Below are 288,358 nucleotides of genomic sequence, written 5' to 3'. Positions count from 1 at the left end.
GACAGACAGACAGACAGACAGACAGACACACACACACACACACATACACACAAACACACACAAAGGACCTATACACTTGTGACTCATATTAAGGAAACTTTTTTAGATTTCTCTACCTTTTTATTATTAAAAAAATTAACAGCTACATACATTCATGCACATTCAGCATGTTTGGCCTGTATACACACTGTGAAATGGCTAAAGCTATCTCACGTATGTATTACAGTGTGTGTCTATATATGAGACTTAACATCATATTCCTTACAGATGTTCCAGTATAGCTATGTTTTCTAAATTGCAGTCACTGTGAGGACATAGAGAGGAGTCCTGTGAATTCATGTATGATGCTTAACAGAAATTTTGTGTCTGTTGCCCAAGATCCCTCTAATCTCTGATTTCAAGCTTGCTGGGAACCACAGGAAACTCAGTCTTCTCCATGCAAGTGTGAATGAGTTCTTCTGATTCCAGGGGTGCCCTAGATACTCCCCCATTGCCTTCAGAGGAGCTGGACCTAGCTACAAGAGCTGCATCTTCAAGCCACTCCCCCCCCCCCCGAAGTACTCCAACTTACTTTTTTAACTATTCCATGCCAACAAAACAGGTTGTTTAATTGCTTTGACCTTTCACAGTATTTTTTTTTTTTAATTTTTCAATCTTCATTTCATGGTTCCATCTGGCCCTTTAAAACGACATCTGGTTAACTGTACTTAACCAGCTGATCACTGTACAGTTATTTTTAAATGTAATGTATGCTTAAACAGATGTTATTTTTATAGATGTGGATCTAAACTGCACTTGTGTACGTGCTATGTCTGCATAAACTCTTTCTGCAATTCAAATGTTGACACCCAAAATTACAAGCCAGAATGCTTCTGAACTCCACCATTATGGTACTGCAGTTCTCTGCAGCCTGGTAGGTAAACATCAATTCAATTCTTTTTTCTCTCTTCATTGCACATAAATAAAACATTAGCATTTAGTTTATAAAGTGATGAACATTTTGCTGTGTGGGATTTAGCTTTATAAATACAACTGCTGTCAGCAAGAAAAAAGGATTTATTGAATAAATAATAAGAAAGCTAAGGGAAAATGAAAATATATATATTATGCAAAACATGGTGTCTGTCAACAGGTCACAGAGGGGCTTCCATGCTCCTGGTATTGCTACTAGAGATAATTCCATCTTCTGGAACATCAGCCATGAGGCGCCGTGGGCTCCATCTCTGAGTGTCTCAGGTTGGATCCAGGAAGGAGGCTAGAGCAAAGTAGTTCATTTATAAAGCTCCAAATGCTTAATTTTCCAGGCATAATTAACATTTTGGAACCATTTAACAACTTCAAGCCTTTTTACCAAAGCAATGGAACACACTGAAAGTACTTGATTTTTTAAAAAATCTAGTTGCCCATTCTATCCCATAATTATATTCTTAAAGTTTACTTTTTTTCTACTAAAAACAAAACAAAACACACACACACACACCCCAAACCAAAAACAGAGACAGCAACAGCAGCAGTTTTATAGACAGCAAGATCTTACCAGTTGTGAAAGCACATTAGTTCCAGGACCCCCTAGTTGGGTGGAGAATTCCATCTCTCCAGCTGAGAGATCACCCCACATCCTGACAGTGGGTACTTTGCATATGACCCTAGGTTGCGTCTGACTTGAGACAAAGAAAGTGGTCACAGTTGACAATATTTTGTCGAGAACTTTCAGAGACTCAGTCTCAAGGTTAAAAATTGCTGTTATACATAATACCCTGGTAATTGATAGACATTTTCGCTCTCCAGAGTCCATTTTCTGTGAAAAACACCACAGAACATCTGTTCATAAACAGTCCTTCTGTGAAAATACTGACACAGGTCCTGGACGTCTCCAGGCTCAATTCCCCCGCCATGTGCAGATGGCACGATGTATTTGTACAGCTGAGGCTTGGGCCGCAGAAGCCAGCCGGATCTCCAGGTAAGAATTCAGGCAGACACAGTGGCTGCTCCAGCCATACCCCAACCTGCTCAAGGAGCTCTCTCAGACACAAAGACAAATTGTTTCAAACCAACGTGTGGGATCTGATGAAAAAAAAATCACCTTGGGCAATCAACATGTAACTCTACAGAGATACAGACGTTGCCAGACATTTCAAAGATTCCACAGAACATATTAATGAAAACCTAATTAGGTTCATTCCGTATTTGGGAAACTAAATAAGCCTGATCAGTTTTGTGTGTGTGCCTGTTTTACTTGTGATGCTAAACTCTAATTCATTATTGCAATGAGAAGCAAGTTTGGGATGAAGGGCTTAAATAATTAATGTCCCATGTTCCAGTACTGTCCAAATGAGGGAAAATGTCCTTATAATGTATGAACTACTTCCCAGATAACTTCCTTTCACTTGTCTTGCACAGGAATAGAAAACAATGGGTGGGGAGGAGGCAGTGTTTTTGAACGCAGCCTTAGTAGAGACACACAAGATTTTCAAATGCTGTCGCTTTTGTCGCTTTTCAAACTCTGGATCCCTGTCCTTACCGCCAATCCTGGGTTTCCTGCCATTCGAGAAAGTCACTGTTTCCAGAAAGTGGATGAATTCCAAAGATAGGCCTTGCCCCTTCTCACAACCTGAAGAAATGACTTGGAGTTAAAGCAGGACTCTGGCGTTTCCCCAGAGCATAGGGCTCCCCAAATCACCTAAATAAACAGACCATGGGTGACACATATCCCTGGTTTATTTGCACCACTCTGTATTTTAAACAAAATACCTTATTTTAGTGAAAAGAAAAAAAAGAAAGTAGATTCTTGGCATTTGACCAGCTTGGGACAGAAGATGCCACCCAAGTCTTCAAGTGCAAGTCTAAGGTTCTTCACTGCCTCAGCGTTTCAAACACCCTAGCAGCGTTCATGAACACTCTGTTTACTAATCTTCACAGCGGCTCATCGGGTCAGCTGTGAAATTTGGCAGAGTTGATAGAGAAAGCAAGTATCCATAGGTAAGTGTGACAGAGATGGTATGACGAATTAGGGGGTACAGATTAATCAATAATCCACTAGAAAAGCCCTTCTAGGTGACCCTTAGTTGGGGGAGTCTGTTTCTCTACTTGGGAGAAAATACAGCTGTGTTTTCATTTTTCTCGTTTTCTCTCCCATAACAACCCTTATTGGGAACCCAGAAAAAAAAAAAAACACTCAGAAGGAAAATAAAGTTGAACCACATACATACTGTTCTTCACGAAATATTAAACCATGGAGCTGTTCAGATGCAGTGACCTGATCAAGAGTCACACAAGAACCAAGTTCAAGCTGCTGCTTTCTTGGTGGAGATGCCAGGTCATAATAGACAAAGGTTTCTGGTTTGAGTTACTAGTTGCTTTCTTTTTCTTCTTCATCCCTTTATTCTTGTTTGTTGATTCCATATTTGTTTTGCTTTTGTCAGTGTTAGGGGTAGAACCCAGCACTGTACATACTCTGGGCCAAGGACCCTACCTCTGAGTAGGCCAGCCTATTTCTTTCTTTCTTGACTCTTTAAAGTTTTTCAAATTTTTGTTCCAGGAAAATTCAAAGTGGAAGAACGTGCCTCTCCCTTGCCTGATTATGCACACACAATGATAATAGAATGTTGCGCTCACCTCGTCCAGCAAGAAAAAACGCAACATGCGATTCTTCTCAACAGCTTTATTTCTGGAACGCCTTGATGCTACGGGAACCCAGGAAACCCAGGGAAGACTGCTTATATACACCCCAGCACTGGGGAGAGCTATGTGTCCTCCTGGGATTGGTCAGTCTGCTGGCACTTTGATTTGTATGCACCCGCTCTGGAGGGGTTGGCGCCAGATTCGGGCTAGCGCCTGCGCAGTGGCATTGTTTACAGCGACGGTGTACCGGAGGCCGGCGCCATCTTTTAGGCGCCCGGCTGCCTATAATAGAAGTCCAAATTTATTGGGATCATTTATAGTATTTGACATTATGGCAATATTTATAGTAGCGAGGAGTGAAAATAATATCAATATCTAAAAATAGAGAACTGATTAACTCTTGGCATGAGAACATTATATCACCGTGATAGGCAAGAAAATAACTGAAGTAACAAATTTTATATATGCCATACAATCTCAACTAGATATATGATACAGACAAGCAGGGGAAATAGACTCAGGAAAATAGAAGAGAATGGTATACTAAACAGGGTGATCTCTGGGTAGCTGCTCTAGAAAGTCTTATCTTTGGCTTTTTGTATTTTGTATTTTCCAAATGTTATATATTGGATACACATTACTGCAATGGACAGAAAAATAGGATAGGAAGAAAAATGATAAAAGGCACTTTCTCCATTAGAAAGCATTTCTTTGGAGGCAGGGAGATGGCTTAGTTGGTGAAATGCCTCTTGTTAACATGAGGACTTCAGTTCAATATCTAGGTAAAAATTGGGCGTGAGTGTATGTGGCTGTCACCCCAGCTCTCGGCTCAGGGAGCAGGAAGCAGAGATGGGTGGATCCCTAATATGTAGGCAGCCCAGCCAAATTGATGTTCTTCAGGTTCAGTGACAGACCCTGTCTAAAACAAATGAAGACATGAAGGAAGACATCTGATATTGACCTCCAGCATCCATCCACACACACACACACACACACACATTCATGGGTAGGTACCTGAAATATACTTGTTCACATATCTCACAAAAAAGGTTGTGTTAGTTGAATCATAGTTTTGGTATCTTTGGGCAAAACTATGAATTGATATGGAACATATTGAGTCATATTTTTGATAGAATTTTATCAGCTTTATCAGAAAGGAACATTTGGAGAATTCTCCTCATGAGAACTTTGTAGATAGTCACATTTGCTGCCAGCATAGTAAAATAATGTTCAAAGGTGCTACTATGACTCTCTCAACCTGTAATACTTCCTCTTAATTCTTCAATAAATATCCATTGGTTGTTAACTGTACCCAGATCATGGAGCAATACAGAGGTACCATGATGGAATTTGCACCCTAGGGAGGACGACAGCCAAAGAAGAAGCTAACTGACCAGCATCTGAGTACACGAGAGATCTCCATGCAAAGCTAGGGAAAGAATCTGTCATTTGTAGAGGGAAGTTCTCTAATAAGCTGTGACAAGTGTGTGTGTGTGTGTGTGTGTGTGTGTGTGTGTGTGGACTTAAAAATATAAGCATGAAGCAAGTGATTGTCCAAGTCTGGGTGAAGCTGGAGGGAGCAACTGCTCTCTGCACCATCTAGTCTCCCTTCTACTAAACTCTTTCCAGTACCTGACAAACAGGTGCCAGCCATGTTGGCTGAACAGTCTGGATTTCAAATATGTATCACTTGTGTCTTCAACCCAATAAGACATAGGTTGATTGAATTGAATCAGACTAGTCACCTTCACTGTGTACCTAGGAAGTCCCTGCTTTCTACAAGTGCCCATGTCATTAGGAGCATACAGACCCTGATACACTTTTCCTAATCACTGACTGCTTTACTCATAGAGGTAGGGAGACACCTGGGTAGGTTAAAGTGCATGTTCAATGGAGATGGGAGTACAAACTTGTCTCTCTATTGGCCTCATCTTAAAGTTAGCAATAGATATGAATTCTACCCCATAGTCTAATAATTAATTCCTATCACTTTATACATTACATTTCTAATCATTTTAAAGCAATATTAAATGATCAGTCAGGGCTTTCAATATATGGGACTAGCTGCTTGTAACAGTTACTTGTTTTCCTCCGTAGAACTATTTTGGCTTGCCCCCAAAAGCATCAGAAAGACTAGACATAACTTGGCCCAAACCATTCATTCTTTTTAAACTCATAGTGACTGCTTTCCCTAAAGAGGATGCCCACCCGGCTGGAAGAGAGTTGAAGAGTGAAAGGATGTTCGCCTCAATTGATGCCAGAAACGACTTTGAACTCAAATGCTTTCTCTATTGCTTTTATCAAAGTGAGCATTTGGTCCCTTAAAACCATGGACAGTACTGTCCCTCAGTCTGGCAAGAAGTCAGAAGGGCATCTCAACTGTGAATGACGATAGATCGGATCGGACACTCTCCAAGAACACTGAAGTTGAGAATACAGTCTGTGGTAGTGACAGTTGTGATTCCAAGGAAGACTGCCCAGAGATGGAGATCCTTGTTGACAATGACAAGCCTTCTGCCTTCAGAACAACCAGACGTTGAAACTAATATTTCCAGTGTCTGTTATTTAAAAGTCTATCACAAGTAACTATCACCTTGCAGACATCTATAATTGATCCCACTCATATCAACAGCAAGTTCCTTTTCAGGTTTTTTTTCTCCCATGTTAACTTCTTTTTACACAGTATTATTTTCCTTAAATGGCATTTGCTGAAAGCACTGTATAATTATCATGTCTTCAGTTTCTTTTTCTGCAGTTCTTTTTAATTACAAAATAATACCCCTTTGAAGAGTGCATCTTTGATATCTTAACCATCGTTGGGTCAATATGGCAGTGTGTGCTCATTATCAATATATTTTAATTATTTTATTCTTTGTAATGCCCCCCTTTTTTATTTCTGAGGACTGCCAGGTAATTAGGTTTGTATCAGGATAAATAATTAATGTTCTGTGGAGCAGAACCATTGCTCCCTTTTTTTTTTTTTTTTTTTTTTTTTTTTCTTAAAGCCAAGGCAACATAAGTAGGCAGCCATTTACCTGGACTGAAGTGTGGTTGATTCTTGGGGCAGGGACAACTTTTTGATGATTTGAAAATTGTGTGTGGCGAATCTCAAAATGTCTGACCCTAGCTTGAACTTAAATGCAGCAAGACCATCTTCATTGCACTGTTAATTTCTCTGTCATACCTCATCCCCCAGAGTGATGTGTGGGTCGCTGAGGCCATGAATACAAGGCTGTTTATATGTCTAAAGTCTCTGTATCTGTTTCCTATATACAAAACCAGCTTTGAAGTAATTGTAGCTACACAAGGCAAGAAAAGTGGCAGGCAATACAGATATATTTACTGAGAGGAATTTATGCCTGAAATACAAGTTTTAAACAAATTAAGAAAAGTGCTGTTTAGTAGGGAATGTCTAAGAGACCACTATCCAGAACAAGGGTTAGGGTGTGTGTGTGTGTGTGTGTTGCTGCACAGATTTACAATAAATTCCCTTTTTTTGTGGCAAGTACGAAATTGCTTTTTAGTATGGAGGTGCTGCTTCAAGAGAGGGGAAGGTATTCAGCAGGTAGCTGTATGACTTTGGGCAGGTTTCATAGTCTCTGCAAGTGTAGTTTGGTCTGGGAAACAGAGCTGATGAAAGTGTCCAAGTCATTTAGAACTCAAGGTTCGTGTTGGTTCTTGATGCTCCCTGTAATTTGAAGTAGTGTGCAGACTCCTACAGTCCAACTGTGACATCCTAATGTCTTCAACAGTTCGTTAGAACCACAGTCCCCCTATTTATAATAGCCAGAAGCTGGAAAGAGCCCAGATGTCCCTCAACAGAGGAATGGATACAGAAAATGTGCTACATTTACACAATGGAGTACTACACAGCTATTAAAAACAATGAATTCATGAAATTCTTAGGCAAATGGATTGAACAAGAAAATATTACCCTGAGTGAAGTAATTCAATCACAAAAGAACACACATAGTATGCATTCAGTGATAAGTGGATATTAGCCCAAAAGCTCAGAATACCCAAGATACAATTCACAGACCACATGAAGCTCAAGAAGAAGGAAGACCAAAGTGTAGTTGCTTCAGTCTTTCTTAGAAGGGGAAACAAAATACTCACAGGAGCAAATATAGAGACAAAGTGTGTAGCAGAGACTGAAGGAAAGGCCTCCAGAGACTGCCTGACCTGATGAGCCATCCCATATACAGTCACTATTGTGGATGCCAAGAAGTGCATACTGACAGGAGACAGATACAGCTCTCTCCTGAGAGTCTCTGCCAGAACCTGACAAATTCAGAGGCACATGCTCATAGCCAATCATTGGACTGAGCACGGGGTCCCCAATGGAGGAATTAGAGAAAGGACTGAAGGAGATGAAGGTATTTGTAACCACATAAGAAGAACAACAATATCAACCAACCAGACCCCCAGAGCTCCCAGGGACTAAACTACCAACCAAAGAGTACACATGGAGGGACCCATGGCTCCAGCTGCATATGTGGCAGAGGATGGCCTTGTTGGGCATTAATGGGAGGAGAGGCCCTTGGTCCTGTGAAGGTTCAATGCCCCAGTGTAGGAGAATGTGAGGGCGGGGAGGTGGATGGGTGGGGAAATACCCTCATAGAAAAAGGGGGAAGGGGAATGGGATAGGAGATTTGGGGGGGGGGGGGGCTAACATTTGAAATGTAAATAAAGAAAATATCCAAAAAAAAAAAAAAAGGAACCACAGTCTCTCAGTTACAAAGTTCAGCAATTTTACATTTTCAGTTTTTCCTGCCGCCTCTGTGCTCTTGTGACAATCTGAGGCAGCTTTCCTAGATCTCCTCCCTCTCTCAGTACTGGGGTTCAAATCTGATACCCTGTATATGTTGGGCAAGTCGTCTACTATTAGGCTTTATCCCAGTCCTTGCCTAACTCTTCTTAAGCCTGTGTTGGCTGTGGATCAACTGGCTGGCTACTAAGAACACCCAGCACCCATTTTAATTCCACTCTTTGTGTTACTCTAACCATCACTAAACACTGCTTTGTGCTTAGTTATGCAAAATGAAAAACTACTATGTTGATAAATAGTATATTAGAAATGATGATAGTTGAAAGAATCAAATTTCCCTTGCAGTGTTGATAACAGGAAAGGAAACAGAGAGTCACGAAGCTGCTTTCTAAATTGTAAGCCTACCAACATGGAGGGAGGAAAAGTTTGCACTTCTCTGAAAGATCTACTTTCAGCTGATTGGTCAAATTTACAGTTAATGTAAGTATTTCATGTGACAAGAAGTTTGACTAGTCATTTAGACTTTGTCGCTTCTCTGTTGTGTTTATAGTTGTGGTAAGTGAGAATGGTCAGTGCTGCATGCCAAAACAAACAGCCCCATCATCTAGACCTGGATGCAGACCCTTTGTAGTTCCCAAACCTGGTATCTATTTCAGTAAGTCACACTGATAGAATCTCATATTCTCAACTTTGCTAAGGCCACATTAATTCAAGATCCATATAATAAGATAGATTTGAGCAGATAGGGAGTACAAAACAAAGTCACCCTGGAGAAGAGCTTACACAACAGCCCATGAACAATGCCACTCCTAACTTCTGCCATTATGCCCTACTTTAGAGAGCACTGATGACATATTATAAACGTAGAGAGATCTACCATGGCGTTTGAATCCAAGTATCTGTACTTCTTTCTGTTACTCAGAGAATGAAGCCACCATCTACACACAACTACTGGCGGTGCTTGAATCAGGGACATACAAACAACCTCAGCAGTGTAAAGACTTCACGTGCAGTGTGATAAGGGTCATTTCAATATTCATAGACATGGTTTTATATTTGGGGCAGGGGAGATGATTCAGCAGATGACATGCTTGCCATGCAAGTGAAAGGAATCCCCAAAACCTGATAAAAACTGGGCACTCATGGTGGCTTCCTATAATCCCAGAACTCATGAGGCAGACAGTATATCTCTGGAGCAAGCCGGCTAGACTAGCTGGAATCAGTGATCTCTGGGTTCCATTAGAGACTCTGCATCAGTAAATAAAGTGGACAGAAATTGAGGCAGACATCTGATACAACCTTTGACCTCCATGTGTATGTGCACTAAATTTTTATGAAACTATGTACACAAAGGCACACATATCACCACCCAAAAGAGTGTTACACTTAGATTTAGGCAAAACTGAGTTAACATACTAGGTTTTTTGGTTTGCTTTTTATTTTCTTTAGACTTTAGATATTCAAGTATAATTGTCTCAGTACTAATATTTAAGGAGACCTGGAAGAGCTATTAAATATAGGTCCACTTTCCATTTCTACTTTCTTCAACACAAACCTTTAACAAGGAGATACAATAAAGAATCACTAGGATTTCAAAGACTTACATGTGATAACCAGATGGACATGTTTAAGGCATTTGCCCTTTGTATGGTATCATCATGGTATGGGAGGTGTCAGAATTAAATCATTCTTTTTTACATGGTTAGGCAACACAACACTGATCATTGCTCATTGATAAAGTCAAGATAACTGTTCCTATTCCATAAAACTGGGTGGCTAACATAAGATTGCAAAAAATCCTGGCAGTAGAGCAATTTTAGAAGGCTCTTCAATTAAAAATATCTCCATCTCCTTCCTCATAAACAATATTTAGTCATTGTAGCATCCTTCTTTGATACAGAGGAAAGCCTGTGGCCGAGTAGTCAGTTTGTCTTGTGAAATCATCCTCAGAGATCCAATATGATGCTGCACTCTGCAAGATTCACACATCGATGATGGCTGTTTACAACCACATAAAGGCTTCGGGGCTAGATGCCTACAAAGTCAAACTAACTGGCCGAGAATGTGGATGCTGACAAAGAGCCTGGGCTTGGATATGATTTTAAGCTGAGTAGCTTGGGGGAAAGTCTGCTGTGAAGCACTCTAACAACGAGTCTCCCAGAGCTGCATTTGATGGGATTCAAAGTAGCTCTCTGAAGCAAAATTGAACTCGAGGGAGGGCTTGATTCCTGTCATTTTGCTCAGTGTCTCTCAGTTTATTTTCTCATTTTACACACACACACACACACACACACACACACACACACACACACATGCATATACATGTATATGTGTGTCTGTTCTTTAAGAGTTTTGTACAACATATTTTGATCATATCTACCGCTTCCTCAACTCTTCATAGATATACCCAAATTTGTGCCTTTTTGTTTGTTTGTTTGTTTCATTTTTTTCTAACCTATCAAGATTAATTTGCGCTGGGTGTGGTGGTGCACACCTTTAATCCCAGCATTTGGGAGGGAGAGGCAGGTAGATTTCTGAGTTCAAGGCCAGCCTGGTCTACAGAGTAAGTTCCAAGACAGCCAGGGCTACACAGAGAAACCCTGCCTCAAAAGAAAAAAAAAAAGATTAATTTGCATTGTCCAAATGTCCAAATGCTTTTGGCTCTGTGGCTTCCTGCTAGAGCTCTGTCCCTTCCTAGGAGCTATGCTCAGAAGATTGTCTCTCCCTCTTCTAGCAGCTAAAGATTCTCAAACACGCCTCACTTAAGGGTAACATTTTATGCACCCTCGATGCTAGGCTTTTGTCTGGTTTGGTCTTGCACAGATTTTGTGAAAAACCATAGAGGTCACATGTCTTTTGATTTCAGTTGTTCAGTGGAATTTCATCCCTGCTTAGAAATAAACATTTTAAACACCTCCCTCTCCCCAAATAACACAATTAAATATTTTAAATTAGAAACCAGTATTTGAGACAAGGAAATGGCAGTGGTCAAGCCTTGTTTTCAAACAGTTCTTGACAAAAGGGACATCCTTGTCCTGTCTTCAAGACTTCTCTAACACAGTCATCAGGAAAACACAAGCATGTGTCTCTGAGGCTGGAGCCGAGAGTTCTTTCTGCCTTTAGTGAAGGCGAGGGAAGAAAATTCTGTCTGAGTCAGCACTTTTAAAATTGCTTCTCTGTGAACCAGTGACTGGGGTCACTAGGAAGCACAGGGCTTCAATATGCCTAACCGCCCCAAGATTTTTTCTTTTTGAAATTTTGAAATCGTAAGATATGTTGTTGCTGACGATGAATTTTAATTTTAAACATGAAGGCTTATGATTAAAAAGTCTTCACACTCTAAGAAGACTGAACATCTTATATCTTCCACAAATTAGTAAGATGAAAACTGTCAGTGTGTGTCTGTAGCGTGTGTGTCCTCTCATGCCCAGCACATGCTAATATATTCCAATAAAGAATGTAGAAAAGTATTTTTCAAATAAAGAGAAATTTTACATGATACAGACTATGAAATACAGTTTTCAAAAAAAAACCTTGCCCCCAAATCTCCCACTATATATCTGTAATCCTTATTTATTTTTAATATTTGTTATGCCCAAAGTGTTTACTGATTTTAAAGGTCCTAAGCTCTAATGCAGGTTTCCTACTCAATGAATAGTTACAATATCAGGAAAAGTATTCTCTCCCCACTGTGATTCAGCTCCATGTCTATAAAAACAGAAACCATAAATTACAAGACTAGTTCATGAAAAATGTTCAATAATTGCAGTGGCCCGGTGATCTCATAACTGTTACTAAAATTATTAATTTAAAAACCTACTAATGTACCTTCCTGAGGACAGGTAGTAGGAGAGTTTAACACGGGAAGCGGCAGAGTAGGAATGGATTGCTTTATCTGTCCTCATTTTTAAATTAGAGAATTGAGACTTTTGTATGAATGTTTGGATCATAGCCTTCTCCCCTTTATCTCCTCCTAGATCCACCCTACCTCCAATGTCTATATTAGTGTCTTCTTTTTCTTTTACACATCAGGTTTACTTTGGATTGCTTTTACATTTTTGAACGGGTGGCCTTCCATTAGAGCAGTGGTTCTTAATTTTCCTAATGCCCTTTGATAAAGTTCTCCATGCTGTGGTGACCCCTAACCATAACATTATTTTTGTTGCTACCTTAGACCTGTCATTTTGCCGTTGCTATGAACTGTAGTGTAAATATCTGATATGCAGGATACCTGATATGCGACCCCTGTGAAAGTGTTGTTAGACCCCCAAGAGGGTAGTGACCTACTGGTTGAGAACTTTTGCACTAGTGCATGGTGAACATACCATGTGTGTACACTCTTAAAATTGACAAGGCTAATGGCTTCTTGGCTAGGGGTACAAGTCCATACCCACATCTTTGTTCCACATTGGGATATTGATTGGCTTTAACTTCAATGGTCTTGTGTATGTTGTCTCAACTGCTGTCAATTCATATATACAACTGCCCTACTGTATCCAGAATATACTGTTTTTTTAAGTCAGTCCCTGCCCCTGGCTCTTATACTCTTTTCTTTCCCTTTCCTCTTCCTCTTCCTCTTCCTCTTCCTCTTCCTCAATGATCCCCGAGCTTTGGGAGGAACACTCTATGCCCCAGGCTTGTAATTTACAACCTTATTGGTCTTAAACGTATTGTAATTGTTAAGTGCATCTTTGGTTCCCTACTGTAGAAGGGACATAAAAGGGGATATAAAAGTTTTTTTTAAAGTGAATTACATTAGTTTATGTCCATAAGACAGAAAAGAATACTGTGCAACTCTAAGTAATTGTGAAGAAGACTCTTGCAATCATTTTAAAGGGGAAAAACCCCTCACAATTAAGTTCCGGGACTATTATCCCAGCAGAGACAGGGCTATGGTTGATGTGGATTTTATCTCTTGGCATCGTTCATCTCATTGCAGTTTTAAACATCTTACATTAAGCAGTTGAAATCAGGCTGAATCCGATTCATCCTGGCCCAGTTGCTGAATCATGCCAATCGAATGTTTTCCAATTTTCTCACATAATATTTCTTTTGTACTTTAGGGTCATGTGGTAATTTCTGTGGGGAAAGTAGTCTAACCACTGCAAAACTGATCAAAGTATCACTACAAATACTGCCTTAGGACAAATGATTTGAACTCTTCCATTATCAAAACATCTGCAAATGTTCTCTTTTATGGATCTGCCGATGATACTCTTACTGAAGTCCCTGCCCCCTCTGAACACTTGACATCCACCTGATATGTGTAATTAAATTCAAGAAAAATTGGCAAGTGACACGAACTTTTACAAATTAAATAGTTCTCATAATAGGACAATACTCAAAGACTCAAACGTTGGAAAGCCAGGAAGACAATGGCTTTATTGTGCCTTAACTGTACATTTATTTTGCAATTTTGATTTAATATGCTGACTCTTAAATGCCACTGTGTACAAATACTGCTTTTGTATCAACAAGAATTGAATACAGTAATGTATAAACCTCATCGTGACATACACCAAGGATGACCGTTTGAATATGGTTTAAGTGTTTCAGACTTGACTGTTATCATGAATCAAGTTTTCTGAGGTTTATGTTTTCATTTCAAAGAGAGAGACTCATATCCGACTTTGCTAAGTGAACCCTTAAGAAAAAGAATAGAAACATTTGCTCCAACTGTAAGTGTCTACATATTTTGTCTTTGTGTTTATACATTACTGTATGTGTGCTCTGAACACCACTAACAGGAAACTGAGTTTCAAAAACAGAATACAAGAGAAAAGAAAATCAATTATTGGTTAATTGTAGACAGCTATGTTTTTCTAGTTAATTGTCATAAGCAAAGTTGTTACATGGTATTTTTAAATTGAATTTTAAACATCATAAATTAGTAGATTGGTTCTGCTCCATTTCATGTGCAAATGTTATATAAGTAGAGTAACAATAAAGAAATATAGAATAAAAATAAGTTATTTACTGAAAATTCTAAAAGAAATCTATGCATTAAGAATACATTTCAAAATATCAAATAATAATAATGAAATATTTGAATTAGTTATAGATAAATAATAAATAAGCTTACTCTCACTGGTAGTTGGTTGATTTTTGTTTGTTGGCTTTTTTTTTTATTATTTAGAAACGAAGCTTCCTTTGTGTGGCTCAGGCTATTCGCTTCTTAAAAACATTTTATTAATTATTAGGATTGCTATTAGTTCTATAGTTTCATCATGCTTGTAGGCATAGTTTCACTTTAGGATTTTCAGAGAAGAGTGGCTATTTTATCATATTTTTTGTATATCATTACCCTCCTGGAATTTGTTATTGTCTGTCTTTGGCTCTCAAATGCTAGGGTTACAGGCCTGTGCCACTGTATATGGTGAGTAGGTGGACTCTACTAGGGACTTGATTTGGACAAACGGTGGATTGGGTTAGAGCTCCTCCCCACTGCTACTGTAGGCATTTCCATTCCCTATGCTACTTTAGAGCAAGCAGCAAGAATATTGCCATAAGCCAGTGTTTTGTTTTGTTTCTAATAAGTTGTCTTAGAATTCTAAAATCTTCCCAAACCTAAAAGCGATGCATTCTAGAACTTTCAGTCTTATGAGTTCCATTACAGGGGCTGCATCAGGATTCTATGAAAGGGCAGGCATGGCACCTTGACATTCTGTTTTGCCAACATTTACTTTGAATTCCAGATTTTTGACTCCAGTAGTTTTAGTTCCATCAATTTATTACTGTTTTTATTTTTCTATAACAAATTTCTATTAAATTATATTGTAAGTATATGTTAATGGCAGGATTCTAAACTTATTCCCTTTGAATAATGGAAGTGTTTATTTCTTTTAAACATTAAAGGACATACTTTGCACTAGGCAAATGTTCTCCAACAATATAACAGAACATAAATCACCCAGTGAAGTCCACACCCTGAAATATAGCAAGGTCCACACTCATATTAACTCATGGAAAATTCTTTTCTACACTGTTTGAGGACATGTTCTGTCCTTTATTGTTGCTTATTCTTCCATAGGTAACCAGGCTGCCTGGGCTTCCCAAGTTCCCGACATTTCTCTAGTTTGTGCATTGATAGGATGCTGTTCCTAGAACTGCTTCTGGCACCACACCAACCACTGTGATAGTCAGCTATGAGATTTATTCCAGTTGAGAAGTGATATAAGCATGGGGAGTCACAGAACTCTGCACTCGAAGTGAATACGAATGCTGTCTTTGTTATGGCAAACAACAACAACAACAACAACAACAACAACAAAAACCTTCCTGTACCATGATAAGTGCTAATGCCAGTCTTACCAGCTGTGCCAAGTTCATTAGATTTCATGATGTGATGTTTATAGTAAGCATTGATATCCAGTTTATCAAGGACAGATGAGTTTGTCTCAGAAACAAAAAATACGGAAAATCCACATAAAAGTTTTAAACATCTCTACCTTGATGATAATGAAGGGATTCACAACCGTACATGATGTGAAACATCAGTGCCATGGGATATATTGTTATACTGGCTGATGGACGGGGAAAAGTACAAAGGATGCCCCACCCCCAACTTGAATGGCAAACAGTGGGCAGAAAAAAAAATGGACTGAGCAAGAAAAGAATATGAACAAAACATACAATGTATAGTTTGCAGAACACTGAAAAAAATACTGCAGAACACTCAAGTGGGGAGGAGAATAATAGATGGCAGGGAGATATCAGAAAGGTTCAAAAATAAGAAAATTATTAACACAGGTAGTTTGTGGATGCATAAAAACAGATTCTCAGATGAATTTGGAGACTTGACCAGCTTTAAGGTGGATAATCAGAGAAGCCTGGAGCCCACGCTACAAGAATGGCTTGGGAAAGGTCTCAGTTGGCAAAGTGCTTCACTCAAGACTCCACAGAAAAGGCCAGGTACCCCATGTACCACTTTAATCCCAGAGATGGTGATCTAGAATAGGAAGACAGGCACACCCGGGGGAATTACTGGCTAGTTAGCCTAGTCCACATGGGGAAGGTCCAGGCTAATGAGAGCTCCCGATCCCATCTCAAATCAAATGTTGCAACATCCTTGAGTAATAACACTTAACCTTGTCCTCTGACTTCTATTCCCATGCACCCACCCACCCATAACCATATGCACATACTCATACTTACAAAGCTATAAAACTAGAAAAATAAGATGGTTCATAGCCTTTATCCTCTTAGTAGTGCCCTGGGTATTACAATGTCCTTCAGGGGTTCACTTAGAATTTTCTCAAAAAAAATCTTCCCAGAATCCCCAACCTTTTCTCTGAAATCTCCCTCTCTGTTCTTTTACAGTAAGGACCACTGCGTATAATTATTTACCCCTGTCACCATGGGACTGAACTGTAGCAATTCCAGTAAAGTAACTTTTACTTTTATGAAACAAAGCTTATTTGGAACATGGGGAACAAGGACTTTTTGAAAACAAAATGAATGAGTAAGTGTTCTAACCAGCTGAGGCTCCATATTTCTGTCCTGAGATGAGAATTACAAAAGAGGAAAGAGCCAAGTACTATGAGACAGAAAGGACTCAGGCATAATTTGGGATAGAATAAGAAAGGAAGGAAGAAGAGAAGAAAGGAAAAGAGAGAGGTAGAAAGGAAGGAAGGTAGGCAGACAGACAGAAAGACAGAAAGATAGATGACAGAAAGCAAAAGAAAGAGATAAAGGAAGGAAGGCAGACAGAAAAACAAAAATAGGCAGAAAGAAAGAAAACAAAAGAAAGAGAGAAAAAAGAGAAAGAGGCAGGCAAGCAGACAGAAAGAAAAAGGAAAGGAAGTAAGGAAAAAGGATGGTAGTCAGGCAGAAAGACAAAGATACAAAAGAAAGAGAAAGAAAGAAAAAAGAAGGAAGGAGGGAAAAGAAGGAAGAGAGAAAGAAAAAAGAAAGAATGAGCCTTGGGTATCATAAACAATGAAATTAGAAAATGAAAGTTATGTGAAATTAAAAAGATAAACAGAAATTATACGTGGGATATCATTACATACTAAAAAGACATCTAATGAAACATGTTACAACACTTAAATATTTTGAATCTGAAAATATCAAATGTCAGTTGTAAATATTGAAATTAAAAATAGTGAAATCATCAAATCATACATTTTGGGCTTTTCTCCAGAATAGAATAAAAATCTTTTTTATTCACTCAAACTTCTAATGAAATGATCACACCTCTCATCTATTGAGCATATATGCCAGCTACACCATTACGTTTACATGTCTTTCCTAATCCTCATATTATCATATATTCAAATTACTATGTGTTCTAGTTCACTTGACTATTTCTGCTGAACCCCTTAACCGCCTTTATTATGGTTTGAATATTAAGTACCCCCAGTTTTTTCTCAAGTAGGTGACTACCTCAGTTGCTAGGGCTATTTTGGAGGGCTTTGGAAATGTTAGAAGGAGGAGTGTAGTACAAAGATCAGTAGGGTGTGTCTTTGGAGGTCTCTTTCCTGGTCTCTTCATGTCTCTGTCTGATTCCTGTTCACCCTGAGGTATCATGAGTCTCTGCCACACACTGCTGCCACCATGAGAGCCTTCATCATCATAAGCCTGGAATCAGTGGAGCCAAAGACTGTGGGTTGAACCCTCTAAAACTGTGCACTGAAATAAATCCTTTCAACCTTGTTAATGTCAGATATTCTCCCCACCCCCAGTAAGAAATAGAACAGAGTCTCCACTCTCCACCATGTCTGCTGCTCTGAGACCATTGTTTGTGAAAGTTGCTGGTACCTTCCATGTTGCCAGTTTTCTAAGCCCTCACTGTCTATAGACCATAAAATATTTGTAGTGCAGTCTGAGTGTACTGATGATATTCTGTGAGGGTGTTTCCTTGTGGAATAATCTTGGAGAAAAAGTGACCTCTATGTGCCCATGGTTTGACTGGGCTCCTAGCTCTGCACTGTTTGCCCAGTCTTCTGCTTGCCATCTTCTCTCAAGTTAGTGCCTTGGTATTTCTTCTAAGGTGCTCTCCTTTCCACATTCACTCTATCCACTATCACCTGAATGGGGTTCTACATTCCATAACCCTCCACCTCAGTCACCCACATCTATTATCTCAGAGACAATTACAGATAACCTCTCGGGAGTCAGAATGACCATCTTGCAGGCATGGTTCAGTGTCTTATCATAGATCCCTTTTGGTATTGCTGTCTGCTCTCCCTCCATCTCTCTGCACACATATAAAGGAAATACTCAACTTCAAGCATCTCAAGAAAGGGGTCCTACTCACCTCCCTCTTGTCAACACCCTGCTTTGGTCTCACTTAAAAAGAACTTCAGTAGCATCCTGTCCACATGGAATGGTCCTGGAAATTGGACATCCTACTGGAATCTCTTTGAAACTCTGAGCGTGAAAACCAGAGGCAGGAAGCTTTCTTAACTTAGTGAGGCACATGTGAAACAGAAATAATTCCTTTCCTATTTAGACTTGTGATATATTTTGAACAAAGTTTTGTTGATCATGTGCATAAATCATTGTGTCTTTTGTAGAAAGGGCATTAAGCAAATTCCTGAAGCTACATTCTTTGCATGATTACAAGAGTGATGTACTCTGTTAGTTGTGGGAGAACATGGCTGTTGTCTGTGTGTTGCTGCCTATTTTTGCATATATGAAAGACCAATGTAAAATAGAAATATGTTTGTATAAATCATGTACCATTAAGAAATAATAAGCAATATAGAAACATCTACATTTACTCTTGAAGAGACAGTGACTAATTAGTAGGTTGACTTAAAGACTATTCTTCTTTGCTAACAGTCTGAATAATTTTCTAAAAACATTATTACTTACTCTTTCCTCATTTTTTTCTTTTTGGAGCCTTTCCTTTTTTATTTTCTAGAAAGTTTGAATTTATTTATGTTAGGCAAGAGATAACATAGCACAAACACACACACACACACACACACACACACACACACACAGAGAGAGAGAGAGAGAGAGAGAGAGAGAGAGAGAGAGAGAGAGAGAGAGAGAATGAATGAATTGTGGAAGATTGTCTTGAATGAAAACAGTGCTTCCATTGTTGCTTCTTAGAGTGGACAGAAAGGAGAAAGGGAGAAAGATAGGAAGACAGGCTCTGAGGAGCAGAGCTCCAGGTATGCAGAATGGTGGAAGGGCTGCTCAGTCAGGAGCAGAAATTTATAATCACCAACAGCTTTCACCTGAGCAATTGAAGCCTAGCACCAATGCCCCAGAATAAATCGCAAGCTTGCCAGTGGCCCTCAAAGCCACTCAGCTGCCAATCACTGTAGCATCATTTATGGGCTCCTCTGACGAGTCCCCTTACTCACTCCTATCTTTACTAACATAGATGAACAGAGCCAGTATATTACAACTATAAAACAGGAGAAGATGGTTACGGCAACTATGTAAGATCTGATTATAATCTATCTACAACATACCATAGAATTAAATATATTGCCTATATACATGTATAAGTGTGAGGGATATACAATTAAATTAGAAATGCCTAGGACAAAAAGGGCCTATGTTTTACAGAGTGCCCACAATTTTATTTTATGTAATTCACAGTACTACCATCAAATAAATAAAAGAAACTGGAGAGTTTGAAGACCATCTGAAAATTTAGTCACCCTTCCCTTGCCCAGCTTTCTTTCCTTTCTCTGCTTTCACAATCCTCCGTCACTCATGAAGGAGTTCGAACTTTCCAGAGTCTCTGGGTGAGTGCTCTTCCTTTGTCCTGTCTGCTTCTACTTTCACCCATTCTTGCTGAGCACTCACATACACTCCTGACATAACCGAAGTGTGAGACTCAGGGCCCCGAGGAACAGCTACATAGTAGATCTCCTGGAATAACCAAAGTGTAAGACTTAGGGCTTGAGGAACAGTAGGCTTTAGATTCAGTCATTTCCTCCGTCTATTGCAAAATTGAACAATTAAATCAGCTCTGTCAAAGATGAGCTAATCTCAGGTCTAAAATACTTGTACCATCTATCCCAAATTAGTCAATAAAAGCAAACACATAAAGGGCTTTCAAGGATAGGGCATGCCATTCAATACCAACACTTGCCCTCCCAGCACAACACATACTCAGTCCTCTGGCATAATTACATTTGGTCTTCATTCTTGTTCAACCTGCCTGTGGGTGGTCAGTGGATGCATCATACCCTTCGGGTGAAAGATGAATTGAGACAGAACAGTTCCATTACTTGGGAATCTGAGCTATAAGGAATGAATGTATTTCTAAGGGAGAGTGGAATGTAAGCAAAGAGGAGAAAATGGAGATGCCAAACTGCATGCCTGGATGAGCAGCAGGCACATGCATGGAGGAACACTAGGCTCACACATGGAGAACACCAAGCACACGCATGGAGGAACACCAGGCATACTCATGGAGGAACAGCAGGTGCATGCATGGAGCAATGCCATTGCAAAGTTCCTCTGCATCTCAGTTTCTAGTTTGTGACAGCAGGATACAGATCCATCTTTCTGCAGATAGCAAATAAAAGTATCGTAAAACCCAAAAGCAACCAACCAAACAAAGAACCTTGAGCATGTGAGCAAGCTAAGTAGTGATGAAGGACTACAGGACTCCTCCAGCAGAAACAGAAGGCACAGAGAAGGTACTTAGGAGAATGTGCATGGCCCACACAACTTGAATGTCACCTTTAAGTTCAAAGCCCTAATCCAATGAGGTAGGAAACCTAGAAAGACAGCCCGAGTCCATGCCACTTGGCTCTGACAGGTCATCATTCCTCAGGACAGGAAAAATGAAACACAGGTTTGCCTCTGTCTCTCCCAAACCCTACTGGGAAGCTTTCATGGTGCTAGGCATAGCAGGGCCATGAAAGATGTTTCTAAGAAATCATTACCACAAGATAACTTTGTAGGGATATTCTAGCCCAAAGTAGTAATACCCAGTGATTCCATCCAAAACTTCCCTACCCCAAGTCATCAGGCTTAATACTTTTTTTTATTATTTTGGTTTTGGTTATTATTTTGGACAAAATGAAAATTTATCATTTATACCAGTTTAAAGTGTGAATTGACCAAGTACCAATTATAAATGAAAATATCAATGTTTCTTAAGTGAGTTGGCTGAAAGAACATAGAGAAGTGATAGTACAGTTGTGAATGTAAAACTGGAAAAACATGAGCTATTTTCATGAAAATGCTTTACATTTGGAGTCATATAAATGAGCTATGTCAGGTCCCTGACATGTTGGGACTGTGAGAGAGAAACATTTAATGTCTTATGTAAGAGATGTATTATTTTTGATTCTCCTGGATTCTATATATGTAGCCTTTTGCAAAATGCTATTATCACCGAATCAAATGGGTTTATTCTGACTTCCTTACAGATATAGTCGTGTTCGTATGTGAAAATAATTCCTACTTTACACTTTCCGGCTTCATATACTTGGTTCTGGAATACAACGTGGACAGAGAAAACTCTGCTTGTACGTGGTGTCCTGTCAGTTCACAGATCTATGGGAGCAGTTGGGCTATCTATCAGTCACTACTCAGGGCCCAGAGCAGCTATGAAATACCACAATTTGTAAACCGGGTGACTGTTAAAGATGATTCTCATTTGTTTTTTGATTGTTTGTTTGTTTTAAAATTTGGACATTTTATTTATTTACATTTCAAATGTTATCCCCCTTTCCCGGACTTTCATTTGTAAATATAAACACGCTCATAAACACAGGTAAGGAAATCTGACAGATAAATGATAGTTTTGGATGTTTCGCAATGATGATAAATGCCTTGAGATGTTTTATTGGGCTAACCTTTAGGAACTTCTGAAACACAATCAGTCCCTCACACATCCAGTTAAACTGTACATTAAAGCTAAAGTCACATGGGACAAAGAAAAAGAAAAAGGTTCAGACAGCCCTAGACTTGACTTTAGAAACCCGGGTATGAATACTGTCAACATAGCTTATATCCTGCTGACTGCACAACCACAGTAGCAATGAAGGTAAGATGACTCGGGAAGTACGTCCATGTGCCTTCTGGCTCGAAGATCCGGGTTTGATCCCTGGAACCCCTGGTAGAAGGAGATAACTGGCTCTTTAGAGTTGTCCTCTGACCTCCACATGCATGGTGCAGAGAACTCTCACCTGCACTCACATACACATCATATGAATGTATAGAATAATAACAAATATAACAAAAAAGACAATGCTGCCGTCAAAAATATACCACTTTCTACCGTCATATTGGTATATAGTGATGTGCTCCACCATATGTCAACGATTTGGCAAAGACTGATAACATCTGAATCTTCCCTTCAGGAAGATCAGCTAGTTGATCTCATCTGATCACATTGTAGAAGGATTCACTCTTAAGACTTGAGGTACGTATCAAAGAAATTCGACATGAGTGTCTGTGAGAGGGCATTGCCTGAATGGGGTGGAATTGTGCAATCGAACGTCCCCAACCCCCAATTCTCCCATATGCCTGCACATGCAGTATGTGTACACACAAATACACACACACACACACACACACACACACACACACACGCCTATGCTTAGAATGTAATAATCCCAGCAGCTTGGTGAGACATACAACTCTTTGAACTAGTTAAATTATCTTTTGATTTTTCTCAGCCCTGTCCATTCTGTTTTTATAAATATAAATATGTTTATTTTTATTTTAGTATACTTATGTTCCTTATGTTTATATAAATACAAACAAATATGGAGGAAAGAATGGAATCTAATTTACATTCTGTTATACTGACTAATACACCTTTTGCTCTGATCTGAGAATGTTATCCTGTGGTTTGTTGAGTATGACTGAAAAGTTACAGATTGCCATATATAACCTACAGAGAAACTTTAAATACTTATTCTCACGAGTTTTGTTTTATATTCTGAATTCAGATAAGTACATTCTATTATGAAATGCTCTTTTTAAAAGGCCTCTAGAAGCACAAACAGATGGATTCATTACATTAAAAACTGACACGTTAAGTCTAAAGTTAAAGAAGCCAAACTTATGCAAATAGAAAATTTATCACTTAATACCCTATTGAATCTAAATGAATTCTTCTTTACTGTCATTGGGTTTCAAAACATTTCAGACATCGGGGATAAGAGGCAATTTATCTAGCATCATAGAAATGTGAGAAAATAATTTTTTCCTTCCTTTTAGATTTTGAGAAGAATCAACTGCTATTTATGGAATAATATATTTTTTTAAAAAAAAAGCCCTAGAATAGAGACCTTTTTAGAGAGCAGGTCAATAGAAGGAAAACACAGAACACTCATTTCTCCAAATCAGCGGTTTCTTTTTGCAAACCTTATTGTCCTTATCTCATTGCTGGGAAAATAGCAATTACTGAGTAACAGGAGGCTCACTTTTCTCCTGCGCACTTTTCCCAGGCAGAGTCACCAATTAAAAGTATTGCCAGATTTCAAACGACATCATAAAAGACAAGTCATTTTTTTCTTCTCATTTTTATAAATCAAAAGGAAAGAAACATATCTATCTATTACAATCCATAAATGGATTAACATTTTATGCCTATTATTCACTACTTTTTTTTTTAAAGTATACTCCTCAGGGACACAGAAAATATAGAGAGTAACACTGGTGAAGAGATCCGGGCCCAGAGTCAGTCTGTACCTGCCTCACCTCCCACACCAGTAGCTACAAAATCATGAGCATGTTTCCCAGTTCTTCTGTGTTCCCATTTCATCCTCAGCTGCACGGGATGTTTCTAGTTACCATGGAGCCCATGGGAATAGGAGGCTTAAGGGAGTGAACCATTCAGATAGATACAGCAAGCGTTTAATACTTAAGAGTAACATATACCACTCAAACCGGAGTGAGGACGGCATTTTGATGGACTGGTAGATTTCTACTTGGAAGTAATTTTCAAGAATCTTGTCGCTTTCTCTCCTGTTATCTGGTTCTCTTCCTCTCTGGGCCATGCTTTTGGTAACAATAGGTCAGGTGGGCAGGAGATAATCAGAGAAGGCAATATCTGCTACCTAGAGCATCGTTAGGATTATTAGATGAGGATTGCAAAGGCTTTTTGGTAATTGTAATAAAAAAAGACTAGTCTTTTTGCACTGCCACACACTGATGCAGCTCACCTTTCCTCAGATCCAAAGAGCAGCAAATTAATTCATTAGAAGACAACAGCTCCAACAGCTTAGCCATTGCCGAGGAAAATGGAGCCGTTTAGAAGCCAAGTCTAGAATTTTCAAGTCTTACAGAAAGCCAATTAAAATAAGATGGGAAGAATTATTTAAACACACTTGTCAATAACTTTGCCATTTGCATATGCAAATCTGAAAACTCTCCTCTGAGCATGCCAGATATGAAGACTTCTTTTTATTTGTAATAACGGCAGTAATTATGATGGCTACATTTTTTTTTTTTTTGGTATGGCAGGCACTCTGATAAACCCTGCATATGGATTAAATCACTCTATTTAGAAGGCTCTTTGAAGCAGGAACCATTCAACCTCCTGACACAGGAGTTTCAGTTACGCATCAGATGGCTGGGGTCGAGATTCGGAACCAGATGCTTCTAGCTTGGGAGTTCTCGCTCTTATCCTGATTTTTAGAGTCTCTTAATTTTTATAAAATCATTTCGTTGGTCTGCTTTTCCTCTGGTGTTCTTTAAAACCTTTCGCCAGATATGAGAGGATTCTGTGGTCTTCATGAGAGATATCTCCATTTGAGGGGACTTTCTGGGGACATCTTTGCCCCACCTGGAGCCCAAATGAAAATGGGCTTATTGTTATTTTAATTTCTTCCCTTAGATGTCAGCCTCCTCTTTGGACATAAAAGAGAACGAACTTTTGAAAGAATTTCCAAGGACTTCCAATCTTTTCCACTAGCTGCAACTTTCAAGTCCTAAGATTTGAATTGTATGTCAAATTCTCAAAAGCTATGAAAGACTTAAACAGCTTTCAAGATAAAGTTGTGAAGCTAGATGGATTTGAAAGGGAAATGACATGCATTCGATTTCAGTGTTAGGATTCCAGTTATTTCAACTGAGCTGAGGTGGTTAGTCACAAGGTTTGTGTGTGGAAAACAGATGAAAATATTGAGTCCATTTTAATAGTGTGAACATACGGACTAGATGGAAATTTTAATGGTGGCATCTTTCTCCTGGTTTCCTTTCTTGTTACTGTGTTTTAAGCAACAGCTCTGCCCTGCCAAACCACCCTTCTACACCGAATTTAGAATCTTATGGGCACATGCTTTCGCCAGAAAGATCCATTTACCATAATATTAGTAATTTCAGGCAGCTTATTTGAATGCCAGTGGAAATTTAGGGTGTTCTAACATTATATTGATTTCCAAAAGTAGAAATATGCTTCTAATATAACCACTTGCAAATATTACCGCCGTCCTCTCACGGGCTGTATTTAGTTTTGAAAAATGAAAATCGTAGTTTTATTTTAGCCAGAATAAGTACGGAAATCTTTAATTTAAAAGGCATTGGTTAAATCTTGCATAATTGCTTCCGAATTGAAATTAACACTGAATTTTTCCTTATGAACTCATTTATTCAAATAGATGGCTAGAGTACGGCTCCAGTGGAAGGCTTTGCAGCATAACTCATGTTACCCCCACTGCTCTGGGATGCTTCAGGGAATGGATGCTGGGGAGGTGAGGGGGCGCTTTGTGGACTTGGCTCAAAGGAAGTGTGGCTGAGTAGAAAAGAAAAGACAAGTCAAGGTAGAGATAGAGAAGTAAAAGTAGGAAATATCTTTCATTGAGGAAAATGAAGGCGATTTGTGTGCTATTTCTCTTTATCTCTAGTAGAACGCCAGCCTAGAGCAACCCTCAACACCAAAGCAAAGCTGCCTTGGAAGCATACAGTAGCGGGGAGAGAGGCAGCTGTGCCTTTCAAAGTTTTATTTTGCTATGAAGTAAGGCACCTTACAAAGATAAAGAATTCATCTTTTTTGAAATCTTTTTGTCCCCAATAGAGCTAAGCCTTGTCACAGCAAGTAATGCAGAAGAAGAATTAAGAAATGCTGTGGGGCTCACTGGTTTTCCCTGCTTTAAGAGAAATCAGGTACCAAGAATTCTCTACAGACAGGACCTGTGGGTAAATTTGTGCCTACAGTTTCTAGAAAATGTCCACAGGACCAGAAAGCCATGTGACATTTTACGACCTCATTTCTGTATGTGTGTTGTGTATGTATGTGTATTCTTTCAAGGTCACTATTCTTTGCAAAGTACAACATGAGTACACAGCATTTAATGTCCTTATAGAGAAATTATGGAGAATTCAAATTCTGGACTTAATTCTTGGCCACTTTGTCCTATACCAACCAAGTGTCTGGGATCGTGAAATAACAAACTCTAGAGACTGAGAACTTTGGATCTGTAGTTATCCAACAGCAATTGTGGGCAGAGTCAGAAGCATGATAAATGCTCTTGACTTTTGTCAAGATAAAATCGTGATAACGGTGTGGCAGATGAACATAACTACAAGGGAATGTGACGTGCACTTTTCTGATCTTCCTATCGACATTTTCATCTACTGAGGAAAGATGAGGAACTTCACATCAGTAAGTAGACATTGCCTGGTTAGGCTTAAAGCCTGGGCCCCATAACTTCATGTCATCGGTTCTAATATAAACAGCCACAGGGTGCTGATGAAGGCCAGGGAGACAGAGATGAGACTTGAGATGTGGAGGCAAGGAAGATCAGGAGTTTCAAGCCATCTTTGGCTTCTGGCTACTTAGCAACTTCAGGGGCATCCTCAGTTACAGGCCTTCTGTTAATTAAAAAGGAATATATATATATATATATATATATATATATATATATATATATATATATATATAATTTAAAAGGAAATAGAAAACAAATATAAGTTAGAAGGTAGAAAGTGATACAGGCAGCCAGACTCTAGGAATATTTTTAAAAACAAAAACAAAAACAAAAAATAAACAGTGCTGACCACTAAAGTCAGTGTGATGAATTTGGAGACATTGTGAGCATATATATCATTAAAATATTTCCTACAAATAGGGTCCTAGATCTATTTACTACCAATGAAATGATCATCATTTTCTCCAGCATGTCTCTCTCGCTCACAATGGGCAATAACAAAACAGACACATGCAATACACACAGAGGCAAGCAAATCGTTTGCAGCATTTCTGAGGTGCCCATCCCTCTTTGGTGTCTGAGGAAGTTTGCTTCTAATTACATCACCCCCTACATGACTGCAGGCAGGGGAAGCTGCTATTATGCCACATAGGCTGCTGACAGACAGCTTCAGGAGGGTTTAGTTAACAAATCATTACTTGGTGTTTGTAAGACTTCCACCTGAACCCAAACAGAACTGGTAACTGTCTTGGAAGAACAAAGCCATCAATTGTAAAACAAACCCCATAAAGGCAGCTAGGATCAGCAGGGAGGGGAAATAAAGTAATTTATTCAAATTATTTGAATAGTAACAATATGTATCCCCACCCCACCCCCAAAGTAACATAAATTTGGAATCTTTTTTTTTTTTTTAAAGAAAAGAACACCCAGTGTGAACAATTATCTCTTTGCTTTAGTTCAAGGGCAAGCTTTAGTTTTGTGCTTTAAGATGCAGAGAACATTACAATGAAAATGTAAGTGATGAATTTACCTAAGAAAGGACCACTTACAGCCTCTCTAACTTGATGGGGAGGCTGGGGAGTGTGCAGCTAACAAGTAGTTTTGCTCCTGGAAAGAGAAAGATGAAATTTTAACGCAATCCTGCTATGTGATTCCTTGACTTTTACCAAAAACACATCCCTAAATTGCTATCTGCTAATTGGCAAAGCCATAAACAGGCAGAGAGAAGGGGGGAAGGCAGAGCTCAGTCCAAAGCAGCACAGAAAAAAAAAAAAAGCCCAAAAAACTAGGTCATAGCAGCTGCATTAAGCATGATTTTTCAAAGGCTATTCTGAGCACAGAAATTCTGATACCTCATTCTTGTGACAAAAATTGTAATGAGAACAGGAAATGGTACCCCATGAATCCATGGCCCTGACAATGATTTAATGAGAATGGGAAATGGTGAGAACATAACTAATTCACATTATGATCCTAAAGTTGTCATCTGGCAGTTCTGCTCAGATGCGGAGGGATGAAGGATGTGGGACATCAGCTGGGAGAGTGCAAAGAAAAGCAAGAGGATGGTGACATTGTGTGGCCTGGAAGTAATGGCAGATGTGTCAGTGATGGAGGGGAAGGGCTTGGGAGGGGCCAGGGGATACAGAGTGAAGAGTTTTCCTGCTGAATGGCAAAACAGGAATACACTTAAAGGTGTCGTGCCAGCCAACTGAAGGGAAAAAGAGAGAAGATGAGGCAGTATTGGGACAGTTGGCTTAAGATGGGAAGTAACTGGTCTAGTATGAATGCGCAAACCCCCTACTCTGGCCCACTGAGGGATGGTGTATTGTTTGTCTTGGAGGTATTCAAGTTTGATGGGTAGCAATTAACTTTGTGGTCCTAAGTCTTGTTTTTCCTTCAAAACTTTTATTCTGAAACAAGGGATCATTATAGCCCAGGCTGGCTCCTGTCCTCAACACATACCTCAGGCTAGGGTGGAGCTCCTCTTGACTGTCCTCTTCCACCCTCTGAGGGCAGGCTGGAATTACAGACATGCACCACCCTGTTTTCCTGTGGTGCTGAGGCTGACAGCTGGGGCTCAGCGGATGCCTGAGAAGCTCTGGATCTAACTGTTCTAGGAGCTCAGTGCTATCTCCAAATACAGACAGCACATTTTATAGGTGGAGGTCACAGTGCTCCCCAGCTGAAGCCACTGCATCTCTGGACCAGTGCCCAGTAGGAGCAAAAGCAGGAAGTCCTATTATGAATTGAATTTGTCTGTGAGAAACAGGCACTAATGACAGACACTAATTTCACTTTTGCTAAAGAATTTCCAACCCACTTCTCTTTAAGTAGCAGCTTGGGGTTCTAGAGAGTTTTAAGTTTAAAATTATTTTAGAAATTTTTGACTTTCATCAAAAATGAAACATATTTTCTATGCACATTTTATGAAACAGATTACTACACGTGGAAATAATGAAGGCTAATGAGCAAGAAAATGAATATATACCATATAGCCTGGTTCTGACCAAGAGATCCCTTCTCGAGAGAAAAAAGGCAAGCACGGCAGTGACCAAATTATGAAAACAAAACACTTTAGGGTGGAAACATGTTCTGGCAATTCCAGAGAAGCCTGGAAACCAGACTCCATAGTAATTCTACAAATTAGCATCGGAAGCAAACAACAACAACTAGAAAGGTTGAAGTTTTCCCACTCAGCTTGTTCTCAGCTACTTTTATTTAAGCACTGGGGGAGCATTTTCGAAACCAAGATGCAACTTCCATCAAAAGAAGTACCCCAGTTCCCCCTCTATAAGCCAAAAGCCTTTCAGATGAAGAAAAATGACTCAAAGCCATTAGAAAAAAATTACTTCAAACTTATGTGTGCCCAAGCCCCCCTACTTTGCATTTTGATTCATATTTAAAATATTGATTCCATCAAATGGAGGAACAGTTAGTGTCACTGAGAGGATGATGGAGACAGTGAAGTCAAGGGGGGACAATGTAAACAGTGAATTTATTTATTTACCCTTAGGTGAGGGGGCCATATTTCACTGATATGGAACAGTTACTCAATTCTTTTCATTAATTTAATCTTCCTAAAGTACTACTTCACACACTGATGCAATTTCAGAGCAAACACATCACTGTGTACTTGTTGAATTCATGGCTAATGATCCATGAATTTATAATCCAGGATGATTCATAATTGAGTGAGCCACCTTATTTTACTCCTCTCTTACAGGAAAGGTTCACAGTGAAAGACCAGAATATTCAGTAAAGAAACGTGAAAGTCTCCAAAGTTGAGCCACAGTCAATGGTAATAATGTCTAGTGAAAATGAAATATTTAACATCCATATTTAGGCGCTCACTCATTCATTATGTGGCTGTGTAAGGGGTGTCAAATGTTGATGGGAATTTCAATTTGACCTGGCAAAAATGAAGTAAGCAACATACAGTATTTCATCCACTCTGTCCATTTTCACCATGAAAGATTAGCTCCCTAGTACTCTTTATTCAATCCAATGTCAAGGTCTTAAAAACAAATTTCTAAAGCACTTAAGAGGTTCTTTGAACAGCTGTATTTAGTAACAAATGACAGATATCTATTAATACAAGTGCGTCTTATATAAAATATTTTAATGTGGATTTTTTGGCGATAGTATATTCTTATTAGCATCAGGTATAAATTGACATATCACAGGAGTTCTTTCAGATGAAAGATCCATTTAGTCTCATCTTCAAATTATGGATTGATACAATATTCTGCACCATAATGGTTCGAAAAGCATTGTTAGTGTGATGTATTATTCATGCTTTCAGGTGCCATTGTTTCAGATCACAGCAGAGTGCCTCACCACTCAGAGCGGATCTGAAAATGAGCTGAAGACAATGCAGTGACTCTAGTCTGAAGAGGTCACCAAGGACACCAAAGCACTGTGTTCATACAGTACTGGACAGTAAGCTCAGATCAGAGAAGTAGAACCTTTCCGTTCTAAACCATCTTCTCCCATTACACAAGCATTGTGTATATTGTGTATTTTACATACTATTTCAAAAGATGCTGAGATCAACAAATGTGGTTATTGATAATAGCTCAGATTATTAATACTTTGCAGTTTGAAATATTCAATCCAGATAAGATTAAATACTGGTTAAATGTGGGCCGTTTTATTTATTTATTTTTCCACTATGAGCCAACAAATCATATCTCTCAGCTGTAGAATCAAAATTTAGAGTCTACATCTTACATTTCCCCTGGAGGGTTATCTATTGAAGATGTGGTTCCAAGTTCAGCAGTACTGGAAGTCACAAAACCTTGAAGAGGTGAGACCTAGGAAGGATGACCGGTCACTGGAGGCAACAATCCCACTGGGGATGGTGGGATCCCTGAATCTTTCTGTTTATTGCTCTCGGGGCCTGAAGCTTATAGTTTTATCTTTTATGTACTTCACTGTAATGTACTGCCTCGCTGTAATCCCGGAAGTCAGGGATTGAAGCTTCCAAAACCATGAGGCTAGATATTTTCTGTCCTAGTTAGCTTAACTGCCAAATTGACAGAGCCTAAAGTCACTTGAGAAGGGAGTTCAATTGAGGTATTGCCTTGATCAGATGGCTTATGGGCATGTCTCAGGGAGATTATCTTTTTAATTGATACATGAAGGTCCAGCCCACTTTGGGTGGCACCATTCCTTTGGCCCGTGGTCCTGGGCTGTACCAGAAAGTTACACATGACTGTGAGAGCAAGTGAGTGAGCCATCAAGCAGCCTTCCTCCACAGTTGCTGATTTAGGTTCCTTTGTTGACTAATCTCGGTGACAAAGTGTGACCTAGGGGTGTAAGAAAAATAAATCCTGTCCTCACCTAAGTTGTTTTTAGTTGGAACATTTTATTACAGCACCAAAAAGGAAACTAAGGCCATTTCCAGAGAAGTTGCTTATATTGGGTGTTTGTCATAGTAACCAAACGTCAAGTAACACACTAAACGCCATAAAACTTGCTTCCTAGACTTTCCTAAGCATCACAAAATCATTGTTAAAATGCAGGTTCTGATTATACAAATACATGGGACCTTGGACTCTGGGTTCCTTACCAGCTCCACTAAGAGTGCTGCATTGCCTGCTAGTAGAGAGAGGTAAGGTAGGAATAACAACTCACTCCATGACTTAGTGGCTTATGGTATACTAACCACTTTATAAGAAGGTTCTAGTGAGAGAATTATATGAAAACAATCGTGTAAAGGGCTGTTTAGTTTTTTATTGCTGCGTAACAAGCTATTTCATCTTCTGGCAGCCATTTTTGGAGATTAAGTACCCTGTTTATTACCTCGTACTTAAGACCCAATAAATGTTTGTTTAAAACAGATCCTTGAGTGAGTGAAATTTGCTGGCTGAAGCCAATAGTAGATCATTGTCAAGGCCTCACGGGACTGCAGATTTAATTACTAGAAAGTTCTTCTGACTTTAACTGATAGTCACTATCTTCTAATAAGTCACATGGCTTCTGCATGTTAGAAAGCTGCAAAAGTATGTTCAGTCCCTTCTACACAATACTGTTGTTTGCCCTGTATGACAATTGGTTATTTTGTTTGACATTATAAATTCCATTTCATGCTTTTTTGAACCGACTACCTTGCTTGGTTCAAGAATCAGAAAATATTGCTACAAATACTGGGATTGTTCCTGTCTACCTAAGACATGGAACAGCTGAGTAAGGGGTAAGGAACCCCAGCCTCATGCTACACCCCCTGCCCATTTCTGGATGCACTTGGCTGCCTGCAGAAGGTTGCAGTGGGACACAGCTTCTTTCCCCACCTTGCTTTTGGTATTGGCTCCTAGATGAACTGTTGACATGTAACTGATTGTCTCAAAGTCAGCTACTGGGGAGTCAAGTCAAGCCAGGGATGAGGGGAAATTAGCTCCCCCTCCCCAGCTCACATGTTCCATCTGTCTAGATCTCATTCTGAAGAAGCAAACTCTACTTCTAGTTTCTTCCTAAGTTTTCATCATATGCTTCTATAAGCAGACATAAAACATGTCTTTTCTATATAAGCTGCAGCCCATTCTACTCCTACTATGTTGGACATTGCTTTCTGCTGTTTACCCAAGTTATGAAGATTGAACCCAGGGCTCAACCCATACAAGGCAACTGCAATCAATCCACATCTCCAGCCAGTCTTATCTTTTCACAGCTAACGTTCTGAAGAATCTTTTGATGTCACCTGCCCCTTCCTTAATATGGTACGTGGTGCTCAGTGGATAAACCCTTTGTTTCTCTTTCTGGTTAGCCTGTCTTCGGTACAATGACTGCCTGAATGATAACATTTCAACATTTTCATCACTTTTGCCACAAACCATTCCTGGATAGTCTCAAAATATTTTACCCAAGGTAAACAATTACTCTTCCACATATTGAATGAAGGGGAACCATTCTCCTCACTTGAAACAAAAGCTTGGCGTGTAAAGTCCACCTTCGCTCACTCTTATTTCACAGGGTTACTGACACTTAACCCGTGAGCAAAGGACATATGCAATCTCTGTTTGGTAATTGATTGATTATTAACATAGGGTTATAATCATGCCTTTCTATGCCTATTATATCCACCTTGTTACTGCTGGCTCATTGTCTTACCCGCATCAACAACAGTCATCAGTGTCCAATTACTGAAAATTTAATTCCATTACTGGACTAAGCCCTAAAATATGCCCTGTGTATTTATCATTATTTAGTTAACTAGAGCGTTATGAGTTAATTATCACTCAGAGAAGGTAAGCCATTTGCCAGGGTCATGTTGCTAGCAAGTGATAGATCTCTTGCTCTTCTTTCTCCTTCCCTTCTCCTCTCTCCTCTCCCTCCTGACTGCCTCCATTTTACCTTCCTTCTTCCTTTGTCTCCTCATCCTTATTCCAGTCTTCTCAGCTTATTCCTTCTCCATTCTCTGTCCCCTCTTCCTCCTCCTCCTTTTACTCCTCTCCTCTATTAATGGCACCTACCACAAAATAAGATGCCATTCCCAATTTTCTGTCACCTACATATAAAACAAATGTCCTCATTTCAGTAGTTGGTGCCATCATAGAATAAACAGATTTTTATAGAGAATAGCCAGTAGTCACCATAATTTAAGTATCATCACTGAAAGTCAATATGTTCCTGGGCACAGGTCAACACATGCCTGTTAGCATAGACTCTAAGAGGCTTAGGCAGGAGGCTTATTTTGAGTTGAAGGCCAGTCTGAGGAACTTAGTGAGTCAGAGGCTAACCTGAAGTACATAATCAGATGCTATCTAAAGGGGAAAAATTGACCTAAGAATAGTTTGATACTCTCTTCTGCATCAGCCACATGGATAGCATCCACTGTTGACAGACATCAAAGCAATAATATAACAGCAAAATGCAAAATCAGACAAAGCATAGACTATTGCTGTGATAACAATTATATAACATGGGCCATAGCAAATGTCCTGCCTTACAAGATACCCAATTTGCCATAGAAAATATTCGGTATTACAAGATGTCCAATTTGACAATACCAGAAGGTTAAGTCTTATGCTCATCCCAACCCTAGAAAGGAAAACATCTCATTCTGCTGTCTCTTCTAGAACTTGATTTTAAAAAATGTAGGGGAACACTAGGATAGCGTTCCCTCATTTCTAGCTCTCCAGGGCTTCTCCCATTCTCTACAGTTCCTTAGGTCTTTATTCAGGTAGGACCTAATTTGTAAATCGGCACAACCTTTAGGTCAGGGTGGTCCAAGGAGCCTCATAAGTCTGCTACCCACTCTTTCAGGCTTCACATGTTGTCTTTCCATCTCAGTGTAGAGATCACTTGTCAGAGGAGAAGATGTGCTGGCCTTTGCAAGTGGTTCCTGTGCCCTCCCACCCTGACCCGCCCCAGGGCACAGTGACTCACCCATTTCCAGCCTCATCTCTTCCTGGTTAGTCCCTTATGTCAATCTTTCCACGAAAATGTTCTTTTAAAAAGTACCTTTAACATACTTTAATATAGCTATGTGATCTTGAGGTTTGTGTTCTGGATATTACTCTAATACCACAAATCATTTCTTTACATTCTTCTTCTCCTTCATTCATCTATTCCTCTCTCTCTCTCTCTCTCTCTCTCTCTCTCTCTCTCTCTCTCTCTCTCAATGTGTGTGTGATTTCCCATCTTTCTGTCTTCTGTTACTCATTACGACTGCTCTTCTTAGCCCTATCACTTTCTGTAGTATCTTCTAAGAATGTAAAGCATGGGAGCTTTTTATTCTCTAAAGTATTTCCAACTTTGCAATTTTATCTAATACCATGGAACTTTTTGAATCAAGTCAAGTAAATTTAAATTTTACTAGGTTCTAGGTAGGTGTATGGTTTTAAAAATGCCCCCTTAGAATTTTGGGATGATGACATACACCTGGAGGATGGTGAAAAGCAAAATGAATTTTGTGTAAATAGTACCCTCTCTTTTTGATTTGAATATTTGTGTCAAAGAAATGCACAGGCAGAGTTGAAACACAGAATATTCTATCCAATTGTTCAGGGCCCAGAGGATCAAAATCGAAACAGTGTACAATACAATAGAAACACTAAAGTGTTTTTCTTTAAATAATGCAACTCCTCTCAAGTCTTTAGCATTTCATCAGAGACTGCAGTTACAAGCAGGTAGACTCAGCAACATGTGTACGTTGCTACTGTAGTGGAATATTTCTTCCTTTAATCCCACCACCTGACATTTCATGGGTTGCTGAGAAGTTTTGATGTTTATTGTATTATTTTAACATCCTTAGGTCAGCTATTATGCTTTTATCTGCACACTCTGGTTATTTAAAAGACCACTAAACCCCCCCCCCCACCATAATATCTACTGTCTGTGTTGGAAACTGAAGACATCCTCACCGCTATATTCTGGTCTTAACCCCTCTTCTCTCTTCAGTTATCGCTGAGCCATGGAATACCTTTATGCATTTATGTCATGGCCCCTGCTTAGATTGGTATTTGAATAACTACTTTAAGGATAAAAATCTCTGACAGCTACTACCTAGACTCGCTGCCTGACTAATTGGGATTTTATTTCAAGACTAATTTGAACTACAAGGAGGTATGATGAAAATATATAGTTTATCAAGTTCATTAAATAATCTGTTAGTTGTGAAAAACATGTTGGAGATTCCTAAAAAAAAAAACCTGGTTCTATCAATGTTTGCCCCTCTGTGTGTGCATTTCTGTATCTGTGTGCATATCAAATCAATATTAAAAAGAAATAGTTGCTTCTCTGGTCTAGAAATATATTAATCAACCCTAAAATCAACCGAGGTATCTATCAACAAGTAAAGAAAAGATGCTCTTTAAATATATGGAATAATGGGATGGTATCATTTGTAGCAAAGTAGATGAAACTGGAAGACCCTATCTCATATAAAAGCTAAAAATGTTGATTTTATAGAATTTGAAAGTAGAATTGTGGTTGTTAGAAGCTAGGAGGGAATAGGAAGAGTAAGGTTGAGGGTAGGAGTTAACAGAATTACAAGTAGAATAAATTCTAACCCTCTACCTCATAGCAAGATGGTGTACAGTTTACAGGAAACTTCACTATATGCCATACAAAGAACTACAAAATACATGTTCAAAAGGTTAAAACAGACATGAACAATGTCTAAGGGATGGGAATGCCAATCACCATAGTTTGATCATTATCCACTGCACACATGCATCAAATTATATTTCAAAACCCCATTTATGTGTACAATTAAATTGCCTAAAATATGGCAAATATGTTAAGTGTGAAAACAAAGCTATCAGAAGTCCATATAGAATTAACATCACAGGCAGATGGCTAGGAAACACTTTTGTGATTAAGAACCCAAGTCCCTTCTAACTGTATCTCCTACTAGCTGTGCAAACCAGATAAATTTGGGATGCTTCTTTGAAAAAAATCTAGAATGAGACACTCTGCATGTTAATAGTCACTATTAGAATAAGTTTAGAATAAGAATGCAAAATGTTAGAGCTTTAAGATGACTATTTACATGATTTTGGGGAAGGCTCCCATTACTACTAGGCTATGGCAGAGAAACTTTCAATAAATAGTAATATAAGGATACCTAAGTCCTAGACACTCAGAGCCATTGAGTGCTTATGCAACTCAATGACTGAGTGTGCAGGCAACATGTTAACATTGTTGTTCCTGTAGTAATTCCTTTCCCTGCAACAAATAGCTTAGGGACACCAAAATTGCACTCTATAAAACATTATTTTAAGAGACTATTTAGTAGACATTGAACAAATGGAAGGATCTACTGTTACAACTCAGGAATTATGACATATTCTACATTTCTTCTTGGAAATTCCCAGTGCATATTAGCACACTGACACAAACACACACACACACACACACACACACACACACACACACACACACACACGCATTCACAGTTTGATCGTAAACACCAAAGATGCAGCATACTTTATTGTGTTTGCCTTGCTGAAACTTGGTTTTGTATAGAACAATTATCCCCCACCCACACCCACACCCCCAGGGCACTCTATGCCATCCCATGGAACACTGTCAGGAACAACTGTGGGTATAAGGTAGGCAGTACAGCCTAATTTTGCTGTGAAGTTCTAGGTTATAAACGTTTTAGCGTGGGGGGGGGGGTCAAGGGGCAATGGTGAGCATAGGTTCTCACTAAAAGTCATATAACACATTTCTTTTCTGGTCCAGTCTATTTGGAGTTCTGTAGGCTTCTTGTATGTTCATGGGCATCTCTTTCTTTAGGTTTGGGAAGTTTTCTTCTATAATTTTGTTGAAGATATTTGCTGGCTCTTTAAGTTGAAAATCTTCATTCTCATCAACTCCTATTATCCGTAGGTTTGGTCTTCTCATTGTGTCCTGGATTTCCTGGATGTGGGAGTGGGTGGGGAGGGTCTGGGGGACTTTTGGGATAGCATTTGAAATGTAAATGAAGAAAATACCTAATTAAAAAAGGAAAAGAACAACAAGACCGTTCAGGATATACAGAGAGACCATGTCTAAAACAAGGGGAGATAAAATATAAGCTACAAAGAAAAAAACAAGACACATCATGATTTATATAGTTTTACTGTAAAATAAAAATGTAGGCAGTGAGCCAGAATTTGTGTATTAGCCATAGTCTACAAGTCATCTCTCCATAAAGAGATGACACTGCATTGCGACAGACATTTGAGACAAGTAGGAGGTACTTGTCACTAACTGGGAAAAAGGGCATCACACATTAGAAGACAAAAGAACTGTCCTTTAGATCAGTAACTCAATAACCCTTTTCTCACCTCACCTGAGCATATGGATTGATTAACAGGGTGCTGTCTCCCTTCAGACAAAACAAGTCCCTCTTCCCAATAGGCCTAGGTTAGGCTCCAGAGCTACTCTCAAGTCACTTTTCTAAGAAATCTCAATCAAACAATGAGAATTAATTGAAGACTTGAAGGCTGTTCTCCAGTCTTTTCTGCTTCTCTCCTCTCCTCACACAGTGTGCTATCTAGAATGTGACTTTGAGGGACTGTGTATTACAGTTTGAGTGTGTTCTGAGAAGCCTTCTGAAACCTGATTTCCATTGCTGTAGCATTCAGGGATGGGACCATTCAGGGGTATATAGCTTCTGAAGAGGGACTAATGCAGATCGGACTTTGTTAGTTCAATAGTTATCAAGAGAGAGTATGTGCCCTGTTTTCTCGTTCTATATGCCATGCTTGCCCCTTCTACTTTTCTATGTTATGAGGCAGCATGAACCTTCTAGGTTCCAGCACTGTGATCTACACAAATCTCTGTCCAGCATCAGAGAATGGGTAAGACAACAATCTCGTCCACTGGGAGTCCTTCCCTTGCTTCCTGTAAATGGTGATGCTGGCCTGAGATCACAGATACTTGATGCTTGGCCATTCCAGGAATACACAGTACATTAACAATTGACTAAAATCTGATTCTTTCTCCATATGTACTGCTGCGAAACTAAGCCAAAGACCTTCCCAGAGTTTAGAACCAAGTATCTAACATGCCTCTCAATATGAATCATCAGCTGATCAGTGAGTGCATCTTAAAACTTGACTTAAATTTATAGAAGATGAACATGCATTCAGATCTTTATCCCAGGTCAACGTGTGATTAATAGCAACTGTCATGATCACATTAAAAGGTGCTTTGTTTTGGCAGTGTGAATGCAGAGCCTTGTGCACAGCACATAAGTCCTCTATCTGGCATGTATATCTTTAGCCTAGAGATGAACATCCTCTTAAGCAGAGCATCCATGCTAGAGTTGATGCTCTCTGTCAGGTGCTGAGTGATGCAGAAGGACATTTATACACACTGCAAAGAACAGATGTTGAAAAGACTGTTTTCCAAGTGTATGTAGGGCTTATCTCCTAAGATCGCACCCGTGACTTATTAAACAAGCAGAACCTTATGATTGTTTCAGTATCTTTGAGCCTCCAGCACTGACCTCAGCCAGAAAAAGCTTTAAGCAAGTAGCGTGTCCAAGAAGTTCTTGATTTTCAGCTAAGTCTCTTGGCTGAGGAGTAGAGTAACTGTCACCATGAAAGATAAAAAGAACATACACAATTGAGTTTCATAGCACTAAACAATAAAAGACCTGAGTTATTGCTTTAACACAGCCATGAGACATTAAATACTATCAGGAGAGTGCTTTGAGAAGTTACAAGTGTCACACAGTCCTAAGGAATCACTTGTCCTGTGTGTTTTCTTACCTCATGGTGGGGGATGTGACTCCCATTTATGCAGTTATAAAATAGAGATGGGAAGAGGAAGGACATGTTGACATCTTTAATTTTATTCTCCTCCGATCATAATTTCTTCATTTCCTGGATTTTTTCCTAAAACATATTATTTTCCATTATGTCTGATATTTCTTGGTGTAAAATATAGAGACATATTTGATAAATGATGATTTGTGATGTAATAGAAAGTTTTCAGTGCAGACTTCTTCCTTGGTTATATGCGTATTACACGGGTCAGCAATCTACTTGTGTAGAGTGCCAGATACTAAATATTTTAGGGTTGGCAAGCCAAGAGATAGTGTCCTCAGCAGTTCAAACAACTCTTCTCATGGACATATTAATAGTCATTTTATAGCCTGCATTTAAATATGTAAAACCATTCTTGGCAAACCTTATACAAACAGGTGGTGGGCCAGATTTGGCTGATCTTTGGTGACCCCTGCTCTAGAGTATTGACCATTAAAAAAGATAAGATTATAGAGTTCTGGATGTCTATCAAAATGTGAAACATAGCAGTTTACATAGTAATGAAGTGATTCTGTGTGTGACAAAGAAAAGGACACAGTTATAAAGTCATCTATACTTCAACTGCCATCAAGCTTCATGTATCACACATGGAGACCTTCAACTGATATCAACACCCCAAATTCCATTCTTTGTCTTCCAATAAGAAAATATTCATTTCTACTTTCTGGGCCAAATTAATATCATGAAGTTAACTAGATCTCTATGCCTTCTCTTGATACGAACACCATTATTAATAAATGATATCTTCCTACATCGAATGAGATATAGGTTTTATAGGGAAGAAAATATTTAACATTTTACAAAGTTAGCATTTTATGGAATAACATAAACATTTATTTTTTCCAGAAGTTTCATGCAACTACAAAAACAAAATCAACTCATAACTCAACATCCACAGACAAATGTATACACTCTCAGGCATCCTAATTTGTCCCTGAGCCCAAGACAGTGGTGGTTTGTCATGTCTTCTGGTTTAGTTACTATCTAATCACTCTTACATTTGAAGGATTTCTCATCTTGAGGCACCCATGTCCTCTGTGGTAGACAAGCTTGCTCCTGATCTTGCCAACTCTATGTTGGCTCTCATGTGATTTCACTTGAAAGAGGTCACATATCCAGAGTTCCCTTTCTCACGGAGGTGAGAACAGAGAGAAGGGATCTCAAGGGAAGGGCCTAGTGGTTCTTTCTGGCATTCTTCCCATAGCACTAGTATTAGAAGCCATAAGGGATATATGTTCCAGGGAGTGGAGAGATAGCTAAGTAAAGAAATAACTAGTAAAGTAATAGCTCAGTAAAATACTAGTTAGTAGCACCCGAGTTCAAGCCATAGACCCTGCTTACATATTCATAATTCTAGAGCTAGGGAGGCAGACAAAAGAATTCTTGGGGTTCTCTTGGCCAGCAAACCAAGGAAAATCATTAAGTTCCACATAAAAATGAGAGACACTTCTCCAAACATGGTGTAGAGCAACTGGGAAAGACACCCCAAATTGACTTCTAGTCTCTCTCTCTCTCTCTCTCTCTCTCTCTCTCTCTCTCTCTCTCTCTCTCTCTCTCTCTCTCTCCTCTTTGTTTCTCTGTCACTCTGTCTCTGTCTTTCTCTCCCTCCCTACCTACCTACACACACACACACACACACACACACACACACACACACACACACACACACCAGAGGAAAGAGGGGCTAGTGAACATGCTAAGTGTCTATGATCTGTTTTGTGGCTGGGTGATGCTGCTATCTTTGAGGTCTCCAAATCTAATATTGTACTTCACCCTGACATATCTTGGCTTACTGTTTTGGGCAGAGCTGTATCTCCAAAAACGGATTTTTTTAAAATCCAAACACAAATTACCTTGGGAATGACCTTGCTTGAAAGTGAGACCTTTTCAAAAATATCCAACTTAAGACAAGAATTCAGGATAAGGGATAGTTGAGACTATGTTCCCTGGAGAAAACGGTATGGAGAGGAAACCAGACAGCTGTAGATTCAGAAGCCACCAAGGATTTGATCTGAGGCAAAGTCCTAACCTCAGCCTAGTAATGAAGTGGGTGCTGGCATTTAAGGTATACCCCATTTGTGCCCACTGGAGGTGAGGGAGCTAGGCATTCATACTCCTCCTCATCAGCAGATCTGGTGGGTGAGTGTCACTCTACCAAACTGTCCCCACAACATCTTGGGCACTCTGTGCATGGTTGTATAGTAGTAAGAGCAGGCATGTGAAGACGTTTTCAGGTGAGAAACTCTAGAATAACTCCCTGGAGAGTGGGAGCATGAGGGACATATGCAGCTGACGGGACTTTGAAGAATTGGGATGAGACATGGATTGTGATGATAGACTCACGCATACATTTCTCTTCCACCAAAACCTGCTAGTGAGAGCCATACCTGACTCACCTCTGAGGAGAAGAAAATCATTTGTTTTTCTTAAACTCTGAAGTAACAGTTCAAAGCCATTTATCTTTGAAAACATAAATGAATTCTTAAAATATTTCTGGAAAGCCCAAATTTCATAAAGCATGTTGTGTTTTAAATGTATTAGAGGAACTCAATATTGAATGAAAAACTTGTGAAATACTTAGTAAAGTGAAGATGCTATAAATATTTAAACATATCAGTTTTGTCAATACATATCTCTATAGCTCTTCTATTATCATCAACAAATCTGTTCGAAGCGCCTCTCAGTTAATGAAGTACTGTTGTTGGGACTATAGAAAAACAATTTTAGATTTGTTTTCTGATTTGAAGGTTTATAGGATACATACAGTCTGTAGGATCTTTGGTGAAGCAACTTAATATCTCTGAATCTTTGCTACCCTTTCTGTGACATATACCAACCCCTCTTTTTTATTTTTTCCTTGTTGTAATATATTCCTCACTGATAGTTTAAATATGCTTTTGGAAATTTGATTTCTAGCCTTCATTCTGTTCTACTGATAAGAATGGGTCATCTGTGGAGCTCCTCCAATGTTTTTTGTGAATGACATTGCCCATGTAACTATAATAATATTAGGAAACACTGAGACTATCATATATGTAAGAAGTCAGATAGGAATAACAAGTAGGGAGTTCACATCTATGGAACTTGTAGAGTGGTAGATATTGTCTATGGAATGTGGCGGTAGATATTGTCCTCTCAAAGACACAGGTGGGTTCTAGAATATCATGGAGCCACACACCTAATGGCTGACTAGCATCCATATGCACAAGTCAAATTCTAACCACAACTTACATTCTCAGAGAGCTTGGCTGCAAGGAGATACTGGACTGAGTAGAATGTTTTACCTGGCTGACAAGTTTCATAGTATAATTCAAGAAGTTGGCATTCTGGAAAGCAGGTCTTTGGGTCATGGTTAATATGAGCTTTTTTTTTTTTCTTTGTAAGGGGTCCTCAATATTAGGGCATAGAGTTGAGTTTGTGATTTCTCAGGGAAATAGCCTGATCCTATTCAACTCATCAGGAGAACCCACATTGTGGCTTAGCAAGTACCCAGCATCATTTTCTTTCAAACATCTACTACATTTCAAATGTATTAAGTTTTGTAATCTTAACAATATGAACTAACAGTACCCCCCAGAGCTCATATCTCTTGCTGCATATGTAGCAGAAGATGGCCTAGTCAGCCATCATTGGGAACAGAGGCCCCTTGGTCTTGCAAACTTTATATGCCCCAGTACAGGGCAAACACCAGGGCCAAGAAGGAGAGTGGGTGGATAGGGGAGCAGGGGTTGGGGGGAGGGTATAGGGGACTTTCAGGATCACATTTGAAATGTAAATGAAGTAAATACCTAATAAAAAAAGTGGAAAAAAATTACTGGGAGTCCCTTTAGGTAAAGCCACATGAGTTCACAGTGCTCAAAACTGCCAATCAGATCTATAAAAATGGTCATCCATTGTGACAAGCTTGAATTCAGACAGTTGTTTTATGGAATGCAGATCTCCAAAAATAGAATCATAGGAATGCTCTAATTCATCCCTTAGCCTAGAATCTCTTGTTCACTGTTTTCTGAAACATGTCTACTGGTAATTTGATCATTTATTTTGAGTGTATTCTTCCTGGAAAGGAATGTCAGGAATGTAAACAGAACTCTACTTACAGGTTCAGCTAAACATCACTGAAACAACTCCAGTTTAAGTTCAGTTAATGTGTGATGCTGACACTTTGCTGTTATCTCACCTCAGAGAAATTACAACTCGAATTCAGAAGAACTAAGATATTTATATTTCCTCTTTCTTCCTTACTTCTAGTAGTGTTTCCCATTGCTTTTCAATCACCATGATTTCATGGGAAGGAACTTGTTCTTGGTTTATCCATGCACGCATAGACAAGCCTTGTCTTTTTAGAAGAGAAGAAAAACAAAGCAAGATGCATAGGATGGGCACAGAAGGAGGAAGAGCAGGAGAGGAGGAAGGGAGCAAAGAAGAAAAAAAGTACACATCTCAAATCAAGTGTGTACATATTTGAAAATTCTGCCATGGGCTATGCTTGCTTAGCTCAAGACTCTCAGACAAGTACTAGGGAAATAAAGACAAACTGAGCATTAATTTACAGCTACTAGAACCGACACTATGTATTGGTAAATAGCTTAACAAAGGGGAAAGGGTGGTCAGGATCTCCCAGTAAGGCAATGCATATTGACTTACACAACAGAAAGGGAGAAAATGACCTCCAGTAAGCTAAGAGTCAGAGAGGGGCATGAATGGGCTCCTGCAAAGATGATCCTGAAGATGGACCTTGGCAGACACTTGAGACAGAGTGTTGGTTTCTATTTTTTAAGTTTCTCCTTTAAGCTCACTATAAAATTCTGCATGAAAATTCTCTGGATATCCATCTCCTATCACTCATCTTGCTTCCTGCCTCGTCCATTTTATCCCTTTATTTCCTTGCATGACCCTTCATAGAAAACCCATGACACTTCCACATCCGTTTACAACCTCACAGTGACTCTTGAAATCTAAGACATCATCTTCCATGAATAAAACTTGTTGTCTTCTCCACTTTCCTAAGATGACATCCCTCCAGGCTAGCACACTAACATCCTTGCACAGTGTGCAATTCAACCATTTTCATTATTATGGATTTCCATTCTGACCAACTCTCAAAGACTTACTCTCTCTAAGACATAATCAAAAACTATATCTACATTTTTATAACTCAAGAGCTGTGGGATCACCTTGGAAAACCTTTAAACAATTATTTTGTATAATCCAAGACCATCTTTAACCAAGACTCACATCTGAAAATACTTTAAGATAATACTTATAATCCACTCCAATTCTACTCCAGTGTTGAATGAAGGCATAATAGAAGGTTTATACTTGCCAGGCAGTGGTGGCACATGCCTTTAACCCCAGCACTTGGGAGGCAGAGACAGGAAGATTTCTGAGTTTGAGGCCAAGCCTGGTCTATAGAGTGAGTTCCAAGACAGGGCTATACAGAGAAACCCTGTCTCAAAACCAAACCAAACCAAACCAAACCAAACCAAACCAAACCAAACCAAAACAAAACAAAACAAAACAAGACTTACACTTCTAGTATAATCCTTGTATCTCTCCATCTGTTTTTATGCATTTTGCTTTGTTTCTCTTCTTTTCTAAAAAGACAAGGCTTGTCTATGCATGCATGGGTAAACCAAGACCAAGTTCCTTCCCATGGATTCCTGAAGAACGAAAAGCAATGGGAAGCATTAATCACAGTCACTCTCCTCCTCCTCCTCCTCCTCCTCGTCCTCCTCCTTCTCCTTTGAGATAGGGTTTCTCTGTGTAGCCCTGGCTGTCCTGGAACTCACTTTGTAGACCAGGCTGGCCTCGAACTCAGAAATCTGCCTGCCTCTGCCTCCCAAGTGCTGGGATTAAAGGCGTGAGCCAACACTGCCTGGCTACTCTTCATCTTCTAACTATCTTCTCACTGGTTGCTGTGTACTCCTTTCCACATAGACAAGAATGATGCACCAAATTTTCTTTACAGAAAAGAAGAGAAAGTATCAAAGATTCAAACTATAACAGAGTGGTGAAGAGGAGAATAAACCGGGAAGTAAATATGTGGAGGATAGAGGGAAGAAAGTATTCCAAATATCTCCTTGTTATAGAGTAGCCATTAATGAAATGAAAGCACAAATACATTGTTTGAAGATATGAAGTCCTTCATAATATCCCCCAAAAATAGTGAAAATAGAAAATAAGTTAAGTCATACAGCTTGACAAATTGGAAAAATTTCACCTTGTATACTCAGTATCATATATTCAGATTTTAAGAATGAGGTAGAATGATAAGTTGTATAATTTACCCTTTGGAGGCAGTCCTTCTAAGTGCTACATAGAAATTCATTAATAGTGATTTCTTCTGCTGGTGAGACCAAAGGCATGGAGGAATATAGTAGCCATCTGTGTTTTCAATATAAGCCCTTTATCCTTAAAAATAGAATTTTATTCATTTATTGTTTACTTATTTACCTCAGAGTGTCTATGAAAATTTCAAAAAGTAAGTATTTATATATAAAAATTTTCAATACCAATTTTTAAAAGTAGTAGATATTACACTTTCTTTGGTAGGAGACTCCTATCTTAAAATACAGATTTTTTTTTCAATTTTCACTAGCATGAAATATATTTTAATGTTACATATAGATGATAAGTGACATAGACAAATTGAGACACAGAGGTTTAAGTAGCAAATTATGGAGAGCTATCTTCATGTGAATAGTCTACTTATGATTTTTTTCAGTACAAATTAGATCATTTCAAAATATTTAGTGTCTAAAAGCCAGTGTATCATCTGAGAATCAGTGTCCTACATAGTCCCAGGGTCCATCTCAGCCAAAAGTAGTCTCCATTCCCTGTGGGTGGTCAGGCATGCACTCTCTCTGCTGCTCCTCTTTGCTTTCCTCTCCACGGGCTCTGCTGACCTCGTGGGCAGTTCTTAGCCTGTTTGTTGTTTGTTCTCTGTTACTTTTTATTTTTTTCAAAGTTCAAATCATCTTCTCTTAAAGCCCACATCCTAGTGTCAGTGCATATTTTAAATTATGTGTCCTGTTGAGACAACCATGTGCAAGTCCATGCTTTCAATTCCAGAAGTAGCTCAATGTATCATTTTTATGTTTGTTATTAAAAGAATGAGTGAAAGAAGAAGAAGAAAAAAAGCAAAGATTGGAGAAAAGAAAAGCCAGAGCAACATCTGAGAGGTTTTTTACATAAATAGATCTTGTGTCATTGCTCCCATTGTGTCCTTGATCCTTGGTGGAATAGCACCATCAGAACTCTGAAGAGACATGTCCAGTTCTAGGGCTTGATAAATTTGACAGAGACACTGAACCACATGTGTGCTGACCTGGATGTCCCCTTCTCAAAGTGGATAATAGTGGAAAATCTCAAATGTGAAGAACTCTGAAAATTATCTAAGCAATCATTACCAGGGGCAGGAAAGATAAACAGTCCTTTGACAAACATCTAGAAATATCTAGAGCAGCTTCTTAAGATGATGTATTGTTTTAATTCACTTTACATCTGCTTACTGCCCCTCCTCCTGGTCACCCCCTCCCACAATCCTTCCCTCTTCCTCTGAGAAGGTAGAGGTCTCCTTTGGGTATCCCCTCAATCCTTGCACACCAAGTTTCTTTGGGGCTAGGCTCATCCTCTCCCACTGAGGTCAGACAAGGCAACCTAGCTAGAACATACCCGACAGACAAGCAACAGCTTTTGGGAGAGCCCTCACTACAGTTGTTCTGGACCTTTATAAAGACCAAGTTGCACATCTGATACAAATATATGTGTGGGGTTAGGTTCAGCCCATATATGCTCCTTGGTTGGTAGTTCAGTCTCTAAGAGCCCCAAGTTTCCAGATTAGTTGACTCTGTTGGTCTTCCTATAGAGTTCCTATATCCTTTGGGGCCCAAAATCCTCCCCACAACTCTTCCATAAGAGTTCCCAAGCTCCATCCACTATTTGACTGTGGGTCTCTGTATTCCTCTGAATTAGCTGCTGGGTGGAGCCTCTCAGAGGACAGTCATGCTAGACTTCTGTCTGCAAGCAAAACAGAATATCATTAATAATGTCAGAGAAAGTGCTTGACCATGGGATGGGTGTCAGGTTGAGTCAGTTATTGTTTGACTGTTCCCTCAGTCTCTGCCCCATTTCCTGTCCTTGCATTTCTTGTAGACAGGATATATTTTGGGTCAAAAGTTTTCTGGGTGGGTTGATGTCCCTATTGCTCCACTGGGGGTACCTGCCTGACTTCGGGAGGTGGCCTCGTCAGGTTCTAAATCCACTATTCTGTGAATCACAGCTATGGTCACTCCATTGATTCTTGTGAGCCTCCCCTATCCGAAGTCTTTGTCCTCAAGATGGCCCCCACCTCCCCACCCCTGTCAGTTGCAGATTTCCATTAATTTTCATGGCTCTCTAGCCATCTCTCCTATCCTTCTCCATATCTGATCCTGATCCCTCCATTCCACTCCCCATCCCCCCTCCCACTTAGTTCCCTCTCTTTATCTGCCTCCTGTGACTATTTTATTCCTCCTACTAAATGAGATTCAAGCATCTTCACTTCGGCCTTTCCTTCTTGTTTAGCTTGTTTGGGTCTATGAAATGTAGCATGGGTATCCTCTATTTTACAGCTAATATCCACTTATAATGAGTAAATATCATGCAAGTCCTTTTGGTCTGGATTTCCTCACACAGGATGATATTCTCAAGTTCCATCCATTTGCTTGCAAAATTCATTATGTCTTTGTTTTTAATAGCTGAATAGTATTCCATAATTTCCTTTTTCCACTCTTCAGTTGAGGGATATCTAGGTTGTTTCCAGTTTCTAGCAGTTCCAACTCTGGTTGGTTGATATTGTTGTTCTTCCTATGGGTTTCAAACCCCACCAGGTCCTTCTGTTCTTTCTCTAAATCCTCTATTGGGGACCCCTTGCTCAGTCCAATGGTTGGCTGTGAGCATCTACATCTGTATTTGTAAGGCTCTGGTAGAGACTCTCAGGAGTCAGTTATATCAGGCTCCTGTCAGTAAGTACTTCTTGCAAATTGCTCCTTCTAATTCGTTGAAGAATTGAGTTGGAATTTTGATGGGGATTGCATTGAATCTGTAGATTGCTTTTGGCAAGGTGGCTATTTTTATTTATTTATTTATTTATTTATTTATTTATTTATTTACTTACTTACTTATTTATTTTGAGACAGGGTTTCTCTGTGTAGCCCTGGCTGTCCTGGAACTCATTCTGTAGACCAGGCTGGCCTCGAACTCAGAGATCTGCCTGCCTCTGCCTCCTGAGTGCTGGGATTAAAGGCATGCTATTTTTATTATATTAATCCTGTCCATGAGCATGGGAGATCTTTCTATCTTCTGAGCACTTCTTTGATTTCTTTCTTCAGAGACTTGAAGTTCTGGTCATACAGATCTTTCACTTGCTTGGTTAGAGTCACACCATGGTATTTTGTATTGTTTGTGACTATTGTGAAGGATGTAGTTTCCCTGATTTCTTTCTCAGCGTGTTTATCTTTTGAGTAGAGGAAGGCTACCGATTTGTTTGAGTTAATTTTAAATCCAGTCACTGTGCTGAAGTTGTTTATCAGGTTTAGGAGTTCTCTGGTGGAATTTTTCCAGTCACTTAAGTATACTATCATATCATCTCTAAATAGTGATATTTTGACATCTTCCTTTCTAATTTGTATCCCTTTGACTTCCTTTTGTTACCTAGGATCTGATGATTTTTTGGATTCCTCGGTTTCTGTTGTTATATCTTCCTTTTCATTTCTGATTTTGTTAATTTGCATACTATCTCTGCACCCTCAGGTTAGTCTGGCTAAGTGTTTATCTATCTTGTTGATTTTGTCAAAGAACCAGTTTCTGGTTTGGTTGATTCTTTGTATAGTTTTTTGTTTGTTTGTTTGCTTGTTTCTACTTGATAGATTTCAGCACTGAGTTTGATTATTTCCTGCCATCTACTCCTCTTGGGTGTATTTGCTTCCTTTTGTTCTAGAGCTTTCAGGTGTGCTGTCAAGCTGCTAATGTATGGTCTCTCCAGTTTCTTTTTGGAGGCACTCCAAACTATGAGTTTTTCTCTTAGCACTGCTTTTATTGTGTCCCATAAGTTTGGTTATGTTGTGCCCTCATTTTCATTAATTTTTAAAAGTATTTAATTTCTTTCTTTACTTCTTCCATGCCCAAGTTATCATTGAGTATAGCATTGTTCAACTTCCATGTGTGTGTGTGTTTTTCATTGTTTTTGTTAGTATTTAAGAACAACCTTAGTATGGGGTGATCTGATAGGATTCATGGGATTATTTCAACCTTCTTGTATCTGTTGAGGCCTGTTTTGTGACCTACTATATGGTCGATTTATATACATACCCATGAGGTGCTGAGAAGAAGGTATATTATTTTATTTTAAGATGAAATGTTCTATAGATAGATGTTAAATCCATTTGGTTCATAACTTCTTTTACTTTCACTGAGTCTCTGTTTAGTGTCTGTTTCCAGGATCTGTCCATTGATGAGAGTTGGGTATTGAAATCTCCCACCATTATTTTGTGAGGTGCAATGTGTGCTTTGAGCTTAAGTAAAGGTTCTTTTATGAATGTAGGTGCCCTTGCATTTGGAACATAGGTGTTCAGAACTCGGTAGATTTTTTTCCTTTGATGAATATGAAGCATCTTTTCTTATCTTTTTTGATATCTTTTATCTGAAAGTCAATTTTATTCAATATTAAATTAGTTACCCCAGCTTGTTTCTTGGGACCATTTTCTTGGAAAATTTTTTTTTCAATCTTTTATTCTGAGGTAGTATCTGTCTTTGTCACTGAGGTATGTTTCCTGTATGCAGCAAAATGCTGGGTCCTGTTTACATATCCAGTCTGTTAGTCTATGTCTTTTTATTGGGGAATTGAGTCCATTGATGTTAAAAGATATTAAGGAAAAGTGATGGTTGCTTTCTGTTATTTTTGTTGTTAGAGATGGAATTATGTTTGTGTGGCTGTCTTCTTTTGGGTTATTGAAAGAAGAGTACTTTTTTGCTTTATCCTTTCCTTTCCTTTCCTTTCCTTTCCTTTCCTTTCCTTTCCTTTCCTTTCCTTTCCTTTCCTTTCCTTTCCTTTCCTTTCCTTTCCTTCCCTTCCCTTCCCTTCCCTTCCCTTCCCTTCCTTTCCCTTCCTCTTTCCTTCTTTCTTTCTTTCTTTCTTTCTTTCTTTCTTTCTTTCTTTCTTTCTTTCTTTCTCTCTCTCTCTCTCTCTCTCTCTCTTCCTTCCTTCCTTCCTTCCTTCCTTCCTTCCTTCCTTCCTTCCTTCCTTCCTTTTTTTCTTTCTTTCTTTCTTTCTTTCTTTCTTTCTTTCTTTCTTTCTTTCTTTCTTTCTTTCTTTTTTTTTCCGAGACAGGGTTTCTCTGTGTAGCCCTGGCTGTCCTGGAAACTTGCTCTGTAGACTAGGCCAGCCTGGAACTCAGAAATCTGCCTGACTCTGCCCTCCCAAGAGCTGGGATTAAAGGTGATAAATGTGCCACCACTGCCTAGCTTCTTGCTTTTTCTATGGTGTAGTTTCCCTCCTTGTGTTGGAGTTTTCCATCTATTATCCTTTGTAGGGCTAGATTTGTGGAAAGATATTGTGTAAATTTGCTTCTGTCTATGGCTATTGAGAGTTTTTCTGGGTATAGTAGCCTGGGCTGTCATTTGTGTTTTCTTAGGGTCTGTATGACATCTTCCCAGGACTTTCTGGCTTTCATAGTCTCTGGTGAGATGTCTGGTATAATTCTGATAGGTCTGTCTTTGTATGTTACTTGATCTTTTTCCCTTACTGCTTTTAATATTCTTTCTCTGTTTTGTGCATTTGGTGTTTTGATTATTATGTGACAGCAGAATTTCTTTTCTGGTCCAGTCTATTTGGAGTTTCCTAGACTTCTTGTACGTTCATGGGCATCTCGTTCTTCAGGTTAGGGAAGGTTTCTTCTATAATTTTGTTGAAGATATTTACAGGCCCTTTAAGTGAGGAATCTTTATTCTCTTCTATACCTATTATCCTTAGGTTTGATCTTCTCAGTGTCCTGGATTTCCTGTATGTTTTGTTGTGTCAATGTTTTCTATGTCGTCAGAAGCCCTTGAGATTCTTTCTTCTGTCTCTTGTATTCTGTTGATGATGCTTGCATCTATAACTCCTGATCTCTTTTCTAGGTTTTCTATGTCCAGGGTTGTCCCCCTTTGTGATTTCTTTATTGTTTCTATTTCTGTTTTTAGATCCCGGATGGTTTTGTTCAATTCCTTTACCTGTTCAGTTATGTTTTCCTGTAATTCTTCAACAATTTATGTGATTCCTCTTTCAGGGCTTCTACCTGTTTAGCTGTGTTCTTCTGTATTTCTTTAAGGGACTTATTCATGTCCTTGTTAAAGTCTTCTATCATCATCATGAGATGTGATTTTTAATCCTAATCTTGCTTTTCCAGTGTGTTGGGTATCCAAAACTTGCTGTGGTAGGAGAACTGGGTTCTGAAGATTCCAAATAGCCTTTGTTTCTGTTTCTTAGGTCCTTGTACTTGCCGATAGCCATCTGGTTTCCTCTGGTGTTAGTTGGTCTTTCTGTCTCTGACTGGAGTTGTCCTTCCTCTGGTCCTGTGATTCTGTGATCTTAGGTGTGTCAGCACTTCTAGGGAGACCAGATCTCTCCTGGGCAGGATTTGTGTGCACAGGGCTGTGGGACAGCCTTAGCTCTAGGGCCCAGATGGAAACCTGAAGGATCTTGTCCCCAGATGCTCCATTGTTCCTGTGCCCTGTATACTCATGGCACGTTCCTCTTTGGCAGTTATTGGATGGAAAGCAGTGATCTCACCTCTGGGCTTAGGAGTGAAAGCAGTCCTGGGAGACCAGCTCTCTCTTGGTGGGATTTGGGTGCAGAGGACTGTGGGACAACCTTGTTATGTCTTTCTTTTCACTACTGATTTTGTTTATTTGGATACTGTCTCTCTACCTTTTGGTTAGTTTGGTTAAGGGTTTGTGTATCTTGTTTATTTTCTCAAAGAACTGTCTCTAAGTCTCATTGATTCTTTGTATTGTTTTCTTTGTCTCTTACTGATTGATTTCAGCTCTCTACTCTCTTTGATGTGCTTGCTTCCCCCCAGCCACCGCAGGGAAGGGACTTTCAGGCATACTTTTGAATTGTTGGTATGAGAACTTTCTACTCTCTTTGTGGAGGCACTTAGGACTATGAACTGTGTCCCATAAATTTGGGTATGTTGTGCATTCGTTTTCACTGAATTCTAGAAAATCTTTAATTTCTTTCTGTATTTCTTCTCTGACCCAGAGATCATTGAGTAAAGAGCTGATCAAATTCCATTAGTGTTTAGGCTTTCTCCTGTTTCTGTTGTTATGTCCAGCTTCAATCAATGGTGGTCTGATAAGGTAGAAGGCATTATTTCAATTTTCTTGTATCAGTTGAGGCTTACTTTTTGGTTGACTATATGATCAATTTTGTAGAAGGATCCATGAGGAGCTGAGAAAAAGGTATATTCTTTCATGTTTGGGTGAAATATCTTATAGATGTCTGTTAGGTCCATTTGATTCATAGTGTCAATAAGTTTCATTATTTCTATGTTGGCATGTTGAATCCCCCACTATTAATATGTGAGATTAAATGTGCAATTTAAGCTTTAGCAATATTTCTTTTATAAATGTGGGTACCCTTGTGTTTGGGGCATAAGTATTCAGAATTGATATAGCACCTGGCAGATTTTTCTTTGATGAGTATGAAATATCCTCCCCTGACTCTTTTGATAATTTTTGGTTGAAAGTTTATTTTACTAGATATTAAAATGGCCACTCCAGCTTGATTCTTGGGTCTGACTGCTTGGAAAACTTTTTTCCAGCTCTTTACTCTGAGGTAATATCTATCTTCATTGCTGAGGTGCATTTCTTGTGTGCAGCAGAACAGTGGGTCCTGTTTTCATACCCATTGTGTTAGCATGTCTCCTTTTATTAGAGAGTTGAGCCCATTGATGTTGATGGATATTGATAACCACTGATTGTTAATTCCTGTTATTTTTATGTTAGTATTGTGGTGGTGGTGGTGGTGGTGGTGGTGTGTGTGTGTGCTTCCCTTCTTTTTGTGGCTATGGAGCTCTTTCTTTCTTTCTTTCTTTCTTTCTTCCTTTCTTTCTTTCTTTCTTTCTTTTTTTTTCCTGGATATAGTTGTCTTCCTAGGGTTAGAGTTTTCCTTCTAGTATTTTCTGCAGGGCTAGAATTGTGGGTAGATATTGTTTGAATTTGGATTTGTTTTGTAATATTTGTTTTCTCCATTTATGGTGATTGAGAGTTTTGCTGGGTATAATAGTCTAGCTTGGAATCTGTGGGTTTGCTTTAGAGGTTGCAAGATATCTGTCCAGGCCCTTCCAGCTTTTAGAGTCTTTGTTGAGAAGTCAGGTTTAATTCTGGTAGGTCTACCTTTGTATGTTACCTGCCTTTTGCCCTTGAAAGCTTTCTTTCTTTAGTCTGTAGATTTTGTGTTTTGATTATTATGTGGTGGGAGGATTTTCTTTTCTGGACCAGTCTGATAGATGTTCTATAAGCTTCTTGTATGTTTATAGGCATCTCTTTCTTCATGCTGTAGAAGTTTTCTTCTATGATTTTGTTGAAAATATTTTCTAGGCCTTGGAGCTGGTTCTCTTCATCTTCTTCTCCTCCTATTATTCTTTGGTTAGGTATTTTCATGGTACCCAAGATTTCATTGATGTTTTGTGTCAGAAACTTTTAGATTTATCATTTTCTTTGACTGATATATCAATTTCTTTATTGCATATTCCATGCCTGAGATTTCCTCTTCCATCTCCTGTATTCTGTTGGTGATGCTTGCATCTGTTCTTCCTGTTCACTTCCCTAGGATTTCCATCTCCTGGATTCCCTTAATTTGTGCTCTTGTTATTCTTTTACATCTTCAGGTCTTATGCAGTTTTATTTGTTTCCTTCACCTGTTTAATTACATCTCCCTGTATTTCTTTAAGGGATTTTTCCCCCCTCTTTAAAGACCAATAGTTGTTTGATTATATTTTCCTATATGTCTTTAAGGGCTTTATTAATTTACTCTTTAAAGGCTTTTATCATCTTTATAAGATTGGGTTTATGGTCATTTTCTTGTGCTTCAGTTGTGTTAGGATATTCAGGGCTTGCTACAGTAGGGTAGCTTGTTCTGAAGGTGTCATTGCCCTGGCTTTTATTAATTTTGTTCTTTTGAGAATATTTATTCAACTAAATAGATGGCTTTGTTCCCTGGATGCTCCTGTTGCAGTAGTTATTGGGAGGGGTACTAACCTTGATGGTCCTGGTGTCGCAGGCCTCTGATGGGTATCTTTTGGTTGTATGACTCCAGATCAGAAGGTCTGTGTGGTGTGAGATCTGCAGGTATTCATGGTTCAGGATTCACAGGTCTGATGAAGATGGGTGGAGAGGCCATGGGAGAATGGAGGTCTGCCTGGGATAGCAGACTGCTCAGGGTCAAGAAGATGTATTTTAAAACATACTACAAAGTGCATACAACCTAAACACAGAACAGAACCTAAAAGTGGACAAGGACTTTAGTGATAGTAGAGTATCTACAGGCAAATGAGCACTCTGAGGTACAGCAACATTGGAAGCCTACTGGGTCTTAGTATTAGAGAAGCAACCATGACAGGCCATTATATCACCAATGAACAGGATCACACATTCAAATGTGGGTACTAGATATGAAGATAATCTCCATAAATTTGATTTATGGTGTTTTCCTTTCAGCTAGCAGTACAATATCTCTGGGTAGTATACAAGATATTCATTATCCTTTGATTTAATGTACAGCCATGGATTACATAATATATACTAGGGCCTGTGCTAGACACTGAGGATAAACGATAAGCAAAAACATCTATGGTGCCCGCCTTTGTGGAACTTAAAGGCTATTGAGAAAGCATTGTTCAACAACCACACTATAAAATGCATTGGGGACATCTTCTTAGAAATGCAATTTTGTAATCTTGCAAACATACCAAAGTACATGTAGGACAATTTCAGATGCCATACCCCCCACCTCCACCCCATCCCCCTGCCCCATGCACCTAGGTTACACAGTGCATGTATATCATATAATCTATTGCTCCAGGATCTGAGATGAACACAACACGATGAAATCAAGCACAAGAGAAAATGATGCAATCAAGGGGGCTCAGTAAACACCAGATGTATGAGGCTGCTGCTGGCATATGGTGCACGTTTTTACAGTAAACATTTTTTTATAGGTAAAAGGTATGTACTCTAAAATAATCATAGGATGCATAGTAAATACATAAGTCAGTAGCATGAGTGTTGATCATCATTACCAAGCATTCCGTATGGTATATAGATACAGGTGCTATATGCATGTCTAACTGCCAGTGCCTTAGTGCCTTTTTTTTTTTTTTTTTTGACTAGCATTCAGGTGACTATCATATTACAATGCTATACCATCATTAGGTGATAGGGATTTTTTTCAGCCCTTTATAATATTATGGGAACACCAATGTACATGTGTTCACGGTTACACATAGGAATAACTGGAGGGAACAGTCCCCTTTTAAAAGGGTATTCTCTGACATATGCTATAGACTTTTAACCTGACTGCTGAAGTCAGGGGACTGTCCTTAGAGGAAAGGTAGTTTAATAGAGCTCTGAAGAAATACTAAAAGTTAAAAGTATGCTAGGTCAGTAGAGGAATAGAAATAGGAGATGGAAGCCATGTTTGAGGCAGAAGAAGAGCATGCTTGATGGGTCAGTGTGGGTAGAAATGGAAGTTTTCAAATTCAGAATGAGATCTGGGAAGAACAAGGGTGGCAAAGAGGGATACAGTGAGCACATGCTTAATTAACTCACTTGAGCGAAAATCAAAGCCAGGGTTTTAGGTAAATATGCCAAAATATCATTATTTACAGTTGGCACATTTAGTAAAATTAATGACTGGAGTTAGTTCCCGGAGATTCTATGTCTCTGCATTCAAAAGAAGCAACAAACTGATAGAATGAGGTGTTTTTTTTTTTTTTTTTTTTTTTTAATGTAAGTTGTTTTCTGTCCACTCAACACAAGACAAGCTCTCAGTCTGGGAGAGAATTCCTCACAGCAGCTCTCTGGTTTTGCTTATTGCTTTTACTACAATAACAATTCCATGACTTAAATGTTTCATGTAAATGAAAAACCAAAAGTTCAATAGCTACAGTAACTATGCTACTGTAGACATATGTAGACAAAGCAGGTAAACAGAGTCATGTGTGGCAGCTCATATTTATTTATTTATTTATTTATTTATTTATTGTTGTTTTACACTCCATATTTTACTCCCCCCCCATCCACTCTCCAACTGTTCTACATCTCATACCTCCTCCCCACCTTCTTGTCTCCATGTGGCTGTTCCCCCCCCCACACACACACACCTGATCTCTAACCTCCCTGGGACCTCCAGTCTCTTGAGGGTTAGGTGCATCATCTCTGATTGAACCCAGACCTGGAAGCCCTCTACTGTATGTGTGTTGGGAGCCTCATATCAGCTGGCATATGCTGTCTGTTTGGTCCAGTGTTTGAGAGACCTCGGGGATCCAGATTAATTGAGACTGCTGGTTCTCTTACAGGATCGCCCTTCCTCTCAGCTTCTTTCAGCCTTATCTAGTCAGTTTTGTGAGTGAAACTTATGCAGGCAAAAAATAGTGCCATTTCTTCTGGAACATGGGTGCTTGCTTCTTAGACATCTCACCAGACACCAGTGAATTCTTCAGACAGGGGAGACTATGTTGGGTCTAATCTGTTATGAGACTATTTGAACATAGCTTAGTGCCCTCATAGATCACTGCCTTTATTTTTCCACACCAGAATTCTTTTAGAACAAAGTGTTTATTCTCATGGGAATTTACTCACTAGATACTATTAAGTAGGGCCTATAATAAGACAATTGTTCTTCTGGAACTGGAAAACTGAGGATTCTCTTTTTAGCTGCCCCTTGACATTTCTTTTTTATTGTGGCCTTAGGTTATTTAGCTATTCCATACTGGAACATTTTATGCAAAGCAAAAAAAAAAATGCCACTTTTATGAGCAGGCTGTAAATTCCTAACTAACACTTCAAGCATGCACCTCTTCCCTTCATCTGAGAAAATTAAAGTCAATGAAAATATTTCATTATTAATAATCTAATTCTCTTTGGATCTTTGATTAATACCATTTTGATATGAGATTTCCAAAATTGAATCATATTTTGTATAAATTTTTGAAGGTGGAAGCTATATACAAATAGATAAATTTGAGTTAAAACCAATTCTCTTTTAGGAAGGTCTAAAATGGATATAATGCCTCTTGTATTAAAGATGAAGTAGCTGATTGCTATGTAGCCCATCTTCAAAACCACTTCTGCATTGTGACTTTAAAAACTTTCTTTTCATTAGTGGTGAGATAACTGATTTTTACAGTTCTTAAGTTTTCAATAATGTGCAATATCAGGCATTCATCTTGAAAATGTTATTGTTTGTATTTTTTATGTGTACATGTATGAGCCGGAGTTTATGTCAGTGTACCATGTGCAGGTGCCCATGGAGACCAGAAAAGGACATTGGATCCCCTGGTACTGAAATTACAGATGGTTGTAAGCTGACATGTGGTGTTAGGTATCAAATCCAGGTCCTCTGTAAGAGCACTCGTTGTTCACAATTGCTACAATTGCTGCATTATCTCCACAGCCCTCAACATCAGGGAATCATTGATTCTTTTTCTTTCCTTCTTCCCTTCTTCCCTCCCCCTACCTTCCTCCATCCCTTCCTCCATCCCTCCTTCCCTGATTTTTTCCTTTCTCTCTCCTTTCTCTCTCCCCCCCCCTCTCTCTCTCTCTCTCTCCTTCCTTCCTTCTCCCAGTGTAAGCAAAAGTTGAAGTATCTCTGAATACATGGTCACAACATAGCACTTAAGAAAAAGAAATATTTTGGGGGTAGGGGTAGGTCTTGGTGAGGATCCCCCTCCCCATGAAACATTGGCCTGTACCAGGAAGTAATTTTCTTCCTACTCCTTAGATCTTGGAGAAAGCTTACGTGAACACGTCCATTCCAGAAATCTCCCTAAGTGTTCGCTTTTCTATGGCACCTCTATTTTGTGCATTTAAACTTGTAAACCTTCTTTCTGCCAAACAGAAACATGTATCTAACCTCTAATAGGGGAAGGCTTTGAAAGCCTCAGAAGGCGTCAGAGCTCCACCACTGAACTCTGAGCTACTCTTCCCCTCCTGTGTTTTCCAGTTAACATGCACACAGCTGTTCGTGGCACGTAATCAACTGATTGTTACACAAGCATTTTCCAAAGCTATGACAGTCTCAGATTTATGAGGTCAAGAAGTGCAGACTTAATCCATTCAATAGCTGCAATTTATCGTCTGATTATAATTGTATACACAAACAGACGAATGATTTAGATGACACAGTGTAAAGATGAAATCCGTTTATTTTAAAAGGGTTTCTAACCTTTAAAATATGTTGCCGTGAACACCTTTCGATGTCCGCTTTTAACAACACAATTATTATTGTCTTATTGATCAGGGTTTTATTAGGGATTTGACACTTATATTTCATGCTAATCGAAAAAGGTGTAATTTTTTCTGCACGATTTTAACAGGGATATGACTGTAATTAATTATATCACTATTATGTTTTCAGCATCTTGAAAGAAGTGCTTAATTTATCACACATGTCTCCCATGCATATGGGAACCTCTTTTACAAAGACAAGGTGCGTGATCCTTAGGGATGACAGGATATGACATGGGAACTATATTTATAGATTCTGCCACCATGCTGACCTGGCTCTCCAGTGACAGCTCTCCTGGAATGAGATTGTACATTAGCAACTTAGCAAACCTGGGTGGCACCCAACATGACCATCCTCTGGTCTAATAATGGTAATTAGTGGTCATTTCCTAATGCCTTCATAGATCAAGGAAATAACCCACAGACAGGGCCAAAGTGGTTGGATTACATGGTAATATATATTTCAGAGTTTTTCCCCAGATGCAGGTTTAACGGATGCCTAACCATTGTATCGATTTGCTTCATTATCAATGACAGTTTTATTTATTGAATACATTAGTAAGTGTAAACTTGATATGTGCTATACCACCCATGTACACATACACATGTATGTGTCTACACTTACATTGATTTCAAAGATACTATTAATGATTAATTTTTGAGATTGGATGATCTAGAACTTCTGTCCCACCTGCCTCTGCCCCCTGAGTGCCAGAATTGGGTCAACACAGTCTTTGTGTCATGAGATTGAACCCCAGGTGCCACGCCCACCAGGTGTTCACTGTGCCAGCTGAACCAGATCCCCAGATCCATCATTATACTCTTCTAAGCACTATGGCTCTATTACTAAAAAAATCAGACCTTTGCCAACAGAGGTGTTACTTGTACCAATCAGAACTGTTCAGATAATTTATGTGAGATGCTAAAAAAGCCTAGTTTTTGTCTTGTTCAATTTTTATATATTGTTCAATAACAAACTTATTAAATCACATAAATTTCCACTGCACTTTCCATACTACTTGCATATACAAATTAAATTTCATTATATAGTGCTACTCTATATCCATATCATTATGCAGTCTCTATTATATTAATCCATAAATTGTAATTAATACACTTAATTTGACACATCTACTATTCAGACACCTGGCTTCATATTTTCCAAAAATTCTTACATGTTACAGAGTTTGATCTACTATGTCTGGGTCCTAAGTTTTCAATAGGGTACTTGATAATTTCTGTAGGAAAACATGAACTTAAAAAGCTAACTTAAGGAATTAAATATTTAAAAGACCTTATAAATGCAAAATCCTATACAGAATACTATAGGATGGCTGGCAAAGTGTATCATTTATTACACGAAGGCGCGTGAAGTAAAATCAATGCTTGAATTGGTACTGTGTTTATCTGTAATTAAACAGTCAAGTCCACTTGATTTTTTTTTTGTGTGTTCTGCTGTTTCAAACAGCACAACACTAGCTGAAAAATACAAGCTAAGAGATTTTCTTCCTTCTTTGAAAGAATTCAACCAATATTGTCATTATCAATATGCCTTTACCAGGAACACAATGACTGACATTGCAGTGAAAGATGAGCCTGTCCCGGTCATTCACCTGGCAAGGATAATGCTGAGCTGTCCTCCGAGCAGGACACCTGAACCTTAGGTGTCCACAGCTTTGGAGAAGATCCTGAGTAGTGCAGCATCCAGAGTGTTGTTCCTGTGCTAGGCATGAGTCTCTTGAGTTTTATTTACTCATCAATCCATTTATAAATTTATTTATTTAGTACAACTTCTCTCTATGTAGCCCCCTGGACTAGAACTTGCCATATTGACCAGTTTGGCCTTGAACTCACAGAGATACCACTGCTTTTGCCTCCCAAGTGCTGGGATTAAAGGTTTGCACCATCCTACCTGGCTTTTTGCTATCGATTACTTGAAATTTTGGATATTCCAAACCTTTCCTCCTTTTTTCCCATTTGTCACTGTTTTTCTAATTTTTTAAAAATATTTTTATTAGATATTTTCCTCATTTACATTTCCAATGCTATCCCAAAAGTCCCCCATACCCTCCCCCCGACTCCCCTACCCACCCGCTCCCACTTTTTGGCCCTGGCGTTCCCCTGTACTGGGGCATACAAAGTTTGCAAGTCCAATGGGCCTCTCTTTCCAGTGATGGGCGACTAGGCTATCTTTTGATACATATGCAACTAGAGTCAAGAGCTCCGAGGTACTGGTTAGTTCATAATGTTGTTCCACCTATAGGGTTGCAGATCCCTTTAGCTCCTTGGATACTTTCTCTAGCTCCTCCATTGGGGGCCCTGTGATCCATTCAATAGCTGACTGTGAGCATCCACTTCTGTGTTTGCTAGGCCCTGGCATAGTCTCACAAGAGACAGCTATATCTGGGTCCTTTCAGCAAAATCTTGCTAGTGTATGCAATGGTGTCAGCGTTTGGAAGCTGATTATGGGATGGATCCCCGGGTATGGCAGTCTCTAGATGGTCCATTCTTTCGTCACAGCTCCAAATTTTGTCTCTGTAACTCCTTCCATGGGTGTTTTGTTCCCAATTCTAAGAAGGGGCAAAGTGTCCACACTTTGGTCTTTGTTCTTCTTGAGTTTCATGCGTTTAGCAAATTGTATCTTATATCTTGGGTATCCTAAGTTTCTGGGCTAATATCCACTTATCAGTGAGTACGTATTGTGTGAGTTCCTTTGTGATTGGGTTACCTCACTCAGGATGATGCCCTCCAGGTCCATCCATTTGGCTAGGAATTTCATAAATTCATTCTTTTTAGTAGCTGAGTAGTACTCCATTGTGTAAATGTACCACATTTTCTGTATCCATTCCTCTGTCGAGGGGCATCTGGGTTCTTTCCAGCTTCTGGCTATTATAAATAAGGCTGCTATAAACATAGTGGAGCATGTGTCCTTCTTACTGGTTGGAACATCTTCTGGATATATGCCCAGAAGAAGTATTGCGGGATCCTCCGGTAGTACTATGTCCAATTTTCTGAGGAATTCCCAGACTGATTTCTGTTTTTCTAATTTTAAGAATGCTTGTAAGTGAGCTTTAATGACATCAGAAAAAAAATATATCTCACAAGGAAATGTTGGCAGCTTCATCCATCTGTGAAATCAATGGTATTTTCTGATCCTATAGGTCATCAGTTCTCAACCTGTGGGTCATAATGCCTTTGTGAGTAATATATCAGATATTTAAATCATTATTTATGTAGCAAAATTACAGTTAAGAATATTAATGAAATGATTTTGATGGGGGGATCACATCAACATGGAGGAACTCTATTAAATGGCTACAGGATTGGGAAGGTTAAGGAGCACTGGTCTAGGCCTTTTAGCGTATTCTTCTTCTCAGATCTTGGCTACTTTGTGGGTTCCTTTTTCACCACCCTTTATCCCTCCCCTGCTTCCTCCCATTTTACCCCTATCACTAGATAAAAGAGAAAGGATAAATGAGAGAGAGAGAGAGAGAGAGAGAGAGAGAGAGAGAGAGAGATCCCTGAATCTAATTTCTTCCCTTTTGCTTCTTCTTTGAGTACGATGATTAACAAACTACATCTAATCACCCTGAATGACCACCATCACCAAACTGGAGTATTTATTCAACCTCTGAAAATTTCCCAGAATTCCAAATGTCACACGAAGAAATTATCTGCAGCCAGCAAAATCACACTTCTACTAGAGCATGAGACAAATCATGGTCAGCTGCTGTGGACCGTCCTCAGCAGCCCCACATTCTACACATGGGAATAAAATGAGAGCAATTTCTTGTAATATTTCTGTGTGTGTGTGGTTTTTTTAAAGAAACAACATTTCCAGTATTGTCACTACAGTGGGAGGATGAATCATTAGCAGATTAGGATAGAACCGTGAGAAGTACAGCGTCATGATGGAATAAACCGGAAAGACCCGAGTGGAGCGCCACTGAGGGAGCCACCCTGAAATATAGATGATGTAGTCTGTGGATGGCTCATTGAGGAGATTCCAATGAGGTAAGGATAGGACAGTTGGTAACTGGGAGGATAGTGTTCGATGCCAAGGAGCCTTTGGTGTATGGAGAATCTGGAAGCTTTTCTGGTGGGTCAAGTGCTGGTTTATATAAGGTAGGGACTTCAATGAGGGGATGTGAATCACCAAGAGTAGGACACACAGTGAGACATCAATGGAAGGTCCCCTTCTTCCCACCATGATCTGGAGGTAAACTGTCACAGGATGCCATGTAGAAGGCCCGAGTTCACCTAGCTGGGATTTGGGAGGATCATTTTGGGAGAATGCTGTCTCGGGTGCAAGCTCTAGAGGATGGGAGGGTGCTCAAAACAGGATGCATGCATTAGCTCGAGATACACTGCCAGGACTTAATATAGCAGGGTTCTTTATTGTTTGCACATACTAAAATGCCTTTCTTCTGTCAAACTCATTAGAAATCAGAAGCCACTTAGAGTCCCTCTCCTATTTTCATACTAGGGACTAATGCTGAAGAACAACTTCCTCAAAAATCTTAGTTCACTAAACAACTCATAGTTGTTCTATTATCAAATCTGATCAAAGTAGTCTCTCATTTTATTCTTGTTTTACACTTCATACTCTTTGAAGAACTGAGATTTAAATAGATCTACAAGTAACTGGTTGGTTTTGTGACTTTTTGTCCCCATCTTCACCAAACATTTCAAATACATGCTATGACATAAGTACTGTGTTTGGAAGATGGAATGGTACTATGCTGAGATTTTTTAAAGGAACCACTACCATTTTTTTCCTGGCTCACCCAGGACAGTATTGGGTACTCTATTGGAAGCAAGATTCTTTCAATCCCATATAAAGCACTTCTTGGGGATTCCCATGTTGAAACAAATTGAAACAGAAGCCAATTCCTGCCCTTATTATTTAGTACAGGAATCAAACATATTTGTCTCTTTATCATACAAAGGAGGAACTGATCAATGCCAAGCTTGAGGCATGAGTATAGCCACCAAGCTCTGTGAGAAGCCAACACGGGCAGAGCCTCTATCTGTAATAGCTAACCTTCAATCTTGCACAAAGTATTGCATAGGGATTTGTATCTTGAAGCAAGATGTAGTAGAAAATAGAGTATTTTATAGTCTTATGCTAACTCTTCTAATAAAGACTCCAAGGGAAAAATGAAGGGAACATAACAGTACACACACCCATGCACATACACCCAAACGAGAGAGAGAGAGAGAGAGAGAGAGAGAGAGAGAAAGAGAGAGAACCTTTAGTGTCCCTCCATCTGAGGAATGGTCTGCAGAATGTAAGTTAACCAATGCCAGTTTCACCAGCTTCTCAGCCAGGCTGATGGTGTCATCAACTAAAATAAACCATGAAAGATGAATACACTGAAAACAGGCTGATTTAATTGCGGTGTTCTTTCCTTCCAATGCCTGCCACTGTTTCTTGCAGTAGTGTCTAAAATAATTCTGTAAAACTTTTAAAAGTCCCAAAACATCATTTCTAAAACAATATTGTGTTTTTTTCTTTTAATCATCATTTGGCCACATAGTCACAAAGTGGATCCCACTTACTATCCACTTAGCCAATGCACAAAAACTAAAACAATACAAAAAGGTAAGTGGAACTTCATTGAGAATACAGTTTCTGGGTCCAGAGAGATAGCTCATCAGGGAAGGACACTTACTGCCAAACAGGGCAACCAGAGTTTGATTCCTAAAACCTCCATAGTAGAAAGAGAAATCAATTCCCCCATGCATGCTCTATTGCGTATGAGCAGACACATGAGAGCATACCCAGTGTATATGCAAGAAATAAATATTGTTCAAAATCACTTTGAAGTACAATTCCTATGCATTAAAAGACACTTTAATCATTTACTTTCTTATCAAAATATGGGTATTCTTTTTTGAAGCAGAAATATAAAACAATAAATTCATATGCAAACATAAAATATCTAAAGTAGCTAAAACAATCCTGAACATAAAAGAAGTCAAAGGCATCACAGAACCCGATTTCATGACATGCTATGGGAAATACCAGACTTAACCTGGTACCAGAGTCCTAGTAACCTGGCATTAGCATAAGAGCCGCAAATGTATCAGTAGCAGCCAATGAACCTGTACTGCATTAGAGAGATCCCAGAGGAATATCTAAACAGGTGCAGCCAGCCTCAAGTATACACATAGCATAAGGACAGCCGCATCACTAAACAGCTCTGAAGAACTGGACAGCCACGTGACAAAGAAGGGCTGGGAAAACAAGTCAGGCAATTTCTGGAAGAAGCAGACTTAACTGCAATTTCTCCTGCCACACAAAATGGATGGGAGATAAGCAGAAGCCTGTAGTTACCTAGTTAATGAAGGAAAATGTAAAATGTTTCAAGACATCAGAGTCCACGTTGATGTTCTAAATAGGACTGCAAACGCACAGCAAAACGAAGACTAAAGAATGGGACTATACTGAAGTCAGAGCAATCTGTGAGGCACAGGAACCAGGCAATAGAGTAAGTTAGTGACAATCTGCAGAATGAGAGGGAATATATGCCCCTTCCTCATCTGACAGGGAGTTAATGTCTAGAATGTAGAAAAAAATTTCAAAATTCACTATCAAAAGCTACTCTAAATAAAAAGAATGGACAAAGAATATAAAAGACATTTTTTAATTAAATTAAATTTTTTTACTCATTCTTCTTATTTATTATTTTACATCCTGCTCACTGTCCCCCTCCTGAAATCCTTCCCTCACCCCTCTCCCCTTCTACTCTGAGTGGGTGCATGCCCCTAGGTAAATCACCCCTCACCCTGGCACTTTAAGTCTCTGCCAGGTTAGGTGCTTCCTCTCTCACTGAGGCCAGACCAGGCAGCCCAGCTTTTAAGAAAAGAAAATTAAATGGTTGACAAATTTATGCAGAAAAAACCCAACCAACCAACCAACCAAACAAACAAACAAACAACCCACCACCACCACCATCACCACCAAAAAAAACCCCCAAAAAGTTAGCTTTCAGCAAGTGTATCTTAGGCAGGTTAGAGGAGCTAGTTAGTTCCCAAACCACAAACAAGTACAGATGAACAGATGAGACTGGGGAGTAAGGAGATCACCCAAACCCTGTTGATGAAAACAAAGTTGATCAGCCACTTACAAGAACAGGACAGAGATTCACCAAAGAAACAGATTTGCTGTGTCCCAGCTATCCTGCCTCTCTGTGTATATTCAAAGGAAACTTTTGCTCTTGTACTGTTCACATATAACACCCAGAAAACATTAATAGATATTAATTAAAAATATGTCTAGCACACTGGAATACTATTTTACAATAAAAAGAATAGCAAATTATTTGTAGTAAAATGGATGGATCTGGAGATCAAAACACTAAGTGGAATAAGTCAGACACACAAAGAGATACAACATATTTTCTATTATATGCATATCTTTCACAACAGGCTATATACAAGCAACTGAAGAAACGTGGGAGTGGGAAAGATAGTCATCTTTGGTTGGTTAAAAACTGAGCTTAAGGAACCAATGTTCCAGTGGTTTGGCTATATGCTGCTACATTTTTAGCTAATGAACAAATTCCTAAAGTTTGTAACAAAAACACATTTGTCTGTGACTTGGGCTTGGGGCATGACTAAGGACAGAGTAAAAACCAAGCATCAGTTTAGTGAGTAGATCAATATGCTGTTGTTTAACCATACAACCTGATGCCTTCTGGGAATAAACTACTTATGTACAAATTACACAAAACATACAAATCATGCTCTTTAAGTCCAAAGAAACCAGAATGTAAAGAATACATAGTATGCGATCCATTCATATGAAACCCAACTGTAGTTCATGCATTATGACAGAAATCAAATCAGTAAAAGGTTACAAGAGAAACTGCTTACAGAGATGCACAAGGGAATTTTCTGTGCTATACCTTCCTTGAACTGTTCATTCTATTGCTCTTTACAATCTGAAATACTGATTGGGATGAGCATTTGAAAATGTATCGTGCTGTGCTAACTGTACCTCAACAGAAATGCCCAACTCTGGAGTCAAATGTTCCTATCTATAAAATTTGGGCAGACTCTCTCTAAAAAAAACTGGCTACTTTCCAGAGGTGGAATATTTTATTCATAATCCTAAATTACTTTTAGGTATTTTGTGCTGATATCTATACTGAATATCCCCCAAAGAAAACCATGGTCTATTTTAAAGTGTCAGGTGACAGGGTGTGTACCCCACATGTTGCACCTGTCTTCTTGCATCCTAAAATTGATAGAAAAATGAGCTTCTCTATTTAATACTGTCACACTTTCACTAATACCATTATCTTAGAAAGTTAAACCCATAAATGAATTAATACTTCAAAAAGGGATCCATTTTCACCAACAAAGAAAACTGAAATGTAAACACATTGGCCTTCTTTTTCTTTTTTTAAATTTATTTATTAGATATTTTCTTCATTTACATTTCCAATGCTATCCCAAAAGCCCCCTATACCCTCCCCCCCAATCTGCTACCCACCCACTACCACTTCTTGGCCCTGGCGTTCCCCTGTACTGAGGCATATAAAGTTCATAAGACCAATGGACCTCTCTTTCCAATGATGGCCGACTAGGCCATCTTCTGATACATATGCAGCTAGAAACACGAGCTCCGGGGCCTTCTTTTTCTCATGCAAATTATTTTCATATTTTACATTTTTAAAAAATGAGATATAAGTACATCATTTGACCATTTCTGCTCCTACCTCCAACCCTTCCGATCTGCCCTCTTCTCTTTCCAACTCACGCTATCTTTAAAAAAAGTTATACATACATACATACATACATACATACATACATACATACAAACATACATATACGTATGCATATAAAGTTCCATCTACAACCTGCTGAGTCTGTTTGCTGGTGCTTGTATATATGCAGCTTCCTGCTGGCCATTTGGTAAAGGATAACCAGTTATAAAGAACTTCCTTGGAAAGATTGGTTCTTCTACCTTCAGTATTCATTAGTTGCCATAAGTCTTTGTCTAGGGCTAGGGTCCCCTAAGACTCCACCTTCCATGTTAGCATGTCCACTGGTACTATCATCGTTCAAGTCTTATTTAGACAGCCATATTGTCGATATACCATGGGTGAAAGACTCCATACATTTTTATAAATATTTTTTTTATTTGAGTTCTACATAGTGAGTCTCTGGTCCTTCTAATAAATAGTAACTTTGTGAGATATCTGCTCATTCAGAAATCAGGAGCCTAATGGAAATTCAGTGATCATTCTTTTATAGCCAGCCATGAAATATGTAAAACACAATTTCCTGGGTATAAAAAAATAACTGAATGAGAGCTCAGGTGTGTGAATGAAATAAACTATACTCTTTGACAAGACCCTGGCAGAGTTGTATTGGTGTTAAGATGAAAAGATAAGATTCAGTTGAAATTAAAACCATGTGGTAACTAAGGCACAAATTCAATACCAAATCCAGTAACATATGCCAGCCAAATGGTGGGTGAGCACCACAATGTAAAAAGCACTAACAAACAAACAAATAAACAAATAAACATCTTGTCTGAATTGGTACCTAGTGGATCCTTGCTGTGCAGATATCACTAGCAAATTAATTGCTTTAATATCTACACTATTTCTCAGGTCCTTTCATCAAAGGGTTTCAGACTTGCTTATTTTCATTCAGGCCTCAAACTCAGTTTCCCTTGAATGAACGCCTTCCCTACTGCCCGCCCTCTACTTTCTATTAATTTGCTTCCTAGTCACATACTCTCATAAGAACTTGTAACTCTTAATTGAGCTTCTCATAAATGTAATTGTATAACCAGAATTGCTATGATTTCTCTACTATATCCCTGTACTTCCCTCAATCCAAAGATCACAGGACAGGGGTCATACTTATTCAGCCTGATACAGTAACTATAGCCTCTGTCACTATATCCTTATGAAACAGTAGTTGAATGAACGAATAGAATGTTCAGTGGAGGGAGAGAGAGTTATTGATGGAAGTCCATCACAGAATCTTATATTAGTAATACATTAGATACCAAAACAAGAGAAAAAACCCCACACTTTTAAAGCTAAAAACTATCCTCATAGTATTAACACCCTTTAACTTTGAATAGACATCTGTATGACTGGTAATGATGCTACTAAAGCTCCATTGAAAGAAAGACATCATACAATGATCTCAAAGCTGAGACTTCACAATTTGTCTTTACCATGGAGAGCTTTGCACATTTGGCAATGATTCTTTGTTAGATTTTGCTACGGCTGTATCTCCAGAGGATTTTCTTTAAGCCTTTGGAAAATATAGAGGAAAATTATTGATAGCCTTCATGGTTCCATACAAATGTCAGGTTGACAGGTTCTACTAACCTTGAATGACCTGAACAAATGACTGGATCTGTCACCATGACAATCGGTGCTTGGAAGATCAACTCTGGATGCAGAATGTTCCATCTGTGACTGCAGACTTCAGGTACTGTGTCACTTTATCAGAAATTGTAAATTAGAGGGCTTTCCTAACCCATTTCTTCAACTTGACCATAATTTAGGATTCACTAGAGCAATCCGGATGTGTTCTCATCTTAAATAAAGTGAAGATTGAGTGGTCAGAAGAAGGGCCTTCTGAATAATTTATACTGTTCTCAAACTATCTAAGTCTCCATCACACATACATGTTAACCAAAGAGGAAAGTTATATTTCATAATTGCAGAGAACTGATTTGGGAAAGTGTGGGTGTGAACATGGTCCAGATGTGAGAACACTGGCTCCATCACTCATGGCCAGTGTTCATAATAATTCCCCCATCTCTAACTTCATATTCATCCCTCTATAGCTGATTCTCAAAGATGGCAAGAATCCTAGAATATGAACCTATATGCTCAGCGCATAGAAATGAGGATGTACTCTCATAAGATCCGTATTCCAGGAACAGCCAAAGGCTTCACTGTCATGGAAATTTCTATTGTACTGAAAGATCCTTAAAGAGACAGAGACTCAAAACATATTCCTTGACACACTCATAACAGAGGAAGAGAAAAGGTAGGGGAAAATCACCCCTCCCCCTACTGGGTTCAAGCATTTCATGTCTCCTAACCCAGGAGTCCTTATAGAAGGTTAAAGGAATGGGAAAAGCCTCTCCATTAGGCTAAAGCCTCCCCATTAGACTGTACTGTTCATGGTCCCATTCAGAGTCCTGTTTCAGCATCATGGGGGATAGTTTGCAATTCAATACTACATGTGATAAAAGATCTGCTCTGTTGAGTTTAAGGAATTTGAGACAGAGACTGATTTCAGCTGTTACTGTTGGTCTTTTCACCATGGTCTCTTCACCATTGTTAGGCTCAATAGCAACATCAGGGACCAGCCTGCAGGAGGACATAGGACAATGGGCTGAGACAACTTTAATATAATTTGTCCTATCATTCTATGTTCAGCCAAAAGACTCAATGCTACCAGATCACTGTGTTTTATGAAGTGTTATAGAAGTAATTTCTGATAAGAACATATCTCACATACTATCTTTCCTGGACCTTCCCTTACAACCAATATTGCTTCATTTGTGTTATCAACAGGAACTATAAATTTGGACCAACATAAGTTCCTGACTGTATCAGTAAGCTAAAGAATCTTGGATGTAGATGACTTAATGTGAGAAAATTCATCTCAGTTATGCTTGACCATAGCACTGCTTAGAAACATGTCCACTAAAGTAAGCATTGTGTGGTGACACTCAGGAGGCATGGCAGGCAGACTGTGAATTGGAGGCTAGCCTGGACTGTCTAGAAAAATCTTGTCTTAAATCACAGATACAAAATATCTTTTGTATTTGTAACACGTTTTAGGTACTACTTTTAATGCTGCAAATACTGTGTTTGATTTGATCTCACATCCATCCTTTGTACACGTCGTAAAGACAATGAGTGGAATCCACAGCTCATGTAGAAGTGACATCCAAAGTGAGAAATCTGGAGTTTACATATTTTAGTGTAGTTGCAATTTTTCATCATTATTTGAAAAATTACATGAAGTATGCTTAAAAGTTCAAGTCAGATACTTCAAGTTTCCTAAATCACACTTAGAGAGCACTTGACCTATGGACTGCTTTGTGTTTTATCTGCTTTTTATAACCTCAACATATTTCATGTGGTAATATGTGGCTTTGGCCAAAGCAAAATGACTTTTTGTACAAATGTGAAATTAATCTAGTCCAAAGATAGTCAATCAATTAATTAATGAATGAGTCAGTAAAACATTAAAATGGATTCAAAGGACATTTTCAATATCACACATGGCATTGGGAATTTTGACATTATTTGGGGTCATCTTATCTACAGGACAGAAAGCAATTGTATCTCTCTGGACAGACAAATTACATCATTATGAACAGCTCATGAACAAGACCCTGAAACTTAATTTTGGTCTCTATAGAGATATCCAGTCAGCTCAATAATAGAACATCACCAAAACTGCATATTGGTGGACTCTAGTAACCCCAGAGTAGGAGGGTCTGCTAAGCAATGCTGCACACTAAATGGTGGAAGGGAACCTTGGACCTTTTCTGTTCATTTCGACGTCATTGACAACTTTTCATGATAAGACATATCAGCCCCTGTCTTCGTCCAACACACTCTTTTATCTTAAAGATGTCTATAAGGGTTCAGTCATTTCCAGGTTTTATCGAAACACCTCACTTCTAAGTCTGCCTTTCCTAAACACACTCGTGAGTGTTTCTAAAAAGCCTTCTGCAATTAGGTCAGCTAAGCCTATACTTTTAGACCTCATGTTAGTTAGAGAGAGAAAAAAAATGTTAATTACTTAATGTAAAAATAAACCAGGAGAACATGTTTTTCTCGCTGATTGCCTGACTGTTTGCTGGTACTTACAGCTGAGGGGGAAATTAAATTATCATCACTGATTGGAAGTTCAGTGCTTGTTTTTATTTGGGGAGCAATCTAGGAACGGAGATGCTAATAGACAGTGAGGAAGATGTGCTCTCCATGCCTAAGTGCTTGCTCCCTACCGACTCCAGGGAAGCAACAGCTTATAGAATCTAAATTCACAGCATAAAACGGTGTGGACCTGGTTTCTCCATGGGAAGGTAAAAGAAGGGTTGATGGTATAATATCATAATATTAATAATAATATGTTATCCGACTTAAAAAAATGAAGCGGGCATTCTAGAAAATATTGGAACTACAGAAAACCATAAATAATTCAAAAGACAGCTGTAGTATCCATCTTGATACTAACATATCAATCCCTTTCCTTTCACTTTTTTCATTTATAATTTGCTTTTGTCTTCTACCTTTCTGTGTACATACCTTCCTTTTTATATCAGCTATGTATCTACATAAATAATTTAGCAAATGTTGTAAGCATAAATTTTATGTAAAACCTATCTGTTAGATACTTTTTAAAGTCCATTATAAGTAGAGGTGTCAATATTTTAAATAAAATATAAATTATTGAGTTATTTGTTATGAATGTGGTTTATTATAAATATAACTTAGCAAATACTATGTTAAGATCTGATTATGAATGACATAATAATATTATTTGACTCACATTGTATTTTAGCTTTTTGTGTATAATATTTTCAAAGATATTTTTCAGTTGTTTTATGTCAAGTTTCAGAAAACCAAGATCATTTTGGTATTTTAAGTATTCGGTTATTATATATAGGTGCTACTAGAAAAAATACCGTATTAATTTAATTTCTAAAAAATATTTTATTAAAATTATCTAAAATAAATCCTTGGCTTTATCTTTTCTCTCCTTAGAGTTTCTGTAGTCAGCTGTTCACAAAATGATGAAGGCTCATGCTTGTTAGATAATTTGGAAAAATTGTTGTATAACGTTATGAGGATATTATATTTTGGTATCTTTAGATTTTTATGCATAGGTTAATAAGTGATATAACTTTTACAGTTAGACTCTGATTAATATAAAGTAGAAATTATGTAAAGCCTGACATTGGATGAAGATACACACACACACACACACACACACACACACACACACACGCACACACACACATGCACACACACACATGCACACACACAAATTCAGAATGAAGTAACTCACTAAATTAGTTAGCGATGCTCACCAAGACTCCTGATAGAGATAATCATGAAATAGTAAAAGAAATAATCTAGGGTTGGCAAACATTGTTTTCCTTATTTTATTCATCCACTCTTTTACTTTTCATTCATAACTTTATTCAAGACTCAAAGAACCTTGAATTCTTTCCCTCCTTTGGAAAAGCAGACCTCTTCAACAGCACTGTTTCAATATTAGGGTTTGTGTTTTACTACAACACACAAGATTCACCTGAGCAGCTCATACTGACTCTCCGCTATGCTATGTATGGAGTTGCATTTTATTTTAAATGGACCAGGCGTGAGTCAATTCTGTCTTCATTTTTACTGGTTTAAAATACCAGCATAATTTATTTTAATCAATGTAGCCTTCAGCAATTTCAACTATCTTAAGGGGAAGGGATGGAACTCCCTGGAGAATAAAGAAACTGGGTAGTGTGAATCACCTACATTTCTCATTTACCCATGCTAATTAAGACCAAGCATTTGAAAGTTACCATCTGAAAGAAAATTAAGCCAATTAACCCACTGATGAAGATAATTTTCAATATTCTATCAGGAGGCAAAAATCTTCACCAGCCCTTCCTACTGTGGGGATGATTTTCTGACTGTCTCTTAGCACTGAGAACATAAATGAATGGCATGCTAGTTCGGGTGGGTTCTAATTGCAACTTTTATTTAAATTCTGATTTTCTGCCCCACGGTTCGGATTCTGATTGGCTGGACCTGATTGAGACATGATTAGATTTTTTTATTTGTAGATCCTGGAAAGTTCTATAGCTGGGCATTCAGGTGAGGGGGATCCTTCTGCTGCGATACCTGGTTTTTCTATGGGTGCTTTATTAGGGAAGAAATTAATTTGTCACCGTTAACTACCAAATAATTCTAGCTCGGGTTTAATTGACCGACGAAGCTCTCTTCAGATCTGAAGATGTCTCTAGTCTCACTTCTCTTTGACTGCCTTTTGTCATTTAGTGTTTTGTTATTGCTATTGTTATTGTTTTATTTTGTTTTTCTTTTTTCTAGTGCCCAGAGTCAGTTCATATTGGTAGCATAAAAAAGACACACCGCCCAGTTCCAACTCACTCTCTGCCATCAACTGTTCAAATTCCTCATCCTGCTTCTTTGGGAGTCCCTTCCTTTCGAGAGGGAAAGGGGTATTGAGAGAATTAAAGGAGATGTATTTAGTGTTTTGTTTTGTTTTAAAATCAAAACCTGAAGCCTTTTAGACATGAGAGTTGTAATTATTACTTTAACATTTTGACTTTTTTTGTCTTTTTTTTTTAATAAAAAAATCCAACTGTAATATTTCTACTTCAGGAGTATCTGAAGAGCCCTTAGGAAAAGTTGTTTTGTTTTTCAAATCAAAAGTTGTCACACATCAATGAAAATAACTCTATATCCAACTGTACTTACTAGTACTGATAATTTATGAAAAGAGGAGTTCATTTTGTACTGATTCTTGGAGCCAATGATCCCTTGAGACCATTGCTGTCTCCCATATACTCGGAGCACAGTAACACCATGGCTCCACAAATCACCCCTACATTTCTAGAAAGAAATTTTTCTTTTGCCTGGAAACTATGCAGTAATCCTCTCCCTTCTCCAGTAATTGTGGGCATGTTTGCATGCATGGCTTTCCCAGTTTCAGCTTAATAAGCTTCAGGGTCCTCAATGTGAACAGCTGTGCAGGTACAGTCACTCCTGCATGAGGACATTGGCAGCTAGTGGTTGCTGGGGACCAGATGCCATCTTCCTCGGTGGTGTAGCCACTGGTAAGTGACCCAAACTGTAATGAATAATCCCACCCCTGCTTTTGCAAGTCACCTCAATTAAACTTGGGAAGTCACTCATACAGGAAAACAGGAAGAGGATTAGTAGGAAAGAAGAAGGTTTCACCTGGAGCAGACAGACATGAAGGTGGATCACATCAAAATCCATTATACACAGGCATAAAATTGTCCAAGGAAAATATATTTATAAATACGCACAAAGCGTCAAAGCATAAAATAATTTTTAAAAATACAGACTATTAAAGAAAACTAAAAGGGACCAAGTACTTCGGAAGACCAGGCAACACAGCTAAAACTTCCAAGTACCAGTTCGCTTGCAGGTTACTAAGTTACTTCAAACTCCCAAGGACTTACAAATCACAATAGCAGATAGCCACAGCATGGTTTGAAGAAACTGAGCATGCCTCCCGCTGTGTTTCCTGAAAATGTGCTGCGCCTTTGTATTCTGTTACTGGTCAGTCACTCAGAGGGTGGGGACTCTCACCTTGGGAGAGGCAGCTCCGGGCTGGAAAGGGACACAGCTGTGAGCCCCCTGCAGCCAACATTCCTGACAGCTAGAGGGTGGGTGCATGGGTTCTGAGTGAGGGCTGTAGTAGAATAACATTGAATCCAGGCAAGCACATGTTTATTAATAAGACTAAAAGAAGACGCTATGGGACCACTGCTCCTCCGGAGAACTCTTCTACTTTTGAGAACAGATCGTGTCACCCACTGCAAGGTTTTTAAGTATGGGCTCACGCTGTGTTTTACTTCTGCTTTAACACCCTGAGAGAAGTAGGCATTATTTAAATGAAATTTCCTGTGTCTTTATCAGTTTAGCAGGGAGTTAAACCTCCAGCAGCCACCAGCCTGGACAGAAGGGCACCAAGAGGAGATTCCCTCTGCACTGGTTTCTTCCATGTGTCTTGGGGGCAGATTTAGTATTCAGCGCCTATATGCACATGAATGCATACACACACACACACACACACACACACACACAAAGTAAAAAAAGAAAGAAAGAAAGCGATCGAGCAAGGGGGGGAGAGGGAGAGGGAGAGGGAGAGGGAGAGGGAGAGGGAGAGGGAGGAGACAGCCCACAATGATTCAAAGATGGAGCCTGGATGTTTATATCACAGGCAAGCTAGAAAGGTATCTCACATAGACATTGTTCTAGGGAAAAGACCACATACGGGATCTTTTGGATTGATGTCTTAACACTATGGCTGTTCTGATTTTAAGTTAATAGATGAAGTTCATTCCAAATGAGTCCTCATCAAAATTACCTGAATTGATAACCATCTCAGTAGACTGTTGAGTCCAGTGACAGGTGAATCTAGGCAAAGAGATACAATTCACTGAGGATCAGATCTTTCTGATCAATAGATTCTGGGCTTGGCTCCTGAGCCACACGGCCTTTGGGTGCCTTTCTAACTGGCTAACTTGCTTCAGACTGGAACTGTGAGCAGAACAGGACGCTGAAGCTTGATCTGGGCTTAGCTGGAGTGAGGCCTCATCTGATTGTGATGCCTATGATACGAGCAGAAGGGGGCTCTGGTAGGATCTCTGACAGGTCCTTTTTCTGCTTGAGCACTGGCTAGAGTCTCATTCTTAAATTCATAGCAGGTGAGTGCTGGCTTATTTCACTTTGTCAGTGAAAAAAAAATCTGGTTACTTCTAATGCCAACTGCATCAAGTGGAAACTTCAATGGGAAAATCAAAATATAAAACTGAAAATGTTTAGCGCTAAACATGGTGGCTCTTGCTTAGAGATAGTCCTAGATAATTGCTCACTAGGCTGAGTAGGGAGAGATCACTTGAGTGCCAGTCGAAGACTAGCCTGGATAATACAGAAAGGCAGCCATCCCCATCCCCAGCATATAGTTAAAAGCCTACAATATTTTCTATTAGGTCAGAACTTACTCATGGAAAATTTCTATGAATATCATTAAGTTTACTGGGGGTTATTCTTAGTCAAATCTAGTCCTTCAAATAGTTTCAGATAAAGACAGGGGAGACTTGGGGATTGCATGGCTGTGACGGGATCAGCAATCCTGTTTTAAAAAGCCAAACTCTGAGCAAGTTCGATGCAGTGTATACAGAAAAATGGCTTCCTATTGCATTTAGATTGACTGGTCTGCAAAGGAAGGACGAACGCAGGGTAAAATACTGAAACTTTCTCCACATATCTGGAGGAACACACTGCTGAGATACAGTATTTACACTTAGAAAGGAGTCCAGATTTGTCCCAATTAACCTTGTAACTAGATGTACCGCCGCGCTTATTAATGACAGTAATGAGATGCAGACTAGACAATGCATTAAACATCATTGGCATATAAATTAAATTCACATACAGTTTAAAAGGAATAGATACCTTTATGTACTGGACACGAAGGGAAATGATTAAGAAGCTATTTCATAAGAAAAAGCTAATTAGAAAGAAAATTCAATACTTTCTCTAGTGTTCATCTCCATCAATGTTGGAAACAAGTTTGACCACGAACTGAGAAATTGTTCCCATTGAAATTACTGTGCAAGGTATGAAATTAATTTTATGATTGTCCCAATGGAAGCTACAGGAGCCACAAATACTTATATGCCCATTATCATTTCTCTCTATATTGGCCTACATTTTAATTTGCTTAGGTTTCTATCTAAAGCTTATGAATAATTTAAAATACATCTTCCTGTGTCTCCACAGCAAAATAGAGATAGATAGAAGAGCCAGATAGTCACTTGCTGTACACAGACTCCAAACTCGACAGGGAGTTAACGTGAAATGATATGGGGAGAGTGTTTCTAAAGGTCATTTGGAAGGCCACGTAATTAAAGGGCTCTGTACCCAACGCTCGACAACATGACTTTCTCTGTGGTGTTGATAATTAACCAAAAAGAAGTGTAGGCAGAATAAAGGTGAATAATTCCTCTTGAGACCTTTGTGCCCTGGAACTTAGAAGGTACACCTAACTAGGATATTTTTTGCTCCTTTTAGAGGTAAGGAAAACTTGGGGTTTGATAAGGACAATGACCTCTCCCAACGGTTTTTAGGAAATATTTCTGCAGCGAAAGGCAGAAAGCTAAAGAGGGTCTTCCTAGTTGTCACTAGCACATCATTCTTGCTTTTCTTCCCCCAGATCTTCCTGAAAAAAAAATCCTGATCTACTTTGGAACAATAGCAGCCACAGAGAAGGAGGGGAGTGCCACCCACCCACCTATGTAACAAACATCAAGTACAATGGTGTCAGAGCCACCATCAGAAATCAATCAAAGACACTTTGCTTTTGTGAGTTTTAATTTTTTTTTTTAATTCACAGCAACTCGGAGAACCAAGGAGGAAAAAGCAAGCTTCTAAACAAACGAAATTAGCAACAGCAGACCCATTGCCAAGGGCAACATGCTTTTGACAGAAGACACGATGATGACAGATGAGTCCCCAGTCCCAGTCTACATTTTGTCTACAAAATGAATTCATAATATCTTAAATATTACCAGCCATGCTGCGCTCACCTTTGTTCTGCTGAGTGGAAGGGGGCTGTTAGCAGAAGTCAGCAGGGTGTAATTTCCTCCACTCCTCCCCCTGCCACCCCCCCCCCCCAAATCTTCCAGTTGACAGTAATTGTTAGAGCTTCTCTCCTCCTCTCAAGTTTTCTTCATCTCTTCTCTGGATTCAGGATTTTTTTCCTTCTTTTTCTTCTGTGTCAAAGTTTCATGTGAATGGTTCTGCCTCTTGGATCATGCATTTTTACCAATTTTACTCTTAACCAAGGACAGCATTAATTTTCAAATTGACTTTTTTCATTTAGTGTGTGTGTGTGTGTGTGTGTGTGTGTGTGTGTGTGTGTGTGTATGTATGTATGTACATGCTAGGGCATATTTGTGAAGGTCAGAGGAAAATTTGTAGGAGTCAATCCTCTCCTTTTACCATCTAAGTCCTGGGAATCAAACTCAGGTCCTGCCATCAAGTGCATTTATCCACTGAGCCAGCTCTCTGCCATCAAATTTCACACCCACATGCACTCATACATATGTACTCACAGGCACACACACATGCAAATGCACAGGAATACATACAGGTGCCCATGCACACATGCACTCATTCATGCACACTCACAGATACATGTGCACACACACAAACACTCTCAGGCGTGCACACACACCTTTTTGTAGACTTTGGTGTCAATGATTTTGGTTTTTTATCATGACACATTATTAATGGGGCTTCTCTAGGGAAAGCCTACTTACCCACTTTATAACTGAGTAAACCAAGATCCAGAAAGGTAGCGTGGTGGGACTAAGTCACATTAAATACCACATATTCACAAACTTATCTTAGCAGCACTTTTCTGTCTAGATTTGATTCTTTCAAAAAGCTCATGGGGAAAACCCAGCGTTATAGTCACTAACTTATAGATATGGAAGTCCAGGCTCAGAGAAGGTGATTAATTCCCCCAAGTGGCACTGAAAGCACAGCAGTACAATACCTTCTCATGGAATTCCCCTCAATGATGATATCGGTTATCTATAAAAGGTAAAAAAAAATTTTTTAATATACTCCAACAGTATTTCTTCCAACCTTTAGTGTTTGTCCCAAACTCCAAGAAATACATCAGTTGGACAGAGGCAATCATCTTACTCTATTTATAATCTCTAGAAGGTAGTAAGGAATAGACCAGAGGTTGCTCACTACTCAAGTCACTAGAGATGCTGAAGTGACACTTGATAATGTGTCTTTTCATCTTTGTTTAAATCAGTACCTCACATGAGACTTCACAAAATATCTGAAGCCTTTCAGAAGCCTTTCCATAAAACAAAAGTATCTAAGCCCAAAGGTAGGGCAGAAATCAGAGGGTCTTCTAGCGTTCAGTTTATGGAAATCTCTAGTACAAAGGGCTGGCTTTGCCTTCTCTATGCACCCCCCCTTTCTTTGCCCGATAAGCTTCAGAAAAAATGTTCATAAAGAACCACCTAGAAAACAATATGGAGCCTTCACCTACACTCTGTTTAGATAGACAGTGAAGGTGACAAAGGGGACAATGAACAGAAGCAACTGCAGACTGGTAAGGTGGCACAATTTGTTATTGGATCATCTGCCTCTAATTTTAGAAAGCTATGAACCTTCATTCCCTATTGTCCGTGTTTTAATTAATGCCTATTATTTCCCCTAAATAGTGCCCTCTTTTGAGATGCTATTTATACACACAATTTCTGAAAATACACAGAATATGCAGGGCAAGCAGAAGCCCCACCAAACGTTCTGTGAGAAGTATCTGGGGCTCTTTTGTCTTGCGACTGTCTCCAGGACGGGAATTCCAGCTTTCCGTTCCTCTTTATGTGATTTTAATATATTTGATGTTGCATTTCCATTACTTTGCATCTATTTTCTGCGTCTGCACTTAATTTGACTTCTACAGGAGAGGCTGACAAAAAGGGGCTCCTGGTGGGTGCTGATTTTCTTCTGTTTCTTTTCATGGTCACTGTGTGCTCATACACACACTATCTTACATACCAGGAGAGGTACTGGAAGATATGGTATCTGAACACTGGGCTGTGTTTGTAGAGAAGTCCGCATAGGAATGTTCATACAGATTGAAGTGTCACTAAAATGACAGAGGAAGCAACAGAGAGCTCCATCTCATGATGGAATATAGATTGAATCCTAGGTGTCTATTTGTGGATTTTCCTAATTACAGACCTGGGAGGTTTTCCATGGTATTTCAATTTGTTTGTTATGTGGATCCCTTGACTTGCAGTTTTCACGTTAGAAAAGAGAAGTTTTAAAGGGATGACTTGGGCCTAGACAGGATGGTGCATGCCTACAACCCCAGCCCTAGGAGGCTGAGGCAGGATGACCAGTTGATCTAAGGTCAGCCTGCAGGAGATGGATAGGTCTTGTGTCAAAAACAAGAACATAAAGCAAGACTGTTTCTCTTTGTTAAAAGTTAACTGTGAAATTGATGATGCCTTCACTCCCAAGCTGAGCTTCTTGGGTTGCTATTTGGATAAAAATTCCCATAGCTACTAAAGCCCAGAATGTTTTCTTTCTGCAATCACTAGGTTCTAGGAGAGATGAGGTGCTTTGTTAAGAACACCTTGACTCAGGGTAGTCACTCTAGTTCCTGACTTCATCCAGGATGCCACCAACTGCCTTGGTTCCAGGAGTATGCACTAGGTGTTTGGGAGTCTAAGGAGATTGAAACCTACCTACTATGGGCCACATAATCTTGGCTCTGCCACCACAGACGCAGCACTCTGACACCAAAACACTAAATCAACTCTGCACTGAAGCCCTGTGTGTGCCTTCATCTGTGCTGCTGACACTGTAATGCGAAGTCAGAAAGCATAACTCCGTGTACCTTATCTTTTAGCAAGCACTCCGAAGCACCCATTATTATATGAACAAAGCAACCACTTAGAAAACTGACAACTCTTCAGATATTAAGATATTCTTGTGACTTGATCATCTCACAAACACACACTTTCCCCCAAAATTTAAAGAAAACATGAGCATTTAGGTATTTCATTCTTCTGTTTGTTTTTTTTTTTCTTCAAATCCACTTAATGACCAAATATTTTGTCAAGTGTACCATGCAATAGAAAATATTATACATATAATGACAGGAAGGCTGTCAGTGTGATGTGTTTAAAACAAGATGGACAGACGGTGGTGGATTCGGTTTGACTTCGTTAATACATTACACTTAAAGTCTGTCGGATGCCTTTGCTAAGACAAGTCCATCATGGTAATATGTTTTTACATATTCAATTCATGAAGTTTAACTGCTTCTTTTAATTTCACCAGTGCTGAATTGGTCCTTTAAAAGCTTCCCCTCATTAACGCAAAAGGAAATTGAAAGGAAGAATGAACCAAATGGTCATACTATCATTAAAAATTATTCAAAACCGGGAGGAAGCATCCCTCTTGCTTCTAAACACTCAAAGCCGTCATTGTTATGGATTTCATAACATGTCGATTGCACATTATCCCATCATTGCAAAACACGAGGAAAAAAAAATAATGCTCTTGTCCCTGTCTGTCCCTCTCTGTGTACTGCCATTTCCTGTTATTATAAGAGAGAAAAAAAAAGGAAAGAAAGAAAACCTGACATGTCTAGAAATAAACAAGGAAGAAAATAGCTGTCCATTCATCTCCTGTGAATGGATATGTTGAATATTTTCAAGTAAGTAATGCTCCTCTGGGTGGAGGGAAGATTTAGATGGAAAATTCCTCCTGTCAGTTGAAACTTCTATACAAAAGTCAAGAATAGGTTCACATATTTAAAAAAACAAAAACAAAAACAAAAAACCTTACTGCTAGAAAGTCTCCAGTCTCAGCCATCTAAGACTGTTTGACATAGAGAATGAAGAAATTCATGCAGGATGAATCTTCCTTCTGTGTGTCTTTTAACCTAGAACTGTCTGTGATATTTTACTCTGTGGTTTTAAAGCCCAGGTTGAATGTGCTGAATTGGGCATGGGCTTTTCTGAAGACCCGCATTAGGGGCAATTGGCAACACCAGTTTTACCTTCCTTTCCTGTCATTTCCATTCCAAAAGCATGGAACGAGTGAGACAATCAGTTCTACTTTTTATTGTTCTTTTACATGCATTTTACGCCTGTACACCATGTTCATGCTTCACCAGAGACTAGTAGGTTTGGGATCCCCTGAGACTGGAATTACAGACAGGTCATAGCTGTTCTGTGAGTGCTGAGAATCGAACCCAGAACTTTGGAAGAACAGCCAGTGTTTTTTAATCTTGAGCCATCTCTCCAGCCCTTTATGAACATTTAAGTTGCTTGTTGCAGTCTACCTGCTCACTAAGTAATACTTTTGCACAACTATGTTGTTTTAATTGTATTAGCATTGCCGAAACACATTCACTGTATCAACTTGAAGAGATGGGTTGTTGAAACAAAGTGATTTAAACCACTCCCTATGCAGTCACACATTCCCGTGTAGGGACATCATACTGCATCATTTCTCCTGATATACTTGAGATAACGTCATGCTATATAGGCCTGGGTGTCTAGTACTTTCTGTGTAGCCCAAACTGTTTTCAAAGTCACAGCATTCCTCCTGCCTCTGTTGCTTGAGTCTAGGATTGTAGATGTGTACCACAGAGCCTGGCTCATTTCCCCCTTTTGCTTGTGTGCGTGTATGTACACTGTACATATATGTATACTTGTTCATATGCATGTGGGTATGCATATGCTTATGGAGGTCAGACTTCAGCATCAGGTATTTTCAATTCCTCTCCACTTTATTTACTTAGCCAGGGTCTCTCATGTGAACTCAGAGGTCTCTAGTTTAGTTAGTGTAGGTAGCCATCTCGTTCTGGGAACACAGTGTCTGCTCCTAGCAGTAGGATTATCTGCTGGATGCTGTGTCCACCAACTTTCACATGGGTACTGGAGGTGGGAACTCTAGTGCTCATACTTGTGGGGCAAGCACTCTATCCATCAAACCATCTCCTCGGCTCCTTGTTTCGTATTTTTAGGTATCAACAGTTATAGGTACTGGTGATTCCACATCTATATATGTATGTACATCTATAGTTCTAACTGATGAAGGGAGAACAGAAGTTTAGGGTGAGCCTTAGCTACAGAGCAAACTTCAGGCTGGCCTGGGAAAAAAATTAATTTAAAAAATTTCACCTTGACAGAGCATAAGAAAATGTTCACAGCAAAGGAACTGTTCTTGCACCCCAGCCCGACCTAGGCCCAACCCTGCCTTGATATCCAAGTCTAGATATGATAGGGCAGTCCAGGTGGTGTGAGCATAGACAGCCTGCTGTTTCTCTAATCTGTTTGCTTCTGGGACTCTTTTCTCCCTTATTAAGTAAACTGATTATTTAGATCTCTCAGGAGTCATGTTCAGATGTTCCCTGGGCAATCGAGCAGATGTTTGCTTTTCATATTCCTAGTGTTGTCTGCAGCTACAGTGAAAGTGTCTTCGGGGATGACTGGTCTATGAGAGTGATGGAGGAGCAGGCATTGGTGATGGTCCAAGTCCCGGGGCCAGTATGTCATCTTGGATTTTGTAGCTGCAGAATGGACCCATTACCTCTTCACCGGAACTGTGCATTCTGCATGGTGGAGATGGCCACAGAGGAGATTGGCAAACTGGAATTTATATCAAGGGTATCCATGAATATTAGTAGCCTGGGACTGCTGGAGAGGTACAAAGTAGTCTAGGGAATTAAAAACTTCTGGGTGGCAAACCCAAATGCTTTTAGGTTAAAGTTTCATAATGAAATCAGGTTTAAACGATTTTTTTCTCATTTTTGTGAGGTTTCTTTGTTTCTTTCTTTCACATTGCAAAAGTCAAGAAGGCTGATGAAACCAATACATAAGCACTAAAAAGAAAATAAGTCATTATCAATACATTAATTTATTGCTAACTTGATCTTTGTTCCCAAAGATTTTTAGAATATAGCTCACCCCTTCATTTTTTTTCCATTTTTATTAGGTATTTAGCTCATTTACATTTCCAATGCTATACCAAAAGTCCCCCATACCCACACACCCCCACTCCCCTACCCGCCCACTCCCCCTTTTTGGCCCTGGCGTTCCCCTGTACTGGGGCATATAAAGTTTGAATGTCCAATGGGTCTCTCTTTCCAGTGATGGCCGACTAGGCCATCTTTTGATACATATGCAGCTAGAGTCAAGAGCTCCGGGGTGCTGGTTAGTTCATAATGTTGTTCCTCCTATAGGGTTGCAGATCCCTTTAGCTCCTTTCACCCCTTCATTTTGTAGAGTAGAAAAATGTATTCCCCAGTCCTCAAATGGCACAGTTAAGGTCTCATGGTTATCAGGGCATGACATTGTAACCATACTACATACTCTTTAGTCAATACTTACGTGTTTAAATATTTCCTTTAATTCTTTTCTAATGGCTAACTCATGATGTTTTAAGATCATCTTTCTTTGTTAAAATTGAATTTGAATATAATGACATAATCACCTCGTCTCTTCCCACTGACCCTTTCTGTCCCTCTCCCTCTCCAACTCATGACCTCATTTTCTTTAATTATTGTTAACATGTATCTGTGAATAAATATATGAATGAAACCTCACTTAATATGCTACTTAGTGTTGCTTGTATGTATGTATGTATGTATGTATGCATGTATGTATGTATGTACATACGTACGTATGTATGCACACACACACATACACACATGGAAGACCATTTGGTACAGGGAAAATATTTAGGGGGCTCATACCTGGGCAAGACTAATTCTCTCTATCTCAGTAGTTGTTAATTAACTGTGGCTCTTCATCTAGTAGCGGGGTCGCATGAGATTTTCCCATTCACACGTCAACTCCTGTTGTCATTGTTCATGTCTTGTTTAAGTAGCCACGTTTGGGGGAATCTCAAAATGTGGTACCTGCACACAATGGAATGCTTTTCAGCTCTTATCTACCTTTCTTATCTACCTTATGGTTTGTATGTAATATGTGTTATGTGTGATGAGTTTTCAAATTTTAACATGGCTCATAAAATCCATCCCTACAACTATTAAGACAACCTTGTTAAATTATTGCACCTTTACCAAACACTATCAACTTGTTAAAACAAAACATCCCTTGAGAAAACATTAGAAAAGAGTAGTTGGAATCAGTGATGGAGCCTTAACTGAAGACAAGCTTGCAGGTATCCTCAAGTGAGTGACCCTTATAGCTGAGGTTATAACTTTACACAGAATCTATCATTCTCTCTTGATACCTGTACCAATTATTCTCTGGTCCTTTCTTTCTTCTGTCAGACTCATTTTCTATTGAATTTCTTTATAGATTTCCATTTAGTTTCCTCTTTCAGCCCGTTAGTTTTTGGGGTTCATGGCGCTCTTGTGCATTATGGTTTGGCATCATGCTAGAATTACAAGAAGCATCTTACATTAAGCAAAACCTGCCTTCAAATAGTGCATCTTGCATAACTGAAAACCTACCATTTCTCATCTATCATATTCAGTGCTTCAGTCATAAATTAGTCTTACATAAACATACATTAAAACCTTCTTGATGCATAGCTGCTAATTTTTTTTACTTTCAACAGTTAATTACCTATTAAGTAATGTTTTAAACCAATTTTTTCTGTGTATACCCTGAAGATCTTGAAGAGTAGGTCCATCAACAAAAACAATCTTTTACTTTTTGTCTAAACATCATAGTTTCTTTTGTAAAGAGTATTTTGATAGCATATAGGATTCTATGTTAACTTCATCTTTTCTTTCTTTAAAAATTTTAATGACATTGTGTGATTGTTTCTTATCAGCAACTAGTGTGATTGTTATCTTTGTTCCCCTGTATGTATATGCATATGTATCTGTGTATTTGTATATGTTGAACCTTTAAGTAAAATGTAGGTTGTATTGCTATGATACTTTGAAATGTGAACAAACTATGACATGACTGAACCTAATTACCACATGCACATCTCATGTAGTTAGCGAATTTCATCCTGAATACACCTACCCATACTACTAATGATGCTTGAAGTATGGTGCCATGCATTTCTGTATGTAGTATCCCCTTTTCTCTGGCCATTACACATTTCTCCATATCCTTTTAAGGTCTTCCAAGTTTTAATTACAATGCAGCTTGAAATGACAGGGTTTTGTGTTTGCTGATCCTGCCATTTCCAATAAACATAAGAACAAATTTAAGCTGTTATTTCTTCAAATATTTCTTTCTGTCTCCTGACCCACCCCTTCTCTCAGGACCTCAACTGTGCTATTCTGTTGCTAGAGGCTGTTTTGCAAGTGTCCATGCTACTCATTACTCTCAGAATCTTTCCTCCCTTGTGTTTTAATGTACATAGTTTCTAACATCTGCCCATCTCCACGTTATTAATGTTTCACCCATAGTGGATAATCTGCTATTTAGCTCATCCAGTGGATCCAATTTTATGTACTTTTATCTCTAGAAATTACATTTGGATTTTACCTGTATAAGGTCCTATTGTTTCTTTCTTACCTTCATGTTTTCCTTTAACTCATTTAACATATTCACAACAGCCATCTTCCAGTGTTCTTACCACTGTCACTCTAGTGACTCTTTGACCATTGAATGCTGTTTCTTCTGGCCATGGATCACATATCCTGGGTCTTCCTCCTTCCACATAAATGTAACTATTCTCTTGAACACTGAGATTTTAAGATGCTGTTTAACAAAGCCACAACTTCCCTGTTGGTTGGAACTAGAATGTCCCACACTCTGAAAGTCCTGGGGATAGTTTCACCTACAGCAAATCTGGAGAAGTTATGCTTTCATTGAATTATATTCTGATCTTATACATTCTCCCCATCACATGAACAGCTTAGGATCATGTTAAATGCTGGAAGTAGATATTTGTAGATCTTGGAAGCATCTTATCCAAATGTTTCCTTTCCCTGAATTAATCTTCCCATACCACTGTAGCTGCTTCTGCCACACTCCAAGCTCTGACTCCTCCATCCTGAAAATCTGCTGCTCTTTGTTGTAACATTCCCCTCCTATCATTTCTGTCTAGAAAGAGTCCAGGATAGAAATCTAAAGCCACTGTAGCCTTTCATTCTTTGCTGTCCTCACTTCCAGGATGTGCCTTGAGCTGAAATTTATCTGGTATCTGTTTAATTCCCTTCTCCTCTTATAGTTTTCATATTTTGGTTGATTATGACAGAAGTGCTAAGCTGGTAGCCACACTCCATCATGCTCAGATGTAGAAGAAAGTCATATTTATTTAATATGATCGTCAGAAGCCCAGTCAAACTATAGACAATCCTTACTATGGTTCTCATTCTTATGCTTGAATCCCAAGAAGATTAATTATATCGTCAGTGTAGCTCTTTCCCATCTGGTCTTATGTGTCTACCGGGTGTCTCTGAATCTTGACAAGATCAAAAGTGCCATATGGAAGGATATCTACATGGGTCCAGGTCAGTATAAGGTCCACTAGTGTCTTATATGGGTTAAATTTGATGTATAACATTCTCAGTCTCAAGGTCATGGATAATGAGTTATTTTACAGTTGCATGACCTGAAATATCAACTAGTCTCCCCCAAACACAAGCAAATATTATAATAATATATTAGGAAAATAAGAAACTATATAATTTGCATGATGATATTATGATAAATTAGCTTAATTCTAATAGCATAAATATGTTTAATTATTCCAATATTGAAGATAGAAACAAAAATCTATTTATAACTCATTTTAATGATTCCATAAGCCTCAATGTTTTAGAAGTTAAGAAAAATATTGGTGACTACCTCAAAACATGAATCTTATATTTTGAAATCTATAAACTAACTGCCAGGAACTGGGAATTTTATATACATCCTAAAAGTGAAATTGGACACAATCATACCTAGTCTGGGTGAAGAAAGTCCTTTATCAAGTGTAAGAAAACTGCCTCTACATTACACGTGCACACACATCCATTCTGTAAATATAAAAATGAGAATATGTGGTATCATTAGAGGATTCTTATGTATCTGGAGTTATCAAACATTTTATGTTAAGAACTTTGTGGTGACTGTTTTAGGGTTTGGGGGATCTTGGCTTTGTCACAAATGTTCAGTTTTGCCATTGTGATATGACAAGAGCCATATACAGCAAATAAATGCGTGAGTGTAACTTTAGTCCAATAAAGTTTTATTGACATCAGGCATTACATCCTACATTTTGCACAGATCCTGAGAAAACCAGATATCCCAGCACTTCTGGAAAATAGGAACACTGTATATGGCCAACTCTGAATCAACAACGTACCCAAACCTGAGCACCCCTCTGCTGCTCATCTGCCAATGGCAGGGCACTGGTGTCTTGAAAGTTAGATCTCATCTCTCCTTTGCTAGTTCCAATGCTAATCTATTTTTGTGTTTATTTCCATTTTTTGCTTTGGCTTTCATTCTTGGATTTGGGAATTTGTTTGAATTTTCCAGCCATTCTACATCTCATTACTATTTTTTCCTGCCTTAGACTGCTTGAGGCTGCATAACTCAAAAATGTTTTGTTTCTATGTCCTAAATACTGAGTTGGTCAACACAGGTTATAGTAGAATGGGAACAATATGAACTCTTAAGGCTTGATTTGCAATTTATAGATCAGAATGAAGAATAATGTTATCTGTGCTATTTTAATTTGCTTATAGTTCCTTAAACAATCAAAAAAGTAGCAAATCTGAAGTGATGATTAATAACTATAAACAACTATAAACTGGGAACCTCCTGACTAATTAGAGAACATGTCCACCAAAAACTATGTAGAAATACATTATTTTACTTGTGTGTGACTGCACACATGTTTGGAAGCCAGAGTTTTCCTTAGGTGCCACATATCTTAGCTGGTGAGAACCAAGGGTCTTCTCGTCTTTGTCTCCTCATATCACCATGTCCTGCTTATAAATAACATGGATGGTAGGGACTGAGCTTGGGAATTCATGATCATGTAAAAACTGAGCTTTCTCCCTAAGCCCCAGCAATATATATTTTTTAAAGAAATGAAACATTTTTTAAAAAAGCTTTCAGAAAAACCAGCAATATGTCTGTCAATCTTCATAAAACATTGTAACATCCACATTGGGTTTCTGTGAGGTTCTAATTAAAAAGACCTAAAACTGTGATGTTGCATGCATTAAAATATTAAACCACTGGCTCGCATATATCAAGCACTGGGGAAATACTAACTGAGCCAATCAAGTTATGAAAGCAAGTACAAAATTTCAAATGGTGTTTTAGTTAAGAAATATGCCTTATTCCTTAAATACAGTTACGTTGCAGTAGAATAAATAGCAACCAAAACTCGCATTAAATGATTTGACGGAGAGCCACACACTAACCTTTGGAAGAATTCTTTGTACCTCTATACAAGGCTCTGCAGAACAGTTAGTGGATAATTCTGAAAAACAAAGACATAATATATGGAATTTTAGCAGAATGCATAGTGTCAACTCTTCTGTCTGGAAAAAAGGGCTCCCTAGTCATCTGTTGTATTTTAGTATGTTCACACTCAAGAAACCTAACTGAGAAGAGTCAGACAGAAAGTTCTTCAGCACAGGTTTATAAAAACAAACTTCAGTATAAAGAAGGCTCTTACAAGTGTTTGCTCATGCCTTTTTTCAAAAAGCAAAATAAAATATTTAATAATCTCTTTCATATGGCATAATTTCACTCATTTTTGCCCTAAGCAAAAAAGAAAAAAAAAAGATTTTTGTCAATAAACTTGCTTTGAGCTTTTTCAAAAAGGAAACCTAAGCTAAAAAGGTATAATTCTTTGAGCAAGGAAATGATCCTTAAACTAAATTGTAACCACATTTTTAATGTTTTTGAATTGAAAATAAGAGAAAATAAGTAGGAAAAATTATTCCAGGAGAAAAGCTGAGAAGAAAATTATGGAAAAATCAGAGTTAGGAATTAGCAATGAATTTTTTTTTCTTAAGCTGGGCCAGTAACATAGCTCAGTTGGTAAAGGGATTGGCTTGGTGACCTGAGTTGGATTCTACAAGGTGGAAGGAGAGAATAAACTTCCTCAAGTTGTCCTTGAGTCCACATGCCCACATGAAAAATATTAGATTGCGTACACATTCACACATAAGTGAGTAAATATAATTAAGTTTTTTAAAGAAAAAATTAGCTGATTAGTAGTTATAGTGCATGCTTATTTTTTGTTAGTTGGAGAAAACACTAGACAACAAGTCGATCACAGAATTATTCTATTCAAATTCCTAAGGTTCATTTATTATCCAAAGAACATTGGTCTGGGGTACAAGAGACTGCCTGATGCAAGAATCAGGCAAGGGCTGAAAGGGAAATTTGCCTTCTGAGTTTCAGACGTTCCCTAGCGTCACTCAGTTGCTCAGTTCAATGCATACACAGTTACTGGGTGGCACAGACAGTGAACTTCAGTCTCCCTCCAACTCTTCTCTCTTCAATTACACAATGATCCCCAATGCTCTCCAGAAACACATTTGTCTACTTGGACTCCAGTGTGTGATGGAAGATAAACTTCTGCTTACCGCAAGAGGGCTTACCGCAATATGTTAATTGTCAGTGCAGACAAGAAAGGGGTGTCACGGCAAAGATAAAGGAAACCAAAGAGTGAAGGAGAAAAACAGTAAGGCTTTGGAGCAGCCTTGGTGACTTGGGGTCCAGGCTTGGAGAGTTACAAAGTCTCTTTTGAGATTCTAAATGACTATTTCCGCAAGTTCCCTCAACTTTCCCTAGATTAACGTTTTCTAAATAACAGTGACAATGACTCATGTCCCAAATTCTGACGTCTTGCAATATTGGTGTGCAATGTCTAACACTACATATTTGTTTGATGAACTTATTTTTTCTTGCTTTTGAAAATATTTTATTCATTCCTTGAGACTTTAATATAATATATTTCAATCATTTTCACCCGCAATTCTTCCCCTTTCCTTGATGGAGGGCTGAACCAGGGATCAAACCCAGGCTTCCAAATGCTGAGCAAGCACTTCACCACTTCAAATCTCAAAGGAACATTCTCTCTGTCAAATCAAGTCTCTTTACAATTTTATCTTACCTGCAGGCGTTATGGCTTTGACTGATATACAACTAATTCACACAGAACCAAGTTTTGCTTCTTTTGTTAGCTATTTCATACTTCCAGCCTTATCTTACACTTAAGAAACTTCATGTTCAGAAATGTATACAATTTGCCCTGGAGGATACAACTCAAATTTGAATACGAATGTGCCATGTGGTAAAGTTGCCCTCTAAAACCTGAAATTAACTTTGAGGATGTTGTGGAAAATGAGGGGATGGGCTTGCCAACCAGCAAAAGGAGAAACGCGATAGAGAAGGAGTTTTGGATGATTGCTTAATCCAAGCAAAAACAGTTCAGTGTCTATTTCCATTGTAAATTTCCCAAGTCTAAAAAAAAATGCAAGGTTCATATAGTTTCCTTCAGATGCTTCAAGCTTTGAAACAGAATGAGGCAAAGAGTCACATTTTCAAAGGCTTGCAGAAAAATGAATTAAGGTCGACTTCTCATTAGCCTGTGTCTATTTTTTTTCAGTCTATTAACAGTGTACATAAGGGTCGACATTCCACAAAGCAATATAAACCACATTTTATCACAGGCTCGTAATTTTGGAATTAGAGAATTTTGGCTCCAAAGCTTTAAGGCTGACAGATAGCTGTAATAATTCCAAAAGGAATCTAAATTTATGTGTGTCTGAGCAGAACATCCAGCATTTACATTTTTCAACGACGCACTCCCTATGTGGCGGATGAAGTGAAAAGTCAAAATCTAAGGGATGAGCATAAAATGTACAGGACATCTTTAGGATACCCAAAATTATGAAGAACAACTTCCGGTCACATAAAACCCATTTTATGGTGTATGCTTACAATACAGAAAGAGACTCTTTCAGGAAACTCCTCCAGCTACTTAAACTGCATGCGTGCACACACACACACACACACACAGAGCTAAGGAACACAAAGATGTGTGTTGTGGAAAGGAACTCAGTGCTAGGCATGTGCTGTGTTTGACTGAACTGTTAAGAAAGATGACACTACTTTAGAATTTTACATGCTGATTTGTCAAAGAAACCAGATTTTCTAAATCAAAAAACAGCTAGAAATACATGTTAAGATAGGATCTACAAAATCACTTCAAATCCATTTTGGATGAAAAGGCTAATTTACTTTAGTCTAAAAACACACAGAAAACATTATTCACTCCCAGAAGAAATCAGTAAAGATGACTCCAGGATGAAATCAACACAGGGAAATCGCATGTTCTTTTTACGTGGCAAACATATCCAAATCTCTCATGGGCTAGAACGATCCTTCATTCTTCTGTTACTATCTGCTTATAAACCCTATCATCTTCCCCAGGTGATGATCCTGTCTAAGTGGTGCACATCACAGATGGACTTCTAGAAATTTTGTTTTGAGGCAACGGTCACTTCGTCCACTGTTATTTAATATTATTTTTGGAATTTCTGGATAATCCAAAAAAGAAAAACGATATCACTATTACAAAGAAGGAGATAAAATCATAAATATTTGCTAGGAGCTCAGAAAAGCTAAGAAAATTGGACTTAATAAACATTCAAGATTATTACTCATAATAAAAATGGGCAAGTAAAAGATTAGATTACAGTATTACATTTTGTCTAATATATCAGCACGTTATAACAAATTATTCTGCTGTAAAGACTATCAGATGAACTCGCCTTTCCCCAGTGTTGAGGACATAAATTAGAACCATGTTTCTTAAAGGTAATTGGATCATACATATTAGATATTTATATTTTGGATTCAATAATTTTGCTTTTAGCATTTTTTCTAAGAAAATTGGATCATGTAAAAGTGAAATAGAATAATTTCACATACACACATGTGTGTATAGACACATCCAATGTTCATTAAAAAGTATATATGTGTATATACATATACAGATATATGTATATATGTATATACACACATATATTCTCTTGAAATATTAAAATCATTGTAAAAAAATCAGTATTCTAAGGAAGTGTGATGTGTATGTCACATCCTTCCTTCCATAGCTGGGGATCATTCTGCGAGAGAGATCAGAAAGATTGTGAGAGCCAGAAAGGGTAGATGACTTCTAGAAAAAAATGTGTTCTCCAGACACAAGGGAAGGTGCACATACAAACTCACAAATACTGTAACAACATGCACAAGACCCGTGCAAGTTCAAACCAGACAAAATTCTAGCACAGAGTGGGAAAGTGGGGCAGGAAGTCCTACTCCTAGTTGAGGACTTATTGGCATTTAGTTGCTTCTGGAAAAAGGAGAGTCAGTTTTAATAATGTGGTTGGCTACACTCCAGGGCATGCCCCACTCCCAAGAGTAGTTTGGCAACACAAACTGGACTCATTAAGAAAATAATTAAAAAATCTCAAAGTTGGACAGATAGTGTGGTGAGAGTGAGGAAAGTAGATATGAAAGTAGTGAGAGGGTAAGAATGATTAAAACTTTATGAAATCTTCCAAAAATAATAAAATTTTTTAAAAAGAATTTTATAAAATACATTAAAATTGTTTCTGATATGCTAGTAAGCTAGGAATTGAATATAAAATTTAGTATGTAGCAATATTCACATCTTGACTCTAAAGAACTGACATTTGGATCTGGAGATGGCTCAGTGGGCAAAGTGCTTGCCACACATGTAGGAAGACAAGACTTCAGAGTCCTAGATTGCATGTAAAGCTGGGTGTAGTAGGGTCACCAGTCCCCGCATTCTTATAGCAATATGGGAAGCAGATCCAGGAGAGCCTCCTGAAGCCTGTGGGGCAGCTAGCCTGGTACATGCCACGTTGAACAAAAAGAGCCTGTGTAAGACGAGGCAGAAGGCAAGGACTGACTGATACATGTGGTTGTCCTCTAACCTCTACTCATCTCCTGATTTAGGAAGTTGACTTTTCCCCTCAAGGCCAAATGAAACATAGAAAGAAAAATTAGTAGCGGCCTTCTCTTTGGGTTCTTCTCTTATGTCCTCCCCAGCAGTTACTTCCTCCTGCCCTTCCACATTCCCTTGATCCAGCACCTACAGATTACAGAAGAGGATGTCTAGTTCTCTTGTTATTTGTAAAGACGAAAGAATACCAATTTGAACATGGAAGTAGGAAAAATTAAGCTTCAGTATGACTGAGCTTGGACTCATGAAATGCTGTATTCTGATTACTTCTGAGAAAATATCTGGAGCCAGACTTCCTATTTTCTGAAACTCAAAAATTACATCTCAAGTTTCCTTCTCTATATCTTAACGTGAATGTTTATAGATATTTCCCAGCTGAAATATCAAATGTTAATACATTTGGGCTTTGATGTACTCACTGGTCTGTCTCTAAAACAATGCCGGATCATTGCCAGGTATATGGTAGGTACTCATCAAGTATTTGCTGAATTCATAAATATATGAATTATTACTTTAAAGGCTTGTGGGCTCCTGAAATAGTCACAAACATTTTTAATAAGACTCGGGATCATTAAAGGATGAGGTTTCTGCAGTGCTTTGCAATTGTGGTCATTAGTCACAGCATACTTGTAAGACATTGCAAAAGAAGCCTTTATGCTGACCCAGCCCTTTATAATATACAAGTTTATTTCATAATGCCAGTCTTTTAATAAACTATGATCATCATTTGACAATACTTTTTCAGTCATACCAGAGAAAAATGGTAATAGGCTTCATGTATGAATACCTACTAGATGCCAATTACTGCAGCTATACTCTGCATGCAAAATTGCACTCAACCAATCGTGTTGGAAGCCTTGGATGAATATACTCTTGTAGTACTTGGTTATAATTATTCATGAATTTGGAGAAAAGATGGGTTCTAAAGATGATGTGATAGGCTAGGTTTTCAGATGGGAGATCCTAACCTACATGCAGTTTCTGGTTCCTCAATTTAAGCCCTACCTAAACAGGTGCCTTGTGATGAGAAAGAGGGAAGGAGAGCTTTTGTGTGGGCAATGGGGTTCTACCCTTTTCTTCTTTAGCCTTTTTCTGTTCATCTTCATTATCAATCTGAGTAGGCACAAGAGCCATACCTCTGGCTGTGTGAGGGTATTTCGAGAGCATTTTAACTAAAGATAGAAGACATACCCTGCAGGTGGGTGGTACCATCCATATTTCAGGGGTGCTGGTCTGAATTAAAAGGGAAAAATGTGCTGAGCCCTGGCATTCATCTCTCTGTGCATTCTAACTGAGGTTTTAAGTGACCAGCCATCTTACACTCCTGTGGTCATGCCTTCCCCACCATCACGGACTGTATCCCTCAAACTGTGAGCCTAAGCAAAGCCTTCTTTAAGTTACTTTTCTGAGACATTTTGTCACAGCAAGGAGAAAAGTAGTGGATGTATTCTTTATTTCTGCCTTTAGAAAGGGAACACACCTTCCATGGGAGCTTCCATATTCCTGTCTGTAGCTTTGCTTACAATACAAAAGGGGGCATCCCAGCAACCTGTTGGTGTACATATAAGCAAGAACTGCCAGTGTTCTAAAGATATGTAAATCAATCGCATTCACTGTAAAGAGCCAATGCAAAACACCCTGAAAACCATTACTCTTGTGCAATCTTGTATTAATACCCCAATATTGTGTTTGGAAAAAGAAACTTGTGGCATTTTTTTGAACCTTTCCAAAGGCAAAAATATTCTGGGTTGAATTTTTTGGGGATATAAATTAAAAACTGACAAGCCAGTTGTGGGAAACCCAGAGAACATATGCCAATGATAAGAGAACATAAACATGAATACAAAATATTTCACAGGACAGGCTGTAAGACAGAATTCTACTGAAGAAGGTGTCATAGAAATATCCTGATATTTAGCTTTTTATTCGATTTATCCCAATTAACAAATACTTGTTTTCTGTTTTAATTGTGTTCAGCTAGAAAAGTGGCAGGAATTGCCTTTCATAAGCTAAATTGTCACTGGGTATCCCACAGCTTGTAAAAAATAGCTTTTCAGTAGGAATTAATATTTTCTGGCTCTATATTATTATTTTCCCACTACTCTTTGTTGCCCATGTTCCCACCATGCCAGCCTTTGCTCCCATTTTATTTGTTAGTGTTAAATATATTTCTTTGGTTACATCAACCAGAATAAAGAGTAATGTCAAGTACAAAGTCAATACATCCCAATTTTGTCTTCTGTCATTTGTTAGCAACTAAAGGAGAAAAGTATTAGCCCCATTTCTATATGATAGTTAATGCTAACAGGAAACAGTGTTTTGGAGCCACATTACAATGTTGGTAGCAGAGGCAACCTGTGCATGTTGGATTGCTACCAGAGCATACTTTTAACTCTTCCTTTACCTTAAATATTCTTCAGAATGGCTTTGTTTGTTGGAGACAGAAACTTGGTCTCCTAAGATAGTCATGACCTCATATGAGTTTTATAAGTGAGCAGAGTAGCATGGGTAGGGCAGTAAATTTGACAGATAAATTACAAGGAAGAAAGTCTTTCTACCAATCTTTAAGTAAATGTTCCTCAATAAGAGCTATCACAAATTACTGTGACTAATATCACAGATGCTCTTCAATGGTGTGTGCATCTACATGTTTAGTTAGAAATATAAAAATGCTAATGACGAAAAATGATTCTCTTTTGGTCGAGGCCTAGCAGAATGGGGTATACACATCCCTTTGAATCGTTGGGAAGAGATATGTGGAAAAATGAGGGTGGATGAGTGATCCACATCAAGGCTCTTCTCATACCGAGTACACGCCTAGAACTAACTGGTATATATTATTAAGACTATTATATACGTATATAAAGAAATGAACAGATGTCCTTATTTTATGTAAAATTCACCAAATTCTTGGTATTTGTCTTGATACAGGTATCATGAATTTGTTTCTTGAAGAACCCATTTTTAGACAGGATTTTAATTCAAGCATTCCAAGGCGATGTTTGAAATTCAAATTAAGAGCGACATTTATAATACTCTACCTAATCACCAGCTCTTGGTCTCCAGTCTACCTAGCTGTCAGCAGTATTTGATAGAACTATTGACTCCTTCCTCTTTCAGTCAATATCTTCTGGTTTGCAGAATAATCTACTAGTCCTCTAAAAGACTGGACTACAGTTATCTCAGGATGATCGGCATTTAATTTGTCACAGCAAGTCACAAAACCATTTACGATTCAAAGGAAGGTAAGTAGACTGCATGGTTTGTAGGAACAGAATGGGGGGATGCCATCTTTGGACACAGTATCACACATAAGAAAAGTGGAGCTGAACAGCTGGATGGAAATTGGTGGCAGAGAACTGTGCCTCGTCTGAAAGAATAATGAGTTGGTGTGTTGTGTTGTATTCAAATTATCACTTTTCTTTCCATTGTGGCAGCTTTTCCTCCATCTTCTTCAGTGACAACAAAAGGCTGAGCTTTTTAAAGTTCCAATACTTATTTTTACAAGACAGGATTACTTATGGGTGCTGTAAACCCAACTCAAGATATACACAGCTCCTGTGTATTTGCTTATTCTTTGGGTTTTCCCACAGGGGTTAAAGACACTTGGTCAAACCTGAGCTATGTTAATATCCAAGATAGGAATGTGAACATACAGTTTTGCCAGGGATAGCTATTTCCCACAATCACACTGTTTCTCACGATGTCACAGTCGTTATCTATCTCATTCCTATTTCAAGAGCAGAACTGATGCATGGACTGCCATTAATTAAATAGGATACTTCAAAGTATGACTATCTCCCAGATTATTTTAAGTAAAAAAAAAACAAAACTAGATTTTCTAGAAAGTAGTGAATTTTTAAACTAATGACTTTATAGTGTTTATCACATTTTAAAAAGAAAATCTAATATATATTAAAATAATTTTATAGAGCTGACAAGTAATTAATATTCATTATTTAACCCTGACTCAAGTATTCGTATTTAATAAACTATTAGTTAGATATTTTGTATGCAAATTATTTTCTTATAATTTCTGAGAGAAACAAAGTTCTTGCAATCTCAATGTATCAACTAAAATCTTTTACAATATTTGTTGAAAAACTTTATGGAAAGAACTAGATGGTAAATAGTTTAAGCTTTGGAGCTCTTATGATCTGTGTGAAAATGACTAGACTCTGCAATCACAGTGAAAAAAAAATTGTCATGGACTGTCCTCAAAACTGGCAGGCTGGTATTCAAACAAGATTTTATTTACAAAGGCAAGCAGTGGTCCACATATGACCTACAGGTTTTAGGTTCTTTGTCTTAATTTAGATAAATAGCAAGATGTCTAAATCATGTGTCTCTTCAAAGTAGAGATTTCTACTTAAAAGATCTGTACAATCTCTAAAATCCATACGGCCTATTTTCCAACCAATACGTAAAAATATTTATCTCACCAATTCTATGGTGTTGGTGGGGCTGAAGTAACAATATCAAAATAAACTAACAAAACAGGACCAAATATACAAAATTCAGTAGGATTTCATTACAGAAATAAAGTATATTTTTACAATTCACTTCATCTATATTTCTGAATAACATTTTGAAGATACCATTCAATACTCCTCCATTTTTATGGCATTTAAGTCATCCAAAAAGAAGATATACATATTTAATATTTCATCCATAGGACAGCTATGATGAGACTTCAAGAAACAGGGTCAGAATGCATGAAGAAGCACATCCATGGGCATTTCATTCTTGACAACTTTATCCTAACACAGTTTTGATGCTATTTTGAAGTTCTCCCTGTGACCTGATTGTCACATTTTGCCCTTAGATATTCAGAATCTCTGAATTCAAACTCAACAGCATTTTTCCCAAGTATGGTATCATCATAATAGCTGGAAATGAAAATGATTCCAAAAATAACTTCAAGTTAATTGTGCAGGTGAGAAAATACACCCACCCACACATCAACTAACTAGTGCCAAATTGTCTGAGTAAAAAATAATCTGGAAAGAGAGCAGCGAAGCTCTAAATTGAAAAGGAAAAAGAAACATGCCACAATATATTTATAGTAATGTTTACTATTATTAACAGTCTCAGTTCAAATGCTCTGTAGGACAGAGGCACTGACAAAATTCCTACCAGAAAATTATGTCCTATAGTACATAGAGAACAAAATTATTTGCACACTCTTTTATCCAGATTATCTTTTTCTTCTTCCATATATGGCATCTGGTGTTCATGACTCAACTTTGTCTTGTGTCACCTTCTACACTGTGACAATATCTGCTTAAATCTTTTTAAGAGTTATAAACTTATGCTTTTTAAAAAGAACTCTTTGGGTTGATCTCAGGAGACCAACTTCTGGCTAAGAGTCAAATAAAATCTCTCCTGTCTCCTCTCCTTGCCATGTCCCCCTACTTGTTTCCAGAAAATCTATAATATGTAATGATTTAGAATTAATATCCCAATTCCCCAGATCTTTTAATGAATTCACTTACACTTGGGGATGTGCGCAAGGCATCTGTTCATGAATAGCGGAATGATGACCAAGTCCTGATGGGGAAGGCACGCTGCCATCTTTCCCTGAAATACATCCCAACTGAGAAATCAATTGCTTCATGCCTGGGTTTTCTTGTATGTCGCTTTTTTCCCATTAAATATAAAAGTCCTGTCGATGATTTTTTCTAAGCCACCTACTTTTATGCTGGATATTTGTTACACGACAAAGGAAATGACCTATCAGGCGAAACTCATCTGTGTGTTCCTTTATGTGTCTACACTTGAACTTTCTATGAGAAATTAGTATTTGATTCACTAGCTAGGCATCATGGCTCTGAATTTCAAAAATCATTTTTAATTACATGGTGCACAAAAAATACCTCCTAATCTTTCATCTGCCACAAAAAAGAAAAAAAAAAACAACAATATGAATCATGTTCTAACCCTTACAGTACCTCTAGTTAGAAGAGCTAACAGAGTCATATACATTCATTCATTCATTCATTCATGAAATAGTTTATATTTTGAACTTTAAATATTATGTTTTCATTTTGTATGTTTAAAATTTGATAAATTTCTTCACAAAGATCAGATAGTCGTGACAAATATGATTTCTGAAAACAAATGGTCACATACATTCTCCAGGGAGTAATAATTGTCACTAGCCCAACTCTGCTTTTAAATTCAGAGAACCAGACAGTACTGTTGACTTTGGGATGGAGACCGGGTTGTGCCAGGGACACTGATGTCTAGAGGGTCTTCTGGATGGTAGAAGGCTGAGCATGCATTTGTGGTTCTCAGACTGTTCCATGCCCTCTTGCTCACGATTTTGTGCTATCCTACCATTACCCAGAGAGCCAATCATCTAGTGTGTGGCCCAGTGAGTGTTCTGAATTTTCATAGAATCACAACATGAGTGTTAGGAGTGCCTTTTCAAAAGCTTGTTTCACTTGTCCTGGGTGATGTCAGAGAGAACATTGTCAGAAAGAGAACACTGATTTTCTTCTTTAAACAGTATTTGATGGTTGGTCACTCATGTTCATTACTGTAACAATTCATTGGAACCACTTAACTAAGGAAGGGTTTGCTTTATTCCCCATTTCAGAGAGTTCTTCGTCCATCATGGCTGGGCAGAGAGCACTGGCCAATCAGGAAGCAGAGAGAATCAGAGCCTGGCTGCAGAGGTACTACAAACGTTTCCACCTTCTTTTCTACCAGCTAAACCCAACTCCCAAAGGTTCTAAAACATCCTAAACAACATCACTAGCTGGGAACAACTGTTTAATACCCACCCTTTTGGGGGTACATTCCAGATACAAATCAAAACATCCACCATCCACAGGATTAAAAAAAAATAGAACATAGAGTCTATTACCACATAAATGAATAGGGCATAGTTGCCATTTACAATCATTTAAAAGCAGTCTATTATAAGCATGAAGAAATGAGAGACACATAGTTACCACCATCCCTTGGGTCACTAGGAAGGAATTCTCTGACATCTCTCAACAAGTATATTGGGCTATTAGTCACAATTTTCACTATTGACAGATCGCTGTTGCAAAAATTCCAACTGAATGAATCATAGGTTGTCTTGGACTACATGCTAGAAGAGGTAAACTGAGTCTCCTTCCTTCACACCGTAGAGTATAGCGGAGTATTACATACAAGTTGGTATTTACATGGATGGATAGATAGATGGGATACATTTAACCTTTTACTAAGTTTAGACATTTTGGCTAGCATCCCAGTAATTCACCCACATGAATAATACTTAAATGCTTAAAGATTAATGGTTGTGTCCAGGTTAGGCTTTGGTCTGTAGTTATCAGCCTATCTCTAATGATAATGAGCAAGTATTAACATTGAGTTCAATCTCTCACATGGCAGGTCTTTTGCTTGGGTCATAAGCATATTTCCTGTGTTAATCTTCACAAATCTGAAATGTGACCTGTTGATTAAAAGGTAGCTTGTCATGTATTCAGCCACAATGAAGTAATTTTTCCTAAGGAGGCAACTTGCCTAGACTCTAGAGATACAAACTCCAACCCCTAGTTCTTTCTATTATACCGCCTGCCTTAGGCAGCATGTATATTGCTGTTATAAGACAGCATGACCAAAAACAACTTGGGGGAAAAAAGTTTTTTTTTTTTCTCTACAGATTTTGTACATTCACCATCTAGAGAAACCATGGCAACAGATGGAGGAAAGAACTTGGAGACAGGAGCACATGGAAGGGTACTGCTTACTGGCTTGCTCTCACACAGCTTTCTCAGACAGCTTTCTTATATATAAGTACCTAGAACCGAGGGATGACACCATCCAAAAATGTGATGGGAATTCTTACTTCAACCACTAATAAGAAAATACACTATGGACTTACTCACAAGCCAACCTAGTGAGGAAGTTGACAAAACTAGGTAACTTTCTATTAGCTGACTAATAGTTCAACTAACTGAACAACCCAGAGCTCCCAGGCTCTATACCACCAACCAAAGAATATACATGGAGGGAGCCAGGACTCTAGACACATATGCAGCAGAGGATGGCCGTATCTGACATCAGTGGGAGGGGAAGAGGGCTTGATGCCCCAGTGTAGGGGGATGCTAGAGCAGTGATGCTGGAGTGGATGAGTGGAAGGAGGAGCAGCTGCATAGAAGTAAAGGGGAGGAGGGAGAAGGGGGATGTGGAGGGAAAACCAGAAAGAGAGATATTTTGAAATGTAAATGAGTAAAATTATTAATAAGAATAAAAAATAAAGAAAAAGGAAAGAAACAATGGATACACATACACTACAGCATGGAAATGTCTACCATTTTGGATAGCTCCTTCTTCTTATACCTAGATCGCATCTTCCCAAACATTAACCACTAGTCACATGCAGATAATACAATAAATTGAAATCAGATGAAATTTAACCACATCTCAGAAGTACTCAATGATCATGTGCACCTAATGATCTTTTCATGATATAGAAAACGCCAACATGGAACTTTGCTATCATAGAACTCTCCATTGGAAAGCCTTTTCTCAGAACAAAACAATTCTCATTTTTTTTTTTAGTACTTAGAAAATCTGCATTCCACACCTTTCTATAGCATGAGGGAAATAAACTGTAACCAGCTTGCTTTTTATTTGGAAAAGAAAGGCTTCTTATTTGACCTGTTGATAAAAATGTAGCCTGTTGTGTATTGCAATGGTTAGTCCTCAGCATCAAAGGCAAGAGTGCCTCTACTTGCCTCAAAATGGGACTTTCAATAATTTGTGTCTTGAGCCCTCTTCTTTACCATTTACTTCCAAAGATGCAGTGTGAGTGTGGGGATTGTTTTTATATACAGAGGAAAGCAAAATTCTCTGATCCTCTCAGAGATCAAAACTAAAACACCTTCACTAAAGGTTTGGCCTCGGGTCTTCAGGCTCACCCACATTATCTCTTAGATTCCAGAATGATACACACCAAGGGCATCTATATTGCACTAAATATACAGGATTGTATTCAGGCTTTGATAGCCTTCTGTCTTTTGGTTTTCCTTTTCTTCCTTCCTTCCTTCCTTCCTTCCTTCCTTCCTTCCTTCCTTCCTTCCTTTCTTTCTTCCTTCCTTTCTTTCTTTCATTTCAGAAGATTTTTAAAGGTGCACTGGATAAATCATTTCCATTTCCCATTAAGGAAAAGAAATCCCAATGTGTTTTATTAAAATTTTTCATCATGCATATTATACTCCAATTTCTATTTTTTCACTGAAAAGGATTGATTAAATCAGCAGGTAGCAACTGAATCGTGTTTAAAGCTCAGTGTGACTGGAGTAGATTATTTTTTTCTAATTTTTTTTAAATATCCTGAGCAAGGCTGACAGCTCCTGTATTTAGTGGCACTCGAAAGAGCCGCTGTAACCAATGGTTTTGTTGGCCATTTTGCTCTCACTAAGGATATGAAGAGTAAAAAAATAAATTCAAATTATTTTTGCTTAATAAAAATTAACAGGTAGCATTGCTATAAGAGAAACAAATTGTCAGGGGCTATGACCCAGGGTGTGAGGAGAGTCTGGCTCTTATTCTGTCAGGCACATTTTATAGGCTTGATGTAACTTGCAGCTACAAAGTCAAAATAATAGCACTTTAGTAGTAATAACGCCCCACCTATCTGAAGTGCTTTTCATCTGCCGTTAGCCTGTGGCGTTTTACATACTATATATAGATGCTGCTTCAACTTCCCCTGAATCCCAGCTAGCTTTGGGGTGGAACCAGTCTCTCTTCTCTGCCAGCAACATTACACAACAGTTTTCAGGAGGGGAAAATGAAGAATAATTTCTCCTATTGAAACTCCAGGAGGAATTTCTGAGTGGGAAGAATGTAATTTCTAAGTTAGAATTGGCATTGACACCTGGACTTAACACCCCAAATCAAACCGAAAGTGGGTGTGGACACCTCAAAGAACATGAGGGGTCACAATCACGGTTTAAGTTCCAAAATGGTTAATTATAGCATTTATGACAAATGAAAGCTATTTCCCAATATGACTTCTAGCTTTTACCTGCTCAGCTTAAGAGGGTCCTAGTCACTCCGCTCCCCCCATTTTTTTTTTTACTTTTAAGAAAACTATTTACAAAATATATACCTATACTTTTAACCACATAGATGGTCAGCAAATAGAACAAACATGCACTCTGTTCTTCTTCTGCACACACACACACACACACACACACACATACACATACACACACAACTCAGAGTTGTATACAGATTTAATAATGATACTTTAAAATGTATGACTTTTAAATTAAATAAAATTAAAAATAATGTGACAAGTGTAAAGAAAATCTCCACCCTTCTGGAGAACGGGTTTGTAAGGAGAATTGACCTAGAAGGGCAGAACTGTGGAGAAAGGGGGAAGGGGTGTGGTCAAGCAGAAAAAGGTTAAGTGCAGCAATTATGATTTACTCAAAAGGACTAACATACCATCACAGAGAGAGGGAGAGGGGGAGGGGAAGGTGGGAGGGGGGGAGGGGAGGGGGAGGGGAGGAGAAAGAGGGAGAGAACTATCTTCATACCAGAAAACAACCAGAAACACCTACAGAGAAAAGGGATCCAATGCCTCTATTAAGCTCTATCTAACACAGACCAATAGCTGGGTATGTATGTATCTGAATACCTGTTAGGAAAAATTTAAAAACTGGTCCATAACTATCAATTAGGAAGAAAATTTTAATAATACTTTACAGTTATGAATCTCAGCATTTCACTCCGCCATTGACCTGTGATATAATCTTTATAACACAAACCTTCAACTCCTCAAGCATTCATTTTGAGTAAATTATTATGTAAGCATCAACTTACTCATATTACAGAGTGGCCATCCCCTTGAAAACTCCCTAATAAAAATGCTTAAAGAATCATCAAAGTAGAGCCATGAACTATTACGGTTTTGCTGGCTCTCTCTACCAGATTATTCCAGTGTTCTTTAATTTGGTAGTTGCTTACATTAGTTAATGCTAACTGAATCTTCTTGTTGTGACAGTCAGAAATATCTTGATGTTGCAACATTCCTCGAGACCGCTGCCTAACAGTCTAGAACACTGGTGTAACCTAAAAGTGATAACGGGGTCATCTTCTATGAGTTAGGGAAAGGATGTATGTTTGGGTAAAATTATGAGCAGGCATCTCAGAAAGAAAAAAAAAACTAAACTTAGAGGATAATAATCTGTGTGTCATGGTGCATACCTCTAATGCCAGGACTCAGGAGGCTGAGGGAAAGCTAGGGTTGGTTGCAGAGATGGGGAGAATGAGAGAGAGAGAGAGAGAGAGAGAGAGAGAGAGAGAGAGAGAGAGAGAGAGAGAGAATATTGATGTGAAAGGAAAAAGGAAATATCTAAATATATGTTAAAGTTTCTAATTTGTTGTTTCTTTTTAAGGTTTTAGGCATATAAAAAATAAAATAGATAAATATATACATACATACCTCTCATTATTACCGTGGATGGCTTATTCATGTCTAACCTTTAAAAGGAAAATTCTAACTCTAGTGGTATTTCATACATGAATATTCACTGTAACATTTTAAGCAGAATGAAAAGTTTGGTCCACTTAGGGGGATTTTGCTTAGAGTTTCTTGGAGTTTACCTCACTATTATCTGAACTTCTGTCACAGATGATGGTCCTGCTTAGTCTTGCTTCCTCATCCTGGGGTGCTCATCTCAAGAACAACGCTTTAGGAGTCCTCATGGTAATTCCATTTCAGAGCTTTTCCCCCAAAATATCTTGTCAGATTTAGCAAATGAAAATAAAGGCTGGGCTGCAAAGATGGTTCTGGAGGTAGAAACAATAGCTGAACAAAGCTAAGGACTTGAATTTGATCCCTAGGACCCATGCAAAAGAAAGGATGTGGGTGGAGCCAAGCATCTATAATCCCAGTATTCTCCCAAGCTGGGGGCAGAGATGGGAGACTGGCCAGAAGCTCACTGCTTCACTTAGCCTGGAGCAAGATGTCTGACAGTACAGACAACAGGAGGGACCAGTCCTCAACAGAGTGGAAGGTGAAAACTGACTCCAAAAAGTTGTCATATGTACACTACACTTCAAAACATGTGTAGTGGCATGTATATGAGCACATGTACAGGTGGGTGTGTATGCATGCACACACACACATTATTAATAATAATGATGATGATACTGATAATAATGATGATGATGATAATAATAATAATGTAAGTTTTCCAGTTAAAGTTGGATCTCAGACAAAGAATGAATTTCTTCATGTAATTACATCCCTTGTAGTAGTTAGGACATACTCATTCTAAAAAATACAGTATATATTTAACAGAATATCCAGCATATTATTTTGCATTTGAATATAAAATTAGCCTTAGTTCCAGGCACATGATTACATATCCAAAGAGTCAACCAATCCTGGATCAGTAATATTAAAAACTATTGCATTTGTATGGAACACAGATTATTATTTCTTGTTATTAGCCTCTGAGCAGTACAGTATAAAAACTATTCCCGTAGTATTTAATCTCACTAGGTAAAAGTAAACTAGTCATTATTTAGAGAATGTGTGAGGATATATCTGAGTTTTCTGCAAATGCTACATCATTTTGAATAAGTGTCTATACATTTTGGCACCAACTGGTGTCCTGAAACTAATCTTCTGGGGATAGCAAGATATAGCCAATAGATATTTTCTATTTCTGTTTACTTTTCATTGAAAGAATCTAATATATATATATATATATATATATATATATATATATATATTATTTCTAAATTTTGTCTGAAATAATGTTAAGTGTCATAAAGAAAATTTTATGTCTATTCAATTTCATGCTTGTATCGATGTACTTTAAGGTATATACACTTAGAAATGGGATTTCCAAATTGAATAAGTATGTCTTTTGGATATTTATAATTGACTTTTTCTGCTTTCTTCTCAGTGATGTCACTCATCCTGTGCTTGTCTCTAATGACATCACTCATCCTGTGCTTGTCTCTAGTGACATCACTCATCCTGTGCTTGTCTCTAGTGACATCACTCATCCTGTGCTTGTCTCTTGTGACATCACTCATCTTGTGCTTGTCTCTAATGATGTCACTCATTAGTCTTACTATACATCGTTTGTCAGTGAATCACATATTTAAAATTATAACTGTTTCTGTGTTTACATTGTGGTTTGAATTTTTAAAAAATGGATGCAAACTCTTCAGAAAACATAAATAGCACTGTCCAGTCATAAGGCATTGTGGGATTAGAGACATGAACATTCAGCAAGTATTATTTCAAAGCTACAACCGTGGAGCAGACACCATTTCCAGGAAGCACTTGTCAGCAGATACCAGGAATTTTTAGAATTTGTGTTTGTTTGCTTTCTTCTTATACACTTCAGAAAGAAAATAATATGAGATATGGGTGGTTTACATACAAGGTGTGCACAATCTCCATTTTCAACACATAAGTAAAATATTCTGAACATATACAATAAATATAAATTTTTAATAATTTAAATTTAAACTCCCTACCAAAATAGTAACCATCTGAAAGAAAATTGTGTGAAGTTACAGCATTCAATTCATTTTTTCTAATGTACCATGAATCCTCCATTCCTTTTGTGTGTATATGTCACCTGTAAAAATTATAATAAAATGGACTTTTGTATTCTACATTTTATAAAACAATTGTATAATGTTTTATTGTATAATGCTTTTCTCTAAGATTAAAATATATTTTGGAGGGGGATTTCTTCAGATACGGGCTATTTAAGAGTAAGTGAAGTAAAGGGGAGGGTAACATTCCATGCTGCTGGAAGCTCATTAACTTTAGGAGGTAAACAACTCAATAGCTGAAGGCAAACACTGAACCCAACCAGATTCAATAGGTCCCTCCTTACCCAAATTGTATAGTGAAGACTGCCTAAGACTCTAAGACAAACTGAGCTTCCCAGAAGTGGAGAACAGCCAAGCTGCCTGGAAGAGGCACAGACTTACTGAAGTATCTGAAAGGATGTTCTCCAACCAGCTGAGTGGCCTGTGAGTTATGTAGGGCACTCCAGATTTCCAGCTTCTGTGATGGGATGGACTTTGGTGATGCAGTTGTCACCTTCGATGTCTGCCAATACAAGTGACTTCTCACCCTCATTCCTGTGAGTAACCAAAGAAAACTCATCAGGCCATCAAAATGGACTTTGATGTTCTCTGTACTTTAGTCTGTCATTGCTGCCTTCTGAGGTGAGTAAATATTTGTTCATGTCTTCCCACCAATGTGTTTCTGCTCTGCAACTGGTATAATATCTGTTATCTTATCCTTATTCCTCTCACACAAGTCTCTTTCCATGCAGTTTTTACTAAACCCCACTTGTTGTTAAGTGAGTTCCCTGGAAATTCACACACAGGGGACATCTTTGGCATTTCTTGTGTCTATTAAGTATGCTCAGTTTGCAGGTATTTCTCTACATCTGGTGTTTTCATTCTTCGTCATATCATGTACATGTAATGTTCATGTCATGTGCACATGATGGAGTCATCTGATCTCCTCTAACTCATTCTTCTCAATTAGAAGTACGTTTTCTAATAAGTGCCATCTATTCAGCTATTTTCTTATTTTTCTAGGGGAACCACTGTTTTTCCTTTGTCACTCTGTAAGGAGATAAACACTCTGGCATATGTCACCACAAACTGGAGGTTTTAATTTAAAGGGGACAATGCCAGATGTAGAACTAATAGGTTAAAGCAAAAGTATGCTTATCTTTAAATAATTATTTACAAATCCCCCCTTTTAATGTCTAGACACATAAACACTCCCAGAGGGATGGATGAGAGTGTCTTCCTGAAAGTGGTAGACACTCTGGTGTCTGTCAGGCAGGTTGGAGAAAGGATGAGCTGACTTTCATTGACTTCTGAAGTTTCCTTTTCTCTTATAGTCTTTGAATATTTTTCTATTCGATCACATTTTATTCACCTAATTATAGGGATTTTGTAATATCAAGGTTAGTTTTTTTTTCTATCACAATATTTAGCTCTTACTCACTCTACTGTAGGAGTTTTGAAATACTATGGCTGGGTTTCACTTTTGGTCATTTTCTTCAGTTTTCATTCATCTTGGTGTGGTTTACTACTCAAATCCTCTTAAAATTTGATTTGATTTATTTTAAAAATTCTAAATTGTTTGTCTATATGTGCAGTTATATGTGCACATGTGGGTGTCTGCAGAGCCCAATAGAAGGTATCAGTAGAGTTACAGGTGGTTGCGAACTAGCTAGTATTGGTACTGGGTGCCAAATATGGGTCCTCTGTATGCTGTTACCTGATGAGCTGCCTTTCCACACCTATAGAAAATTCATTCATATTTAAGATGCTATTTTTTGTATTATAGCTCTGAATTTTAAAGATGAGATGTTTGTTTGTTTGTTTGTTTGTTTGTTTTGGCTGTAGTAATTGTTGTTCCTGAGGCTTACTGCCTCTGTCTTCTAACCCAGGCTTAGTCCTGGAAGCTTCTAGCCTCCGTACAATCTTATCTAGGCCTAGCATGTGTTTATGAGACTCACAGACATAAGTCCCTTCCTTATTGATGCGTTTACCCATTCCTAGTTCTTTCTGAGCTCTGGCTGGCTGTTCTGACTCAAACACCTCTCCAAGCTGACTGACTCAATCTGGCTTCTCGCTGGGCTTCTCCCGAATTACTTTGCTTGCCCTCAAACTAACCCTAGCAATCTGTTTTAATCTTCCGGCTGCTTCTCACTCTCTGGCTTGTTCTTCCTCTACAATCTGTCTCTGTACAACTGTCTCAGTACGTCTGTCTCTTTTGTTTCTGCACTGCCCCTTAAGGAGCTTCCCTTCCCCCACTCTTCTTGTGAGATTTGGGCAGATCCTATTCACTCAAATCTTTCTCTGATTCATCGCTTTTATTGCCACTCAATTAGACATCAATTTTAAACATGGGCTATTCCTTCTATGAACTAATTTGACCTTCATGGTTTGGGATTAAAGGTATATACTAAGGGCATGTCTGTATTCCAGCCAGAGGGCTTAAATGTGTGTGTTAAGGGTTAAGCCACATTACAACAGTAACAGTTACTTTCAGTAAATAATAGGCCTGCAACAGTTTTCTGTGTCAAGTTGCTCTTTACTTTGAAGTCATGAAAATATTCTCCTTGCTAGTTGGTATATAGCATATGCTATATATACTTCTAGCATTGGGGAAGCGAGACAAGACTATGTGAGTTCAAGACCAACCTATGCCTTATAGCTAGACCTTGTATTAAAACAACAACAAACAAACCCAATTTTCTAAACTTTCTTCTTGAATGTCAGATTTAAAAGAAATAATATTTTATCTATTCAGAATTTATTCCTCTCCACTATGTGATATGGGAGATCAAGACTGCTGTCTTTTGAAATGAGTACACTGTTGTGATGGCATATTTTTCTAATGTAATTTTTAGATATGTTGAATCTAATGGAAATGACGAGTATCTTACCTTTTTCTTTCTCTACATGAAAAATCTTGGAAAGAATTTCTGCATTCCTAATTGACATTTTATTTAATTCAGATATCAAATTTGAGGTGACTTACTTATATGATATAGTTTGCTGTCGAAGCTTGGGATGCCTTTGCTGCCTTGTGGTCTAATTTTATATACTTCAACAAGATTCAATAAAATATTATACAATTATTAGAATGGTATTTGCGAAGATTTGGGATGACATTGAAAAAAATTAAGACCCTAAAAGCAAAGGAATACATGTGCCTGGACAGCAGGATGCCAATTAAATTTCAGTGTACAAAGATTGACAGGAGATAGTCTAAAACATTAACAATGTGTCGTGTTTGCAAAGAGCAGTCTTTACTCCCATCTTAGGATTTCTTTTTCCTTTTCAAATTCCTTAATGTGGCCTGCACACTCAAAGTACAGCTTCACATGGAGAAAGTCATTGGAAACTCTACGATTCTTCCTCCCCGAAGAAATAGTAAAGTCGAAATCCTAGAATCAATAGTGAAATACAAGTGGCACCTATTGCTGTGTGCCAACGTCCCATTTTGTCACAGAGGGACCTATAAAAAAAACTTTCTATGACAAGGTGTCTGATGGCTTCAGTCAAATTACATAGCACTCTTCTATGTATACAAGCCTTTCCTTGTAAAAGCAAATTTCTAAAATAAGCACGCCAGTGCAGGCTTCCAACACAAGCATCACACTGGGTTCATGGGAAGCAATGGCAGTTAGCAATTTGGGACATTTATGAGTTCACTTCACCTATAATAAATAGTTCTCATGGAGACTTTGGAAGCAGTTTACCTGAAATCATCAACTAGTCTAGACTGAGCAGGAGACAATGCATGGATAACTCAATGTAAATCTATGAGTACACTGTGAGCCTTCTCTAGAAAGTATTTTGACGAAACCCAAATTGTCAACTGAAAATTGTTGCCCCTGCTTCACTCCAGCAACATGTTCTTTGTTGGCTCATCTTCCAACATGTCATCTTTTGAGGCGTTTGAAGGATGAGGATGAAGAACTGAGACATTAGGTACTCAATAAATGTAGGTTAAAGCTTGGTGTTCTAAAAATGACTTCCCCAGTCAGCACTTTTTTCACCTTCTTATTCTGAAAGTCTTGTGACAACAAGATGACAGATTGTTTTTTTAAATGTCTGTAAACTCTGCTTAAAAGGAAGTTAAGATAGAGGTAAAACCCTGAGGTTTATATCTGAGCTGCCTTGGACAGTTTACAATCAGAAGAAAATGAAGAGAATTAAATAATGAGATTGCTGAGAGTCTATGGCTAAGAGATCACATGGCAGGCAGAGTCCATATTCACATCCTTCCAGACGATGAGAGGCTCACGTGGTGAGAAAATTATACCCTCTGCTAGCAATGAGAAGACAGAAAATGAAGCAGACAAGGCTGGCATTGGGAGCCGTCTTGAGCCTGTATTGTTTTAAAGATGCTGATGATCTGGGTCGATTCAGATGCCCACAGTGTTGTACTGGTCTTCAGTCTTGGCTCTAGGCTGTGAGTGTAGAACCTCTGCAGCTGTAAGCTGTGAAGTCATTTAGTGGTCAGTAATGCAAGAGTTGAAGGCAGAACTGACACAAGAATATGACAAGAAAACTGACGACAATGATAAAAGTGATTAAGGAATATAAATCCCTGAGATAAAGTGTTATGAATTAGAGAATCTACATCAAAGCTGCCACTTCATACTATGAGAAAAGATAAGGCAAATGCTTTTAAGCAGGCCATACAGGAAGTGGAAGAGTCTTGCATAGAGTCAAGAGTGTCACAAAACCAAAACAAGCAAATCTGTAGGGGATGGACAGGAAGACCAAGTTCTTCCGTGTCTGTCAAGATGGTGTATACACACTTTAAGTTTTTCTTCTCAAACTGGACCTTCATGCATTACATGTTCTGGTAGAAAAAAAGTGGAATGATCCAAAGAATGAGGCACTGGTGGGCTCTTTGGATTTTCCTGTTGGTCTCATATGTATCAGGCAAAATATTAGAGAAGCCAGGAACCTGGAAATACTGAAGAACAGAGCTAAATGAGCCCCAGTAAAGCTTATGTTCCCTAATCAGAGGACTCAGAAGAGGGGAATTTTATCACGACAGAATCATTTAGACAGTAAACTAAATGCCGAGCGCACACACACACTCCTAATCCAAGCTGTGACAGCAAACAGAGAGTGGGAATTCTAGACTCCTACCCTCCCCGAGCTGCAACAAAGCACAGCAACATCCCTGCTGGGATAGTGCCTAAGAAAGGTTAGAGTTTTCATCTCTGCTAGGTAACAACAAGGTGCTTGCTCCACTGTGAGGTCACTAGTGGCCATAGCTATAAAAGTAACAAGACATACCCCATCTAGAGAAGTATCAATGGAAGTCTAGTAGGGCATGGAAATCTCACTGTTACCCAGAAGCGAGAAATATCTCTCCTAACCTCGAATATCAACAAAGAGCACACACATCATGCTGTACCTCTACCCAATCCTGGTAGCATTAAGTAGTTCATTCATCTGCCAGCTGCTGGACTGGCACCAGACTAAAGTGACCAAAAATCCATGGATTTATTATTCAGAATCTGAAAAGATTTTAAGGCTATCTTCATAAAATTGCTTCAGCAAACAATTATGTATACCACTTAAAGCATTTTTTTTAAAAAATATTAAAGTTCTCATCAGAGTGATGGGCTAAGAAAATCCAAATGGAAAATTTTGAACTGAAAAGTACAATAACTGAAGTGGAAACCTCATGTAAAGGCTCAGGGCAGGAAGAAGAGTGTCCTAGGAAGGTCAGAGAACTTGACAGATCAAAAAATTCTGATCAAGTGGGGAACAGAATGAAATAACAGAATCAGAGTGTCAAGAATACATTGCGCCACAATTAAGTGTCTAATTGTGTAACATCAGAATCCTAGAAGGAGAGAAAGAAATAGGGTTGAAAAGGGCCCAAGAACATAACAATTCAACTGCCTGATTCAGCAGAAAATAGCAACATGTAGAATCCAGAAGCATAAAAAATTATTTAAAGAGAAGCCTAATGAAATATACTCATACACATAAATATACATACACACACACACATGGAAATATACACAATCACATACACATATATACATACTCACATACATGCATGTAAATCAATATGCAGACTCACATAGACACACCTACATACACACCTATTTACTCACACTTACATGTATACACACATATACATATACAGAGAAATGCATACACAGACACACTCACATACACACATATAAATGCTCATACGTACACTAGCATACACACATATTATATGCAAATTACACACAACAGAGTAAATCTTTCAGAATTTAAGGATGAAGAAAAGCTTGAAAACAGCAAGAAGACACCTCTTCTGTATGTACGGGGAACGTAACCCAAACAAAAGGAACTTTAATTCCCTAACTATTGAAAGACAGCACATAAAATGCGATGTTTTTAAAAGAACTGTTGAGTTCCTTATTCAGTAGAGATTTCTGCTATCAGATATCAGGCACTAAGATGTTCACAGGGGAAGGAAAATAAAACCCTGGTTTTATCAGGAGACCTGCTGTAAAACAGCTGACTGAAGAAAGGCTGATAAATAGAGAGCAAACAAGGGAAAGAATCGTGAGCTATTAGGAAGGAAAGAAGAATGACAGAATAAATAAGTTAGGACAAGGCAGTTTCTGAATTATGTTTGTCAGCTGAAAAATTACATCAGTGTTTAATATGGTTCTGAGTGTACTTAGACACCACTAAGAAAAAGAGCGTGAGAATAGCCCTGAAAAGAAAGCCGGTTATGCTTCACCTCATGAATGACCACAGCCATAATCTGCTAAAGTCATGACATAAAAATATAATGACTAGAACAACGGCTAAGATATGCAAGATCAGCTATAGGAGCTTACATAAAATTAACTCTGTCAAAATTATTATTTTTTGTTTTGTTTTATCAAGAAGGATAAGAAATCCAAGCTACGTGATGGATAGATTTATATTTACAAAATACATCTCCAACTGCGAACTCATCCTAGAAAATCTAACAGTCAAATCTCAATATTAGCTGCAGGGATAGGTCTGGGAGGAGAAGAGCATACTGCTCTCGTAGAGAACCCGAGTTCAAGTACAAATGTCAGACAGCTCACAAAGGCCTTTCGCTCTAACTCCAGGCGATTCAAAGTCTCTGAAATCCCTAGGTACCCTGCACATGCACAAACCTAGGCCCCCCTACACATGCATAATTAAAAGTAATAAAATAAATAAAAGTAAGACTATTTCGCTTTACCCAACACATTAAAGAATAAACATTGCATAATTATATTGATTGGTACAGAAGAAAGAATTTTACAGGACTTAAGCCTATGCATACTGAAAGTCCTTAGCAAACTAGAGCAGAGAAAAACTTCTTCCACATGGTAAAGGTGCAAAAACCTGAAGCTAAAGCAGAACAAATAACGGGAAATTGGACTCACTGTCCTAAAATTAGGAGTAGTGTGAAGACATTCTCGTTTCTCTCTAATCTTATTCAACGATGTCTATGAAGTCCTAGATACTGAAATAAGACAAGAAGAGCATATAAGTCCCATGGCTTGAAAATGAAGACAAAAATGTACTTTAGTGCAAGATGACAAAATTACGTATGCAGATATTTCAGATTGCCCTTAATAGCAGCAACTATGTTTTTAGCAAATTGAAAATTGATGATTTTTCTGCCACATTCTAAAATCGCCTTCTTCATTTTCTGATATGTAAAGTAATGTAGAACCAGGCATGGTGGCTCACATCTGTAATCCTGGCACTTCAGAAGCTGAAGCAAAGGAGTTCTTTGAGTTCAAGTCACCATTGGCTACATAATGGTTTGAAGATAAGCATGGGCTATAGAGGGAGATTCAATCATTAAAAAAAAAAATCCAAAGTGATGAAAAACTGCCTTTATTAGTGGACAATGATTTTTCACTTAGCAAATCTCAAATATTCTATCCAAATACTTTTTGAATTGGTGAGTCAAGACAGCAAGGCTCTGGAATACCCGTTTACTATGTGAAAAATCAGTTGCTTTACAAATATGCACTACGCTTTCCCAATAAATAAGTCCATAAAGTATGGAAACAATATACTATTTATTTTGAGACAGGGTCTACTATGGTCCAAACTAGCTTTGAACTCACCATGGAGCAGAGGATGGCCTGGAACTCCTTATTCTCCAACCTCCACATCTAGAGTTTTGGGATGACCGCATGTAGAGACAGACACTCTTGGGTTCTGTAGTTGATGCTGGTTATAGTACCAGATATACACAGGCTTAAATTTAACAAGGTATTCCCAACCCTTTGTGCATCAAAACCACGGTGAAAGAAAACAGGATCTAAATCATAGAAAGATATTCTGTGTCTATGGATTGAAAGACTTAACATCACCTCTCTGAAGAACGGATTCATAGATTCATCATAACTCCAGAAACAAATTAGTAAGCAACTGTGTGAATGTTTATACTGATGCTGAAGTTTCTCCAGCAGAAAGAAAATCGACTGGGCTGACAATGCCGTACTGAAGAAGAAAGTTGGGTGACTCGACACTGCAATATCAGAACTCGGCACAGGACTACATTGATCTAGTGTCATGGTACTAGTGAGAGAAGAGACCCAGGGAGTAATAGGGCATAACAAAGAGCTCATTGAGAGAGCCAAACAAAGACAGTCCAGTTCGAGATGATGAAGACACAAAAGGAATTCAGTTAAAAAGGAGAAATATCCCAGCAAATGCTGCTAGAAGATGGGTGCTTCCCTGTGTGCACACAAATAAAATGAGATGCAGATGTTAACTTCAGAAATATTAGTCCAAACATATAATACACCTAAGTACAAGCTTTTGGACCTCAAGAAGGAAACATTAGCTGAGCCAATGCAACCATGACTTTGAATAAAATACCAAAGGCACAGTTATGGGGAAATTTTGAAAAAAAAATATTCAAATTATAAATGAAAAAACTTTTTATTTTTATTTTTATTTTTTTTTGAAAAAACTTTTTAAAAAGCCCCCCCAAACCATAAATTTCAGCTTTTGGAAATATTTGCAGAAAATGTATATAATGGGATACTTATGCCCAAGCATATAAATTCATATATCTATCTATATCTATCTATCTATCTATCTATCTATATATATATATATACACACATATATATGCATTAAAACTAACAATAAGATATCATTTTAATTTTTAAACAAGCCAAAGTGTTAAACTTAAACCTCAATTAAAATATTTACAGAAAGGATATAAAATCATAAAAAGATATTAAACATTCTTAAAGTCAAGAAATGCAAGTTAAACTGTAAGAAATACTACATGTATATGTACAATGGTTAACATCTAAACTAAAAAGAAAGAAAGAAAGAAAGAAAGAAAGAAAGAAAGAAAGAAAGAAAGAGAGAGAGAGAGAGAGAGAAAGAGAGAGAGAGGTGAGAGGCTAAGAGCACATCACTTGTGATCTTATTTTTACAACTGAGGTTGCAGAACCACAGGGCTCCACTTCACTCCCCAGGGGAATGCAGAATGGCACTGCCACTCTGAGAAGCAGTTTGGCAATTTTTTACAAAATTGAAAACAATCTTAACATCTGATCCAGCAATTCTGTTTATAGGTGTTTATCTGACTTATTTTAAAAGTGATGTCTATATAAATGTTTACATATATATTTTTATGATTGACTTGTTGGATAATTGTTGGAACATAGAAACTGCCAAGATGCTTTCCCATAGGTGGTCAGATTAGTACACCTACCCTACATGATATCATTAGGTGACAGCATGACATGACTCATCTGGTACAAAGCAAAAGACATGGGAGAAAGCTAAACTGATGTTGTTAAGTAAATCAAGCCATTGTGAAAAGGCTACACATCTGATGATTCCAATTTCACCACACTTTTGGGAAAGGCAAAATTACTCCAAAGATCAGAGTTGCTCAGGTTTATGGGAGAAGGCATAGAGGATGAAAAAGATGGAGAGCAACGAATTTTTAGGGTGGCAAAACAACCTTGCACAATACTGTAGTAGCAGGTATATGACAAACTGTATTGTTCAAAACCTATCAAGTTTAACAACACAAAGAAAACACCTTATTATGTACAAATTAATAAAGAAAATCCAAGTGGTCAGAAAGATCTAACAATAAATGGAGAATGTGACAAAGCAGTTTTAGGTAAATTTCCCACATACAAAACCACCCCGCCCCCCACAAAAAGAATCAGGTCAAGTAAGTCTGGAAATGTATGAACTGCCAAGCGGAAGGCCAGAAAGTGGCACTTGATGGGATCATCTCATTATATAATGGTTCTGCCCAACTGGTTCATCTACAACTGAAATCTGCACCCAAGGCTCAGGAACACCAGTGATATAGGGCAGAAAGCCCAAGGGCCGGGGTGGGATGCACCCAGGAAATCTCAACAATATGGCTACCTAAATAAGACCCAAAATATGATAACACCAAATTGTCATGCCAACACAGGGGCATTCTCCTGGGAATTTACTCCTAGCAGAACTATAGTCAACTGATAGTGATCTGGAGAGGTAGAATCAGTCTTCTCCAAGGATGAGGCACTGAGTAGTTAGCTAGTCCCAGGAAATAAGCACTAAACATTTATGAGCTACACTAAATAATCTGAGGAGGTTGTATTATATGCATACACATACATATACATATGATATACATCATATACATATATGTCACTATTATAATTATAGAATAAGAGGGAGAGGGACATGCGGCTAATTGGAAGGAGGAGAGGGCGTGGAAGAATGATAGAAATAGAGTATTCATAGATATAATTCTGAGAAAATAATTTTTAAAAGAGAACAATTCTGATACTCCATTAGTCCTCACAGCAATTAGCAGTTAAGTAAATAATTGGCAAACAATGGGAATCTGAATTTTCCCTGTTGGAGAGGAGTTCAGAATTAAGGAAGGATACATGTGATAATGAATTAGAGTTGAAAAATTATTTAGATTTCACAATCCAGGCTACGTTTAGTGTAGGTAGAGACAATTACATCCAGAATTAGTTATACACATGGATGCATACAAGAGTTAATATATGTATTCATTCCATCGGCTGTGAGTACCTGAAAACATCTCAATGGAATTATGTAATATTAACTTTCAAATCTTGATTTTTTTACTACTATTTGATAACAAGAGCAACCAGGGAATCTTGGAAAGCTGGTTAATTCAATGACAAAGGCAAGAAATAGATCAGAAAAGTCTGGAACATCTTATGACGTTCCAAATCCAAATCCAAAAATAAGGGATTTTTTTATTAAAAGCAGAGATGAAATCTGACAGAATATTCACACGAAGGAAGTATGTCAAAAGATACATGAGCTAAGTACTAGAGTTCCTACTTACAGCAGGAAATCAAAGCCATTGTCAGATTGTAGCCCATTTATAAAACTATCCATGAGTTCAGAGTACTAGAAATTAACAATGAAAAAAGTTAATTAAACACATGGAAAAGAGATATACCTCTCATAGAGATGAGTTCCATGTAACTTAACAAATATTTCCTAGCCAACAACCGAAGAGCATACACGGGCTGATCCAAGGTCCCCTGGCACATATGTAGCAGAGGACTGACTGCCTTGTCTGGCCCCAGTGGGAGAGGCTGTGCCTAATCCTGTGAAAACTTTATGCCCTAGAGAAGATGCTTGGGGGAGGGGTGTGGGGAGACACCCTCTCAGAAGCAAAGGGGAGGGGGAAGGGGATGAAGAATGCTGGGAGGAGGGACCTATTGGAGGAGCAATGTTTGGGATGTAAATAAATAAAATAATTCGTGAAAAAAAACAAACAAATATTTCCTCATCATGGAGGAGGACTGTAAGTTGTAGTGCCTGTTCTGCACTTGGTGTGCCTCTCTTCTTCCCCAAGAATTCACCAAATATAGTAAGTTAAAGGAGCAATATCACACTGGAGAAACCTGAAGGCTATTATGCCCTTACTCAGGTGATCAATGTAAAGATTATGTATGTGCATGTACCAAGATCTTGTATATACTTGATCACATACATGAACGTGCTCAATGTTTGCATATAGATGTGTGTACATGTGTGCCCACACGTTTGTACTGGTTAGAGGTTGACTTTGAATGGCTTCTTCACTTCTCCCCTTTGATTTTTGAGACAGTGTCTCCCCCTGGCCTAGAACACACTGATTTGCCTAAGCTAGCTGGACACTGGGCCCTGGGAATCGCCACCTGTCATCCTTTCCCTATCTCTAGAATTAGAAGCCTAATGCCACTGTATATGACATTTACATGACTTCTGGGCATGAGCCTGAGGTCCTTGTGCCTATGTGAAAAGCACTTTGCCAACTGACCCCAGTCCAATATCAATATATTGGCTTTTGGGACCTTGGACAGAACACACTAGAAATGACCCTTTTCTCCTATGGTTTTCTTTCCTAATTCCATAACTCTGGACTAATCAATAGAAAAGCATCAGTTCAGTTATAACTGATATCTTATTTAAACGTGCTCAGCATCATTGTATTGGTAACTTTGGCATTATTTTGGCCTTTGCATACCTGGCAAAAATAGTGTGAAGAGGTAAGGTTTATTTCAGATCACATTTTTAGCGGGCTGCAGTCCATCACACCAGGGAAGGTGTGGCTGTGGAACAAACACACTTGTGGAAGCAACAGTGTTTGTGGTGGGAGTGTGAGATGTTAGTTTGTTCACACAATGGCAGGCTAGGGAGCTAAGAGAAGGCTAAGGAGGCAGGGCTGGTACACTTTCAAAAGCCACCCCTAGTGCCCATTTTTTTCTTTATATATATAATTTTTTATTGATTATTTTATTTATTTACACGTCAAATGTTATCCCCCTTCCCAGTTTCCCCTCTGCAAACCCCCATCCCATTCCCCTCCCCTTGCTTCTATGAGGGTGCTCACCCACTCACCCACTTCCACCTCACTGCCCTGGCATTCCCCTACACTGGGACATCGAGCCTCCAGAGGACCAAGGGCCTCCCCTCCCATTAAGGCCATCCTCTGCTACATATGCAGCTGGAGCCATGGGTCCCTTCATGTGTACACTTGGTTGGTGGCTTAGTCTCTGGGAGCTCTGGGGGGTCTGGTTGGTTGTTATTGTTGTCCTTCCTTTGGGATTGCAACCCCCCTCCAGTTCCTTCAGTCCTTCCCCTAACTCCTCCATTGGGGTCACCATGCTTAGTCCGATGGTTGGCTCCGAGCACCCCTATCTGTGTTGGTCAGGTTCTGGTAGAGCCTCTCAGCGGACAATCATACCATTTTCCTGTCAGCAAGCACTCTTGGCATCAGGAATAGTGTCTGGAGATGGATCCCCAGGTGGGGCAGTCTATGGATGGCCTTTCCTTCAGTCTCTGCTCCTAGTGCCTATTTTGAACAAGACTATACCTCCTACTAAGCACCCAAAACATGAGCCTGTACTAGACACTTTCATTTCAAGCTACAACAGTTTTCAAAACAAACAAATAAAAAGAAAAGACTAAAAAAAAAAAAAATGATTAGAGGGGGAAGGGATAGGGGATTTTCGGAGAGAAAAATAGGAAAGGGGATAACATTTGAAATGTAAATAAAGAAAATATCTAATAAAAAATGATTAACCAAGACATTCCTAAGACACAGCAGTGTGATAAACTGAAGTAGACCTAGAAACAGTAAAAATACCTGCACACAGCTGAGGAGATCTTAATGAATCATGGACTTAACTTACTCACAGTTAAAAATGTGAGCCTGTTCATTGTGACAAATGCCATTCTATTGAAAGATACTAATGACAGGAAAACCAGGTCTGGAATGTCCAGGACCACTTCCTCTGATAAAAGGATAAAGAGGGAAATGTCTGTAAAATGATGACTCGTGTGCTCTGAGAAGTTTAAATGTAGACGGAAAGCAAACAAATGCAGGGATTATGCACAGAGCAGAAAACATAGGCTACATGCTCTGCAATATAAATGGCAGAAATAAACACTAGGTCGGAGAAACAGAAATATGTACAGATAAGACCTCAGAAGATTAAAAACATGTTGACTATTTTTTTAAAGTGCCCAAGCTAAGTTATAAAGGCCTTGAATTTTTTAATCTCATGTTATGTTAAATGTTCTTTGTAAAGAACAACAAATAAGTAAACATAAGTCTACACACGCATACACACATGTGCGTGCACATACACTGTAATAACACAATTTAGAGTGACAGCTTTAAAAGACCTGATAAACTATATAAGTTAAAGGTCATTTAAATAGATACTCTGAAAGTGTTAATGACAGAACACATTACAATGGCTGTCTCAAAAAGCAATGCAGCAAATGCCAAGACAAATGTGTATTGAGATATTTAAATATATATTTAAATACAGTAGTGCTCACATACATGATTCAGGGAATTCTTCATCTAGGCATCTATAGGAAGCTAAGTCCACATTTAGAAAGCATACAACATGCACAGAGAGAAGGGGTGAAGGGTGAGGAGTGAGGGGGAGGGAGTGGGAGAGGGAGACACAGACAGAGACACAGACAGAAAGGCAGAGACAGACAAGGGGAGTCAACAAGAAACACACAGAGAGATGAAGAGAGACAGAAAGAGAGACACAGAGACAGAGTCAGGTAGACAGAGAAAGAGAAGAGAGGCAAGAGTAAGGCACAGAGGGAGGTGAGAGGCACTGAGGGAAGTATTCACTGTGTGCACTTGAGTGTGTTGGTGCATCATGCAGAGACAAGAAATGGACTCTGGTGACTTCCTCTACTGCTTTCTCCCTTATTGCTTGAGACAGCTAGGCTGGTTGTTCATGAGGCTTTCGAGACCCTCCTGTCTCTCAGCAGTGCTTGGGCTATGGGCCCGTGTGGCTGTGCACACTTTGTTTTTACATGAGTGCTTAGGATTTGGAATATGTTCTCATTCTTGCAGGGTAGGTGCTTTTATACCATGAGCCATGTTCCCAGCTCTACAATTTTAAAACTGTGTAACATGCATTCTATTAAGCAACACAACTTAATATTTTTAATCTTCATATAATTTAAACTTCACATAGCTTGATTTTCACATAGCTTAAATTTGATAAAAGCTACGCAATATGAAAAGCAAAGTAGGCAACCAATCAGAAATATATTATACTTATTGATAAATTCACATACACACAGCAGTGATCTACTTTTGTGTTTACCAAAAGCTCAGTCAAACTTTCTTTATAGAACTCTATAAATATCTCTTAAATAGATAAATACTGGAGAAGAAGGAAAGGAGAAACAGAAGGAGGGTAGGTACATATAGGAAAACTAAATGCTTATTGTTTGGAAGCCACAAATGATGACCTGTATTATTTATATTCTCTTTTTTTTTTCATTTTTTAATTAGGTATTTAGCTCATTTACATTTCCAATGCTATACCAAAAATCCCCCATACCCCCCCCCCACTCCCCTACCCACCCACTCCCCCTTTTTGGCCCTGGCGTTCCCCTGTACTGAGGCATATAAAGTTTGCAAGTCCAATGGGCCTCTCTTTCAAGTGATGGCCTATTAGGCCATCTTTTGATACATATGCAGCTAGAGACAAGAGCTCCGGGGTACTGGTTAGTTCATATTGTTGTTCCACCTATAGGGTTGCAGATCCCCTTAGCTCCTTGGGTGCTTTCTCTAGCTCCTCCATTGGGGGCCCTGTGATCCATCCAATAGCTGACTGTGATCATCCACTTCTGTGTTTGCTAGGCCCCAGCATAGTCTCACAAGAGACAGCTATATCTGGGTCCTTTCAGCAAAATCTTGCTAGTGTATGCAATGGTGTCAGCGTTTGGAAGCTGATCATGGGATGGATCTCTGGATATGGCAATCACTAGATGGTCCATTCTTTCGTCAACCCCATCACAAAGGAACTCTCACAATATGTACTCACTGATAAGTGGATATTAGCCCAGAAACTTAGGATACCCAAGATATAAGATACAATTTGCTAAACACATTAAACTCAAGAGAACAAAGACCAAAGTGTGAACACTTTGCCCCTTCTTAGAATAGGAAACAAAACACCCATGGAAGGAGTTATTATTTATATTCTAAAGCAGGTATAAGGACCCAGCAGCAGTGTCTTATTGGGCCATTTGCCCTAGTGCTGTATCATACCATGTGTGCCCCCCTCTCCCTCCCTTCATCTCTTCTTTTGCATTTACTGTGATACTTTCCTCTTCTATCCCCTGGTGTCACCATTATCGTCTATCATATCATCCCTGCTTCCTGTGGACATCGCTACATTAGATCTACTCAGAGTATATGGTCCATCCCGGAGATGCCTGGGCTCCACCCCAGACCTTAGAATCAGCATCAGTGGGGATGGTATTTGGGAGCTGCACCTAACAAGTTCTTTCAGTAGCTAATTTTCACACTATAGTTTTATCACCAAGGCTGAATCCCCAAAACGTTTCCTGCTACGTCAGTAGTTCCTGGAGGAAAAGAGAGCAGGAATAGTTGGAGCAGATACGGGCTTGGATCTTCAAATTTCCCTGAGCCGTAGTAAGCAATTATACAGGGCCAGAGGCAGACAGCTTCATGTACAACTTACAAGTACAAAGACATTCAGTGACCTGGAGAAATTACATATATGTATGTGTGTACAAAAGAATGTATTTGTGCATTCATATGTATTCACATGTGCCTTTTCATCTAAGTCCGTGTGCTATGTAACTGGTATCCTTCCCCTTTCCCAAGCCCTCATTTTATACAGACTCAGCTGACTGCCCCTCTCTTTTACACACTTAGCATTCCATGAGACATTTCTCTTCACAGTAGGCTCTGCTTCTTAAGGGAAATGTCTGAAAAAGCGTTGGTGTGACTCTGTTTCAAATCTCTTAAACTCATCTACCATAGCTACATAGCCATTAAGGTAAAAAAAAAAATACACAGTAAGGACTCGATAAGGGCAGGAAAGGCGTGTCCTGGGACCCTTTGAATGCTCTCTTATTAAAGACTGGTTCTTGTTAAGCAATTGAACCCTCTGGGTGTTATCTATTAGATCAATCAGTTTATAATGTTTGATCTTGGGATTGATCTATTAGGCCAGTCGATTTCTAATTTTTCCATGGTTTTATACAAAGTCTTCGACGTTTGTGCCCACCCTTTAAGAATCGATTAAGATGCTTTCTCTCCCAGAGAAGAGTCTCTGACTTCTTTCATCGTATTTAAAGAATCCTTCCCTTTTGCTACCATGTTTTACAAGCATTCCGCATCAAATTGCAAGGATAGTTTGCATATTGATATTGCCTTTAGAGAATGGCCAAAGGGTAAACATTCATTTTAGGAAACCCAGGCATATGAGGTACATTCAAATGATTGCATAAATCAAATTCCAGATCAGGATTCAGTCCGCTGTTCCAGCTAATTCTATACTATCTCAGAGCATCTTAGTAAAAAGTGTTATCCATTTTTAAATTTGTCTTCTATTTTTGGCTTTATTTGCTGGCTTTTCTGATCTTCATTTTTTTTTTTTTTTTGGTGGAAATGTTAAAGGAATGATGTTGCCTGCTGCCGAGATCATGTTGAAAAAGGCACTATATTGAGGTGCAGTTTGAAACGTGACAGCATATGTAAATGTGTTGGTGATGCTAAAAATACGTGGATAAATGATACATGGCATCCACAGAGTATGCACAACTCTGTATTTATATAGTACCTACATGTAGACAGTAGGAGTCTATTTATGCATTTGCCAAGAAAGGGAGAAGTGTCTACATATGTCTCGTAAATCTGGATCCGGGCTCATGCCCAATGCAGATGCTGCAGAGAGGCGAGTGGGGAACGGGGCTGCTGCTCTGGGAGCAGGCTGTCTGTCAGATCATTTCCCCGAAGAGGATTCTGGAAACATGAACAAAAAACGATAGCCTACAGACAACAAAAATGTATCCTAAAATGCTGGGGGTGGGGGGGTGGGAAGTCCATTCTAGAGTGTCTCGACAGCACGTGCAACTTATTAGAATTCTGGGGAGACACACTCTAGAAATGTCACGCAGCATCCTTTATTTAGCCAATGTAATAAAAGCGCCTCCGTTTGCCCGGCACCTAAGTGGTCACTGTTCTACTTAGCCCTCACATATAACTGGGATAATGACTCATGAGGAGACTTCTGTAATTTTTAGCTAAGAAGCCATCTGTGCTTAAGGACCATGTCCTTACAGCCACAAATCCCAGGATTACAGTCCCAGCTCCATGATTGACACAGGGTTGGGTCACTCCTCTGAGTGAAATAGGGCTTACTTCTTCATTCAGAGTTAAATTCTCGATATATAATGTTTTGATATCCTCATTCTAAAATATGAATGTATAATTCTAAAGCAGCTTAGCAGTCAAAAAGTTCTCAAAAAATCTGAATGTTCTGAATTTATATTATGAAGTTTCATCATGCCCCAGTCTAAGAAGTGTTAGATGGTAGCATCTTAGTCAATGATTAAGCATTTATCTTACGGCATTCACAAAACTAAATCCAATTGCATTTCTAGCCTCAAACTCTACCTCCAGATTTATTTTTCAAATTTCAAATTAGTGTCAGAAATGTGTTAAATGAATATTTGTTGGCAGAAGTATCTGGAAAGGACAGAGGACATTTAGTTTGAGTTAGTGAATAACTTTGTGTCTCTATCGTCTGTCTGTCTGTCTGTCTGTCTGTCTGTCTGTCTGTCTGTCACTGTTTTTGCAATAGAAACATGACTTGCTTGCATAGTAAGCAGCTCCTATTGAAAAGAATGAACAGTCCTCACCCGTTACCCAGCACTGGAAACAATGCTAACTGAACCAAGGCGGAATCTATGAGCTGAATTCAGGAAACTTGGCACACGAGAGTCTTAACTCGAGCGCCAAGCCGTACAAAGGATAAGAATAGAATCAGATAATGTGGGAAACTATTTTTTTCTTTTCTTTCTATTAAATCTCCAGCTTCCCTTCATTCCCTCCCCATCTCCTACCATCGTTCTAATCCCCTTGTTTATGACAGAGACACTGAAGGAAGACGGTGAAGACAACAAAGCCCTAGGCTTTGAATAGCAAATGTACAACGAAAAATCTGTTTTCCTCACTAATTCAAATTTCTCCGAAGAAAGAGAGGATCTTCATAGTAAAACTACTCCAAATGACATGTTACAGTGGGATCCCCAAAGCTCACATTCACCATCAGCTCAGCCTTGGGTACTCATGTGTGTTCTTCAGGGTCTGGAAAGCCTTATTAACAAAGATCAATACATTCTCACCTAATCCATCCTGAGGTCTTAATGCTATGTAACCACTGCTTTCTCTAAAATAATTTTCTCTAAATAATACCAACAGTATATCTATAAAGTATCAGAAATAACATTAAAAGAGTCTTCTAAATATTTTCTTCAATATGGCTACCCAACTTGCCAAAGATGGGAAAGGGCTCAAGATAGTTTTAAATAATAGTAATACAATTTAATAAGGTTGCCTTTTTATTAGCTGCATTTAACCAGTCCTTCTGATCTCTCATATTATAATCAGCAGCTAAACAGCTTTCCTGTGCAGCTGTTGTAACCACCTCATTTAACATTAGGTATATCTTTTAGCTTAATTAAAGCATTCCTCTCTTTCAGTAATAGTAGATTGTTTTCAGTTCGCCCATTATGTGTAATTGTTTTCTTTGATCCATTCAAAACGTGGCTATTTTTCATGGCTAATTAAATCAACACTTGACCACTGCATTTAATGCTTAACTCAGTTTTATTTCTAATCTTGCACACCGGGCTTCTGCACATCCTATGTCTTGCTCATAACGTGAAGTTACTCACGGCCTCCAGCTTGTCCTTATAAGTAGAGGCAATGTGTATATATGAGGAATTCCAGCAGAGGGCACTCAAGCAAGAATAATCATTTCTGTAAGAAGAGAAATTGATGATGATGTTTCCTGATATTTCTTTTTTTTTTTCATTTTCAAATCAAATTAACATCAGAGTATGTGTGCATGAGTGTATAAGTGTGTTGGGGGCTGGGGTGGGCGGGACAAATCTATCCTTGGCGAGCCAACTCGTTTCTCACTTAACCTCTCTCTCAGCTGAATAAGAGCCACTGTGTGCACAAGATAAGAGACAAGATATTTTCAAAACACTCCTAGTATTAAAACCAAAGCCATAAATTCTGTTTCAACAACTGACATTTTTATCACTGTCTACTTTGGCTTCCTTTACATTTTATGGATTTCTTAAGGATAAGTCTCTATCATTCAGAAAAGTACTCAAACTTCTGAAGAGTGTTCCTTCTTGCCAAGACACTGCTAAACACATTCTAATGAAAAAGTATTAATATAAACAAAAGCAAGCCAGCATTAAATTTTATAGGGAAAAAACCCCAGAAGATATATTCCCTTTCTCTAGGAGGGACTGGAGATGCAGTTTCCTGCTTCTACCATATACAACCAGGGCAGGTCCAATGACTCGCTGTTTCCAGCCAGTGAGGTCTCCAGGACATCTTGTCAAGAAGGCCTAGTCAATGACCAAAAGCACTGATTAGGGAATCACTAGGTCAGGAGGCCTAGTCAATGACTAAAAGCATCGATTAGGGATCACTGGGTCAGGAGCATGGACATCCAGTGCCCTTCATTCCGGCACTTAGAGCTGTTAAACGTTAAAAGCTCTCCAGGAGGAAAGAACCAGGCTCACAGCCTTTGCCAATTTTCACAGTGTAAATTCTTCACACCATGGTAAATTTCAAACATGAAGCCGCTGAACTTGATGCGGGGCAGATGTACAGTCGCACATCACGAGATCACACTGCCAGCCCACCCTACAGTAGACACAAATAACTTCAAGGGCAAATGGAAGCAAAAATATAGGACGTTTTGAGTGTGTATTTCTGTTCTAGTGGAATTATTTAAATAGAAATTAGTGTAATTTAATTTTTGGTGATGGCTGGTTTTGACAAATGGTTGGTGAGACTGTTGTGAATTGTCAGTAGTTTGTAAGAGCTGAGTGTGCTACCCCATCAGTACAAAAGACCTTCTAGAACTTACAATTCAGAGAGGCAGACCCCGTGGCAAGAGTGAGAATCAACTGTTCTTTCTTTCATTTAGGGACCTTGATTTTTCTGAACACAGAAAATTGTTTCCAATTCATGGACTGTTTTCTCACTTTGAAAATTAATTTTCCTTCTACTAGATGCATTTTAAATATTTAATCATTTATGGTAATCCTCGTGGATTTTTTTATCACATCCATTACAGCTTAACTTTATGAAAATAATGGTATTTCTGAAAACATAACAAAATAAATATTAGACTTTCAAAGGGAGATATCACATTTATGCAGAGAAAACGATTTTCACTTTGGATAAGCAGGCATTGCCCTGAAAGACAATAATAAAAGAAAAAAATATTAGTAGCTTCTAGCCACACACCATATCAATTCTAGAAGCTTTATATTTTAGTCCTGTTTCCCAAAAGGTGTTTGAATGGGTTTAAATAACACACTAAGAACATGTTACCAACATCTCCTCATTGTGACCTTCTCTTTGACATAATCAGAGAACCTGAAACTGAATTTAAAAAAAAAATTTTTTTTTGAGGGGCTGGAAACTCTTTTCATGGCATGGTGCATAGCCAGCACCAATAACTAAATGAGGAAACAAATCAACCAAAATATAAGTGGATAGTCTCACTATGTAATTAAAGGTTGTTTCACCCCCACACACATGTACTTGAAATCCTTCAGAGCACACCCCAAGTCTTCTTGTCTTCCGTGAATATACAGCTCTGGTAATAGCACAGTCACCCTTTGAGGGCTATTGATTAACATCCCTCCACCCCAGTAATTTCCATTCTGTACCAACAAGCTCAGTTTGCTATGCTTCAAGATCGGATGCTTTATCACAGGAATTCGGGCAAATTACTGAATCTCTGCTAATCCTCAGCTTCCTATGAATTATAATAAAGAATATAAGCACCGATTACAGTTATTGGCTGGGATAAAGAAAGTGTTCAGAAACACTCAGTCTAATTACTGCTGTGGCTAGAGTTATGATTATTAATAAACTTAGCTGTGTGCTTTCCCAGACCACAGCAAAATTAGAAGCACTAAATTAGAAGAAGAGACTTTATGGAATGAATATTCTTACTGTAGAAGGAAATACCAGTTAATTGCTCATTCATGAGAAAACAACAGAATCTCCCTCATGATAGGTATTTGAGAAGCAGAGACCATGCTGGGAAGCGGCTCAGTGCCTGAGAAGCTGCATATGGGCCCTTGCCACCACATCTGTAAAAACACCAGGCACGGTGACATGAGCTTGCAACCCCAGCACTGAGGAGGTAGATCTTTGGGGTTCATTGATCAGCCAGACTAGAGTTCTAAAGAGCTTCCAGGTTAGTGCGAGACATTGTCTGAAACATACAAGGCAAATAGCTCCCAAAGAGGGATGACAGCACTAATTTATATTTCTTTTTATTGATCTTGACCAATCTGTGTGTCTTTGTTATTCTTGATTTACTAAAGATTTTTGGAGAATTTTTCTTTTGAATATGCAAACAATAAAAATCAAAAGGCAGCTAAATGAACAAATAAAATCATGTGGTAAATGAAATTCATTACCATGACCATTAATGTTGCCCAGTAGTAATGCTCTTAGCTCTTGGATCAGTACTGAATCTGTCCAATTTTAGTTTTAGATTTTTTAATGTATTCTCAATGGGATGTATTCTGAGGAATAAAATCCTACCTAAGTGAATGAAGACTTTGTGGTATTGTTTTAGCTTTTGTAATGCCCCATCTCATGCAGGGACATTTTAAACAGTGACAGAATGGTGGTGATTCTATTGTTTAATTTGAAAGATACCAAGGTGTTTTATTTCCAGTTGGCTGCATTTTTATCACATACTTTCCCTCCTCATGCAGATGTCATTTTTTTCTGAGACAGGGTTTCTCTGTGCAGCCCCAGTTGTCCTCAGACGTTCTCTGTAGATCAGGCTGGTCCCCAACTCAAAGATCCACCTGCTTCTGCCTCCCTGCTGCTGGGATTAAAGGCGTGGACCACCATGGGCTGGGTTACAGCTCAACGATAGTGTTTGCTTAACATAAACCATAGTATTTTTTGTTGTTTTATTTTATTTCTAGAAGATATTCAGAACTCCACCCTCCAAGTTTAAAATAGAGTTTTGCATTTGTTCATTACTAAAGTTCTCTTTTCTTGTCTACTTATTTTTTTTAAATATCACCCTTGTTTTAAATTATGAAAGTAATTTCAAGCATCCCTCTGAGCATTTTAAGTTTCCCTCGAATTCATATTCCTTTCTATTGGATCACATATATTCCATTGAGCTTTGGCATTACTAACCTCAGTACCTTTACCTCCTTATTGGAAATGGAGACCTTCCCTACAGTAGGAAGGGATGAGATAGGAGGAAGCCAGAACCTTGCTTGGTACAGATTGTGCACTGGTTGGCGAGGACCACTTGTTGTCTTAGTCAATTCTCTTCATCTATAAAAGAATTCCACAAATCGAGCACTTCAGAAAGGAAAATTTATTTTCTGCAGGTCTGCAGGCTGGGAAGATGAAAGGGCTACATCTCAGGAGGACTTTCTTACTGCTTTATAAAATGGTGGAGGGTAACACCTTAGCCAGATAGAGTGGAAGAGTCAATGGTGAACTTGTGTCTCCTCCCTTCTTCCTACAAAACCATTAATCTCACGGAAGCCCACACTTGTGACCTCACCTAACTCTACTTACCTCTCAATGGTCCCACATCTACAGCCCATCATCAAATGACATTGGGGACGTGGTTTTCAACACATGGTCACCCTTACCAGCCACATTCCTAACCAGCTCTCCAGTGTCAATAATGGATATCTTTCCTTTGGACATTTTCAGTAGAACAAAGAGAGAAAACTGAGGAACCCCACTATAAACATATTGTGGGTGTTCTTTACAGTGCTGGTCTAACAGCATCTGAGACACTCTTATAGTTATCCTTGAAATTTCAATTTTCAGTGTGGAAATGATTATGCAAGTTTTGTGTGAGGTAGACCTTTCCTACAGATCTCCAGCTCATTGCATTTTGATGCCTCCCTGATATTTTCTATGCAAGGATCTACTAAATAAGCATTAAGAAAAAAAAAACCACGAATCTTATACAGTGATGTCATCCTTTCAAAAACAAAAAGAAAGACAGACAGAAAGGGAGAGAGAGAGAGAGAGAGAGAGAGAGAGAGAGAGAGAGAGAGAGAGAGAGAGAACAGGGACCCCAGAAACATTCTAGCATCAAAACCTAAAGTTGAGCCTTTAAAATGTTGTATTTGTTGATCATAAAAGAACCCAAACTGTTGCTTAGAATTTTAATATAATACCTAGAAAAATTAAAGATTAAAACAGTATTCTTTCTTTCTTTCTTTCTTTCTTTCTTTCTTTCTTCCTTCCTTCCTTCCTTCCTTCCTTCCTTCCTTCCTTCCTTTCTTTCTTTCTTTCTTTCTTTCTTTCTTTCTTTCTTTCTTTCTTTCTTTCTTTCTTTCATTATTAAATTTTTTCTTTATTTACATTTCAAATGTTATCCCCTTTCCTCATTTCCCCTCTGAACTCTCCCATCCTATCCCCCCTCCCCCTGCTCACTAACCCACCCACTCCTGTTTCCCTGTCCTGGCATTCCCCTACATGCTGGGGCATCGAGCCTTCACAGGACCAAGGGCCTCTCCTCTCATTGACATCCCACAAGGCTATCCTTTGCTACATATGCGGCTGGAGCCTTGAGTCCCTCCATGTGTATTCTTTGGTTGGTGATTTAGTCCCTGGGAGCTCTGGTGGTACTGGCTGGTTCATATTGTTGTTTCTCCTATGAGTCTACAAATCCCTTCAACTCCTTGGGTATTTTCTCTAGCTCCTCCCTTGGAGACCCTGTGCTCAGTCCAATGGATGGCTGTGAGCATCCACTTCTGTATTTGTCAGGCACTGGCAGAGATTCTCAGGAGACAGCTATATCAGGCTCCTGTCAGCAAGCATCCACAATAGTGTCTGGGTTTGGTGACTGTATATGGGATGGGTCTCCAGGTGGTGCAGTCACTGGATGGCCTTTCTTTCAGGTGCTGCTCCACACTTTGTCTCTGTATCTCCTCCCATGTGTATTTTGATCTCCCTTCTAAGAGGACCAAAGTATCCACACTGTGGTCTTCCTTCTTCTTGAGCTTCATGTGGTCTATGAATTGTATCTTGGGTATTCTGACTTCTGGGCTAATAATCCACTTATCAGTGAGTGCATACCATGTGTGTTCTTTTGCAATTGGGTTACCTCACTTAGGATGATTTTTTTAGTTCCATCCATTTGTGTAAGAATTTTATGAATTCATTGTTTTTAATAGTTGAGTAGTACTCCACTGTGTAAATGTATCACATTCTCTGTACCCATTTCTCTGTTGAAGGACATCTGGGCTCTTTCCAGCTTCTGGCTATTATAAATAAGTCTGCTATGAACATAGTGGCGCATGTGTCCTTCTTACATGTTGGAGAATCTTCTGGATCTATGCCCAGGAGTGGTATAGCTGGGTCCTCAGGTAGTACTATGTCCATTTAAGATAGTATTTTTAAGTTAAACATATGATTCTGGAGGTAGAAAGGAAAAGAGAGAGAGAGAGAGAGAGAGAGAGAGAGAGAGAGAGAGAGAGCGAGCGCCAAGGGAGCTGTCTTGAAGTAAATAACTGCAGACATTTTAATCACCCAGCCTTCGGTTATTTCATAGAAGAGACAATTTCCCTTAAGTGCCTCAGGTATCTCTTTTTCAAATTTGGACCAACACTCATACTCATATTAAGCATCCAGAAGCAAGTGGAATTTTCTCTACTTCTTATAACATCTCCATAGGCTTCCTAATAGATGGGTGATGCCTAAGAATCAAACCCAACAACCATATTCATAAAAATAATGTGTTTTGAATTGACATTTGTTCTCAGTACCTTTTCCTTTAAGTGTCTGTTGGGGTACAAAGACAACAGGAGGATACATTTGCTAAGGTAATTACCCATTATTGTGAGCAGCCTGGCTAGTCCCTTGAGAAAACTCATGCATAATTTGTTTGTTCATAACCTACTGTCTGCACTACTGTATCTACCCCTGTTTTAGGAGGAAACTCTTGGGGCTTATTGTCCATAGTGTTTCTTCTACATTAAGTGACCTTTTCTCCCACCCCTCGTTGCCACACGGACCAATCCAACAGCCTTACAAGCACGAACGCCTTAAACATCACTTACGGAAAACGTTCTTCCTTCCTTCCAACAATGCCTTGCGTATTGATTTCTTTCGTTAAATAGATGAAAAAATACTTATGGCCACATTTAATTCTGTTAGGTTGTACTGTCGTGGAGTGAATGACTTAATGGATTACCGACTTCCTTACATGTTTCCTGCCAAGTGCTCCACGCCTTCTGAAAGCTCCTCTCTCCCGCCACTCCTCCTATGCTCTTGCCCATGACTCATGAGGAAGGGGAAAATGCTGCTGCAACCAGGACCAGCAGCCTAATAAGCAGCCGCATTCCAGAGAACACAGTGTGGGGAGAGAATTAGGCCTCCTGACCAAAGCACCAGTGGGAAGATAGTACCAGGGATGGTACCAATCACAATGAGCTGGGTTCTCCCGTATCAATTACTATTTAAGAATATGTCCTACCACCAGATCTTATGGAAGAATTTTCTCAGTTGAGGTTCCCTCCTTTCAGACAACCCTAGTTTATATGTCAAGTGGACATGAGACCACCCAGCACACAGGCAATCTCACCTATTCATTTGTATATACTCTCCTGCAGATCTCTTGGCTTCTGTTGCATACCACAAATCCCCAGGATGCTCCACCTGTGGCCTGGAACACAATAGATGTTTATGCCTCTCTCCCCCAATTCATAGAAAACCTAATCTGGACTTAAACCTTTGGAAGAGAATTAGGCTGGAATAAAAGCCCATGGGTTAACTCTTACAAAGAGACAAGAGACCACCATCCACCACTCCATGCCCCTCCACCCTCAATGTGAAGATTTCCACCATGACTCATGTGCTTCCCACCCACGAATTCAATTCCTCTGATGCCCAGACCTTGGATACCCATAAGTTCACCACAACTACGATAATAATTACTTTTTGTTTAGGCTTTAGCATTACTATTCAGCCTATGGTAGCTTGCTACAGTAGCTCAAATGAACCCAAGCAGAATCTTGGCTCTGGACAGGTCTCTAACCTCTTGGAGTCCTTTGGCAAGTGAGGCCCCCTCTGACATCATGTGCCTATTCCAGTTATTCACACCCCACCCATCTGCTCCAGTGATCATTGCCTTCAACACATCTAACTTTCCAATGTTTTCCGTATTTGTAAAACACACTACCTCTTCACTCAAGTCAGTTCTAAATAATTACTATGGCTTGAACTGGAACTCTTTGGAGTACATTAGTAAAACAAAATTCAAGGTCATTTCTTTCCATCTTTTAACCACCTCCCCTGATATAACACAATGCTTTCATACAGTGTACACACCATCTGCCTTGAGTGAATGGATAGGACTCAACTTAAATGAAATCCAACTTACTGTGTTGTTTCTCCCACAATACAGGAGCTAGCGCTGCCTCTGATTATAGCCACTGAATTGCACTGAAGATGTATTTACTTGTCTGTGTTATCTTACTGTTATTTGCTATTAATTTCCTGTGTATTGTAGGTCAGTGTTTGTATATCTTATTTTAGAATGTTATAATCTTCTTAATGGACTAGTTTATGAGTGGGTGGCAATGGCTATTTCTCTTCTGCTAAGATATGTAATCAATATATCACCAGCATGCAATCAGCATGTCTTTATGTAACAGTTAAGCATTAATTTCATTGCAAGGCTTGCTTGTGCATTCATATAAGGAGCCAACAACTCAGGGCTAACACATAAGCCATACCACCCCTGTCTGGATATCCCAAACACTATAACCTACTCTAGAGACACTTGTACATCCACGCTTATTGATACTCTATTCACAATAGCTAGTAATGGAACCGATATAGATATTCATAAACAAATAAATGGATAATAAGATGTAGTATACAAACACAATGAGATATTACATATCTTTAATGAAAAATGAAATTATAAAATGGCATAAACTGGAAAAATATTTATTATACTGAGTGAGGTTCTCTCATGTGCAGATCCTATCTCCAAATCTTCTGTTTTATGAGCTTAACTTGAAGCACACCTGGAGGGCTGGAAACTAAAAGGCATACCTTTGGGGGATACCTTAAACAGGGAGGAAGCAGATTATAGGCAAAATGAAAGAAGGGATATGGGATACCGGGGGTGGAAAGGCTTAAGCAGGGAGAAGCAAAGGAATGAGACACAGGGGCTGAAACAATGAAAGGGTTTATGAAAAGCCAAGTGGAAATCTACTGTCTTACAATCCAATTGGAAAAGTGATTGGAACAGTAGAATATCTATGAGGTGAAAGAAGAGTGGGAGCACTACTGCTTAAATGATCAACCAGGGAGGGATGCTGGGGATGAGGAGAGGCGGAGCTTCTCGGTGGGTCAAGTGTAACTGTAAAGGTATGAAAAAGCCTAATGGAGCCCAATAGTTAGTAAGATAATTTCAAATTACAACTTAGATGTTCTATGCACTGTGGCTTCAGGACATAGGAAAACCAATCTATAACCCACCAGGGAACTTCTTCCCTACTGGCCAAATTTTATAGCGCAGGAAGGTGCTATATACACTTCTGGGGGAGAGAGATATCAATGGTCCTACCCAGCACTAGACTCTGTACACTGTAATACTGACCTTCTAAGCAAGATGTCCCCAAAGATATAATAGTGGTGTGACTATTATGGAGGTAACTAAATACTGCCTAAATTTCTCTACAGAAGAGAATTTAAGATCATAAGCCTTAAAGCAGAATCTGTCATTGCTATTTTACTAAGTGATTATGCCATAAGGGTACTTTCAAAATATTTATGTTGATGTCCTTAGAACTGGGCTGCTTGTATCCTTAGTCGGAGAGCTTTCCTTCTTTTCCAGGGGGCAGCAGTCAATAAAGAGGTATAAAACTGATCAAAATGCTAAGAAAAAGATACAGAGAACTCAGCCCTAAACAGAGCATCTATATCAGTTCTTCTGCATTAAGGCTCAGAAAACATCTTGTAAGATGAGGCCACATGAATGTTAAACAGAGAATAGGGCAGGGTGTGCTGTGAAATACTCCAGTCTGGAAATGGCATGGCTAGTAAAGTCCTGAACTCACAGCATCTGTAGTTACCAGATTAAGACCTGCACAAGGCCAGGACAGCCTCAATATTAGCATAGATGGAGCAGATTATCTCCCAACCCCACTCCTAATTAAGGCAGTAGGTTACTATTGGGGGAGAAAGAATCACTCTTTTGGGGGTGGGGATGCCATATGGACTGGACTAACATGTAGTTATGAAGGTGAGGTGTTAAGACTGATCTAAGGGGAGTTGGGAATAATCATATTTCTTTTATATTTGTATAAAATTCTCAAGAATAAAAATTATAAAAATATTTTAATAACACAATAGAGGTTTTAAAGCCTGAAGCATAACCAGTAACCACAATAAATATAACACAAAAAGATTTTAAAAATGCTTAAAAGATCTAAAGGTGTATCCCACTACAGGATATATAAACATGTCAAAGAAGCAAATCAAGTTCAAATTAAATCAAGAAGGGTCACATTGATTTTAATAAATAAAATCCAAAATTATAATCAACATTAATTGTGGGTGAGGACGCGAGACAAAAATAGTGTTGTTTTGTGGCCAGTGAGAATGGAAAGGGCAGGGCTGTGCTCTTTTGCAGTGGTACTTTGGTGGCAGTGATCATTTTCAGTGGTACTTTGGTGGTAGTGATCATTTTCAGTGGTACTTTGATGGCAGTGTTCACTTTCAGTGACATTTTGGTATCAGTGTTGACTTTCAGTGGCACTTTGGTGGCAGTGCTCTCTTTCAGTGTTATTTTGACAGTTTTTCTTTCTCCCTCCCTCCCTCCCCCCTCTCTCCCCCCTCCCTTCCTCCCTCCCTCCCTCCCCCCTCTCTCTCTTTCTTTCTCTCTTTCTTTCTCTCTTTCTTTCTCTCTCTATCTCTCTTTCTTTCTTTCTTTCTTTCTTTCTTTCTTTCTTTCTTTCTTTCTTTCTTTCTTTCTTTCTTTCTTTTTTCTTAACAAATCAAAACAAATTCTTACCCTGCTATTGTGCCCTTGGTATTTATGGAACTAATTTGAAATTTCACAACCCCATAAAACTTGTACATATTAATTACTGAATTTTTTTCAGCATAGTCAGGAACTTTTGCAATGAATAATCAAATGGCAGACATCACACTACTGCATGCTGGGAAGGGATGAGCTGCCCAAGCCAGGGTAAAGGCTCTCACTCAGTGAAAGGAGCTGCTCTGAAAAGACAGTGTGCTGATGATTCCATTGCATGGAGATCTGAAACAGACAAAATGATCAAGATGGCAAGTTGGCCAATGATCATGAAGAGTTTTGAAGAGGACATGGAACATTCAACAGAGGGCAAGGGTAAAGAACAAAGGACTTTTTACCACAGTGTAACAATTCTGTTTGACAGTGTGTATCAGCTGATGTTACTGGGGTGTGGTCCAACCTAGATATTCCACACAGAGTTTCCGCCCCTGCTAGCATCTCATACGAATGCACCATGTTTGTCCCAATTTATGGTTTGGGGTCGAACCCTGGTATAAAAAATGGACCAGATACTAACATTCACAAAGAGTTCCATTACTGTATTAACTTCAGTTAGTGATAATGATCGGTGTTAACCATGTACTCATGAATTGTGACAAACATGCCGCACTCATAGGAGATGCTAGCAGGGGCGGAAACTCTGTGTGGAATATCTAGGAACTCTTACTATCATCTCAATTTTTTTCTGTAAATCTAACACAATCCTAAAATAAAAAGCTTATTTTTAAAAAGTAATGAGGAATTGGCTTCAAGTACAAAACTGTCTTCCTTAAATGAGTAACATCTTCAGTTCTATTTCACTTGGCACTCGCAACTCTTTATAGAGAGTTTTATACCTACTAGTAACTTCCACAACCTACTACCAAATGTCAGATGGCTTGGACTGCACTACAGGAACCAGTCACCTCCCTGAGTTTTGTGGGCTCTCTGTGTTAAAGCAGGTGAATGTGTGGGTGTATGAAGTGCTTATCTATAATTATGGGTAAGAAGGCCAACATGTGATGTATTTCTCAATACTTGCACATCTTATTCTTAATAATAATAATAATAATAATAATAATAATAATAATAATAATTTGTGTGTGTGTGTGTGTGTGTGTGTGTGTGTGTGTGTGTGTGTGTGTCGGGGGTGATAGATGTGAGTCCAGGTGGTTGCTACAGTGTATGTAGAAGTCAGAGGACAAGAATTTAGACTCAGTTCTCTCCTCCCATTCTGGGTTCTAGGGCTCAAACATGGGTCTTCAGTCTTGTGTTACAAGGGCTTTAACCCTCTAAGTCATCTCTCTGGTTGCACCTTACTCGTTGAGACAGGTAGTCCTCTCACTGAGCCTGGAGCTCACTAATTCAGCTAGACTCACTAGCCAGTGAGGCCCAGGGACCTTACTGTCTTTGCTGCCCCCAGGACACTAGATTTACACATGCACAGCCCTTTTCTTGGATTTTTATTTTCTTTTACATTTTTTAAAATGTAGAATCAAAATAGGATATTTGTGTGTTCATGACAAGTGGTTTATCAACTGAGCCACTTCTTTAGCTCCAGAACCAGCCACTTCTTTAGCCATACAGTCCAAGGAAATGGAATAGGATGGAAAATCTGCAGATAAACAAGACAGAGAATCAGAGGGGTAATTATCCTTAATGTTGAAAGTTCCAGTCATCCACAAAAGCTCCAGACCCTATTTTCTGGGCTTCAGGCACTGGACAGATATTTCTGCCTAATGATGATGGTTCTCAACGTGGTTCTCATAAAGTCTTTGTTACAGGATTCTTCCAAGTCCATAAAAGACACTTGGGGTTTGCTTGGAAAACATGGCTTTTGGTTAGCCATTCATCAATCTATTTGGTGAGACAGAAGTGGCATTTGGTTCCTCAGAAGTTAATCAGACACACACACACCAAAAAAAAAAAAAAAAAAATCCTTCAAAAGAAGGATGTTATGAAACTTGCTGCACTGAATGCTCTATCAATACATCTCAACTCAAATTTGTCATCAGTTATTCATGAGCGTTCAGCCAGCTAAGCAGTTACGCTAAGGCATAGGTGCTTTCAAAGTTTTCTCCTTATTAACAAGGATTGTCAAACCTGACAGTAGGTATGTATTGAAGCCAATAAAGACCCAAGTTTGAAGTGAGTCATCCTAGCTCCTTATTATAGGTACCATGTGACCTTCCTCCAAAGAATAGAGACAATGTTCTATCATCACTATTTAATTTGTGCCTCAAACATATTGACCCCAAACATTCAATAGTAATAGCATTTTGCATCCAGAAATGTCATAGGGAGAATAAATATTTCTTATTAAAGCTGTACTCAAAAGAACATTCAAACTGTACTTTGCTCCTCACCATAAAAGTGCTAATGCAGCAGGAGGGAGATGGCTTAGTCAGTAGTATTTGACATACAAGTATGAAGACTGGAGTTCAAGTCTCCCAGAGCACACATATAAAAGCTGGCATAGTAGAAAATGCCTGTACTTCCAGGCTTTGGAAGATACAGATAAAGTCACCTCTTTCTGACCAGCTATTGTTAAACCAGTGAACTGAGCACTGAGCTCCAGAGACTCTCTCACAAAATGACTAAGGGAGATGCTTAATGTTGACCTCTGGATTTCACACACTTGCATATTCATAGTTATGTGTACCTACCTATACAACACACACACACACACACACACAGAGAGAGAGAGAGAGAGAGAGAGAGAGAGAGAGAGAGAGAGGAGAAAAACGGTTTCTTTTGCTGCTAGTTATAATCCAGCAAAAAAAACCTTTGAGAGGCTTGAATGCATACCAATAGATTCTGTTTTTCCTTTTTGTCTGTTGAGAGAGGGTCTCATGTAGCCAAGGTTAGTCTGAAATTCATTATCTAGTTCAGAGTGCCTTAAAACTTTTGATTCTCTGCCTCCACCTCCTGAGTTCTGAGATTACAGGCATGCAACACAGTCCCAAATCACACCTGGGCGTCTCCATCTGTGGATTCAATCTCTGCCAACCAAAACTACTCAAAAAAGAATTGCGACTATATGGATCAAATAGACATTTTTTTCCTTGCCATTATTCCCTAAACATCATTGTAGACTACTTTATATAGCACTTATAATTATATTATTCCTATAATTAATAGTGCAATGGTGGTTTAAAGGATGCAGGAGATACAAAGGTTAGAGGCAAAAATATATCATATCTGTATGAAGGACTGGAGCAGCGTTCATGGATTTTGGTATCCTCTGTGGTACTATAACCAAACCATTGAATGCTGAGAGAAAACTTACATTAGTAATAAAGCAAAAAAAATTCTTGATTTTACTCAACATTAATGAATCAATAGTTTCGAAGTCTCTCCATATCCAGTACCCATCAAGAAGAAAATTGTGTTGCTCCATGAGGTAGTTAAGAGCGATGCCCTTGTGGCTATTTCATTCTTTCTGCTTTACTGTCCTGTGTCTATGAAGACATCACCACATCCAGCCATAACTCTCAGTCTTGACGGAGCAGTCAAAAGGAAAAAGGCTTTCCTCTCATGAAGCTTTGTCTACAGGAAGGGCAAAACTCTTTTTGTCTTAGACTTGTCTGTTATTATTTAGAACCCTGGTAGATGTCCACTCTTAAACCTACTATAGGTCAAGAAAATGGAGGTCATTCTACGATGAACTGCTTTGATAGCCAAGATTTATTTTTTTGTCTTGGGAAGAAATCTATCCTGAGATGAAAAAATTCAGGGTTCTAATTGGGGGAAATAAAAGTGTTATTGGCTGACTTTTAAGCAAGAAAAATATTTTTTAAATTACATATAAACCCAAGTCAAGCAAACCAAAAATCATCCATAAAATAAATGAAAAATCAATGTCTGCCATTTAGTGCTTGATACCTAGGGGAGAGGATCAGGCGCTTTGTATGCAAATCCCTCTGGCTCTAACATGTTCTGTGGATTGATGGCACTAGAGCAGAGCCACGCTAAGGAGGACAATGACTTTCATACCTCTTCCTGCTTTTTCAACAGCACCAAGAAATTATATTCCAGGGCATTATAAAGATATTATGGGAATAATGTTTTAAATAAGAAAACAATGGCACAGGGCGTGGTGGCACACGCCTTTAATCCCAGCACTCAGGAGGCAGAGGCAGGTGGATGACTGAGTTCGAGGCCAGCCTGGTCTACAAAGTGAGTTCCAGGACAACCAGAGCTACACAGAGAAACCTTGTCTCTGAAAAAAAAAAAGGAAAGAAAACAATGGCAATAATTTACATTTCTTTGCCTGAAACATAAAACTGCATTACAGCCACAGACTCCCTATAAGATGGGTGTCCTAGAGTCATTTACATGTTACAAGGAAGTTCATCAACTCATTCAAGATCAAAGCATTTGGATCTCCAAGCCACCCTAGATTTATGATTCCCTACAAACATGCTCAGCACTTAGCACAGGCTATACTCAGGCTAGGATTTATCACAGTGCAAGTACACCAGGCAAAACCAGGGAGTTGGAGCATGCACAGGCTCCCAAACACTCATCACAGGATGTGCTAATCCAAAAGGCAGAAGCGAGGGCAGTGCATGGTAAATGCCAGATTCCCTGAATGGGATTAAGGGCTCAGTCTAAACCATTTTATTTTTCTCAACAACTGATGATTTTAGTGGGCTACTTGTTATTAGGTCTGACGGTAGGAACCCTCCCCCAAATCCAAGTTCACGTGTGCAATTCAGAGGCCAGGACTTCCTAAGTATGGCAGTTTAAGGCTGTAATTTCTCTACAACCACATGTCTAGTGAAACCCAAAGCTTGCCCTTGACACCAGGTCTTCTGATTCCTTAGTCTATCATCTCCTCACTGTGGACTAAATGAAAGAGAGGAGAAAGCCTGGGCATGTGGCTAAGTGGTAGAGAGCCTGCTGAGCATGTGCAAGATTCTGGCTTCAATCCCCGGGTCCCTACTCTCCAGTGAAAAGCAAACTAGCAACAATTAAATTGAAATTTTGCCCCATTCAAACATAAAGTTATTTCTACAATAAGTATTTTAACATATATTTCAAATCTGATCAGTGATAACATATATGAAATAATTTTTATTTAGTAAGAAAGATGAAATTAAAAGTGTTCAACAAAATCATTTTCCCTTTCATTTCAATTTGCAGGGTCTACATATTAATATATTTCAGAGTGAACAGATAAATGACATGACTTAGTTTTAAATGAAAACAAGGGCCGGTCGTGATGGCATGTGCCTTTAATCCCAGCACTTGGGAGGCAGAGGCAGGCAAATTTCTGAGTTCCAGACCAGCCTGGTCTACAGAGTAAGTTCCAGGACAGCCAGGGCTACACAGAGAAACCCTGTCTCGAAAAAACAAACAAAACAAAACAAAACAAAAAAAAAAAAAAAGATTTAAACAAAAACAAAACACTTAAAAGATTTAGTATAAAATGTGCTCTGTGGAAAAATACAACAGAAATTATAAAGTGAAAAGAAAATAAATATGACTTCTTTTTATTTCATTTGTGTGAAAAAATTGGCCAACAATGTATGATCAATAAACCCATTAAAGGAATTATATTTGTAAGATCCACTAACAAAATACATTATCGTTATTTAAGCTCGCATATATATCCTTATCCTAGGAAAACTACAGATATCTTCGAACATTAGTAATGGTATAAGATTACATCAAGTGGTCCAAATTCTTCATGAAAAAAAAAGCCTACAAAATGTCTGTCATCATCATTGCAAAAAAATATAACAAAGTTCGTGCATTCAAAATGTTGAATACTTATTTATTCATATGCTTTGCTTGCTGCATGGCCCTTAGGGAAAATGATCAGCTGAATCCGAGCTATCAAACAGCATAGCCAGGAGGGAAGACAAGTGCCCAGCAGGGCAGCCGCTTTCCAGCTCACTTTCAGTCCAGCAGCTTTGACCAAAGAGGAGAAAGCTCTCTACTTGTGGTCTTGCATCCTAGGACAATCATTAATACATCCAATATCTAAAAGCAGGAGATAGGAAAGTCCCTGCTTAGACACTACTTCTAAATTATTCTAATTTACTGCACTGGAAGGAAGACTCTTTGATTCATTGGTGAGGTTCTGATCTTTCTTTGTGTGTTTGTGCCTCTCCCTGTTCTCCCTGCAACATTTTGTTAAAACACTGCATATGAAAAGTGAGGATTTATTAGGATAAACATGCAGAAAATTGAATGTAAATCAAACTCTATTAGGCATTTAGCACTTCAGCCACCACACACTCGGCTCTTATGTTTTATAAGACCGGTGATGCGGAAATGTTATCTTATGTGCTGAAGAGATGGCCCAGTCAGTAAAGCATTTGCTGTGCAGGATAAAGACTTGGGTTTAGATTCCCAGAACCTACTTAACTACCAGAAATGGCACGATGCCACCATGGGACTGGAAAGATAGAGAAAGGAGGACTAAGGGGGAGGGGGTGTTCCTGGACAGCTAGCTTAGTTAACTATTGACTTCTGGTTTAGGGAAAGACCCTGTCTCAAAGTATCAAGGAAGAGAGAGCTAGAGGAAGACATGCAACGTTGACTTTTCACACAGCTCTCTCTGTGTCTCTGTCTGTCTCTCTGTCTCTGTCTCTCTCTCTGTCTCTGTCTCTCTCTCTCTCTCTCTCTCTCTCTCTCTCTCTCTCTCTCACACACACACACACACACTTTAAAACAAAAGTTGTTCTTAAGATCCTTACCAATCAAAGAGAAAAATGTTAGTTTCCTGGCGCTTGACTTTCTCTGCCTCCTACCAGTTTCTCCCACCACGTTCCCAGATTGACAGGTAGGTATTTGAGTGGGAACTTGGTATAAGAAGGAACTCACAAGGAAAAACATTCTTGTATAACTTCAGAGGAAACCACCACCACACTGACGACTCTTGCCTTGTGATTGCCAGCATAAGGGAATACTTGGGAAACACTCAGCTTCCCAAGAAACTAGCCAACTTGTAAAACACCATCAAACTGGTCCTTACTTTTTAAAAATCTCAGAATTTCCTTACATCTTTGCTTTCATACATGCGGATGTGATGTTCTTAGTTATTCAGAGACATTGTTTATAATTTTCAGGCTAAAGTCACAATATGTATTACTAAACCAAGTTGCAAGATTGAGAGCCATCCAAGCTCAAGAGTGTATCTGGGTGATGGCCATTATATGCTACAGGGATTCTTTTAAATATAGATTTGACTTTGAATGGGAATCTCTTATAATTTGAGATTTCTTTTGTGAAGAGTTTTTAGGTTTGCTGGAGCTGCCGAGTCCTAAGACAGCTGGAGGCAGGCATTATCCTACAATGCCTAGACTGATATCTTCTACATGGTGGTGACTTTCTTATATCTCAACATGGATACAGCTATAACAGAATAGTACTAAAAGATCAGAGACAAAGAACGTATTTTAGATCCATCATATGGAGAATTGTAAGAAGGACATGCCTATTTTTAGGAAACAAATAACTGCCTTTTGTCAATGCCACAGTGAAGCTGTTTTCTTACTGACCCAGTGACTATTCCTTCTGCACTTCATAATCTTGGTGCACACAGGAAATATTGTTTAAAATTTCTCCAGATAATTGTGGGATTGAGTTCAAGACACCTACTGTGTATCAGAACCACTCACAAATAAAGCACAAAACAGTCCTACTGTGGTTGAGTAAAGGGGCTATGTGTTCTTCTTTCAAGTGCTACTCTGGTTATCTGCCCTCATTTTGGTTAATTCTAAATAAATTCTTTCACATGTATACACAGTATTAAAATATTTCTTTAGTACTTTTATTTTAAATATGTTAAAATTGTAGTCATGTACTATTAAAATGAAAAAAAAAACTGAACATGTTTTTAAGATTTGGGGTATATTCTTGTAAGCTCACCACAACCCCAAAACCAAAGCTAGCTACTAGAGAGCCAGGAAGCCATCATCAGTAAGAACTATTCACAGCCCATCGTAAGGGAAGCAAGCAGTCCATTAAGCATCCATACTTCATCCATACACTAACCATGGTCATCGGGTCTCTCACTAACACTCTGTTAGGTGTTTACTAATTTGGACAACATCTTTTATATCATTTTAAGATAAAGGGACTGACAAATATTAACCAATGGTTAGTTTGCAAGTAAGCCACCAAAATTAGATTTCAGACCAGTCTCTTGCCACATTACACTACATTGGCTGTGATGTGTAAAATCACCAGGATTTCAGGAGAAGGAACAATTATGTTTAAAAGGCATTACACTTTCTTTTGTTCTTTTAAATTTCTTTTTTCTTTCTTTTTTAGAGACAAGTTTTTTCTGTGTAGCCCTGGCTATCCTGTAACTCACTCTGCAGACCAGGCTGGCCTTGAACCCAGAGATCCACATGTGGCTGTCTCCCAAGTGCTGGGATTAAAGGCGTGTGCCACCACCACCTGGCTCATTGAACTTTCTTAATCAAGAATACGTAGGAGAATGCCAGCTAAGAATCTATACTTCAGGATCTTGGCAGTCTAGTTGAAAAGGAACTACCATAACTTTTAGTGTAAAAAAAATTGTTTTAATGTCTCTGCTACATAGTTTACGCCTCCTCTAAGGGAATGAATGCTTTTATTTTGTTATAATTTCAAAAACTATCTTGGGATATATTCATTGTGCACAGTGTTGTGATGCATATTTTAGTGCAAGTATATATTATATGCTGAACATATCCTCCTCTTCTCCTCTACCCTGCTGTTCTAAGCTTTAAAATGAATATATTGATTATGACACAGGGACTAAGTAAAGAAAGTGGAAAAGTGTTTAAGGGCGAAACATTACATGCAGCTCCAGCTATTGAACTGAGGAATATATCAGCTCGGAGAAACGTTAATTGACTCTCATGGTCTTTATTCATGGAAAACCACAAATGATTCAGCTTACATAGTTGGTGTGGGTATTGAACAAAACAGCAAACCCTGGCACAGGAGGTTTCAGATTATGAAGTTATAATAATTATTACAACATTGAACATGGGGCAGAATTCAGCTGGATATCAGAAAGGAAAGCCCACCTTGCCAGCCTCAAGGGGTCATTGCCTTAAACCCCTATTATTGAATCACAGTCTTCAGCTCCTAATATTTATATTAAGGTAACATACTTCTCTCAGTGTAAAAATCCTTCTGGCTTTCTATTCTCAAGGGACAGTGTCACCATTGATAATGGTGGACAAATTTCACTTTTTGACTCACCTAAACTATAATTCTGATTTTTAGCCTGATCCAAATACAGTTAAATTATTGTTTTTATAGTTTCTAATGACACTGACAGAGAACTCATTCCCCAAATAGAAGATGGATGCTTGAGCAATTATATAATCTGTCATTACAATTCTCCTATAGCATTTCTGTATGCCACTGTTCAAGAGGGAGAAAAATATATAAGTTATATAATCTGTAAATCATCTCAAACAGTCACACAAACCTTTCAATGTGTCAAACAGAGGTGAGGGCAGATCCTGCAAGCAACACCTACGTTGCATAAATCCCTATCCAACAGATGAAGGTAGTGAGAAAGGAATGGTATATGGACATACAACATACCATTTACATAAAATTTTGTTCACATGTGCACAAGTTTTTAAGCATTTCTTCTCATGGTCCTCTGAGTTACCCTATCATCACTTCCTCTCGGGGACCACTACTTGGGAAACTGAAGAAGGTCCTAGATGTTTATTCAAGGCTGAGGTGTGACTAAAGGGGGCACTGAGAAATTGTGGTGATTTGTAAAAGTGGAGGGCAAAGATTGGTAGGTTAGTTAGAAGAAACAAGCAGTATTTAGATTTGAAGTTCTAACTAAAAGTTTGAAATGAATAAAAGAATAATACAAATTGTCTTGGACTTTCTCTCTTAGTCACTTTGTACAAAGAGTGTTCTCTTATGTAACATCAAGGTGAATTTAACAATTGCAGACATGTAGAAATGTCTACAGCACTATTCAGTAGAAAAAAATGATACAAGTTTCCTCTGAGGAAACTCTTTCAAAGTTATATTCAATTGTGCAATGCTTGGTGACAGAGACAGGTTATAAGAAATGCATCATTTGGTCGTTCATGTTCATAGATTACACAAATTAAGACATCATTACTTGGAGTGTAATCATGCAGGACCATCATGACACTTGTGTTATTTTGCATAGAAAACCATGATTCTATATTTTTTAATGATTTCAGTGATTAATTTGTGCTTACTTTTACTTTTTAACTAGAAGAACACCTTTTTTTGATAATCCTCCTGTCTTACTTGTGGAATTGTGTCTCCTGCCTACCTGTTCTGTAAACAGAAGGATACAATGTATTAAATGATCCAGTCTCTGTCGTGGAAAACTGGCTGAGTGAATGAGGAAAAAGGGGACCAGAATGGTGATTAGACAATATCTAAACTGAAAGTTCAAGGGACAGTAACCACAGAAACATGGGAAAATGGAATCCCATGATTAGATTCTGGAACATGAAGGACATAGACTGACAATGGTAGGCAAATAAAATGGACACCAATTCTTCAGGCTGATTGGCCACATAGAAATAATAACGGTAAGGAAAGCAGAACATGAAGGCCCAGTTCTAGTCAAGGGTTTTAGTTCATAATGTCACATCATCTAAAAAATCTTAACAACTCACCATGTGCCAAGCGCATCATGTGTCATTCAATTCGTACGTGGCTACTCCTAACAAGGGTCCGTTTAAGATTGTGAACTTTGTCTGGGGACATTGGGTGTGAAGTCTGATCACCCACAAGGAAAGCTGAAGGACTTCAGGTTGCAGTCAGGAAAAGGAAGGCAGAGCCTCTGAGTCATTGAGGGAGGGCCTTAAACCTAAGAATGTCTTCCTAGCTGTGGGTAGCTGGAGAGACAAGGACTTCTTTGAACACAGTGGATGAATGCAGCAAGTTAATCTGAGTGGGATTTTAGAAGTTCTCATGAAAGAGGAAAGAAATTAGAAATTTGCAGTGACATTCTGGTCACAGTACCTTATCCTCCAACACTTGGCTTTATCTTTTTAATACTGTTTAGAGTTACAAAAATTCATCCTAGGATGACATCCTACTAGGCTGACTCACATTGCAGTGCCTTGTACTTTGAATTTTTGGGGTGTGTGTGTGTGTGTGTGTGTGTGTGTGTGTGTGTGTGTGTGACACAATCTCTCACTGAATCTGGAGCTCACCCGTTCTGGAAGACTATCTGGCATAGGGAACATCAGGAATCTTCCTGTTTCCCCTGACTCATGCTAAGATCACAGGCCACCACATTGAGCTTAACAAATGAGAGCTGGGGATCTGAACCTATCTTATGGATCATGCATGTCCTTTACCAACTGAGCAATGCCCCTGCCTTATTTGGAATGATTTTTATAGCAAAAGAAAAAGCAATGCTCTATAAAATTTCACACTTTATCTAAACAATGGAGGTTTCGGTTTCTCCATCATTCATGGGACCCATTGTTGCTAAATTCATAAGTGCCAAACTCCCCTATGTCTTTCTACACGGTAACGACATAGTAGTTTAATTGTGAACTTACTGTATCAAATCTCATGAGATTCCCCCAAATCCCACTCTAATGCCATTTTGTTCCATTAACTTTGATCATCCCCTGGTACTTGATAAATTCTACGTCGTGCCATTATCTGAATATGACAGTCTTGGTGAATCGAAGTAAATGGGACTTTATCTCTGTAATGTTTCAATAATGGGAGAAAGGGCAAGAGGGCTCATTAGCTGACAATTCTGAAAAACAAATACAACGACACTTCAGTCTATCGTTTAAATAAATAAGGCGTTTAAGAAAGTTTAAGTGGGCAAATTATCAATTTTCACATGTTAAACGTGCTTCTCTGGCAAGATCTCTGTGTGCAGACATTTGTTGTTGCATTCCTATCCACAGTGTCTTGGATTGTCTACCTTATCTTTCCTGAAAGTACAGTGAGCTATCGAAAGTGATGTGGAATGCTTAAGTCTAAAATAGATAGAATAAATTGGATTTGTGAGAGTGCTAAAATCTATGGTCTCGTATCAGGGACCCTGAGTCTTGGCCTGATAAGACAGAGACAGGAAACACACATCTCTCCCTGGGATGCCACCACCGTGCGATAAGCTAGCTGCACACCAGCTCTGGCTGCCCACCAGTGTGAATCGCTTCACAGGATGAAGTTTTGATTGAGCCAAGGAGGAGTGTGGACAAGAAATCACACATTAGAGAGAGAGAGAGAGAGAGAGAGAGAGAGAGAGAGAGAGAGAGAGAGAGAAAATGAAAGCGTATAGAGAAGCAGTGGAAGTAAACAGCCCTATAGATGCTTCTCTGAGATTCGGGGTGAAATTCACTGGGCATGCTGAAATACTCTACGGAGCCCTTGCTTTCCACTGGTCAACATTTGTCAAAGAAGAGGGGAGCTTGGATTTGGGGATCTTAGGTTTCTCGCTTCAACCATCGAAATATACTTATGTACATCATTATCAGACAGAAAGCAAAACTAATGGCAATTTGTAAAATATCAACTCACCCTAATTTAAAAGCAATTCTGTTATGTGTTCTTTTCTTGGTGTATGAATTACGGGTAGTGAATGGCACCTCCTCCATTTTCATCCACACCAGTCCTTCATATGCTATATGGCAAAGATCTTTTTTTATGCTTTCTGTATATGGATTTCATAGACTTGTATACATTCTGTTGGGAATGTTTCATGGCGATCTGAGGAAAGTTTCATGATTTAACTACTTAGTATTAATTATTACTATTTTACATCTAAATAAAGACACTACACTTCTTCCTCCTTGTGAGCAACTTTATTACTTTTAAACAAACACTGCTGACTCAAATAAACTATCAAAGTATATGATTATCATGTGTAGCACCCAAAAAACAATTTGGGGTGGTATGAAATAAACACTCAAAATAAAAATAAATTAACTATGTAACAACAAAAGTGGCTTTCTTTAGTTATTTTTATGTCAATGTGTCTTAGCCATAAAATACCCCAGGAATAGCAAATGTCATATTAAATGGTTGTATTTGTAAAGACAAATATAGATACATGATGAAGACAGCTTGTCTATGACATGTAATGTTAATAGTTAATTTCACTTTTCATATACATCAGATTCCTGATGTGTTCTCAAAGTTTTGTGACTAATTATAGAAAGAAATCTGTGGATTATGAAAGCTCTAGATCAACTGTTAGTTCTCTGTGATTTTGATATATGACTTTTAAAATTAAAAAAAAATATATATATATATACATACATTAGTATTATTAAGTATTTCTTCCTTATTCTGGAAGATTCTTTTGACATTTCTATTATTTCTGATTTAGGTGTGGTGATCAGTTAATATTAATTACAGCATTTATTTGCTTATTTAGATTATTCATTCTGTTACCCGAGACAGAGTCAATATTCCTGCTTTAAAATGGAATCAAGTTTTACAGCTGTTTTGTTTTACATAGACTTACATCTCATCCTGAATTTTCCACCCGTAAATACCTAGAATCTATCTTCTGCATGTAAATTTACCTTCGATCCTCACAGTGCTGCTTGGAAGAATTTGTATTTTGTCACATCTTTGTGCACATGGTAATTTCTGACTTATGCTAAGCCCCATCAGTCTATACCATTGAGAAGTCTTTATTTTTGTTCCCACTAAACACATGCTATGCTAAGACCAGCTACTTCTTGCCTTGTGTGAGCCCTGGGCACTGTACTTCCTGCTCTGTTCTAGAAGTCTCCCATGGGCTATTCTGTCTCCTAACACGTTTGTACAGTTTTACTCAGCAGAAGATCTGAACACTTGCTTTCAAGGCAGCTTGCTGCTTGTCCCAGTATTCTGGAATGTAGGGTTTTTGTTTTTGTTTTTGTTTTGTTTTTCTGTTTTGACTTACTGAACTGTGCTGTATCCTCACCTCTGGAAGACTGCCAAGCCCTGCTCAGAGTTTTCTAGCTTGAAAAGATCTCTTTTTTTCCCCTCTTTTTTTCTTTCTTTTTATTAGGTATTTTCTTCATTTACATTTCCAACGCTATCCCAAAAGTCCCCCATGCCCCCCCCCCCACTCCCCTATCCACCCACTCCCACTCCTTGGCCCTGGCGTTCCCCTGTACTGAGGCAGATAAAGTTTGCAAGACCAATGAGCTTCTCTTTCCACTGATGGCCGACTAGGCCATCTTCTGATACATATGCAGCTAGAGACACGAGCTCAACGGGGGGGGGGGGACTGGTTAGTTCATATTGTTGTTCCTCCTATAGGGCTGCAGATCCCTTTAGCTCCTTGGGTATTTTCTCTAGCTCCTCCATTGGGGGCCCTGTGATCCATCCAATAGCTGACTGTGAGCATCCACTTCTGTGTTTGCTAGGGCCCGGCATAGCTTCATAAGAGACAGCTATATCTGGGTCCTTTCAGCAAAATCTTGCTGGTGTATGCAATGGTGTCAGCGTTTGGAGGCTGATTATGGGATGGATCCATCCTGAGTGAGGTAACCCAATCACAAAAGAATCCACATGATATGTACTCACTGACAAGTAAATATTAGCCCAGAAACTTAGAATACCCAAGCTATAAGATACAATTTGCAAAACACATGAAACTGAAAAAGAATGAAGACCAAAGTGTGGACACTTTGCCCCTCTTAGAATTGGGAACAAAACACCCATGGAAGGAGTTACAGAGACAAAGTTTGGAGCTGAGACGAAAGGATGTACCATCTAGTCTGCCATACCCGGGGGTCCATCCCATAATCAGCCTCCAAATGCTGAAAATATCTCTTGAGGTACAAAATTTAAGACAGGTCTCAACACAGTTTACTTCTGACCTCTGCCAGGCTCTTCTGGTTATTCAGTGATTGTTCTTGTCATCTTGGTGAGTTTTAGTGACATAAGACGGGATCATAACAGTGCCTTGTCTACTTGTTATAAGAGAAGTTTCCTATGGCAGCAGCTGAGAGTAGGTGCAGAGACCCACACCAGACACGATGCTGAGAGTCTAATTGGAGGTATTTCCCTCAGGTCTTAGGAAGCCCCATGGAAGAATGATAGGAAAGACTGTAGGAGTCGGGGAATCAGGCGAACATGGTCTACTGAATCAACTAAGCAGGGCTCATATGTTCTCACAGAGACTGAAGCAGCGAGTTTGGAGCCTGCATGGCTCTCCACCAAGTCCTTATACGTTATGGCTGTTAGCTTGGTGTTTTTGTGGGACTCCTAACTGAGAGTGGACGTGTCTCTGACTCATATGCCTTCTCTTGGGACTCTTGAGTTGCATAGTCCAGCCTTACTATGATGGTGCTTGTCTTGACTTTTTATTGTATCTTGTTTTATCCTGTTTGGTCATTGTCACTTTTCTGAAGGGAAACAGATGGGGATGTGCATCTGGGGATGAGGGCATGTAGGGGGGAGGTGGGTGGAGTGGAGGGAGAAGAAACTGGTCAGCATATATTATATGAGAGAAGAATCTTTTTTCAGTAAAAAAGGGGGAAAGAGAAGATGGGGTGCTAAATCAGGTTCCTTGTATTTAATTGCACCTTGAAAGCAAGATTCCCACATAACATACTTACTAGATGTAAGAATTACAGTTGTCATCATCAAATATGCAAACATGTACAGTTATACTCTAGAATCTGTAGGGATAGAGATCCTAGGGATACTAGGACTGTCCCCAGAGAACTGAGCAAACCTCCCAAAGCAGCAAATGTTCAAAGCCTGTGATCCTCACCTACCACTGTGTTGCTACAGTGTCTGCACATAGCCCATGCACACCCTCTGGTGATTAATGCAGCTTGTGCAATGTACATGCTAGATAAATAATAGTGAAGAGGAAATGCCTATACATCCTCAGTAAAGTTGTCTTTAAAGACAAGGAGGAAAGAGAGAGAGAGAGAGACAGAGACAGAGAGACAGAGACAGAGACAGAGACAGAGAGAGAGAGATTGATTGTCTGATCTTGTTTATATCCATGATCTAAAACATGGTTTATAGCAGGTGAATAGATAGGCAGTCACATGAATTCTGAAAAAAATAAAAACAACTTTCAACCATGGTTCTTTGGCTAGGGTATAACATAAATGGTCATGAAATCAGACATACAATTTCTTTACCATCCAGTTTCATAATGATGGGAAGGCACTATAGGGTTTCATTGAAACTGCATTTCAGACTTCAAATTCTGACGATTTTGTGGGCTAGCAGATTTGGCATGTTTAACCCTTTAGATTCTATAATGCAGCCTACAGTGATTAGGGGACTACAATTATATTTTATATGTGTTTTGCTAATTTTTGTAAGCCTTACTCCATCAAAACAAAAAACAAACAACCCAATTCGTGTCTCTTTCTCCCTATGCAAATAAGAAGAGCCAAATACTCACTAAAATCCAAGAAGATTGCCCACGTGAAGGCACTAAGCCATTCACGATGTAGAACTTCTGCAAGACATTATTTCGCCACCTAAAAGGATAAAGAGCAACCCAGTGATGCTGTGAAATTGTCACCATTGCTTAAAATCACGGCTATCACAAAGAAAAGAGCTAGGCTACTGCTGCTGAAGAGAAACACCTAGTGATACAGAAACAGTATGCCAGCACTGCCTACTGACCCAGGATGTGCCCATCTTCTAATCATACAAAGAGAACCCGCAGGTAATTCTATAGCCATGCAAATGTCCCCTGCAATGCCTCAATAGGTGCTAGAATTGTTATGAAGTAAATGCAAAGGTTGATGTTACAAATACTGATATCAAAGATACAGAAAGAGACCTTTAAGAAAGACGATGACAGAGCAATGGAGGTTGTGAACTCTTCCTCCCACCAAATAGCAGGTGTCAAGGAGAGGAGGCTTATTCTGGGTAACCATGCCACAAGCACATAGGTTGCCACAAGTACATAGGTTGCCACAAGCACATAGGTTGCCACAAGCACACAGGTTGCTTCATCAGAGTGTTTTCATAGTGTCTGGTCCGAAGGGAAGTCTCCTATCCTGCAGAAAGGAAGAGAAAAGCTGCATTAAAAACAAATTACAACTTGAGGCACCTACCGGGTTTCCTTAAGCATTACTTTCTTGTTTATCAATGCTCCTTAAGAGAATTACAAAGTAGTGATGCTCTTCAGGGTGATATGAGGCTATTAGCCACTCACTTTGCAATCTTTTGAGAGGAGGCACGATGGGTGGAGTGAATAAAAAGGCTGTTGCAGTACCCGAAGGGTGAAAATCACAAAAGAAGGATCCACCTCAAAACTTCTTCCCATATAAAGGGACTCCATCACTATTCTGATAAAATATTTTAATATATTTTTCTCTCTTGCAGCATCAATTAGTTAGAACCTCTATCGAGTTGATTATTTTCTCTTTTGAAATGTAAATGAACACTTGAAAGTTGAGCTTTATTCAATCTTCCAGCAATAACTTTTATCAGCTAATCAGACCCACACCTAGTTGATAGGCACAGCTTATTGGGGTGAGTGATTGGAACGGAAAAGGAAACCCACAGTGCCTGCTGGAATACTTAAGTGCATCTCAACAGAGAGGGACCACCTTAGGACAGGCCTGCTCTTTGTTGTACAGGAGCTTCCTCCCACAAAGATGGTCAGCATCCCGGGTTTCATCTTCAATACTGTATGGGACTTCCTACTCGCTGTCCATAGGGGCCACATTCTAAATCCCTCAGTGGGTACCTCACATGTTAGCTGCTATCGAACCCCATGTTTTTCCTATATGTAGTGTAGTAGTATAGACAGATGGCCAAATTGGCAGATCTCCAAGGTTCCTAAGAGACAACCCTCTGGGTCTGCCTGTCAGGGAGTTTCCAGATGGGGTTAAAGTGAGTGTGAGTGACATTGCCTCATAAGCTGGGGATACGGAGTAAATAAAACATAGAAGGAGAGCTGAGTGCCAGCGTCCTTCCTTGCTTGCTGACTGTGGCTATTCAGTGACAGGTTGCCTCACATCCCTGCTGCCTGGCCTTCAACACTGTGCTGGATTGCAGCCTTGGACAGTGTAGTCCAATAGACCCTTCCTTCGTTAAGCTGCGTATTCCAAGGGTTTTTGTCTCATCAATGAGCAGAGTCCCAAATATGCATACACACCCACGATGAAGATCGATTTGTAAATGCACCTAAGACGGGAGGAGAAAAGTAGTAAAGCTACAACAATGAGAATGAGTTACTGTAGTTTTGTTGTTGTTGTTTTGCTTCCTTCCAGTAAAGATACACAAAGATATAACGTTTCAGTGTTACAAACAAGTAAGCCGAGCGGAACAGGCAACCAGGAAGCAGAGGCTGTGAGGGAAGGGTTACTTGAATATACGCTTTGGACTACTATGACACTTGGTCACTCAGTTGTTACTCAGGAATAAGAAGCACGCCCAGATTCCCCTGGTAAGGTTTTGATTTGTGACCAACGGTGGGCAAAGTAAGACGGTGTCTGATCTTATAGTACTCCCCAGAATGGTGTACAATTTATATCTCATTAATAATTCCTGAAATTTTCCATTTAATATCTTTGAACTGTGGAGTCACTGAACTCACAGGAAAATTAAAACAGAGCACTAAGCTGAAGATAGGCGGGCTATTGTCAGGGAGGGGTCTGAGATACTATGGCAGCCCAAGGATCTTTCTATGTGAACCACTGCTTGCTTCACCAAGATCACAAACACATACCAATCCATCTCTGTCTGCTTTACAGGTTAGCCTAAGATAGCCCCTTAACAACAATTATCCTGCCGACATTTCTCAATGATTGTAAATGCCAGTTATGACATAATGACACTGTAGCTTACTCTGATGGCAGCATAGCTCCAGGCTAACATTCCAGCTTTCGGTAGCCTGCACCAACTCTTCATGGTCTATCAACTTCTGTTTCTTTGACATTCACAAGTTCATCTTTCTACTCTCCACTACCATGAGAGAGGAATGGGAGAGAGGAGGAGAGATGTTACCTCTGTAGCTTCCTTAGGCGATTGTGGTAAAGGACACCATGCCAATACATGCAATTTCTGCCGCTAGTCTTCATCGTCTGGCTCAGTGTCTTCTTAAATGTGTTAGGCTGGATCACACTGCCTTCGGCAAGTGCTATTCTTCACTACATTCTATCACACACATTCCATGCCTGTACTTAAGTTTGGCTCCCTCGATGGAACTTTAGATGGACTCTTTTGAGCACTGAGAAGTGATGAGAATCAGATGAAAAATGACTGAGCTTCTCAGAACCACTTTCAGGATTTTAGGTGTGTTTTGTAGACCACTACTTGTAGCGCCATGCTTTATGTGTATTGCCCGACAATAATCCCATAGATATGGACATTTGGAGAAGGGTGGGATGGGCAAATGGCTTGGCTGCACTGCTTCTGGTGTGTCTGCTATGAAGCTGTGCTCGGAGAGTAGCGCAGGGGTGGGGAAAACTTCAGCGTATCCCACATTCCATCACAGATTCAGTGCCTCATAGCAGCAGTAACGCTCTAGGCTTCATGGTACTTAAGCTATGGAAACAGAGACCTTTGGGGCTGTTGATCTGACACACTATGCAAAGCATAGAAAATCTATAGAGACTTATGTTTGAATATATTTTAATATGCGTGGTGTGCTCCACTGATCCGGGTTCCATCCTTTAAGTGGAAACACCAGAAGCTATGTATTTTAAGGGATCTGTTACAGAGACACACATATTTGGGACCTGGTTATCCATTCTCTGTAAAACTCTTAACATACAAGGTGTGTGGGTGTCTGTGCAGAAGTATACACTCTTCATCCTGGAACTAAATATACCAGCATCCAGGGGGTGGGAGAGAGGGGGTGTGTGGCAGCAGGGTGCTGCACAAGCAAGGTGAGCCAGTCTGTAAGATGGGGTTTCTTCTATAGAAAGCAACAGACACATTATAATACCTATGTCTTTCAGATTTCCCCCTTGATTATCTCGCATTGCTCTTTTTAACTGTAAACATGTAAGGAATGGAATTATGGGAAGCACAGTGACCGTATTACAAATTTATTCACGCACCCTGTTTTACCGTGTGCAGCCCGCACTACAGCACATGACAGCCTGAAGACACCAATTAGCCAAGGCTCCCAAGTTGGAAAAAGGGTGGCAGAGAGAAGGTCCATGGCAACTGTCCTGCTGCGTACGTGCCTGTTCACAGCAGTCGGTCCCTGGGAGAAGTAAGCTGGCAATACAGACATTTTCCTCTTCAGTGTCATATGGTTAGTATCCTTAACAGCAGCGTGAGAATCACAGGCCAGGTTTTATTAGTGTAACATGGGCACTTTCAGTTCACCTCTCACAATGACAAAACAGCTTAGACTAAACTTAACATCTTCCCTAACTTCAAACTTGATTCGGAAGAAAAACAGTCTCTCTTTTTTTTCTCCTTTTATGTCCTATGTAGCTTAGAGGAAATTCGTAATTCAAGAAAAGGAACCTCGTACTTTGTTGTTTTTCTCAGAAGGAAAGAAATGCTGCTTTAAATCTAATTTTTAAGAAGGGATAGCTTTTACTTTAGCTATCTCTGCTGCCTCACATCCCTGTATCCAATTGTGTGTTTTTAAAAATCTTGCCTGTTAAGTGTTCTCATGTCAATAAGTCTCAATTTCTCTTGTAATCTGTACGACATCCACAACTGTGTATTCTTTCAGGACTGTGCCATTACCTATATAGGTCCTGTGTGGCTTCAGCTTTATTAAATTAATAATTTAGGAACATGGTGATATTCTTTTCCAATTAGTCTCGAAGTTCTTCAAAGAATTATTTTATCTCTGATAACATCAAATAAAACTGCTTACATTTTTTTATTTGCTTTATAGTTCTTTAAAGGACAAAAAGAGATCATTTGTGAATAGCTGATCAAATGTTAGAATTTCCTTTTGGATCCAAAAGTCCTGTTAAACTGAGATTGTATTTGAAGTTCAATATATTTAAATATCCTGCTTTGTGGCTGACCCATGAGAGGTGGTCTAGAGAAAAGACTGATCAAGATAACATGTCCCCTTTTTTCCCTTTCTTCCCTTCTTGGGTTAAAAAAAATGAAGAAATAAAAGGTACTTTTCACTGATGTCAGTAGAAGATCAAGTATTCTCTGAGAAAAAATTTGGTTATCTGTCCTGTGTGGCTAAGAAGATCTGGAGTTATAAATGCAAAGACGGTCAAGGAGATGAGAAAGGACCTGACAGAGGGTGACAGGCAAACAGGAGATGTGACCCCAGACACCTGCAGCTCCAGATGGTAACAGTAGGGTAAACTGTTCACATAGGTCACACGACTTAAGTAGCACGTTGCTCTAAGTATCTTCATACCTGTCAATGATACCTATTAGTTTACATAATTAAGTAATTACTGAAATTTTTGCAGAAGACACTGCAGAGTAACAATCTTATAAATCGATACGTCCTCATTAATAAGTAATTGTAAAGTGATTTGGAACAGCAACTCAGGAAAGCACATTTCAAAGAGTGTACAATGTCCTGTACTGCTCAATCCTAATTACCCAACTCTCTCAAAGGGCTTAGATTTTATACTTTCAGAAGTTTTAATGCGTCCTAGACTTAGCATAACACACACATAATATTATTAAGTTTCTAAACTGATAATTGAACATCTCAGCTCATATTTCTATGGATGGCCAAAAATACATCTTTCATATTCAATTTGTCAGTGAAAAACAACCTTTTGAGGTTAGCATCATTCTCATTACTCGGCCCTTTACCCTGCATAACTCAGGAAGGTAGACATTGGTAGTCTTCACATGTGGAGTGTTTCCTGCTTGGTTTTGAAATAAGCTTTCCACACTTCTCTCCATGTCAGAAACCCTCAATTGGCTGTTATGTCTTCTAGTCATGTCCACAAATTATATCTTTTATTGAGACCCTTCTAATTGCCACCCCTGTCCTTTTGGTTTGTTTGCTGTGATAAAACATTAATCAAATGCAATGTGAGAAGGACATGGTTGACTTCAGCTCACACTTTCAGTTAACAGTGCATCACTGAGAAACGTCAGGGCAGGAACTCAAGGCAGAAACCAAAAACAGAGAACTTGGAGGGTTTCTGCTTAGTGGCTTGTTCTTTCGGCTACTGCTCAGCTATCTTTCTTACGTAGCTCAGACCCACCAACTAGGTATTATGGCACACAGAGTGAGCAGGGGCATCTTACATCAATTAACAATTAAGAAAATGTCTCACAGAAATATACGCAGGCCAATAAAATAGAGGCCATTCCTAAGTTGAGGGTCAATCTTCTCTGGTCTAGATTGTTTTGAATACCTCCAGGTATCCTATCCTTACAATGCTTTCACCTCATTTTTTTAGGTAAATGATTTTGTCTACCATTGACCCTTCAACAACAGTTGGCATGCAGAGAATTTCTGTAAGTCTTATTGAACTGGGGTTGTAGCTCAGTGGCAGAGTGTGCATTAACATGTGTAAGACCCTAGGTTTAATACTTACCAAGAAACAAACATTATATGCAGACAGACAGATATGCACACACACACACACACACACACACACACAGAGAGAGAGAGAGAGAGACAGAGACAGAGACAGAGACAGAGAGAGACAGAGACAGAGAGAGAGACAGAGAGAGAGACAGAGAGAGAGAGAGAGAGAGAGAGAGAGAGAGAGAGAGAGAGAGAGAGAGAGAGAGAGAAATGGGCATAGAGATCGAGATAGAGAGCTGAAAGAAAGGGTTGCTATATAACCCTTGAAATCCATTAAATCCCTTCTAGGAAATAGTGTAGAGATTATCTAGGGATCTTATTATCCTAATATTTCAGGATTAAGGATAAGATAATAACATACTAAGTCCCTTCTAAATGAGCATCCAATATTTAAACCATCCTGACACATCTTCTTTGAATTCCATTCCTACTCTACTACTTCTTTCTCAGAATTTAATTTGGTGGGATGAGAAGCTTAAATGCTACATTTAAGCAAAAATTTATTCATATTTAATGTATAATTTATGGCTAAATTGAAAACTCAACTCTTTGATACATGGTTTAAGAAAGGCTCGCTTTCCCAATGACTGATTATTTTATAAACTTAAGGTAGAGTTGGCATCCCAAAGTTGAGGCACCCTTGCTCAATGTCTTAGTTAATTACAAAAACATATCCTCTAGTTGGTTATGCTAGGGTAAAAGGCATAGAGTAATAGACATTCTATGTCTAGTTACAGAATGACTCCAAACATACTAAGAAGCCATATTTTCTTGGAAAACACAAAATATGCTCTATAATTTGAATCCTTTTTTATTAGAGATTTTCTTTATTTATATTTCAAATATTACCCCCTTTCCTGGTTTTCCCTCCAAAAACCCCCTATCCCATCCCTCTTACCCCTGTTCACCAAGCCACCCACTCCTGTTTCCTGGTCCTGGCATTTCCCTACATGGTGGCATCGAATCTTCCCAGGACTAAGGTCCTCTCTTCCCATTGATGACCAACAAGGCTGTCCTCTGCTGCATATGCAGCTGGAGCCATGGGTCCCTCCCTCCATGTGTGCTCTTTGGTTGGTGGTTTATTCCCTGGGAGCTCTGGGGGTACTGGTTGATTCATATACTTGTTCCACCTATGGGGCTACAAACTCCTTCATCTCCTTCAGTCCTTTCTCTAGCTTTTTCAGTGGGGACCCTATGCTTAGCCCAATGTTTGGCTGAGAGCATCAACCTCTGTGTTTGTCAGGCACTGGTAGAGCCCCCCCAGGAGACAACTATGTCAGGCTCCTAACAGCAAACACTTGTTGGCATCCACAATAGTGTCTGGGTTTGATGACTGTACATGGGATGGATCCCCAGGTGGGACAGTCTCTGAATGGCTTTTCCTTCGGTCTCTGCTCTACAATTTGTCCCTGTAACTCCTTCCATGGGTATTTTGTTCCCCCTTCTAAGAAGGAGCGAAGTATCTACACTTTGATCTTCCTTCTTGAGCTTTATATAGTTTGTGAATTGTCTTTTGGGTATTCTGAGCTTCTGAGCTAATATCCACTTATCAGTGAGTATAATTTGAGTCTTAATCTGGTTTTATTTCCTTGAACTGCAGGGAAGTAAAGCATACATGGAGCCATAGAACGGCTTGAGAAAAAAATAAAGAGACTGGAGATAGATTATAAATTATCTATAGTTTGGATCTAGAGTTTGGAATGCAAGGTAGACAGGAGGTAGATTTTCCACATAAAGGGATGAAATATTCTTACAAATGATAAAGCCTTTAGGGAAATCATTGCCAAATGTAGCATCTTTGAGGGCAGCTGCATGGTTATGAGGGCATTGGAAGGTTTTCTAGATCCAGTAAATCACTGGGCTTTGAGGGATTGAGTTGCCATCCCAGGAAGGACATGTCTTTACCTCAGTAAACAGGTCAGAGAGCATGTACTGAACCCAGCATCAAGAGAAGTAAGACAGACTTGCATATGAAGTATTAGAGCAAAGTTTGAAATAATTGAAATATGACATCATCAATTCATCTTGATAGGACAAGTTCAATATTTGCCAAAAATATACAACACAGTTCAGATTAGAGTGCTCTGCATGCAGATTAAAAATTGACATTTTAAAGTGAATAAATTGCATCATGTTATTAAAAAAGTAATCAAAGAATGTCACTACAAGTAGTTAATTGCAGATCAGAATATTAGAGGCCTCAGACAATGGCCTTAAATGGTAAGTAAAATGAAGAAGATAAAGGAAAAGGTTGTGATAATAAATGACAGAAAAAGCAGAAATTATATCAAAGACTAGGTGGAACTTCTAAAACAAAACATAACAAAGAAAAAACATGATGCTGTTGGTCTTAATAGTAGGTGGGAACCTCAGAAGGAAAAGTTATGAGTCTCAGAGGCCAATCAGGAAGTTATTTAGGCTGAGGAATGAAGAGACAAAGTAAAACAATGGGGCCCAGGTGAAAATATCAGATAGTCTAACATGTAAAGGACTGGAATCCCAGAGGACAATCAATTAAACAGTATTTGCAAAAAATAATTAGGCAAATGTCCTGAATTTGTTGAAAAAGATTACTACTGTACAGTAGAACCCAATATCTCAGCTAAGTGCAACACATTAAAAAACATAATGAAAATAAAAGATGCCCCTACACAGTGCATGATAATGCTGCTAGAAGCAACAATTAAAGAGTACACAGAGAACAAAAAAAGAGGGGGGGGGAGAGCCAGGAGACAAGAGAAGGAAAAGCATGAGGGAGCAGGGAAGAGAATGAAGTAACAAAGACACAAGAAAGAAGAAAGACTGAAAAGGAAGAGGAAACCAGAAAAATAAAAAGTACCTGACAACCAACAATTAAGAATATAAACCAGGCCTGGTGCCAAGGGCCTGTAATCCCTGCTACCTGAGAGGCTCAGGCAGGACCAGGCATTCTAAGAGAGCATGGTGCAGGCCAGCATAGGTAATTTAGTGAGACTGTCTGAAAACTGACAAAGAAAAGCCTGAGATAGCACTCAGCAGCCAAGTGCTTGCCTAGTGCTCCCAGGGCCCTAAATTCACTTCACAGGACTACAAAAACGATAGAAAAAAAAATCAATATCCAGAATAAATATTCTTCATGGAGGAAAGCAAACTAAAGACATCTTTGGGAAAAATAAAACCTAAGGAAATTTATCTTGGACCTCAAGAAATTTGGATGAAAAGTCTTTGGGATAAAGAAAAATGGCTTCAGATGAGAATTCCCATCTAGAAGGAAGAGAACCAGAGATCATGACAATGCAAACATTTTCTTTTACCTTTCTTTGAGAAAATCAGCTGCATACACACATCCTGTATGTGGTTATGACATCTACAAGCATGAAACATACCAGAATCATAGTATACAACCGGTAAGATCTGAAGGAGGAAGGCAGGTAAGGATTGGCTTCATGTGCCCTGCACATGACCGGAAGTACAGGAGCACTTCCCCGAAGGGGGCACTGTAAGTCAGGAATGCAGCTACAAGCCCTAGGGAAACCATGCGCCTTCCCAGTCATCCTTCAGGCAAGCATCACGTTCAGTCACTTTTATATCATCGCTCATCAGCAACAATGGTATAAGTGAAAGAAAATAACTATAGTATGTAGAAGTAATTTGGTCAAGGTAAGCAACTGTCTGACATGGAAAAAAAGATAAAACATGGCATTTTCTATCCTTAAACCCTTGCTCTGCTCTGCTTTGCAATATTAACCCTCTCTGTCCCTTAAATGTCTATGAAGTCAACAGGGAATTTTATTCATTCATGTGCCATGAGTTTTTTCTCTTTGACACTTTGGAGGACCGTTTAATCACTTCATGTAAATTCTCCTACCACGGGCACAAAACGACCAGAGAGAATTGTTAAATATTCATTGCTTGGTGGGATGTATTAGACATCTGAGTGGCTATTGGACATTTAAAAATTATCCTAAATGCTAGCAATTATAATCTGTAGTAGAAAATATATTCTCAAAGAAGTATACCTTGCTATATCATCTTGTTTGAGTTTGAACCCAACCTCCACATCCTGCAAAGGGCTCTGACCAATCAGGGAGCCTTAGAGAAACAGAACTGATAGAAAGACTATATAGTCTTATATAAATATAAATGTATATACATATGTATATGTAATTTATATTCATGTGACTTATTAGAGCGACCTACAGGCTGTAGTCTGGATAGTCTCATAATGGCTGTCTCCTAGTGAAAACAGAAAAAAAATTGTGGTAATCGTTTCACCCATGAGACTGGATGTCACCACCCATATTCAGACTATGCTGGAATGTTGAGGTCATACATACTAATACCAGGGAGCAAATGTCTCAGCAGTAGGGTTGATGAAATCGTTAGTGATAGTGGAAGCAAACAGTCAAAGAGCAAAGACCTTCTTCCATGTCCTTTTATGTGGGTTGCCCCCAGAAACTTTGGCACAGATTTAGGATGGGTCTTCCGACCACCAATAATCTAGATTTCAAATGGATCTTCCTATTGGAAATGGTCCAAAGAAGAAAACCCAATGCTTGGCTTTTAGTTGATTTTAGATGTAGTCAAGTTGACAACCTAGGTTAAGCCATCATAGGCTCTATTCTACAGATAAGAGTCCTCAAATTGAATAATTGGAAGTTGTTGACATAGGTACACACTGGCTGATATTCTTGTATTACATATATAATTTTGTTGCTTTCCTAGCAATACTAAGTTATAATGTGGGGTATTCTTAAACAGTGAAAAATAGTCACAGGTGATTTTGTTGTTGTTGCTGGTGGTAGTGGTGATGATAGGTTTGTTTGTTACAAATGGCACTTTGTGCATGCATTCAATTCTATTTTAACCAGAGCTAGAGCTTGAAATGCTTTGTTCTTGGCAAAACCTGCCTTCTGATGGACAGCTTGTCCTCAAAGATTCTATTTATGGATCATATTTTGATCAGGTAGTAGTGCCGTGGAGGCTTGGGTCTAAACAAAAGGAACTATTATAGGAGAATGTTCATGCTATCTCCATTTGAAAAGGAAAAGGAAAATGTGATTTGGGAAGGAAAGAAAGCCTTGGGACAGAATCCCTGTGTGTAAGACAATCTAACTTATGATTCAAAATGGACACAATAACCATCATTTGAACAGAGGGCTCTTTAAAATGTGGTCAGGCTCTGGATGTAGTGTAGTTGGTACAGTGCTTGTGCAATTCATGAGGTCCTTAGTTTGACTCCCAGCACAGCATAAAGTAGTGGCAGTGGTGGTGCAGACCTCTAATTCTAGCACCAAACAGGAAATACAGAAATTTAATTCATCTTCAGCAACATAGTAATTTGGAGGCCAGACTGGGCCACAGAAGACATTGCCAAAAGATAGATAGATAGATAGATAGATAGATAGATAGATAGATAGATAGATAGATAGATGATAGTAGATGGATGGATAGATAGAGAGACAGACAGATATACAGATGGATGGATATATAGGTATTTACTTGCCCTGGATTTCGATCAGTTTTCAGGCTCCAGTGTCATCTGAGGCTGGCCTCTCACACTGAGGTTGCAGATTGGATTATTGGTTTTCAGTCTATCCTGACTACTTCAAAAACATGTTTTGTTTTATTCACAGGCATGGATCTGTCAAGCTCAATTTATTTATTCCAAGGTCAAGCCCAGCTCAAGAGACTAAAATCCCAGTCCAAATCAGATTGCATTACCCAGGCAGAGTATTCTGTGGTTTGTGCATGGTATCTTTGTAAGTCAGAGTTTACTAAGGAACAGAATTGACAAGATTGACTATCTATCTATCTATCTATCTATCTATCTATCTATCTATCTATCTATCATATATACACATATATACATATATATATATATACATACAGCATATATATGTGTACATATTCACACACATATACAGCATGTATGTGTATACATATATATACACACATATACACACACATATATATACACACATATATTTATATTTTATATATGTATATACACACACATATATGTGTATATACATACACATCCCAGTGGTAATAGTTCAGCCTTTGAGACTGGATGCTTCAGTAGTCCCAGTATAGTGCTGAGCACTAGAGAATTCCCAGAAAGCTACTGGTCTTCAGTCTAGGTTATAATCCCAAAGAAATAGGTCCTAATATGAGCAAAAGAATGCCTAAGCAATAGGATAGATCAAATTGCCAGTGAGAATGAGGTCAAACAAAAGCAACAAACAAAAGTTTTATTCTTTCATGTTCTTTTATGTGGGTTGCCACCAGAAGAACTTGCCAGATTTAGGTTGGTTCTTCCCACCTTAAATGATCTAATCAAGAAAATATCTCTTAGGAGTGCCCAGCTGCTTTGGTTTTAGTTGATTCCAGAAGTAGGCAAGTTGACAACCAAGATTCATCACCACAGTGCCTACATGGGTTCCCATGATTCTCTGCTTTCCAGAGGATGCACAACTTACTACAGACCCAAATACAACCTATTGGAGACCCAAATCCTCTTTGACAAATTAAATAAATACCTTTTGAATTGAAGAATAGAATTACTAATATGGTCTGATATTAAAAGAGAACTGAAAATTATCTAGAAAGAACTCTATGCACAGTTATTCCACAGCTCATGGCTCCCATCATAGACCTCCATTGCCTCTATATGGATATTTTCCCCGTATTCCTTCACTCTCTGTACTACTTTTGCTTACTGCTTTAAAATTTCTGATTATTATTTACCAGAAGTCTTTCTGGTCCCAAAAACTGACAAATGGACAGTTTGATTTTCTTAAGGACAATGGTTTAAACTATTGGAAAATTAATTAATATAGACAAAATAATATCACATATTCTATAACTTTGGGATAAAGAAAAATACTATCATCAGTTTTTGATATGATATTTTAATTCATCTAACAATCATTAATTTGTGGTTGAGCTGGGCAACTGTAAGCAAGAGCTAGAAAATACTGACAAAGAAGTTGATCCTATGGGAGCTCATACCACTGTTGGGAGACAGGACAGGGGTCTTAGAAAGACTAAAATGGAGATCAATTGCATCAAGAATTCTAAGTATAATCAGACAAAGGAATAGCCACTTCCAGATGTAAAGATGCCAAGATTTCTTCAAGGGAGAAGAGAGAGAAGCTTGTGAAGAAATATTTTTTTATGAGTGTTAATGACAAAACAGCCACCACACAATTTAGTTGGAGTAATTGTTTGGCCTTTCTAACGAGTTGGAACCTTAGGTAGAAAAATCTGACCCTTCAAGGTCTTCTCGGGCTGTCTAAGCAATCGGAAATCTATCTTACTCAGAATGGAAGGAACCAAAGGTGGTATTTGTGTGGAAATTGCCTGATTGGGGTTGTGTTAAAGATAGGAAGACTGAGAGCAGAATAGAAGAAGAAATAAAGTTTGGATGACAGAAGAAATGACTGCTGCTGCATAATCAGAAAACATCTGTGTCAGGGAAACATACCAAAAGAGGCCAACCACCTCGAGATACTAACCAAATACTGCCACGAAGAAAAAAAAGGTGTCATCTTTTAGGAAGGATGAATTATTTATCATGTATACTCAAGGGCTTCATGCTTAGGATTTTATCTTTCATTAATAACAGTGTTGTCCTTACCTAAGAATATAATGACTAATGCTCTTTGGAATGTCATTCCAAATCCTTTTTAGAATATCTGCAAATGATACATTTAAAAATTCAATGCTTTCTTATTTCTTATACAACACTAGAAAAGAAAAAAATGTTTTTCAAAACGGCAGCCAGAGAATGAACATGTAGGGGACTCGGACTTAGCTTCCGAGGTCTCTCTTTTAATCCAAATAATTTGTGTATAATCGCCATGTTCTTTTGGCACCTTTTAATATTAAGACTAAGTCACGAATGGTGGGTGGGAAAGGATGGGGATGGAAGTCACTCTGTCCAGTTGAAAAGAATTCATTGTTCTAAGCCTGTTTGCTAGAGTGTCATTTTAAATAAGTGTTAGCTTGGAGGAGGTTTTATTGTTTTAAACCACAGGCTTTATATTACCTTAAAAAAAAAAAAAAACCAACAACTCTCAGCCGCAAGTTGGATGCTTCTGGCAGCCACACAAATCTAGCACCACCCAGGGAGGGAGTGTGTTTGCCTCTCTGCTCACTTCTGCCAGAGTGGAGGAATGCTGGACACCCAGAGACAAGGGAGGCTGCCGCGCACCACAGCCCAGGCCCACACCTCTGGCTTCCTCCTTTAGAGACACACAGGTAAGAACTCTGTAGTGCTGAAAGGGAGAGAACTGCATAGCAAGAAAGCACTAAAAGCCAAGTGTTCTGCTCTAAAGGTGTATGAAAGGCCTCTTGGACAGCGTCAGGGGGCTCACGTCAGCTTGCTTAGATAATAAGGTTCTTATGCTAGTCAATAAAATTCCTGAAAAGGTTCTATTATATTTGATTGCTCTCTATATCTTTATATTTTAATTTTTAGCACACTTATCTATATGGCATGAAAAGAAACTAAACAGTAACTAAATGTTTATTTATTTGTGACAAATCCAAATCTAGTTAGAAATCTGCTATTCACTTATATCCAAAACTCTAAGATTACAGCAGGCTTTGTTGTCGAGCAGTGAAGTACTGCACCATGCAAAGTTCAGTTGGTGGTGTTGGCATTTTAAGAAGACACAAGTGGAAAAGGTAAGGCTGCAGTAGACAGAGCTCCCAACACCACAGAGAGGAAAAATTTCATAATATTGTGAGAGTCTCCAAACATAAAACTATTATCACAATTTGTGGTCTCCGTGAATTCTTTTTATATCTCTAATTCTGCTTCCTCCTCAGATGTCAGAAATTGAGTTGGAAAAGATAAAAGTAAGAACAGCCGAGCATTTTGAAAATGGCAAAAATAACCTTCCTTGGTTAAAAGAAGGTAAGCCGTCTTCTTCTGGACTTTCCTTCTACTGCAGTGAAAATGGCGCTTTTGCTTACAGTCAGAAGATGGGTTGGGGGAGGGGTGGGGGCAGCATGCCCCTGGAGTTCAAATGAGTCCAGCATTCCAACTTTCAGTTTTTTATCCACATGTGGCACAAGCTGGAGTGTAAGAATCTCTAGTGTTGAAATTCTTCTGTCGTCTTTAGGTTGCAGCAAACAGAAGCCATGATTTTTGAAAGACTTAACATGATATATAGTCATTAAAGCAGTGTTTCTCAACCTGTGGGTTGCGACCCCACGGGGGGAGGGTCACATATCAGATAGGATTCACAACAGTAGCAAAATCACAGCAATGAAGTAGCAACAAGAACAATTATTTGGTTGGGGATCACACCACGAGGAGTGTTATTAAACGGTTGCAGTATTGGGAAGGTTGACGATCACTGCTCTGTAAGGTCTGAAGGGGCTGGGGATATATTTTTCTTAGCTCCAAGAAGACAATGTAATCTGAGGATTCAATAATAATCGCAGAAAGGAGGGGGTGTGCTGTCTGCAAGAATGCCTACAAATAGAATCACCATTCAGTGCAGTTAAAGACGCTACTTTCCCCAGGGGAGGATGCTGTGACCACAGGCCTAGCATGCGTAAGGGCACTGCTTGAAATACACAAATCAATATGTTCTCCTTTGATGAGTACGAATTAGTGTTACTTCTGAAAATACGCCTAATCGCATGATTATTTACTAGAAGTCTTGTTTTTATAGCCTTTTATTTTTATGGACATCATTATGCCTCTTAAAGGAAGCCAATTTGATATTTTATCTAAATAGGCATATGCATCTTTTTTCATGATGCTATTAAGCCGTTCTGTTATGAAGTCTGTTATGAAGGTTTGTTTTATAAGGTCAAGGGAGAGTCTAAGGACTGCCTTGAGAAGGTGATACAAACTCCAGACAATACTAATGGCGTTAAGCACACTGACGTGTTTATTGTCATTTATTGGTGTTTATGCTGAATCATCCTGACTAACCAATGAAGCAGTTATTATCAATAATTCACCAATGAGAAGACTGAGCCTTAAAGAGACCGAGGAACTTGCCTTAAACTTGCAAGATCAGGAGGTGTGCAAGCTGGGACTGGATCCAAGATTATGGAACTTTATAGTACATGGGCTTAACCATCACCTGGCCAGGCTAAAGGGAAAAGATGTTTCATTCCCCTGTCAGCACAAAATCTATGCTCAAAAGAATGCTTTCCCACAGTGTTTAAATCAGTGGCAGCAAGCAAATTTACCATGCTCTCCTCGAATCCTTAATCCCATCCTACCGCCATCCTCATTTTGAAAGCATTTGTCTAAAAAAATAGTAATTTCTTTTGTCTGGGCAATCATCAATTAACAGTTATGGCACCTCTCCTTAAGAGGCTTTATTTCATGGGGTTAGGAAGAAGTGCTTGCCATATAAGCGTGAGAGTCTGGAGTTTGGATCTCTGATACCTATATAAGGAGTCAGACATGGCAGCAAATGTCTACAATCCCAGAACTCAGGAAGCAGAAAGAGGAGGATTCCTGAGGACTGTTTGACACAGCCAGGTGAGCTGAACCAGGGGGCCAGCTCCAGGTTCTATGAGAGACCCTGTCTCAAACATTAAGGTACAGCACAATTAAAGAAGACACCCAGCATTAACGTTTGGCTGTCCCTGTTTCTCTCTTTCTCTTTTTCCTTCTCTTTCCATCTCCCTTTCTCTCTCTCTCCCCTCTTCTCCCTTTCTGTCTCCTCACTCTATCTCCCTTTTCTCTGTCTCTTGCTCTCTCCCTCTCCTCTCTCTTCTCCCCCTATTCTTTATCTTTTCCTTCTCCCTTTCCTATCTCTCTCCTAACACCTCCTTCATCTTTCTCTCCCCATCTCTGTCACATATACATTTACTGTATCTCTCTCTCTCCTCTCTCTCTCTCTCTCTCTCTCTCTCTCTCTCTCTCTCTCTCTCTCTCTCTCACACACACACACACACACACACACATCACTGGAATACCATATAAAATATATTTGAAATCATTTCCCCAAAGAGTTTTAGAGCTAAAAATTTATCTGATTTATTTTTATCCACAAATCTTTTATATGGAAATTTTTAAAAAGTAAAGGGGAAAATATGAACTTGGGTCAAAGACTCCAGGTTTTTCTTGTGAATCTCAAGTCTATTAGCAGAATCTTTGCTACTGCATACCATAAAGTTCATATTATTTATTTAGAATTTAATTGCACCATGCTGTAGACTTATATAGAAAAAACGATGAAACTGATAGACCAATCGTTTCCAAAGAATTTTCTTTTAAAAAAATTGTGCTCATTAAGTAGAACTTAGGCATTCAATTCTTGTAATCTATAAAATCTAATTTCCCAGGTGACCTGTTTTTATCCCATTTGGACACTTCATTTAAGCTATACTCAAATTATGTTTACAATATTTCATAAAAGGAAATGGAGCCAGATGCCAGATGACAACATCTTAATTGGGAATTATCAGGATGAGTTAGTTTCGAACATAAATGTCTTTCATATTTTGTTGCTTAAAAAAAAGTGTATGGGTTGGGGAAAAAAGGCAAGGAGACTAATAGGATCCGCAGAAAGAAGACAGGCATCCTGGGCTTTAAATCTCAGTTCAGCTGCTTCGCAGCTGTGGCTATATCTTGCTGATTTACCATCACACTGGCCTTAGTTTCCTTCTTGGGGTTAGACTGTGTGCATTGCATGAAGAATGAGGGTCTGTGATTTGTGTATTTCTTGTCCTCTTGAACACACGACTGAAAAATAGTATTCTTTTTTTTTTTGAGAGTTTAGTTTACTCTTGGAAATGTCTGTATTTGTAAGTACTATACATCTTTTATCAGATTGTGATATTCTATTTGTTCCCTAACACAACCTACTGTGCAATAGAATTATAGCGTGATCCCTATTTTACAGCCTGAGGGATGGAGGTTGAGAGAGATCTGTGTCATGCTCAAACTTGCAAGACTGATGAATTACAATCAATCTCAGATGCTTGTCTCCCACTTCTAAATTCTATTACTACTACTACTACTACTACTACCTTTGTTGTTGTTGTTGTTACTATTAAGGTTCTTTGTCATAAAAACTCCCCCAACTCTTTTCAATCAAAATACACTTCTTCTCTAGCACTCTACTTAAAAAAAAAAAAATGAAAATCATGCTTCAAGTTGCTCAGCAAATATTTTTTTTTTCTTGGAATGAACAACATAAAAACTTCCAAAGAAGTGCCTCTCTGGTTCCCAACTCAAGACCCCTAGGTAAAAATCCCCCTAAATTATATGAGCAGGGCTGAAGCAAGTGATCACTGGGGTAGTCAACGCGGATACCCAGAGAGTGCTTAACTGTAGTGAGCATGTAGCTACCCAGGCCTAGACATCATCACCACCCTGCTCCAGACTGGCACTGTTCTAAATTTTCATTCTCAGACCTGTCTGTATTCAGTGCAGTGTAAGGCAGCATCTACTTACTGCACTCTCATGGGAGAGAAGGTATGAGGATGGTAGAGGCTGGTAAAGGAAATGCACTGCTTCCAAGGAGCTGATGGCTTGATCATATTGACTTTGGTGAAAATCTCCAGCTTGACCCACTCCTACGTGGCTCATGGGCTTGACAGCTTCCATGGTGATCTCAAAGAGCAGAGAAAATCCACACTCAGGGCTATCATCAATAAACAGTGTTTGAACGACACTGCTAGAAATACACTAATTTTAACATGAACTGAATTTTATTTCCTCCTCTTACAAACCACTTAGAAATCTACCAGTGTCAGGGCCACGTACAAATGCTAGACTTCACAATGCTCAGACTAAGATGGCTGTGTATCTATGAATCAATATCTATGAACTTATTATCTATCTATCTATCTATCTATCTATCTATCTATCTATCTATCTGTCTGTCTGTCTGTCTATTAATCATCTATCTATATATTCACCTTCTATTATTTATCTATATTTATGTACTTGTTGAGCTAACTATATATCCATCAACTCACACACATATCTATCTAGCACCTATCTATTTATCTATCTATCTACCTACCTACCTACCTATCTGTCTAACTATTAATCATCTATTTTTATATACACCTTTTATTATTTATCTACATCTGTCAATGCACCTGTTTAGCTAACATACATCCATCAACTCACACACATACTCTATCTATCTATCTATCTATCTATCTATCTATCTATCTATCTATCATCTATCTATATTTTATCATTTATACTTTCTATATCTATAGCTGTCTATATACCTACATACCTATGCATGTAGCTATTTTTTTTAACATCGGCATACTGTCTGTCTGTCTATCAATTTACCAGTCCAACTCTCTATCTTCCCATATACCTATGTATCATCATCTTTCATCTTTCTGATCTCTTGATCCTAAAAGTAATTAAGGGCACAGGTAGATCCATAGAAATCATCCCAAAGAATAGGAGCACTTACTTTGAAATAAGACTTCTAGGTACTACCCTTTGGGAGTCCTTGTTCTGAGATAATGAGAGAACAATGTTGTGAAATAAGTAGCAAAACAATCAGATGTTTCCTGAAAGAGTAGACTCGGGGGCGGGGGGGGGGGGCTGATGGGACTAGTCACCATGTGAGAAAAACAAAGTCCTGCTGGAAGCCACACTACCAGGAAAGACAGAGGGAATATTTTGGTGCACAATAGCTTGTTATTCATTTGTGCATTAACCACAATGAAGAGGGGAATTATTTGAGTTCCAACTTGATTTCATATAGATAGGCACTGACTCCATATTGCCCTACACATGTGAGGATAAGAACCAGTATATTGAAACATGGGTCTCAAAATGGGGTAGGAGAAGGGGAAAGGGTGAAGGATGAATCCTTTCAGCAGCCCAAAGTAAGGAGAGCAAGATCTGGATAAAACTCGTAACAAGGGCCGGGAGAAAATAGGCCCCAATGTGAGAAACTATATGGAGTAGAAATTGATATAACATAGAAATTGGGGTGGAAATTACAGGTGAAATAGGATGGTGTGCAATACCCCATTAAGTCAGGGAGCATTCTGGGTAAGCATTTCAGTGCTTCTCCCTTGCACCATTTGATACAGACGAGAAACATCCAGATAAAGGGATGGGAGCCTGAAATAGTGGCCATTTACAGTTTAAAATCACAGGACCACCAGTGTTTGAATTGCACGCAATTTCTTAAGAGTGTCTCCTGATTCTTGGGAGACACTGGAAATCTGGATTTTGATGGGAAATCTCCTGGTTGCTAAGGATTAAGTAATAATAGCCACAGCAACAATAATAATAACAACAGTCAAATACCATGTAGGACAAATGAAACCAAGTTGTGTGGGTCTATTTCAATAGGCAGGCTGCCCGTTTGTGATTTCTGTTTTCAGAGTTTATATCTCTAAATAACTTCTAATATAATTTTGTAGTAACTGGTTTTTTTGGTAAACATTTCTCCATTGGCAGAGGTATCCACGTATCTATCTATCACTATTCATAGAGGTGTATATATTAATTCATGAGTGAAGGCTTCATAAAAGTAAGAATGTGAAATGAAGAATACAGAAGAAATATAATATGGTTCTTAAAGAGAGTAGTTACCAGAAATTGTGTTAGTGAAGCTGGCTTTTTCTGGCTGTAACAAGCAGAGGGAGAAAAACAACAACAACAACAACAACAACAACAAACCACCCTCTGCCCATTGTTCTCATAGCACAGAATGGCAATGACTTGGACTTCTGAACACACATGTTATCATCCAGTCAAAACTAGAGGCTACTAATTTAAACTACTCTGAGAGAGCATAGAGGCCACCAAATCTACATTTCCCAAGTTCTGTTTAAGGAACACCTCAACTCTGTTTATTTGCAATGACATTGGGAAAGAAACAGACTTATGGCTATCAGCATTCATAATGAAAGCATTGCTTTCATTGAAAGCAAGTTGTTCATTTTAGGTCATAAATATTAAAAATGGTTCCAAAATACTAATTGTATGCAACTTAGTAACCATTTAGTGGGCCTTCTTCTGAGTGTGCACACAACATAGAAGGTGAGGGAACACTGCAAAAAATGAAGTTTTTGATTCTGAAAAAACCTCCTATATCTAGCTGCTTTATTCAAGGACCCAAAAAGCAATCCAGACAAATTATACCACTCAGATGATTCCCATTTCACAAAAACTGATTTCTTTTTAACATCTAGCTTAAAAATTAAGGCACAGTATTGTGTGTTTTAAACTGTTGGTTCATTTGAATAGCCTACCTTAAAATACATTTTATTCTTTAAACACGAGATGGAATCATTAGCTATTATTTATTATGTAATAATCTAAATATGGGTAAAGAAAAGATAATCTAAATATGGGTAAAGAAAAGATAACAGCAATATTGTTGTCAAGTGTAGCTGATAGGAGAATTTACACATGAAAACATATCCTGGGCGGTCACATAAATACATACAACAGGACTGTCTTAGTCTTCATCCATTTTATTTTAGGATAGCAGGATCCTGAAGAAATTTAGTTTCTGAGGATTCTGGTTTCTGAAATTAAAAAGACCATGGCTACAACCTCCCCCCCCTCCAGTTACCCAGGACCTTCTTGTTATATCTTTTCACCCCAATAAGGTTTTGGAGGTAATATATCCAAAGCCTGGCAGATGGTATGAAGAAACTTTCACACAGGTAATTACTCAGAATCTTATCTAGCAAAAGATGGGATAACAGGAAAAGAATATAACAGTGGAGGTGGGAAGAAAGAAGGGGATGAAGAGGTGAAGAATCTGATGCAAGTCAGAGTGCACTGCTGGCTCCTGGTGTGTAATGACATCACAGTAATGCTTAGAGAATGAGAGAGAGAGAGAGAGAGAGAGAGAGAGAGAGAGGGAGAGAGAGACAGACAGACAGACAGACAGACAGACACAGACAGACAGAGACAGAGAAGAATGTGAGAGGAAATGAATAGAGGGAGGAGAGTGGATGAAGTAGGTGGAACAACTCGGGAGTAAACTGCCTCAGAAGTATCCTGAGTGAACTATCTATGGGGCCTGAGGACTTAGGAAATGTTAAATCACATAGATAAGGAAAATCCTGCCCTCCCCTTCAGATTTCTCTCAGACATGAAAGACATGGAAGCCTATTCTTATAGAAGCAATGGAAATTATTTAAAACTTTTGGAGAGAAACAAAATTTACAGGCTTGATGGTACCAGAGCAGGATAAATATGTCAGAGGAAATGGATAATTAACACAGCTGCAGAGCAGAGGAAAGGTGCTCTGTGAGTGTGGGTGGACCCTCTCCTCACAGTATGGGCCCTCTTCTAGTCCCTGGATCATGCTCACCTTGGAAACTCCTACTAATGATAGGATCCTTGCTACAATAAAATACATCCTTTTGTGTTTCATGTTTTTTTCAAGAACAAGCAATTTTAAAGCAGAATCTCATCATTTATTGAGAGAAATACTAAAGATGCAGATTGGAGTTATCTGAATGAGAATGGAATTGATGGAAGGCCTGAGAGTGGCTCACAGCCCAGAAGGAAAGCTGAGGTCCATGAACAACAAGAACTAATCTGACTCTGGTGAGCTTGAGAGTGAGACAATATAGCCAAGATACCACTTCTCGAATAAATGACCTCTCTGTAAAGCTGTCTTTTCAGTTCCATCCTTTAGACTCCAAGTCCCTAGAAAGGAAGAGCAACATCTTCCGCCAAGTTTCCCTTCTGGTTAGTAAAGACTTAACAGAGAGGATCTGGTAGGTGCTTTTCCAGAGAGAAATGGGTTGTAGCATCCAAAGAAAAGATAAGAGAATCTGTGCTGCCTCCCATCATAACTACCCTAAGAGCCTCCCCTGTGGTACAACCTCTCTCTCCTTGAGGAGGAAGCTTTTTTAAGAACCTGACATGGTAGCAATAAAACTCTAAACATTTCAGAAAAGACGACTTACTTTAAATGAATTGGCTCTTCTATTAAAGTTCAAATATCAGATTATTCTATGTTTAAAAAGTTCAGGAAAAGATGAGGTCTTCTGTGTTCTCAGAGACCAACAAATTAAATGCCAGAGGCACATCTACAGCTGGCCGTTGAAATTCTATTCTCATTAAGCCTATAAAGGAGCAAGTTCATGTCATGGAAAACGATGACATTGATCCCAACGGATGGCTGAGAAGATGCCATGTCAGCCTCGAGACTCTGGGCAGATGAATTAATCAGTGTGAAGACCCATAAGTTGTTCAGCCGCGGATTTAAAGACTCTCTTTCAATGAGGATGGGACAGTACATCAAATCCAGAATGATCTTAGTTCATCGTTATTAATTGCAGTTTTATGAACTAAGAGTGAAACAATCCATACAGACCGGGAGCCAGTCCATTTTCTCTCAACAAGATGGAGAAAAATGATAGACAGGCAGAACCTGGGCTATTTCTACCTTCTAACAGAGACTACCTAAGCACCACTCATTTTTTAGTGTGACACAACAGTTGCTGATGGGATATACCTAATCATCATTGGTAGAAAGAGTGATCTTACTGTCAGAGGGGACAAATAGTCTTACATTTGATGCCTCAGGGATAAGGACGTTACATTTTTGGGAAATTCTACAAAGATACTTTACATTTATATGATTATGACCCATTTCTTTCAGCTTCTGAGCCACATTTAGAGGCAATACTTGCTAATAAAATGCACCTACATGAGGTGATCACTAGACCATTAGTTTATAAAGAAAAGAGGGAGGAGGAATATGAATAGAGACAACGAATATATCATTCTGTCGGTGGTGTCGATGATTTCAGACATTATTTAAGTCTGTCAGGAAGTAAATGTACAGCAGAAACAAAAAGCAAGGACAATGACAGTTTTGCCCATGTGTAACCTCTAGAAAACTGAAGTGACAGCTTATAGAAGCACAGTATCATGTCAGACAGCAAGCAGACTTCCTCCTCCACCACCTCTCCATGCCAGCATGGCTTTAAAAGGAGAAGCAGCATTGCAGAAGTGAGAGTGATATTTCATAAATTCTAGTCTCCAATATCAGGTAATATGGCCTGTACTGTAGTATTGTAGGTCCTTGTAACTTAGCAATTATTTCTCCTCCTCCTCCTCCTCCTCCTCCTCCTCCTCTTCCTCCTCCTCCTCTTCCTCCTCTCTTTTCTTCTTCTTCTTCTTCTTCTTCTTCTTCTTCTTCTTCTTCTTCTTCTTCTTCTTCTTCTTCTTCTTCTTCTTCTTCTTCTTCTTTTCCTCCTCCTCCTCCTCCTCCTCTTCTTCTTCTTCTGTTGCTGCTGCTTCTGAGAGCATCTGTACCTCATACTGACCATGAACTCTTGATCTTCTCATCGCAAGTGCTGAGATCCTAAGTATGTACCACCATACTGGGCCCCATACTTTGCGATGTAGTAGGATATACTGTGTAGGAGGCATACTATTTTAGTAGTAATGATAGGAAACCAGATTTCTTCTGGAAGTACAAAAAGATACATGAAAACAACTCCTCATGTTTAAACTTCATAAAATGTATACAATCTACAGAGATGGGAAGCAAGTTCAGTCATAAGAGAGGCTGCCTGTAAGTATGAAAGCTTGATTCAGATCCCTGGAACTCACATGGAGAACCAGTTAGAGCAGTGCAATTCAGTACTCCTAGCACTGCAAGATGGGAGGTCGAGGCAGGAGGATCCCTGGAAACTCAGGGACAGCTAGATCATTCTTCATGGTGAAGGTATAGCCCAGTGAGTAATTCTGTCTCAAAGGAATGGTAGAAGGTACCTGAAGGCCAATTCTTCTGATGTCCATATACACACAGATGAATGCTTCCCCATGTTTAAAGCTGTACACAAAATAACTAACATAATAAATGGTAATAAATCAGATCTATGCAAATAAATCCTTCTAGACAATGAAAACTGTAGCAGATTATATATTCATACCACATACTAATAAAAATAAAAGACGCCGCCTTCCCACGTAGCTTAAAGCTATTTTCTCACTTCAATGTGTACATGTCTACAGTGATAGGATAACTTATTCCTACTGTAGAAGCAGAATTTAGTTGATAAAATACATGAAATTACATAAATCCAATCAGCAAATGTTTTCATCACAGAATTACACCAGGAAGACACAACAGTTCGGATGCTCAAGGAACTTAGAATTCAGCTAGGGAAGGAGATACTGGCATTGTGTCCCAGTTGTCAGGCATCAGGCAAGCACAGGTTCATTAGCTGTACTTGAAATACTGTGGCCTTACAAACCTAATTTGGAGAAATCTTTCTCAGAGTGAAATCTCACTCACTAAGCCATAGGAGTACGCCTGACTCCTTAGACAGACGCAGATGTCTCTCTGAACACCGACAAGGTGATATGTTCTTGTTTACTTTACTAATGGACTTAGCAGATCTGGATGAAGATAGCTACAATAAGGAGAGGCTTCAAAATAACAAAAATAATTTGAAAATTAATGAGATGTCTTAAGTCTCATAAAATAAATGTTAATGTTCTTTATCATCTAGCCATTATGAAAATAACAGTTAATAGCTTCCTTTAAAGTGATAAAATTTAGTAAAAGGTAAGGATATAGGTAATAATAAAGAATTCACATTCCTAAATAAACACATATTATTTAGTTATGGAGATGGTAACACTGAAGTTGTTGTTTTTTCTTTTCGTTTTCCTTAAATAACACAATTTGAAGATGCGGTGTATTTGTAGGACAGAATACGGTAAAGCTATCAAAGTCAGCATGGTCTTAATAATGAGATCCACAGGCCATCCCTTGTAAATTAAAAGGCATATCTGTGCATCCTCTGAGTTCTAAGCCAAGGCAACAAATGCAACTTCTATGATAGAGCTGATTCCATGACACAAAATTTTACTTCAGGAACTCAGTGTGGTCCTCATCACTAGCACATACATCTGTAAGAAATCACTAATTCTTATGATTTTTGAGGCTGCATAATACTAATTGGGAATCAAGTTTAACCTTCAAAAGCACACAATAGGAAAAGGTTCATGATGGAAGACTGAAGGGACACAGATGGCCACACAGATTGAATAAAATAATTGTATAGACATTGAATAAAATCTGAATATACACCCCCAGAGGTATGCCTATTTAATATCTCCTCTTTGGAAGAAAACAGAGTCACTATGGGATGAGTAAGCACAAATATCACACACAGCGCCCGTAACTGGTGCCAGTGTGGTTTGCAGGAAGAGGTGGTGTATTAGAAAATTCACTCCTAACTCAATGGATTTAAGCAAACGAGAGCTAATAAGCGATTGATAGTTACCCAAAAGCATGGGTATATTTTGTTTATTTATCTCTTTGTTGGAGCTACCTGACTATGCTGGGCTCAAAAATACATAAATGCTCAAAAATAGTATAGATAAAGTAAAGAATAAGCTAATACAGTCAAAGAAATTATGAGTATAGAAAACAATATAGGTAAACGTGAGAAACACGAGGCATTACGGTCAGATGAAGTCAGTGTCACGAGCTTGTGATATTTTAAATGGGAGAATGCGATGGCAGAGAGTACAGATGTGACAGAAGTCTGAGGTGTGCCTTTCTATTTAGAGCACTAGTCCTATGTGACTTGGCACATGTAACACAGGAGTAGAAACAGACTCGGGCCATGCCATGCCATGCTCTCAGTACCAGACAGGCTATAGCCACAAACTGAATGTTACAGAAGCCATCATCTATGCCTGGTCTCAGAGTCAGGAGGGCATGGAGGACCTACAGAGAGGAAATCTGTTCTGTGCTTTAGAAACAACATGTAATTTGCCAGTCCTGATGGGCATGGGTTGGAAGAAGTTGGACCCATGACTGTTTAGAAGTGCACCGCATCCATGGATGAGGGGGAGTCATTTCCCAGTTGGGATAGTGGCTGTGGGAACAGCAGTGACCAAGAGTGACTTAGAAGAGAATGCTAACCCTAAGACTTTGCTCAGGGACTAGAGAAGAACTAAAGGTGAGATGTGTTTACAAGATTCTATTCTAGATTTAGGTGGAATTTCTAACATGTGTCTAACTCTATGTATATGTTTCATATAAACCATGTATATTTAATTCAGAAAAATTATAAGATTCAAATGGAAAAAAATCATTCCTGGTTGGAACACAACTACTGCGTGTCGTATACCTTTTCCACAAAGGAAAAGCAATACCATGCATCTCGAACATGCTTTCTATTGTGTAAGGTCTGCACACACAAAAGTATGTTATTTTAAAAGTCTGACTCAGCAATGCATGAATAATATAATTTCCTGACTCATAAATTAGCATAACTTCCTCTATCAATAAATACAGAATTACATCATTACTTCATCAGCTAAATGCATAGTATTGCATTAAGTAACAAAAATTACATAAACCCAGTTGCTCATTGTATGAATCTTCACATTATTTTATTTTTTGCTCTTAATCTAAAAGAAATATATTACTATACACTTTGAACCTTATTATAAATGGCCTTATTCAAACCCTATTCAAGGTCCTGTAGGTACAGTTCACAATCTATTGTACCTCTATGCCCCTGGTTAGTTGACTGGAAGCCATATGCAGAAAATCTAGTCATACCTTTTCTCATTGATAAGGAACATAAGATCACAGAAGTTTAAAGTCCAAAGTCACATAAATAACAGGTCACCGGTTTGGGCCACTTAGCCACCTTTGCCAATGCCAAAGACAGAGCATGAAACATCTGCTGTAGAATAGAGTTGCAGCAGGGTGACCAAGAACCCTCACTGGCAGTCATTTCAAAATGCAAATTAAAGACTGGGAAGTTTGGCAAAGTCAGTGAAGATGATGAATCTTTGAATCTGTTCTTCACTCAGTTGGTTTTCCTAAACACCTATTCCCAGCATGGTCAGAGCCATCTGAGTGGAAGAGAGGCCTTAGTAATGAAATAAGGCCAAGAGTCCGCAGCTGGCTTGTCTGTTGACCACTGGGACAGAGTAGTGTGAGCTGGTAGTGTCTGCTGCTCTGCAATATTGTCACATCCTCAGCTGAGATAGAAGCAGGGGTTCAGATCCCAGAATGCCCAGTCATTTCAGACCTGAATTATATGTATTCATCATTCTAATATCCTCCATTTTGACACTGGTAAACCAAATAAAATATTGGTGGGAAGAGGAATGGGGAATCTGATTTTGCTTGCTTATCTTTGTAGGGAAAAAAAAAACCACACTTGGATGTAAAACATCACCTCAAAGCATAGGAGGGAAGAAGTAACTTCAGCAGCAGAATCAACTATGATCAGATTAAAAAATAGCCATGTATTTTCCTGGATAATAAACAGATCAAAATTTCTACAAACCTAAGAATAGTTGGGTGAGAAAACTAACTTTAATTTTCAAATATCCTGATCTTGTAGCACCATCTCTACAGCTATAAAATGATTTTGCATACACTCTTGCTCTCTCCTCATTCGCACATAAAGTCTTATCATCAACCTTAGATGTGGCACATTTTTCTTTCTATTTGAAAAAGTTTTAAATTTATATAATAGGAAATTGAAAAGAATAAAACATAGCATACTGTCCAAGCTCTAAATCAGATACAAACACCTCTCAGCCACATTAAAACTAGTGCAACCATTTTACATTTCAGGTCTGAATTATACTCAGTTATACTAACGTGGTCCAGGGCTTGAAGATTGTTTTGTTCATTTATTTTTGTGGTGCTGTGAATGGAACCCAGGGCCTCCAGGCAAGAGCTTCCTTCCCCTGAGCTGAACCTCCAGTAGCCATTATGTTGACAATTCCTTCTTATCAAGCCATTAACTTCAAATTAGACTTTGCAAAATACTCCTGCGTGTGTGTGTGTGTGTGTGTGTGTGTGTGTGTGCATGCCCACATGCATGCACCCCACAAATGCCAGAAGCAAAATGTTTAAAAGAAATATTTGATTCATAGGAGAGGAAACTAAGTCAAATGTTTCCCCAGCCTTGAAACAGGAATTTAACACAACTCAGACACTTCTGGTTATATGTGTGCATATATATATATATATATATGTATATATATATATATATGTATATATATGTATGTATATACATATATATATATATACATACATACATACATACATACATACATACATACATGCATAGATAACATGTGTACAAGGTACCCAGGCATGTGCAATCAATCACCTATATTACTAAGCAGGAAAAACCACGGAGACTCTCTGATTTTGAAACCAGAAATAAGGTAAATTAAATGAACCTGGAGGGATATGGAAAGCACACTTGAGTCAGAACTCTCCGGTGGCCCAAATACCTAAACTCCTCATTTCCATAATCATGTTCAGCCTTCCCTGACCTTCACACCTCCATCTCAGCATCTCCTACCTTGTGTAGGAGAAGGAAAAGTTGCCTCCAAGGGCAATGGGAAGCTTTGAGTGGCATTCTGCACAGAGGCCATTGCATAGGCCCACTTGCCTTTTTAAAATCCATGTCTGCTTCAGCATGGGTGGGAGTGTGGGGACAGTGGATTACTGGGAAGTAGGGGAGAGAGCAAGCAGCATCCCAATTAGAGTTAGGAGAACAGCAACATAAATTAGAAGGAGAGATATTCTGGGGACTAGTGCTAATTTGAAATGTTAGAACATCTGAGTAAGCTCATCACAGAGAGGAAACAGCAGATATGCAGAGTTGTCCACATTACTGGGGAAGTGATGAGCATCTATCAACTCTAACTATGGGGGAAAAGGTAGTGGGGACTCTAACTGGTGGAAATGGACATGCTGAATTATTTTGAATAGTTTATTTGGAAAAATATGTAAGCCACTGTTAAATTGTTACAAATGAGGAGCATGAAGATTGGGATTGCGTTTCTTGGGTTTTGATCATCTGACATTACTTGCATCTCATTTGCTAGTGCGCTCTGGGGAGAGGGCTTGAAAGTTGAATGAATGGGTTTAGCATTTGTTCCACTTTTTAAATCACAAGATGGTTTAGAAAGGGAAACTGATACAGGGTTAAAACTGAGCCCCATAGCATCTCATGCTCCTAACTAAAATCTATCTGAGGACTTCTGGAAAAGGGAAACTAATGTTAATTACAGCTACGTATAAAACACTCATTCATTCCCCTTATTACAATGTGAAGAAAAGATTCAGATACATGTAACTTTTTCCCCACCAGTACAAATGTCAATCCTTTCAATTAACTACAAGATGAAAGAGTCAAAATTCCAACAGCATCCTCAACAAAGAAGCAGTGACTTGTTATGGGTCATTGGGGAAGTTCTACCCATAGTCTAACGTTGTTATTTCTAGGAAGGTTAAGGAATATCATGAGCAGGTATGGGAAGTAACAGGTTTGAGTAAACAACGGTACATAGTCTTCCTTCCTTCCTTCCTTCCTTCCTTCCTTCCTTCCTTCCTTCCTTCACTCCTGTGTGTACACATGTGTGCCTGTGGGTACATGGACCAAAGGGTCTGACATTTTACATAAGTGCTAAACATTTGAACTCATGACGTCATGCTTGTAGTCAAGTGCATTAACCACTGAGCTGTCTCTCAGCCTCACAAGGGCACGTGTCTACATAACCATAGTCAGGCTCAAGAAAATTTAAATTTATTCTGATAATTCTGATATAAAGTGCAACATGTTTGCCTAAGATATTAAGAATGATCCAAATTACCATGGCTCAAAGGATAAGAACTGGAAAACATTTCCACTGCAGTATTTATGGCATTGGAAACGAGACTGTGGAAGAGCTGAGTCTGTGGAATTGCATATATCTTGCATTTGAGATCTGGAGATACTATTGATTAGATATTAGATATCTTGGCCACATCACCAAACAGCACTAAGCCTCACCTTCCAAAGATAGAAATCAAATTGATAAAGACTACTTGAATGGACACAATCAAGTATCTTCCCAATACCCATGCTTATATTCATTTTAAGGAAGACTAGTTGTTCCGCAACCCACCCAAATTAGCTATTCCAGAGACGCTGGCCCTCTGGAATGGTATGACTTCAGATCAGTGCAGTTAGATGATGGTGCCAGTGAACCTGCCAATGATGGCTTTGGGGAATATTTTGGGAGAATGTGATATAACTGTCTACTGTGCATTTCTAGTAAAAAACTGTAGTTTCATTTCTGGTGTAGGAAGGTGTTTGGTTTTATTTTGTTTTTCATGTTTGTGGTTTAGAGAGAATGTTTGAGAGTCTTCACTGTGAATATTGTCAAGGTTTCATAAGATTCTTGAAGCTGGAAAAGCAGTTTATTTAATCATCAGGAGAGGACTGAGCCACAAAGTGGCTCACCTAACTTAAAACTCCATAGGTGGATTTTGAGTTCGAGGCCAGCCTGGTCTACAAAGTGAGCTCCAGGACAGCCAGGGCTATACAGAGAAACCCTGTCTCGAAAAAACAAAAAACAAAAAACAAAAACAAACAAACAAACAAAAAAACTCCATAGGATAAAGAATAAAAGGCATTCTTAAAAGTACTGTTGAGACATTTGGCTTTTCTGCTGCTTAATACTAATTAGTGATAAGTAACTTTATGTTTAAGCACGTCTGAATTAGGTTGTTCTGTTAGTTGAAAGCTGTCTGACCCAGGTCTCAGGCAGACTCAGCAGTTATGAATGGAGCATGACCCGCTCCCAGCAGTAACTATCATTGCTTATAACTGTTTTCTAGTTATTTTCTGGCTCCTTTCTCATTCTTCCATGAGGAACTGCAGTTTATCTGTTTTCATACATCAAGAACACTTATTGCAGTGTTTGTCAGTGGTGAATGCGTGTAACTATCGTTAAATGAACGTGAACAGGGATTTCCTGTCCTTTCATTATAGAAGTCAGTTAAGAAGCCCAGATGGAGAGATGACAGTAGGGAGAGGAGGGAAGCAAAGGGCACTAGTGAAATCAATGAAACTTCATTCAAGGAAATTTTAAAGTCTCATAAACTGATTTTTGAATAGTGGGACGATATCATTTTGGAATAACTGACATTTCTGAAGAGCAGAGAGACTAAGAAATAAGAGAGCACTGAGCACATGAGAATAGGTTCTCAAACCAGTCGGAATCCTAGAGAAAAATGGACATGAAGTCAAAGGTCATCCTCTTAGTCCCTAAAGTGCCTCCTTGATATTACGTTAATCGTCTCAGTAATCCCGGGGGCTGGCATTTGCGAAATCCTTCTTCCCTTGGCTAACTCTCTTCCTGCTCCTGTCCTGAGACTCTCTTTGGAATTCAGTGTGTGCTATGAGAATACTTGAAGTGATGAAGCAAAACCAAAAATGGTTCCATTAATTTTTACCACTCAGGAAACATGGCCGGGTATAGAAGATACACCTTTCCTTTTGGTAAAATTTACTTAGTCACTATCTTTTATTCCCTGATGATTGCAGATAGGTCAAATTTTTTACAAATGCCATTGCTTTTAGAGAAATAGATTGCTATGTGGAAAAGAGAAAATGACATAGACACTCTTACTTGCAAGCAAAACTAAACTCACGTCATCTTGTAGTGTGGCCATACCCAGGGAAGCACTTATGTTACAATTTTATGATTTCTAACGAAAGTTAAGAAATTCCCTCAGTTAGAAACACAAGCAAGAGAGACATCTCTTGCACTGTTGCTGGAAGATCATCACCATGCAAAATTTTATCACCAATAGGATTTGAAGCTATTTTCCTATCAATTTATATAACTTTCCTCTGTCACCATAAAATATTGTTCCGTCTCATCCCAACTGAACTATTTATCTTTTATAGTACACATGTGCACAAATTCTTATTAATGATTTGATAACAGCGCATGTATTTATATATGATCATGTAAAATATTACTGATGTAACTGTTCACTTTATAAAACAACATAGTTTACTGTACTTTTTGTGTATGTGTGGCATGCATGCATGTATGCAAGTTCACAGATGGATACAGGTATGTGAGTATATGTGCTCTGGTGTGTGTGTGTGTGTGTGTGTACATATACAGAAGCCCAAGATTGCTATTGGCTCTATGGTTCAATGGTGGTTCTGTGGCTCTTTGTCTTATTCCCTGAGGCAGGTTCTCTTGGTTGGATTCAGAGCTTGCTACTATGGAAATTCTAGTCAGGCAACTTGCTCCTGTGAACCCCTTTCTCTGTCTTTCTAGAATTACACACACACCTCACCCTTATGTTGCTCAGTGGAGACTGAAGCATCCCTCAGACCTCACTCCATTCTTCTAAGTAGACTCTTTTTGATGGCGCCCACAGGTTTTACCAGATTTCTATGGTACAAAATCTGTTAAGGACATGTGAACCAAAAGAAACTAATGAGCTAAACAGCTGGTTAGTGTGCATGACAAACAACTACTCATGTTATTCTATTTGGTCTGAAAGCACAAAATGCAATCTTGGCAGTTGCATAGCCTACACAAGGGATTTACATCCTTCAAGAAAATAAAACCATTATAACTTTAGTAATAATTTGCAAACATATTACTTTTATTACGTAATTTTGAATCATAAATACTCTAAGATTCTTGAAAAGACTGATTACATTGGATTTCTATCAAAGTGACTCTAACTTCAGAGGAACAAAAAAAAATCCCTTAAAGACTATTTTTTTTTAAGTACAAATTCCATTGTGTAAAGGAGGAAGCGATTTCTTTGAAGCCATACATATGACTGACAAATCTGAATGAATTCTCAGAAATGAAGCACAGCCACTGTGAACCATTACACAAAATTGATGTAAGAGCTGAAGAATGAGGGAACAGAAAATATTAGATACATTTTTCATACATTCTTTCCAGGAAACCAAGACAAGATACCTGAACTACAGTAGAACAGGTTATATTTTACTCAAAATTCAGTAAGCATTACTGCACAGAGACAAACGCATCTCATCTTGAGCTGTTTCTAGTCTATTGCCAGAGAGTGTCAGAAGCATCAGGGTAAAGAAGAGCCTGCATGGGCTAAGGGCAGCAAATGTGTCAGGGTAGCAGAGGGAGGAAGCATAGGATTTGTCCCTCCAGGTGACCGATACCAATAGCACAGTGCTAAGGAGATGTCCCAGAAACTGTAACAGTGCAGAGGGAGTTAGGTTGAAGAAATAGGAAAAGTATAATACATAATAAAAAGTACAAGACTAGAGCCCTGTGGATGTTGGATCATCCAGAGCAGTAACTTCAGAGTTCTTATAGGAATTAGCAAGGCATTACAATGGTTAAAGTAAATACACAACACACACACACACACACACACACACACACACACACACACACACATATATATATATATATATATATATATATATATACACACACACACACACACACACACACACACATATGCACTGAGTATTTACAATTAGCTTAAGCTTGTTTTAAGAATGTATGTGTCGCTATTATTCATTTAGCTGTTTAAAGCAATTCAGGGTAGCTGCTGCTATTATCTCCAGCCTAAGAATGGAAGGCAGAGCTGGTGACAATACACTTACCCCTTTATCAATATGGGATATCTGGGGAGCTGGTTTTAAGCCACAGATGCCCGACTCCAGAGCTTTTTATGTAAGCCATCAAACCATATGAAAATACTCTGTAATGATAAAAGTTGTTTCGAGACTATTCTTTTTCTTTGAAAGTCTCAAGTAATGGAGAACCGTATTGATTTCAGTTTAACCCATGTAACATTGGTAGTGAGACTTCAAACAGGAATGGATCTGTTGTAGGAATCCCATCGACGCCTGATGTTTGCTGTTCTTCAAAGGCAAGAGCTTGTCCTCCTTGTCGGCTTTTGCTTTTGTTTTCAGGGAGGTTAATGCAGTTTTGATGGAAACAAGAACCAAGTGCAAATCTTTCCAGTAAGTAATTTGGATTGGGGAAACTTCCACTCTAAAATTGTAGGGGGGTTGCTGTGGATTACCGAAATGAATCATGAGGATTAACAGATTCAAATATACTGGCCTTATCAAAATTACAGTGAATGTTTCTTCAAAGTTCATGAAGTCTTTCTAATGAGATAAATACTTCCCAAGAGACAAACATGACTTCTTTCTTTAATGCGAATTTGAAATGAGGTAATTGTTAGTAAAAGTCAGTCTCTCTCCCTTTCCCCCTCTCCCTCCCTTCTGCCCCCTCTCACACACACCATATCCAAGCTTCAAAACCAGTAATAGCCAGTGTCTTTGACACCCAAAAGTATGGAATTGATACCCCTTATTTGGTGGTGGGAAGACAAAAGATCAAACATGGAAGTGGAGTGGATAATTATGAGAGGTGACTAACAGAACATACAGTAGCTGTCAATTTTTTTTGACATTTTACATTTTTCTTTGAAAATACATAGCCACCATGCAGATTTCACAGATGTTAACATTTTCCAACAGCTGCCTTCCCTTTTTTCTTCTTGAGAAAACAAATTCACATATTCTTTTTCCTCTTTTATGCTACAGAGTATCTGATTCAATCTTGAAATTCTCTGAAATATACACTGAGACATAAGCTTTTATGGTAGTAGCCACAACAAGCCCAAATCCAATATGTATCCAGTTACTATCTATCTCCCAGGTATTAGAGTGACATAGGAAACCCGCTCTGCAGATGGCATGGCAGAACTTGGGAGATGCTGGGACAAGTAGAATTTCAGTGTAGCTCTGTCCTGCTCTGGGCCTGACCAATATAGAGCAAGTGTTACCCCATTTAAGATTCAAATCCTTCAGGGCTCTTCCTTTATATATTAGACTATGGTATTCAAGAAAAATGAAAATGTCCAGCAGGTCAGGCCCAAGTTATCCAGCCATTATGAGCATTTACTCTCTGCCAGGCAAAGAATATCAAAACCAGAAAAAGTTGAGGATGCAGCTCAGTCAAATCCCCAGAGTGCATGTAAGAAGTCGGGTAAGGTAGAGTATACCTGTAATTCCAATGCCGAGAAGGCAGAGAGAGGCAGATCCCTAGAGTCACTGGTCAGACAGTTTAGCCAAATGATGAGTCTAGGCAAAATAGTGGGGTTCAGATTCAGTGAGAGACTTTCTCTCAAAATAAAGTAGATAGCAATAGATGTTGACCTCTGGCAGCCATATTTACACATGGAAACATGCATTTCATATATACAATTCACACATGGATACATACATATGCCACAAATACAATAATGAACACATATATACCTCACCACTACCACCACACCACCACCACCACCACCACCAACAACCCACATAGAACAACCCAAGTCACCCAGCAGCTGCCAGATGTTTTCACGAGACTTCTACACATGAATTCCATGCCTTCTTCCCTAATAACAGAAGGACTCACAGTCATCTCCTACCTTACCACATTAATACATAGCACTGACGTGGGGCTTGAGTTAATGCACTCTACTTGTTGTTTCCCGGTCAGTCTCAAGGCCATTGTTAGAGACTGTTGAGGGCCCCAAGCACTAGCCTGGAAGCCTAAAAACCAAACTGCAGCAACTGTTTCTTTAGTTTTATGCTCTGTTCTTCTTTTTACCTAAATGGCAAGTCCAGTGAACAGCTTATGGCTGTAAGACTCATCCTGACTTTCTCTTTCCTGTTTCATGTTGGTGGAAGACCAGCATCAGTCATTCATTCTATAAACACTGCATACCTCCATCCTCTAGACATTGTTCTGGGCTTACCCTGGAAATAACTAACATAATACCCATGATATTTGTAGTCAAGTGGGAAACAGAAGGTACTTAATAAATGAATAAGTATATAGTATGTCTGGTGATGGTTAGTGCCAGGGAGGAAAAGAAGAGAAAAGATAAAAAGGAATGGCAAGGAATCCCATTCTAATAGGGTATAATATAGGAAGGACCAAAAAGAAATAAGGGTATAATTTCCAGAATAGAAATGGCAAATACTATATGAAGCCTTAGTGCTTAGTGTTCAAGGCCAATGAAGTAGGAGGAGTTAGCAGACTTCTAACTCCTGGTCAGTACAGGGTCTGATAGAAGGCTTTTCAGGTAAAGATAAACCTATCATTTTAATTCAGGAAGAATGGGGAGGTATATGTGTAACAAAATGATTTTAAAACATTAAGTTTTGAGAGATAAGACATGAGCAGTTGAAGATTTTTTATAAGAGGGGGAAAATCAGATTTTGTGTGGAATCTGATGGCATGACTTGTTTATGTCTGTTCAGGAAGCTTCTGCCCCAAAGATTAACCATTCTCAGTGCTGTGGGACATTTACGTACAGTCATGAGGTTACCCCTACTAGAATCATCCCACATTTCCAACTAAAGATATCACAGGCTCGATCCAAAATAGAATTAGGGTTAAAGAAGGATTTTTAAACCCACCTGATAAGTGACATCTATGAGTACTTTCAAGTATACAGCCACCAATGAAATTGTGGAAGTAGAGGGGGTCTCAAACTGTCTTCAGAGCCCAGTAAGAGTAAACACGAGAAAAAGGTAAGGTGAAACATTGGCGAAGAGCTTTAAAGAATAGAAGTCTATCTTGGAGCTTTAATGATATTTACATTTCTATATGATTTGCAGTACTGAAGCAATGTGGCTTTTCTTTTTGAGTTCCTACCCATCACTTGTCATATATGTGAGTTCATTCTATCATCTCAATCCATAAAAGGATCTTTAAAGTAGGGGTGGGTCAGGGAATCAAAGAACTAAATGGCCTGTCCAAGAATATTGAGCTGGTCAATGGCAAAGGCGGCATTCAAGCCAGTGTGGTTTAATTCTCACAAGCCTATGGTCATAACTATTAGACTGAGGAAGGTCAGATAATGAAATATGAGAAAGAATGGATAAGATCAAAAAGGTCCTTAAATGCCTTCCTTTAAGCCAAGGAGTTTGAAAGTGATGGAGTTGCCTTAGAGAAATTTATGGAAATGAATTATATGATCAGATGTGGTTTTTTAGCAAATCCTTCTAGCGGGAGCAATACAGGCAAGAAGTGATAGATGGAGTTCAGATGATGGCAAAGATGATGCCTTAGCTTGGCCCATCTAGAAATGAAGGCTTGAGACAAGGGTGAGCCTACTTTTATCTGATTTGAGAGTTTGGTTCTTTAGGGTAGTGTGTTGTTTACTTTTCTCAAATGGGACCAAAACAATTTAAGAGAAAGCATGTTTATTTTGGATCAGAATTTCATAAAGATTTCACTCTATCACCTATGGGTAGGCACGGGAGTGTGGAGCAGCTATGTTTACAGGAATGTGAGGTGGGAGCTATTCACACAGGACAAAACAGAGAACACAAGCAAGAACCAGGGAAAACGTAAGCTTCAAAGACTCATCTCCAGGAACCTAGCTCTGTGAGCCAAACACTATTTACTAAAGGTTCCTCGGCCTTAAGAAAATGTGCCATAAGTTGGGGACCAAGTGTTCAAAATATGAATCTGTGGAAAACATTTCAGATTCAACCCATAATATTTAACCTCTGGCCTCCAGAGACTTATAGCCACCTCGTGATGCCACCTCCCATTAATTCAGCATCAAAGTTCCCAAAGTCTCTACTGATACTCCAAGAGAACTCTTAGCTGTATCTTTGTAATTTTAAAAATCCGGTTACATAACTGCAATATACAGTTCAGGAAAAGCATCTCCACTGCAAAGGGAAGAGATAGGCATAGCAAGGGAATATTGCACCAGTTTTAAGCAAACATGAGCTCCAGAAGATGTATGCCCAGAATCTGAAAGATTGGATATCATGGCACGTTATGCAATGGGCTTGCTAACCTATCCTCACAGCCCTGGTGTTTGTAATATGTGTAGCCTCTCCCCTACCAACCCCGATTGGCACCTTATGCTTTCCCAGGATATGATTCAATTTGCTGGCATCTTCAACCTGGGATCTTTACTGTCACTTACATTTCACCTGTAAAACTTCATGGACTTCTCCCTGAAAAAAAAAAAAATGACTTCACAACATGCTGTGTAGCTCAGAGGTTTTTCTCTGAACTTTTACACAAAACTCCTATGTTCCGATAACTGTGGAATTCAGAATGCCGGCAAATTCAAGATCATATGGACAATGCAAAGATTTGTATCTATCTTGGGAAGCCACTGCCTCCCCCCCCCCCTTTGACCTCCCCTCATGGCTATAGCAGCTACTGCACTCTTAGGTGGCTAAAGCCATAGGAAAAGGCTTCCCTACATGGCCTTTTTTTTTTTTTTTTTGGTTTATACTGTTTTAATCCATGTCAAATGTGATTTACAAAGGGAAAGGACAAGTACCTTTGTATAGAAAATACAGACACAGCATTACACCCTAGGGCCCACGGAGGTGGGGGGAGCACATCTACATCAGGGGTTGTTCTCACCCTCAGTCAGCCAGCCCAACTGCAGCCTCTGTTCCTGCTCAGTCCCATTCTACCCTGCCCCCAGCTCCTCATGAGCCACCCCCTGAGCTAAGACTAAGGAGGAGATCAGATCCTTTGGGGCACACGCCCCATGTCTGGGAGAAGAAATATACACCACTGAACACCGAGCACATGGGAAAGGGACGGAATGTGGCCTTTCCTAGTAGAGGATTCTGGAGACTCTTTTCAGGTACTCTTTATTCAGGCACATTTACTTCAAATTAAAGCATTTCAGATGAATTTTCATTCCTCGGGGCCTTTGATAGATCCCAAAAGATTACTTCCCAAAGATCTTCCAGTTAGCCACAACAAAGTAAATGGTATCATTTTCATGGCACTATTTTCGTATGCCTTTGCTTTCATTGAGAGCTACGTATGTGCATATAAGATACTGTGCTCAACTCCATTCCTCATTCACTCCCATTTCCTCCTCTACCCCCGACCACTTTCCCCTTCAAGTTTCATTTGTTATTTATTTTACCCACTGAGTCCATTTATGTACATGAATATAGGGTTATCTACTGGAGCATGCTTAGCCTCTTTGGGTCCACATTCCTGAAGAAAACTGACACTTCCTCTCCCAGTATCCATTAATTGTTCAGAGCCCATTAGCTAGGCTTGAAAGTTCCTGGTCCTCTCCCACATCCATGCCGGGACTTTTGGATGGCTTGATATTGCACAGATCTAATGAGCAGAGTAACAGACACTGTGGATTCATGTATACAACATTCTTGTCATTTTTAATAAATATAATTTCACTGAAAATTTTACTACCTGGCTCTATCTGGCCCTTACAATCTTTCTATCCTTTATTCTGTATAATCTGTGAGCTGTGAGAGGGAAGACAGTATGATATAACTTTTCTATCTCCCTAGAGCTAATTTTCTGCAAATTTGCCAGTTATGGGCCTCTGTATTAATAGCCATTTACTGTTTTAACAAAAGTTTCTTTATGATAGTTGAGAGATATATTAATCCCCAAGATAAAAACTTAGGGCAGCACAATACTATGTCCTTTTAGAAGAATAGCATTAGGGTTTTTATCAAGACTTATGATCTAGCAAACTGTGGATTTGTAGCCCAATTAATGGCATGATAAAATGATATAATGGTAAAATAAAGCATGAATACTCTCTTGTGGAGTAAGTAGGCTTGACTAACAAGGAGAACATGATTGGCTACTCCAATAACATTTGTGCCACTATTGCACCTGTGGGCATATCTTGCCAAACTAGTATTCTTGTTGCTCTCAGGGTTCATGGCTAGGTAAAAATGATATTTACTTTTTCCCTAAATGGCATGAATAGAAACTTCTAGCATTTTGAAAGTTAGACAGTAGAGATGAAATGTCCAGCTCAATACCAGCTCGATGTCTCCATCTCTTATGACTCAAACACATGTGTCTTTGTCAGGGTTTCTATTTCTGGGCAAAACATCATGACCAAGAAGCAAGTTAGGGAGAAAGGGTTTATTCGGCTTACACTTCCATACTGCTGTTCATCACCAAAGGAAGTCAGGACTAGAATTCAAGCAGGTCAGGAAGCAGGAGCTGATGCAGAGGCCACACAGGAATGTTTCTTACTGGCTTGCTTACCCTGGCTTGCTCAGTTTGCTTTCTTATAGAACACAAGACTACCAGCCCAGGGATGGTACCACCCACAATGGGCCCTCCCCCTTGATCACTAACTGAGAAAATGCCTTACAGCTGGGTTTCATGGAGGCATTTCCTCACCTGAATCTCCTTTCTCTGTGATAACTCCAGCCTGTGTCAAGTTGACACACAAAACCAGCCAGTAACTACCAGCACTTTGGCAAAACTTCTTTGGTTCATGTTAAATACATTCAGGCTCCTTTTCTGGCCGAACTGTTCAACTTTTAAACCATTCCACAAAATATTTTACTCATGTTTTTTTTCTACAAAACTGGCTAAAACCATGGAGCAGTAACCTTTCCAGAGCCTGAGTGCTTTGATGTATTTGCCAAATAAATTAAGCCATTTCTTTAAAATCTAGATTCATTTAAGTCTTTTAGGACATCTTTAAAATCTAACCATATTATCCTACCCCCTTTTAGACTCTTTTGGGTTTTATTTTTCAACTGGAAATCTCATGACTACTGTCATTACTGTTTGTGTTTTTATTGTTGTCTTGTCCTCTGAAATATTACCAGAGTCAACTGTTGAATTCAGCTTACATATCCTAGGGTTTCCTTAGTCTGTGTCTCCCAATTCCCACAAATTCTTCCTATCAACTAGTTCTGAAACTTTGCAAGGTCAGAAACATCACAGTATTGAATCTAAGACTTACTACTCATCTTCAGTATTTGTCATTTTTTTCTCATTGGTATGCCTGACAGAAACAACTTAAGGGAAGAAAGGGTTGCTTTGACTCACAATTGCAGAAAGACTTCAGTTCGTCCTGTCAGAAGAGGCAAGGCAGCACTTGTGGTTTGCCTTTAGCCATTGAAATATTAGTTGGTATGCTGTGGATAGGAACCAGAAAAACTGGGCAGATCCAGCGATGAGTATAACCTTCAAAGACACAGTAAATGAATTACCTGCTTCTACCAGTCAGGCTCCACCTCTTTAAGGCTCCATTACTTTCAAAACAGAGCCACAGTCTGGAAACTATAGATTTGAACCATAGCAGATGCTGAAAGGAAAGAATTAAGGTAAATATTTCCAGGCTAAATAATAGCTTGAGCCATTCCACTCTAATTCATGCAAACAGTAAATGGAAAAAATGTATGTGAAAGGGACTTTAGGGCTGGAGTTAATATTTTGACGGAGAGATTATTTAAAATTGTGGCAACTGGGTACACCTGCTTCTGAGCTGCTTGGAAAGCCAAGAAGGAGGATCACTTAAGCCCAAGAGTTCAAGACAAGCCACAGCAACACAGAGAGACACATTTCTGAAAAAGAAAATGATAGAAGTAAGGAAGAGGAAAGGGAGAGATAGTATTCAAAAGTGTATATACCACCGACAGGAGAAATGGCTCAGCAACAATGATGGAGCTTGAAATGAAGCTATCACAGTCCACGTGTCAGCAGCTTTCGGTAGCTAGAACAGGCAAGAAATGAACTCAGCTCTGGAGCTCCAGAGTGAATATAGAGTTGATGGCATCATGATTTTTTTCACTCTAAGACACCCAGCTTTCAGAGATGTAATATGTGTGTCTTAAGCCACTAAGGCAGTACTTTGTTCAGCTACCCTAAGAAGCAATATAATGAAGAAGGAAAGAGAACATACACACAGAGTGACATCATACTTAGTTGGCCAGCATTATGCAAAAGGAAAAACAGGGTGTGGCTCAGCAACACATATTGGCAGATGTAATTGTGTAGATGATGGTATTCATTATGAAAATACGCAAGGAGATACTATACCCCATTATACAGAAAGTGAAAATGTAGGATTTATTTGAATGGTCAGCTCAGGAAGACCTGTTAGGACATCCCAGATCACTGTCAAATATAGAAATGGAGGAGCTACTTGGAGAAAACAGGACTTGACAAAGTCTCTCCACAGATCTGGGTCTCTGGCTTTGATTCTAGATGATGGAAGCTCACCAGATGAACAAGCAAAGGGGGATGGCAGACAGATGCCTTCATCAAAAACAAGACTCAAAAAAAAGAAAGGGCACTGAAAGCTGATGTGTGACATGGGGATGGAGATAGAATGATTCAAGGGGCAGCAGTGCATCTGGAGAACTCTCAGACTAGGCTGATGTGCTCACCTGCTGCCCATCCAATGGGCATCAGATTTGGGGTTAAATCCTTGTTCTATATGCTCTCTATATTATCAAGACCGATTTGTTTGACCATCCGGAATCTTGGTGTTGTTCCATCTGCAAAATAGAAATAATAATATACACCTCATTAGGTTGCCTATTGGATTCTAAGTTTAAAGTATTGGCCGCAGTATTTGTATATTTAAATGTAATTTGTATATTTAAATGTAAATACGGTGATGATTATTGTCAATATCACATGGGGGTAGTAAGCAGAGGAAAGACTCCAGGGTGCCGTTTGGGTATCTAGTTTAGGCAATGAGAAGACATTAAATAGGGCAAAGCTGGACAAGGCTGACTGTGATGTGTTGGTAGGCCTCTGTAGAGTCAATCTTCTTATAGTTGCTCCCCTGGCTTGTGGAACGATGCACATGGTAGTCTATTTGTCTTCACAATAACCCTATCAGTGGAGGTGCTTTTTCTGCTTGACAGAAGAGAGGTGTGGGAAACATAACTGGTTCTATTTAGGCCACTCGGTTATTAATTGGTAGTGGCACAATGTCAACTTAGAGCTATTTCCAACCTCTAGTCTCCTATCACCTCCCCTAGGGCAAAGAGATTCATATTGTGAATCGGAATAGACATAGAAAGAACATTCAAAAGCCAACTATATTTTCTTGGATTTTATGTGCATGTAGCCTGTGAAGACATTGACCTCTGCTAGAATGATTGTACAATGTAGAGTATTGGGTTTTGCTAACACTAACCATTGACTGTGGTTCACGCACTCTGTTGGTGGATATTAAACTTAGAACCTCTTGGAAAACTCTCAGATAAAATCAACCTATCATTAAAATTTGTAACCCATTTGTAACCCATCAATTCTACCCAGGTTTATTCCCAACAGAAATACATATGTATATCCATAAAAACACATATGTAAGAATGATCACATAAGCATGATTTACCATAGACAATTGTGGAGAACGGACTATATGTCCTATAATAATAGATGGATGATTTGTAATTCTGTGGTGGAATATTATAAAACAATACTAACAGTGAAATATGGATTTAACAAAAGCCTGGGTTCTGAAAAAAATGAAACCAGGCATGAAAGTACATAATGTTATCTGTAAGGAGAAGAGGAGAAAATAATACTAGCAAAAAGATATTTATGAGATAGAAATGGTGACTGGAGGTAGCGTGATGGAGCATCTAAGGTTCTGAAACTTTTAAAACTCTTTTTTTCCATTCATTCATTCATTCATTCACTTTATATCCCAATTGCAGCCCCCCTCTCCTCTCGGTTCCCCCTCCAACATCCCTCTTGCATCTTAATGGTTAGTGGTTATATGGATACACACATATGTAAAATGTGGTCATGTTGGGGCTAATCATATGTCTCGATGGGTAAAGTCACCCACTGCCAAGGCTGAGAACCTGAGTATAACATCCAGGGCCTACAGGGTAAAAGTAGAAAACCAACTCCTGAAAGTTATACTCTGACCTGCATACATGCACACACACACACAAATCAATAGTAAGTGTGATTTAAAAACGAAAAAGCATTCAAGCTATAAGATCAAGACTTCCATGCTTAATTACATATACATTATGCCTCAAAAAGTTCATTTAAAACTTAAAGGGAGTACTAAGCTCTTACCTATAGACATAAAATGATAGATCTATGGACAGGTCTATCCATCCTAATCACACCTGCTTCAGCCTTTCATGCCCTGACCTGGGCACATGGTAAGACGCACTAAGCATGTCTAGATCAAGTGTACATTGGGCTGTGATGGTCAATAAACCCTTTGCTCCTTTAAGCAGATCAGTCCCTGCTTCTTCAGTGAATCACAGACCTCAGTGGGCATTATACCCCACAGCTTAAGGGCTACTGGACTCTCCCTGTACATGGCCATCCTTTCATTAAGAGGAACAAGCCATAAAGAAGCCAAGCTGCAGTATTGCAGTGTGACACAGCAGTACTGCTTGCATTAGGCCAATTTTCCACTTATGACAGCAGTAATAGCACTAAAAGCCAATAAAAGCGGTCTGTTCGTTCAAAGATCAGCTTTTACGGCTTATTCTAAATATTATCAAGTGAATCAAGAGCCGTCATTAGTGTCTAAAAAGCCTCCGTACCTTGTAAGCAAACAGTGGGACTTTGACAAATAATCATTAGTGCACCCATGTGATGCAGTCGCTGGGGGAAAAAAAGTCAAATAACAGATATTTTCGTTTACAAAAGTCATTAAAATCACGTTGGTGAGTTTCAGAATAAACAAGATGGATTTCATAGGTAAAATGATATAGTATCAATTTCAATAATTCCAGCAGTTTGGGGAATTTTTATTTCCTGGAAGCTGAAGGTTTGGGCTGCTTGTATGGGTTCTAAGATTCTTCAATCTGTTGGGGAAAGTAAGGAAAGTTTGATAAACTGATGTGGGTTCAGCCAGAGTTGGTGATGACTCACTGAAAGGAAATGTCAGTAACTGATTCTATTAGTTTCCAATGTGGCTGTTCAAGCATTCCATACTAAAAAGGACTTGATTGAAAGAGGGTTCTGGAGAAACAGAAGAATAAAGGTAGCACAACCTAGTTGGTGTGAGAGTCTCTCCTTGAAGACAGCTATGAGGACTATAATTTAATTAGGCCAAATTATAAGCTATCAAACCAAGGAGTTGGCTGTTGTTTTTCTGAAGTTGGCCAGAGAGTAAATACTTTTAGCCTTGCAGGGCCTCTGGCCTCTGTTCCAACTCTGCTTTACAATATATGGACACAGACAATGCATAAGAAGCATGCCTGTGCACTGGCAAAATTTAACCTTGGGAAACAATGCACTAAGCTGCACTTGGCCCATGAGCCACAGTTTTCCAACATCTGCATTAGATTATTATAAAATTCACGGGGCCAGAACTCTATCTACTTTATTTCCCATGGCATCCTCAGACAGCTGTCTAGCATGGAGCATAGATTAGATTATTCAGTAAATATTGACTCAACAATAGTAGATGAATTATAATCCTTAAAGTCCCATATAATTCGGGGGCTAGGCACATCTAGGCATGATGCTAAGAAAATAATCAGAGGTGTGTTCAGAGGATTTACTGTGTAGACTTGCCACAATGTTTATTTATAATAGGAAGATAATATAACTAACTAGCATTACTATCCAAGGATTGGGAAATGTGTAGAGAAAACAAATTCATTGAATGTTATTCAACCATTTAAAGAGATGACTCATGGTGTTAGAAAAATGATATTTGATACCTTACAATATTTTTCAAAGATTTTAAGTGAAAAAAATTATATTAAAACCAATGTACATTGAACAAATATCTACTGAACACTCATCATACACTAAATATTAATCCAGATATTGAAATGCTATCTAAAATAGGATCAAAACCAACCAAAGAAAATCCATTCCATAAACCATTTTATTATGTCACTATTTAATTAAGCATAGTCATATTTCTGTAGGGGCATATATACTTCTTATTTCTATTTAAAATTTTCACCAATATGTTCTTTTTCAAGTTCATTGTCAAGGCTGGAGTGACAACTCTAGTGATTAGAAGATTGCACTGCTCTTGCTGAGGACTGGAGTTTAGTTCTTGACAGACACCCAGGTTGAAGTATTAAAATAAAAATAAAGCCTTTATTTTTAAAAGGTTTAATGTAGAAAGTAGCAACTCACAAGATCCGCCCCCGCCACCCCCCATCCTCAACCCCCCATCCCCCACCCCCCACACTTAAGGAAATATCCATAGATAATGGTTGTTGGAGCTTGGGGGCAATTTTCTTTAGTGGTATAACCAGTGGTTAGTTAACAATGTTCCAGTGAATAACTTTACACCCATGTTTATGCAGTCAATGGTAGTTAAATCCATGGGCCACTAAATATACTACCTGAGATTTGGGGAGAAAGTAGTGATCCATTGGGAGGGGCAGGGATCTAAGAAAGATGACTGGGCGAATGTTATCAAAATACATTGTATACACAGATAAAAGTGTCAAAAAGTTCATTGTAAGCAAATAAAAAGGGGGTAATTTTATTTACTTCATTTTGAGTTGATTAGTCATTTTCCTTATTGTTGGGCCAAAAGAGCACTTAACAAGGAGGGGAGGGGGGAGGGTATTCCAGTCACAATCTAAGAACAATCTAGTTCATAATAGCATTGAAGGCATGGTGTCAGGATTCTAAGGTAGCTGGTCACATGGCACCCACAGTGAGGAAGCAGAGAGCTGCCTGGAGATAGGCAGACTGTGAAACCCCCCATGCCTGGCCCAGTGACTCACATGCCCCAGTAGGACCCTGAAGTTCTCCAACCTTCCAAACAGTGCCAGGAGCAGGAGTCAAAGTGTTCAAATACATGTGTGTATGGAGTGTTCGTTGATGTTCACACTCAAACACAACTGGACAAGACTTTCCTCAACTAAGGAACAGTTTGATGCTAAGAAGTTATTATCTAATGACTTACTAGGAAAGATTTTGAAATTTTAGAAATTTTAGAAAAAAAAAAAGCCCTCATTTCCAATGAAGTGTACTTTCCAACTCCTGTACAGCATTCTGAATTGACAGCCTTGCAAGTACTTAACAAAATCAGTTTATTACATCTTTTTGGCAACCCTATGTCAACAAGAACTTTTCTTCTTGTCCTTAAGTAAGTGAAATAGGGACCAGGTCAATGGCTATTGGTCCCAAAGTCAAGCAGAAGCAAGGCCAGAGCTTAAACTGAGCCAATGCAGTCTCAAGACCTGTATTTCCTAAAATCAAGTTTTATCCTGAAAGCTGGACTTCAAAACAAAGAAAAGTTTATTAACAGCAGTTTTTTCATAAGGTGACATTTTACCATTACTATGAGGCATGTGTGAGCTCTGACGAGGCATTCATGGTCACCATAGTGATGTGCGACAGTTATAGATCACAGCTTCAGGCTTACATCACTGTGAAGATTGACATTATTTCTCTCATCTTCCCACATAAAAATGATATCAACTGACAACAGATTTTATTATCTCTTTTCACAGAACACACACTACCAAACTGGAGGGGGAAGACTGCATAGAACTAGTGCAGAGTTTATAGAAAGAATATTATGTGGAATGGTTGGGAATTGAAAGTTATACCACTTGCAATAACTAATAATATGCATAACATTCCTTAATGCAGATTCAATTTGAAGGCTTTTTACTAAGTTCAGCTGGTTTTACATTAATTATTTAGAAGAAAATACTTTTCAAGAATGTATCTTGTGAATCCAAGTTGATGAACAATGTCATTAAAAATGACATATCAGACCTCATCTTTGTCAATTCCTCACTCCATAGTTCAGAGGAGTTAAGTTTATTTTGTTGAGAATGACAACTCGAATCTTGTCTTGCTTTTATAAGTGACAATTTATCTGTAGTCATAGCAGAAAAATATCACTTTCAGAGTTGCCTAGCTGAACTCCCTGTAATTTTTAAAACAGATCTCTCTCTCTCTCTCTCCCTCTCTCTCTCTCTCTCTCTCTCCCTCTCTCTCTCTTCCTCTCTCTGCCCCCACCACTCCATCTCCTTCCCTCTCTCTCCATCTCTCTCTGCCTCTCTACCCACAAATATACACACCCACAAATAAGTGTTCCACAGTCCACTTGAGGTGTTTTGACTTACATGTGCATAAATGCTTACATATTCTGAACAGGTGTCTTTCACTCTGATTTATACCATGAGTTTATGAATGGCCACGAAGTTTCAAATCAAAAGGCAAATTCTAAATGGCAGCGTGCATTTAACTACTAAAGAACTCAGAAAGGGCTACTCCTACTTAAAAAAAAAATCCTGGTTGATTAGTAATGCCTGCAGCTGGCATAGCCTCTGAGGAGTGGTAACACACATGGGCCAAGCACATCTGTGTCTTGGCTGTTTCTCCTCTGAAGCAATCAAAACACCATTATAAGCCAAAAATAAGAACCACGTCTTTCTTGCGAGATGGCCTCATAACTCAGACTTTTCACCAGGATTGACCTTTTCCCAATTAGGGGATATTACTGCATTATCTGGATTTTACTGGTTTAGGGAGGATTTTTCTGGACCATCTCCCGGGTGATGGCAATGATCCCAAAGTACTCCTGGAGAGAGACAATTCTGTGATCTCATCCTGGAGCTTTTAAGACTTTCTCTTGGATTAAGGGTCTTAGCATCTCATCTTTAAGGAAAAAGAAGAGGCGCTAAGTACTATATAAACACGTATTTTCTTAAGAGCATCTTCCGAGAATTGGTTGAGTCAAGTCAGTTTTAATGAACTAGCCAGGCTTAGTGCACTTGTTACTCAGTCTCTGGAGACAAACATTCCCATCTGCATGAAATCCTGGGCACGTCTCCCCAGCCTCGCTGATCACAGGCGGGTCTTAGCTGTGGCACTCAGGTCAGGACTCTGTTCATCTTCTCTGTAGGGACTGCCTAAGTCATTGGCTGGGTTCCTTTAGCAACAAGTAGGCAGGATGGTGAGGTGAATACCTGGGGGTCCAGGGATGCAGGGAGGGTAGTGTTTGAGCTGGACTGTGGCCACAATGGTGCTAATCACACAGTACGCAGCAGCTGAACGATGCTTCGGAGCCGTTTTGCAGAATAGTCATGGCTCCTGTCTCATTTTCTTCCCTTTTGTTGATTTTCTCTGATCTCTTTTCTTTTTCTTTTCCTGGTCTAGAGAAAACTTTGTAACCCAGTGACACTGGAAATACTCATTCTTGCTCTCCAGTTGAAGAGTTTACCAAAGCATTTATGCCGGTAGAATTAGAGGACAGCGTCTGTATATTCTGGCAACACATACCTATCTATCTATCTAGGGTCAAATTTCAAAATTTGCTACAAGGCTTATTGTTTGTTCTAAAGTTAAACATACACTTGCTATTCAGTCCAGAAATCCAAATACAGACATGTGTCCACATAAAAACATGAAAGCTGTGTCCAGACCAGCTTTATTCTTGTTAGCTAAAACCAGGAAATCTCATCTTCCTGAGAAGAATGGATAAACAAATTATGATTTATTCATAAAATAGGCTATTCCTCAGTGAGATAAAGAAATAAACTCAACAATATGGGCAAATCACAAACCGTGATGCTGAGCAGAAGTCAGACAGACTTGTTACCCTTGCAGAAGACCCAGGTCCAGTTTCCAGGACCCATACTGGGTGGATCACAACCACATGTAATTCCAGCTCCAGGGGAGCCCACACCTTCTTCTGGCCTCTCACCAGCATAATTATTGCTTCCAAACATAAGAATTTCAGAGATATTCCATAGGGGCTTCCTTTGAAAAACCACCGTCTGATGAGAGTTGGGCAGCCTGCCTCCTTGATGAGGCAAGATGTGGATGCTAGCTGAATAGGATGAGCCACACTTCCATTTTGCCACAAATGACACCCTGTAGTTTGTCTGGTTTCAACGAAGAGCCTGTGTGACTGCCCAGGCTCAGTTCTCCACCACCCCAGGGATGAGTAGCCAGGCTCCACAAGAAGTGAATGACTCCTAGGTTTTCCCAAGTGACCTGTGGCATTATTTTAGCAGTAAGTGTCTTTCACATATTAGAAAGCCATTTCATGAAGTCATTTACTCAAGAGCGTCCAAAGAGAAGTCAGGGTAAAGCTCTGACCTTTGAGCTCACCGTCTGCCAGCTCTGGACAAGAAGGAATGGGATGACTCCATGTGTAGCATAAAGAGTTTCAGTAACTGAACTTGGCCAGGGCTTTCAATACAGCAGCCTCTGCTCAGCAAGTGAACTCAACACAAACTAAGCCTCCAGACAGGTCCTGCAGTTCCATGGGGGCTGGCCTGTGTTTTTCTTTCTGTCCGTTTTCTCCAATTTAGTATTAGTTCAGGGAGCAAGGTTACATATTCTTGACATAATTGTTTGGAAACTGTTCTTGTTTATTTCTAGTGCTGTGAGATATTTAGTAACGGGCTTGAAATTGATGGAGTTTGCAAAGGCCCCATCTCTGAAATAACTGGCCACTAAGACGTCACCACAGTCTCTGGTCTACCTACTCTACTCCATTTACATAAATATTCCAAATTGAAAAATACTCTAAAATTTCTCATTTATTTACCTAATTCTGTGATTTGCATTATTAGGTTCTAAGTTCTGTTGGGATTCTTGGTTCCCTCCTTTCTTGAGGAAAAATAAACTCGTGGGTTTATTATCATTGTACTTTTATCTGAGTCTTTAATTTCTTCTTTAACCCAATTCACTTTATTAGCGTTGTCTTAGGATAATTTTTAAGGGGTTTTGTTATTGTTATTGTTATTGTATACTTATGTCAGTATCTTTTACTTAAGGAAAGTAATTTTTCAGTTTTCTTTGGATTCGTGTCTTATGTCTACATATTAGTTACTGTCATGACTTTTGGGGGTGGATGCAGGAGAAGTGAGCTCAGCCCCTCCAGCCCACACATATAAGTTTATGATCCTACCTATTGCCTACCTCCATGTCTCTTGCATGTAGGCTAAAGCACGTGGTGCGGAACTTCCCACCACCTCACTAAGGATCTATAAGAGTCAGAAACTACCTTTGTTTGAAAGATTTAAAAGATCGCTCCTTCTAATCATCATCTCACCCTCCCTTCACCCCATCCTATACATGGCAGCTAACTCTCCTAATGAAACTCCTCTTTGAACCTGAAGGTCTGTGTTCCTCACTCACAGTCAATTTTTAATAAAGCTGTTCTCACATTGGCTCCTTTCCATGAACCTAGAGTTCTTTATTGCATGGTAACTAGGGGATCAAACCCAAGGACTCATACAGGCTAAAGAAGCAAGAGCTCTCCCACTCAACACACCCCAGGTCTTTTCATGCCCGTGCTAAGGAGAGAGAGACAGAGAGACAGAGAGAGAGAGAGAGACAGAGAGAGAGACAGAGACAGAGAGAGACAGAGAGAGACAGAGAGAGACAGAGAGAGACAGAGAGGCAAAGAGAGAGACAGAGAGAGACTGAGAGACAGAGACAGAAAGTGGAAAGGCAAAGAGAGACATGCATAGAAACAGAGAGGATAGACTCTACAATTTTGTAAAATTTGGCTTGCAGGAAATTTAATTCCTAGACTATGTTAATTTAGAAATAGCTTCACCATAGCAAGATCCATCCCTCTTTTCCTGTTCCTGCTTTTCCTTCTGTCTGATAGGAAAGAAACCTCCTCCATTCGCTATCTAAGAAAGTGTCTGTGGTAGGGGGTTAAATATAGCACAATTGCATAAATTATCAGAGAAAAATGTATTAAAGGGGAAGTTTGACATTCATTTTTATATAGTGACAGCATTTTTTCCCTGAAGGCTATTGATCCAACTTAATCCATTGTCATATCATTGCTCAAAATGGAATTGGAACTGGTCACTCTTTTCCTGTGACCAGGGTTAAGTCAGAGCTCCTCTACATGGCTTTGTACTGGCTGGAACTTACCATGAAGACCAGATTGGTGTGCAAGCTGTAATGACCCCTTGCCTCCTGCCATTACAGGCATGTACTGTCATGCCCAACTCTAACAGTTGTTCTTGAGAATGAGTCTAGAAGACTATGGGGTGTGTGGACATTAGCAGGATTCATGCTCATCTATCCAAACTGGAGGATTCCTCAGGCAACAGAGCTTTGTCTTAACCCACTGCTGAGCCTCGTCTCTGGTGAGTGTGGATCCTTGAAACAATCCTCTCTTCTTGCTTGGCTCAATCTTGCCCCACACCTACTACCACCTGTGCAGATAGTCATTCATTTGCCTCCACACTAATTCATGTTTCAAAAATTAAACAAACATATTTATCAATTAAAAGCTGTCTCTCATGGTACACTGGAAGGCAATGCAATCAAATTTACCATACAACACTCATTTAAATAACAACTACAATTCAATCAAATATGACTTAACTGTAGAAGTTAAAAATATGAAATTAGATATAAACAATTAAAATTTTTTTTACTGCAGAGGAAGAAATGTTCATAACTGGTTTCTAATAAAATGACACTGTTTTTAAAGCTACTAGCTTGCAGACCGAGATAAACAATCAAACAAAATTAAGAGGCAAAGTTTTAAATAAACTTTTGGCTCAAAAGAAGCCAAGAAAACTTTATATTCTATCTAGATACATTGCATAGCTATGCATACCTCTCTGCATATACTTATATGTATGTGACTGCATACATGTACACAAATGCAGGAAATGCATGCACATATACACAGCATGCTTGTCTGTGTATAAATATGTAGAGGCCAGAGATTGCTATCATGTGCCTTTCTCTGGCTCTGTCCAGCATATTTGTTGAGGTAAGATTTCTCACAAAACCTGGAGTTCACTTTGTGTTATACTGGCTGGACAGTAAGTCACTGGGGCATGCCTCTCTCAGCACCCTACCCCTATAGCCTCAGGGCGGGAATTACAGACACATGCTGCCACATTCAGGTTTTATATGAGGGCAGATGATCTGAACTCTGGTCCTCATGTAGGCACAGCAAGCACATTACCCACTCACCTTCCTTCCCTGTTCTTCACACTCTTATCTTCTTTTGTACATCCCTATTTACTCGGTAATACCCAAAGAACGTGATGGATGATATCTCTTAGCCACTGGCTGTTGTCATTGGATATAGGAAGGTGTTAAGGAAGTTCCTGGGTCATGTTTTCCTGTGTTCATACTACCCTTTCTAACAAAAAGCAGTTCAGAGATAGAAAAATGCTTTAGCTGTCCGTGAATCAGTTCATACAAAAATGAGTTCAACAGATCTTTCAGGCCCTTTTGGAAGTATCATCTTTGATACAGAATAAAATATCACCATTTGCAATGCACCCAATCAGATGGAGGCACTGTGTTCGTATGAACCTAGTTTTCTTTTTCTTTTTTTCTTTTTTTTGACATTTTTTTATTAGGTATTACCCTCGTTTACATTTTCAATGCTATCCCAAAAGTCCCCCATACCCACCCCCCCAATCCCCTACCCACCCACTCCCCCTTTTTGGCCCTGGCATTCCCCTGTACTGGGGCATCTAAAGTTATGAACCTAGTTTTCATGTCATATGTATTGACTCATATGATCCTTACCATGATCGCAGAAGGTAGGTCCCAGCATCGCCCCTACCATATATCTCTAAGTAAACTGTTGCCCAAGACCATGGACTACATGCAGACTACTGACATCTCTAGCCCAGGGAACTAACTTCTTTCCTTAGCAAAATTACACATCCAAGCTCTACTGCTTCCGAGTCATCTCCCAAGGCACCTGTAATCATGCTGTGCTGGCTAGTCTTACATCAAGTTGACACAAGCTAGAGTTATCTGAGAGGAGGGAAACTCAATTAAGAAAATGCTTCCATAAGATCTGGCTGTAGGGCATTATCTTTATTAGTGATTGATGTGGGAGGGCCCAGCTCATTGTGGGTGGTGCCATCTCTGGGCTGGTAGTCTTGGTTTCTATAAGAAAGCAGACTCAGCTAGCCATGGAGAACAAGTAGTAGGCAGCATCCTCGACAGTCTTTGCAACAGCTCTGTACTCCAGGTTTCTGCCCTGTTTGAGTTCCTGTCCTGAATTTCTTCAGTCATGAACAGTATGTGGACGTGTAAGCCAAATAATCCCCTTTCTTGCCAACTTCCTGTTTGGACATGGTGTTTCATTGCAGCAAGAGTAACCCTTAGTCATATGGTTTGTCCTTACAGAAGCTCTTTCTAAATCTTGCCTCACTGGTGTATCAATGTTCAGGGGTAGGGCCAAGTGAGATTTGATTACAGGTGAGAGCTTTCACCAATAGATGAATATTCTATAGAGTAGAAGTGTATTCTTTCTTTCAGGGCTGCATTGGTTATTGTAAGAACAAATTGGTAAGAAGCAAGGGTACCTCAAAGTTTCATCTCACCCATATTCTCCTATTTTGTCCTTCCATTTCACTCCACGAGGGCCTCAGCAAACCCCAAACAGGTGCTTATAAAACACTCTTGAATTGCCAAAATCATGAGCCAAAATAGAGCCATCTCCTTTGTAAATTATACAGTGTCAAGTATTCCATTACAGCACCAGAAAATGACTAAGGTCGTCCCATTACCTGAACCAAAGAATGGATAAAGTGAAGCTACCACTTCTTCCCCAGTGTCGAACTACAAGACTCCAAGGACAGATGTTTCTGAGCATCTGTTCCCAAAGCTTAACCCCAAGTCCTAAGAGAGTTAGAAATTTCATCCTTTACAAATTGGAAAAGAGGAAGTCAAAATATCACTTTTTGCAGATGATATGATAGTATATATAAGTGACCCTAAAAATTCTACCAGAGAACTCCTAAACCTGATAAACAGCTTCGGTGAAGTAGCTGGATATAAAATAAACTCAAACAAGTCAATGGCCTTTCTCTATACAAAGAATAAACAGGCTGAGAAAGAAATTAGGGAAACAACACCCTTCTCAATAGTCACAAATAATATAAAATATCTTGGCGTGACTCTAACTAAGGAAGTGAAAGATCTGTATGATAAAAACTTCAAATCTCTGAAGAAAGAAATTAAGGAAGATCTCAGAAGATGGAAAGATCTCCCATGCTCATGGATTGGCAGGATCAACATTGTAAAAATGGCTATCTTGCCAAAAGCAATCTACAGATTCAATGCAATCCCCATCAAAATTCCAACTCAATTCTTCAACGAATTGGAAGGAGCAATTTGCAAATTTGTCTGGAATAACAAAAAACCTAGGATAGCAAAAAGTCTTCTCAAGGATAAAAGAACTTCTGGCGGAATCACCATGCCAGACCTAAAGCTTTACTACAGAGCAATTGTGATAAAAACTGCATGGTACTGGTGTAGAGACAGACAAGTAGACCAATGGAATAGAATTGAAGACCCAGAAATGAACCCACACACCTATGGTCACTTGATCTTCGACAAGGGAGCTAAAACCATCCAGTGGAAGAAAGACAGCATTTTCAACAATTGGTGCTGGCACAACTGGTTGTTATCGTGTAGAAGAATGCGAATCGATCCATACTTATTTCCTTGTACTAAGGTCAAATCTAAGTGGATCAAGGAACTTCACATAAAACCAGAGACACTGAAACTTATAGAGGAGAAAGTGGGGAAAAGCCTTGAAGATATGGGCACAGGGGAAAAATTCCTGAACAGAACAGCAATGGCTTGTGCTGTAAGATCGAGAATCGACAAATGGGACCTAATGAAACTCCAAAGTTTCTGCAAGGCAAAAGACACCGTCAATGAGACAAAAAGACCACCAACAGATTGGGAAAGGATCTTTACCTATCCTAAATCAGATAGGGGACTAATATCCAACATATATAAAGAACTCAAGAAGGTGGACTTCAGAAAATCAAATAACCCCATTAAAAAATGGGGCTCAGAACTGAACAAAGAATTCTCACCTGAGGAATACCGAATGGCAGAGAAGCACTTGAAAAAATGTTCAACATCCTTAATCATCAGGGAAATGCAAATCAAAACAACCCTGAGATTCCACCTCACACCAGTCAGAATGGCTAAGATCAAAAATTCAGGTGACAGCAGATGCTGGCGTGGATGTGGAGAAAGAGGAACACTCCTCCATTGTTGGTGGGAGTGCAGGCTTGTACAACCACTCTGGAAATCAGTCTGGCGGTTCCTCAGAAAACTGGACATAGTACTACCGGAGGATCCAGCAATACCTCTCCTGGGCATATATCCAGAAGATGCCCCAACTGGTAAGAAGGACACATGCTCCACTATGTTCATAGCAGCCTTATTTATAATAGCCAGAAGCTGGAAAGAACCTAGATGCCCCTCAACAGAGGAATGGATACAGAAAATGTGGTACATCTACACAATGGAGTACTACTCAGCTATTAAAAAGAATGAATTTATGAAATTCCTAGCCAAATGGATGGACCTGGAGGGCATTATCCTGAGTGAGGTAACACATTCACAAAGAAACTCACACAATATGTATTCACTGATAAGTGGATATTAGCCCCAAACCTAGGATACCCAAGATATAAGATATAATTTGCTAAACACATGAAACTCAAGAAGAATGAAGACTGAAGTGTGGACACTATGCCCCTCCTTAGATTTGGGAACAAAACACCCATGGAAGGAGTTACAGAGACAAAGTTTGGAGCTGAGATGAAAGGATGGACCATGTAGAGACTGCCATATCCAGGGATCCACCCCATAATCAGCATCCAAACGCTGACACCATTGCATACACTAGCAAGATTTTATTGAAAGGACCCAGATGTAGCTGTCTCTTGTGAGACTATGCCGGGGCCTAGCAAACACAAAAGTGGATGCTCACAGTCAGCTAATGGATGGATCATAGGGCTCCCAATGGAGGAGCTAGAGAAAGTACCCAAGGAGCTAAAGGGAACTACAACCCCATAGGTGGAACAACATTATGAACTCACCAGTACCCCGGAGCTCTTGACTCTAGCTGCATATATATCAAAAGATGGCCTAGTCGGCCATCACTGGAAAGAGAGGCCCATTGGACTTGCAAACTTTATATGCCCCAGTACAGGGGAACACCAGGGCCAAAAAGGGAGAGTGGGTGGGCAGGGGAGTGGGGGTGGGTGGATATGGGGGACTTTTGGTATATCATTGGAAATGTAAATGAGTTAAATACCTAATAAAAAATGGAAAAAAAAAAAGAAATTTCATCCGTGTACCATATTCAGAAAATTGATTTGTGATGCCATGGCAAAGATTTGGCTTACTTTACTTACACCAATCCAGGCTAAGCAGACAGCTTCAGTCTGACTTCTACTGAGGGTGGGGTGGGGAGACTATGTTGGCTGTGTGCATTAAGGCACATTCTTGTGGTGCTTGCTCTGGGAATTAGAAAACTGGTAATCTGTAGTCAGGCATCAATTCGATGACCACCCTTACAAGATTAATACAGGCACATACTTTCATATGAAAGTGAAGTCCTACACTGTGGAAATTTATCTAAGCTCCAAAAGTAGAGAGCCTACATCAACTATGTTGGCTGTGTGGATTAAGGCACACAAGGTGAGCCAATGATCAAGAAGATGGAGAGATGTTCAACTCAGGGCCATTACCATTATTTCTTAGACAATCTGTATTTCCAAATCAAGAGGGAAAATGCAACTTCTATGCTACATTTGAAATATTTACATATTAATTATGGATACACCTAGTATTCTTTGCAAAAATATAAGATAAAAAGTAACAATGGTAACCACAATATCTTTTACAAAATTGAAAAACAAAACAAAACAGGAGTTCAAGGTGAACTCAGTGTTTCCAGCTATGAGCAAGAGAGACTGTCATCTTGCTACCATGTAACAACTCCTAAACCGGACACAATATATTAAACAATCGGTCTAAAATGACATTGGATGATAAGAAACAGGATTATGACTCCCAAGACAAAAGACAATAAGGACTATTATTCTAGTGCCTGGGACATTTGCCTAAGGGTAATCTCTGGGTTGTGGCATAGCAATGGGAACTCCAAAAGAAGGTGTCTTAACATGGCAGAGACCAAGCCCATGTCAGTCTGTAGAACCTTCAGGGACCCACTCTAATGACCTACTTCCAGGCCAGGCTGGAAAACCTTCTTAAAGGTTTTCCAACTTCCCAAAACAGCACCAGAATTATGAAAAGGATCAGACACAGGGAAAGGGCCACCCAGGATAAAGGGTTCTGCCATCCAAAAGAAACACAATATGAACCAAAAATGAGGCAAAGCCACTGAGGGATTTTAAGTGGCAAACAGACCTGATAACACCTCTTTGACCTAGCAAGGGCACAAAGAATCTGATACCTTTCTCTACTGTGTCTCATCCAATTTTCTTCTTTAGCAATTTCACAAAGTGATGGTTGAATTCTAATTATAAAAATCAAAGTTTCGCTGTTGGAGAATGTTCCTACAATTAAAGAAAAGACTGATAATTAACAATGGAGCCATCCCCTGCTGTCAGCATTCTGCATACATCCAGCTTTATATTTTATTAGTTAAATAAGTGTCTGCCCCTATTTTCAGCTAATTCTATAAAGATTCTGCTTTACCAACATATCTCAGTTTATAATTGATATATAAAGCTTTGACTGCATAGTGTCTAACTTTTTAAAAGTAAATTTTCAGTATAATGGGGGATGAGTTACAACATAAAATATTTTAAAATATTATTCTGATCTGTGTTCTTCATTTGAAACAAATCAATGCTCTCCTCATCAACTGACTTGGCCAATGAGTTTTTTTTTAATGCTAAAGTGGAGGCTTACTTAATTGTTCATTATGAACAGCTGGATATTTTAGTAACATCTAAACACACCCCCTAGTTAATGCTAGTGGCACCTTGGTCAATTGACTCCTGGATAATGACCTTTAACAAAGGTCAAGGGTCATCAAAAGACATAGCAATATAGGTGACCAGGTCTGTAACAGAGAAGAAGGTAACAGCAGAGGGAAGGACAGAAAGTGGGAGACAGAATTGGAGAATAAATTAAGAATGACATACAAAGTCACAGAAAACCCAAACTACTCATGAATTGTAATCAAGCATGGGTGTGCATTTATTTCTGAACTCCCAGTTATAGCCTGGATGTCCGTCTTTGCACCTATTCTACAAGGTGGGTGTGGGACCAGTCCACTGATTCCAGAACTATGGAGATCGAGAGAGAAGATCGTAGTGTTGCAAGTTATCACAAACCTGAAAATCAGGTAACATTGCTAAAATTACTTCCTTGTGGGAGACATAAAAATGCCTATTCCTATGCTTAATGTTCTCACAACAAGCAGCAGCACAATTTCACCAAAGTTCTCTAGGGAGTTTCTTAGACTTCCTTACAGAGCAGAGGTGAATGGCTGTAGGCAGGAGTGTGGGTGAACTTAACACAGGAGGATGACCCTCCCATGACTATGTAGATCGGTCTCCTCTCCTTATCCCTCTCCACCTCTCACTTAGCCCATGTATAATTAGGACAAATTTTCATACAACTAACTTGCTTGGAGGACTGGATGGATACTTGGCGGAGCGTCTCATGATCCTCCTATCTTTTCTTCCCAAATGTTTCCTCATCAAATCTGTTTGACAAAAACAAAGAGAAAAACAAAACAAAACAAAACAAACAAACAAAAAACCAAACAAGCAAACAAAAACCTGCAAGGAGTTCAATATCCTTTTATCCTGTAGTTCACTTGTCATTTAATCTTTTCGTTTTGGGTAGGGAACTTAAGAGGATACTGTAGCTCAACTTCCTTGATATCAGAAAAACAGAAGGGTTTTAGGGCTCATTTACTACTCATTAATTAAATTCCATACCTTTAATTCACCTATGTGCCTCCTTTCAAACTTGTATCCCTGCTTCTTAATATTATTGGTATCAAATTATATGACATGATCAAAATGATCACTCACCTACTGTAGGTTTATCACATTGTTACCTATCCATAGTAAGAACGTGAAGAGGCCATTAAGGCAAGAATTAAGGTGGAAAAGGAGTATTACAAGCAAGAAACTCCCACTCTGTTGAGTTAGAATTAGAGATACTCTGTGTAAAAGCCATGGCTGGAGGAATGTACACAAAAACGACCAATAAGTGAACTGCCCTGGAGAGGTGAACGAATATTGCTAAAGGACGAGTCTAGTTGCTCCCATGTTTCTTCTTTCCATTGCAGAATGAGGAGAACATCTTGTTCTTTTTCTACACCATGATTAAGCTCAACAATAAGAGTTTTGTTCATCCTTGATTGCAAAGATGGAAACTGTCTTCTTTTATATTGCCATTTTAATATATCATGATTACCTCTGCTACCTCACTATTAACTAAATGTAAATTTGTTGTTCCAAAGGCTTTCTAAGTGAAAACTAATTTTGCCAAAATTTAGTGTAAGGAAAGCTGATTTGTATCTAAAATGAATTATGTTATTTAGCTTCTATTCACGTCTATTTACAATAATGGATAACTTGCACAAAAACAAAATAATAATTGAGAACAATTACACAGATTGAATAAAAATAAGCAATTTTAGAATATTTGGGATTGAACATGTTTTAAAGATTTTTTAAGTAGTTTTAAAGTATGACTTTAATTTATCCATTAATTCAAGAGCATTTAAACATAGACTTTCTAGCTACTAAAAATCACACACTTGACACTAATGTTTTATCAGTGCTAGTTAGCATTCATTTTGAAGCAATTGGAATTGGATTTTGTTGTGTACAACTACTCAGAAATGTTAATGTTCTGAAAACAGTAATAAAAATATGAATATGACTACTAAGTAACTCCTATTTGAATCAAACTATACAGGTTCATTTTAAATTTACCCCTAAATTTGTTAACCCCTCACTTTTATTCTGAAGACCTCTGGATATTAAGCTAATGACCAAAATAGAACATATTCAGGATTTTGTTATATTTGTAGAAATGACTGACAATCTTTAATATATTTAATATTTTTATTTTCTGTAATAGATTTTTTTTAACAGGCTTATGTGACATAAGGAGTTCAAAGCTGAGCGTAGTCTTTGCAGCCTGCTTTCTTACAGAACTCAGGACCACCAGCCCAGGGGTGGTCCCACCCACAATGGGCTGTGTTCTCCCCCATTGATCACTGATTGAGAAAATGCCTTACAGCTGGATCTGATAGAACCAGTGAGTGTCCCTCCTTTCAGATAACTCCAGTTTGTATGTCAAGCTCACATCAGACTAGTTAGCACATTTGCCCAGCTTTATTGACTTAAATTGTTTGTTTGGATACCCTTAGGTTTGACACTGTAAACCTAAGTTGAATTAAGTTTCTAACCTACCATCCTCTCAAACTTAGTCACATAGATCAATAGTCTATTGACAACTATTTCCATCATAGCTTATATTTCCCAGAGAAATCCCTCCCCTTAATCTCCAACCATCAAAAAATAAGTCATATATCACTACACATGAAGAGACATAAATGATAGGCTTGTGGAACATGGTTATATCTTTCTAGAAAATAACAACACACAGTAACACATAGACAACACATGGAAGATGAGAATACGTAGTAACTATGGAGGTAACAGTATATATATATATATATATATATATATATATATATATATATATAAACTATAATATAAAAGTTTTTATAAAAAGTAAAGTTAAATAAGTATTACACTTCTCACTTTGTGTGATGTGTATTTTCTACTGAGACTACACATAAAAAATGCCATTATGTTCAATTCATCAATTACAATTATTTTATTAATTATTTATTAATTTATTACTTTAGTGAAGGCTCTCAGTTATACATGAGCCAAAGTCAACTATAACCTCAGGGCTAGTATAGTGTTTACTGTAGTTACTTTTCAATAGCTGTGGCTAAACACCGTGACTGAGGCAACTTATAAAAGAAAGCATCTAATTTGGGGTTCACAGTTCCAAAGGGTTGGAGACCATAGCTGTCATGGAGGGAACCTGGTATCAAGGTAGGCAAAAATGCCACTGAAATAGTATTTGGGAATTTTTGACTTTATCTACAATATACGGCAAAGAAAGTTAACTGGCAATGGTGTGGGTTTTTTGAAACCTCCAAGTCCATTCCCAGTGACACATCTCTCCAAGACCACACCTTTTAACCCTTCCCAAATAATCCTACCAACTGGGGGCCAAGCATTCATACATGTGAGCCTAAGGGAACCGTTCTTACACAAACCACTATAGTCTTGAAAGACAATTAATAATATATAATTCCCTTTACTTCCTTACTTATGAAACCCCAGTCCTGTCTATCCTTCAGATAACTGGAATTTTAGCAGAGACACTGCAAAAGGTGGTTTGTAGCCCCATCTTCAGAGGCAAAGCTTCAATTCCAGTTAGATAAGGAAACTAAAATTGAACAGCCTATATCAATTAAATGATGTCTGCACATTGATGAGAAATAACAATATTTACCCTCTTCTTGCTTGCATACCTGTGGAGTAACTACAATTTGGCTAATGTGGGCCATATACAATAGAATTTAGACCAGTACTATACATATGTTGTCATATGTTGTCTTTAGATGTCCATCTCTTTTCAACCAATGTCTACTTAGACATTCAATTCTCAGTGCAAGATGCAGAAGCAACTGTTCTTGTCCCTGTCTCTGTCAAGTCTAGCCATTATCCCTCCTAAAACAAACATGGATGTACATATTCCACCACCACAAGGCCAGAGCAAGGATATGCATCTATGATACTAGTGGAAGAGGGAAAAGTTTAGGCTGATAAACCTGACTGTACCCTCCTGGCTAAATAGAAGGAGACCTTGCACACCTATAACCTTATACCTTATAATATCTAGTCAGACGAGATACAAGTCCGATATAAATCCTTATCACTGTGGCAGAGATGAACAATCAAAGCAGACCATGAAAGCTGACAACCATATTCAATCATTTCACCTTGTAGGCCGTAAGTTCCCAGAATTCAGATGTCAGAGATGTAATCCTACCACTCACTGGCGTCTGAAAATGCAGAGACAGTCATAACCACAGAGCACGAAGAGTCACTTTGTCTCCAGTGATGTGGGAAGAAACCACCTTTCTGCAATTTGTCTAATGGAATAACAATTAACTACAAGCTTGTTGTAGAGAAGGACTCCACTGGGCATTGCAAGTTTGGCTTAATGAATACAATTTCACAGTGCACAGCATATACTTGAAGTCCCTCTGGACAGGCATTTCCATGATGATTTCACAGGATATTACTTTTAATCAAATCACACTGGCATGCCATTGCTTCATAACCATCTTTGGGTACATAGATTAAGTTTTATTGAGGACTACTTTTTTCTTTTTTTTCTTCTCAGCCGAATATCCCACCTCCTTTTGAAGGAACCTTATTATTTGAAAATCTGCCCATTAAACCTGGCTTTCCCTGAAAAGAGCTGTGTGCTGAGGAAGAAATACATGTGTTTATGTCTGTAAATCCAAAGGGAACACAATATTTTCTTGGTCCCAAATTGTAAGATGCTTCCAGGACAAACAAAGGATTGGCCAGTGGAAAGTCTGGGTATTAGTATTTGAAGTGTTGTGGGGAAGTTGGAATTTTTTTGTGGAATAAAAACATAGAGTAATTTGAAATTACACACGTTCCCTGAGTAGACTGCTGCCAAGCTGGCTGCTCAGAAACTATTTTCCTACCCAAATCATTTAATGGTTTTTCTTTTAAGTATCCCTTAAAAAATATTTACTTACAAGCTCAAAGAAATGTCCTGGAGTTTATTAAAATCTGGTTTGCAAAGAATTTTGAGTTTTTAAAATATGATTTATTATGAAGAAAAATAAAATTAGCAAAAATGTTAATCATAATAAAGCTAGAACACTGGTATGGCTTCTTTTTAAATATCTAAAAATGCCACTAATGATAGTGGAGTTAGGATTAACTTACAAACCACGTACAGACAGTAGAGTGAGCAGAACTACACAGATTTAATACTTTACCTGCGCATGATTAGGAGAACCAAGGGCTCCAACTCTAACAGTGATCATTCCTTTTGTTTAAAACCAGTAAGTTCCTAAACAGCCCAGATTCAGAACATCTCTCTAGAGTTTTAAACAAAATAACAGCATCAGTTAGACGTGTGGATCTAATTACGTACTCTATAGCATAGACCACTTTGGTGTGCTGTTCTTTCTTTATTTACTTTTTTGCCAGAAAACTCCCTCACCCCCTCAAGAATTTTTTTTTATTAGCCTTAGCAAATAAAGGAATTTTAGTACTTTGTTTTATGACCACTGGCATTTGTGGCTACAATTTGGAATAACCACCGTAGCTTAGCAACTCTAATCTTAACAAAATAAATACAGCAAAGAGCAAAAAGGCTTCATGCCATACTAATATCTCACTAACATCCAAAAATGGACAAGGGAGGAGGGAGTCCATGGAAGATGGCTTCCCTTCATTGGCAGCACTCCTCGAGTCAAGCACAGCGCATGTCTTTCCATTGCCACAGTAGGGGCACCTGGGATATGGTGAGAAAAGAGAGCCTGCTTAGAACTACAGAGAAGTATGAAGGAAGGAGAGAAGAGGAGGATTGGCCTTATGGAGATCCGTGGAGGGGACAAACATTAAATTCTGTTCTCCACCGTAGCATTAACAGCAATTGCAACATCTGTCTGTTGTCTCTTTAGTTGCATCCAAACCAATGCTCATGTCTGCATGGGCTCCATCTGGCATGCTGGCTCTTATATAGCTCCATATTATAACTACAAGGAAGGTGGCAATAAGGTTAGAAGCAACAAATGGATCCAACTTTAGTTTCATTAGAAATTATTAAAGACACAAGACTCTTGTACGCGACATCATGTTACCAGCCATTTGACCCACCTCACATATGAAAATGACTTCTGGTTCACATTGATCCAAATACACACACACACACACACACACACACACACGCACACGCACACGCACACGCACAGGCACAGGCACAGGCACACGCACACGCACACGCACACACACACACACACACACACACACACACACACACACTGTGTAACATGAAGCACTTTGTTGTTAGTGACTTGATTAAGGACCTCCTCTACTCCTAGTGCTGTGAAATGTAATGTCTCAAAGCTTGCGACCTTCTTCAGACCAAAATGGATTAAGTAGAAAGGGTGAAGTGAGCCTGCCACTTGCAATGATTTCCGTAAAGCTACCTGAACCATTTCCTGGCCAGTCAATTCACTTCTACTCTCCATGTCCTTTCCCTGGAGTCACATGGGTGACCCTCAGCAAATGTCTTGCTGTATTGAGTAGGCTGACCTCCTACTCAGTAGTGTGTTTTTGTTTGCCTTGCCCTTGCATAGTGGTTTTGTTGTGTAGACCTTACACAAATAATGACCCTGCCATCAAACAGCAGCTTCAGCCTCTGGCTTACTTCAATTGTTAGATTTACCAATATCCCCTAATGTCAAGATATTGAGTTCTTTAGTTCTCTTCTCTTGAAAATCTTGCATTCCATCCATTTCTAATTAGTCATTAACACTTTCTTTATGCTCCTTGGTTATCTTTCGGTTGAATGATGGATTCCAGGATTCCCAACAGTGATCTCCCATTCTACTACTGTTCTTTCAATCTGCTGCCAGTGTGCTCACAGTTAATTTGAGCAAGTATTTTCCTGCTTGGAATTCTCCTTCCAGTGACTTACAACTCTCTAAGTGTTAAGATGTACTGATTTCTCAATTTCTATTTCCTGGAATTTCTTACAATTGCAGTCTTATACTCCAGCCAAATTAATCTGTTCTTAACGGTCCTTCCAATGTATTGTGTCAATGCATGATGCATGATATTATGGTTTTGTGGGTTTTTGTTTGTTTGTTTGTTTGTTTTTCAAGACAGGGTTTCTCTGTAGCCCTGGCTGTCCTGGAACTCACTTTGTAGACCAGGCTGTCCTCAAACTCAGAAATCCACCTGCCTCTGCCTCCCAAGTGCTGGGATTAAAGGCGTGTGCCACCATGCCCGGCTATGATATTAGGTTTTATACTAGAGATTCATATGATATTTTTATTATAATGTTGCACAACCATTTGTTTGTGTGTGTGTGTCTCATCAGATTCTATGCTGAAGACTGTAAGTCACAACCTATGGCTTGGTATTCTTTATATTGTGCTTCAGTATAATAAGCCCTTGCCTATTCACCCATTTCCTTCGCCATTTAACTTCCTAGCTTTTAAATAATAAAAACAGACTATATTAACTTGCTTTAGACTCTTATTTTGATCATTTTAGAAGCAAGTTCTACAAAGAACAAACACAGTCAGAATAAAGTCAAATGATAATGACTAAGGGAGGGAGACACTGGATACTGGTAAGTGGGAAGGTCATAAATTCTGAGTTTTACAAGAGATATGCTGTCATATATTATTTTATAATACAATGAAATTATAGCTTGGGTTTATGATGCAAAAATTAGTATGAAGCCCAGGGTAAAAGATTCTATACTTTCTAGACAATGTGTGACTCATTTAATAGAACATAGATATCACATGATAAAGAAGATATATGAAGTATCCAAGAGTATACTTCTTGAGTATACCTTTTAGAGCAGACTTAAAAAGGACACCACTAATTTTCCACATGGGATGCAATTGCAACTGTTCCTACCATTGTAAAGAACACTTGCCTAAGAAGTGTTAGCTCTATCTTACTGATAACGTGGTGCTAAATTCTGACTGTGAGCATGCTGAAATGAAGATTAAGTCACAGAAGGAGCATTGTCATGTCTGGGGAAGGTAAGAGTAAAGGACTTTAAATGGAAGGAGAGAAAATGAATACAACAGCAACCAGGGTTTGTCTCCCTCTATAATCAGGCTCCCAACAGGTACAGTGCCATGTACCTTCTCTTAGTTTGGCTCACAAGTTTAAACATAAAATATGGAGCATTATGTAAATTTAAAAAACAATGCATATATTATTAGCATCAAGTATGCTTCAGATATTGTTATATATACCTAGATTGTTATTAAATATAGTATTAAGCCCTATACATGGCCCCAGGCATCTTTTTTTTAAAGATTTATTTATTTATTATATGTAAGTACGCTGTAACTGTCTGTAGACACGTTTTCTTCTTACTCCAGCCCCGCTCACTCGCTGGAGCTATCTTCAGATACCCCAGAAGAGGGCATCAGATCTCATTATGGATAGTTGTAAGCCATCATGTGGTTGCTGGGATTTGAACTCACGACCTTCAGAAGAGCAGTTGATGCTCTGAACCATTGAGCCATCTCTCCATCCCAGCACCAGGCATCTTTATCTAAAAACCTACTTGTCATTAAGAAAAGGTTCAAATTTGAAGGTATATTTTGTATTTTTATTTGATGACCCTCCCATCTTGAGACTCTCCACTTTGTCTTCATAATGTGTCATTCTAAGAAACACAGCAGACTGAACAATAACTGGGTTACTGAAAAACAGGACAGCCTAATCTTCGCTGCATAAGCAAGAATATGACTTTTATTCTTTTTTCGTAAATGTGTAAAAGTATCAAAATATGATTTTTCTAAGACTCCTGACACTGTCAGTACTTTTTAATGGTTGCTGTGTTCCCCAGAATATCCTCATACACTCTGGGTACTAATAGTGTATAGTGAACTTTGCTATCTCTCCGGGGATAAAAGAGCTTGCTCTCTGCCTATCTACACATATGTATTTAACAATGCATGTTATTGTTACGTAAATGGAGGCTGTTGTCAATTTCAGTGTGCTGCCATATCAAAAGAACAAAGCAGGCAGGAAGATCAAGAGGATGATCTAACATATGCACACTAATAACAACGTCAGTGTCCTAAATGGTGGTTGGCAGCCCTCTCCTGCAGAGGTTGTTTTAAACAGCATCAGTCGACAAAGTGGTGCAAACACACAGGCTGGTGACAGGGAGAACACATTTTAAACTGTCAACCTTTCTGCTGTCCTTTGAATGAATAGCAATTACATAACTGGAAGAACCTTATTTTGCATTTGAAAAAATATATATAAAGCAGTTTGCAAAGTGTTATGCAAGACTCTGTCTTCTAAATTCTTTGCAGAAATTCAGCACTTATTTTTAACTGTCATCTCTCTTTTTTTCCTGTTGTTACCTTTTCTCTTGGTAAGGTCGGTATCAGTATTAAGTAGTTCAGAATTTAAAATGCTTTCTATTTAAATTATTAACAAATTCGTTTCTAGAGAACACCGGTCGTTAACTGCACTCGAAGTCCAGTTTAGAATTTCCTCAGTTCCCCGGGCTTTTCCCTCCGTCAGAATTACAACATGAAAAGACTTAGCTGATTTTCAACTATTTTGTTAAAGTTTTAATCTGTTTTTGTCTTAAACGACGAAGAAAGAAAATACTAGCTAAAATAATTTCATATGAACAAAATTTTATTGGGTCTCCTCCTTCCCCAGATCTCCATCTTCTTTGAAAATCATTTTGGAAGAAAAAAAAAGAAGAAGAAGAAGAAAAAAAAAACTCTTTAAAAATGCAGACTTGACGCCAAGAGAAATACATTGCTGGTACCCTAAATAGTTAATGTATTTTCTAAATGAATGATTTAAAATAGCTATTAAAGGAGAGGAAATGAGCTTAGGTTTCTAGTAATGACTTCTCCTCTTCAGAACGAAATCTGTAAATCCCTGATTGCGATGCCAAATCCCCCAAGGACCAGCAGTGCTGGGACCGAGGCTCACTGGCTCCGTGTTTAATAGCTCCAGATAAGTAGCGTGATTTTTATATATGTAATTTGGGAGAATATTCAGAATTTATAGTCCTGGAGACAATTTATGAATGAATTCCCTTTTGAAAGTACATTATCCTAAAAATCAACTATTCCACCCAAATTGTAAGCAGAGCATATAGGAATGTGAGAAACCTGGGTATAAATGCAGGGACATATATGTGTATGTTCATATATGCACACACACACACACACACACACACACACACACACACACACTCACACACACACAATATGAGGACCATTTTATCTACAAGAGCAAAATGATTCAGTCTGGGATTGTTAATAAAAACGCATTTCTAACCATCACATTTGAGTCTATTATTCTAAGTTAATTGCATTTGCCCTAAAGAGACTTACAGCTGGCTGTCAGCCTGTTTGTGGCAGTTCTGTTTCACTCATCAGTCAATCTTGTCTCCGCTCCCTTTTTTACATCCCATATATTGATCAGATAGATTTGCTAGCATATTTCCCTTGCTTTCATAGCACTGAAATAGTAATCAACTTGATGTTATCAAATGCATTGCGTTACCTCATTTGTTTGCAAGTTACGTTAATTACTATTTCAGTAGCAAACAGGATGCCCTTTTGACAGGCTCATGGGACTGCCATTAAACATAATAAATGGAACTCACTCAAGGAAGCACCAGGAAAGAACTAACCATGAACAACATGTCTACACTACAGTGGTTGGGTGCATCTGGGCTTGCAAGACTGGAAGCCCAAATATTCATCATGATCAGCATTAATTCTTGGCTGTGGTGCATTCCAGAGGAGGGATGCATCCTATTCAAACTGCTCCTCAGAAGAGAATGGACTACTCCTACTTGGAGATGAAGGAGATTAAAGAAATAAATACACACCTTGCCTCTATTCCAGCCAGTGACAACCACAAGAGCACAGAGTGGGGGCATAAGAACACAGAGTGTTGGGGAGACTGTGGTTAGGGTATGAGTATGAGAAGAACTGGATCTTCTTTCTGTGAGTCAAGGTGCAAAGAGCAGAGATGGAAGGCATTAAAGATGACCCTAACCTACTCTGTTATTAGTCAGTCTAAGAAACCCTAGACAGTTATCACAGTGTTTTCTCCTGGGTCTGTGATACAGAGTCAAGCCACAAATTCCTCTCAGGATGTCAGTGCTTGACTTCTGTGGGTTTTTTATGGAAATTCCTGTCCAGATGTGCTTTTCAACCTGGCTTTAGGTCTGTGATTTCCAACTGGGGGAGTGGGGGCGGGAATTCATACACACACACACACACACACATACACACCACACCACACCACACCATATACTAGGGGATACTAGGAGTATCTGGGAACATTGGAAAAAGTACTGTTGGTGTCTAGAAAGTAGAGAGAGGCTATATAGAAACTGATACCTAACCCACAACCAAATTATCCAGCCCCAAATGCTGACAGTGGCCATCTTAAGGAAATCTTCCTCAGTAGGTGGCTGGATTATGGTTAGAACTAGACCAAAATAGTACATCACAGGTCACTAGCAGCTCAGTAAGCAGAACTTGATGAACTCTGAGAGACAGAGAGTAAAGCACAGCATCTTCCTCTTGCCTGTTAAAGAACACAACTCATTATCTAGATCCCTAGGACCACCATGCCAAATGCAGCCCCCAATTTCAAAGTGAGCAAAGGAAAATGAACGAATATCGCTTGATGGGCGATATTTCAGAGATATTTCAGACAAAGCAACTGAAAAATCTTCAATGAAAAGACTCAGCAAGAAAATTATGTCAGATCCCCTGATCCTCTAGGGACTGTAAAAAGACCTTCATGAGCCAAAGGCTGGTGCCAGCAGAAGACAAAGGAGGGCAGAATCATACAGTTTAGAGAAGGATTGTGGGTAAGAGACAAGAGAACACTAAGACAGAATCATGTAAACAAAACAAAACCAAACCAAAAGAAACCCAATGTCACAATAACTGTTATATCTTCATGCTCTTGAGAAATTAATATTTAGGGTAGGCCTGGGGCAATATTTTTTCAATCTGTTATTTTGATGGTTATTTTTTTTTTACCTACCTGACTACACACTCTACCAGCCACCCCTTTCCTGGCACAGATGGCTAAGACAGTTGCTATGTCAAATACTCCATATTTCCACAGCCACCCACCCACCAGACAAAAATTAGATTACCAATGCTTGTGTAAACTTTCCAAGCCCTGACACAATAAGATTCCAGGAAATGTACATGCATGGCTAAAAGTGGCATTATACATAATGCACTGTAATTCCAACAGACAAGTTGCTATCCTCGATAGAGATACACAGTCCCCATGCCAAACACATGAACGTCAATACATTTTTCTCAAGTTAAAATGGAAACCATTTAACAGATATAATGGGCACAATGAATTTCATTTTGCATTACTAATGCAGCAGAGAAGGAGGCAAGTTTTGGCAAGGATTGCAATGAGGCCAAGAAAAACAGGAAACAACTTAGAAGCTAACATGCTTTTCTAAGCTTCTGCCTCAAAACCTGGTCATGTGGCACTGAGATTTCAAATTCCTCACCACGAAACAACTGTCCTGCAAAGAAGAGGAAAGGCTTTATGGTAAACAAAATCACAGATGCATTTTAGCAAAATGATCAATGATGTCACGGTAGTGTTGTTTCCACCATTTCTGAAGAATTATCCCTGTCACATTGACATTACAGATCAACTAGAGACCAATATCTTGGTGTGCTGTCTAAAAGAAGGGAGGGAAGGGGTGTCTTAGGAATCGAGGTCCCACCATCCACTTTTCCATTGGAAACCATATCCTTTCCCTTGCTGTTGTAAACACATCGGGAATCGCAGGATGCATTATTAACCAGGAAACTGTCTTAACTTTCTCCATGAGCAAAGATGGTGTATCCAGTCTCTCCACACTGAGGAACAGTGCTGGTATCGTCTCATAGGTCTAGATAGTAAATACCAGCTCTGAGCGCATATTCTTACAAAATGAATGTAAGCATGGACAAAATTATCGGAATCAGACCTTGCTCCTAAAACCATCTCAATGACTTCTGAACTCTATGAGGAGAAAATTATAATTTTTTCTGTCTATAAAATGGGTACATGCGTTCAAAACAAATCGGTTTTAGGAAAGCTTCAAAGCAAAGAGCCAATACAACAGAACCACCATAGGAGGGAATTAGGAAACAGGGCTGACCTTCTACTCTTCCTCGTCTAAACACTTCCTGTTCACTTCTTGACTATGAATTTGTGTAGTTTGCTTAACACCATCAATCTTCACCTTCCTAATCTCAAAAATGGGGAGATGCAATTACAACACATTCGGGATTACAAGGAAGAAAACAGCTTAAACTTGCTGCCCTACAACTCTAGCCTTCTTTATGCCTTGCATCATATTTACAAGTGAGGCATAAACATTTTTAGAGTTTTGTACCAATATAAGTTATAAAAGCCCTTTGCAACATTAAGTGCATAGACAGATACTTAGGAAAAAAAAAAAACTCTGGAGAAGCATGAAACAGTCTTTGCTATGTTTATCGTGATCTCTGGGTATCATTGGTTTATCATCAATTTTACATTTTACTCCCTGAAAAATGAAGCTAAACTTTTCCATAGTGAAGTGTGCAAAACAAAAGTAATGACAGTCTACATGGGTCACCCTCACTAGCTCTTCCACACTACTTCACGCCCAGGAACTGATGGCATCAGTGTTTGGCTAATAGACATCATCAGTGTTTGGCATGTGCTACCTCATCCTAGTAGACATCATGATGTCCAAAGACACAGCACAGGCTAGAAACGTGTCAGCCAATGGTCTCTTATGGGTAATAAACAATGACTACCGAAGAAGAAGATGAAGAAGAAGAAGAAGAAGAAGAAGAAGAAGAAGAAGAAGAAGAAGGAGAAGGAGAAGGAGAAGGAGAAGGAGAAGGAGAAGGAGAAGGAGAAGGAGAAGGAGAAGGAGAAGGAGAAGGAGAAGGAGAAGGAGAAGGAGCAGGAGCAGGAGCAGGAGCAGGAGCAGGAGCAGGAGCAGGAGCAGGAGCAGGAGCAGGAGCAGGAGCAGCAGAAGAAGCAGAAGCAGAAGCAGAAGCAGAAGAAGCAGAAGAAGCAGAAGAAGCAGAAGCAGAAGCAGAAGCAGAAGCAGAAGCAGAAGCAGAAGCAGAAGCAGAAGCAGAAGCAGAAGCAGAAGCAGAAGCAGAAGCAGAAGCAGAAGAAGAAGAAGAAGAAGAAGAAGAAGAAGAAGAAGAAGAAGAAGAAGAAGAAGAAGAAGAAGTTATTTGACCATGCAAGGTTATGATGAGTTAGTGAGCTATTAACTTGGACCGTATAACAAATGGTTCAGGCTTTCAAGAGAATAAGTCAGTGCTTTCAAACCATTTCTCAAAGATCCATAGTGTATCTTCTAATAGCCCATGTTATTGAAAATTTGGAACACTGTTTAATATCTTAATTGTTGCATCCCGGTGATGAGCCCTGGCACATGACAATAATTCTTACTTATAGTTTGTTTCATTTGCTATGAACCAAATAAACTTTTCAAAACAAGGGGCTTCTGAAACCACCATGCTAGCCAGATGAAAAAATAAAACAGATTGGGACTCCAGTCAGCAGTAGAAAGAGAAACAAATTAAGTACTTATAATTGAAGCATGAGGAGCGAAAGAATTCACACTTCCTTCCAGCCATTATTTCAGACAGTCTGGTGTCAGAATGAAAATCCAACCCGTGCATCTGTTTATATTGCCAAGGATTTTTCACAGTAAGAAGGGCTAGGAAACACATATTTTTTAATTAGCGTCCAAATTCCAAGAGAACTCCAAAAAATAGGAAGTCAAAAAAAATGTATGTTCTCCTGATTTTTATTGTCCGATGTCTACACAAAGACAAAAATCCACTTTGTTTGCTTCTCTTTCACAAATACCAGTGAAGGAATGTAAAAAAAAAAATGTAATTCTGTTGCTTTGGTCCCAGACTTGGTGATTTCCCCCCGTTTTCCTGCTTGCTTCTGGCTTAGTTACTGCTTGTCATTTTCCTAGGATGACATAAGATAGGAAAAGCCGATTAAGGAAGGCTTCATTCACAGGGAATGCTCACCAAGATGGCTCCCTCAGCCTTGGAGGCTGAAGACCTGTGGCCATCTAGAGTGACCGACTTCCACGTGGAGAGGAAGATCCTGCTTCCGGAGAGTTTGTGCCAACTGTGCTTATCCTGAGCCTCTAAAGAATGAGAACTCCTCTTTAAATCCAAATCACTGGCTAGAACATTGTAACTCGAGCCTATCAGTGTCCTGGTTTTACACCTCATCAGAGAAAACAGAGCTGTCTTCTGTCATCTGCTGTCACTCAGATAGCCCATTTGCTCATTGGAAAAAAAAAAAGAAGAAGAAAAAAGTAATATCCTAATGTAATAGTAGATTGATTTTGCTGCTTCATTTATTTAGTAAAATGCATTGACAGATGATTGGCTATTTCCCAGGCACTGAACAAGTATGGGACAGTGAACTGAAGAGAACATCAGCATATGATACATAACTATATAAGAAGGTTACAGATCTCAGCCAAAGGGAGGACAGAGTACTGGGGAAGCCCTGAACAACTCGAGAGTGCTTGATCCACTGCAGACTTGAGCCTCACTGATCTTCAGACAGGGTCAGCCTTTTATTGACTAAAGAAGAAATTAGAATAAAAATAAAAAAACCTGCTTTGCAGTTACAGAGCCCTTAGATGGGATATAAAAGGAACAGAGCTTTTGTCTGGTACCTGAACCTCAAGTTCTCTGTAGTGCAAGGTGCTTCTCTTAAGAAAATAATCACTTTTGAGATGGAGATTTGAATATGAAATGTCTCCAGTAGGAGAATGTGTCTGGACACCTGGACCCCAGCTGCTGGGGCTCTTTGAAAAGTTATGGCTCCTTTTGGAAGAACCACTATAAATCGTGATTCACCAGGGATGGGCCTGAAGGTTTTATAGCCCAGCCCTGCTTCATGTTCACACTCTTCTCCTTCCTGAATGTATATGCCATGTGAACCACTGCCTGTCACTCTCGCTGCCACACCTCCTACCATGATGTATTTTGTCCTCTTGAATTATAAGCCAAACTTAACCCTTCCTTCCGTAAGGTTGCTTCTTCTCAGGTATTTTTTTTTTCAGCAGGAAAAAAGTAACCATTAGAGTCGCCTCAGACATACATGATTAAGACAGAAACTTTGCAACTATGAACTAATGTTGGGCATGCCCTTTTGAGAAGAGACTCAAGTTGACATCCAAACTATACACACAGCATCCTGTATGGGGGAGAAGAAGCAATGAGAGGTCATTTTGGGGTCCTTATAATTCTCTCACTATACTAATATCTGAAGGAGCCTGGGCAATAAGAGACTATCAAACTCATTTGTCTGCTCTCCAGATTGGGACAAGGATGGGGACAAGATATGTATAAGATGACTAACTTAGCATGGACTCAACATCGACTTTCTTCTCCCAAAGCAAATTGAAGAGAACTGTATAAAGTCAACAGACAGGTCAACACAGTCCATGCCAGCCAATTTAGTCCTCTCTGAGCATTCCGCTCGCTCTAAGATTCAGCTTCTAATTTTGAACCATCTTTGCAGTTTGTTTCTGGCATACCTTCACAAAACTAAACATTTCTACTCTAGATATTTTAGGAGTTATAAAGCAAAAGCTAAATAATTAGATTTACAGAATTCAATAAGCATAAAAAAGTCAGGAAGAAAATGGAGTAAGAAAAACTAATTAAGATTAAACCTCCTATATAGTATTTTTTTTCTTTTTCCTTGGGAAGTCATCAATGCTCACCCTGTTTAGATAAAGGGATAATTTTTAGACTCCAGGACCAGACAAGATTCTACTTCAAACAAGGAACAATTAAATAACAAACAACAAGAGAAAAACCACTCAATTTTCCCCATTGTTTCAAAATTATGTTGCTCCATTTAAACCCTCCTATAGATCCTAATGCATTCATCCAGGTTTTCTGACCAAAGGGCACATCCTGATAAGGAAGGGACTCTCCATCTATAGCTATGTCTAACAAAGAGGCTGCCATAGCACCAGCATACAAATGACCACCGTAGATATGACTCAAAGTATTCTAGGGTGTATTTTTACCTTTCAGGCGCTTCCAGCCTACATGTATAGATATTTAAAACAACAAAAGATTGTCTCACTTACTTTTGCAATATATGTATACACATAAGGCAGTAGGTTCATTTCAGTGGTTATAATTATCCTCAGTGTCTGTCCTTTAAGGATGGAGGAGGAAGAAGGATAAATGATCAAGGTAGCACAGCAGACGGCTCCACAGGTAAGGAGGCAGAACACCATGGCCATAGCAGGACATCAGAGACTGAGTAGAACTTTCACTAAGAAGAATGAAAAGAATGGCTTGCATGGAGAGACCATGTCAGAAATTTTTGAAGTATGATTTTAATTTGGTTCCAGCATTGCATTTGAAAGAGAGAGGATGTGAAAAGAGCTAGGCCACACCACTCACCTATAAAGCTCTGTCTGTACACACTCTGGTTTACTGTGTTCAGCAGAAAATGGTTCTAAACAATGAAAAAATATATATGTGTATATATATATATATATATATATATATATATATATACACATATTATGTGGGGAAATCTAGTTTCTCAAGAGTAAGTATAGCATGGCTTCATTTACAGCAAGCAATAAAATCATGTATGCTTTCATGGATATCTGTAGAAGGTCTGGGAAGTAGCCCAAACTAATGCTAAAGCTATCTTTCAGACAGTGGGATCCAAAGGAGAAGCAGGGTGAAGTGGAGTTATTGTTATTTGACACACACTAAAAAATGCATCTGCCTGCTGCTTAGGCAATGGTAAATAACTGGCAAGGCAAGGGGAATGGGCGTTCTAAAATTAAAATCATATTGTTTTTGTCATCGCAGCAGGTAGCTAATACATTAAGCTATGCATTGAAAAGAACAGCTTGCAAGTGGCATCATCTTAGCACCAATAAATGAGCATGCACATGGAACTCCTTCAAGGCTCATCAACAGATGAAAATAATTAACGAATTCATATGCAAACTCCACATATGAATGATAAGGATCAAGGGAAGATTATAGTCCGTTTTTATCTACAAGAAGTTTAGCTCCTCGTGTGTCTGTCTTTAGAGGTACTATCTTGGGAATCATCTGGAAGACAATACTGAGGCCTGGAGATGACAAGTGTGAGCCTATTTCCAGTGAAGGCTTGGCAGTCGTTGACACTGGGAAGCCTGTGGATGAGTGGGTGAAGACTAAGGGTCATTGGGGCTGGGTAGGTAGAAAGGTGAGACGTTTCTAGAGATGAAGCCAAGGAAAGCTATGGAAAAGCATGTCTTCTAGGGGTTGGAAACAATGCCTTGCTCATTCATGCACAACCATTATTTTCAAGACCCCTGAGCTAAAGAAATACTATAAAAGATTGAGGTCAGGATTGTGGAATTATGTTTCCTAAAACAAACAAACAACAACAACAAAATCATGCAGGAGTAATGGGGATGGTGACACAGCAAATTCTCATGGAGATCTGACTTATTTGGGGGGAGGGGAGTGTTCATATTTACTGAGCAACTATTGACTTGACAAGTAATAACACCCTTTAAAATTATACTATTCTCTTTGTATGGATTGGGATGGCTAAGATTGTGAAGTTGGCAGGATCTAGAATCACCTAAGTGATGAACCTCTGAGCGTTCTTGGAAGGGATTTAGTTGTGCTTTGAGAGATTATTTAGATTGGATTAATTAAAGTGACATGACTAACCATAACTTTGTGTAGCATGCTGGCACAGGCCGGTGTCCTGGAGTGAATAAGGAGACAAGAGCTGAGTGCTAACTTTTATTGTTCCCTGCTTTTTAACCATGGGATACCATGTGACTCAATACTTCAAAATCCTGCTGCCATGATTTCTCTTCTCTTCTTCTTTTCTCTTTTCTTTTTCCTTTCTTTCTTTCTTTTCTTTCCTTTTCTTCTCTTTTCTTTTCTGTTTTTTATTACTATAATGGATTATACCTGAGAACTGTGATCCAAAATAACAAAATAAGCCATTTGTCCCTTACATTGCTTTGTCAGATATTCTATCATAGCAGCAGGAAAGTAACTAGTATGTGAATGAATAAAGGAGTCTCAGTGAGACAATACCATTTAGGAAAGTTAGGGGCCATATTTGGGTGCCAACATGGTTGCTATAAAGTGGCCAAAGAAAGATCTAGAAGGGGAAAAAAAGCATTCCGTATTAGAGGCAAGGATAGGGGACTCACTGACCATGTCATAGAAAGTAAAAAAAAAAAAAAAAAAAAAAAAAAAAAAAAAAAAAAAAGGTTTAAAAGAAAAGAGAAAGAAAGAGAAGAAAAAGAGGTAAAGAAGCCCACTGGCTTGGGTGATCACAGTTATGTAATCATTAATTTATTTCTTCAACACTTGTTAAACGCTGGCCATAGCTTTAAATTTTGAAAGATCAATTTCATTTGGGTTGGAGGGAAGGCAGTTGTGATGGCTGATGTACTGAGTGGATCCTGAAAGGACAAGTGCTCAGGCTTCCTCCTAGGGTGACATAGTAAAAATTTAGTTCAATAATGACATTTAGGCTATGCATCTAGAGAGAGACTGAGGGATTGAGGCAGGAAAACACTGGCTGATGAAAACATCTTACAGTACATCAAAGAGATGGTGAGTAAACCCTAGAGGAAGGTGTCCGTTTAGGGAAGATGATCTACTCTTCTGAAAAGAATGAAAGGAAGTGCAAAGAAATTCAACTCTAAGACTCCTGCATGGGTGACAATGGCTCCCAACCCCAACTCTTCATCAGAGGCATCCGCATATTTCTAATTCATGATGCTCTGTCTGTGTCACCTTACAGCATAAAGGAGCAAACCTGAAGGTTTCTTCAGGACGAAGGGCCAAGGCATTCTGCAAAGAAGAGAATCACCAGATTAGATCCCCTTCTCCCTGTGGTTCTTAACCTGGGGGTTTGGATCTCTTTGGGGGGTCATATGACCATCTCACAGAGGTCCCCAAAAAACATCTGCATTTAAATGCATACACTAAAATTCATAGCAGTAGCAAAATTACACTTATAAAGTAGCAATGACACAATTTTATGGTTGGGGGTCACAACAACACAAATAATTCTATTGAAGGACCAAAGGATTATCAAGGTTGAGATATCTGCCCCCTATCTAGAAACTATTTGGCCAAAGTGAAAGCAGATACTAACTCTGTTTAAGATTGTAAATTTTCATGGTCAATGATGATTTCAAATGGAATTATTTAATCTATGTGTATAGGGTGTGTGCATGTGTGTATGTGTGTGTGTGCTTCTGTGTGTATGTATGCCTAAATAAAGTCTGTTGGGTTTGTATAATGTTACCTGTATGTATGTTTTCACGACTTAACATGATTTTTGTTTGTTTGTTTGTTCTTTGTTTTGTTTTTTCTTCAGGGGTGTTTATTTCCCAGTCAGAAGAGAAACAGTGACAGGCTCCTCTGCCTGTTGAGGCTGGGCCTGGCAGATACCAGACAGGGAATGGGGATATGGAGGGGAGGCACAGGAGACAGCTCCTAACTATGTGAACTTGGTCCCAAATTTGTCCTGGCTGGGTCCAGGGAGGGTCTGCCCAGGGATGGTGGCACCAAGAACCAGGGCAGAGGTATCAGACCAGCTGGCCCAAATGGAGGCAATAAACACTGACAAGCCAAGCATGAGGGTCAGGCCACAGGGCCCAGGTGAGACAAATAAGGCTCAGCTGGCTTTGTCCCTCAGGGGCTCTCTGTGGTGACAGGGGCTTTGGGTACTGCCTACAAGGGTCAGAGAAGGCAGAGGAATAAGGCACCCTACCCTGCCTCCTAGATGGGGCTGGAGGCGTTGAGTTTTGGCAGTTGACCCTCCCCTAGCAACTGGAGTCACTCCCAACCCTGACCACCGGAAGTGGAAGAGCTAGCCAGGCCCACAGGAAGCAACAGCAGCACACCCTAGGCCTCCTTTGGGTGGGTCACCAGGATGGGGATGGCAGACAAGGCAAGGACAGGGGAGACCAGCTGCTTATGCAGACATCATGGTTAGACAGTGACTGACAGTGATGTATGACCTGGCCAGGGAGTGGTGGGACTAGAGGACAGACAGCCCAGCCCTTCCTCATGATGAGGGTTGTTCAGCTGGAATGGCGAGAAGGTGGGTTGGACAACCCTGACAGTGTTCTGTTCCATTCTAGAAGCCAGAGCCTGAGGAAGGGAAGACAGAGGAAACCTGGAGGGACACAGCAGATTGGAGGCCTGGGCTGGGACACCCCTCCCCCCACTGCACAGGTAGAAGAAGCAATGTGACACTAGAGACCCCAGGGGCCTGCAGGCAGGTCGTGGAGGAGGGGAAGACAGAAGAGCTGACTGTGTGAGTGGACTAGGGAGGAATGGTGAGGGAGGTCCTGTCAGCGCTTTGGTTTGGGGTAGGTAGAGGGTTAGGGTGGGGCATGCGGGTCCTTCTGTCTGTCCCTTGCCTTGCCCACCTCTCAGCTGGAGCTCAGTCCTTCCATTCCTTTTTGATGGTGAGATTCCACTCCCTGGAGTTTTGTCATCATTGGTGAAGCAAGACTTGATGTTGTAACTGCCCCGAGCAAGCGTGCCTTTGGGAGCCTCCTCCGTGGGTGTCAGAAACTCGTACTCCTGAGCCCTCAGTCCATAGCTCCCGACCATGTAGTCAGTCTTGTCGATTTTGACCCCTTTCCTGTTCTGTGTGCTGAGTGTACTTCATGCCTGACACGATCTCTCTGTTCACCCGGAAAGAAATTTTTATCCGGTACTCCACACCTTTCTTCAAGACAAACGACTGTTTCTTGAAGCTCTCCAGATCACCTTTCAGGCCCAGTTCCAGGGGTCAAGCGGGTCACAATGACATTGGGGACACTGGGGTCTGCACAGACAGCTACTTGGCCCAGTAGGGCCTCCTTGTACTTTCGAAGGCTTTCATCATCCTTGTCCAGTTTCTTGGGTCTCCTGGAGGCTCTTCTGGGCTGGAGGCTAGTAATTCACAGAGTGCTCGTCTTCCTCATTCTCTGCAGCTATCTGAGCAAGCTGCTCAGCAGTGGGTCCCTGTTCTGCCATGCTCACCTCTAGCTTGGGATACCGGAGGCTTGACCGCCACTCTTGTGCTCCCTCCCGCACCAAATGACGAAGGACGTCCCAACATGATTTTTTATGTATATATATGTTTGCCTATATGTGTGTATGTATGTAGACTTTATCCATGCCTGATGGAGACCAGAAACAGACATCAGGTCTCCTAGAACTGGAGTTACAGAGGATTTTGTGCTGCTGGAAGAACCCGGAGCATCTGAGAGTATAGTCAGCGCTCTAAGCCACTAAGCCATCACTCCAGCCCCTGAAACATTTTATACCAAAGAATAAATCACACTAGGAAGATAAGTGGAAAATTTCTAACCTGCTAGCAGGAGTAGAGGTCATGAGATAGACTGGCAGTCTTCAAGAGTTTTTGTGACAGTCGCTTCAAACTCACTATGTAGTCAAGTCTGACCTTGAACTTCTGTCCCTCCTGTTTTTACCTCCAAAGTCCTGTAATTATAGCTGTGTTCAGTTTACGCAGTGCTCACAGTATCTCTCATGCTAGGCAAGTGCTCTACCCACTGAGCAAATCCCCAGCCTCAAGACACCAGGGCTTGATGTCACGATATTATTTTCTTCTTCTCCTTTGTGGGCAGTCTCAAGATCAATGCACCTGGCCTAGCTCCTCAGCAAGGTTCCCAGTCTCATGCATAGTGGTCCACACACAGTGGCAAGCAACATGCGGGGGTAATCATGACGATAGGGGTACAGACAAGACACTGGCTGCGATTTTATACCTTATAATAACAGTCATAATAATAGCTATGTTGTACATCCAACGCCCTTTCAAAGCATTAACATTTCACACTGTGCACATCTGCCCAGAGCAGATCAATATTTATTCTTCCAAGTGTGTCGAGTATACAATTGGGGCACCTTGGGGTGAAAACGTCACCCTGCCAGTGTCACTGCGTTAGCCTCAGCACTTGGAAATCACATCTCCCAATTCATTATGTCACAATAATAAAGTGACCCTTGCCTGTCAAACACATTCATTAGTAGCAAGGCAGGAGTCGGGCAGAAGGAGTAGACAATACTGCTATGGGGAGTTACAACACTAAACAGCCATCATGAAACCATGATTGCTGTAGACACAGCATCAGTCCTGGCAGGAAAAAGGCACATGGGCACACACAAGTACACATACACATGGGTATATGGGCACATTCATGCTCACACAGAGAACAGCATGAGAACTTGTTTTTGTGACTCCTTACCCAAGTTGTCTCCTCACTACTAATTCTCTCCCTTCCTCTTACACTTGCGTGTGCTTCATTGACAAAGCAAAGTGAGTTGAATTAGCAACTAACAGGGCAAGGGCCCTGCACGAGATTAGTTCAGGAGCACCCAAGCAGGGCCAGAGAGCTCTTCAGTCTATGAAGATAGAATCTCCAAAGACAACTCAGAAGTCATTCACAGCACCCTTCAGGGCTTGCCTCTGCTGTTGCACATTTTGAAGACTATAGCAATACAGCTGTGACGGAATACATCTAGGGTGCAGTTTAGGTGCAGGCTCCTTCCCACTGGTGACTTTGACTAGTTTGTGGAGCTGAAGGGTTGGGGCTCAACTCAGAGAGAGGGAGGAAGAAACCGCTTGGCACTGAAAGTGAAGAAAGGAGATGAGGGAGCTTGGCTTCCTGACTAACTAGGTCCTCTGCCTGTAAAGCCCACAGAATCAGCAGCCCTCATCTTAGTGCAACACGTCACCCCTACTCCTTGTTATTACCTTTTCTCTCCTGTTTATTGTTTGTAGGTCCCGTTTCCTTCAAGAAAACCTCTTTCTGCTTCCCAATTGGTCCCTTGCAGGCAATCTTATATCTGCTGCATGACACACATTCTAAAATGCCTAGGGTGTGTTCATAGACACATGAAGTTGGTCTGTTTGTCTGGAAGGTAATGTCTGCAGATGGAGAACAGAGGTGGGGCCCCATAATGCTTCTGTGCCAGGCCTGCGAGGCTCACCCGAGCGTCAGCACAGTGAAATGTGAATGAGCTTAGATCTTTAGACTCAAATTCAAGTTTATATTTTTAGTAAACTGCTGGTAAGAGGAAGCTGCAAGGACAGAGGTCAGGAGGGTATGCAACATACTTCAATTCACGGGTGCCCCTTGGTCTTGCTGGAGCGTGCGTGGGCCTCCAAACTCTCAAAGGAATGATGTAAGGAGGAAAGTATTGCATAGATCAAACACCAGTTTTGAAGAAGTCTAAAAATGAAGCACTAGAATCTTTGAGTAAGAAATCAGGGCTTGCACTTAACATAGTCCACACTTATTTACTTTTGTTAAGTGAGACTAGATATTAAATAATAAGCAATAAATACACAGCTTCCACCCACCGACTTCAAGAGCAATCTCTGTTATTCAGACCTTCAGTTGGCTAAGGTTGTAGTAAGATATAGCATATCTAATTATTTCACTATTTACCTATGCAAACTGTAAGTCGCCACAGGTTTGGGGAACCATAGTGTGGTACTTGTTGTCAACAAGATGGATGTGACATCAGTCTACACACAGTAGGTTATTTTTTAAAAGTATTCTTTATTGTTATTCTAGGAGTGTAGCAGAAGGATCTCACACTTTAGCCTATAGAATGAAAAGACCCATACTGGCTGTTGTGGAGCTATGTTGGCTTTCTTAAAAGAAGTGAGAAGCCTTCTCCCAATGCAGTTCATAGTGCTCTTGAATGTAAGACAAAGTACAGTCTAGTGAGTGCCTTTTGTGTCTAACTATGCATGTTCCAACCCCAACCTCATCATTTTTAATTCTATCTTGAGAAAATGCCACCATGTCCAAGAGATCCAACTTTTTTAAACAGTGGATAATATCCATTAAAAACTAAATGACAATGATAGAATTTAGCATAGATTATTTCCTCTTGTATGAAGTATACCATATAAGTATTAAACATCTCGTCATAGTTCTATAATGAGTATTCAATATATACCCTTGATGAATGCACAACTAAAGATTGATCAAATAGACGTGTAATCAGCCTTAGTGACTGACAGTGGCAGTAATAAACAGTGACTCCTGGATTTTACAAAACTTTAAAAAAAATCATAATTTCTAACTACGGAAAACTCCATGCAATTAGAATCCCTAGGTGGCTCCTGATACCCAGTGACACCGGCTTTTGTTTCCTGTGGCCCTGATGTCTCTAGGGTCCTCTGTAACTTTCTTCTGTACTTTCTGCCTTCTTCTGACCATCAAACACAGAATAAACTATAAGAAACCATGTGGCATTGTGTAAGACCCACATGGAATGATGTATATTATGTCCAACATATCTTTTGGGCAAGATCAACGTATAGATGTAAATAACAGTCTCAGCTAGATACAGTCAGCCTTGGCCATTGGCTTCAATCCTTATGAACAAAACAACAGAATTCTGAGAACTTTCTCTGTGTATATTTGATACATTAGATCTATTCATGTCCTCACTAGGCATCTTTCTGCACATGCATCAACCTTGACACTACTTGAGCATTAGATTCTTAAGCCACTTTCCTTCTTGGAAGGATTCTCCTTCATACAGGCATTCAATAATGCTGATAATTAAATTAAAATAAAGGTCACAAAAATATTTGGGTGTTCTATGGGGGACTCCACAATCTCAGTCCTGGAATTTACTACCCAGACTTCCCAGTATCTTTCCACTAGATTTTTGCAGGTAAGAGCACAATTGCTGCTCTCACAGAAGACCCAAGTTCCATTTCCAACATCCACAAGGTGGCTCATAACCTTCTGTAACTGCAGTTCCAAAGACATCTGGGGCCCTCTCCTGGTCATTAAGGGTACTGCACACATGTGGTGCACAGATGTTAATGTATCTAAAAGACGCAAATACAGAAAATAAAAATAAACACATCTCAAAAAGTTAAATAAATAAGTAAGTAAAAATATTACTAAAATTTTATGCACAAAGGATAATCTTTTAGTAGCTCATAATTAGTGACAGCACATGCAATTTCTTTGAGTGTTAGGAAAAAGTACTTATGATAAAGAGGATAGCATGGCTTACTTTTCAAATTAACCTTTGATTTTCTTGCTCAGGGTTTTCCATTTACGATGAAATACGAAATAGTTTAATTGTATATTTTCTCCTGCTTTGGGTATTATCACATGGTTTTACTTTGTTGATATTTAGGCCTCTTACTTAAGAGTAGAGAAGACCACACCAGCGTTAACTCCTTTCTCAGTTCTAAATGTTGAAATATTCAGCACATGATGTTCATGGCTAGCACATGATAGTCAAATGATGGCAGCGACCTACTCAAATCTGAAATTACTAAAGTTTCTCATTTGTATATTAGTAACCACCTTACTCTTTTACCTCTGTTGTAAACAGTCATCCCTTGGCAATTTAGATTTCCTGTCTGTGACATTTCTAAAGTGAGGCTAGCAATAATACTCTGCCTACAGAGTTTTGTATGAAGCATAGAAATCTGTAGTACACTTCCCTTTAGCTAGCATTACATGCTTGAAGAGCACTGGTGATCACATTCCACTTCCCCGTATCTGCATCTCCCCCCCCCCCCAAATCATTTCACTCTGACTTCAGCCTTGCACTCTACTGAAATCAGTGCAGCAAGGGTCACCAACGTCTCTGCATTGCTACATTCAAGGGCTTAGTTTTCATCCAAAAAGACGCTCAGTTCTTTGGGTAAGGAGAAGCAAGAAACAAAGATGACAAAAGAGACAACCGGATGTCACAGCAGCCTGTGAGCATGGAAATAGCATCAGGAAAAGCCTGTAACTGACTTACAGGCCAAATTGGAAATAAGGACAGTTAAATAAAATGATCGTGCACACTCTACTTCACTCTCTAACCCATGCCCCATAGTGGCTTTCCTAAGACCCAGCTTGACTGCTTCTAAAAGCCTCTGTTTGGGCTTCTAAATAGGAAGCAGAGAACTTGGACATGTTAAGTCTGTAAAATTTCTTGGATTAGTAGGTGAACTATTAACAGCTGTCTTCCTTCAAAGGAAGGAAGGTATGGCGCTATAACTAATGGATGGGAGCAACTGGGGAGGGGGAAGGGGAAGAAGAGAAAGAGAGGGGGAAGGGGAGGAAGGGGGAAAGCGTATGTGCGCGCGCGCGCACACACACACACACACACACACACACAGAGAGAGAGAGAGAGAGAGAGAGAGAGAGAGAGAGAGAGAGAGAAAAGTTTGCATAAATGGAGTGAAGGTACAAGAGTGTCACTGTTCATGTGTGAAGATCACAGGGCCACTACTTAGGCTTTTTTTTTTTTTTTTTTTTCTCCTTGCCACACTGCACACTCTCAGTGTAGCTGGCCTGGGACCTTCCAGTCAAGTCTTCTTCCTCGGCTGCCCATCTCACAATGGGAACTGTGGAATTACAGATGTGCACCGTCACCACCTCCAGCTTCTTAGGGAGGTCTCAGCTCTCTAGTTCTAGCCAACAGACTCACATCCCGGGCACCTTTACCCACCGAACCATCTCCCAGCTCCCAAGAGTTCATTTAAAAAAAGGGACCTTTCATCAATCCTGAAGCGTGTCTATCATCTTCCCCAATATGGAGACAAACTGAAGAGCACCCTGGTAGGCTTCCCTCCCTCCAGATCCCTTTTAATCACATAAGCATCATACCCAAAGACACATTGCTGGGTGGTGAGGGATCAAAGCTTTGATACCAAGATTTTCAAGTTCTGGGAGACCAGCACTCTTTCCACGAGCAACATTTGTCTAAATGGATCTCATTAAAATTTATTTCAACAATACCAGTGTCTATTTTAAGCTAAAGAATAGAACTTCTAAAGAAAATACATCTGAAGTGCTTGTGTTCTTAGCACTAAAATATACTCTCTCCGTTACCTCACCTTCTTGATTCAAGGTACATTAGGCCTCTTTTGATCCAGAGGGAAAACATTTTTTTTTCAAATGTTGTACAGAAAGCTTAGAATGAGGGCCCATGAGATGCTAAGCAGGAGAGAGGCACTTGCTAAGCTGGCTTTGTGACGAGTCAAAAGCATCAGACTCACGTAGTGAAGGAAGAAGGGCAGTGGTTCCACAAAGTTGTTCTATGACCTCACATGATTACAAGCACATGAACAGACACACACACACACACACACACACACACACACACACACACAGAGAGAGAGAGAGAGAGAGAGAGAGAGAGAGAGAGAGAGAGAGAGAGAGAGAGAGAGAAGTAAAGTTTAAAAAGACAAACTTTGGAGTTAGTGACTTTCTGTCACTGTTGCATATTTATGTGCAAATGTGTGCAGGAACATGTACCCATGTGTGCACCTATGGAGACAAGAGGTCACCTTTAGGATATCTTCATTATTGTGCTCAGTCAGGATGTCTTCACTGAACATGGCCATTTGGACTAGTCAGTAGGCTCGAGGATCTGCCTGTCTCTGTCTCCTAGTGTTACAGATGCTCAAGGCCAGGACCAGATTTCTTCAAGGGTTACAGGGATCCATACCAGGGTGTCACTCTAATTGTCCCTGTCTCCTCTACCTTATTGTCTAAGTTGGGGTCTCTCTGTCTGTCTGTCTGTCTCTTTCTCTCTCTCTCTCTCCCTCTCTCTCTCTCCCTCTCTCTCTCTCTCTCTCTCTCTCTCTCTCACCTAGAACATCCTGTTTAAGCTAGATGGGTCCCCCAGGATGACACCAGGGTGATCTGTGCATCTCTTCTCATCCCCCAAACCCCAGGTACTCGGGTCCCAAAACAAGCGTCTGTGGCTGGCCTTGGTGTGGGTTCTTGGAATCTGAACTAAGACTCTCATACACACAGCAAGCATTTTGCCCAAAGAGCCATCTCTTCAGCCAGAGCTGAACATGGCATCATCATGTTCACTGAGAAGAGGATTTTGAAGCAGACAGAAAGCACCAAAACAGTATACACTGACTCCAGTAATAACACTGCACAGGAGAGAAAGGCCGTGAGGTAGATCTCTGATGCACAGTGCTTGGGAGATACAGAACGCTATCAGAAGGAAGGTGTGACTAACAGAGCATTGTTAACTGAGTCATGACATCCCTATTCTAGTGCTGCCTGGAGCTGCCGAACTCGGCAAATGACTACCTTATAGTGCTTTCAAGGTAGGAAGACAGATAATTATAATTCTTACACACTGACGAGAATTCAAGAGAAATCCAGGGAGAAGTTTATTGAAAAACATATTGACATATCAATATTATAAATTACTTTCTCCTATTAAACAAAAAAAAATAAAACAGAATTCTTTTTTGTAGGCTAGCTCATCATTGTACAAAAAGGTGTATATTTTAAAAAGAGACATACTGCTTTGAAAAATTCTTTTCTTACATAAAAAAATGACTATTATGTATTTATTCTGTAACTTTCCCAGAACCCCAGAAATATCAAAGTCAAGTTTCCAAACAGCTTTGCCCTCCATTGTCTTCAGTGAGCCCATCAGCGTAGTCTGTCTCCCATCGAAAATCCTCATGGAAACCTGATTTCTAGTCAAAACACAGCTCTCTTTCCCCACCCTTTGCAAAAGTAAAAGAAGATGTAATGCCATGTTTTCATTTCATGAATTTCATCCAGCTCCTTTCTTTCTTGGATGGTTAAGCGTGGGGGTGGGGGCAATAATTACAGCGATGTTGTCAAGAGCATGGTTTTAATAGAGAGCGGAACTGGAGGCAGAGCTGTGTAGATGAATGTGGAAATGGACAGAACACAAAGCGTGGGTCTGACTGATATTTAACTCCACTGGTCTCAGAGGGTGGATCCTGAGTGTTGGAGAAGTGTTCGCACTGACCCCATTACTGCCTCTGGCACTCGTGGTGGCAAGAGGGCAGCGGCAGAGTGAGACACTTAGTGAATAACGTGGAAATTATAGTGTTGTGTTAAATGTGTCTTCTGCAGGGAGCCTTCTCATCCTCAGATAACAGTCTTAAAATGCCAACAAGAGAATATAGGGGTCTTGGTCTCTCTCTCTCTCTCTCTCTCTCTCTCTCTCTCTCTCTCTCTCTCTGGTTCTTTTTAAAAATCTTGTGTGTTGTGTATGTATGAGGTGTGTGTGTTCCTGTGAGTCTGGGCAGGTACACACATGTACAAGATCAGAAGTCAGAGGACAACCACACGTGTCAGTTCTCCCTTCTCATTTTGATTTAGGCAGAGTCTCTTTGTTTTGTGTAGCATATGCCAGGAAACCAGGTACAGACTCAGAGGCTCCTGGGATACATCTGCCCCTGCCTCAGATCTCCCCGTAGGAGCACAAGGATTACAGTTGCAGGCTACTATACCCAGTTTTACATGGGTTCTGGGGATTTGAACTCGAGTTTTCACACTTACATGCCACATGCTTTACCCACTGGGCGGTCTCCTCAGCCAGTAGCAGTACCTTTAGTGGAAACTGGAGCCCACTTACATCTAGATTAACAGGAGAGGTGTTAGAACATAGAGAAAGAACATCAGGAAGATGGCAGCGTCAGCTGGGCAAGTCCACATCTTCACCAGTATGCTGAGCCCCTGTGTTATCTGTGGTTTTGTGTGTGTGTGTGGTGTGTGTGTGTGTGTATAATCAAAATTGTGATTTTGCTTTTATTCTTGTCTGGTCTTTCACCACTGTCTACTATAATAAAGAATGGGGATTAATATGCAGGAGCAAACATAGGAAGGTGATATTCCCATTGTAGACAGCTTGTCAAGCTACAATAAAGAGAGAAAGAGAGCCCCAATTAATGGGGAGCAGGAAGGGAACACGGAAAGTCAGACTGACTGCAAAACACCATTTTGCAGACACATCTGCAAACCCAAATTCTGGGGATGTTAAGCAAGGAGGCTTCCGTGTTTGAAGCCAGCCTGGGCAATGTAAGATGATAATGGAAAACAGACGTAAAAGAGTCCCTGATAGAGCCTAGTGGCAGACATTTGATGGCCTTGAATTTGCTCTGGGGCACTGCCAAAAGCACTGGGAAAGTTAGACGGATAAAGAACATCCAGAGAAAGAAGCTAGTTAACCATACGTAGAGTGGCCTAAAGAGCTGACTAGAGAGAGCTCCGTCCCCAAAAGATACCATCCACCCCACAGCAACATGTCTTAAGTAGTGTGTGAATGATGCTTCTGGCCTCTGTCCTGGGATGCTCTCAAAGTCAGGTGACAGCCCCCAAAAAAAAAAAAAAAAAAAAAAAGAGGTCTCTCTGACTTCTGTTTGGGAGCTAAGCATGGGAGAGGTCACCTGGAAACAGCCCAAAGCAAAATACATTGTCAAAGTTAACATTCTCTAGGAGGAGACCATCTTTCAGAACTGAAGCACCACTCTGGTTCACTGAAAGTGGAGTGAACATTGCCATGCAGGGAGGATGTAAGCATCCCCAAATCTTGAATCTCAGCTGTGAATCCTTATGCAAGCTGCTTTATCTGAGTATCAGTTTCCTTGCATCCTAAAAAAAGGAGTACTAGGAATGGAAAGTTTTAGTAGGAAGGTTGCCTCCAATTATTGACCCCCCTGCTGCAAACAGGTCATGCTAAAAGGAATGAGCTACGAGCATCAGCTGAAGCAGGAGGCCAAGCTATGAGCATCGTCAGCTGAAGCAGGTGGCCTAGCTATGAGCATCATCAGCTGACGCAGGAGGCCTAGGCTGGGCTGGAAGATTTGCCAGGTGTTCTTGAAGGTTTAGTGTCTTCAACGCCTGAGGGTTGCTCCAACTCCAGTTTCACGGAATCAAAGAAATGCTGAAGGCATGACAGCAATGTAGATGCAATAATGCATTCCAACAACCAGGCTGGGTCATTCCAATGGATCTTCAGTTTGAAGGGCTCTGCTGTAGGCATTGAAGAATGAAAAGCCCAGTTGGCCAATGTTAAAGTGATATCTAAATGCAGCTACATGCCACTGAGACTCACTGGTCAATCATCTAGGAAGGGGTACCTCCCAGAGTGACCTTAACAACAGCAAAGGCAATTGCTTTAAAACAGCAGTGCTTTCTGACAACTTACCCAACTCTCTTAGAGAGAGCAAAGCGATCCTCTCTCCATCTACTGTGATTATTAAATAAGGGTCATCTAGTGGATTCATACTTGATGCAACAAACTGTAGAGATGATTTTCAAAGCCATAGTCTTTATTTCTATTTGTTTACATCACTAAGGAATAACTTAAAACACACATTGTTGGATAGATTCAGGTTTAAAGATTCCATTAGGTAAGTGGCAAGGGAGTTTGGGGGGCCCAGGAATTTCCTGCAGTATAATTCCTTTGGAGTTCCTGTTACACCTTTCAGCCCTTTGAGCATCTGCAAACGCATAGAGTTAAAGTGAAGTCAGTCTACACTGAACAGTTATAAAGAACTGCTGGATAGAAGAGCTACACTCTCAAGTCCTAAACTAAAGCACACAGGTCCCAGCAATGCCGTATATACCAATTACTTAAACTGACTTAAGTGTATCATTTTCACTTAACTCACTCAGAAAATTTAAAGTAGTGACAAGGTCAACAATGAAGTCGAGCCCACCAGTTCCCACCTCTAGGGCAAACATTAATTTCAAAAGCAGGATACCTAGACTTCCAAAAAGTCTCCAGTTGCCAAGAGCAGATCTCATAGCTGTTTCCAAGCCTGCACATCTGGGGGACTTTGTTCTCCTGTAGTAGGTTTGCAGAGGAATCAGCAGCTGGAACTCCTTGTAGTAAAGGAGACAGAACACATGAAGCTTAGAAGACATGAGGAGAAGTCAAAAGCAAAGGGGACAGAGTATCGGATGCTGGCAAGACCACCTGCTGTTGTTTATGAAGCAGGCAAGAGCCAGAGTCCTTACCATCAGGTTCTGGAAGTTTCAGCCCAGTTCCATTGTTCCTTTTTACAACAGCTGAATTGATTGGGCATCTCAGGGAGGAATCAGACAAGTCATCTACCCAGCTGACGGGATGAGGCCCGATGGTTATCATCATCTGATTTTGCAGTGCCCTGAATGTAATGTTGGAAAATAGCCTTAATAAAGACATAACCATATGCATCCGGTTCTGAAGGCGCGGGAGCACAGCCAAAATAACTTGATTCACATCGTATAAGATCTATTTTACTGTCCTTTCTACCCTTTCATCTGAACTGGACTCAGTGGGGAATTTGGATCAGATATTAGTCATAAAGGAAAATTATATTGGTTGACAAAATCAGATTAGAGGTGGAGTGAAAGGCATGCCTGTGAGCACTCAGACCTGTGGGTGTGTTGGCCAGTTTTAAATAGCCCATGATGTCCCTTAAAGTCACAGTCATCCATCTTTGCATCACCTGTATATATCCTAGCAGCTAAAGGAATGAACAGTGGCCTCCAAATGCTAAAATTCAAATTGTTACTCAAATCCGCACTGGTTTAAGAGTCTGCAATGAATAAGGCTTGGTAGCCTACTCCCCATGAAGCATTTCCCTAAGGAAATGGAGTTCATAATAACTTTCCCATTATGTTATTGTGGAGATTCAATGAGAATTCACTTAACGTGCTTAGCCAAAGTCCCTCATAGGGTGAAGTGCGGGCTGGCTATCATTATTTTTATTATTATAACTGATTCGAAGGAGTTGAATGAATGGAAATTTAGGTGGGTGTAAGAGAGAAGAAAGCACCTGGCACTTAGAGTTCATTGTACATCTAAAATACTACAATTCTGTTCACTTTCCAGAGACTTTCATGGCTAAACACTTTATATCTGAAAGTGTTTTATTAGCAGTGCTGGATATTAGCATGCCTGTTTGGAGGGGCAATATAATATAGGAGATAAGGCTAAAGGCCTGAGAACTGAAATTCAACGCATCTTGTTGGTAAGCTGATAGGTACCCATTGGCATTCAACCTTTATGTTGACCACTCTACCATGCTCAGACAAAAGACTTCATGGGGCAGGGAGATGGCGCCATAGCTAGTATCTGCTGTGCAGACAGCAGGACTTGAGTTTGGATTGCCAGCATCCAAGTAAAAAGCAGAGGTTGATAATGCCAGTCTAACTCCAGTGCTGGTGGGGCAGACACAGGCAGACTCCGGAAGCTTATTGGTCAGCCAACCTTATAAAATCAATGAACCCCAGGTTTAGTGAAAGACCCTGACTTGAAAAGAAAATAGAGAACAGTGAAGAAAGATACCCAACATCTTATTGACACAAGTATGCACATATACTCACACATGCGTGTGTATACATGCACATGTTCGTGTACATATAGCATACACATGCACACAAACAAATGAAAAGAAATGGCACACCGTGGTTGCCTTTCTATGTGGGTGAACAGACACACTCATGGTCAGAAGGAGAACATCCTTTTTTAAATAAAGAATTTATTTTACTTTTAGTTATGTTCTTGTATGAGTATGTGATCATGTGAGTGCAGTACCTGTACAGGCCAGAAGAGGGTGGTAGATCTCGCCTGAAGCTGGAGTTATAGTAGGATAGGGACATCTTGCTGTGGACATGGGTATTGGGAATTGAATTGGGTCCTCTGCAAGAGTAATATATCCCTTAACCACTGACTCATCTCCCAGCTTTGGGATTACCTTTCTTTTGTTGTTTGTTTGTTTGTTTGTTTGTTTGTTTGTTTGTTTGTTTCAACTTAAGAAAGGCCACAGATCCTAAAATCACCCTGTGGGTCAGAAATACATTTCATTCATCTCACATCCCCAATGTGTGGTAGAGTTTTTGAATACAGTAACAGTTGACAAATATTTGTTAAATAAGCAATATAGCATGCCCACTGATTCCTTTTGGTGTCTGTCTGTCTGTTTGTTTGTTTGTTCGTTTGAGACAGGGCATCACTCTGCAGCATTGTTTGATCTGATACTTACTTTATACCAAGGCTGCTCTTGAACTTGATGTGAGTCAACTGCCTCTTCCTCCCAAGTGCTGGAGTTATAGGTGTGCACTCCAAACTGAGCTCTTTAGAGACAGTTAGGACTTTTGTAAGGTGACAAAGGAAGAGGTCCTGTAATCAGAGAGAACATAATGGAAATTGGCAATATCAGACAAAACAAGTATGTCTGATATGCTATGTTGTTGGGATGGACAGCAGATAAACTAGACAGTGCTTATGAAAGTCACGTGAGGATTGAACATGCTGTGATCCTGCGTGGTTTACTCTATTGAATACTTCCCACTCTGATGGCCTTGACATCTTTTGTGGACCCAAAATGATCTTCTCATCAAGTCCACACTTCCAAAGTCTTCTCTCAAGCGCCTTAATTCTCTCTCCCTTAATTCTTGTTTTAAAATATTTTGCAGAGTAGGTAAAGAATACAGGTGAGCAGTATTTATTTGCTTGCATGTTGTCTAATAAAAAAGAAAGAAAGAAATCTTAAAAAGAGCAAACCATTCAGTGTTTGTGAAATGACCACTTAATCCAGCTGTCTCATTCTCTTATCTATACAATGCCTATAGCACCTCTTTGAAAGGACTCCTAACTGAAGCTGTTTCCAAGCATATAACCAGGAAACATTTCTAAACATCACTATACCAAAAGTATTTAAATTTTATGTCATTTTATAACACAATACTCAGTAAAAGAATATTTTCCTAGGTTTTATTGAAAATATTTTGCATTGAAATGACATTAAAATTTGAAAACACGGGGGCTGGAAAATTCCTCAGCAATTTGCAGAGGTCTTGATTTCCATTCCCAGCACCACATGGTAGCTCAAAATATCTATAACTACAGTTCCAGAGGATCTGAGAAGTTCTTCTGGCCTTCATGGGGGGCACCAGGCATGTAGGCATGTAGATGATTATATATATGCAGGCAAAACACTCATACACATAAAATAGAAATAAAAATTTTAAAGAGAAAGTTGGAGACTTGAGAAAACTGGGAAGCTAGAATCATATTAAACATGCCCAGCAGCATGTGAATAATGCAGGAAACATGTTTGTGGGCGGAGATCACACTAGGGAGCATTTCCAGATTATAGTTTCTAGGCTCCTTCTACAATAAAGAACATAAATTAATTCAAAGTTATGTTTATATGTTACACCCACACACCATTCTAGTGCCAGACCTCTGTATACTTCTAGGTTCCTGAGCTGATCCTAACCATGGTGAAATTTATTTGTTATGATTCACCTTAGAATCTTTAAGTTCAGTTGTTCCACTCGATGGTTCATTTCTTTTCACATCAAAACTGCTCCTTTTTTATTTTTATTTTTGAGGTTAATATAAAAACAAAATTTACCCCTTCCCTTTCCCCTTTCCATATCCTCACATGTGTGTGTGTGTGTGTGTGTGTGTGTGTGTGTGTGTGTGTATATATATATATATATATATATATATTTCTCTACTCTCCTGCAAATTCATGTCCTCTTTTTTCATTAATCATTATTGCATTCATATATGTATCTGCATATACATATACGTTCATAAGTATAACCTGCTCAGTCTGTATAATGTTACTTGCATGTATGTTTTCAGGTGTGGCTGTTTGATACTATGGAACCAATCGGTGTGCTCTTCCCTGGAGAAGGACAACCTTCCTGAGCCCAGATTGCCTCAGTTGCGTGTAGCTCTTTGTGTAGGACTGAAGCTTCATGAGATTTTTCTCCCTCTGCTTTGTTGTGGTCATCAGGGTTGTGGTTGTTTGGTTCATGCTTGGGCAGTCATTCTGGTGAGACATTATGGCTATAGCTTCGTGTGTTACTAGGAGACATAACTTCCTAGGTTTTCTATCAGTGAAAATAAGGTTTAAAAAAATCTTTTCAAGAAATCTGCTGATGGGGCCGGAGGCATGGCTCAGCCATTATGATTGCCTTTTGCTCTTGCAGAGGACCTGATTTCTGTTCCCAGCACCCATGTCTTGGGGTCCACAGCCACCTAGAACTGCACTTCTGGGGGATCTGATGTCCTCTTCTAGTCTGTCCAGGCTAGGCACACACAAACATAAATAAAAGTAAAATCAAAATGCTTTAAAAATGAAACAAGCTTGTGGTGGGAAATTTTCTTCTGGCAGTATAGGATGAAATTATTATCCTCATTTACAGAGGTGGCAAGTTGACCAACGATAAGAACTATGGGCACGTGATTCCCTTCTATCCTATTTTGAACAAAGCTCCTATTCACTCAGCTTCAGTTCTTAAGGTCACTCTTTCTGAGAAAGATCTGCAAGCTCTGCCTGCTCTGCCTAACAACATCCTTACGGTGTCAGCTGTAATTCTATGTCCTTTACATTTATTCTATGGGGGATTTTAACAAGCATATTTGCTCTCAATGTTACTACTTTCTAGAGTGTTGGTCCTGGTTAAGGTTTTGTTGGTGGTGGTTGGTTGGGTTTTTGTTGTTGTTGTTGCTGTTGTTTGGGGTTTTTTTTGGGGGGTGGGGTGGGAGCTTACTTTGATTTTGTTTGCTTTACTGATTCTAAAGCAGATTTTAATTCTGTAATTAAACTTGAACTGCCCGTATCTTCCTTATTTCAAGAATGCCCCTCTGAATCGCCCCTGTTCGCTTTCCATCACGATTATATCATAATTCTCTTTCTTTATGAAGTTCTTCCTTGAAAGTCTAGTGGGAACTATGTACCATTTCAAAAAAAATAAAAAATAAAAAATTAAAAAGAAGATGGCTACTCAACTGTCTGATGGAGCCAAACTATGGCTCCTGACAGGGCGAGCAAAGCACAGAGGTGGTGTATCTTACTCTCACATGAGCCAGCACAGGTGCCAAGTAACAGCGTCCTTCAGTTCCAATAGACTGATGTTTTGTGTGATTCCTTACCAGGGGTGTCCATCCCATATTTTATCTATGTGGGTATCCTTCTTTTCCCATGTTTTCACCCATTTAAAAAATAATAAAAACAGGAAAGATTATATCAAAGACTCCTAGACAATACTTTCATCCAGAAAGCCTAGACTAAAATGAGTATGTGGGCTTTGCAAATAATTTTCCAGAGACCTGCCATTACTAATAAGTAGACCAAATAAACATTCTAGATAAAAGAAGACCCCTTCTTACCCTTTGACATGTCCCAAACACTTTATAAAATTGCCATTATTTTTAAGACCTGAAATTTTATACTAACTTTGTGGAAGGTTGATTTTAACACTCTAAAATCTATGGGGGAAAGAATTCACCTTGACGTGCTTGAATGCTGAATATTTTATGCTTGGACAAAGAGCAGACTGTAGGTCTTTCACCAAGCACACTCAATGCACTTGAGTATGGGTTACCAAAAATGCTGAAGATTTTTTTTCTATTTATTGTTATAGCTCAAATCCTTGTGTCTCTTGTAGGCTTTAAGTGACATAAATATGCATTTCCATCTGCACATCCTTGTCAGGAATAGTTCTGCAGGGAGGTGTTATGCCACCCAAGTTCTTCCAGAATAGAGCCTGTTAATCCTGTTACCACTATAGAAACTCACAGGAAAAGTCTACCCAGGCCACTACTGCAGCTGCTGTGGCTGTCCACGTTCCAGCAACCACACCCTGGGCACCCAAAGGAAGCACAAGAAAATTCCTTACGTAGGAGAGGATGTACAGTGTTGACCTTGGTTTTTTTTTTTTTTTTTTTTTACTTAGGGCAGCAGTCTCCAAACTTTTTACTGGAAATCTTGTAAAGCTTTAATTGGAAAATAGCTGCTGGAGTGGGGTGGACACTAACCCTAATTAATACCCAGGTATACACACATGCACGTGCACACACACACACACACACACACACACACACACACACACACACATATAAAGAGAGAGACAGAGATACAGAGACACAGTGAAAGACAGGGAGATAGATAGAGAAAATTGGCACAAACACCACAATATTAACTTGAATATACTATAAACCATGCAAAATTTTACCTTATGAAATAAATATACTTGTAATATACATATATAGAAAGCGATGCTCTATCTTCATTAGATGGGCTCGTACCTCCCTGTAGGCACACTTTTGCCACTTTGGAGACAACTGGGATAAATTTCTACCAGGCAAGCCATTAAGAATATAGGTCTTAAACTCTCAGCTGGGCATCTTCATCGATTCTGGAAGTCACCAGGGTACACAGCAGGCACAGGAGCGATGGCTGAGCATGTGTTCTGTTTTTCTGTTTCCTCCTCTCTTTATCTTTCACCAGTGAGATGTGACTTCTGGTGTCTCAGGGGCGACTATGTAGACCTTATATCCACCCCATGCTTGTACAAGGCCACCATAGATGGAAGATGAGTCCATAAAGGCCTGGAAATCAATAAAAAGTCATCCAAATCCACCGCTGGGTATATCTGTCACCACCCAAGAACCAAGGCTTTTTTTTTTCTTTTTAAGAACCCAATTAGCATCCATCCAATAAACACTTGAAACAAGAATTTATTGATCTATAAATACATAATAAGTACTTTAAGTGCCCAATCCCATGTAACATGAGAGTTTTCTAAATTACCCAGAATCTAGTTGTAGAAGGAAAATTCCACAGAAAAGCAGTGGACATTAAAAAAGAAATCCTTCCTACCCCTTGTAGCAGTGAAAGGCTGTTTATTCAGCTGCTGGAAATTGCAACTAGAATCCAAGTTCCCTTCAAATTGAAAAAAATAAATTATTGTAATGGTAAATTTTAAAATTGGCTACAGAACAAGAGTCAAAAATCTTCCCTGTTTTCTTGACATAAGTCAAAACGGACCAATTTTTTTTTCTGGGAAGCAAGTTATATCAATCCTTTCCTATGGACTCAAACTATAGAAAGTAACAAGTATGAGAAAAGACTGACACGCGTTAACATTTATTTCAAGAGTATTTGTAACCGCAAAAGTAGAAGCGACCCACATTTTATTAGATGGAGAATTGACAGCCCCTGGGACGCCACACCCATCATGAGATTTGTTCCTTGTTTCCCACTCTTTTGAGTATTCCTTGTATCCTAGGTGCTCCCTTGGAAAGATGGCATCTTAAGTGTGGAAAGACATACATCCCATAAGTGAGTAAACAAATAAGCAGATGCAGAAAAGTAAACAGGAACAGAATTAAAATCACTGGTGTTGAGGTCTACTGGATTACTTCCGACAAGAGGTTCTTGGCCCAGGCACCATGGACTCTTGAAGCTGCCATGCTTGTAGGTTTGGGGTGGCAAAGAAAGGGAGCCCCTATGCCCACTGCACTGTTTGACAGCCTCCCTGCTTTCTGCCTTTGTACTGTGAATAAGAACCATCTAGATCATGCCAATCAAAGCAGTCATTCCCAGAAGATCCTCAGGGAATGGTGACAAGGACTGACACAGACTGGGTGAGATGGAAGGCCTCTTCGAGAAGAGGTGACTGTTGAGCAAAGAGTGCAGGAATGTTTTAGTAATTAAATATATTCAATAATGCCACAATACATGTCTGTTAAATGCCTGCTAAGACAGACAGGGCAATTCATTGGTTAGGAGCCTCGACTTCAAGCCTGGCTTCCTTGGTTAAAACCTCAGCTATGATTAGTGGTAAATGAAATAAGTTCTTTGTAGCAATGTGCCAGTATAATCATGGGGAAACTAGGAGTGCCGTTTGCTGTATCTACCACCATGGGGCTGCTGGGAGCTTGAGATAAGATACTACAGCCAAGATTCTTAGAAGAACGAGTTTGTATTTATATTCATATGTTATTTTAAATCAAAAAGTATACTAATTGGCTCTTCAAATATCCACTAATATGTTGGTAGTATAATTATAATCTAACTAACATGTGATAATCTTTACCAGGTAGAATATAGCAAGAATTCTAATACAAACTATCTTCTAAAGAACTATATAAACTCTGACAAGGATAAGTTTGGTTGGATATTGAGAATGAAGACAAAGACCATCAATTACAACTGAGGCTGCACTTTTACCAATGGCCTTCCATGGCCTCACAGTGCCAAGCCTCAGCTGCTCTCCATGACCCCTTCATACCTTCAAAATCAGTACCACCTGGGTATTTTTTGCACATTACCAAGTCCTGCTGCTACACAACCTTGGCTGTCTTTGGAACAGAGTTTCTTTGTGCTCTCAGAAAACACTTCCTAGAAGATTTCACCACAGTGATGTTTGTCTCTTCTTAATCACTGCTACTTCTTAGCTCCAGATAACCAGCAAAGTGCAGCCTCAGTTGCAATTGATGGTCCAGGACTAAAGGGGTCATGCAAAGGAGTGGAGGCTTGGCACCATGAAGAGAGACTATGAGAGGCTATTGGTGAAGTCTAGTTGCAGAAGACTGCAGTGTATTAGAGATGCCAGGACCATGGGATTATCACCAGGAACAGCAGCAACAGTGAAGTGGAGTCAACCAGAGCCTAGAGTGCTACTGAGGGCAGAGCTGGAGATGTGGCCCAAGACCTTTGGAGAATGAAGGCAAAGGCAAAAGGATTGAATCCAGAATATCTCCCCAAGGGGTGAGTCCACTGTCACCTGAAAGTTGAGAGGCCCACTTTCCAATCTTCACTCAGCTTATCAATCAGTTGAAAAGCAGGCAGCACTTGCTTTCTTCCAGACACTGTGCTCGAGCATGCATCCCTTGGGAATCACAGCAGAAAAGGAAGAAAAAAGCCATCCATGACAGTCAGAGCAGAAGAAACTTAAAGAGCTATGATGAGGATTTCAACTCAGCTTCTTGAAGTTTCCACCGGGACCAGACAGCAGGTATAGGCAGCTCCCCAAACTAGGTGAGGAGCCAACCATTATTGACCCAGATCTGCCTTGAACATACGTCTAAGGTATGTCTCCTCATGATGTACCAGCAAGATCAACTACCTTGAAGAAAGGCAGTCAGCAGGGAAAGAGTCATTCTGCAAACAGTCCAACATCTGATTGGCACATCTGATGCTTATAGTCTGGAAAACAAGCCTGGATGACGCTAAGAACTGGAGGCCCAGAAAGGCACTGAGTGCAGCTCTGCTTCTAGCTGTGCATCTAGAGGATCCACCGGAACCTTCGTCATCTGCCTCGTCAGCCCCAAGCAGTGACAGTACTCTACCAGATCGTTGTGAGATGGATATGTAACAGTGTGCCTAAGAAACCTTAAGCCACGTTCAAGGATTTGGGATAAATAAACTGACAGATACAGCTTTAACATGGTAGAGAATGTTTTCAGGAGAGCCTGATAGTTTACCATTTATATTAAACATGAAGAGCAAAACACCCAGCTGTATATGATCTGCCAGTTATGCCTGAGTTTATAGCCTGATTGGCTTGATTCATGTTTTTTTCAGAGCCCTAAACTCATTAGCCACCCAGTACATGAAACTATAAAAGCTGCTTGCTATTTTTTTTTCCTTGGGTAACATCATCTTTATTTCCTGAGACACTACTTTAAAACATTAAACTGGAGGTAAGTGCATAAAAATGAAATGGGGACTCATAATTGCAAACTGTTTTCATGTCGGAAGAAGATTCAAACGCCTCTTAGGTCTGCGTTGCTCCTTGTTACTGGCTCACAACCTAGCTATAAAAGTATATCATGAGCCAAGGTCTGCCTACTGGGCAACATGGGACAGCGAGCAGAAAACAGAGAGGATTACTCACGGCAGTTAGGCACAAAAGGAAGAGCAAACCAACAACAGCAAAATCAAAAGGACAAAGTCCCAAAGCTGGAAATTTGTAGTTGTAGGGGGAGCCTTGGAAGGGGTCATCACAATTCTCTACACTCCTCCTGCCCCTCTCTCCCTCTCTCCGTCTCTCTCTCTCTCCTCTCTCTCTCTCTCTCTCTCTCTCTCTCTCTCTCTCTCACACACACACACACACACACACACACACACACACACACGCCTCTTAATCCTTTTCACCTTGAACAGTCACTGCTATTATTTCTGGAGAAATAATATACTTCTGGTTTTCTGCTCACATTTTCAAAAAAAGATTCACTAAGGCTGATTGAAAGGGGCTTTAAAATGTCACCTCTTCAGACCCTTGATAAACATTTCATCGTATGTCTCTAAGGCTGGGTTGCTGAAGAAGACAAACCAAACCAATGATACATAACACCACTGCTTTTACTGGAAAGTCTTTAAAGGCTGTGAAAGAATTAGAGAGAGAGAGAGAAAAATAAGCCAAGTACATGTGTGTCTCACTTATTCTGCCCTGAAGTCCGATTGACTGAATCCAGGGCTTTGCCTTATCCTATCTAGCAGCAGTGGCAGTCAAATAACTAATGTCTTATTTCCATTCTCTTTAAATGGCTGAGATGTCTATAGAAGTTTCTTGTCCTCAGTTCCACAATTATAAACAAAAATGGGTTTTCCTTGAAAATCCGCCCTCTCTGACTATCCATCAGCTTTTGCTGATGGGTCAGGATGAAATGTGACATCTTAGTTTTGCTTTGTTCTCTACTGAATTTGTTTCCCAGTGTTGCTGAATATGAAAATAAGAATGTCCTGTGTGTCGGCACACACCTGTAATCCCAGCTGCTTGAGAGGCTGGGCCGGACCGATTCCAAATGGGAAGCCAGCCTAGGTTTCGGGTAGCACCCAAAGAAAATGTAAATGTAAAAAATACAAGTTCAGGCCCTAATAGTTTGTACCGGGTTTGATCGTGTTCTGTGACTTCTGATATTTTGCACAGCGTGTGTTTTACTGACCAAGCTGTGGAAAATATAGACAGCCTAACAGTGAACACGAATCCCAACATTAGCATGGACATCATAAAGTTCTTCATGTGCCAGAGTATAAATATGTAAAATACATAAAATATAACATATATGTTATACACGTCTATCTTGGTTGGAGACAGGGGTGCATATGTCCTCTTTAACACCTTCTCTTTTTGCATTGCCTCCCAAACTCTGGGGTTATAGGCATACACCACCATGCCCAGCTAAATTAATCCCCCCCCCCCCAGGGTCACTTGGATGAGCCACTCTTCCTAACCACAATCATTTGTGAACGGTTTGGTGGTTTGTACCTTGAAATGTCACCTGTCTGCCTTGATCTGATTTTACCCACAGATAATCACACCACTAAATTCTAAGTGGTAGTTTAAGTCCAAGGGAAAATATAATTCAGTTACAGCTTAAAGAATGGTCCTTGCATTTGAAATGCACACTCTCAGTGTATTGATGTAGAAATAAAATTAAAATCAGTCTACCTTACAGGCTTATCTTAAAATTCTCAGATAGGCTTCAGGAGTTGGCCTCACACAAAACTATTACTAAGCCATTGCCTGCTTTCAAAAACAAAAACAAAACAAAACAAAACAAAAAAGACCAAAAAAACAAAAAAACAAAACTTGGTAACAGAATGGGAGTTAACTGAGACTAGGAGACTAGAAAGTCATCTGAGGAACAGCGAGCCATTAGCACTTGTGTGTGTGGGGTGTGGGGGGAGGGACTTGCCTTGCTTTTGTGTTTTTCTTAAAGGAATTATTTTCTATCAGAAAGTGGAGTTTAAAACACTATTTTGATAATAGCATATAAACTTGACATGGTGTTACACACCTGAAATCTCAGCATCTGGGAAGCAAAGACAGAAGGGTGGCCAGTTCATCGCCTGACTGAACTACGTAGTGAGGCACCCCACCACCACCACCACCACCACCCGAAAAGAAAATCAAGGACTTTAAATGCAGCTCAATGGCAGACCATTTGCTTAGAGAGTTCAAGGCCCTGTGTTAGATGCCCACAACCAAAATAAAGAGCCATTTAAAGAGAATGATCCAGATTGGAAGGTGCGGGAGTAGTTATGGGAATGAAAAGGCAGACTTGATCTTGAAAGAGGAATCAATGGAAACTTCTAAATTACCAGTGGAAGGAGGGGGCCAGACAAAGACTAGTCTCAAGTCTAAATAAATGGAACAATGACCATACAAGGAAAAGAAATCCAGCCATGGGTTCTCCAGGGATAGGTAGTGTTACCCACTTCAGGGAGATGAAGGGCTTAGTAAAATAGGCTGTTAAATGGAAAAGATGTGACTGGTAACCAAAATAAAGGATACAAAGATCCGTTATAATCATGAGAGTGTGACTTGTGGTGACCACAGGCCTTTAAAGAAACTATACACTGTCATTTTTCTTTGAATTCTCCAGCGATGAATAACAACTGAAATGAAATTTACACTCAGCAAATGCAACCTGGCTGGGAACAGGCTCACAGCATAGATTTAGCGGCAAACTCCACAGAATCAACACATAAGTTATGAGTGTGGACAAATGCTACCTTAGATAAGGGGCTAGGAAAGAAGTGAAGGAGATAGGGGAAAAGGGAGAGAGGCAGGAAGGGAGGAAAAGAGGGAGGGAGGAAGGGAAAAAGGAGGGAAGGAGCAAGGGCCAGATCTTACATGAGTGGATCTGTAAGTAGAAACCAAAAAATGAATTAAAGGAGAAAGAACGAGTAAGTGAGAGAAATAAATATAAAAAAGAAGAGCTAGGGAAAAAAGATAGGGGAGGATTGTAAGGAAACAGAATGAAAAAAAAAAACTATATCAACAAGACTATGGTAAGGAGCCAGGTAGGAAGAACAGTTACCCATATTTCTTGAGTTATGGACTTAGAGAATATTTGGGCAAAAAATTTATCAAGTCACATTTACTGAGCAAAAATGAAAACCACTGAAATGTTTCCTTAATAATGTAGAGTAAATAAATGAATAGCTGCTGTCACATTGATTCATCTATTGCATGTGGGTGCTCAATAAATGTTAATTGAATTAAATTAATAACATTTGCTCAGCAGTAATAAAAAATTAATTAACTGTCTGTCTTACTGTTGCTTAGTTTATGCCCAGTAGTTCTTACAATTACTTCTAACCCAAACAGGGATTTTTCTATTACAGTGACTTTCAGGATACACTTTAATCTTTTTTTTTTTTTTTCTAAGAACTAGAGAGAAGCTCCTAATTTTTGTCCCAATTTTGGTTTGTATTTTAGGGGTGGAAATTTTATTTTCTTCAAGTTAATGTCAGGAACTATGTATAACATCCCAAATATAGTTTCACGGGTTCCTTATTTAATTCTAAAATACCAGCTCGCGCAAAGGATCGGATGCCACTTTTCCTTGTGTTCCTCCTTTTAGCCCATGCTGCTTTTTAATACTTTGGAGACAATGTCAAATAACACTGTAAAGGGAGAAATCTGGGGGAATTATTGTTAGCATTCCAGCTATAAAAAAGAAGGAAGCTGTCAGTAACATTCACCCCCCACCACCACCAAACCAAAAAAAAAAAAAAAAAAAAAAATGTGACTCACTTCAGATGTCAGAATTCTGGGTTGAACAGACTGGGTTCTGAATTCTGCGCGTGTCAGATGATTTTTTAATGCGCATCAGATAGTTCCCACTGGGGGATTAAAAAAATAAAAATATAAACAGAGATACAGAGTTAAAATAACTTTATGAATGGCAGTTTAAATTCTCCATAAAATCCTCTCTGTGCAAACCTGGTGTGCTCCAAATGGCTGCTTAATGTAGCAAACCACTTACATTCAAAATGCTATACTTAAAAAATGCTGTACTTAAAAAAGTTGTCGCAAAATTAAAAAGAGAATCATATACCACTTGGCTGTAAACTGTGCTCTCTGCATGTTTTTACATTCCAGTAACCTCTATCCAACTTTTTTGTTGTTGTTGTTACAGAATTACTTTGTGCAAAAGCAATTTAAATTACATGCAGTCTGACTGTGCGTGATGATTTGAACTGATTGTTAATGAAGTCTGCTAGGCAAAGAGCTGCTGCAATCTCTATAGGCATCGTGGTTTGCTATCAGCTCTCTCCTGAGCTGACTTTGAATGGACAACACACAGTAGCCGTTCTTCAAGTGTGCAAGAAATCAGCCATAATTTATCATGCAGAGAAAGGAGGTCTGTCGAGCTAAGTTATTTGCAAGACTGGCTTTATGGTATTAATGCATCTCAAGTCTTAGAGTACAGAGATATTGCTGATGTGTAGTCTCAGCCACTAAAAAAACAGCTACTTGAGATAGAGGCAAAGAATACATTAAGGACATGTATAATATTTATAAAAGACAAAGATAAGAACAAAGCTTTTGCAGTCCCTGAACTCAGATCTCAGTTGACTACAGCGGAGTCCTTGGGCAACTTACTAAAGCCCAAGTTCTAAACCTTGAGATTTCTCCTGCACTTGCTCAATCCAATTCTAATTCTAATAACTCACGTAAGATAGTACTAACTTTTACTTTCCCCAGGTCGTAAAAGAAGTCAGCAGCAACCTCTGTCTCCTAAACTCATTCAGACAGGTGTTTTAGCATGATGAGCTTGATCAGCAAGAATGTAAAACTCGATACATACCAGAGGCACACGTATACATGTGTTTTCATACAAAGCAATCGTTTTCAACCTGAGCAATTTTGTCCCAGGATAGAAATATGACAATGTAAACAGTAATTTTTTTTTTTATTATCATAGCTTAGGGAGACAAACTACAACTAAGTGTCTCCTAAATAGAAGATGATAAGGTGCCCTTATGTATCCATTGTCTGGCTCACAATCTTGACACGGCTAAGCAATTGAAGACAGTATTTAAATACCCATCTTAGTGGGAAGTGGCTCATGGTTGGATGTCTTTTATATCCAAGTAAATAAGGAAAGTAAACTTATTTTCACCATGACCATCACCAACATCATTGTGTTATTAACATGGCAAGTATTTCTTGAGTTGGAGGAGCCTAGAGTTTGCCAACATGTAATGCCAATTCTATTTCCACATTCAGCATTCAATACTACATTAATTGCTGTCAACAATAGATGTTTTTTCCTGAACCCCTACTTCTGCCAATCTTTTTTAGGGTGGATTAAACCACTACCAAGGGATTTAAAGCCAGCAGCATATGGGAAAGGGAATAAAAATTAAACATTGTCAAAAACCAAGGCTGTTTGGAAAATTGGAAAGAAACAAAAATGGCCCACGAGGACTGCATGTGGCAGACTGTTTGGTCTTCTTCCAGTTCAAGACTTCAGAAAGAGAGGCCATCTCAGGATGGGTTTTGAGAACCCCTGATTGACAAGTCTGTGGATTGATCTTTCTCTGCCTTCCCCTTCCCAAAAGCAGAACTCCTTAGAACTCCCAGACTCGTCTGCAGGTTGGATTGACCTGAGAAGTTTCAGTAAAGTCCTCAAGGGATGGTGATTTGGTGGGGCTGCTAGGGAGAATGATATTTGAACTTTTGAACAGGTCAGCAACTTTAGATTTCTCAGCTGATTGGATGCTAGAGATGTTTCAGAGAATCACATTCCTGTAAAAGAAAAGACCAATTGAAAACGGGCCATAAACATGGACTAAGAAAGAGTGGATTTCCCACACTGAGCTGGGTTTTCTTCTCCCGTCAGGTCAGCCTACCTCAAGTCCCCCAGTGAGCACTGCTGAGTCACCCAAGCCCTGGACTCTCTGGAGAATGGAATTCCTAAGCATGTCTTTTCCATCTCTCAACAGTTCCACCTGAGGATGCCCCTGGGACCAGCCTGGGGTGTGCTTAAGAATGTACTCATGGGCTTCCTCCTTTTCCATCGCAGGACTTTGTTTATAGACGTAGCTGTGTTAAATATCAAGCTGCCCTCCGGCTTTGGCCTCCCTCTGAAACAGCCAGATAGAACACAGCTTTTCTACACCTCCCCCCAGTTGCTAAGGTGTGCTTGTGATGGGCACATTGAATCCCAGTGTTCAGTCCAGTTTGGGCTCTACTTACAAACTTTGCTTTATTACAAGGATTGAGGTCATGAGCCTTTTCAACTTTCCCTTTGCCTCTTCAAACTGGAGTCTTGGCCAGGATGTTGCTGGGAACTTCCTGAACTCTGGTTATCCCAATTGATTATGCCCAATAAGGTATGTTCCCCAGAAGACAACCCCAAAGCCAGAGAGGCCATCACATGAATAGGCCTGTATAAAATGCCAATCCCTACATCAAAGCAATTTATGTATGAAAGTGGGACAGGATGTTTGCAGAGTTTTTGCTGACAGAAAACTGAACCTATAGACTGTTTATCTGCATGTGGCTAAGTTTTTCTCTTATAATAGAAGAAAAATGAAGTTAGTGAAATTGAAAACAACACCAGCAAAAGGAATAGTGATTTTATTGAGACCATTGGAAGTTTCCAGAATCACCTGGTTTCTCATATCCATAATATTCTATGATGCAGATATCACACTGTAACATCTTGTTGATCTACGTGAATGAGTTCTTTGGTTTGCCCAACTCACCATCTTAAAAACTGATGTAGAAAAATACATTTCAAATTAATGAGAAATTTACATTGTATATAAAAATTTGTGACTGTACTTTTCAATTCTATCTCAAAATAACCTTGTTCGATAATGTTGTATTCCCTCTCATGGGACTTTATTTTCTCAAAGTGCAAAATGTAAATTTTCCTGCAAATGTCCCTTCTTAGATCACAGTGGGTTTGTATATGTGTGTTTTCTTTTTTTTCATCTAGATACGCAACTCACGAATGAAAAGCATGCAGACGAGAAACCTATTAATGCTATCGTAATAAATTCAGTATCCGAATTCAGTATCACAGATGGACCAGCCCAGGAAACCCCCAATGAGAAAAACCTGTCAGGATCGAGCACTTCACTCTCTTCCCTTGAAGAATGCCAAACGAAATTTCCCTACCTCCAAACTAATACTTCAGTTCATCGGAGAGATGCTGATGGTACGTTTCTCAGAATACAACCCATCTCTAAATAAAGCTCCCAACCCTAGCCCTTGTAAAATCGCTACATATGCTGTTAGGAAGGAAAAAAAAAGTCTTTATGAATATTAAACAGGATGACTTTGATTTGAAACCCTGCTGAATGACATGTGTCAAGGTCACTTTGTAGCTAGGAGGTGCTTGGCAAAGTGTTAGCTCTCAGAACTGGGAATCGGAGGCTATGCGTTTTTAAATAGCTCAGACCAGAACAGCATTCTCGGATGGGGCTGGAAAACCAGTAAAATCAAATAAAATTTCTTTTCTCAGAAATGAGACCATTCTGCCTGTTACTTTAAGAGTATGGGGCAAAGGGAGAACAGAGTGGGAACGTAATTAATTGTTAGAAACACAGAAATGTGGAACTGGGGAGATGGCTCAGTTAGTGAGGTGCTTGGTATATAAAAATGGGGACCGGAGTTCAATGCCCAGACCCCACATAAAGGAGCTTGCAGTGCTGGTGCCATTTTAATCCCACCACTGGGGAGGTTAGAAACATCAGATCCTTGGGCTTCTCTGGCCAGTCAGCCTAGCCAACCTGGTGAGGTCCAGGCCAGTGAGACACATTGTCTGAGAAATCAAGGTAGAGTCTACCTGAGGTTGACCTCTGGCCCCTACAATCATGGGCAAGCCCCACCTCAAACACAGATTTAAAAAATGGCATAAAATATCAAGCTGCTTATACCAACAGTCTTTGGGCCTGGGTTGACTCTCAGAGGTAATTCACCAGTTATTCTGATCAAGGGCAGCCGTAGACCGACACACCTCATGTGCCGGTTTCACATTGATTTAGTGTTAAACAGGGAAAGAGTCAAGTTCAAGCTCGTGGGGCTTCTGCCATGGTAAATGAAGTTTCTCTCAGAGGAACTTCACAATCGCCTTCTCAGGCAACATGAGCCACTCCAAAGATCAGTAGTACTCCAAATATGCCTATGGTTGCATTGAAATTAATCCCAACTTCTCAGGAGTGCTGATCTCATCTGATGTCATAATTCATTGTTAATTGAAAAATAGTGAAAGCTTGTAACAAAAGCCCCTTTGTCACCGCGTTAATTTAACTCATGTTTCTGAAGTTTATTAATTGGATTTAAGAGGACAGTTTAGGGTTTGACCTTTTTGCTTTAACCTCCCAATCTCTGTCTCTTAGTTATATGCCAGAGTTAGTAACAAACTACTGGACAGTAAGGGGCTCAGATGGAACAGTGTGCATAAAGTACCTACTGCAGAAGCTGCCACGTAGAAATTGGACTTCAGCTTTTCTTATGATTGCAGTTTTTGAGAGGAAAGAGAGAGACTTCCACCATGTGTTGCAAATGTGCTGTCTTATGCAAATGTTGCTATGGATACTTAAAGCAGAGACTACAGACTTGGTTGGTTAGGGCTTGCCAGGAAAGAATGTGAATAATGAAGTAAGGTAAGGAGAGGGAAGAGTGAGGACTGTGGGAAACTGAAGAATACCTCCACTAAGGGTCATTAAAACATCACTTCTGAGAGATGGCTGGGTCAGTCACCGATTTGTCTCTCAAGCACATGGTGGCAAAGCTAGACCTCCCGACCCCATGCAAAGAAGCCAGTATAGTGGTGAGTTTGTAATCCCAGCACTAAGGAAGCAGAAGTAGCGGTACCCCTGGGCTCACCATCAGCCAATCATCAGCCACTCAAGACTACTCTGTAACCTCCAAGTCGATATAGCCTGACTCAGGGGAGGTGGGCAGTGTTCCTGGGGATGACAACTCAGGTATTTCTGCAGCATGGAAAGTGTGTGTGTGTGTGTGTGTGTGTGTGTGTGTGTGTGTGTGTGTGTGACAGACAGACAGACAGACAGACAGACAGAGACAGAGAGAGAAACAGAGAGAGACAGAGAGACAGAGAGTCAGAGACAGACATAGAAACAGAGACAGAGAGACAGAGAGAGAGACAGAAAATCACTTCTTTCATTCAGCTCAAATCAGAGGAAACAAAAGGTTTAGACCAGATTCTTCTTCTCTTCTCTTCTCTTCTCTTCTCTTCTCTTCTCTTCTCTTCTCTTCTCTTCTCTTCTCTTCTCTTCTCTTCTCTTCTCTTTTCTTTCTTTCCTTTAAAAACAAAAAACAAAACACAAAAAAAAACCAGGGTCTCTCTATATAGCTCTCTCTATATTGTCCTGGAACTCACTATGTAGACCAGGCTGGCTTCAAACTTACGGAGATCTATGTGCCTCTAGTATCTACCAAGTCCTGGGATCAAAGGCACATGTAACTATACCCAGCTGAGATGCCATATCTTGAAGAGTTCTAAAAATATATAAAAAATAAGGATGTCACATAAGACTTCTAATTATTTCAATATTATAAATGTTTTCTACTGACTTTCTGGCACACATGGCATTTCCTTGTGTCTTTGGGCCAACTTTGACCTGTCGACCAGGGTTTCAGTCTAGGATGATGCTAAAATTAAGCTTTGGCTAAGATGAAGGGCAAACATGAAAATGAGCAAGGGGGTAGTTGCAACAGAGTGTTTTGGTGGGTTTTACCAAGGAGGTGGAGCTGTCGCTCATTGTATGTAGCAGGATAATGATCCCAGAATTAGGAACTGTTGTAGTATACAGCCACAGACATAATGTCCCTCACAGAGCATCTCCCTCTGTCCAGGTGGAAGAAGCCTGAGAGCATTGTAAGGTCAAGTGACTTCTATTCTCAGTGGAAGAGGGGGAAACTACTCTGTCTAAATAGTGACTAATTCTTAAGAGCCTCATGGCAGAAAAATAAGATTTCCCCTGTTCAAATAGCAAAGGGGAACCAGAAGGATGAGTAAATAAAGCTGTTTATTACACGAGGTGACTGAGACCAGTAGGACCCAGAAAACTCAGGTTTTAAGCTGAGGATTCAAGTCATAAGCTACCCTCCCTTGCTCCATTTGTAAGAAAAAAATTTCCCCAGCGAAGTAAGAACTTTTGGTACCTGGATAAAACAGAAAATGAAAAGATTCATAGTAAGTCTCACTAATCATACTAAATAAAATAAAACAAACCACAACGAAACAAATAAAGAAAAAAAAAAAAACATCCATTATCCCAAACATCGAGGAAATCAACAGTTCAGCCAGCCCCTCCTCATTTTAGGGAATTTTTGATAGTAATTAATTTAAAGGTACAGACAAATTCAGAAATGTCTGTTGGGAAAACAGAAAGGAAAAAGAGAAGACTGTGCCTGCTTTTGTGGAGTTTGTGGTTAATTTATTTTCAAAGCTGTAAACAAGTGCATGGAAATAGATGCTTAGTTACTGGTATCTATTATTAATATCCATCATCCCCACTGAAAACAGGGTGCAAAAGGCTCACATAGGCAGATTTTGTAACATGTCTTGCATCCATTACCACAGCACACAGGGTATGCTCTCATAGGAACTTAAAAGGGTCTTAACTGAACCTCATAGTCTCTATTCCACAAGTTTGTCAGTAGCTACGGTTCATCATGTGTGGTCTCTTTCCAGAAGAGAATGGAAAACACACCCAGGTTACATGCATTCACCTGCTCCTATGTCCATAATCTTCTACTCACAAAAGTATCTTTTGGAAAAGAAAGCCAGGGGCACACATCACCTTAGATAACAGGCCCCTTAGAAAGTAATCCCAGAAATAAGCCTAATTGATGTATAATTTTGAATTTGAGACATCTCATCCAGGTGGAAGAAGAAACTCATAAATACAAGATACCTGCAAAGAATAGTCTTAATTACACCATGGGCTACTGAATAAAATGATTACATTTTCTACACTGTAAATTTCATACAATTAAGTGTAGTGGTGTCACCTTATAAAGTGTTTCAATTTTATAATTATTTCAGTCCATTTACTCAGAAAAAAACACAAGCACAAATTTACCAAGCAGCCCCCAAATCTAGTCATTCTACTTCTAAAGGAGTGACGTGGATGTTAGTTGTGCTTGTCTGAGCTTAAATACATCTTGACATATTTAAGGAGCTGTTAAAACTGATAACATCAGGGATGATAGCCCCCGGTGGAGAAAGGCATTCATTCACACTTTATTTATTCCCATTCTACATTACAGACATGCATGGATAAAGAACTTAATGCCAGGGAAGGGAAACCAGTTTTGATGCTTTTGGACCCAGAACCTTCAGTAGTCAGTTGGTGCTACTGTGTTAAGAATCTGTGGCAGCACACAGATACACCGAGGCACTGCCTTGGGGCCAGGGTCTTCTGGTCTCATTCTCTTTCTATGTTGTTCTAGGAGAGAAATGGGTGAGTTTGTTGTTTGTCTGTCATCCTCTGTAAGAACTATGATTGTGACACTTGGCTTAATGACTGCCAAGGAAGCAGGAGAGAGTTTCTGAAATTAAAAAAAAAAAAAATCCCAGGAGCTACAGTTGGCAACAGTGGAGGTTTCTGGTTCCGTTCTTCCCATGTGGGGAAATCATGTCGTGAGACAGAAAGCTCACTACACGAGGCTGACCCCAGGTACACATGCGGAAAGTCTTGGCTTTGTTATCATTTCCACTATAATTAAACATGAGCCTTCCTAATGAGACACATTCTCCCTCTTAATTAGCCAATCCCCAGCAGAATTCTTAGCACCTCGAAGCTGCCTTAATTCTTCTGTGTTATTAGAGTATCATCACTTAGCACATTCCAGCTCAAAAGGACCCTAGGGGCATAGAGAGGACTAGAGACAACCCTCAGAAGGATTTGCCAAGGCTTCTTGCTCACAGCCAAATACAGCTGTGGCAGTTTGGCCTGCGGGTCTTGGATCATCTCCTACTGCCTTTATTCCAGGTTTAGGAGGCAGGGCGGATGTTCTGACAGCAGTAATTAGAGATGATGCCAGGGGTGCCAGGTGGTTCAATAGAGAGGATTTCCTGTGCAAGGAACTTGTTGCAAAGGTGCTAAGAGAGTTGAAAAGGTCAGGGCAGCAAACAGTGGAGTGACCCAGAAATCCACACCCTGAGAAGGCTCTTCATACCCTGTGCCTTTTACACCAACACTGGACTGAGCTTATAGATATGTAGCAACTAACCAGTACTAGACAGTACTTGATTTTATTCAGAACCATGGGGAGGAGGGCTGGAGAGAGGGGCAGGGGGAGAAGAAGTTAAGAGAAGTTAAGAGAATTGACAGTCAGAGGTGGGGGCTGGGGGGATGGGACACAGCAAACACCCATAGCAACAAGCAGAGCGGGATAAAGCAGCAGAAAGACCCTAGTTTTCTTTCCTCCTCCCCCACCCCCCTAGGCTCCTATGGAGGCCTCCCATTGGCTGAAGCTAGCCAGTAGTCATGGAAATAACCTGACCACCTACACTGCCAGCCTTGTGAATAAGAAAAGGATGTGGTTCTCCAAATCTCACACATGGCAGGAAAAAATAAATAAATAGAAGACAAGAAGAAGCACGGGAGAGCATAGCCAGGTCAACTTCAAAGCTCCAGAAAGTCCTGAGTTTGTGTAGCAACTACCCCACTTGCTGAGGTTTCTGGATCATGGCAGTTTAAATCCTCTAAGCCCATAGACTACATCTATAACCCAGGGTCTTCCTAAGGGCTGCCTGAGGCTCATGTGAAGCACCGAGACCTGTGAATTGGCTTTAGGTGAGATGTGGACATATGGAACAGTGGATCTAGAAAGAATTGGGTCTCTACCACTTCACAGGGATATCCATGACACTCTCTCAATGTTGTTCCTTTCCAACTTAGTCCCGTTCACTGATTGATCCAGTGAGAGATGGCAAGCTGTGTGTTTGAGCAAGAGGCTCATTTAGAAGGAAGATGTTTCAAGCAAAGAATCTAAGGTTTTGAGAATGGGTTGGGTGAAGCTACCACCAGGAGAGAGCATACTGCATGCAAAGGTCTAGAGCTAGGTCTAAGTCAAATACTGGGATTCAAACACCATGTTGATAGCACGGTGAGTAAGGAGTGCGACAAAGCCACAAGTGGGAGAACAAGGCAGGGGGCTGGCAGGAAGACTGATAACTGCATCAAGGGAATAGGAGAGGCACGATGGCCAGCAATGATCCCAAATTTCTAGTGACTTCATCAAGGTACTGCCACCCACAAGAGTAACCTGGGAAGGAGCAGATGTATGTCATAGAGAAGAGGGAGGCACAAAATAGGACCTGGAATTAGTAAGCAATATGTTCAGGAGACACTGCATATGACCTAACCATAGGAAGCCGGATACATTGCATGCTACTCTTTTCGACTGGCCAAAAGAGGGGACATTAATCATGAGCTATGCCTCTAGATATCATGCTTATTAAATACTTCAGCCCATGAAGGTACAAAGGAAGAAAAAATATACTCAATCTGGAGAACGGGAAGAGCTGGACTCTTCAAAGAGTTATAGAATTTCTTCTGAACCACTTAAATTACTTTTGTGCAAACAAAACCGCCATATGCAAAAGAGTTCGACCTGTTGATGTAGTATTTTTTAATATGCCTTTTAGGAAAGCACAGTGCACACTTGAAAGTTCAGAGAAGTCTGTTTGCAATTCATTAATGTTCCAGTGGTTTTCTTAGGCAAGAGGCTTTGTCTTTTATAACCAAATAAACGCAACAGACTTAGAAACAGGGGTGTGGGAGGCAGTTCTAGTCTCACGTGTAAAATAGAAGATGGAAGAAAACAAATGCCAATTCAGGCAAAAGAATTAGGCCCAAATTCTTTGGGTAAATAAAATCTATAGTGTTCACCAGAAGCACAGGCCTCCAGAGCTTGTCAGCTGCTGAAAAATTGAACCAAAAGATCATATGCCCTCCTGAAATTACAAAGCCTTTTTACAAGCAGGCTTTGCATACTCTATTAAGAATCACCAACGTTAAACATTACGGTCACCTTGATTCCTGCTCTACCCACATCCAACCCAAACTTTCAGCTTGATGGATAAGGGATATGACTCAGCGGGGTAATTTTTGTAAAATCACAACTCTAAGTAAGTCTCTTGAGGCTCCAGACTGAGGAGTTGTGTCTAGAGTTTGCTTAGAGTATTTTCTGCTGAGAATAACATCGATACCTTTACCTGATAAAGGTGAAGTTGTCTTGGGTGAAATCTGATGAAGTTGTGCACTACACATCCTCGACCTCTGACATGTACTCTTCAGGAAAGGCCTAAGTAGAATAGAGTCCCTGAACTATTATGAACTTACTCCTGAATTTTTGTGGGTGGCTTGTGGTTGCTTATGAGAGATGACTGAGTTGGCCATATGCTGGAAGCTGGTGTTAAGGGAATAAAAATATAGCCAGCCTGGCAGGGAAATGAGTATGCATGCTGCAGAGGTAGTAGGGAGAGGGCTGCCTGCACTATAAATTCTGGGGCATGGCAATTGAAGTCATCATAAAAGTCATGGTGTGTGTGTGTGTGTGTGTGTGTGTGTGTGTGTGTGTGTGGTGTGCACTCGGGCATGCGTGCAGGCATGTACACGCATGCATGCATGCTAAAATCACACCTTTCTGAAAAGAAAGCAAGGGGAAGTATAGGAGGAGCAGAAAGGTATAAGATTGCTATACACCTAAACACAGAACTCGTCTTAGAACTTTGAATAGTGCAAAGCAGCTTCCCTTAAAATACTTGCTCCTTCTTAAAAGAGCCTATTTCTAAGTACTTCCTTCCTTCAAGATTACCCAGTTTTTGAACAATTGGAGCACAAAACTGTGCTTGGTAATTGCATTACTCTGTAAAATCTTGCAGAGCAAGCACGAGGATGTGAGTTTGGATTACCAAGACCCACATAAAAAGAAAAAGCCAGGCTTAGGAGCATGTGACTGTATTCAAGGCTGGCCTTGAACTTCTGGCCCTTCTGCCTCCACTTGTCTACTGCTAAGGGAAATCTGTTCTGTATGTGAATGCAGCTGTCATATACTATAGTCAGGAAACCAAGTAATTATTAACATGCTTATTGAAAACAATGGATTCTTATGAAACCCAAACTTTATAGGCTGATAAATCCATCTGAAAGAGAAATTTCTCCCAACTCATACTAGAATGTGATATTTAACCATCAACTATCTTCAGATTACTTATTAATTGGGTTGTATAAATTATTACCTGCTCCTTTAACAAAAATAAAAAACAAATATATATATATATATATATATATATATATATACTTTTTGAGACTTTTCTAAAACACACAAAAGATATAATTTTAACAAGAGAACTCTACATCATTCGAACTGACTCCCTTTATGAAGCAAAAATATATAATAATCTATAATCCATCACAGCTGTTTGGCTAGAATTACCAATTACCTTCAGTACCTCAAAGATGCTTTCCAGGATTTTTTAACAAGTCTGCACAGTAAATTTTTAACCCAATTTTCTTAAAGGCAACTGATAAGATTGAAACCTCTTAGGTAAGAGATGACGAAGTTCTCCACGTAACTTGAATAAAAAATCAAGGCTTTTCATGGCTACAGGAAGATGGAGACAAGAATTAAAAATAAAACACAACCCAAAAAGCTATGGTTATTTTAAAAAGCATTTCAATAAAGTTTGGAACTATGCTTTTTGCTCACGTCTGAATATGGGTGCGGTGGACTTATGGAAGACCATGTCGAATGTGTATTGAAGCCGTGTGACAAGCAGCTGAACATCTGTGGTCTCTCCTTGTCCCAGGCTCTAATGGCTTCTGATCTAATACATATAGGAAAGGCCTGTTGTCATTCAGAGAGTTACAAAGACTAGTAGCTCATTCATTGCCTTCCCAGCACCTCGTGGGCAAACACAATCAAAAGGTTTAGGGCAAAATGGACATCCCACTTGAAGTAACTTGATTAGGCAGAATGGCTAGGGAATGCTCTGCAAGTTAATAACACAGTTCCTTAAATAGTAAGTAATAGGGTGGAGAAGCTGGGAAGACAAGCCATCCACACCAGCTTGCATGGCTGGGGAGGCAGCAGCTAAGTGAACAAAGTACTTTCTGTACAAGTGTAGGGGTCTGAGTTCAGTTCCCAGGGCCCAAGTAAAAAAAAGTCAAGCATGATACTGTATTATATATGGAACCCTAGACCTGGCAATGGTCTGAGAAATGTGGATCCCAGAGGACCACCACATCAAACTAGCATCCTCCGGTTCAGTTAGAGGATGCTAGCTCAGAAAATACGCTGGAAAAACAACTGAGGAAGACACCCCAGTGTCAGCCTCTAGCTTCCCTAAGAGCCTGCACAAATAAGCACACATACATAAAAATAACAGTGATGTTTCAGTTACCCAGAACATCTCCACACCTGTCTACGTTTGACTGACACTCCCATATGTGTTAATACTAATTTTCTTCCATCTTGATTATATCGTTGGTTCCGTGTCACAGTAAGTGCATGGTGTGCACAGGCACGAAGATGCTCATGTATGTGCATGTGCATGGATGCAGGCGTTGGGATGAAACTCAGATCCTCATGCTTAGGCAGGAGCCACTTCTCCAACTGAGCTGTCCCTTCAGCTTGTCCATTGTGCATCTTATCATGTACAGTGTTCACAGGTGTGGAGCGCCACCCGAACAGTTTTATGTAACATACAATTGCAATGGTCGGGTGAGGGCAATCAGCAGTGCTGTCTCCTCAATTGTTTTTTTTTTTTTTTTTTTTACATTCTTTGTGTGTGTGATTCACAAGTACTGATTTTCTCTCGTTCTTTAAACAGAGGAGTGTGCCTCCCTAGTCCTCACCTGTCTCTTCTGCCAGTTCTTGGACTGCCTCTTCATGCTCCCTGACACGTGTGAGACAGTGTGCATCAACCTGTGCTGCCCCTCTCACAGGTACTACTCTGCCTCCGATGAGAACCATCCACACAATGACTGCAACTTGACCTGCGATGTGGACTGTAGTCTCTTTGAATCCTGCCATGAGACCAGTGAATGCCTGGAGCTGGCCATGGAGATATCAGAAATCTGTTACCGATAGTGCCAGAAAGGATTAGCACTCAGGCGGTCCTTAGAGTGCATCTGAGATAAAGAGCTCTCTCTGTGTGCCCAAATGCAAGGACCATACATGTTTCATGGAGGCTCTAGGCCATTTTATGTTGTACCTGTCTGGGAAAACTACTACTGTCAACTTGTTCCAACTTTCACAATCGCATGTCTCGCTGCAAAATAATTCTTGATCACATGTGAGATGAACAAATCCCAAATACCTCTTAAATGCCATAGGTAGAAGATGTTTCTTGACTGTTAAACAGCATGCTAAAGCAGTCTGCGCTCTTGACTTGGTAGCTGCATTGTGGCTCCAACTTCATTCATGAATTCAGGACAAATTATGCTTTCTTTTAGGCCCCAACACACACTAGTTCTCTTTCTGATGGACTCATGCATAAACATTATGCATTATTGGTTATTATTAATAATGTATTGTGTAACATCATTTTGTAATTAAAAATTTATTTATACAGTCTCTTAAAATTCACTTATATGTACAGTTTAGGTAGGAGAGGGAATTAAATGATTCAGAAAGCAGGTTCTTATAATTAAAGCAGATGTCTTTGAAACCTCTCCAATGAATCTTGAATCTGGTAGACTTCAGGAGAGCCCTATAATTCTAGACCATATCATTATCTGTCTGTTGCTGCATCCTAAGAAGTCATGTATTTCCTTAATTACATAAAGATGCTTCTTTATTACAATAAGCAAAAAATGGGAGCCATGTGCATGTTTCAGGAATTTGATCTATGATAATCACATCTTTGCCTTCCTTACTTCTGTTTGTCAGGTACAATAAGCAACCGGATATTAAAAAGAAATCAGTTCACTTCACTAAACTATTACATATACAGGCACCTAAAATAAATACGCATGCAGGGACCTGCTCAGCTCACTCCCCAATATGGCGTGTATGCCTTGGAACCCATAATTTATCATTTTGTGTTTCCACTAATAAAGTAACTGGTGATTACATTGAAAAGTTCTTTCTGCTTACACTGCTGCAAAAAACATGGTGTATGCTACAGAATTACTTTCATATCAAGCCAATCAAAGCACACACCTAGCAGGAAAGGAACATCAAGTTTGCTGCAACTTGAGAATCTCTACACATGGAAGGTGTGAAGCAGCAAGGGAAATGCTTTATATAGACATGCATGTACGGATTCCTGTGCGTGGAACACACTGTTCCACAGGAAGTACAAAGCACAAATCTCAACCAAACAGAGTGGACAGTCGAAAGTAGGGTTGAGAGACATGTGGGTTGAAAGAATGACCACTATGGCAGTCCCCAAAATAATCATTTGGTTTTTGCAGTGTTGTATTCTACTGGTTTTGGGTAATGGTAGATGAAAGCAATGTTTGTTTGTATAGTAAACTAGCATACCTTTTCTAATCTGTAATACATTTTCTAACATTAGACAGAATCGATCTTAAAAAACTACTGCTAAGTTGCCTTGAGAGGGTACTTAGCCTCTTTTAACTTGTTCCTGGAAGTAGGTTATATCCTTGGTTGACTGTTATGTTATCCACAGGCCACAGAGCATGAGACTATATGCCATCCTCAGCCCAAAACAGTTCTCTTTCTCTACCATTCATAAGCTCAAAGGCACAACCCTAGACTCTATGTGTGTAATTTACAGATCACTAAAAAGAAGAAGAAGTATCAGCGGTTCAAGGTCTCATCAGATACATAGCAAGTTAGAGGCCAACCAGGGCTATCGTAGATGTGTTATGGCAATTATAAAAAACACAAAGGAAACCCTAAGAATGTGTGACTCCAAGATGACATGCTGAGTTCATGACAGTTCCAAGATCCTGACTCAGGGTCTAACTGCTTTCTTACTCAATAGTTCTTTGCTTGTTAACATCACAAACATAAAAACATTACCACCCTGATAACACACAGTGGCAGCCTTGAACCTCCTATGCTTCCAACTCACCCCACCACCCTGGATCCTCTCTAAGCACCCATCTCTTGACTCACACTCTAGCCACTGAAGAAAGTTCATAGAGGTTTCTGAAATCCCACCCCAAAGTACTTAGATACATGGTCTCATCGTTCTGTTACATTCATGTTCAATGTTTTATCACCAATATTTCTCAACAATATGCCCTCAATTTATGTAAAGATTATACACTTCAAATATGAATACAATGCTTGTTGTTTAGAGACATGAAAGTCAGTAGTTCCTATTTGACAGCATTTTCTGGTCCCTCTAAAATCCCCTCATGGCCTTGCTTTCCCCAGCTTGTTAATTTGTTTCTCATTCTGCGAATGCATCATGCTCTACCAGAAAGGGTCAGTTACACAAAGTGTGAAATGTCTTTTCTTTAGAGCCAATAATAAAATATTATCCTCTTTGCAAACATGAATGGTGTTTTCAATTGAATTCATACACAATAAAACATGTGCAGCTGGGGAAACACAATTGCAGCGGTAAGCCAGATCAAAGCTGAACGTAGTTATTGATTAAACACAAATATCAGGATCTGAGAAGGCCTGGGTATTCTACAGCAATGATGAAGGCCTGTGATTACAAATTGAGATAATGCTGTACTTCAAGGTATGTCTTCCTAGGGAATGGAGCATTCTGATTTAAGGAAGCACACTAGAATCAAAGAGATTAGTGAACATGCAGGCTTTGCAAAGAATGGAGAAAAGAGATGCCCGCCCCCCCCCCAGATCCATAACCACATAGTTACATTGTCTTTGCTCTGCTCCATGAATTTTTATAAAACCACTGCTCTTCTAAAAGCCACCAAAATATGGAAAGCAGTGAAGAAAAGAAGTCACATTTAACCTGCTAATGAAATCGTCCCACTACATGAGCGGAGAGGCCTACAAAATTAATTTTCAATGCTGGACAATCAAAGTTAATAGAGTGAAAGGTACTTCAGGTTTTTTTTTCCAAGATGATCAGAAAAACATATCCAGGCAGGAAAACTTTTCCAATAGAAAGCTTCAAGGATATCACTCATACTTGCTTTCAAGAGTAAACACAGGGGTGGAAGGTGTTTGAAGAAGAGATTTCATTGCCCAAAGTGTGTTATGTCTCCCTCCACAGAGTGTAGAGGGAGAATAATGTGTCCTGTGAGAGTTTCTTCACTATGATACATACACAAGATAACTGATTTATTAGCATAAAAAGGCTTATTATGTTCACAGGTTTGCAGGCTCTGTTCCACAGTTGAGTAGTTTTGTTGCTATGAGGTTCAGGGTCCTGTGCACCAGGACAAAGCTGTTCAGAGCATGGCTTAAAATTGGATCCAAGGGGGGTTTGTGGGTCCTACAATATCTTTCAAGAGCATGCCTCCAATGATCAGGAAGAATTTCACTTGATACCACTTCCTAAAGGTAGCCACAATAGGGACAGAAACATTCATATCTGGAACTCTAGGGAGCACACCCCAAGGTTAGCACTTAATTTAGGGTCATTCAAGATCCCAAGAACAGCACTTAAGGGAATCTTCTTAGGTTCATCACTCAACTGTTACGTTCCCTCAGACTGAGTGGACTGATGGCCTCTAGAAAACCATGCACTTGGTGTAAGGATTTGTTGGATACTTTGTGAAAAACAGATCTGAGCAATGGCCGGGCATTTGTACTTATAGCTTCAGGTGGACTAGACAGAAGACAAAGGGGGCTGAGAATTGGAGGCAATTCTCCACCACTGTCCCAGAAAGAAGTCCAGGCAGCCTCTTACATTATAAAGAAGAAGCAGAGAGGGTAGAGAGCAATGAGGAACTGAAACAGGATAGAGCCTGTGATACTGGGATGTGAGTGCGACCTTTGGTCTACCATCTCAATATGCCACAGACTTTCATTTTGGGCACTATCTGAAACCGTGGTCACCAACTGGGAGTGATTTGGCCTCCTCTTCCCATGTGGCAATGCTTGGAAGTATAACATTGTCACAGAATAGAGATAAAGGTTCTAAGACCAGACCATCATGGGTAGAAGCTAGCAACACTGCTGAAGCTCATTGACAGTTCCTATTATGCTGGACTGGGCTATGTCTCCCACAGGATCCCCAATTAGTGTCATGTTTTTTTGGAGGAAGGGGAGAGTGGGGTTGTGAAACCATTAGGAAGGGAGACATTGGGGAGCAGGCTTCTGAGGGTTCTAGACTAATTGTCTGCTTCCTCACAGGTACCATGGGGTAAGAAGCTACAGCACACCCCATTACAATGGATTGAGCCCAACACCAAGCCTCCTCCCCCATAGTGGACTGAAACTCTGTGAGCCAAACTGAGCATTTCTTCTCTTATTTGTTTTAGGCACATATTTATGGCAACTAAAAAGTAGCTAATACCACCCCCACACACAAAAAAAGAAATATCCAAGCTTCAGTGTATAGCTTAATAAACCCTGCTCAGGAGCCTTTAGTCATTCAGTTAATAAACATTTACAACATTTACCTAAAATTCTGTTAAAATCAGAGTTGCCAGATAAAACATAGGATGCCTTGCTAAATTTAAAATTCAGAACAATAGCAAATATCTTCAAACTACTACCTGTAACCTATATATACTACAAATATCATGGTTCAAAAGCCCTTAGCTCTTGGGCAAGACCTATGTAGTCACCGTTTTTCAGCCTTTCCCCAGTGTTCAGAAGAAGAAAAAGCAGATGAAGCAAAAGAAGCAGAAGGAGGAGGAGGAGGAGAAGGAGGAGGAGGAGGAGGAAGAGGAGGAAATGGAGATATGGTCATTCTTTGACACATCCCAGGCTATTCCCAGAATCATAGTTTATAATTGGTTTAATTAAGAGTGTTCAGGGGACTAAAGCTTAAAGATGCTCTAGGTTTTAATTCCTGCTCCCAAAGGGCCACTATCTTAGAGGACAGCTACTAAAATGTAGTTTCTGCTCCTCATCTCAATCATCAACATAGAAGGACCTCAGCTTACGGATTTCATCCAAGTGGTGGGAAACTGATGTAATTTAGATGTTCTGTGTCCTCTAAAGGACCATATGTCAGGGACATCTCCTCAGCCTGATAATCTTGAAGGTGGTAGAGCCTAAGAGGTAGCACACAGTGGGAGATCTTGAGTCATTAAGGAAATAGCAAAAAGGGAAGTGGGGGAAGGTGTCTAGGAGATAGGTCAGTAAAGTGTATGCTTGTAAGCATGGTCCTGAGAACATATTTTAAAAAAAAACAAAACAAAAAACAAACAAAAAAACCCAACTTGGTTGTTGTGGGCACAAACTTGTAAACAGTGCTATAGAGGTAGATACAGGCAGATCCTCTGACAGCCTGGCCTAACCCAGTGAGATTCAGTCACTGAGAAACTCTGTCTCAGTATCTATGACTGAGGTTGTATGACCTTAGGTTGTATTCTTGACTCTCCATGTATGTACACTAATACACACACACACACACACACACACACACACTTGTGTTCACAAGAGTAGCTAGACTTTAGTCTGTTTGCCCTCCTCAGGTGAGAGGCTTTGTTCTGCCTCAGGCTACACCTGAGAATGACATCTGTGTCCGTCCATGGTTTCTAACACACTGGGCTCAATCAAGCATGGGCAGGGACTTTCAAGACTGAATCAGTATAAACCTTTGCCATACAAAGTTGACAAATGCAAAACTGGAATTCTCACTTAAGTCTTAAGGTCTGACTGTAGCTTTCTGTGTCAGTCTTGAACCCAAAGGACCCACTATGAGAGCTGAAGCACCGCTACATGGAAATATTCTCTCTACCTAGCTACTCTCTTTCCATATATCTCTGTCAAAAGGAGTAAGTGGGAAGGTGAGTTGGAGACGCTGCTTGGTCATCGAGTCAGTTCATATCATATTTCTTGGAGAACAGTGGGGTTTGTCTGTTCTCTCTCTTTCTTATTTTTTGTAGTATTCATTTTATATAAAAAAATATTGCAGCACAGAAAAGAAATGTTTTCTCAATGCTATCAAATTCTTTGACTAGCCCCTGTGAAATGCTTTCTAATCTTAAAAATCTTCCATGTTTTAGGAAGACTTAAAGGAAATTCAGCAACTTCCAAAAAAGCAATTACTATAGTTTCAACATAAATCTATTAATTCCAAAGCCCATGATTATAATTATGCAGCCTAGAAGTTATATGTAATTTTTTAAAAAGGAAGATAAAACTGAGTCAAAGTTCACATATTTGCTTTGTAAGCAATCAGATAATTATAATGACCCTACTCTATTCAAAGGGGAAAAAACACTCCTTGACAATAAATGTTTTAAAATTTGTTATGTTATGCAAAGATTAGGGCTTGGAGCATCTATAAAATGCTTTTCCAATATGTAACCAATAAGTAATAAATGGAAAGTCAATGTATTCCAATTTAATACTCATGTCATAACTTTGCCTCATTGCTCTAGGGTTATAGAGACTTACCTTTTAGTGATCCATTTTAGCAAAGCAACTTTGAACCCTGCTTCAAGAGAATCCATTCTGTACACTGCATCCAAGCCAACCGCTCATCAGCATTCTGCTGGAGGGCTCTAGGAGCATAGATTTTAATCAGTCAACAACACTATGGTCAAACAAATGCATTCTGATACTTAGACCTTTTATCTCTAAAGCTGTGCAGAATCCAAGGTCATGGTAACCTCTTTTATGGCTTATTGTTCCTCAAATGTACTTAGAGTGAATTTACAAAGCCACAACTTATTTTGTGGATACAAAGCTTTCATTAGGTCCAGCACTTCCTAAGTCCCCTTTGTTTCTTCTTTCAGCACTTTCTGCCAATGGAGCCTCACTTAATATCAAGTTCCCGTAACTTAAAAATAAAATAAAATAAGGATATTGAGTAAGATACAGTAGCTAAGCTACTCATCATTTGACGCTGAGGCTCTTCAGAAATACACTTTAGTGCTTCAGAAGACTGCATAGCTTTGCAATCTACTGCAGCAGCTCTTGCATTGGGAGAAGGCAAGAAGCCTGGGTAATGCTGGGCTCACCACTCTGGTTTTGTCATGGTTGAATGGTTGCCCATGAGGGCATGAGAGAAATACACCTGTCTCATAATGTGAATTTGTGGGATCAACCTCTAGACAGGAACTGAAAAACGGGATCTAATGTTCAAGGAAGCCTTTAGCAGAACCACATACCCTACAAAGTTATCGCTTAACCTAGTTCTTTGATAACCTTCATTTAAACAATAGTACATATCAACTAGTTGCTTTGAGAAACCTTGTTAAATCCCCAGTTTTCACACAAAATGAAAGCAAACAAAACAAAGCAGGCATCATAGAGAGCTCTTGAAATCTCAGAGCTGGGGAGGCACAGAACGTTGGGTTCCTGGGGCTCAGTGGTGGGCAGGCTGGGTGAACTGGAGAGATCCAGAACAGGGAAGATGGCTGAGTTTGGCCTTTGGCCTCCTCAAGCACTTGGACATACAACTGCCCATATTAAAGCAAGTACAAAATAATAGACATGCACATACAACTATTAAAGCACCCATGTGTGCACACACATACACACACACACACACACACACACACAGAGAGAGAGAGGGGGGGGGGCTTTAAAGAAATCTACTGCCCAATTCTAGGTTACATGTTGTATAGATGATGGTCATATGCTGAGTTTATAACACACCGGAGACCCAATGAAACACAACGAATAAATGACAGGGACAGTATAAATTGGTAGAGAAGAAAGGTTAGTTATGCAGATGTGTGCAAAGCAAGGGGAACTAGAAGACTGAGAAAGGAGCCACTACCATAAGGCACTGGGTACTGAAAGCTTGAAATAGGAAGCTGACAGGGAAAACAGGAGCGAAGAGATGGATGGGAAAGAAATTAGAAAAGGACCATTAGGCCTTTCTCAAAGTTCTTATTTTAAGACTCAAATATTCCCTACTGTCTATCACATATATGAGTCATGAAGGCATTATTTTCATTAGGGGAGAAACCGGTTGGGGAGGGTAGAGGGGGACTCTATTCCAAGAGGAAAGCCAAGGTATATTTTTAGCTACATTAAGCCAGCCTTCTGCTGCTCTGAGCACTGATGTAATTCCAACATAAAACATAATCTATAATATTCCAGGGGAACAAATCCAATTCTTGGTCATATAAATTTTCATATAAGTCCATCACAATTCATTCCCCAAACATCTCATTCTCTTTGAAAGCTGGGGCTGCAGCTAGCGATCAAAAAGAGGATTTTAAAAATTGCTCTGGAATTTCCAGAGATGCTAAATCTAACCTGCCTACAGCGCAGGACCAATCCCCCAAACTTTAAATCAGAGGTAAAGCATTTTATGTTTTAAAAGATATATTCCTCAAAGTTTATCATGGTGTATTAAAGTCAGATGTGAGTTATTACTTACCAAATCCAGAGCTGATGTCTCCCCTTGATTACCCTAGGTAGGCGAGGATAAGTGTCTTCCAACCAACGTATTTTTTTACCTTTTCATCTGCCTCTTGCTATTTACAATAGAGTGAAAAATAATAGCCTGGGAGTGACTCTGCTGGGTTGGACTGACTGAAAATCCCATCTGACTGTGCTCTAAATTGTATTCCAGGCCCCTAGCAACCTCGGCTGCATGAAGAAGAATGGGAAGTACTTTCTCAGAAGCTAGACATATCCCAGACGATAATCAGTGGCTGTTCAGCTAATGAGCCTTATCATTTATCCCAGCTTAGAATCCTGTGTGTGTATTATTCCACCGGCCTAACAACTGCATCTTTCTGCCCTTGCTGGGGCTTTCTGTGCGATGGACAGCTACCCCACTATTGAGATGCCTGTGCAAATGAAGAGAAGCAGAACTCTTGCGATGTGTGCTATGATGCAGAACCATGCCTTTTGACTTCTGGTTTTACTCCATGGAAACATAGTCATGGTTAGTAACTAAATTCCTCCTAAGAGCTTAAGGAACTAAAGGAACCGAGGTTACCCTGAAGTTACACTTTTCTGCAGATAGGACATCCTCTTGCTCCACCATCTCAAATACTCTTAGTTCCAGTCTCTAGATTATTTAGCTGTTAGGAAATTCCTGCTCTAGAATTTTCTCTTATTCTGAGAGAATGTCCTAACAAATGGTTTCCAGTTAACTGCAATGAAAAGTAGGATAGGAAGAGTGAGGGTAAGACATATACATGCATGTATCCTCATGTCCTGACACCACCATTTACTAAGGAAGAGCACATAGCACATGACCAGTAAGTAAACCTCCTTTGGTTTCTCAGGCATGAAATATGCCTTTTTGGATCCTACTCAACTATGTGTCTCGTGGAAGCTTAGTAGAGGGTCTCCTTTCAGACACAGGTCATTTAGGAAGTTTGGTTCTAACCCACTCCTCAACTCACTAATTGCAACCTCAATGCTCCTAACAATTAAAAACAAGTGTTTTCTTGAAAACAAAACTTCCATGGTTGCAAATGAAGAGAATATTATTAGGATTTAGTTTTTGATAGTGGATGAATATATTCTTGGTTATACAAAGTTTAAAGAGCTGTTATGTTAATAAAGCTGGTTTTCAGAGCAGGCAACATTTTGAGTAAATTGCACAGGTGCAGATCATGATGTGATAGCTGGTAAGGGGACTTGTGTGGAACACACTATAAATCCCTGACAACTGTGGGGCAAGACCAGAACCATCATTTAAATGTCCTGTGAGGAGTCTAAGTACAAGCTGGGAGATGACTTGAGGATAGATTCTGGACCTGCCATGCCAGGAAGAAATATCTATCTATCTATCTATCTATCTATCTATCTATCTATCTATCTATCTATCTATCTATCTATCTATCTATCTATCTATCCATCCATCCATCCACCCACCCACCCTCCCACCCACCCACCCACCCACCCATCTATCTATCTATCTATCTATCTATCTATCTATCTATCTATCTATCTATTTTTATTTTATTTGGTTGTTTCATCATAAGAAAAGAGTTTCCAGAAAGCAAGAGACAGTCTTGCTTGGATTTGTCACAGTGACAATCCAAGCTTGACTTGTTGTTGTCATGTATGGTTTCAGCAACATTGAGATAGTCTTCCTAATGGCTCATGGGAAACTGAATCACTGGGTAGGTTTTAACACCAGAGACAGTAGGGCTTCATTATGTGTTGGAAAGATACAATGGCTACTCCCACAGTGCTAAGCTTTTCAGGTGAACTGTGTTCTGGGCTTTCTGCATGAGTAGGGTATATGCCTTGAATTAAGTTTCAATGACTTCCTCTTTTAGGGAAAACTATAATTAAGAGTATCTTGGAGATTTTGGTATGTACTTAATATACATATATACATATAGCCAAAGTTAAGAAAAACATACATTTAAATCTTCTGGTTTCATCCTGTACTGGCTAGTTTTGTGTCAACTTGACACAGCTGGAGTTATCACAGAGAAAGGAGCTTCAGTTGAGGAAATGCCTCCATGAGATCCAACTGTAAGGCATTTTCTCAATTAGTGATCAAGGGGGAAAGGCCCCTTGTGGGTGGGACCATCTCTGGGCTGGTAGCCTTGGTTCTATAAGAAAGCAGGCTGAGCAAGCCAGGGGAGGCAAGCCAGTAAAGAACATCCCTCTATGGCCTCTGCATCAGCTCCTGCTCCCTGACCTGCTTGAGTTCCAGTCCTGACTTCCTTTGGTGATGAACAGCAGTATGGAAGTGTAAGCCAAATAAACCCTTTCCTCCCCAACTTGCTTCTTGGTCATGATGTTTGTGCAGGAATAGAAACCCTGACTAAGACAAATTGGTACCAGCAGAGTGGGGTATTCCTGTGACAACCTGACCATGTTTTGGGGAGGACTGTGGAAGGACTTTGAAACTTTGGGCTTGAAGATCCATCCGTTGTTAAGAGCTCTGTCGGATGTTGTGTAGGAGCTTGGAAGATAATGTTAAGAACACTGCAGAAGATGGAGGTCTGGTTTGTGAAATTTCAGAGGGAAAATTAAAGACTCTTTTCAGGGCCATTGCTGTTTTGATTGTGAAGATTCTGTAGTTCTGGTTAGCTGGGGCTGAAGAATCAGCTGTGATTAACAAGATACCAGAACTACCAAAGCAAAAACTTTGCATTACTGGGACTATTGATGCTGGTTAGCTGGAGCTAAGAAATTAGCGGTGATTAAGAAGAAACCAGCATCGTTGAGGTGGCATCTTCTGGGAAGTGTTTTCTGAAAGCACAAAGAGGCTGTGTTCCAGAGATAGCCAAGGTTGTACTCCTGCTGCAGTGGGACTTGGTAATATGTAAGGGTCACCCAGATGGTACTGGTTTTGAAGGCATGAAGGGGTCATGCAAAGCAGCTGAGGCTCAGCACTGTGAGAGGCCATGGAAGGCCATTGGTGAAGGTGCAGCCTCAGTTGCAATTGAAGGCCCAGGACTGAAGGGGTCATGCAGTGTTTTGGAGATGCCAGTACCATGAGATGACCACCAAGAGCAGCAGCAGCAGTGGAGTACAGGCATCTGGAGCCTAGAGGATGACGCATGTGCTACAAAGGGCCTGGCTGGAGAAGTGACCCAAGCCCTTGGAGAAGCCCAGAAGATCGTGAGTTGGATCCCAGACATTGGACGGTTGGAGATTGACTTTTGCTTTTGATTGTGACTGTACCCTGATATTTTCCCTCTTGAAGGAAGAAACTGTTTTAGTGGAGCCCACAGTTAATAGACTTTTAATTGTAAAAAGACTTTGGATTTTAAAAGAGATGGATATTTTAAAGAGATTGAAATTTTAAGAATATGTAAAGACTGTGGGACTTTTAAAGTTATTTAGATCTTGGGGATGAATAAGATTGTAAGGGTTGAGGCTTACTAGTGATGTTTTTGTGTGTCAAGTTGACAAGGGGTCAATTGTACTGGCTAGTTTTGTGTCAACTTGACACAGCTGGAGTTATCACAGAGAAAGGAGCTTCAGTTGAGGAAATGCCTCCATGAGATCCAACTGTAAGGCATTTTCTCAATTAGTGATCAAGGGGGAAAGGCCCCTTGTGGGTGGGACCATCTCTGGGCTGGTAGCCTTGGTTCTATAAGAAAGCAGGCTGAGCAAGCCAGGGGAGGCAAGCCAGTAAAGAACATCCCTCTATGGCCTCTGCATCAGCTCCTGCTCCCTGACCTGCTTGAGTTCCAGTCCTGACTTCCTTTGGTGATGAACAGCAGTATGGAAGTGTAAGCCAAATAAACCCTTTCCTCCCCAACTTGCTTCTTGGTCATGATGTTTGTGCAGGAATAGAAACCCTGACTAAGACACATCCCAACACTAGAACTTGAACTATCCTTAAGAAACCTGTCCACAAATTTCCTTAATTTTGTAATCTGACAAAGTCATTTAATAAGATGAAAGAAACCCAGGGAAAAGGAGGGTTCCTGATGCTTAAGTTTTGCCAGCTTTAAGGTGAGATCACTCCCTTGGGGGTAGAATAAAATAAGCTTTCTGGAATCAGTTGATGAAATTCTCCACGCCGCCGCAGCACAAGCAGTTCTGCACCTAATCCAAAAGGCCCCAACAGAGGATTAGCATATGATAATCTCCCTTGGAAGAGACAGTTCTGTCTTACAGAAGAAAGGCAGAAGCAAGCTTGTCCTACCATATCTTAAAATAGTACACTATCCTTTCTAGTCACTTAGAAAAAAACGCCAGACAGAAGTAACTTAGGGGAGAAAGGGCTCCAACTCCAGGCTAAAGTCCATAGCAGAGACATCAAAGTCGCAGATGCCGAAGGGAGCTGCTCACAGCACGTCCATGATCAAGAATGGACAAACATAAACGCAGGCACACCAGCACCCTGGTCTCCCTCATTCCAGGGCCCAACCCATGAACTACATCACCCACATCAGGTTCGGTTTTCCTATGCAGTCTCTCACGGCCATCCCGCAGGGCGATGGTATAGACTGGTGATTCTCAACTTTCCTAAGGCTATGACATTAACTACAGCTCCTGAAGTTGTGTTGACCCCCAGCCATAAAATTATTTCATTACTACTTCATAACTATAATTTTGCTACTGTTATAATTTGTATGAATCTAATAGGCAGGATATCTGATATGTGACCCCTCAAAAAAGTCACGACTCACAGTTTGAGAACTGCTGATATAGACAATCCCACGTTGAAACCCTCTTCTAAAATGATTCTAGATTCTGTTAAGTTGACAATTAATCTAACTATCATAATCCCCTGGCCTTATCTAATGGTGTGAGAGGTAAAATATGACATGCTACAAGCTATCTAATGCCCCAAATCTGATTTCTTGTTGGACCTTCTCCTAAAGGTGACACTGGGCATTGTTCCAGCAAGGCTCCCAACGAAGCTATTCAGTAGGACCTTTACTTCAGAATTCAGCTTTCACTTACACTTGTTTTAGTTTCTTGTATCTTATATTATTATCTAATTAACCCTTATAATTACATCCTACAAGCATTAAGGAGCCAAAGACACTCATACATGCATCCATATATGAACTAACCTGTTAGGGGAGACTTACACAAAGTCACACTACATGGAACTTAACAGTAACGCCTTCAGCAACAGTGTTTGCATCATTTCCTTAAGAGCATTGGGCAGCGCAGTTATTCCAAACAGACCCATTCTGAAGGGTGAAGTCTAAGGTTAAAAGATATAGTAAATGCTCTGAAAAGTCCTGTAGTGGGAAAAAAAGGAAAGAAAAAAAGAGATAAGAAAAAACCTCTCAGTCTTGTGTTAACTCAAACATATGCTAACCAAAGAACACTGTCTATTAATCTGCGCAAACATATTTGAAACATTGGTTTCGGCATTTAACATTTCCGAAGCATCATAGCTGATGCACTTTACTTGATATTATAAATTCTTTTAGACAGTTACACAAGACAGTTTTCAGAGAAAACCAAATGACCCAAACCCCATCTTTGCAACCACACTGCTTCCAATAAGAAACCGCACCAGCATGGCGCGCCCATCTGCTTCAGCTCACAGAAGTAAGGATTGGGAATCTTTTCAACATGACATCCAAAAGAAGACTGTGAATCTGCCATGGGCGAAGGAGTGGCATGCTCCCTCTTCTCTCTCCATCCCATGGTGCGCAGCACACCCTCTCTGCCGCCCCGCCAGCCCTCTACATATGTATTGGTGCTCTCCTTATTTTCATTCTTAGCTGCTTTCAATTTGTGAGCTGAGAAAGTGCTTGCCTATTTGTTGAATTTGCTCCTGAGGGTGGGATGGAATCCCAGATTTGGGGAGAGGGCACTGCATTGCGCCATGTCTGAGATGTGTATCCGTTCAACCTCACTTTATTATTGAAGTGAAAATGCAAGTGCCCCCGGCATGTAAACACTGGCTTTCACACAAAGCTGTGTCCCAGAGTAAAAGAAACTTCCAATTTAGGTATTAACAAATGTATTAGGTCAAAGGTTGTATGTCATAAGTCAGCAATTTCTCTGTCTTAAATAAAAGATACTTTTTTTTTTCAATGCAGAGAAGTCTTTGTCTCCTCCCTTATTTTTGAAGGTCCTGGGATTATCTTTATGTCCCAGGAATGATCATTGCACAGGAGTCACAAAGGGAAGAGAAGCAACATCTAACACCTGTTCTGGGAATTGTGAGGTATTCTTGTTCTTTGTGGCTCCTGAGAACTGAGAATAATACCACAAAAATTTTCATAATAATTTAATATAAGTCCCTTATAATTTCTCAGCCTCAGTTTTATTCTATGGAATACAGAGATTATATTCAAATTTCAGTTACATTGAAGAGGAGAGCCAGGTCTGATATGAACAGCTCTGGAACCAGTACCTGCAAGCTGAGGCAGGAGGATGACCATCTGGAATCTAGCTTATATAATATGGTCATTTCTAGGCCAACCTCGAAATGTAAAAAGATCCTCTCTCTAAAAGGAAACATAGAGTGGGGAGGGGCAGAGAGCAAAGAGGAGACCAATGCAGTAAATGGTTTTGTTATCATTTTATAAACAGGATCTGTAGCTTAAGTTGGCCTCAAACTCAAGATTCTCCTCATCAGAGTCATGTCCTCATTCTCTAGTGCTTCGATTATGGGCATGCAC

The 288,358-nt window shown here is 39.4% G+C and overlaps 1 protein-coding gene, 4 long non-coding RNA genes and 1 pseudogene across 7 annotated transcripts; 1 reads left to right on the top strand and 5 right to left on the bottom strand.

The window, feature by feature from the left end:
- Positions 1-1,085: 1,085 nt before the first annotated feature.
- Gm32705 lies at positions 1,086-3,604 on the bottom strand. Of its 2 annotated transcripts, none has more exons than XR_377903.3 (3): positions 3,206-3,604; positions 2,522-2,611; positions 1,086-1,255 (listed from the first exon to the last, which is right to left on the bottom strand). It is a non-coding gene; the product is annotated as a predicted gene, 32705 (long non-coding RNA). The 2 variants fall into 2 exon arrangements; XR_377904.3 differs by having other exon boundaries at positions 3,210-3,604.
- Positions 3,605-88,375: 84,771 nt separating this feature from the next.
- Positions 88,376-108,658, bottom strand: Gm32646. 2 transcript variants are annotated; one of them, XR_869299.2, is made up of 3 exons: positions 108,518-108,658; positions 89,961-90,019; positions 88,376-88,562 (listed from the first exon to the last, which is right to left on the bottom strand). It is a non-coding gene; the product is annotated as a predicted gene, 32646 (long non-coding RNA). The 2 variants fall into 2 exon arrangements; XR_377902.1 differs by lacking the exon at positions 108,518-108,658 and adding an exon at positions 100,039-100,122.
- Positions 108,659-168,722: 60,064 nt separating this feature from the next.
- Gm765 (predicted gene 765) lies at positions 168,723-273,463 on the top strand. Its single transcript, NM_001128092.1, has 4 exons — positions 168,723-168,901; positions 169,475-169,562; positions 263,245-263,466; positions 273,127-273,463. Exons 2-4 carry the CDS (start codon positions 169,475-169,477, stop codon positions 273,384-273,386), a joined length of 570 nt encoding a protein of 189 aa, NP_001121564.1. The 5' UTR covers positions 168,723-168,901; the 3' UTR covers positions 273,387-273,463.
- Gm7892 (predicted gene 7892) lies at positions 235,164-236,020 on the bottom strand (annotated as a pseudogene).
- Gm32535 lies at positions 245,108-253,152 on the bottom strand. The gene is made up of 5 exons (XR_377900.3): positions 252,799-253,152; positions 248,735-249,215; positions 246,723-246,871; positions 246,467-246,587; positions 245,108-245,732 (listed from the first exon to the last, which is right to left on the bottom strand). It is a non-coding gene; the product is annotated as a predicted gene, 32535 (long non-coding RNA).
- On the bottom strand, positions 262,864-286,960 carry Gm32592. The gene is made up of 3 exons (XR_377901.2): positions 286,787-286,960; positions 279,771-279,877; positions 262,864-265,577 (listed from the first exon to the last, which is right to left on the bottom strand). It is a non-coding gene; the product is annotated as a predicted gene, 32592 (long non-coding RNA).
- Positions 286,961-288,358: the final 1,398 nt, after the last annotated feature.

This window comes from Mus musculus, chromosome 6 (assembly GCF_000001635.26).
Source record: "Mus musculus strain C57BL/6J chromosome 6, GRCm38.p6 C57BL/6J".
NCBI lineage: Eukaryota > Metazoa > Chordata > Mammalia > Rodentia > Muridae > Mus > Mus musculus.
The sequence above is the reverse complement of the archived record's forward strand: the minus strand, read 5'-3'. Positions and strand labels throughout refer to the sequence as shown.

What these genes read in the sequence shown, in the direction of transcription:
- Gm765 (NM_001128092.1), top strand. Translation starts at nt 169,475, where the DNA reads ATGTCAGAAATTGAGTTGGAAAAGATAAAAGTAAGAACAGCCGAGCAT. An exon ending in CCTTCCTTGGTTAAAAGAAG is followed by an intron (nt 169,563 to 263,244) that starts GTAAGCCGTCTT and finishes TTTTTCATCTAG; the next exon opens with ATACGCAACTCACGAATGAA. An exon ending in TCATCGGAGAGATGCTGATG is followed by an intron (nt 263,467 to 273,126) that starts GTACGTTTCTCA and finishes TTCTTTAAACAG; the next exon opens with AGGAGTGTGCCTCCCTAGTC.